The sequence below is a fragment of the Fundulus heteroclitus genome, chromosome 22 (genome assembly GCF_011125445.2).
Source record: "Fundulus heteroclitus isolate FHET01 chromosome 22, MU-UCD_Fhet_4.1, whole genome shotgun sequence".
NCBI classification, from domain to species: Eukaryota; Metazoa; Chordata; class Actinopteri; order Cyprinodontiformes; family Fundulidae; genus Fundulus; species Fundulus heteroclitus.
This window is the reverse complement of record NC_046382.1, coordinates 35643328-35931685: the sequence shown is the minus strand read 5'-3', so window position 1 is coordinate 35931685 and position 288358 is coordinate 35643328. Positions and strand designations below refer to the sequence as shown.

General features: G+C 41.0%; 1 protein-coding gene and 1 long non-coding RNA gene across 4 annotated transcripts; one reads left to right on the top strand and one right to left on the bottom strand.

Moving 5' to 3' along the window:
* Positions 1 to 124973: 124973 nt before the first annotated feature.
* Positions 124974 to 130719, bottom strand: LOC110369151. 3 transcript variants are annotated; one of them, XR_004927571.1, is made up of 4 exons: positions 130049 to 130719; positions 128947 to 129267; positions 127062 to 127136; positions 124974 to 125512 (listed from the first exon to the last, which is right to left on the bottom strand). It is a non-coding gene; the product is annotated as an uncharacterized LOC110369151 (long non-coding RNA). The 3 variants fall into 3 exon arrangements; XR_004927570.1 differs by having other exon boundaries at positions 127102 to 127136; positions 130049 to 130714; XR_004927572.1 differs by lacking the exon at positions 127062 to 127136 and having other exon boundaries at positions 130049 to 130713.
* Positions 130720 to 131971: 1252 nt separating this feature from the next.
* On the top strand, positions 131972 to 233540 carry meis1b (Meis homeobox 1 b). Its single transcript, XM_012872825.3, has 13 exons — positions 131972 to 132721; positions 134324 to 134544; positions 135647 to 135788; positions 136081 to 136131; positions 136710 to 136760; positions 138212 to 138355; positions 151073 to 151184; positions 181754 to 181899; positions 205799 to 205875; positions 222371 to 222429; positions 225467 to 225556; positions 226398 to 226495; positions 232766 to 233540. The coding sequence occupies exons 1-12, from the start codon at positions 132710 to 132712 to the stop codon at positions 226454 to 226456; spliced, it is 1164 nt and encodes a 387-aa protein (XP_012728279.1). The 5' UTR covers positions 131972 to 132709; the 3' UTR covers positions 226457 to 226495; positions 232766 to 233540.
* The last annotated feature ends 54818 nt before the right edge of the window (positions 233541 to 288358 follow it).

The following is a 288358-nucleotide window of genomic DNA, read 5'->3' as shown; positions in this document are numbered from 1 at the left end:
GGATCTCTCAATGGAGGTGAAACAGACCATCCTAAGGCTGAAAAAAAAGAAGAAAGCCATCAGAGAGATAGCAGAAATGTTAGGAGTGGCCAAATCAACAGTTTGGCACATTCTCAGAAAAACTAGAGCACTGGTGAACTCAGAGAGGCCTGGACGTCCACGGACGACAACAGTGGTGGATGATCACAGAATCCTTTCCATGGTGAAAAAAAAAACATTCACAACATCCACTCAAGTGAAGAACACTCTCCAGGAAGTAGGTGCATCGAACGCAAACAAGGCAAATAGAGCGAGTGATTTACATGTTATACCTAAAGGTGCATTCAGGAGAGAATTAACAGTCTGAGATGCGAACAATGCATTTCAAGCAATGCAAATAGAAACTGTGAATAGGCGTGGTCGACAGGTGACTAGAGCAAAGCAAAATTTCACTGAAGTTCAACAATCTGAACTTGTTGAACTTGCATCCTTTTGCATGGCAGCGAAAATAGCTTCTGAGGACTGCTACAGTTTTTACTGTTGCTGGTGTTGTGCATGAACACCTCCAAATGACCAGATTCCTGAGCTGCATCGGCATTTGTTTAGAACCATTAACCAAAGGTTTTATATTTTAGTTCAGTGTGGTCACATTAAATGGGGTTCTGTAATTGGATTCATTCATTCTTTCAATTTCTCTAGACTGCAGGAGTGATGAGCTGCTTAAAGGACTACGTGTTTGTATTTTTTAACCTTTAGTGTTTTGCTAACATACCTTCCATACCGAAGTTCCCACTGATGTTTCGTCTGCTTGGGTGGGATAGACAATATGTGAAAAGAATAAGAAAATAAGATGAAAAAAAATTATTATCTGACAGTCAAATTTGCAACAAATGCTGTTATTTACCTTGGCCATGGCACCTAAAACCCAGACGCACTGCGCCTAAATAAAGGTGGAAGGAAATTCACTCTAGAGTCTGATTGTTTATACCTGCATCGCAGTGTTTGGACTGGCGATGTGACTTTCACGGTCCTGATGACAGGTATTCTCAGAGAAGGTGTATACATGCAGGTCCTCGCCATCTCCTCATTGCAGAATCCTCTTCCTCTGTTCTTTTGTCTTCATTGGAAACAGCCCGCGTCTTTCTTTTCACTAAAGGAAGCAGTGCATGGATAACGTGGTTACGCCGTTACTGATGCATAAAGCTGCGTGTCTGGTTCTTGTCAAGACCTTGCCACCAAAGTCAATTTGCCCGTGCCCTGGCAGAATGTAATATTTCTTTAATCAGATCAACACGGAAATTGCATCGGTAGGCTGTATTGATACGAGAGGAAATAATTAAACTCGGGGCTCCAGGAATAATTTCAGCCGCTGAGCATTACTGTAAAGCCCTCAGAAACAAATCTGCCCTGACCTCCCTCCTACTGCAGGATGAGATAAAAGAGGAAACCAGGAACGCAGATAGACGGATAAGGTTTCATTGACTCGGCCTCTGTTTTCCTTCCGTCCTTTCAGCAGGTTCCGCTTCGGCATCGGTGCCATTCAAAGAAAGCTGTTTTTAACTTTGATACAAGCAGTGCAACATGTGCATTTCTAACCTGTTGTTTACCGTCCTTCCCTGTGGAAGGCTGTTAACTGTGATGGGCAAATGAATCAAACCTGACCCCTTTAATGGCCTTTATTGCATCTCGCTTGGAGAAAACCTTGGCCTCACAAGCTCACAGTTACAGTATCCCTTTGCCATTTTGACCCCAGTTTTATATTTGACCTTACCCAAGGTGTTTCACACCGTTTTATTTAGCCACTTTTTCAATTCTAACAGTATTTTTAAAAATACTTGTTTGTGTTGTAAACTAGTGACCGTCAAAGCTGCATTTAATAGATCTTGTCAGCTAATGAAGATTGTTAGTGGGAATAAAACACAATACACCTTGATCAGCCACTCAAAAAAGATGATTAATTTGCCGTTCTCATGAATGAGCAATCCTCTTGGTCTGTGATTATTTAAGTTCCATTTTGGGTTAATTATGGCTATTAGTATCATGCATTTAAACTGAGGGGTTAATTTTGACAGAAGTGGCGAGAGATTAAGAGAAGAAAAAAAAAAAAGGTAGGAAATAAAAAGCTCGTATGAGTCCTTCAAATGAACACATCGTTTGGGTTTGAGGGGAGGAAATTGATAGATAACAGCAGGGAAACAGCTGAGGAGGGAACAATTATTCTAATGATGTGAGAAATACAGATGTAGCAAATTAGATTTAGTTTAGCGTAGGTTCTTCTATGCTGGTGGTGACGCTGTGAGCATGTACCTGAGTAAAATAAAAATTGTAGTGCACCCTCACAGAACATGAAGTAATTTATTGGCACTGCTTTTTAAAGAGTTGTAAAAAGCCCTAAACTATATTCATGTTTTAATAAAGAAGCAAAATATCACATGTATTTAAAAAAGAAAAAATCCAATTTTTTATTTGGCCATATTTAATTTCCAATGAAAAAAATAATCTATAATGAAGAAATTTTATTTATTTATTTATTTATTTTTAAACCATTTCAGAACCATTTTGGTGTTGATTTGGCTTGTTTGTACTATTGAGCTCAAAGGCCCAAAGATTACTGACGTTCAGTTTTTTGGAGTCCATAAAATTTGCTTTTTAAAATGTTCTTGTCTGACAAAAAGTCCCAAGGTTTTGAAAGAAAAGAAGGCCCACAGCATCACAACAACCCCCATACATACGTAAAATGTAATGTATATAATTACATGATACATTATATCATGTAATTATACAACATTATATACTTATGTGTCATTACATCACGTACACTGTGATGTGACTATAGTCAGAGCACACTAAGGCTCATATGAACATCAGGTTTTTGTGAAAAATAACGTTTGCTGTTGCCCAGCTATGGAAAAGGCCTAATGCAAACAAATAAAATACAGCATGCTGTGCAGAGACATAGAAAGGTTGTAAAGGACGTGAAGATGAAGACTTGTTTGGTTCTCCCCATTTCTCCTTGCTGGAGCAGCCCAGCGTGAGGAAAAGCTTGTTAAAACCCTAATAGTAGCTATCAAAGGCTATTGATTATCTTTCCCGCCCTGTTTGGGTGACAAAGTGAGCATTAGTTGGAGCCATAGAGAGCTTCTTAAGACACGTTTCCTCAGGGACTGCCCTGTCCCTGGGGCTGTCTGCTACTGAGATCACACACACACACACACACACACACACACACACACACACACACACACACACACACACACACACACACACACACACACACTGATGCTTTTCTCTTATTTTAGCACACACACACACACACTGGTATCCTTTCACCCTCCTGCCACCAGATAATCCATTTTACAGGCAGGGATCAAACACTGAGCCCTCTGGCTCTGTGCTGCACTCCCTACTGTAACACACACACACACACACCTCACACACACCTCACACTCCAGTAAGATGTCATAAACCTTTGTTTTTCAGTGGAGTACATTAGAGAAAATTCAGTATGTTATCTTTTTTTGGATATATGAATTAATCAAATATTATTCTAAATTATGGATGGGACAGTCTGAACTCTGGTCTTGTACAAAGCATTTATATTAGGTTGCATTTCTTTTCCCAGGATTTCTGATTCAAAAAAATTCTGTTAAAAATATTGTGGCACATTTAGGCATGAAGCATTATACCAACCAAATGAATGGATGAATGGATGTCTGTTAGAATATTCCTCTAAGTGTTCGTCAGAATAGTAATAGCTAGTAAAAAACTTAAAATAAAATAATGTTTCACATTGGTACAATGACAGACGGTGAAGCGAGTCTGTGTGCATGTGAACAAATTTGGCCTGCCAGAAATCACAATAGTAGAATCATATAAGTGGGGGAAAAGATGTCTGCCTTGGACAGATTAATGCAGCATGAAGCATGAAAAATGAAGCAAAAAATATCTTTAAGTAATACAATCAAAACAAAAAATACCATAGCTGAACTTAAATATTGTGGCATTTATAAACAGCCACCTAAAAACAATCATCATGGAGGCACATTGAGGGTGATGCCTGAAGTGTGCATCCACAACTCTGGGTACAAAGTACAGTTATGTTGTCTGAAACAAGATTATTATACGGCTACCTTGGTTTACAATATTTTGGGTGAAGTCGCTGTTGTGAGAAGTTTGTGGAGGTAAATCTAGCTGTTAAAAGATTAATCTTGCTGTAAGTCTGACCGTGCGGCTCGTTCCTGGACTAAACTTTGTCAGAAGGGGGGGCAGGGTAGGAGCTGACAAAGTTAACTTTTCCAGGTTTTGTGATTTATATTTAATCTTTGAAATTTAGCTCGTAATTTTTATCTTTTTTTTACTTTTGTTTATAGCACTTTGAGGTACATAAAACACACTATAGAAAATATTCATTATTATTAATTAATGTGATTATTTTTTATCAGGGAAAACGTGTGTCATCAGATGGTTACCAACAGTTATCGAGTGTTTTGACCTGTAACCATGACACTCTCCTGATGGCTGTCCGGAGTTGTGGCCAGCCACTACTCACTTACTCCTGGTTGCCAGCTCAACTCCTTCTGCCTGTTCTATAGCCAACATGAGGCTCTCTGCACTGCCTTGCTCAATCTTCTCACTGCTTGTTTTCTCTTACTTCCTGTCAACTCAGCTGTTGTCAACACCATCCAAGCTGACTGAGATGGGAAACCTCTACATCCGATCTCTTCTGTGTACAACCATGTCTGCCAACCCATATCCCACCAGTTCTGCACCAGCTCTTTGTAACAATCTGACTTTCTTATAAATGCCTTCTCACAGCCCTCTCCCCATGGCACTGTTGACTCGATCAGAATGATCTTCCTTACCTCAGCAGAGAACAATGCAGCATTTAGTCTTAAAATGGTCTGAACGATATCTGGGAATTGAAGCCTTCTCTTTAAATCATCTCCAAGCTCCCATGGTTGGGCTGTCATGTTTTTTGGAGGTACTGGTAGCTTTGCCTCCTCCTTAATGAATGTTTTTGTGGAGGCTTGACGTTGAAAGGGCATTTCTGCTTTCCTGCTCCAAGATGTCAGCAATCAGTGCCAGTACTTTGTCATGGTGCCACCTATACCTACCCTGAGACAGGGCAGTCTGACATCCTGTCAAGATATGTGCCATGGTTCCATTTTTCCCACAGTGCTTACATGTTGGATCGTCTCTCATTCCATGCAGATTGACAGGCATTGGAAGGGTATCATAGACGGCCCTCGGCAGAAAGGAGATCTGGAAAGGCTCAAGTCTCCATAATTCAGCCCTTGTAAGCCTCCTCTTGGGAAGTTCCCGTCTTTTCCATGACCACTGAGATCCTAACTCTACAACTATTGCCTTTCTCTTTTTCCTCTAGGTTCTATACTGCCTGTTCTTTTTTCCTTTGGGTTGGCTTTCCCTCACCTATGGAGGAGGGTCATCTCAAGTCCCTGTTTTCCTGTGCATGGAACACCAATGATATCCTTAAGTTTGATTTTTTTCTGCCTTCGCCATTAAGTCTGAGGCCTTCCACCTTTATTCTGATCTTCTTTTTATCCCTGCATCCCTCATATTGTAATTTCTTGAATTTCTAAATGTCATAACAACCCTGCATTCTGCTACTTGGAAGTCTTCCACCATGGATGAGAAGGGTAGTTGTAATGCTCCTGATCTGGTGTACAGTCCAACAGATGTGAATCATGGAGGAATCTCCAACCACCTCATGAGATGGGAGTTGATCTTGTGCTCCACACGTTCAACCACAGTGAGTGGGAGTTCATACACTGTCATCATCTACAGCAAAATGGGAAGCAAGCCATGTTGGTATAGCCATGCTTTGAATTTTGCTGGGAGTCCATATTTTTAAATGTTCTTCAACCAGATCTCTGCTTGTCTCTCAGTGCTGCGGACGTTACTGCAGTCACCCAATGACTCATCATACCACTTTCCAAGGTACTTGATGGTATTATTCTTCATCAATGGAATTGTCTCCCCTTGGATGAGTAGGTTGTACCCGTTGGTTACCTTGCCTTCCTGAATATTCAAACTCCTTGATTTCTTTGGTTTGTATTTCATTCTTGCTCAAGTTGCAACTCTTTCTAGCTTCATTAGCACCCATGTTGGCTGTTAATGGGTTGACATTGTTATTGTCAAATTGTCCCTGTAACCTCTAATTGTTCAGCTCAAACGATGGCTTGAGTGTCGAGGGCTTAAAAAGACTGGAAAACTGGCCGAGTTGATGAACGGTAAGCTTTGTTTTTTTTTTCCTGCGCGGCGATCATGGCAGCGTCGGCCGTTTTTTTTTTGTTGTTGTTTGCAATCACCGTCCAGGAATGGGTATATGTTTAATGCTTGTCTCATTTGAAATGTTTTTGAGTAAGCTATCCTGGTAGCAGGCTATTATGTTAGCGCCTGCTACCATGATAGCCTATATGCTGTCATGGTAGCAGGCGCTACTTTATTAACATGTCGGCCACCAAAATACTCTTACCTTGACTTGATGTCGCTGGAATTGGGTCAGGATGTTCTTCGGTTGGGCCCTTTCCTCCGACAAAATGCTTGCTACATATGTACTTGAATTTGGTAACTTTTTCCGGGTTGAACTGTTGTGTAGGCCGACCGCACCGGTCCCAGCGCACACATTTCTCCTTGGCAGTCTTGAAGAAAACATCCTTCATTGCTGGTTGGGGGACCCCAGAGTCTATTTTTGGCCCTCTGGTTTCCCTTTCCCCCAAGTTACTGATAAAGTTCATGTCCATAAAATCCAAGGCATTAAACCCAATCTTGAGCCCCTCTGGGTAGCCACTGATGACTCCTTTAATGTGATCTGGTATATGATAGTGCTTCAGTGCTATCCTGATTAAATTGTGTGAAACCATACGCATTACCCAGGTCCAGCAATACAACCGTCAAGTCACTCTTCTTCGACCGGGCTTCATGCGTCTGGATTAAGATTTGTGTGTGCTCAAGACATCCTGCAATCCCTGGAATTCCGGCCTGTTGGATTGAGGTGTCAATGCATCTGTTGACAATTAAATACATGGGTAACCTCTTTGCAAGCACCGAAAATAACATTTTGCACTCCACACTTAAGTAGATAAATTGTTTTAAATTGACTTATATTTGCAGAAGACAAAGCAACCTTGCCTTCTGCTAGCTTAGTCGTACAGTCCCTTTTCCCAGATCCTCGGAGTTTTCACAGCTGTCGGAGTAGCTTTGTGCATTTCTTATAGACCCTGTAGGGTATGCCGTTGGGGCCTAGGGTTGACTTGTGCCTTTTTAACTACTTCCTGGTTCATTGGTGTTAAACATGACGATGGGAGATTCTACTTCCCCAACTTCTGAATTTATGTCTAGTGGTAAGTGATTATATGGGTTGCAATGTGCAACCCAGTAATGTGCAACCCACATTTTGATCATTCTTGAGTCGTACAATTTTACTTTTATTTATTTTTACCATGCAATTTAGCATTCCTTATTTGGAATCTTTGAAGATGAGGTGCTGAGTGTATTACAAATCACACTTAAAATCAAAGTATAAAATGTCTAATTCTAAAATGCCAGTAGGCCTGATGTTATTAGCTAGTTTTGCTCACATGCCAATTCAAACTTTTTCTCATATGTTTGTGTTTACTTCAAGATTTACAGAAAATATTTTCATCCACTGAGTCTTTCTTAGTGAACTCATATATGACCACAGTGTTTATTTTCCTTCTGTATAAATGTGTTGGAAGGATGCAATGATCTGTAGTATAGAACAGGAATCACCCAATCCACTCTAGCGTGACACTGCAGATGTATTAAGTAGTTTGGTGAGAGGATATTCAATTTATTTATGATGAAAACCACAGGATTGATGTGTGTGTGTACGTGTGTGTTTGTGTGTGTGAATGTGTGCAGGCACATAGAGAATGTGGAGTGAACCATGAAATGAAAACACCCTACAACCATTTCACTGCATATCTTAATTAGGACATCATCTATGCAGAGGCAGCACTCATGAGTGGCTTGGTCTTTATTTACAACCTCAGCATGCAGCGCAGGCAAAATATGGTGCTGAGAGGCCTGCATTGCAGAGGATTCAGGGAATAACCAAACAGGCATACACTACATACATTGTTTTTGTTTAATCTGTACCTTCTGTGCCTTATCTGGCATGGTTAATAGTTAATAACTGGACACCTATGGACAAAGTCTATATGTTATGCAAAGCCCTCCAAGGGTGGATCCACTGAAACCAAAGAAGTCCCCATCATCTCATGGTGGAGTTCATGTTTTATTCAGCACCTTTATCCACACCTGCCATCCTTTCCAGAAAGGTTGGAACCATGATGAACTGACAATTTTGTTCAATATTGTTCTTAAAGCACACACACACACACACACTATATATATATATATATATATATATATATATATATATATATATAGATAGATAGATAGATAGATAGATAGAATCATTATTATAGTCATTATATAAAAAATTAATGGGTCCTGATGAATGCTTATATTTCACTCATTTAGAGTCCTCAATGCTTGTATTTAAATTTTACACCCTTATATCATGTTGAGGTATTCAAATTGAACTAAAGAAAGCTTTATTTCCTTTGGTTTCCCAGTCCTGTGCATTCTCAGGATATATATATATATATATATATATATATATATATATATATATATATATATATATATATATATATATATATATATATATATATATATATATATATATATATATATATATATATATATATATAGTTTTATATTGTATGTACAGAACATTAAGATTCATTTTTAGATGGAGCCAAACTTGTGGTGTCAGGTGCACGTAAAGATCGGCTCCAGGAGCAGATTATAGGAGCAACAACAGCAATAATAATAATTAGTCAGTAAAACAACTTTTTACCCAAGAAAGTGACAGATAGCATTCAAGTAACTATGACATGAAACAAACAAGGTAGATTCTGGATATATTAAAACAGGGGTCCCAAATAGTGGCCTGTAGGGCATTTGTGGCCGTTGACCACAGTAAAAAAAAAAATGGTACAAATTTGGCCATCTTGCACAGACTGTTGATGCAGATGGAAACTAGGTAAAATCTTTAGGGGCAGATTTCTACTCTTCTGAGGCCTTCAAAAAAAGTGCAGGTGAATCAAATGCCTTAAAACATAAAACATTGGGGAGAATTTTTCTTTTATTGCAATTTTTTTAAATATATTTTCATATGATCACAAATATCCAGTGACTTATAAATATAAGCTGTCTGAAGGAAAACAATTCATTAAACGCTGCCTAACATGGAATAAAAATCATTTATTGGTCAGGTTTGTATGCACAAACAAGGAGTCTGACTTTGTTTTCACAGTCTCAACATGTACAAAGACAAAATATAAGTATATCCTTTTAAGAAATAAAAAAAAAACAAATATGAGGCTTGATTGTCAGATTGAAAGTTGCTATTGAAAATACCAACCTTTAAGCAAGTATTGAATATATTTTTGATTAAGCCCATATTTTTGTATTAGAAATTATTTTTATTTGTTTTATTCTAGTTCAAATGTTTTGTTTCCTGTTAGTGGAAAATAATCATAATTACCAGAAACACAGGCTTCAAAACACCAGTCTGTGTGCAATTAATCAATATACTGTGTTTCACTTACTGAATTTAATTACAGAAACAAAGCAACTTTTCAATATTATTCAAATTTCTTGAATTTGACTGTGTGTACATTTATGTGTATGTATATGCTATATATTTTTAAGACAAGTTAAAATAGTGCAAATATGTTTGTTTTGTTTCAAGGAAGAGTAGCTGACTCCTCAGACTGTGTGGCGTTCATTATGTTCATCAGAAAAACAGTCTGGGGTAGGAATCTGTCTCTGCGGTGACTTATTTTTGCAAATAACATTCTGTAGCACAGAGCCGAAGGTAAACGTCCAAACAAATTATACCCAGGTGGTGTTGGGTCTACAGAAATATTAGTGCCCCCTCTTCTGACCCTAGACCTGTATAAAATGGAAGGAAGGTCAGACGCAATGATCCTCTCTGCAGACCTGATTACTTGTTGTAGTCTGACCCTGTCATATTTTGTAGATGACCCAAACAAAACAGAAGGGGACAAAGGACAAACTGAATGATGGCTGTGTAAAATATGATCAGCAGCTCCTGCAGCAGGTTGTGCTTCTTAAATAGCAGCATGAAGTGGTCCCTGCTGGGTCATGGGTTCCCAGAAAACCAAAAGTGATCTGCAGCAGACATGTTCACAAGTCATTTTTCAAGTCAACTCTGTTACGACTAGAATAAACATTTCTTATGAGATCCACAACATCTAGGTCATCTGTAACCCTCTTTTGCTGTAGGCTAGGACTCCAAACCTGTTCTGTTTGGCCTAAACTATTACATGAAAATGTAATAATTATCTTTTAATAGTAATAAACTGTCGTAGTGTTGAGTGTTGCTAATGGGCTGAATCACAGACAAGAGGTAGGGAGCTGCACGATGAGATGAAGATGGGTTTAATAATGAAGAAATGGCAAACTTACTTACAGGCAGGTGAGACAACGGATCAGGGCTCAGGACAGGACCTGACAAAGAGTGTAATTAACCTGGCTGACCATATAGGGGATGAGACGGAAGGAACAGCAGGAGGAGCAAATGAACCCAGGGGAGAGGAGTAAAGGGCTCCATCCAAATACCCTTATTGAGGAAGGACTCTTTAGCCTGAGCAGGAGTGCTTCAGTGGTTGTAATGATAAATGCTGTTCAAATAGTGCTATCAGTAAGGAAGGAGGTAGGAAAAGGACCCAGTATGCATCCTATTGTGGCTAGTTTTGCCTAGGAACCTCACAAAGCCCCTCACCGGTGCTAAGAACCCTTAAGGTATCCCACAGTCCTTTGTGTGACATGAGCCCCTCACGGAAATCAACGAAAATGTCCGCATAGAAGAGAGCACGCACTTTGTAGTTCATTTTCGGAAGACTGAGCCAAAGGCTGTCTGAAATCGGCACAGCAGTCAGAAGCTCCTTTCCACCCTTCTTACTGTTGACCTCATTAAAGGTTACAGAACAGAAGCTAGGAGCTATTAAGGGTATTTGGATGGAGCCAAGGTAATTAGGCTGAAGGGGAGAGAGAGGGCAATATTTTAAAATATGATCAACAGTAATGTTAAAAAGGCATTAATGTGCTAAGAATTTTTTTAAAGAAATTAACAGCTGTTAATGTTTATTTTAAGAATGAAACAAACAAAGTTTTCTTTTGTCTTTGCAATGGCTGAGTTAATGCCTGTTTCTCTGTCTTCTTACTGTCCACTCCACCTGTATGCTCTAAATAGGGTGCGGAGGGTTTTCTTCTCCTCCCTATGATATGGAGAATTTATTTATACATTTTTGTGAAACCATTTTCTAAATACGCGTTTAAAACATTTGTTCTCAATTCTAAATTCAAATTTAAGGTCAAATTACAACACAATCAACAACACAAAGCGTAATAAATAAAGGAGTGCTAAACTTCTGAATGAAAGGAACAGGAATTTTGTATTTTCGGCCAGAAGTGTGCTTGTAATGTTAAAGTCAGTTTAGCAGTAACAGAATATCTGAGGTAAGTTACATTTATTTTGATTTCTAAATCTTCCAGTCATTTAATCCGGCATTTGTTTAGAGAGCCATTATTGTGTTTATTCTTATGATGCTACAGCTAACATGAACAGCTTTGTTGATGTATAACAACTGCTACCAAGACCATCTCCAAAAACCGCCCATCATGTCTTTCATTTAATCAGGAGGTAAATCCATTTTATGTTTAGGACTTACAATGATTTACAGAGCTCTTTCCACAAAAAAACACAACAACAACTGCATTTACTAATAATATATACCAAAAACTCCAACGGTATCTACAAAGCATTCCACATTGGATCATAGTTAGCCATAAAGGAACGTTTGCACTGACTGAACTCAGTAGTCCATTCAACTACCCCAGTTAGAGTCCAAGTGTCGTCATAAACATAACAAGTTTCAGGCGTTGACGTGTTCCATAAAGTCCAGCTACGACCATTCAAGCCTTTTTACAGATGCAGGGCCACTCCATTCCTCTGATATTTTATACATGAAGCGAACCATTTACAGTCTGATGAGCAAGTCTGGCTTATTAATGATATGGCCGTGCTCTTAGGGTGTTGGGCGCCAAGCAAATACTCATGTAAAATTAAACACTATTTGTTTACACAGACGTGCAAATCAGACCACTCCAGGGCTTTGTTGCAGAGGGCTCTAAGCAGTGATTTCAATTAGTTCTGAGACACTTTCTGGAGCTCACTGTTGTCTCAGGAAATGTTTTTAACTGCTATTGACAAAAATCGATACCCGTAAGAGTATTTTTTTTTTCTGTTTTGAATCACACAGCTGCGGAAGGAAATTTAGCTTGAATGATGTCATGAGTTGAGAAAAGTCAAGACAGGACTAGAAGGCTGAATTATTTAATGACGGCTCCACTTTTGTGGAATTATTTCAAGTAATATAATTGCGGCTGGGCTTGCCTTGGCCTGATGGGGGTGGACTGAGGGGCCCTGTGGGGATTAATTGGCATCAGTCGCTGGTATCAGCTTACAAAGAGCACACCAAAATACTTCTTTAATTATTCCCAAACTGAGGGAAAAGCAATGACCTGAGTGGAGACCAAACATTTAACCAGACACCTTTGTTAATGATACTGTGGCACACAGTTTATGTTGATTGACTTTACTAAAACATGGTAAACCAAATCATATAATTGTAGATATGCATGGCTTTTCTTTGCTCTGCATGGCAGCTGTGATTAGTAGCTGAACAAAATCTTTCAAGTTTTCTGAGAGTGTTTTTCTGCTTCGACATATTGAAAGCTTTAGTTTTCATTGACAGAATTATAGATCTGATGTGGCTCCAACAAAGTGTCAGAGCATCCAGACCCTCTGCATTGTGTTTACATCAAACATGGATTTCTTATGAGGTGCAAAGAGGCCAACATTTTCAGAGGTGTTCCAGCTCCTGCTTTGACATGTTATTAAAAGTAAACCAGCAAACAGACAATGAAACCAAAAAAAAATACCTAACCTGTTACACACATTTGAACTTGATTATCAAATTTGGCTGTGAAACTAAACGAAAACCAAACGTTGTCTGAACATATCTCGATTGACCTATAGTATGGGGATAGTTAGTATGTCATGTCAGTTATCAGTTTATATTTTACTGTCAGACTTAATGAGAAAAAATTAGGGGTTAATGTTTTCAACCTGTGTTTAACACTAAGGCTGTCCACTTGCACCTTGAACTCCTCTGTCACACCTACAGCACACCTCACCACTGTCTTACAGCTCTCATACATTTCCTGTACCACTCCAACATATTCCTCTGCTACTCTAGATTTCCTCATACAACACCACAGCTCCTCTCTCAGCATTGTCATGTTTAACTTGTTTGTAGATGGACCGAAGCACAGATAAGAGCTTGAAGGTGATAAGCTCATGGAGTGCCATGAAATGGCAGAAGACAAGGAGGGACACATAATAAAACGAGAATGCAAAACCCCATGAATAAAAAGACTAAGGCAAAAATAAAATCTGTAACTGAACTGAAGACAGGCAGGCAGGAAAGTAAAGATCTAAAAGAACAAGAGTAAACTAACTAAATTCAGAATGTGCTCCTAAAAGGAGCAATAAGTGAAATGTCATAATTTTAGATAGAGAGAACTAAAAAAAAAAAAATAGATTGTGATGAACTATATGTGTCCTTTTAGATGGACTATGGCTAAACGTCATATACCATCTCTCTGTGTTGTTCTCAAATCTCTTGTTTACATAGCCGGGCCGGCCGCACATGCACGTATGTGCACGCGAACAGCTGCCGCTCAGGGCTTAGCCCTCCCTGCCAATAAAATGTCACTGCCAGGCACAAAATTTTGGAGAGCGTGCCCATCGGATCAAACCGTTCTCTTACTAACAGCATTATAGGTTATGAGTCACTTACTTCTTCACCAGACATGTTCCTCTGAAAGGTAATGCTGTTCTGATGTGTATTTATCCTTTGCAAACAGGCTCATACTAGCCGATAGGTGAGAAGGGGAAATTGGGGCCGAGTGCTGGAGCGAGGAAGGAACAGCGTGGTTTGAGACACATCTTGTTTTGGTGTACAGACAGTGCTCAAGCTCCACTTTGTGGTGAAATATTGCTTATTGCTCTTTTTAGTGTCTCAAAGTGCTACAACCACATGTAAACCACATTACAAAATAAAATAAAAGTTTAATTTAAAAGATTAGATATCAATCATAAAACCTGGGAAAGCTGACTTTGTCAGCATTTGCTCCTCCCTAATCACTTTCTGACAGAGTTTAGTCCTGGAAAGAGCCATACAGTAAGACTTAAAATAATATAATACAGAATAACTGTGCTTCGATCGCCGGAGACAAGCAGCAGCACCCCTGCAAACCTGCTTGAATAAGCAGGATGAATGGATGGATATGTTACAGAGCCAATACTGGAACAATGGAGGCAGGGAGGAAGAATCCCTTGTGCCACAAGTTATGGTCAACTTGTAGGCCTACTGTTCTAGAATGACCACAAATACACGATTAATGGCGACAGTCCCCATTTTGGTCTGTCCCCATTTAAAATATATCCAGATATGCCCCAGATTTCACTGTTTTCTGAATGAAAACTAGGCCTAAATGTTGCAAAACAACAGCTATAACAGCTGTGTACCCTTTTGCAAAACCTGAGTAGGTAATGAGCAAGGCTGACTGACAGACCGGGATCGGCAGTACGTTTATATGAATTGAGTTTATACAGACGTGATTTTCTTCATATTAGGCAAATGGTATGTGTTCAATCATGTAGGCTGCAATACCACAGGAGAAGAATAAAGTGTAATTTTCTGTTGTAACCCACTAACTGAATTTAAACATCTCTATTTCCACGATTATGTCCTTCATACTGATCAGCGTAATTTAAGATTATTATTTGTAGCCTAATTGTACTTTATTAAATTTAAAAGACGAATGCCATTTGTGTTCTTCTTTCATCAGTATAACTCTTCACTCAGTGAAGTTCAGGATACAGCATTACCTGTGTATTTTAAAAGAAGCTCTTAAGGTTTCAGCAGGATAACTCCAATATGCCTCTTCGGAACATTTTGATCACATCTTCTAAAGGTTGTTAAGCTATTAACCTGGCCAGCCAGATTGATAAAGTGTAGCACTCTACGTTCTGCACATTATCAATCTGGTACTGTTCCATTTGAATCCGTTTACGGAAAGGAGGGAATTTCAGCAGATTTCTCAGAGCTGATTGGGTGAAGTGACACCTAGTGCCTGCCTACCAAAAGGTTGATTTTAGCCAATCACAGTATCAAATTAAAACGTAAGCAACAGACGTCATGATAAATCACAAGAAGGTAAGCTAGTCAAGGCACTTCTTGCTGTTCTACTATCAAAGAAGGAATTGTGGATTGTTACTAAACAGATGTGATAGCAGCAGCTACACGTGTCCTCCTGCGCTGCCATGTTTATGTTGGTTAGGCTGTGGCTCACCTGGTTTTTCTTTCGTTGCAGCGGTGTGTCAACATGATTGGCCCAAACTGTTTTTGGTTTGGACAGAAACCGCTGAAGCCGGAGAGGTACAAAATGATTTTTTGTATGTTTGTGAATGCACAAATACCACGAAAATTCACCTTGCTATATCTGACTCGATAAAATATTTCTTCAGCTTTTAAGAAACTTGTGTTCTGCTTCTGTTGTTGAAGTCTTTATGATGAGCAGTGTGCTGAAATCCTAGTTTAATGTTAACATGCTTTCTCAGTTTTGAAATGACTTGTTGATTATTGGGGTCTTAAGAAATCTCAGAAGACAGGACGTGGTTAAACGTTGGCTTTGCAAATTGTGGCCACACAACATGGTGGTATTATAAAGTTGAATCTTGTCAGAGCCTCCTGATATTGATCAGTTAAAAATGCCAAGATTGGCACCCTTAGACAGTACCTAGGATTAGATTATGACATTGTCAATGTTTTCAATAAAAAGCAAGTGGAAAGTGCCTAACAGGCTTTCTGTAACAAAAAGTGCCTGCTCCCTGAAATCGATCTAGATGCACAGGTATCACTGCAACAGCTGGCTCAGATCCTGTTCCTCTTGGCATGCTATAAAATCTGACTGTGTGGATGTGACTCTCCCTACTCATGCAGCTGCTTCTCTCCCACCGGCTTCAAATGTGATCAAGACACCTGGTTGCAAAACAATTAAAAATAGATCCTTCTCAATTCAGGAGCTGAATCTGTTTGAGTGAAGTTCTTATTTCTCAAACTTTTGTGATGAGTTTATCTCACTGAAAGATAATTATGCAGTCTGGGGAAATTATGCCTACATTGTGCTCTTGAGGAGATAATTGCAGTGCTGAAGCCTATGCATCACAGGAGGATCGGGACTCATTCCACAAATGAAATGCATGAATGTTGCTCTCTGACTATGTATATCTTGTATACAACATGTATTACACTGTGTAAGTTCTTACGTTACAGTATATTTCCCAAGATGATAACAAATGAAAAACAAAATTATTGTGGTAATTGAGTTGTTGTCAGGAGATGAATAATCATGGGTGTCAAATTCCTTGTGGGAAAAATTGGAAAATTAACCTAAAGAGAAAATCCTATTTCCATAATTTTCCTACTTTCTTTTTCTTGCCTCATTGTTCTGCACATTTCATTAAATTACAGACCTCAGAATTACCAGGGTAGACTTGTAAAGAAGATAAACCACTCAACATTTATGAATTTCTCAAGTATGAAATCACACTCCCCTCGCAGGTGTGAAAGCAGGTTGTGATTCAGTTTGATGGACGACTAATCAGGAAATCAATTAGGCCCTGACCCAGAAACTGAGACAAAGGAGGGGAATTATTGTCTTGATTTCTTTCCTCTGGCTCTTGGACGATATGATATCTGTGATTGGACAAAGGAAGTCCTTTGGGTTTAGATATAAGTCTTTTTTTTTCTAATAGAGGACATAGAAGTGTTTCTTTTTTGAAAATAAAACTCAATTTAGTATCTCTCAAATAGGACCCGCAGAAAGGTTCAGATGATAAAGTATAATCCTAAGAGAATTGTTTATATATATAAGAAAATAGATATGAGATGTGAATTTCAACAGTTAAAATAGTCATAAATAAACACTTTTTGGAACTATATTGAGATGCCTTATATTGTCCTTACAAAAATACAAAATAAATCTCATTAATGAATTTTCAGATCGACTATGTAAAAATAATTGTTACAAATTATCTTTTGTTGAGTGGAATAATTTGTAGCTTGGTTTCTTTGTACAAGCAAAACCCAAAATAGTGATGCACCAATCAATTGGTAAGACACTGAAAATATCTAGTTTTCCTTTGCTTTTGGTTATGACTGATGATCTGCAGGTCAAATCCTGAAAAATCCTCTTTTCCTGAATATTATTAAATGCATACTTTTACAATCAATCCTTGAGATTGTTTTAGTGTTGCTAACCTAAATGAAAATAAAAACTGCACTAAATTAGAATTGACCTGTCAAACTTAAAAGAAAAACGATTAATAAAAGGTGCCAATGCTGGTTGTTGCATTTCTATTTCGAATTATGTATGGTTATCTTTGCTTATTAAGTTTGAGAAACTTCTCCTAGTGCCATTCATGAAATTATATAATTTTCTCTGTGATGACACCAGCATTTCAAGGCAAGAAAGGCTTGTAAAAATGGCAAGAAACTCCAAGAGTTTATAATGTGCAGTAAAAAGACATTAGCCACCTTACAGGTTTCTTGTGTTTCCCCAGAAGAGCTGGAGGAGGTGTCTGGGGAGAGGGAAGTCTGGGCATCTCTGCTAAGTCTGCTGCCCCTAAGACCTGATCCCAAATAAGGCTAAGACAATGAAACATAATGACATTTATAAACTAAAAAACAAGACAATGACAGAGTCACAATATCATCTACACTGCAGCCCTGTGGGGTGTTTTCTGGTCGGTAGTGGTCAGTATCAAGAAAAGTGGTCAGGTAAAAGTACCTGCCCAAGCATTATGAGCAGCCAAGGTTGATGGGTACAAGCAGAGAGGGAAGGCTAGCATGAGAGGTCTGATTCATCAGACAGACTACTAGGGCCCAAACTGCTGAATAAGTTCATGCTGTGACTGATAGATATCAACATACACAGTGAACTGCAGTGTGTCGGGTATGAAGCTGCACTGTCATAGTCAGTGTCCATGCTGACCTCTGTCCACCATAGACAAAATGGGCACATGAACCTTTGAACTTGACCCAGGAAAAAATGGAAGAAGGTGGCTTAGTTTTATCAACCACAGCCTGATGTATGATTATTACTTAACTGGTGACCATGATGCATTATGTTAAGAAGGCAGTTCCCATGGAGACAGTGTGATATGTAGGCAATGTTCTTCTGGGAAGTCCGCCATCCATGTGGTGGCTACTTTGACTAGTACCACCAACCAAAGCATTGCCACTCACCATAAGGAAACAGAATTTTATTATGGTTGTGACATCTTACAACAGGATTATGCACCCTTTCACAAAGCAAAAATGGTCGAGGTAATGTTTGACATTACCTGTTTAGCAACGAGTGAAGGATCTCCTCTAATAGCTTGGTGCCAGATATCATAGCACATTTGAGCTTCTTTTCCTTTTATTAAAAGAAGCTATATCTGGCCCCAAACCCCAACTCAAAGTTTGCACTCGCACTTAATACACATCTTAATACACATGAAAATGACTGCCAGCAGATTGACAGCTGTACATCTCTGACCCTGACCCTGACTCAGACCCAGAAGCAGAAGTGGAGCCTCCTGCAAAACCAGCAAGGAGCAGCCAAAATATTTTAACTCACATATACCATAACGCCACGGGACAGTTCCCCATCGGTGGTAAGAAGCTTGTGCTCTGCTCTTTTATTTCTTGATTTTAAAAGGTTGGTCCATCTTCAAGAAGAGCACAACCAGTTACCATAACAACTGTTATTATACTCAATGCACTAACTCACACTAAAGATCAAAGAAATGTACAGGGTCAACTTTTGCCATGGACTGGTTGGCTAAACTGTGCCTTTGCCCTGAAATTGGGAAGGTCGTGTCACGCTAGGCTAGCATTAGCTTGTGCTATACTGAACAGCAATCTGCAAGACACAAGACAAATTATTAAGTACTCACATCTTCTGTCATCTGCAGATTTCCAAAGAACAGGGAGGTTTTTGAAACAGCTAATTTTTCAGACACCAACAAAACATTAACTTATTGCCAAAAATGGACTGGATGTTTTTTTCTTTCTTTATTTAGCGCTTGGACTGTTTCTAGAAACATTACAGACCCAAATGGAGGTACAAGAAGAATAATTTTTCATAATACGTTACCTTTAATAGGAAGGAAAACAAATGATAAAGAATCAATTTCATTAAACTGTAAAAGTTAAGGAATTAAGAGAGTATAGCTATAAAGATCAGGACTTAAAAGTTCTGAGATTATTTAGCATACATTTTTTTCCTGATTTAATTTGCTCAAAATAGTTACACCAACAGTTTATTGAAGAGAAAAAGAGAGACCCGTCTCTGGATGGTACCTCAGACTGTAAAAACTGCTGGGTGGGGTGCACACACACACACACACACACACACACACACACACACACACACACACCAAACTGCATCAGTTTGACCTCTCGGGGTCAGACATGAAGGCTTCACTTTTCACCAAGATCCACTTAGTGCAGAAAGGGAAGACAGACATATTATCCTTGTACCTTTGTCCATCATATGCATGTTGGATTGACTGAGTCAAACAGAACAACTCTGCCTCTATGTTGCCATGTTAAAAATCTTGTTGAGATTTCTGTGGGGACTGATTAAAGAGAGAAGAGGGAAGATGGATTAAAGAAGACATGCAAAATTCCTTTTTTAGACCTTAAATACGTTTTGTTGTGTACAAGGAGTCTACCGGAGTGCAGAAAATTTGAATGCAGTTTTTTCATAACCTGACTTCCGCCAGATGTATGTCGCTCTGCCTAGCTCCACTCACATACATCTGGGACATCTCCAAAGGAATTGCCTTTATTGAAGGCTGGGCCTTATCAAAAATCCTTGCATATGATTGGATAAGCCACTTGTCTGTCATCTTTATCGACGTGCTATTTCAACCACTCACACCGAAGCTAACCCGTGACGCTGATGATAGCGGCGAAGAAAAAAAAATTTAATGTGTTTACGGCTCTAGAGGCACGCGTTTTATTGACAGTGAGCTGACAGGAAGAGGGGGAAGACAGGCGGCAAAGCGCCGCGGGTCGGAATCGATCCCGGTCCGACCGCGTTGAGGACTAAAGGCCTCCTAATATGGTTCGCGCTAACCGCTAACCGCTCCGGGGCGCGTCCCGGAAAACAAAACTTGCCAAATCCGGTCGGGAGAAGGGCGAAAACATGATTTCCACCAACAAAAGCCTTCAGAACCGTTCTCTGATGTTCTTTTAATGAAACAATATTAGGTAGATTGGACAACACGGAAGAAATAGCAGCATCAATGTTAACGCTTGCTTCCTTGACGAGGAAGCAAGCGTCATGGTCGCGTCTCCACTACATCACATCTATGAAACCCCAGCCCTGCGTGCTGATTGGCTGGACAATAAAAGTGGTTGGAGAAATCACTTTCTATGGGAGATGTCCCAGATGTATGTGAGTGAAGCTAGGCGGAGCGACATACATCAGGCTGAAGTCAGGTTAGTTTTTTTCAGGTGCTGTGTAGAAAAAGAAAGGAAGGACCGGAGACTGTACCGGACTGGAGCTGGTTGATGGTGGCGACAGGAGCCGGCGGACGTGAAGGAGCAGGGGCAGGCAGCAAGATGAAGGAGCAGGGAAGAAGACGATCCGGCTGGACGAGAGGTGGAAAAGTTATAGAAACTGTTCAAGGGCAAAAGTGCATCATGACACATAGGAGGCCTGTAAACATTCAAGAACATGGTTTGTTCTGGGCTCTATACCTTGAGAGCCAAATATTCGAAAGAATCAAAATTTCCACAAAAAACCTTTTTACACTTTGATGAATAACTTAACAAAGCTGCAACTCCTCCACCTTTCCTTTGCAGTCTGCTCTTACAAAGGAAATTGTAGTTTGGAGGCGTCAACTCTATCACAATAGGTGCCTCATTAAATTCATGTAACCACGTTTCTGTTGAAAACATAACATCAAGATTATAGTCAGTAATGAAGTTATTGATTAAAAATGATTTTCCTGACAGAGATCTACTGGTTAATAAAGCCAGTTTCAATTACTTAGTGGTGGGCATTCTCTCCGCGGCTGTATCTGACAATTTATGACTTCTAAGTAGCACTGTTTATTTCTGCTTTTATTCTTTTAGCTTTGTTAGCTTTCTTTCTACCACATATCTTCACAGATATTTTACAGCTATCTCCCATCAGGGACCCAAATTTGTGCTTGATGTCATCATGTCTGATAAAGTTACCACTAAGGCCCACTGCAGATCAAAGCAAAGTGATCTGAAGGTCTTGAGCACAGGCATGCTAATCATCCTTGATATGTGTAGAAGATGGGTTAGGAGGTCGCTTATCAGGGTGGCTGTGCAGAGAAGATGTCAGCTGCATAGAACAGACAGAGGGATCAGAAGCATATGCCCGCTTCATCAGCAGCAGCTAACATTTCGATAGTTACAGTATCCACACAACGTTCAAAGCTATAGTTAGTAATCCTGTTCAGAAACACTTTTTATTTTACTGGGTAAAATCATTTGTCCATCTTGAAAGTAGTTAATACATTATCTATTCAGAAAAAAAATCAAGCTCTGCAGGCTTGTAAAAACTAACAAATCACTGCTCTTCTCACCAAAGGATAGGGATTTGCTCCTACTCTCCTCTGTCCCTCAAGTTCTGGGGGTATCACCATACCTATTGGTTGTCCCATATGCCGATCATCTGACATGCTCACATAACACCAGTGTGTGTGCATGTTCCTTGTTACAGTAGTTTCTGCTTGCTGGCTGCACATGTGCACTTTTAGTGTTTATGTATCCGGTTAGCTTAGCTTCGGTGTTAGCCGTTCATTGTAGCTCCGCTGCTCTCACCGTAGACTTTGAACATGGCTGATGGTCGCAAGAAGCGAACTACGTTCAAGTTTATGAGTAGAATAGGAAGGCCTCAGAAGAAAGAAATATGACAAGAGTGGATTTTGGATTTCTGTTTCCCCTGAAGAGCGGACGAGCAAGGTGAGACATTCTCTGAAACATTTTCCCTTTTCTGCTAAGGGCCTAAAAAGTAGCCACACCAAAAATGTAAAGTTCTGGAGGTGTCGTCAGTACTTTTATTGTGAGCAAGCATGATGAGCAGACTTAGTTTATCAAGCTATCAACACAACAGGGGATCGCATGAGCTACTTCTTTTTAAACCATCAAATACAAAAATATAGGTGTCAAACTTAAAGCACATACATCTAGGCTGGAAATCATCCGTACTCCCAGCAAATTTACAGTTAAAATAATTTTTCTTCAACCAATAAGTTAATCTATGATTGGCTACATACAACATTGAGTATTGTAGGATGTTTTTCCATTACTGAACTGGATCTATTTGTTTTGTAAAGTGCTTTTAAGATGACATTGGTTGTGAATCAACACTATATAAATAAATGGAACTTAAATTAATTTGCACACTTCCTAATAAATAATGCAAAACCGTTTGTTAGTTTTACAGCAATTGAACCCTTTGTATAACCACTGACCAGCTATTTGTATGTTACAGTGGTGTTTTTGACCATCTCCTTTAAGCAAAGAGCTCAAAGTCTTTGGAGATTGGACGGCCTCCTCTGGCATTACCCTAATCTTTATCTCCCTCCACAGATTCTCCAGTTGCTAAATTGCTAAAATCCTGGAAAGAAATGTCTTAAATATATATTTTATATATAAAAATCTGACTTGATAAAACAGTGAATTTGTCTTAGGTCTTAGGTAAAACAGATTCATCACAGTTCAGCTCACACTGGTCAAAGACACTTCAAATATATTATCGCTTTGAAAGGAGAATTCCCTCGGTCCTTCTAAGTAAACCTTCCAAATCCCCAGCTCTCATCCCTATTTTCCTACTAAAAATGAGCATTAGAAGGATTAACCTGCTATTGTTGCTCCCCTCGGGAGCAAATCTATTTCTGCAGAGATAGAAATTGTCGGTCCCTACCAAGCTGCTGACACACTCTCAATGGAGGTGTCAATTCTCAAGGCCTCGCCATTGTGGACTGGATAATTTAATTGGAGAGGCACGACGGTGTGTCCCCGGTCGGGGCATTCAAATGTTGTATCACCGACTGTCTCAGTGCTGGCTGCTCTCCACCCTCCTCCTCCTCTTCCTCCTTCATAGCGCTCCTTCTTCTCTCTTTGCTGTTGGGGGGGGGGGGTGTGAAATGCAGACTCCTGAGAGGACTCTTTGTTAGGGAGACATTCAGCCTTGTGGTCTCGGAGTCTGAGCGGCTGTTCTGGAGAGGTGCGTTGGAGGAGGGTGAACCTGCACCACGATTACCTGGAAGTCTTCTTGGGGGTAGGCACAAAATTAGTCAGCAGATAATGAAGCTGTCTTTGATTGCAGGAGAGGAAAATGGAGGGGGTTGGACCTTTCTGTACAGGGGGCCTCTGCAGGGCATGAGAAGCATGTCTTTGGAGGACTGCCTGCTGTCAACGAATGCTCTGTTTCTCTGAAATCCTGGCATAGTTTAGAGTTGAAAGATGCCCAAAGGCTGGGGAGCAGTGCAGGCAAACACATTCCTTTGTAGTGGAACTCCAGGTGATTATTTTTCATATCCATGCCATTAGAATACACAGAAAGCCTTACATTAATACTGATCATTGGTCTTGACAATGTCAATACTATCAGAGTTTGAACAAACACTTCAGGGTACTTATCATGGCTCAAACATCCCTAAAAAACTGAAGGCTTTCAAACTAAAATGCTGAGACATTGCAGAGTCACAACATGACACATGCTAAATGCCACATCCAGATTTAAAAGAAAAAATCTTTTTGGGGAAACCAACAGTCTCTTTTTCGTCACCCCGCACAGTTGTCACGCCAACATCATGGCTGGCCTCCAAGCAAAGACAAAGCTGTTGTAGAGTGAACCAGGCGTGTGTCCACCAGACCTGAGGGGTGCCGCCGCAGCTGACAAAACACACAAAGAGCCTCGTACTGGCACTGGCCCTCACCCTGTCTACCGGCTATCCAGCCCCTCCCGCGCCACCGCCGCCTGCTTTATGCTTGCACCAAGCAGAGGAAGTTCCTCTCTTCTCCTTTTTAAAGGTACCTCTGCCACCCTTGACCTTCTTTTACAATGTAGAATAGGAAGAAGTATGAAAAGAGATAAAACAGTTTATGTGTATATGTAAGGGTTTTTGCAATAGTGTTTTAGTTTGAGACAATCGATGCTTTTTTTGAATGCAACGCGGTGTAAAAGCATTTGCTTCATCACAGACTCCCTGTGGTTTTGCTCTTTTTCCTCAAACATTAATGTTTCAGACAATTAACAAATTTAAACACCAGTCAAAGATAACCTGAGTAAATACAAGAAGCATTTCTCAAATGGAGAGTCCTTAAATTAAGAGGGGAAAATGTCCAAAGAAACCTGGCCCTATTATATGTGAAAATAGTATTCCCTCCTTTTAACAAGATTTTTTAAAGCTATATATGTTGCCTTGATGCAAGTATATCACATTCTGGGACCTCATGCACCATGCCTGTTTGACTGGCCTGAGAGGTTACAGAGAGAAGGTGGTTTACCCTAAGGACAAAATCCTAAAACCAAACTGAGTGACGTGGTGTAGGTAGTTCAGAGCATCGAGGAATGTCCAGACGTCTGTAGGTGGAGAAACTAACCAACCTTTCCACATACACATGGATCAACACTGGACACCCAGCACCTCACGACAACACTCAGCTGTGCACCTATGGCTCAAGGATAAGGGACACTCTTTCGGGAACAAAATGTTTGCGTTTTGAACAGAGAAGATAGATGGTTTGAAAGAAGGATGCACATAGCAATTTATGTCAAAGAGAAAAAAACAACTTGAGGAGGAGGCCTCAGATTTCAGCTTTCAAAATAATACATTTCAGCATTAAGCCTGATGCCCAGACACTTTTTGTACAATTCAGAGCTTCTTGCATGTGACCTAATGGCTGAAGCACACCAAACCATCACCTCCTGACCCGACATTCAGATCCATAAAGATGTTTTTCCTTACCTATTGGCTCTTTATGGACTACCGGACTCACAAGATTGAGAACTCACCAGCATAAAGAAGCCGGGTAGTAAACGAAAAGCTGCAGTTGCTGCTCAACAAGCTCAAAATGGACTGAACTTATATAGCACTTTTCTAGTGACCACCCAAAGCACTGTACACTATAGCCACATTCACCCAATCTCTCTCACATTCATACACTGAGACGCAGCCTCAGAATCAGAATCAGAAATACTTTAATAAGCCCAGAGGGAAATTGCTGTTTCAGTACAATCGCCATAACATAAACAAACATCACAAACATTTCAGAGGGAAACGATTTACTGAGACCTTGCTGCCAAGGAACTGCCTTAAACGGTGCCCACATGGCCCTGCCATTACTCTGTGAATAGATAGAGACCACAAAAAAACAAAGGTGAGAGGGAAAAACACATAACTCATACTTTATCCTATTACAGGATACAGTTTGAGATATCAAAAACCTCTTGTACAAAAAGACGAGACACATATAGCAGAAGGTAAACATTTGGTAGGCAACTTGGGGTTAAGTGCCTTGCCCAGGGGCACATTGACATGGGGAAGCTGGAAACGAACCCACAACCTTCTGAATGCCAGAAGACTACTCAACCCATCAAGCCACAGTCGCCCACAAAGAAGATCACTGTTATGCTTTTTCATCTGTTTGATGTACTTCTGAGCTCCAACCAAAGGTAAGTACATACACAGTTTATTAAAAAGTTTTATTCATTATTTATTGAGCTTTGTGTTTTCCAGGACTGACCTATATGAAGACAAAACCTAGCCGGAAATTGCGTTCCGTTTACTTTACAGTTTGGAGATTTTACTTTGTATTTTCCCCAAAATGGACTTGTTTTATTTTGTCAAAGTGTCTCGCTTCCTGTCTGACTCATGGATTTCCCATCAAAAAGCTGCATAGCTCCGACCAAGATAGAACTGGTCTGCCCTGCCCCATTCACTTTGACCAGATCCAATCGCTATGACACGATTTTCCATTGCATCGGACAGACCAGAGGGTTTGGTGTGTTTCTGCCTTAACATTGACTCAGGCTAACAACAGCACTAACGGCACCGTATTGTCAGACAAGGACAATCATTTGAATTTAAAGCTACAAAATGTCACCTCCCTGGAGTATTAAAAGCTTGGAGGAAGAGCGAGATGCATTCAACTACAAGAACTGAAGTCCAGTTGTTGTTTATTTTAACCCTTTTTAGATCATATTTTGTTATGTATTGTTCACCTTCATTAAATATACACAAGTGTTTTTTTTAAAGACCTTATTGCTTTTGTCTATGTAGATCCTCTCAAACTTTACATTCTTGTGTATCAAACTTCCTGGTTCAATATTTTTTAAATGGCTAAAAACAATTTGTTTGCTAAAGAAATCAACGATCAAGCACTACTATTACATACAGAAACTTTCCAGCTACTATCAAAAGGTTAGGGTCATGAGTCATAAACAGATCTCAATGTGTAAAAAAATGCAATGTTTCCCTTCAACTGTAAGTGCAGATCAGTTACTCACATCAGTAGGACTTACCAGTGAGGAAGCTGTTCCACATCAAAGGACACATTCAGTCTGTCAATTCAGCTGCATTTAAAATGTAAAGAGTGTGGACAGGTTCTGTCAAGTGGTTAGTGTATGGTCTTTGATATCTCAGTCACTCCGCACTATGAGATGTGACACTGAGCTCACGCATTTGTCACAACAGCGCCATGTCACTTCATAAGCATACCTGTTTTTAACTCAGAATGACAGATCATTCAGGACTATGTGTTAAACCAGCTGCTGTTGTGACCACTCAAGCAAGGCAAAATCAAAGAAATGTGTCCAATCTAAATGGAGGTTTTTCCTTTCCTGTCCTTTTTAATAAGTTTGTTTTTATCTTCCAAGTGTTACTTCTCCTGGTTTCTAATCTGATTGTGTCTTTGAGGTTTGCTTGCTCACTGTGATAATTGTGTGCCTATCAATGTGAGTCTTTTCTAGTTGTTAACATGAAAACAACAAGGAACAAAACAAAACAAAAACCCAAGGTGAATAAATACAATAAGGTCCAGCAATATTAGGTGACTGGCAATGTTGTGTCCACCTGCTGCAATTTTTAGTGGAGCTGAAGGTCTCTGATAAGTTCCAACTCCTTTTCCTGCAATAATTGGCGCTAGATCAGGGAGAAATCGTCCAAAGTTCTCAAATCAAAATATTATTTAAAATTAGGTTATCATTGCATTTGTTGACAAGGATAAAAATGACCCCAAAGACTGTAGCTGAGCACACCCAAGAATTTCAGTTTAGATATTGTGTTTAACACGAAACGATGCTAATGCACAGAGCTTAGAATAAAAACTTTGTGTAAGCTTCCCAATAAAAAGCACAACTACTTTCGTGCTTCAGTGTTTAGCTGTGTTTCCCTACTGGAAGGAGCCATTAACAGAACTATGCTGCCATCAGTATTGTGTGCTTTTTGTTTTTGATTTCCATAAAAATTGTTCTTGGACCAGTGCTTCTGTGTTTGTGTCTTCTTTCTGTGCTCTAAAATCCCAGAGATAGCAGCTGGTGCATCACTCTGGGCCCAGTTTTGTTGAAGGTTTTCAGTTAAAAAGGAGTCTTTCCTCTCCACTGTCGCCGCACGTTTGCTCATCAGCTCCATGCAATTGGCATGGCGCCTCTTGTCAATCAGTCTTGGAGGCTCATCAGTAACTGACTGAAATGTGTCCCAAAGTGAAACGCCTCTTACCTGCAGAAGCATCTCTCCCCTTTCCTCTGACAACATTCTGGGATGTTACATTAGGCCTGGTTCACCCAGCAGGATCATTAGTAAGAATTTTGCCACATTCTTCACTTTCTGACATGCCCCAATCATCGGCATGACTCTTAAAATAATCTTCAGATTATCCTATCGTGTTAGGTGTGTTAAGAGTGATCTGGTCCGTTCCGAAGGAAGCCGGGACCGCTCCGACCTCAAATCAGGGATATTCAACATGTTGGATTGTCCTGCCCTAATATCCTGGCATTTGTGGTGTTCCCTGAGGACAAATGAGCAGACAGCCTGTTGAATGTGACGTATAGCCAATCAGAATCAGAACAAAACAGAAAGCAGCTGTCCTCCATATCATAGTGAGGTAAACGTAGAGCCCCTCATCTCGCTGTTTCCACTCCTTTAACCAACGCCTTTTCTTTTTGCTATGTTTTTTTCTCTGTTAAAGTCAGACCACAAACTTTCACCATTATTCTTCCAGGTCGTCCATGTTTATTTACTCTGTACTCACGTTTGATCTTGAGAGGATTCGCTAAATTTTGCTAAGTATAATTCAGACACGTGTTGTCCTGAATGTTTAGAAGGTATTTATTCCTTTCCCAAAACCTAAATGGAGTCCAGAAACTTGTAAAAGATGGATATGCGGCTGACTGACCTCATGAGGAACTGACCACAACAGTGATTGATGAGCAACTACCGCATGTCTGAAGTGCATGTTTGTCTGTATGAAGGTAAATTGATTTTGGTTCATAAACATTGTGTGCATAATGGTTCAATTAAAAGGTGATGCTTGACGCTAGTTTTGTTGTGTAATATGTGTCTTGGATATCTGTATATTGCAATTTCTGGTTGCACAAGTCAAGACTCTGTTAGCTCTGATCAGTTAACAGGACTCTGATTTTGGATAAAGCTTTTAATAGGTAGTATAAAGTGAAATCTGCACTCCTTGTACAGTGGCTCAAAATGACTTTAATTGTGAATTGGTGCTACATAAATAAACTGTATTCAAAGGAGTTTTGCTAATAACCTAAACCCTAACACTGTAGTGGGACTCATTTCCAACAACGATGAGACCCACTATAGGAAGGAGGTCTGCAAGTGTGGAAACATGTACAGTATTTTGTGTCTGTGTGTTATGTTATCTGTGTATATTCTGAGCTGGTGTCTGTCTCAAGTTTTTTTTACCATAGTAGTACATGGTGACAGTAAAGATTCTTGATTGTTGAAACCATCTTTGCCTCCTGGCGAGGTCTTCAATGGAATCACTACAGTTTGCCTTCCAGCCTGGCATTGTAGTGGATTATGCCATCATCTACCTCCTGCCCACTGGCACTGTGGGAATCATCTCAGTGCACAGCCTGCTGCTCTCATTTGTTTTTTATGGAAAAATATACAAGCAAAGTTGAGAAAGCCATTCAGATGAAGAGCGAACTACAAGAACTGAAGTCCATTTGTTTTGTTTTTCAACCTTTTTTAAATTTGCCATGCTCTTGATGACTAAGAATTGTCAACAATTGTACATTTTACCCAAAAAGTTGCACATTTCTTTGAATCTGAATAGGCTGTTTTTAATAACCGCACAATATTTTTAAGCTATAAATTTGTCCTTACTGTACTTAGTTGCTGTGTTTGTATTTACTGTTACTTTATATGAATTTCCCCTCTGAGGGATACAAGCCTATGATCTTCTTTTTCATGTTTCTAATATTATCTGTGAAACTTTTGAGTCAGAAACAAAAGTTGCATGCTTCAGAATTTTCTTCAACAGCTCAGTTCAGAAAGGTATGTGTTCTTAAAAAAAACCCACAACAACAAAAACTTTGTTGTACTGGAAGGATTGCCCAGTGCATTAAAAATCCATCTTGTGTATGTGTGGATGTGTTATGTGGTGATTGTTAGAAAAAAAATACATAGAAGTCTATTTTGTTTCTTTTCAAAATTTGTTCTATTTTTATTAGCTCTGGTTCCATTTGTTGATAGAAAAAAAAATACTGTTCCTAATTACCAAGAAGGCACTGGTGGTCTTCATTCAATCGGCCATTGTTATATTCTTGCAAGAATTAAGAACAATTTACCAAACAAGAAATGTGTCTCAAAAGTGCTCTTCCTAGATTCCAAAGGAGAAAACACCCTGCTCTCATAACACAACTGTTGACCCTTCAGAGCGACTCACTGACACTCATCTAAGATACAAAGAACAAACTAAGAACTAGGCCCTCCCCTGAACAAGATGGCGTGGATATTCTTTTGTTTGTCAGTTGTAGAGGACATCTGCTGTTTCAAGACAGAGTGAATGCCTTTATAAGGTTACATCACATCATAAACAAGGCTGCAAGTAAATTTAAATCAACACCAATAAAAGCTTAAATGTAAGACGAAGACCTGAATAACTGAGAGGAAATTTAATTAGTGCAAGAGGAAACATTGTACTTTTTTGGGAGAAAATCCTCAGTCTAACACTGTTTTGGTCATTCTCATTTTAAATTTTTTATCTTGCTAATCATTTTTTGACACATGCATGAGTACCATAGGTATTGCTAAATTCTTAATTGGAATCCTACTGATTCCTACTGATTGTGTGGGCACAGATTTTTACAAAATTATAATAATCTGTAATCCAGTGCAGAGTAGTTGAGGCCATAACACTGACTCAGATGGAGTGTTATTTTAACCCATAGAGCCAAATTCAGGCAAGACTTTGCTGTTTTGCTCTCTAAAGTAAGGACATTCTTCAACTGAAATACTTTTTTTAGAGTTAGCCATACCCTTCCCTTGGCATTTAATTTATATTGTGCATAATTTCCACTATATAAACAGCATTTACATGCCACTGAAGCAGAATATGCATATGTGCTACTCAAAGGAACCTCCAATAATATAACTTAATCTTAAAATATGCTATGCAGACCCTCAGTATGCACCGATAAAGGTTTACTCTTTCCACATTACTGAGCTCTGTTGGCTTACTGACGCGCCTTCTGATTAACTCAGCTACTATTGAGTTAGCCCAATGGGGACACATATAGAGCACTTGTTACCTATGCTGCTGACACAGCATAGGTAACATACTCCTAGGTAACATATTCCTATCCTGACACAGAACAGCACTTAATTTTCCATCCTTCATCCTGTACAAATTGGGGCACGTCGAATGTGATCCATACTTTCAAGACCTGAAAGGACTTGACGTTAAACACGATGTGCTTAGTTTCCTCACATTTACACCCACATAACTGCTTTTTTTCGATATGCAAACTTTCATGACAAGAGAGAAAACAGAGCAAAGTATAGTTCCAATGTAACACATCAGAGTACATTAAATTAAAATCCTTTTTACTGTTTTTATTTTTTTTCTCTGTTAAAAGGAATTACCAGTGATACAGAACAAATTTTTTTGTGATGATGTTATTTCAAATTTATAAAGATGTTATTTTATTATTTTAGTGATAATTAACAGTGATACCATGAATAATACCCAAGTGCTACTCTGATTAAACCGCATTAACAGAACTCTGCAGGCAACGGTCATATGGTCAGGGGAAACGATTTTGAGTTTTGTTTTTCATGCTTGCTGTAAAGTTCCTCTGCATCGTCGTTAGAGCATTTAAGCCAGCCGACTGCACTGTTTTTAGGCTTTCTTCATCAAAGGGAGAATAACGTCACACCCGTTACTTGGAGCACTTTTTCATCCTGCACATATACATCTAATATCCTTCCTTGGCCGATGCTAACAATACTGGAACTCTTCAAACATGTCAGTGGATACTGTACCATGTTTACTAAGACCATATTTACATCTATTAATAGATTTGACAGTGCAACGCGTAGTCATTTGTTTCCAATGCATCCCTAAAACTCTCAAAGCTTTGTCATTTCAAAAGATAAATCTTACTCGCACATATAGCTGAAATCATTAATAAACTCCCATATTGGTCCTGCCGACAGTGTTTGTGCCAGTAGCACTTTGCTGAAGGTGAAAGCTAACATTTGCATATTTATTTGTTGGGATCACTCGTTGAGAATTTGGGCCGTAACGTATTTCTGCGGGATCTCAGTCGATCGTTACAGAAATAGTTCTGATTTATTAAGACACCCAGCCGTTTCTTTGGGGTTTTTTTTGGATGTTCTAACTATGCTACGTGTGTTCATGAGTAAAGCTGGCAGGGCAAAGCATATGATACAGACATGGGAGTTCCTGCAACTGCAGAAAAAAAAAGACAGATTTGACTGACAAAAAGATATTCGGGAAGTACAGCAGTTTGGCAAGCTGTGCACAAAAAATATAGACTGCGTAGCTGCATCTCTCCAACAGTCGCAGGTAGCAGACCCATGGCAGGTGTCAGGAGTAATGTTCTGTCAGGCACTCATTAAAAGAAATCATGTGTTTGGGAACCCAAACACATGATTACCTTAGATCCCCTGTTAGAGCTAAGAATGCCAATGGGAAAGCGGTGAAATGGGATTTAGCTTGAGTATATTAAAAAAATCTAATTTATTTCGTCAATCCACCAATTAGGACAAACAAAGGCGACTTTACAGGTGTCATGCCTCACACAGCAAAAATAACTAATCATTTCACAAAGTTTAATTGCTCAGAGAAAAATAGCTTAAAAATCTCCATAAATAATGAAGTGGCCTTCATTTGCACTTTAAAGGTGGTTGAAACGTTCTACAACATCAGCAGCATAAGAACCAGTCTCCACTTTATTCTGCATTTCTGTAATGAAGGTTATCTGAACAGTGATGTCACAGAGGTAGAAATCAGGCTGTGAAATACAGATTGGGCTCAGAACAGGGTCTCTAACCTCTTAATGAATACGACCTCTGAGTTCTTCCCACAATTCCCGGAGCTATCATTTCCCTCCTCCAAAAAAAAAAAAAAAAAAAAATCTACAGTGCTTAATGAGTGTAATGACTCTAGGGTGAGCTCCAACTCTGATCAATGATCTCCACCTATGGGGAGTGAGTATCCCCGGTGACGCAGTTGCCAAGACAGTTATGCTTGGCAGCCCAGGTTTACCACGATGATTCCCCATTAGAATATTGTTTGTTTTCTCTTAATGTCTAACGTCTGGGTTCAGGATGTCTGCCCTCGTGTTTCTACGCAGGTTTCTGATTTTATTGCTTTCATATTGGATTTTAAAGTCATATCTGTAAATAGGACACTAAGAGATCTTGTTGGAACTAACAGAATAAAGATGAAGACAGGGAATGATATGGAAAATTGTCCGCCGTAATTTTAGCCGAGACATAACAAGAGATTAAAAACAGCATTTTCTTAGGCAATGTTCTCAGAGGTGTTCATCTACTAAAGCAGTAAGGTATAGAAAAAGAAAACTTTGGAGAATTTGAGATATGATTTGACTGTGTTTCTTTGACTTGCACTTTCTTTCAAAGTCACCTGGCTGAGTTGCAAAACGCTTTTTTTTTAAATCGGAAACTTTGTTGCAATGATTTGATCATCAATTTTCTCTTGAAAGCCAGATTTTGCGTGCTTCTTGTCTTTCCGTGGATTTCCCTTTTGCTTGAAAGACTTGGAAAGCCCCTAAAAACGTGCGGGAGGTGGTGGGGTGAAGGGGGGGAACGGTTTCCACTGCTCCTCTCATTGATGAAATGTTTCCTCTTCCTCTTCAATTATTCAGGCCGTTTTCATTGGAGAAGTCCCAGTGGCACCCGGTTAGATTTGCATCCTGATTTATTTGTCATATATCCTTTATATCTCTAAATTCTTTATACCTCTCCAGTGGCCCCATGCATCTTTCATAGGCTCCTCAGCAGTGTTTGCAGGTCAGATCCAAACACATTTTACACGTCATGCTGCAGCTGCAGTTCGCATATTTCACCTCGGGTGTGTAGCGCGGATGAAAAATTTATCGTCTACCGTCGTTTTTTTTTTTTTTCCTGCTCCTCCTCACACCACAGAGTTTTTGGCGATGTCAGAGTTGAGTTGCCACCTCACAGGCTGTTCTACCCATCTTTTCTCCCCCCCTTGGTTCTTTTTCTGGTTTGTGTTGAACTTCAAAAACTGCAGCAGAAGCATCTCTTTGACCTGGAAAGACTGCTTTAGCAGAGGACGAGTGACTGACACAATTAGGTGAATATGGAAATGATATTGTCGATGTTGCCCACGGGGCAAGTCAAGTTTATTTATAGAATATCTTTAGCTAAACAACTTTGTCATCAGAGAGGGGACGGGGAAAAAAAAATTGAGACTTCATTCACGATTTCACTGGAAAAGGAGGAAAAGATTATTTTGGCATCTATTTTAGATTTTTACACTGCAAAAACAAAACTAAAAATAAGTAAAAATTTTCTTGAAATTAGTGTATTTGTCCTTGATTTGAGCAGGTAAACAAGATGGTTTGCCAATGGAATGAGTTTTTTTGCACTTAAAATAGGAACAACTCATCTCTACCATCTTATTTCAGGTGCAGTATATCTAATTATCTTAGTTTAGGAGTCAAAATACTCATTCCATTGGCAGATAATCTTATTTAGCTGCTCAAATCAAGGATAAATGCACTAATTTCAAGACAATTTGACTTATTTTTAGCACCCTTTTTGCAGTGAAGAGACCTTCAAATAGGCAACCTTGACTGAGAATACCACGGTATCATGGTATAAATGCAAAGATTAAAAACCGTAACGTTGGGACATAATCCAATTTCTTTTGAAATACAAAGCAATAATTATTATACAGCTACTCCTAACATAATGTTGAATTACCAATATAATAATGTGTGATGTATTTATTGTTGTTATTGAGAAGGCAGCAAGTTTCTGTAGGGTCAGCTATTTTGTGTAGTCAAGTAAATGAATTTGCTCAAGACATTTAGAAAAATCAAGAATCAAACGTTACTCCAGTTGCAAGCAGTCAAACGAAATTTGAGGTGGCGTCAGCTGAAAACAGGAGGCGGTTTTGAAAATGATTTTGAACAGATGTAAACACTGGTGGAAGACTGACCCAGAATAGGAGCAGAAGCATTTAAATAAACCTCCTTATCTCAACACAATGACATCACCTGTCGTTTTGCTTTTCACTGAGAAACATAGAAAGCTAATATTAGCTGACTAATTAGCGGGGCTAAGTTAGCTAGCTTGCATTCTGCTTAATAGCTTAATAGCCTTAGACTTTTTGTATATGAACTTAAAAAAAAAAAAAAGCATTACTTGACTAACAGGACTGCGCTGCAACTTTTAGTTTTGTTTAAAGCAGAGGTTCTTATCCACGGTGCCAGGGACTTTTGGTCTAGAGGTACCGGGCTCTGATACCATAAACAATCAATTAATATATAGTAATTTTGGGGGTGTTGACAAGAAGCGCAGAGATGCCTCTTCTTTTTCTTTTTTTTTGGCAAGACCCATTCATTGGTTATTTATGCCACTTACAGACAATTGCAGAATAAAATCCCGAGGGGGGATAAGTTTGTGACACATATAAATGTGACAATGCTTTGAACTGGCGACACACAGACCCCCACCCACACACAAACATATACACCACACAGCGTGGGGGATAAAGATAAACATGTTTGTAATGGTGTAAATTTAATTCTGTACTTGGCCGGCATCACAGTTCCTCTCACCCACACGGGGGAAGAAGCGTTCCCAACTGATTAATTCCCCAACAATTATTCCCCTATCTCCCTCTGTCTGCCTCTGTTGACATGCTTTCAGCCCAAGCCGTTCCGCCGCTTTTTTATTTTCCTATAACACAAGCCGAAGCCCCGAAAATATGAAGAGCCGGGCTGGAAATGCTCCGGCCTTTATTTTCTGCGCCGGATTGAAGTGCAGCACGCGGAGACAGATTGCTGTGCCTGAATGGGCCACCTCGCCTTACAATCTCCCATCTGCTCGGGCAAGACGTGGATGAGCAGGGGGGAACGATGGAGGGATGGAGAGGCAGAGGGAGAGAGAGGGAGGAAAGGAGGCAGAATGATGGAGTGGCTATTAAATATACAGCAGGCAGTGAAGAGCATGGAGCTGAGGTGCTGTTGGGAAACTCCTGCATCACAGTGCTGCCACAGGAGCTCCGTTTCTTTGTTTTCCTTTTCGTATTGGAGCTCTACATTTTGATCAAAGTGGGTCTCTTTTTGAATCATTTTTTTTTTTATCTTAGATTATCTTAGACACACACATCGTGCTTTTTCAGAGAAAGACAAATTATTTGCATTTGCATGACCTTTTGGCTACACATTGACTGTAACTTTTTGACTGGTGCGTTTTTTTAACGAGTTCCTCCGTCAACATCCACCATTGAAAAGTGCCTTGGAAAAAGTTTTCATACCCCTTGAACATTTGCTCATTTTACGTTCACAAAGATCGGTGTAGTTTGTAAAAAAAAATGTTTGTGACGGTCCAACACAAAGTAGTTCATGATTTTTATGTGAAAAGTTTTTTTTATAGGTTTTTCTTTGTAACTTTTCTTTTGCCACATTTAAAGGTCCAAGTCTTTTGGAGTATATGTCTCTATAAGCCTTGTATTTCAAGAGAAAATAAATAATGTTGATTAAGTAAGGAACATTGAACATTAATTTTCAGCCCTTCCCACAAGTTCTCAATTGGATTTTGGTTTGGAGTTTGATTAGATCATTTTAACACGTGCGTATCTGTTGATACAAACAATTTCATAATGACTCTCACTGTATGGCTAGAGGTGTAATCCTTTTGGAACATAAGCCTCCTCCTCTTTATTTTTCTTAACATGTTGTTCAGGTGGATGTAAGGCCAGTGAAGGACAATTGCATTAATCAGCTATGACTTCTGCTTTTCTGCCTGTTTTAAATGGACACATTTAATTAGAAGAAGTGTTCATTTCAATGTCAGAGAGAAGAAATGCAGTCTGACCTCGATGTTAATTCAGCCTTTTATAAAACCAGTCTCTTGTCGGTGGGCTCGGGCAGCGTCTTGGGGTTTTTTCGGTGACAGCTCGCTAACGCGCCTCAGCTGAGGTGTCTCTGCCACATTTTCTCCTGTTTGCCATCTAATTCACACTTCCCCGAGGCACACTCTTGAAAAAAATTGGATGGTAAAACATTGTGAAAACATCTTCCGATGACAGTCATACCACGGCTGGGATGGGCGGAGGTTGGTTCAGAGGGTGTGTGGGTCTGTGTTCCGGTCCGTTTGCATCTTTTTCATTTCTTCGTCGGGTTGCGGCCTTCTTTCAGGATACACCGTGCGTTCTGTGCGGAGCGGATCGTTGGGGGTGGGGGTGGGGGTGGGGGTGGGGGGTAGAGAGGGGAGTCAGCGATGCAGTCCTAACTGGGAAACCATGTCCGTCTATTTTTAATTCATGCGATACCACCTGGCTAATGGGGTTTCTGGATACACCAGGCAATGCACAAGCCCAGAACAGAGCATGTTTCAACAGATAAGGCCCCAACTCAATGAGCTAAAATTATTCATGGAGCCTGCATTACGAGATGGTGATAATAATATCGGAATTTTATAGCAGTTCAGAAACGCCAGGTAAGGACAACCAAAGTCACAAAAGGTACAGTGAAAATGGTAATATTATTTATCTATTATATTAAAAGTCTTTCACTAATGTGCACATGAATCTCACACTCAGTACGACAAAAAGGTCGGTATAAATTCTTTTTTGAAAGTTTATTAGCCGAAAAAGTTCAGACTTAGAAGAACTTTTCTTTTGTCAAACATTAAGACGCTCCTCAGTCTCATGGGTGCCTTCGAAAACATATTGCTTTATCTAAAATTCTCCCCCAGAGGGTCTTAAAAACATCATGATGTCAACATTACAGGAAATGCTAACACAGTCTTACTGAACTTACAGTAACACACAGGCCACTGATGTTATCCTGCCCATTGATTTCCTCTGCGGCCCTAAGTACTGACGGCCTCAGCTTAAGATAGCAAGAGACCATAAAAGGCAGATTGACCAAACACAACATCATATGATTATATGAAATATTGATAAGAGTGGTCTCCTCTCCCATCAGGCCTTATAGAGAAATAAATGGACAACTGACCGGCCAGGCCGGACAGAGTCAGCCTCTGTAATGAACTTGGTAGGCAAACAAAGAGGAAAAGGCAACAAAGCTTACTTAAAGAGCAAAAGTTTGGTGCAGATTTTCTATATGTATCTTAAGGTTTTGTGTCTTTATTTAAGTTTAGTCCACACTGGATAATATATCAGCATTGAAAGATATGTTATATCTATGTATTTTATTTCCCCTAATCTTCAAACTTCAATATTTCTTGAATGAAATACATTTACAGTATAAACATAAAAAATTAAATGTTTTTTTTTCTTCTTGTGCAGTAACTTTTTTTTCATATTTTTTGTTGAACTTCTATCTGGTTCAATTTGTTGAACCAGATAGAGAAGAGATTATATAATCCAATAATTTCCTTATTTTAACAATCCACAATAAAGTTCTCACTGTTTGAAGAACACACAGAAAGGAAATTGTTACAGTATTTGCAAAAACACTGAAACAAAGAAATGCAAAACACAATCTAGTTTGTTTAAGTTAAAACAGAAAAGCAACAATTTCCCTCTATAGCTGCAAATTAATCTAACATATTGATTCAGTTATAATATTATCAATAGTATGTTAATTCTTATTTTAATTTGACAATATAGAATAAAAAAAATGCAAAATGGAGTAGCTTTAAAGTGTTTATTATATAACATACTGAAAATAGCATTACCTTAACCCCTTATCAGTGGGTTGTGGCACATTTGCAAACACTCACATGACTCCGGGTTATTCATGGCAGTTTTCCAAACGGATGAGTTTGGGAAAAGTAGGGCTTCCTTCTTTCTGCAAGCTGACCAGCAGTGCACAGCAACAAGTGAAGGAGGAAAACAGTTGAGCTGTTTTTTGATTCAAACTCCTGCAGCACTTTCTCTCGCACCTTTTTGATTGTAGGAACGCTGTGTGTGTGTGTGTGTGTGTGTGTGTGTGGGGGGGGGGGGCATTTTTATCCATCTTGAAACTATAACTTTTTAATAACTCAGCATACTTTAATATTTGTAACCACCCAATGTCTGATTTTTTTGTAGCAGACATCAAAACAAACAGAAGCCAGCTGCTCCAAGTCTGAGTACACTTCCTAATGCTTCAGTCTGCTGCATGAGACAGAGAAGGACCACCACTATCAGACCAAAATCGAATAAATCTGAGCCGTGATCAAAGAACGCGCACATGTACGAACACGGCTGAAGTGATGGACCCTGCTGCTATTTCGCCCTCAGCTCCTTTTAATGGTTTCGTTCAATTAAGAGACACGGGTACACTCCTCAAAAGAGATGTCTTATCCTGAGATGTTTATCTTGATTTATGCTGGAAAGAGTGTAACGTCTCCGTGATGAGAGATAGAGTTACCAGTCTGCGCAATGTTATGTTTGTCAAAGTGATTATCACCACTGCTATCTACATCTTATCTAAGGCTGTAGCAAAATCACAGCGCTTTGTTTTAGTGAGCAAAACAGTTTAGCGGTTATTCCGGAGTGCTATATTGTAAAGGATTTTGATAACCTTTCCAAAGAGCCAAACTGTGGGAAACGTAAGACAATTTAAGCAAAAACAACAAAAAAAACAACTATATTTTCCCACTTTGACATCAAACAAAGACAATTTCAACTTCCCAAAGAATGCGACTCATTAGCTCTGTGCACGTTTCAAACAACAGACAGGGGGAAAGCAGTTTTTAACAAGCCTTTAGTTGCTGAGGGGGAATAAGTGTAAGCAGTCTTCCATCAAGTGCACACATTCCTCTGATGACACGATTGCGGCTAAGGCGTTTATGCAAAGTTGCAACCTCACGCTTTCAACTTTCCCAGTCACATGGACGACAACTTTGATTCCATATTAGACAAGAGGCAACAAAGTTGATACGGGTATTTACCAACAAAGCCGTCTTTTCACTTGTGGCTAGTGCAGAATAAGAGGATTATTTTTTTTTCTTTCATTTTGCTGTTTGGATTTAAAGAAACTGCAACTTTGAAAATTAATTGTTGTTCCGTCGTCTTAAACATAAGAATCTGACTTCATGCTATATGGCCTGAAGATCACCAGTAATAGGAGAGCAGAAATTTTGAAATACAGCAAGTAAAGCATCAAGCCATTTATAGTTTTATTAGTTTAAGGTTAAAATTAAATAATTGATCAATTACCCATAAATAGAAGTGACATTTTTTTTCAATGGGTAAAAAGCTGCGCCATATATCTGCACCATAACATTCGCACCATATAGTTTAAAAAAAGGTTTAATCTTGGAGGTGCACTAATCTATGGTTGAAAAAAGTGGAATTTCTGATCAGCTCAACCTGATCAAGCAGAGCATCTGGCTCTGATCAGCAGTCCGTTACTGTAAATTAGTTAAAGGAGCAATGAGCAAAATTTAATTATTTTAAATAGAAAGAACTAAAAAATTGTGGTGTGAAGAACTGAAGGTAATATTTCAGATGGATTACGGTCTGACGTCACACCACATCTCTCCATGTTGTTCTCTAGTCTCTTGTTTACATAACCGGGCCGGCCGCACATGCATGTAGGTGCATGTGAACAAGGGTCGCTCAGAGCATAGCCGCTGCTGGCCTTAAAATGCCACCATCAGAGTAGCGCAACGTTAGAGCAAAAATGGCGGAGAGCACCCCCAGCAGATCAAAATGTTCTGTTGCTAACAGCATTATAACGTTATGAGTTACTTACTTCTTCAGTAGAAATGTTCCTCTGAAAGGTGATGCTGTTTTGCTGTGTTTTTATCCTTTGCAAATATGCGCATATGAGTGTGAAGGGGAAAGGAGGGGTCAAGTTACAGCTGCAGTGAAGGTAGAAAGAGGCGTGGCTTGTCACGCAGCTTGTTTTGGTCTACAGACGGCGCTCAAGCACCACCTAGTGGTGAAATATCGCTTATTGCTCCATTAACATACATAAATAAGGTAACTTTAAACTGCACAGGGAATTTTTTCTTTAGTGTTAAAGGTATAGTGAATTCTTTTTTACGGAAATGCAGGAAAGAAATTCCCTTTTTGAATAACCGTGCATGCACAAGACCACCTTACCTTCGCTTCTGCTCCTCAGGGGGATCGTGCAAAAGAATCTCTCTGATCCACTCTGGTCTTTTTTTCCTTCTTCTGAAGCCTTCCCCTTCTTCTCATAAACTTGTAAGACAGTTTGCTTCTTGCGACTCTCAGCCATTTTCAAAGTATGCACTGAGCTCAGCGGAGCTACAATGAAGGACTGAAAGAGAAGCTCACTGGATATATAAACACTAGAAGTGCGCATGGGAAGAGGAAACTAGGAAGGAACATTCACGCACATTGGCATTAGGTGAGCACATCGCAATGAGCGGCATGTAGGGAAACGAATAGATAAGGTGATCCCCCAGTACTTAAAACCAAAAGTAGATCGTCCACCATACCTTTAAATCTCAAATTACTTGGAATTTTGGCAATTTTCAGCATTTTCTGCATTTCTCGTTAACATTTCAGTAGACAGCATCCATACACAACTTTTATTCACTGAAGATCAGCTGGCAGCCCTCTTATTAACAGAACCTTCTGTACCCCCGTGAACCGACTGATGGCAAAGACAAGGAGCATCCAAAGTGAGGAGGAAGAGACAAGAGGCGGAAGTAAAAGAGGAGGGCGGAGTTGTGGCAGATTTTTTATTTATTTTTTTACCTGGAGGCAAAAACAAAGAGAGGAACCCAAAGGTTCAACAGGGAGCAGTAGAGCCCGCCCCAGTTCCAGGAAGGCCCTTTCCACTATGATCCATTATTCAGCAACAAGCACAATTAGCTTCTGTTGAGTTATTTTTACATGCTCCGATAAGATAGATTCAATGTACAAAAGAATGCGCAACATTCCCCCACTCCCTCCCTTGCTCATCCTCTTACACATCAGCACTTATTTATTTATTTGGCACTTTAATGCGCCAGAATGGTATTGATGTAGCTTTTATCCCTTCACTTATTCATCAGGACTTTTAAAGAGTTTGTTTAGAGCTGTTTAGTGAGGAATCATCAGCGAAGCTAAAGATGAGATACTTTGAGCTGACTCCTCTTTCTCCATGCTATGATATACGGGCGTATTCTCTCTGTTTGAATGCAGATGGTTGGCGTTTAAAAAAGAGTTTGACCTGAGGAGCCCTAACGAGCACTCAGCATCAAATGCAGAACATTAATGCAGCCACACTAAGTGCAGGCGCTCATTTATACAACAGGCCGACTTAAAGTTGCTTTGAGATGAGCTCATGTCAGACGAGATGTGCATTTAGCAGTACCTCAAATCCCATACCAAAGCAAAATTGCAAAATGTGTAACCACAAACTAATAGCGTGTTTAAATGTGCAACCACCTGCCCATAACTGCTCCTGAAGGAGCCATTTGATGTTTGGAAAATACGCTCACCGGGTTGGACAGAGAGTCTGAGGCCACTCTTCTGTTTGCCCTTTAGATGCTAAAGATTGATCCTATGTTAGCTTGTTGTCACAGAAAGGGAGGATATGGTTAAAATTTCAAACATTTGATATGTTTGATCTCTGGCTTTCTGTGCAGATTAGAAAACCTAAAACAGTTCCTTTTTAAACAGACCCTAGAAATACTTCCTGTTGTCCAGTTCCTACATAATTTCTTTATATAGTGCTTTAAAGTGTGTTCACTAATGCATTTATTATGCCCTTGAAAAGGTATCCCTTAAGTTTCTTCTCACACTGTCACCTTACAACCAGAACCCTTAATGGGTTTTATTGTTGCGTGTGATTGAAAAAGCTGTTGCATATTTTTGAAATAGAACAACCGTGATACATGTTGTTGTTTTTTTCATGTTTTTGACAAACACAAATCTTAAAAGTCTGCCGCGCATTTGTTGTCAGCCCCCTTTAAATTGATAGCCTTAAATAAAACACAGAGCAAACATTTCCCTCAAGATGCCGTCTAATTAGAAGATCCAGACCATCTGTAATAATGTCAGCCTAAACATAGTTGTCCTGTGAAAAGAAGCTCAACTGCTTATGCTACCACCCTGTTTGATAGAGTACATTACAAACAGATTGATTCTATTTACTAATTTGGTCTCCTCTTAATGCACATGGGTGCACTGGATTTTATTCAGGAATATCAGATCAAAGAGTGCTGAATAAAAGCACACACCATGTTTCACAGATTTGTATTTGAACAAACATTTATGCATCGCTTTATGTCGGTCTATCACATAAAATCTACAGAAAATATGTTGAAGTTTATTTTTATAATAAGGCAAAATGTGTGAAAAAAACCCCATCATTAATACTTTGGCAACATGCTATAAATTGATTGTTTTTCAAACAAAAATCCCTTCCAAGTCAGTGCAAAAAATGATTTCACAAATAAGCGTAAACTCTGGGTCAAAGTAAATTATGTGACTGCTGTAAGAGAGAAGAAATGCACAATAAAGACAGATTAATAAGCTAAAAGTGCTGGACTTTCCCCACATTTCAGAGCTTAATGTGCATATTCAGCTTTTATATGTACAGCATAACTCAGGGCAAATTGGCTCACCTGCCATTTTTATGTGAGAAAAGGAGAGATTGTCTGGCTGTACACCGCCTCCTTGTTTAAATTTTTACTCTCAATTTTTCCAAATTTACTTCATCACTTATCTGGTCATGGCTTTGGGCCTCAGGCGCCTTTTCTTTTCTTCCTTGAAGTGGGATGAGGATTTTTTTGCTGTTATCTTGCACTCTTTTTTTTAATCAAAGTCATTTTATCTTCAAAATGATTTGATTAGATAGTGATTTAAATACTTTTTGATCTGTGATCAGCTTTGATATCTTGAATGTCTAGAAATACACTTTCTGTATCATTCCAGTTCACAATTAAAAATTAAAATGAGCCCCAAAAGAAGGGGGTAATTCAAAAACAGATCGCTGTTTTAAATTAATTTTGCTCTAAAAGAAAACCAGACTTAGTTAATAGATTTTTTTTGCTAACTTTTTCCTGAGGTCCTTTAAAAAGTAACTTTTACTGCAGAAAATTAATAACTGTATAGGCATGCTTGACAAATACAGCAACGGATCTAGTACAGTAACATAAACAACGCCTCTGACGTCCATTTATTGGGATTCTATCTGACAGACCAACACAACACGGTCCATAGTTGGTAGGAAAATGTGGCAAGGCAAAGTGTGGCAAGGTAAGCTTAAATATATATAAAACCATTCTTACACCAGGCGATTCAAAGTATTTTACATTAAACAAAGAAAAAAACCATAAAAAACAACAACGTTTTAAACATTGCACACCAGATATCATAAATCTCCCCACAGTCATGTCAGTGGTCAGGCAAACAGAGCAGCAGTGAGACTCTTTCATGCCCAAAAATGTTTTTAGTGCGGGATTTAAAGTAGCCAACAGTTTCTTCATATTCGCAGATCTTTGGGGAGTTTGTTCCAGAGTTGAGGAGCACAGGAACTAAATGTTGCCTCATCTTGTTTAGTTCTGGTCCTGGAAACAGGTCTCTGAAGACCGGAGGGATTCACATGGTTCATATTTGACAAGTAACTCAGGAAATGTTTTCTGGCTTTACGCCGCTGGACATGTTGCCATCACAGCGCTCAACTTCAGTCAGACCGGTTGAAGAGGAACTTTCAACAATCACACACAGACTGGCAAAAGTCCTCAGCTACATTTAGTTCTGGACTATTTCAATTAAAACGTCTGATCTGAAGCATTTAGCTCAAGCTTTGTGAAAGGTGAACCTCCTCCAAACTCCTAAGTTGTTTGCAGCCTTTGGACTGTTTATGGTTTCCTTGGTCTTCATGGTGCTGTTTGTTCTCCAATGTTATTTAACAAACCTTTAAGGTCTTCACAGAACAGCTGGATTTAGACTGAGATTAAGTTACACCTAGGTGAACTGATTTTGCTAACGAGGAAATTGGTTGGCCTGCAGATTATTCAGAGGTATTTTATTAAATGGGACTGAATGGAGATGCAAAGCGTCCTTTTCAGGTTTTTATTTACAAATAACAAAAACATATACTTCCACATCAAAAATAGGCAAAGCATTTTGTTGTTCTACCACACAATTCTAGTAAAACACATTGAACCAAATTTAAGCGCTATGAAAACTTTTGCAAGACAGCGTAGCAAGTTAAAGCTGGTCCCTGGGACGGGAAATAGAGCTTCCAGTGCTTTTCTACTTCTTAGATGGAGAGGTATTCCCTAGTGCACGCCTCACTGGGGGATATCTTAAGATCACATGCGGCATGAATGTAAATATGCAGCATAAGGAGCTCTCATTGCCACGAGGTGCTCCCTAACAAGGTTTTTAGCCCATCCAAACCATAAGCTTTGACCCCTCTTTGCAGGTACTCTCATTGCTTCAGATCAGACAGGTAATTAGTCTAATTAAATGTGTTTCGGGGTGTGTCTCTGGACGCGTGTGAATGGACGTGGTGTTAGGCGGGTTCATTAGCCCACACTCCCACTTATCCACCTCTTAACCCAACTGCAGTTGATCTTTACAAGACCTCCCTCTCATTTTATTCTGTGACTCCTCTCTCTTATCTATAGCAGGATTACCCCTGACCCCCTTCAGCCCGCTCCAACTCCCCCACCCCCACCCCCACCCCCACCCCGGGTGTGAGGGGTTAGGGGTGGGTGCATGCATCGGGGCTGGCTGATCAAAGCTCCGAGGATCCCCAGGAGGACATTTTCAGAGGCCGGAGGGAATTCAAACAGAGGTCTTATCCAGGAAATCAGAGCTGAGGTTCGAGGAGGGGAGGGAAGGAGGAGGGGGAGGGGGGGGGGGTATTGTGGCTGTTTGTAACCCAGGAGAGAGCCAGCCCTGTTTTTAATCCCCCTAATGAGGGAGGGGAGCTCACCAAGGCTGCTTTCACCTGTAAAGGGTTCTAATGTGGTTTGCATGGCGATAACCTTTGAAAGCTGTTGGTTTCCTTAAGAGAGGGCATAAGAAGTGTGAGATGAGAGAAACCTCTGGATTTGTAAGAGCAGCGTGAAGTGTATTCAGCATGACAGAAGCATCAGAAACAACAAAGTGGTCTCTAGAGGCTGACAATATCCTCTGTGTGTGTGTGCAGCAGTGTGTGATGATGCATGTGCGCCTGTCCTTTAAGCTAAACTGTTTTGGGAGAGCGATTGTGTCGATTGTAGCCTATATGCATCCTTACAGCAGTGTGTACGTAAATGTATATCTATGATAAGTCATAACGCCTCTCCTATGTGAATTTTGTGTGTGACTTTGTGCATGTTTTTTTCCAAGTTAGAGAAATGACAGGCGCTAACGCTTATTCTTTGTGGCGGCGCTAGCTCCTGAGAGTGCCAGGGAACCTAAGGAGAGCAAATGATATTCATTGGTCTTAAAGACTCGGGCTGGCTGGCCAGCCTTGTTGCAACCACCGGTGTCATGTTACATTATGACCTGAAGATGACGGAGGGCAACTTAGCTCCAAAGACGGGAGAGACAGCGAGGAGGAGGAGGAGGAGGAGGTGAATGCAGGGCAGGGCTGGATGCAGCTGAAGCTGAGGAAGATCAGATGAGATGGTTAAGTTTTTAACTTCTACAGTCCTTTTATTTTATTTTCAACCGGAATTTCTTTTTCACTTATGTTTATTTACCACATCCTAATAAATCCATTCAGTAAGATATATTCATTTGGGATGGATTTAATGTAATAAGGATTTGGATTGCATTTACTGTATTTCAGTAAACTTTAAAATGTGTTTTACTGGTGGAACTAGAGGTGAATTAAACATGTCCTAATGAGTGACATGCCAACAGGGGGTGCTGCACAGCAGTTTGGTGAACTGTTGCCTTCTCCTTATGTGAAAATCAATTATTATTTGACCTAATCTTTACCATATGGAAAGATTTAACCTTTTATGTATAATTTTTGGAACAATTGTGCGTCTTTTTGTCTTTCATTTGTCCCTATTTCTTTTGTTTAATATGAGTGTTCGCTGATGATTCTATTGTACAAATATTGTAAAAAAGAAGAGGAATACTCAGGGAGGATCTGGTGCAATGGTTCCTTTTACAGTTGTAGGAAATACATTATATATACATTATATATATATATATATATATATATATATATATATATATATATAAATATATATATATCGCCATTGGAAAAAATAACATAGCCACAATTCAAATAATCTGAATGATCCTTTTAAGTGGTCTTCTGCAGGTTAAACAACACTTCTTTGACAAGACTATCAACAGCAGGGTTCATTTTATCAGCAATGACCCTAATTACATCTGTGAATTTTTTAATGAGATTATTTTTTTTTTTTCAGAAGTAAAAAAATTGGCTTGAAAATCTTCAGACACTTGTAAGCTGCAGTCGTATTTACTGGATGCCTCATGCAAGCGCAAACAAAGTCCCAAGTAAGCTCCATTGTTCAAAAATAGAGGAAAAGGCAGCTTGTTTGGGAACCGAACATAAAAGCATCTGTGCCAAAGATGAAGACAAAACAATAGTTTGGAGGTAAAACAAAAGCAGCGTTTATTAGTTTGCCACTGAATGGCAGAGGGTTGATTGTGTACCGAGGGGAGGGGGGAGGCAGCTGTGTGTCTCTACAATGACGAGACACTGAGATCCCCCATTGTCAGCCCATACCTTCGGCACGGATTGATTTTGACAAAGCACCTTTGTTCGCCTTCACCTTGCTCGTATGGTCAGATAATAAGGATGTTTTTACAGGCAGACAGAGAAACAGACTGGGGGAGTAGCAACATGAAGCCGAGTCATTGTAGAGCCAGTCCTGGGTTTCTGTCGCAGGAAGGCAGAATGAATGGGTTCGTCTCAGCAGCTTGTGCGCGTGTAACACAGTTTTTCTGTGGTTTGTTTGTGTCCCTGCCAACGTTGACAGGCTCGGTTTTATTCCCGGCCTTGGCTCGACCCTCTGCCAAAGCTTCTCCTGGAAGTCTATTGAAACATGCCTCTGATGGACGCATCATCCGTGATCAGCCACGGCCCCGCAGAGTCAGATGTGAAGATCAGCGGGGATTTCAGAGATGGAGGGGGGGGGAAGTTTTAATACTTTATCTGTGAAAATACTTCCATTAAACTGATAAAAGTTGCAACATGCTGCCAAATTAGGAACTTTGGGACCAGGAAAAACGGGACATACAATAGAAAAAAATCTACACACCCCTTTTTTTTAGATTACATGTTTTTGTGACTTTTTAAAAAGCACAGCTACTGCTTTTAAGTCCTAAATCTTAGACGGGACGTATAGAGAGTACATGAAAAATGCAGATTCTCCACTTCTTTCAGTGTTACTGTCGGGCTCTGGCAACTTTTTCAGACTAGTTTCCATTTTAGTAAGAATAGGGCTGGGCAAGTTAACGCGTTAATTTCGCGTTAATTCATTACACTATTAACTATTTTATCGCGCATTAACGCATGTTGCTCACATGCTTTCAGTCAGTGTCAGTCAGCAGGCGCGCTGACTGCAGCGCGCTGTCACGGAAGCACTCTCCCGCTCCCCCTCCCCTCTCGTACATGGCTCAGCGGCGTCAGCCAATCAGCACGCAGGCTCAGCCTGGCCCGCCCACTCAGCTCTCACACAAACTTAGCAAAGAAACAGCTGAGAGAGACCGCAGCAGCGAAAAAACATGAACAGAGGAAGTAGCACCGTTTGGCTTTATTTTAATACCGTAAATGAAATCAAGCTGTATGTTTTGTAAAAAGCCGGTTCATTTCAGTGGAAACACAACAAATTTATCTAAGCACGTGAAAAAACATGAAAACGTCGAGCCCCAGAAACGGAGAGAGGAGACGAAACTTCTCTCATTGCCCCGACAGACCCACAGACTGACGTCTCTGACTGAGGCGTTTCAGTCCTCCAGGGAACATCCAGGTAGATCAGTGGATGGATGGATGGATGGATGGATGGATGTTACTGGAGCCCACACATAACATGTAATTAAGACCTTGAAAGAACCCAGTACATATATTAAAAAGTGTTATTTAAGATAAGATAACATTAGCTAATCCTTTTTTTATCCCACGACGGGGAAATTTATAGGATTAAAGCAACAGGCAGGTGCACACAACACAGACAAAATTACATAAGGATTGAAATATATAAGAGGTGGATTAGGAAAAAACACTGAACATAACATTATTATTATTATTATTATTATTATTATTATTATTTAATTGTAATAATAAAATAAAAACCACAAAACCCAAAAGGTCAACAGTTTCATGATACATCAAGCTTAGGGACTGGCTAATATACAGCAGGTCAAAAAAGGCCATATTTTGGCTGCAGTGCTTGCTGTTCTCTTATGAAGAAAAGATCAACTAGTGCACTAAATTCAATAGATGGGTTGAAAATATTCAGTATAAAATAAGTGCTACAAATGTTACAACTCTTTTGTTCATATGGCAGCAGAACATTAAAATAAAAGTGCTCTTTACACTACTTTTGAATTCATTCTTGGAGTTTGTATATACAATGCGATTAATCGCGATTAATCGCGATTAATCAGGGCGATTAATCGCGATTAAATATTTTAATCGTTGCCCAGCCCTAAGTAAGAAACATCAGAATGTTTAGATGCAGCCTCCGTAACGCCACCGTTGTCCTGTATTTACTGCAAGTATTGGTAATTACCTTCACTGTGCCATGATGTACATATAATGCAGACGATTTTTTAAAACCTTTTTATCTTCTCTGCCAAGAATGGCTTCAGGTAAAATATGCAAATGAGCAAATGTAAAGAAAATCCTATTAGGACAGCTGAACTTTATTTACAGTAAATCAGATTCTCTATAATTCATGGCAGATGTTTTTTCCCAGGATGACCGAATGCTGGAATTTCATTAAGCAAAAAAAAACATGTTTCAACAAAGTATTAGTTCAAGGTTGTGCGCATGTGCTGCTTTTTTGGTAAGACGGTAGAAATATGTAGGTAAACGTGAAATAAATCATTGGTTGAGCTTCAACCAACTTTCTCTTCAACTATACTTTGAGTTATATGAAAGGTAGTAAATTGTTCCTAAGCTTTTTTGCTTAACTTGATTAAGCTGCATGTTTGGACTTCCAGCTCAATCAAGTGTCTGATCCAGGGCTGCAGCAAGCACCATCGGAGTTGTTCTAACACAGTCTGTGCACGTCTTGCGCCGGCCGTTAACCCGAATATCTCCTCGGCTCTGCAGCTGCACCAACATCTGTGCTCTGCGTCTTCTTCATCCGCCCCATTCCCTCCAATAACCTGCCATCCCTCTGATGGGTATGAATAAAGGAGGGAACAATCTGGATGCTCTGTTGCGCAACATGCTGCTGGGCCTGAACACATTAATAATACATTTAGCCGCAGTTCACCTTCAACTTAGTTTGCATTATTTTAATGTTTGGTGAATGATGCCAAAGAAGCAAATATGAAAAAGACAAACAAACACAACAAAAAAAACATAATTCCATGACTTTAAGCGGCAGTTGGTGTTTGCTGCGATACATTTGCTGGATGCTGATAGTATCTCCAGCCTATAGATGTCAAGTCAATACTTCAAAACAGGTCCAGCCTGCTAAATGTTACCAAATGTGTCGAAATGCGTGTTGTGCTAACTTCTTAAATATTGTGTTTCTGTCTATACTTCAGTTCAGTTGAACTCTAATATTTTCACTTGGTCTGTGATGTTGCTGCCCCCTTACCATGTCCGCAAACGCCAAGCTTTATGTTCATTATTTTCAAACATGTAATTTATTTTGCTTAAAAAAATGACTTCACTAAATAAAGGCAATACATTAAAATAATCAATCACGCCGTCAGCAACATCCTGGCCTGGTGGTTTTTTAACATATTTTTTTCTACAGTTTTTGTAACCCACCTCTGCAGCAGGTCATCTCCCCACTTTTCTTCTCCCACCTAGAAATAATCTCCAACTTTCAGCAGATGGTATTTCTTTTTGTCTAATCCAAAGCAATTTTCTCGGGCTACAATTTACATAAATCCACTTTTGATAAAAATGGGTGGGCAATCTCCGAAATGCACGCATAATGTCTCATTTATGTTGTTAGACTGTGTCACACACAGGCTATTGGCTAGGTAGTGCTGTTTTAGGAGATCTCCATTTGCATGTACAGGGCCTTGCAAAAATATTTACCCCCTTTGGGCCTTTTTCTTTTTTTGCACCATTTCATTTACAGAACCTGGCAACATCCTTGAAGATTTATATTCTTTCTGAACCAAACAACAAATAGGACAGAATAACAGAAAATTCAGCATGCATAACTGTTCTTCCTCTCCTAGGGTCAGTACTTTGTAAAGCCACCTTTTGGGGCAATTCTAGCTGTGAGTAGCTTTGGGTCAGTTTCTATGAGCTCACCACATATTGCCCTTTTTCTTCATTCCTCAGGGCTAAACTGCTCATATTGTTTTTTTTCCCCTTGTGAATATCAGTATTTTAGTCTGGACTTTGACTAGGCCATTCCATACCATTTGAATGTTTTCCTGTAACTTCAGCTGTATGCTTCGGGTCATTGTCCTGTTGGAGGGTGAACCTCAAAACACAAGCGGACTAACACAGGTTTTGCTCCAGAATATCCCTGTATTTATCCATGTCTTTCCCTCAACTAGGACAAGTTTCTCAGTTCCTGCTGCTGGAAAACATACCCCGGGGATAATGCTGCCACCACCATGCTTTACTGTGAGGACTGTGTTCTTCGAGTGATGGGATGTGTTGGATTTGCATCAGACATACTGGTTTGGTGGCCAAAAAGTTACATTTTTGTCTTATCTGACCAGAAAACCTTCCTCCTTTAAAACATGCCTTCTTATCTTTAACACTTAGTGATGGCTATTTTCCGGCCATTCTTCCATAAAGCCCAGCTCTATGGCTTAATGTGGTCCTTTGGATAGATCCTCCAGTCTCTGCTTTAGGATTACCTTTGGTCTCTGCGCTGCCTCTCTAATTAATGCCCCCTGGCCCGATCTGTGAGTTCTGTTGGGCTGCCCTCTTATGGCAGGTCTGTTTTATATCTACATATATATATATATATATATATATACTAGTTTGTTCTGATCGATCACATAAAATCAGATTTAACCACATTTCAGTTACATGTAACAACATAGCTAAAAAAAATTAAAGCGGTGAATGCTTTTGCAAGGCAGTGTACTTTGTAAATAAGAAGGGTGTGCAAACTCTGATTCCAAGCACTTAGGGCTCGCAAATATCTTCGTGAACTTGTCTGTGTTTTGTTTGGTCTTGCAGTTAGAAAAATATTTTTGACTGTATTTGGACATGCCATCGGAAGTGGAAGTCTAAAAAGTTTATAAAGGTGCTTTGTATCTCCAGGTTGATGTTACTAAAAGTGCCAACTGTAAAAGTCAAATTCTCCAGTCATGATTTATTTAAGGAGAACAGCTAGAAGGATTTTTTTTTATCCCCTACTTTAGATCTTCTGCCTATAGCCTCTGCTTTTATTTTGCCATTTAGTATAATAATCCACCTGCTCTGACAGATCAATAACTATGGCTGATCTAAATAAATGTTACTGAGGCAAGCACATATTTTAACCCCATAATATTGTATCCTGTGATTAAATAAATACCTACAACTTTAATACAAGAATAATTTTATTTATTTAATAAAAACTCAATCCGACTTTTGGTTTTTACTACAAAGTTTGGTTTACTGATGTTCAACAAATCTGCATAGTCATTCTTTGTTAAAATGGGGTGTAATTGTTGCTATTGTCATTAGAGACTTGGCTTTTGCTAATTCTTAACTACATTTGACACAACTCACTTACCTCTGAAAAAATTAACAAACTATTTCTTTACGATGCACAGTTTAGCTAAAAAGTTTTTCACAGCAGAGGCAGATTTAAACTATAAATTATTTTCATTAATTTCAAAAGTTTTTCTTTTCTGATATTAAATGAGAAATGCATTTTCCAAAAGAAAAGACAATGTGCAAGGATTAAAATATCACTTCAAATATAAATCTGTAAGGAGTATCCGTGGGTCCACTCCCATTCAATATCTACATGCTCCCTCTAGCTCAGATCATAAAAAACTACAACAGAAGTTACCATAACTACGCAGACGACACACAGCTCTACATCACCATGTCTCCAGGTGACTATGAACCCATTCAAGCACTGGGTAAAAGCTTTGAAGAAATCAATGCATGGATGTGCCATAGTTTTGTACAGTTGAATAAAAACAAAACTGAAGTAATTTGTTTTGGGCCAATACAGGAGCGATCAAAAGTTAGTACACAGCTCCAGCTGCTTCAGCTAGTATCCACAAATCAGACCCGGAATCTAGGAGTAGTGATGGACTCAGAGCTAGACCTTCAAATCTAAAGACAATTACAAAGACGGCCTTCTATCTCATAAAGAACATTTCCAGGATTAAAGGACTAATGTGTCAGCAGGATCTGTTTGATTACACCATGATGTCGTCACAGGTCATTTATTTGAATTGACTGATGTGATACATGGAAGAAGACATCATGTGACGTCATATTTCTTCACTGCTCAGAGACGGACCCGTCGGCAGCGCTGGTAGGGCTGATGCTGCTGTTTACCAGATGTTAAAGAACAATTGTAGCTTTACAGATGAACCACAAAATAAATTTACCATTTCAGTCTGGACAGTGTGCAAAGCTGGCGGATGTATTTCTGCGTATGACAAAAGTGCCATTGATCTTGTTGGTCACATGGACACATAAAAATATGTAAAGGCTGTTAGAGTTACCTGAGTTTGTTGTTACACTGGGAAAAAGGGTTAGAAGGCTCCAGAAGTGGATCAAATATTTTGAGAAGGCCAAAGGCACAGCATGCTTCTCATAATTACTGAAGATTGCCTTTTGTCTTTGCACTTCCTACACAGAATGTAAACGTTGAGAGGTTTTTTTTTCTCACTGATGCAGAGCCAGTGGACCAAGGACAGCAACCAGTTTTCTGTTGAGTCACTTTAGGGGATTCTGCTTGCGCAATATAATTTCAAAGACTTTAATGCTTATTTGTTGATCAACAAAAAATGTGAAAGTAAAATAGAATAGAAATATCCTTTATGGTTTCATAGTGAGGACATTCAAGTGTATCAGCGGTAAAGTGAAACGAAAATGAAGCATGCGGATACACACAAGGGTAAGAAATATAAATACAGAAAATAAGAATAGGAGACTATGCAGTAAGTTCAAATTTGCAACATAAGAAAAATACTGCACAGCTATTAGTTAAAAACAAAACAAAGAAGAGTGCAACTGAGCAGGGTGGCCTCAAGAAATGTGCAAAATGTGTACATATGCCTATTGATAAAAAATACAAAGACAGTACAAAGTAAGATCAGCACTACAGCAAAATGTGGATGGGAGATAAGAAAGATAAATGAAAAAAATAGGATTGCATAAGAAAACTAAAGACTGGAGTATTCACATATGCATTTGTAAAATAAGTGTCTTTGTGAGACTGCTACTTTTTAATTTTTATTTTAGATAGAAAAATCCTTGTATTAGAATAGTATTTAAGATTTTTGTCCAGTATGATTTGAAAAAAGAGCTATTATTGTTTCAGGTTAATGTTCTGATAGAGAAAAGTCATTATTACCCCAGTTTTAATCTTTTGACATTGGCTACCAGTACATTTTAGAGTTCATTTTAAAATTTTAGTCTTTACTTTTGGAGCCCTGAGTGGCCAAGCACCTGCTTTTTACAACCGTATTCCCCTTCTCGTAGCTTGAGATCCTCAAGCCAAAGGCTGTTAATGGTTCTATGAACTAATTTCAGGACCAGAGGGGATCGGTCTTTTAAAGCTGTGGCCCCCAGACTGTGGAATGTGTTGCCTTTTTCTTTGCACTGTCTTGACTCTGTTCATTCTTTTAAGAAGCAGTTGAAGACCCTCTTGTTCCAACTGGCTTATAAACTAGTTTTTAACTAGTTTTATGCTATGATGTTACATTTTGTGCTGTTTTATCTTGTTAGATTTTTATTTTGTGCTGTTTTAGAGTTGTTTTTATTGTGAAGCACTTTGTGGATTTTATCCTGTGAAAGGTGCTATATGAATAAAGTTTACTTACTTACTCTTCAATTAAATAAAAACAAAACTGAAGTAATAATCTTTGGACCAATAGAGGAGTGATCAAAAGTTAGCACACAGCTTCAGTCGCTTCAGCTAAAAACCACTAATCAGGCCCGAAATCTGGGAGTAGTGATGGACTCAGACCTGAACCTCCAAAAGCATCTAAAGACAGTTACAAGGTCGGCTTTCTATCACCTGAGGAACATTTCCAGGATTAAAGGACTAATGATTCAGCAGGATCTGGAAAAACTAATCCATGCGTTTATATTTAGTAGAATTGATTACTGCAACGGTGTCTTCACAGGTCTGCCTAAAAAGTGGATCAGACAGCTGCAGCTGATCCAGAACGCTGCTGCCTGCGTCCTCACCAAGACTAAGAAAGTAGAGCACATAACCCCAGTTCTAAAGTCCTTACACTGGCTCCCTGTATCTCAGAGAATATATTTTAAAATACTTCTGTTAGTCTATAGATCCCTAAATGGCTTAGCACCTAAATATATCACAGACTTGTTATCAGCGTATAAACCCTCCAGATCACTAAGGTCTTCCGCCTCAGGTCTATTCTGCAGAACTGGAACCAGGACCTGAACCAGTCATGGTGAAGCAGCATTTAGTTCCTATATTCCACTTATCTAGAACAAACTTCCAGAAAGCTGTAAAAGCGCTGAAAGCGTGAGCTTTTCTAAATCAAGATTAAAGACACGTGTTTAGGATTGCCTTCGACTGTCCTAGTTAAACTGTTTTACTGAAACATCATTAGTTTACGTTTGTAGTCACACTGTTTTTAGTATTTGCTTTTAGTTTCCATGTCCCCATGTTTTATTTTGTTTAAATCTATTTTATTCCAACTTTTTATTCTGGTTTTATTTTCCTATGTTTTAACCATGTAAAGTACTTTGCGTTGTTCTTGTACTGAAATGTGCTATACAAATAAATTTGCCTCACCTTGCCTTGCCTTGCCTTGCTATTTCTATCCTCATTTTAAAGTCACTTTTGTTCTTGTTGATTTAAAGCCATTCTTTCAAACCACACAAAGACTGGTTAAAATATGTTAAAATGATAAGCCTTCATCTTTGTAAGTAAACAGAGTATCACTAAAGTGTTTCACAACTAGGTCAAGTGTCCTCTTATTTGCAACAGCCTTTGACTGGAAGAGGCTAGGGATTGACCACAATGTGCTCTAACAGTAAAGACTAGAGTTTTAAAATGGATTCTAAAATATACAGGCAGCCAATGTAAAGGGGTTGAAACTGTAAAAGTGTTTTTGTGTTGGTTAAAAGCCTTGCAGCAGTATCTTGACTTGAGATGGTCACATTTTTTCTTATTCAAACACATAAAAGGCTGGTTTATTCATCAAGATGAGATGAGTTAAAGGCCTTAATAATCATCTCTAATTCAGCTTTTAGCACCAGAGTTTGAAGCTTAGAACTATGTATAAGATGAAGAAAAATAAGTTTATGATAATCCGCAATAATATCACTCCAATCAGAATAAAGAAATATTCAAAGACGGTTTCTGACATTTGGTTTGACAGAGGAGAGCAAAACACCTTGGTGTTGCTTTGGGTCACATATTCTGTTGTAAGGGCCAAATTTTCTTACATCAGTCTATTGCGGCTAATAAGTGTGTTTGAAATTGATGCATGGTCGGTTGGATAATGGGTAAATTCTGGACCCAGTTTCCTGTGGGCAAAAACTCCTTTACAAAATGGCGAAGAGGAGAAATGACAAGAACCGACCACACTAAAGACATGATGTTCTTTAATTGTTTGCAGTTCATAAAAATGCACAAGTACCACTCTTGTATAAGTATCTTAAATGTTTTTTATTGCCTTTTAGATTTTGATTATTAGTTTTTTAAGGGTAGCAATTAACTGAATATCCTGTCAAAAAGAAGGATTATAACCTGTAAAATCAATCTCTGTTTAATAACTGTATCATAAACTAAACTCATCTCGATGAATAAAAATTTGGAAAACATACTGTAGAAAAAAAGAGTAGCAGGAAACCATTATTATAAGACCACATATAGGAAGAATAAAAAATATGTATAAATGTCTTAGCCTCTATTGTTAAATGAAAAAAAAAGATTGCTATTAAATCCTGTTTACAAATCTAATGTTTGTTTGGGAGAGGCTACAAAAGCACAGTCTAAGGTAACAAACTGAAAAATCCCCTCCACTCGTTTCTTGGCACGGCACAAATTGGCATGTAGGCGGTACCATGTTAATATGGTGTGAGGCTGCTAATGGCTTTATGATTGGATAATTAGAGGAAGGTGGGTAATTAGGAGCATAGTCTGGGCTTGGCTTCCCGGTCGGAATGAGTGGGAACAGGAAGACTCCCTGCTGGTTGTCGAGGGGTGTTTATGTGTGTGTGAGCGGGAAAGTGTGTTTTTGGATGTCATTGCTACCGGCTAATGGTATAAATCCTCGCTGTGCCAGTTTAAGACTCCAGACACTTAAACAGGGCTGTGTTGAACTGAAGAAAACACAAACATGCGGCTCCTGCTGGCTTTGTAGCTAACGCTGTGTGATTCAAAAGCCTCTGGGAGGGAGGATGCATGACTCTAAATGCTTATGTTCGCATTGTTTGATCATCTAAATTCGAGAACTGCTCTCCAGCTTCGAAATGATCCCATTCACAGGATAAAATGAGTCAGGAAATTTTCCAGAATTTTGGCAGAATTTAAACTCAGCCTCCCCTCTTGTGCTCGGCTCTTTTCGTTTTGCTCGTCCCGCCTGCTGCTTTAAAAGCATGTTTTTAATCCTTGAGAAAATGACTGCGAAGCTAACGACTTCTCCCTCCGCCCGTCCACCACTCCAGACATCATTAAAGCTCGGCTATTGCCCCAGGCTGCACATGAACCCCTTCTTCAAACTGTACACTTTATCCATAATTCAGCCATCTACCCTAAATTATTCAAGCAAATAGTGGGGAAAATAATGGAGTTCACTGAATCTTACTTACACATAAAACTATTTTAATGTTGATTTGAGTTTTTGATGCTTTCTGATGCGGACAGAAATGGGGGGGTTTCTGCAGTAGCACATGTGGCCTCCTTTTTGCCAGAGTCTTGATTAAGGGAGGGCAGGATGGGTTGGATCATAAACACATGAGCACATACTGAGGGGTGGGAAGAAATGAGCACAAAACGCAAATGTATTTTGGAAGATCTAACATAAAATGTGCTTGATTACAAAAAGTGCATTTTTTTATAAGAACACGTAAAATGTATATGATAGACATTTCATAAAACAAGCGCCTTGTCTTTTATTTTACTGTAATTATAATTTCCTTTTTCTGGAAGTTTTCATTTTTTTTTATCTATTTAATTCAAAACATTTGAACAACAGTCTTGCTTGAATAAAACAAATGTTGCGTCTTTATTAGCCCAATATTGGTAACAACAGTTGTGTGTTTTTTTCTAGTTTAAAATTCATCATCAAATTTATGTGTTGTAACACAACATGGCTCCCACTCATTTTGCACTTATCCGGCTTATCCACATGTTTCAAACAGCAACATCTCTTCTACCTGAATCCTATTTAAAAAAAAGGCTGAATTAACATTAGTTGCTTTCTTACCATACTATAAGTCTCTGTGTTAAATCATTTACTCCCTTTGGAGTGGGTAGGCCATGCAACTTTTATCACGGGAAAAGAATCAGAATTTCCCTGGATAGAAGGGTGGCTCATGCATAAATAAAGCATACAGTACATGCAAGCACTATAACCTTGCTCAGAGCTTTGGCTGGAAGCACAGAGCGCATTACTGAAAGGTTTCATACCATATTATCTAGAGGCTGTAAGACAATTCTCTATACCTGGGTGTTTGGGGGGTCATGGTGAGGGTGTGGGGTACTGAGTTGTAGGAGAAAACATCTAAAGCAAACTCTGAAACCTGGGACAAAACACAGGAGAATGTCCTTGGGTCATACACATCAGTACACTTCTTGCATATGCTCTTCTGCATATCTGAACCATCTCTTTTTTTTTCCTTTGACAACAAACTCACACAGAAACTTGCATGCAGAGAGCATCTGGTATCATTTCGTTTCAGCCTATGCCCCCTTCAGCTTTTCTGGTGTCCTTTAAAAACGGCCTGCTTCTATTTAATGTAGTGAACCTGAACCACCAAACTGACATCAAGACACAGCTACTTGTGTTGGGATGTTCTAAGAGATGATCTTACAATAAAAAAAGAAAATTTGTAAGACTCCTAAATAGATTTTTAATGATGATGATGATGCAATGATTTGATGAAATAAAATTACATTAAAAAATCTCATTATTGTCCCACAATTGGGTAAAGACACAGACAGAGTTACACATACTTTTTAGTACTGAAGAAAACAAGATAATTCTCTGTTGCTCAAAAGCAACAGAAAATGATATTTATCAGAAAGGCCAGCCAGCATAGAAAAAATATAGTTAATACCAGAGTAAATATTGCACAATTATTGTTAATATGGCACACTTAGGTAAGACAGATGAAATATTCAAGTTAAACTGCGGAAAAACAGTGTAGAAACACTTGCCTATTTATTGAACAATATGGGATAATCTGCAACAACAATATGCATGACAGTGGAGCATCTCAGAGTAGCTAAGCCGCGAGCATGCGTACCTCAGCATCTAAGAGACAGTGTAAACTATTCATGATCAGATCAGAACCTGTGCAACCATTTGCATGTTGTAAACACTCATTGAGGCTGTTGTGAGCAGCAGAGATTGCAAAGGTGCATTCACACCGAATGCGATTTCGGCGACAAATTTGCCACTTTTCTGTGCTGTTGCTCGCCTGACATATCGGCAGCAAATCGCATGCCAGCTGACAAATTACACAGCGAGGGACAAGCCAGAAATATAATAGTACAATGGTGCAATCTAGTGATGCTTTCACTAACTGGTCCCTCCAGTCTCCTCACTCACTCTTCTCCAGGCTTGGTCCTTTCTGGACATGTCTCGGTAGTAATAATTTGTTGAGTCATACGAATTCAGGCCGTTCACAGACGGCCACTGTCGCTTTGCATCCATCGCAGGTGTCGCGTCACTCTGGCTTCGCTTTAATTGCCAAAATTGCACCTTTTGACAGAGCTGTCCCTCCCAATGAACTTATCCTTATAGCCTGTAGAGGTTTTCAAAGCCAAGCTACAGGCCAACTTGTTCACCTTATGCGGTTTAATTTGATGCCTTAACTCATATTGTTTTATTTTTGTTGTTTACTTTTGTTTTCATGTTTTACCTGTTCTTAAATAGCATTGTTTTATTCTTTGTTTTGCTCTTTTTATCACCTACCTTTCAGCACGTTGTTTGAAAGCGCTTCATTAATAAAGTTATTATTATTAGTTTTTATTGTCCATCCACTTCGTCTCAGCTACAGATAAAGCTGCTGCTTCATCAGATCACACCATAGGAGATGGCTGATGCCACCACAGATTCGAAGATCTTCAGGAGCACTCTTGCACTCCAAAAGACCTCAACCTCCTCAGCAGGGAGAGCCTGCTCTGCCCCCTCAAGTAAAGAGTATCTGTATTGTGACTCCAGTCCATTTTATTGTTAAGGTGAACACCCAGGTACTTATAAGAGTCTGCTATCTCAGCATCAGTTCTCTGGATGTTGTCATGGAGGTGGGCCTGCATCTATGAAAGTCGACCACCAGCTCCTTTTTTTACCCTGCATTTAACATGAGGTGGTTCTGTGGCACTAGTCTACAAAGCTCTCTTTCCACTGTCTGTACTCTGACTACTCCTCATATGTCATGAGTCCTAATATGGCAGAGTCATCAGAGAGCTTCTGAAGGTGGCAACCTGGGGAGCTGATGGAGAAGTTTGCAATGTAGAAAGTGAACAAAAATGGTGCCAGTACAGTTCCCTGCGGTGCTCCCGTGCTGCAGAACAGCCTGTCAGAGACACCCCATGTACTCATATATTGCGGTTGGCCCAGTGAGGTAATCCAGTATCTACTGGGACAGGTGGCGGTCAACTCCTGAGTGCTCCAGCTTGTTCTTCAGGAGTTGTGGTTGGATGGTGTTGAAAGCACAGGAGAAATCAAAGAACACAATCCTCACATTGCTCCTAGGATAGCATGGATGATATCATCATCCATGCCAATGACAGGTTAGTAGGTTAACTGATGGCTTCTTCTCTCCACCTCTGACCATTTCCTCACTGTGCCACAACTAGCTCTTCAGGCATAAGAGGTTTGTATACAGGCTGGCGATAAACAAAGTTGTGATCCGAGCAGCCCAGGGGAGGGTGGAGTGTTGAGTTGTATGCCCATTTGCAATTTACATACAGCAAGTTCAGTATATTATTGTTTATAATTTTGCAGGTAACATAATGGTGGGGAGGATAGAGGACAGGGATACATGGATAAAATCCCATGAGATTAGAAAAAGTGCCTAGGGATGTTTTGTTTGCATTCCGCTTAATGACGTCACAGGCTGCTCCAGGGTTGGCAGACTGCGGCACATTCTCTGCTATGGCTTTGAAGTGTGGGAACTCTATTGGGACCGTGAAAGGCCTGAGCTCGACAACTAGAAGCTCAATATTCTTAGTGCAAAGCGGCTCTTTAATTGTAACATGTCCAGAGCTGCACCATCTGTTATTAACAAACACACCCCTCATCATTTCTTACCACTGTCCCTCATTTTGTCGACTCTGATCAGCTAGAAGCCATCCATATTGACAGACCGTGACAGCCAGGTCTTGGTTAACATCAGCAAGCTAGACTCTCCATACAGTCTCTGGTGTCTTGTTAGAGCATCTAACTTCTCCACTTTATTTGTGATGGATCTTACGTTTCCCATGATGGTGGATGGAAACACGGGTTTATATTTCTTCCTCCAGGTATATCGGCTTCTTCCCGCCTATCTCCCACAAGTCTTCCTGCTTATGTCCCTTGGGATATCTGGCTGAGCCACTACTGCTGTGGCTGTTTTGTTAGTGAGAGCTAACAGTTGATTCATGGTATAAACAATGACCACACGCTGCCCTATAATGTCTCCAAAAATGAATTCTTTATAAAATTGATGAGCAGCAAAATTTACCACAAAATAGTGAGTTCCATCTTGTGAATTGAAAAGGAACATACACCCACTCTAAAAGTAGACAGAAAAAGATAAAAAGTATGGAAAAACTTGGTAGAAATATAGAGCCACTGATACAAGCTGCCTGCTGTCATGGCTTTCAGGTAAAAAAATAAAAATAAAAACACTAAACTTTGGTATCAGTATTAATTTTTACTTCATGAAGAAGTACATATTTATTGAATTTCCACAATGCAAAGCATTAAGTGAGAGTAAATTCATTTGCTAAATAACTTTATTTACAAGCTGGACATCATCTCGGTAAATAGTGCAAACTGGTTGGCTGAAAACCAGGGTTCTATTGTGAAAATTAATATGATTTTGAGATGACCTCAGTTTAAGTAGTTACATGTTATAAATGTACTTATGCAACAGCTTTAACTTTAAACTTAAACAGTAGAAATTGAATATAGAAGAGAAGAGTTGGCTTATACTTGTCTAGACTTAGATTCAATCCACACTAACATATTTACCAAGATTGCAATGTTTTTTAGTGTGTCACCACCCATCCACAGGTAAACAACTTTTTTTAGGAAAAATAAGCAGATATTTATACAAATGGCTTAAAAACTGATTGTTAAGAAACTTTTTGTTGCATACCTGTGGGCTGAATATCTAAAGCTTTTGTTTGCACCTTCCCACTTTTGCTGCCTTGGGAGAAATAAAAATCATTACATCTTCCAACATTTGTGTCATTTTGTCATGACTGATTATGTTAAACTTCAGGTGTATGATGATGACAGTAATGGCTGAAGCACAAGAAAAATCTTTATTGTAGCACTTTAGATATGCTCAGGATTTTCTTCTATTAAATTGTTTTGAAGTTAGTGTCAATCTCACTGCAAACTTGTTGATGCCACTTGGATTTATACAGAGTATTTGAACTTGGGGTCTTTCAGCATAGTTTGCATGTTCTCCTTGTGCTTGCATGGGCTCTGGCTACCTCCCCCAGTCCAATAACATGGCTGTCAAATGGTTGCTCTTATTGCCCATAAGAATCACTGTGTGTTACTCTCTTTTACCCTGTGATGGACCCTATCCAAAGCATGCCCTCCATCTCTCCCAGTGAGCACTGAGAATATGCACAACCTACATTGCAACCCTGCAAGGACGAGTGTGCATAGGCAATGGATGGATGAATAGGGTGGTTTGAAATCAGGGTTCCAGCATGAAAGAGAACAAGAACCTATGATGATCTGACCCCAAGTAGTGTGTAATAAATTTTCTTGGAATAGCATTCAAGATACGAGAAGCACAGAGCACATTACTGAAAGGTTTCATACCATATTATCTAGAGGCTGTAAGACTCAGAATACTACATGGGCACTGCACAGTGGCAGCTCACTGCACCCTAAGGTATGGGTTAAATGCAGAGGGTACGTATCATTGGAATGTACGTTGCAATGACAAACAAAGGTGATTTTTCTTCTCCCCGAACTGCAGCAAAAACATGGTTACGTTGGATATGGTGTCTTACCTGGTCAAACTTTTTACTTCAAAGATAAATAATCGATGTAACACCCATGCAGTCATGACCCTACAGACAAAGACCATCAGTTTGGAGGAATCCCAATTGCAACATGTCTGCAAACTCTACATTGGTAAAGAAAAAGCACCCCATATAGTGATGGAGCCTCCTTCACTTTGCTGTGCAGAAAACATAACCTGTGGGATCTACTCGTGCCAGTAATGCTGTGAGGAAACAAGGCATTTCCCTTTTCAGAGAATAAAAAAGTCTTTCACCTTTGAATGTCCCTTATTTAGTGCTCCCTTGCAAGGTCCCCTTGCAAAATTACTGTGTGGGGGGTGACATCACCTTGGTTTTTAATTCTTGAAGCCCCTCTGTTGCAGATGCCATCTCACAGCAATTGGGCCACATGAGGAAGGGCGATAATTTTGAGTCAAGGATTTGCCTTTGTCTTCTTGAAAAGATCAGTGCAGGTGAAATTCTTTTGGGTCTACCACTTATCCATTTCTGTTCAACAGAACAGGAGAGTTTTATTCTCCCATTGTCTCAGGACCTTTTAAGAAATTTGGAGTGTCTCACTGTGTCCGTGCTTTGCAGCGATCTAAGAAGCCTGGCTGGTCCAGCAGATATACCACATTCAAAGACAAAAAGCCTTATCTCTGATCAACCATCACAGCTCTATTTGATGTTTCACATAAAAAACAAATAGAGCTTTTTAAATATGTCTGATATATAGCAATAGCAAAATTTGTATTGTGATCCAATTTGACAGAATTTTAAAAATGTTCTGGCAATTAATGAGTCAGGTAGCGTTTTCCACCACTTCAGGGATTTTACCAGATTCCCAATTTTTAATCCCATTTCATTTTATCAGCGTAGATAAACTGATAGAGTAAGACAGTGAACAGGGTCACAGGCGGAATTACAGGACGTTTGAGGGAGGAGTGAGGGATAAAGTGACGGGGGTGTAAGGTGCAGCAGAGTGAGGGGAACAAGAGATCATAGTGAGGCGGAGAGGAATGAAGCCTAGATGTGAGAACTAATTTGACACATTTGCCCAGAATTCCTGCGCCGTCTGCCACTATCAACACGTTTATCCTCTTTGTCTTGTTATCGAGGGAGATGAGCCCTCTGAGGTCTGGCACAGGTCTGTCAGATCAAAGAAGGTGCTTCACCAATAGAAGCAGTCTTTTAAATCCACAATCCTTCCCTTTTATTCATACACAGGAAAAGGAGAGATCCCGCTAACAAAATGTGGCACTGACAATCATTTTCCTGTAATAGGTAAGGGGTGGGGGTTAAAATATGGGCACAAGACATTTCTTCTAATAGAAGTATGCATAAATGTATCTGTTTTTCTGGTTAGATTGCTGGTGTCTTTTTCCCTTTTACCAACATTAGGTGAATTGAACCTTTAAGAAAGGAAGACTTTTTAAGTATTAACCATTTTACTTACTTGCTACAAATTTTTTCCTTCTCACTAATGAGCAGTTTTGCTTTAATCAGGGTCAGTAGAATGAACTAACTCTTAACCATAAAGTCAGTAGGAATACATAATCAGAAACATGGCAGAATAGACATTTTTTAGGCTGTAGTTTCATTTATTTTTATGGTTATTCTGTTTGACACAAACTGTTCACTGTAGCTACTGTATCCCAATAAATGGATATACAAATGATCAAAGTATGTTAGATCATCCTTTAGAGTAATACTTATGCTAATATATATATATACTAATATGACAAAAGTTGTTGTAATATGTGATTCCCTTCTTCCTGAGTTCTAAACTTTGTTCCAAATTCCCTGCTGGAGGAGGAAATCTCCACTGGCAGCTCCTCTAGATCATTTTCTGGCTTTTGTTTCTTTCAGGGAGAGAACAAAAATATTTTTGAATAACTACAAATCAAACTTAAAATATTTTAATCCAGGGTTTTGGGAAAAGATAACTATCGTTGCAGGGTGTGACTGGCAGGTGTGTCTATGCAGCTGAAGCTCGTTCGGGCCAATTAGGACGAGTGAATTCCCTAAAACAGATGCCAAATAGTTCTTACTCTCAAAGTGGTAATCAGGCCTCTGCGCTTTATTGTTCTAATTATCATTTGCTTACCTCCTGTGTGTTCCCCTTTCAGGAAGAGGCATTATTCCACTTTGTATTAATCTTTCAGGTTTCCAGTCCTTTGTCTCCTCGCTCTCTGGATATCCTTGGTGGTCTTACCCCCGGGTTTCTTCCAAAAAGGACCCCACCATTAACCAACCATCATTCACCTGTCTCTCCATCTTCTGATGATCCATCAGTCCGCTGCCGTTTCCTCCTGCTATAAGGAAATCAACATCTTCAGATTCTGTTCAACACACACCCAACCTGCCAGACTGGACTCCTGTGGATATCCTCACCTACTCCCCTGGATACCTCCCCTCTCCATTGACAAGTAAGCCTCCATTATTACTCGAAGAGCCCATCACAGATTCCAATATTAGACACTAAAATGATTACTTGCTACTCATCCTCAGTGACATCCTGGAACCCGCTCCCGAGCCTGGAAGAAGCCTTAACTTCACTTCGATTAGTCATTTAAACCTTTATCTTTTGTTCATGGTTGCTGCCTGCACCAGGGTCTCAATGACAAATGCCATGACAGAAAGCTGGATGCGCTTGCTAGCAAGAACCTGACTAATGCTGAAGGAGCTGCAGGTAGTGTTCAACTGTACTGGTTGTGTTCTACATGTGATAACTTGTGTTTATAGGTCAGGACTGGGGGATAGAATTGAGAGATGCCTGTTCTTTTAATGCAGACATTGAGGCTTGGTCAAAACCTTGTGAAAAAATGTATTACATTTTAAAGGAGCCACACTTAATCTCTAGGCCACAATTCCATAAGGCACAAAATGACAGCACATTATCAAAAGAACACCATACCCATCGTGGAATATGGTATTGATGGAAGCATTATGCTCGGGGGCTAATGGTTTTTCAGATGGAAATAACCTTCTGGTTAAGGTGGATGAAAACCTGGACATGAGTGATGAAAACAAAAATCCTGGAATCTGTTTGAAAACTGAAAAGGGATTTTATTTTTCAGCAACAAAGTGAGTTGAAGCTTATGTCCAAATTGGTAAAAAATGTAACATTTGTCAGAGATCAAAACAGAAAATCTGTGGCGTTAAGATGTGGGATGTGGATAGACTCCTAACAGCAAAGACTGAATGCTGAAGGCAGTTCAAAAAATATTTTAGGGTTGAATTGTGCAAAATATAATGTTTAAACCAGATGTTTACATACATTTGACAAAATAATAAAAATTTTCTTACTGCCTGACTTAAATCCAACTAATTGTTTCCTTTTTTTAGGTCAACTTAGATTACCAAAATTATTTATTATTATTATTATTATTTAATAAACAATATAGTCATACAGCAAATGCCAGCTGCTTAGGGACAGTGTCCATTTGTCGATCCATTTGCACCCATGCCTTGACTTCCTGGCTTTTATATTTAGCTGTTGCTTTAATATTTGCACATAATGCTCTTTCCTCCCGATGATTCTGGCACCTCCATACTTCACAGTTGGGATGTTGTTCTCAGGTTTGCAAACTTTTCCCTTTTCCATCCAACCATAACAATGTTCATTATGATTAAACATTAGTTTTAATCTCACCAGATCACAGGACATGTCTCCAACTGTTAAGGTGTTTGTCTTTAGGTGGATTTGTATCTATAATCCAGCATTTTATGATGCATTTTAAATAATGGCCTCTGTTTTATTTATAAAAATGATCTGGATGTGTTCTCTACTCCCCGTGATGACTTGCAAGGTCCTAAAATGGACATTACACCTTTGATCCACCTCAGGAGTTAGCTATAAGCCTGTGACAACATTGACCTTGTAAAATGAATTTTTGAAAGAAGCTTCTTTTTATCACTTTTTATGCCCTGAAAGAATTATTCAGTCTGCTTGTTGCAGCTGCAGAGTTTAATTTATATGTGAGTCCACAATATTTCACTTTGCTGCTCCGTTCCGTTCACATACGTGCACGTCTGTCCAATGGAGCAACTGCGTTGTTATTTCAATTAATGAGAACGGTTCCACATTCTCCATGACTTCTTCGAACGTCCCCGTCAGCGGACCCGCTGACGGAACAAGTGCAATTTTCTGCTTTGTTCCAGTCCATCGGACTCCAGCCAGGTCAAGCTCCACAATTGCAATTGTACCAAACAGGAAAAAGAACGCTAACAACATCCAGTAAAATAGGGTAACGAGAGATCAGTTACTGCAAATTAAAACATCTTTTTCAAATATTCACAATACAGTTGACTGTTTTATTTAAATATTGGATGCTAATTACTGTTTTTTCACAATAAAAAGAAGCAAATTTGTCATTTAGTATTAATATTAAATACAAATGTAAATACAAAAACATATAGGTTTTTGGTGGCCAATGTACTCTGCCATTGTTATTGACCATACTTGAAGTTGATAATCAGCAACAGAGAACTTTTCGGACAATGTTCAAAGGATGAATGAAAAGTTTGATTTGTTTCTGGCTCCCTTATATCCCCTTTTTTGTCGCATGAACTTGTATCTCTTGCGTATGCTCTCCTCGAACCCCAAGGAACTCACGTTGGAGCAAGACGGAGTAACTGTGGATGTAGTAGGCTTTGCTTTTCACGGACTCACAGAGGCGATCTGGAATGGAACGGACAGGTACAGGAGCAGAAAATGTGCAATCTGGGAACTCTGTCGAGCTCTTCTCCAACGTTTCTTGGAGCCCGAGGAGAGCATGTGCGATCATCGTCATTACAAGCTAACTGGAACTTTGATGGTGAATGATGGAGAGCGGGTCCGCTGACGGTGACGTTCGGAGAAGTCAGGGAGAATGTGGAACCGTTCTCATTAATTAAAATAACAACGCAGATGCTCTGTCGGTCAGATGTGCATGAACAGAATGGAGCAGTCACAGAGAATTTGGAGTCTGCATCTTCCTGGATAAATATTGCAATACAAATGATTATTATGTCAAAACACACAGAATTAAACAATTTAATGGTGTTTTTTTCTTTCCACTGTCGCTTCATGCTTGCTCAGTATGAGGGATTGCTGCAAAGCCATGGAAAATGCAGACGACTCTCCCTGTGGCTCAATGCGTCTCCAGAAGTGAATGCTGCTTGTCGGGAAATTTTTGACCAATCTGTAAAAGTGCCTGGAGATGACATGTTTCATGAATTGGCGCTATATAAATAAAATTGAATTGAAATTGAATTGAATTGAATCAAGTATTATTTTAGATTACTTTGAGCAGGGAACTAAAGAATTGCCCAGTATTTTAGTACCTGACCAAACAATAAAAGAGGAAATCTTACAGTCTCATGGACGCATAAACACTGCTGAAATGAAAAACGTGAGAGACCTTAATGAAGAGGAAGAAAGTTGTTGTTTTCCGATGGTTAGTACCTGCTGATTACCAAGGTGCAATGACTGAACTGAAGAGCGAGTGAACTTTGATTGGTTGAGCACAATAGGGTCACATCGAATAGACTATTACGGGATGGTGATGCATTCATGTTTCCAGAAACAGGGAAACCCAAAACCTTCTGAACAGTAAGGTTTCCAATATGTCTCCCCCAATGTTTAACTTTAAATCAGAAAAGCGTGTTAAAAAATATCAATTTCTTTTCAGACATCTACGTGCTGCTGTGTAATCCCATGAATCTCAACCACATTCAAACCAGACTAGTTTTGTTGCTCCAACATCATCTTACTAACTGAGGTGCCTATTAGCAACCTTTGTCTGTCCTAATGAGATAATCACTCTAAAGCGTTAATTACTAAACACAGTGGTGAATGGCTCGCACAACTGACCCCATTCTGTTCAAATTTAATAACAATTATGGCTGTCTGAAAAAATGGGTTAAGGGATAATGAGGAGGTACAGTTAAAAGAAACTAATACTGAAACAAAGGAAAAGTCATTGTCCAAGGGTTTCTTTGAGAAGTTGCTATAGTCAAGTTTTTTTTTTAGCTTTTATACAATTCTTTTGTGCAATTATCTGAGTATGTGTGCACAGATATTAGTGCTGCGTACATAAATACCTTTTAAAGCAATAAATGTTTTTAAACAGTGCATGACACACGTTTTTGTTTGTGTTGCTCTGGCATTACAACTGCACGTATCTGCATGAATTCAGCTTTGTGTGCTTCCTAGTGGTAAAGACTTTCTCTGTTGGCTCAACTGTCAATAACGGCAATTGTTCAACCCACTCACTGTTTATTCCCCTTGTGCCTCTGCCAGCTGGCATCTGGTGCCCAGAGACAATAATATTCACCCCGCTCCCTTGTTAACACACCATCCTTGCTGGACCCCCTGACAACATTACGTTATACGCCAGTGGTCACATGATCCTCCAGCTGAGTACACACAATTCCTCTGTCACAACCACAGACCAGATGACACATGGCTTTGTCTGACTTCAGTGCACTTTCAGAAACATGTTAATATATGCCTACACATCTCCACACACACACACACACACACACACACACACACACACACACACACACACACACACACACAGCAATAATAAAGTGCATGCATACACATGTATATCCATCATATGTCATACTTTTATGACTTCTGCAATATTCCGCATGAAGTGATAACCAGAAAAATACAAATAGCGGGCCTCGCTTTGTACAATTCACTCGTGCAGGCACACACTTTCGCATACAAAGCTCCTCTCCAGCACTCTCAAACCCCAGTCCAACATTTTCCAAATGATCTCATCAGATTAGCTCCAGATTGCTACCTATTACAGCTCGGCTACTTATTTAGCAATTTAGCTTGGAGGAAAATTGCCCCCGCTTGATGGCTAATTTTCAGAGGTGACATTTTGGTGCACTTTGTTGCAGCGCTGAGGGGGCTGTTGTTGGTTAGACAGGGGGTCCAGTTGTAGTTGAGCCATTAGGGCTAAATGATCCCCTCTGCCCTGATTTACTGACAGGAGTCCTCACTTTGTAACCAGTACGGACGGAGCGGACTCGAGAGTAAAGAACCTAAGTGGTGGTGTTGTCATTGCTTTGACCAAATCTACTTGAAGCTCTGCAGCTTCAGGCCAAGGCTTATCCTGGTTCAGTAATATGAATGTTGTGGGGAAATCATTTTGATTTTTTTTCTCTGGAACAATGGTAAAGTATGTTCCACAAGAAAATATTCAACTTTCCTACTTCCAATCATTACATTTTAAGATGTTGTGGTTTGAGAGGGCTCTAATCTTTTGAAACCATTAGATTTGCCAATTAAATTTTGATAAGCAAAGCAACCCTTATATTATTTCACAAAATGTTTAATTTCTTCAAAAATTCATACTGTATATATATATATATATATATATATATATATATATATATATATATATATATATATATATATATATATATATATACACTTGCTTGTATCTGTAACATACAGCAAATCTGATGGTCAGTTATGTTACTGAATTAGTAGCTTGTTGAACTCTTTCAATGTACTTTCAGACGTCAATTTTGAGAGTATGTCTCTACTAACTCCATAAAGGTAGAAACATAAATGTAATAATGTTTTTTTTCATGGTATCAGAGCAAAAGGAGCTGATGCCCATCCTATAATTGATTAAAATATCACAACTTTCAGATTTTTGTTTGAAAAAAAAAAAAAAGGTAAATTCAATATAGTTTTTTCTCTGCATCAGATTTATGCACGCTTTGAGTTGATCTATGAATATTTTGGGGCTAAAAAGCAATAATTTTTATTTGGACTTCATGTTCTACTTTGTGGTGACACTAGCCTGGACCAACATCTCTATTACCTGACAGGGAAGGTTCTAATACTGAAATTTTAGTACAGATCAAACCAAAAAATGTGCTTACTTTATTTAATTCATGATCAGAAATTTGACTGGGCCTCATTGAACAGATTAATAACGATAGCAAAGATAAACTCACCAAGGCTCTCTCTTTATATGGCTGGATATCCCGTGCAGTGACACACAGCCAGAATATATTTATCCCTGTTGCTGTAAGGTACATGGACTAATACCACACTGCACCAAATGGGATATATTATTCTGATGTTAAAGTTCATCAATAATCCTCACAGAGTTATGAGCTGGCCACGTTTATTGCCCTGAGACCACAGGAAATCTGTTTGAGGCTGTAGAATAAAAAAAACATGACATTGTAAATATGCAGGGCTTTAAAAACAGCCATCTGACAATGCCAAAAATAACCCTTACACACTGTCCAGGGCAGAATTATAGATTATTGCCTCATGCACAGCAATTCACTTTATATCTTTCATGATCCGCAATGCTCCCTCTGCTCTCTTTTATGAATAGAAAAGCCTTATGTACAGTGCATTTCATGCTAAGCTGATGATGCCAATAATGCTGCGTGTTGGTGTGTTTATCCATCCTGCCACTGATATTATTTTGCAACTGGGATCATAAATGGAGACTAAACTTAATCTAACTGCTAATGACAATGATCACATAGGACTGATATTCTCTCAAAGTGTTCAGAGTGAATTAAATACAGAACACTCCATAGCCTGTAGGTAAGCCACTGTGATGTTTGAATATGTAAAAAATACTGAAGAATAAAATACAATATTTTTTTTAAAGTGTTTTGAAAAAGCATTCATACTTATTCATATTATGCCATGTTACAACTGCAAGGTTTAATGTGGTTTCTTGTGATTTTATGTAATATTCCAATGTAAAGTGTGCACTAAGAAGTGGAAGGAAAACGATACAGAGGTTTAATTTTATTTTCTTGCAAATAAAATTCTGAAAAGTCTGGCATGCATTTGTATTCAACCCCCTAAGTCAGTATTTTGTAGAACCACCGTTTGTAGCTGGAAGTGTTCTGATGTGTCTCCACTAGCTTTGTGCATCAGACATGAAATGTTTTGCGCAGTCTCACCTGGAAAACAACTCCAGCAACAGCTGTATGTTTACGATGATTCTGCTGATGGAAAGTGAACTGTTGCATGGGCCTAAAGTGTTTAACAGGCTTTAAAGGCCAAAAAACACCAGCGGCGTCATGCCGGCTTCGAAAATTGCACCCCTATTGATTTCTTTGAAACGACGCACAATGGCAACATCTGGTCCATGACCAACATTCCAGTGACCCAGTAATCCTTTTCTAATCTGTTACATCCAGGTTGTTGACACCAGGGGCGCTAATTCATGGTTCTGATGGTGGGTGCTCAATGCTTGCATGACTCGTTGCTATTTTTACATACAGGCTCATACGTCTCACAGCAAAACACACATAAGATCAATAAGCAGCAGCTGGAGTGAGCACATGCGTATGCTCTTTCCTACATGTGCACCTAGACATACACCCTTTCACACTTTTGATGCATGTGAGGAGTTAATGTCAACCTAACCTAACACAAAACCCTTAGATAGAGAAAAAAACTAAATCCACAATCCAACACCACAGCCTGGATTTAATAGCACACACTAACCATATAGGCCTGTTAATGGAACTGTCCGTTGTGCTGAACGTCGGTGTAGGTAAACAATGACATAGTTTACCATCTTGTCAGTGACTAGGCTACTTTGTTCATTAATCAAAATCCAATATTTGTTATACTGTTCATGGTTCCTGCTGGTGCATTTCAGAGAGACGGACGTTGAAATGCACTCTGGAGCAGGAAAATAGCGAAGCAGTGAAGACCCCGTTGCGCTGAAAAAGAAATCGGACCTTGCAGTTAATTATCAAAATTATCTTTTAATTGGACACATTTAGGTGTTAGTTAGATCAAAACTTTTACTAACAACACACACAAGGAAAGAAACAATCATGACTAACAAAGGTATAGTAAAAAGACTCAAATAAAAGCAAATCATGGACCACCCCCACAATTCAAAACCATTCTGACACATCTTTTAAAACACAGGCTGCCGCTTTATCATAACAAATATTTAGTTTGTTGGTTTGTCACTCACCATTCTTGTTAGTTCCTGATAAAGAATGTGTTGCCCCTGGTAGCGGTGCATTTTTTTGGCCGTTTTGGTGAATTTCTGATCAGCATTATCATTTCACGAGTCAGTCATGAAGTTGTGACATGCAGGGATGTTTTGGGGGACGTCATGCACAAGCAAATTCACCAGATGTGTGGTGCAGTGCACATACGCCACTCAGTGCTCCTGTTGTTGTTGATGTCTCATAAAATTCAACAAAATGCTCCTCTGGATCCAGATTTTCAGACACAACACAAAAACAAATCGACACCTGGTCTCTGACTGAAATGTTGGTGGTTTTGTCCATTATCAGAGATAAAAACTCAGCCGACTTGATGTCTTAAATCATCATGGGCCATTATTTCTGTGTCTCATTGTTGATGTCAGGTTAGTCAGTAACTGGGTAAAGTTGGACTCCTCATCTATGCTTCCTTGGATGGCCAAACTCTTACAGGAAAGATAATGGACTGAGAGAATAGCCATTAAAGCTGTTCTTGCATCTGTCATCTGTTTAAGCTTAACAGCAAAAATTGATGCAGCAACATTTACACCTGCATTAGTGGCAGCAACAAAGCTGACTGCAGCTCTGTGCAGACTTGCAATGAGGCACTCCCGATTTGTGTTCCTCTTAACAGTTTTTCTTCCAGAATTGCCATCACAACAGCATAATGCTGCCACCACCATGTTTCACATGCATGATTTGCTTTTCTCCAAACACAAAGTTTCATTTTGTTTTTGTCTTTATCCACCTTTTCCCACATCTTTTCTGTATCACTAACAACATGGCTAGTATTTGCCCACCTGAGCCGTGGATCTTTGCTGTTCCTCCAGGTTTACCGTAGACCTCTTGACTCCATCACTAATGAATATAGCTCAGGCCTGGCCTGTGCTTTAGTTGGAACACAATGTCTTGGCTAGTTTGCAGTTGCTTCATACACTTTTTTTTGATTGATTGATCAAAAAGTGCTATGTAAGAGATTGTGATGTTATTTTATTGAATAAACCCTGCTTTAACATCCCCCACAGCGTTATCTCTGAAAGGTCCTCTGTTTTCCTTAGTCTTTATTATGTTCTTTATTCGCAAATGTTCTCTAACAACCCTCTGAGACATTCACAGAACAGCGGTGAAAGCTGTTCAGTCCTTATTAGATGTAGGAGCACAATTAACTGTACACTTGCAAATATTTTAACAGCATGAAAAAAAGATGCTTTCATTTTTCTACTTTATGTTAGTGTTAATAGAGGTGTTAAGTGTCTTTGGATGCAGTTTTAAGTGCTGAAATGTGTGCCTTAGCACCTTACAGTTATTGCAAAATAATCATTCAAGTAAAGGTTATTTTCAGAACTTCTCCTTTATCAATCTGATTTCTTAAATGTTTTTTTTATGCAAACATGCTCATAAAGCTTTTTTAAGTCTTTAATTGTGTTCATGGTATAAATTCAGAATTTCTTTAAACAGTTATATGTAGGACTATATTCCAAAAGTTGCAAAATATGATCAGACTTTGAAAATATTTTAACAGCGTAAAGGGTAGAAGGTAATTTCTTATCTGTAGGTCTCACACGCTACCAGCAATGATCCAGAAAAGCAGGCTTTTTGCTGATCAGCTGTATTGAGGCATTAGCAGAAGCAAAACAGTGGCGTTATGGCCCTAATGATGACCAATTTGAAGACCCTTGAGGACCCCAGCTGTGTCCAGGACCAGACGTATTGGCCCATGATGAACTAAACCAATCCTATTTACGCATTCACTTTCTCCCTATTCTGTAAGAGCCAGCCATACGCAGACACATATGCATAATGGAGAAATAATGGAATCTTCAAATAATTTGTTTGGGCCGGGGCGGAAAGCAAAAGGATGGCGAGTCGGAGACTGGCTTCCTAAATGACATGCCCCTGTGGCCTAACACGATTAGAATATAAACCATGAGAGTGCCGAGACCTTCTTCAGGGGTCGAGATGAAATATTGAGATTGCCGTCAAGGCTTCTGCTCTCCTGCCGGTTTCCTGCGACATTCCCTCACTCTGACACTTGTCTGCCAATCAAAGTGATGGACAGCTAACATGGGAAAACAAAAACAATGTACACCGAGGCAGTTTGTTTCAGTCGACTTGTTGGTGAAGACAGTTGAGTGAAATCCTGATGCCTGCAGACACACTACTTTACTGAGGTGATGTCACACAGTTTATTTTAATAGTGATATTGTGGTGAAAATCTTGTCATTTTCAGTATTTCTCTGTAATGACTGCTGGCATCTATTCCCCACCAGTAAAGTTCAATATGCTCTAGCCTGATGTTGCATTCTCCCATTATGAATCCAAATATAAAATCTTTGATTTTTAACAACTATAATATAACTTCCTTCCCTACCAGGGTATTTTAGGAGTGTTAATATGCAAGAACATACTTCCTAAATGCTTAACCTGATTAAAATGATGGTTAGACACAAGTTGAGAACTTGGATGCCTTCCATTTACCACTGTGATACATAATTTACTGGTCACCTCATTAAAGTATTTGTTTAATTGTTTGGTAACATTAGTCTTTAGTCTTAGATAGAAACAATAGAAAGGAATCTGTAGCAAAGAAAACCACTTATCTTAACACAGGCATTTTAATATAATCTCTGAATAGATCAGATGTCAGACATTAAGGCAGATGGGCTACAGCAGAATAAGTCATTCTTCTCTGCATAGAATGGGAAACTGAGGGCCAACTTACACATGCACACCAAAACCAGACAATAATACCGTATTTTTCAGATCATAATACACACCGGATTATAAGGCGCACTAAATATTCTTCCCAAATGTGTAATATCACTCCTCCCCTTCACGTACCCAGCTCTCTCCTGAGAGAGAGAGCTATCCATCTCTGTCAGGAGGACAGAGTAGCTGCCCTGTTTCTAACATAAGGCCAAAATAAATTGTAGTTCAGGAAGGTTATAAAGACAGGTACTGGGACCTCAGACAAGACGTCTATTGAACAATCACAAGGCCTGTGAGGGGGGAAAAAAACAGTTTTTTCTTTTTCTTATTAAACCCTTATTTTTAGATGTTAATATTACTCAGGGGTTGATAACAAATCAAGAGGATTATTATACTTGTTGGAACATTGCTTGCTAAGAAAAAAAAGAGGCTTAGCTGACTGTAAATTATGGGATAAAGAGAGGTGACGCCAACCCTTGATTCTTCTCTCCTTCCACTCAATACTAGGGTTGTGGCGTTCCACCCAGGGAAAACCCGAAATGATGGGTGACTGAGGTGAGGAAATGAAAGAAGAAACTCAATGAACTCACAGTGATTTTAAGAGAGGATGAGACAGAGAGATTCAGTATGATGAGTGATCACAGCCAAGCAGTCGACACTAAGAGCTGATACACATAGGAGTCTGTAAAGCATGACCACCCAAATTGTTTTATCCATTTTATCCAAAATTCTTTATCCATCACAGACTACATGGCCCCTAATGGACCAAAGTATGGAGCTTAGCTCAGCCTAGCAAAATGTCCTCCTCTATTATATATATATATATAAAAAGATGTTTTATATATACATGTATATTTGTTTTTTGTTGTCGTTTTGTTAGCTGATAAATAGTAAATGGCTTGTACTTGTACAGCGCTTTAACTAGTCTTGACGACCTCCAAAGCGCTTCACACTACAGTTCAGTCATTCACCCATTCACACCCTGACGGTGGTGAGCTATGTTAGTAGCTACAGCTGCCCTGGGGCAGACTGACAGAGGCTAAGCTGCCATACACTGCCGCCACCAGGCCCTCTGACCACCGCCAGCAGGCAATGTGGGTGAAATGTCTTGCCCAAGGACACAACGATGGAGACTTTCAAAGCAGGGGATCAAACCGGCAACCCGCCAATTGCAGGACGAACTCCCTAACCTTTGCGCCACCATAGCCCCATAATGCTGAACAGACTCCTTTGCAACAGTTATCATTTGCCGTTATTACCAGTACGCGACCACACGCCTCTTTCAGCTGTATTTTCCGAGAGATTTTCCATGCGTTTCATCATTTATTTTGACACTTGAAGTCGTACAGGATGACATTGTCACATTTATGACACAAAGATTCGGTAGTAGTTGCTATGCACTTAATGGCAAGGCACCAGAGCACGCTTCTCGGTCATTTGTAATTCATTTAGCGCACCACTAGATGGAAGTAAATGTTACACACTGGGGCTTTAAGATGAGGGATTGTTAAGCAAAAAATATCTTTGAAGTCCAAGCCTCCATCCTCACCACAAACCTGTCCCTTTTGACTTTTAATGGAGTCAAAAAGATGGGACACTGACAGGTGCAGAAAGATTTGATTATCAGACAAGAAATAAACTGTACAGTCCTAATGGCTTCCATTCAAGATTTAATGTTTAAATGCAGTTTTCAATATTTTGCCAACCATTATTTACAACCTACTTATGCTCCAGTAGCTTGAAATAACTTTTTGATGAGCCTCAAAATATATCATCATTAGTATATGGGTATAAACATTTATGATGGAAAAATAAAGTGTCCAATGTGGAGGTAAATTTGGGAGTGTGTCTGTTGCACTGTAGGGACACTAGAGTACATGGAGCCAGCCAGGCCGCCATAGTAAAAACAAGCAAGCAATGAGGGTGGATTCTATTAGGGGCATAATTACACAGCTATATCTCCACCGTGTTTATTGAAAACTGAACCTTTGATTGCCGCTGCCCGTATCAGTGCTTCTCCACCTTGCCAGTGCCTGGCTCAAAGTGATCCCCTCTGTCCATTAAGGACCAATCAGTCTGCTTCATAAGTCATGAATTTATCTCATCTTTAGGAGAAATCTAACTTGCATTTTTGATCTAGCCTTCATGCTTCAACTCATAAATAGCATTTACAAGTCAAAGTAGTGATAGTATTTGTATTTAAGCCACAGCGCAGAAAATAAGTCCCAACACGTCAATGTTGTTGTCAGTAAATCTGTCTCTAATGGGATGAAATTCACAACAGATTTTAATAGTAATAAAGTTATAGGCATGTGTACAGTAACAGGAGAACATAATCTGGTCAGACCATGCCAGCATGCAATGGTTGGATGTCTCTGTATGGGTATGCTGTGCACAGGGTACTGCACAGTAGCCTAAAAACATGCAACGGTTCAAGCAGGGAACATCATGGTGTAGGGTTGCACTGCTGACCATTGATCATAAGACAGGAATAGTAAGTCATTTAAATCAGAAAAAAACACTTGTGGCTTATTAGGAAAAATAGATAAACCTGATAACAAGAATAAACAATACTAATGACTAATCAATACTGAAAGATTCAAGCAGTATAAACAACAATTAACATTGTACACTGAAAAAAAATGCCTTTTAAAATTCTCTGTAAAATGATTTAAAAATATGCAACTATTTGAATTGCAAAATAAATTAGGGTACACCCTCATTTATTCCCGAAAATAAACAAATATACATATCACAGGGATATCACATCAACAGCATTGGATTAGAACACCCTAACTCGGGATTTTGAAAGAGGGTTGGCCTGACATTCAGTTCTGCGTGACTGGTAAAGTGAGACAGGACACCATGGTAAGGCCTAAAACATATTGTAGCAGCTTATGAGTCTAGTAAGAGGCTTAAAGAGCTGCCTTAAAAGAATGTGAAAAAAGCCATTCCACTGTCCAAATAATCTTCAAAACAACTCTAAACACTTCCCTCTGTGATGCAAGATGCTAAATGAGGCCTCCAAAAAAAAAAAAAAAAATCTACATTGTTATTGGTGTTAATTTGTAAGTGTATAATTTTATAAGGAGAAGAAGATTGCACAAGTTTACATTTCATTGGTGGAGCATGAGGAGAAATCATTTGTTCTCTGAGAAAAACCTAAAGATGAGACTACGATTTACCAGAAATCCAGAAGAAATGTAGGGATGAAACAAAAACAGCATTCCAGGAAACAAACCTCATGGCTGTAACGCATACAGGTGGATATGTCATGATTAGGGGATGCTTTACGGCAGCAGGACTCTGGCCGTCTCATTATTATAGAATCCACCTTGAATTTAAATGTATCAGAGGGTGCTCCAGGAAAACGTACTGATGAGGATTCACTCTGTAATGCTTAGTACACCGGGAATCCGATATTGGAGCCAGACACAGAGGTGAACTTAAAAAGGTTTATTGGTAAAAGAGAGATGATGACAGGCAAAACCAGCAGGTGATGACAGAGCAGACAGATGATGGCAGGACAGGGCTGAGGATGGCTGATGGCGGGTGATGATGACTGAAACAAACTGACCAGGTGATGATGGCGAAGAAAGGTTGATCAGAGTAGAAAGCCGATGGGTTGTCCAGTGGGGGCAGAAATCCAACCCAGAAACACGTGAAGCAGGCGGTGCACACAAGCACTAATGTGACGAACCAGCGAGGGCAGGGCGAGAACAGGAACACAGGATTGGCAGGCTGATCACACAAATGATGACGCTTGTGATTTAATGACTGCTGACCACTTGGGGGGGGGGCTTGATGCAATCTGATGGATTTTCCTTCGATAGGAAACCTTTTGATCAATCTGTCTGTATGATTTCATTGAATTTGACTTTAAAGTGCCTTGAGATGACATGTGTTGGGAATTCATTTTAATAAAATTAAAACGAAATAAATAAATTCAATCTAGTAGACAGTGCATAGAGAATACAACTTTCCACTGAAGATTGTCAGGCGATCAAAGTAGATATAAGAAATGAAATGAAAATAAAGTGTTAATATCGCTGAAAACAAGTTCTAAACCGTTCAACACCAGCGACGCACTATACACAACAGAAGTGCATTGCAAATGATACACAAACTTCATAGACGTCAAAGGACCTGAGGTTTTACACAGCGCTCTGTTTTCCATTACGTTTAAACCAGCACTAAATGCTTTAGGATAAACCAGCCTCTGTGACAACATAAACAGTTACTGCAGCTAAAGAACAAATTAAAATCATTTCAATTATCCAATAAGTGTGCATGCTGTGTAAAACAGAAGTAACACTTTTAAACAAACTTTTAGACAAACCTCCACTTCAACAAAGGTTGTGGTATTTCTTTCTTTAACTTTCTCTCTTTCTCACTCTTATGTTGGACTATAGAGCAGAGAAACTAAGTTTGGCACAGCCAGCAGAAGCTCATGATTATTTGAATGTTGTCTTCCTCATGAATAATACAAAATATGGCTTGCTAGGTGGGAATCTCTCTCTCTCTCTCTCTTTTAGGGTGCAAGTGTGTGTATGAAGCAGCATGTGTATTGGGTGCGCAAGCACCAGCACCTGTGTTTGAAATTTATTTAACAATAAATAAAGGACCAACCAACATGGTGTTTTTGTTTTTTTTCCTGTATTCATATTGATCTCTGAGTCCTTTTGCATATGTTATCAACATTATTCTGTTAGCCTTTGTGTGTGGGAGCGAGAGAGTGAGGAGGTTAAAAGGTTGCAGGTCTCAGTCCGCCCGAGTTCTTGGCTGCCAGTGAGCATATGTTGTCTCTGTGATCTCTCGGCCCACCAGCCATAGAGGCTCACAGAGTGTCCCACCAGACTCTGCCATTGCCAGGAGAGCAAACACATTGGTCCGGAGCATGAGTGAAGTCCAGGAGTTGCATTCAAAGAGGGCTGTAGCAGTAGATTTCTGGATAGATCGATAAGATTTGAACCCTTAGTTATCTGATAATGATTAAGACATTATCCATCCATTAAAAAAGGGCAGACTCTTGGCCTAGGACACATAGGAAGTTGGTGAGGGGCCAACTCTTGAAGGGTTGCTGCTGTGACAGCAAAATAGTAAAAACAATGATTAAACAACATGTAATGAAATAAATGAAAGCAAAAAATGTGCATGCCTGAGGGGCATCCTTCTCTTATTTTCTGTATTGAAAGTCAGTTGGTGTTGTTTTTCATTCTGATGGACTGCAGTCACTCAAAAACACAAACAAGGAAATTTGAGCCTTACCGATAAGCCACCATTAGCTGATTTAACTTGAGTAGGTAAAAAAAACTTTAAAGTTATCTGTTAGTTATTAAATTAATTTGTTGTGTCAGAGAGTGGTTGCCAACCTTCCTGTCATACTCTTTTAGTTACACTCAGCTGAATAAAGTTAGTTCATCTCTTGTGTAGGTTTTGTAGCTTCTAACAAGCTATTTCATTGCTGGTGTTTCCCACCTGAAACAGCTGTGACCTGGTGTTAAAACATCCTAAAACACGTTTACATGCTCAATGGTCGCTGGTGTCTGTGAATAGATCAAGGAGATGTCTATTTGATGCTTTTTTAAAGATTTTAAAGATTTAAAGAAAAACTCTACATGTCTTGATACCCCATGTCAAGCCAGCTGATTTTTGTTTTATAATTTGCATCCTCTTTTTGCCCAAAAAGTTTGGTTATTTTAACTTTTAGTGTATATTCACTTGTTACATGTGAGCAGAATCTGAGTGTCTGCTTAGTTTTCTCAGTGTCAATATCCATCATTTGCTCCTTTTACATAGAAAGAAGTCTGGCTGTGGATAAAATGGAAATACTGTATCCCTGTTTTAAATGATTGGGAAGGGCAAGATGCTCAAGACGCAGCATTTCAGCCTTTTTCTTATGAGTTGGTGCCCTAGGTGTATTTCACAAAATAATCTGATTGTCAAATATGGACTGTTAACCAAACACAATACTTTGAATTAAATGGTGAAGCACAATGTTTTCTTAGAAAACAATTGGAAGAGGTAATTATTGGACAGTATTTTAATTCCTGGTGAGGAACACAGCTGCCATAAATGTTTTTTTTTTTGTTGTTTAGTTTTTAATATCTCCTTTTTTACGTTGTTCGTGCTTTTTTTGTTGATGTACTACCATTTGCAGCTCAGTTCTTATTTTAGGACGAGGGTTTGATTTTCTTAGGCTAGCTTGCTTGAACTAAAGTTGCCTAATGATGCTACCGTAGATACAGTGGCTGATGTGTAACTCTAAAAGTGTATTGATCTCTTTTATGTTATAAATCCATAATCTCAACCAGTTCTTGTTGTGGAACACATCACCTTTGCTGTAGCTGCACAAGCAGCTTGTAATGTTTTGCCAGTCAAATATACGGTGGCCCTGAGGTGCAAAGCGCTACAACTTTAAGGAAAGCACCCCAACATTATACAAGCGCTACAACAATAAGGAAAGCGCTACAACAATAAGGAAAGCACTCCAACATTAACAAAAATATTACAACATTAACAAAAGCACTTCAACATTAACGAAAGCACTCCAACAATAACGAAAGCGCTACAACATTAACAAACCGGAAGAGGTACGTCCCAGTGGGAGACCTAAGAAATCGCTGATTGGACTACAGCTCGTTTTTACTTTTGAACCGAAAGTTATTCTGGCTTTACTGTGTTTTTTAAAACCATGAATGTTCTCGGTGATCCACACCGTAAGATGCAGTCTAAAACGCCACTTAGTCTGTTTATAAGTTTCGCTTTTATTAATTATGCTTTTTTTTTTTTTTTTTACTACGTGCGCTGTGTTTCTGTACCTCAACGCTCTGGTCTGCTCCTCTCCCCTCCCTCCCCTCGGACCCAGGGGCTTTTATCAGCGGCAGCCTTATCACTACGTTTAATGTCTTTCCACTCCTACCAAAATGTCCTAATTAAAATCATTAGGAGAGTCCGTAGCTGTGTTTCATGCTATTTTCTTTTTAACGACACAGAACCAGTGGCGCTTCGGTGGGCGTGCTGCCTCGGCTTGAATTCAGGTGCGCAAAATTATGTTACATATAATTTAGGTGTGCACTTTTAAGGGTCATTTCAAGAAGCTTGTAACATCAGGAGCTTCAGTTCAGACCCAATATTCATTCTCTTCCCTCTAAAGGAGCCCTATACAGTCTTTATTTATGCTTTTCCCCCACTGTTATCCCTCGCGCGCAGCGCGGATCATGCGTAAAGACAACCCCCCCCCCCCCCCCCCCCCCCCCCCCCCCCCCCCCTAGAGCATACAGGGCTGCGTCGTTCACGCTGCGTCTTTACGCATGATCCGCAGCTGCTCTATTTTACCCTGGTGCGCTGCGCGCGAGGGATAACAGTGGGGGAAAAGCATAAATAAAGACTGTATAGGGCTCCTTTAGAGGGAAGAGAATGAATATTGGGTCTGAACTGAAGCTCCTGATGTTACAAGCTTCTTGAAATGACCCTTAAAAGTGCACACCTAAATTATATGTAACATAATTTTGCGCACCTGAATTCAAGCCGAGGCAGCACGCCCACCGAAGCGCCACTGGTTCTCTTTCATAGCATTCGTTTCGTGTCTCACTATGGGGAACGCCTCCTGCGTGACCTCATCAGAAGCTCAAATGACATTACGCCAGCCCTGATTGGCTGGCAAAAGTGACAGTCTATGTCAGGAGGGGATGGGACCCTCCTCCTATATAATTGGCCGACATAGCTTCACTCGTCATTCAAAAACCTCTTCTCGCTTCTCACAGAGGCAACAACTGTCCACCTGGGCGCAGAGCTTAACGGTCCACAGACTTGGGTGCGCAACTCAAGTCACCGGGCGCTCCGCTCCTGGACGTACGGTTGTCGGAGAGAAAGAGTAGCAATACTCTTCTATCTGCTTAGTAGAAATACTAAAAAGAGAAAACTCCGGGGAGTAGCAATACTCCTTTAACACGAAGTATCACTACTTCAGACACGAGGTTTCGCTAGCATCGCGGCTACCTGGTAGCAATACCTGATAGCCAAACCAACTAGCAACCTCGCGGGTAGTAATACCTGAGGTGTACAGAGTAGCAATACTTTGTACATCCCGCTAGCTTCTGTCCCCCAGTAGCTGCACAAGCTCCTAGGGATACACACCACGCTAGCCACCCATAGCCCCAATAGCTAACCATGGCTACGGCTATAAACCCCAACGACAGGGGTAACGGCACGAGACTTTGTCCCTGCGGCAAAAAGATCTCAAGCTGGGACACTCACCCTGTGTGTGCGGCGTGCCTGGGTTTACACCATGCCCAGGTTGCGTTGACGTCCACGGATGAGTGCATCCACTGCGCAGCCTTTCCCCGCAAGCTGCTTCGCTGCCGGCTGGCCCGCCAGGCCAACCTGTCAGGGGGCGACCCGCTGATGAACGAAGCAGCCGCGGCGCAGGAAGGTGCGGACATGCCTGAGGTGTTGGCTGCCACACCTGGCCCGAGCTGGGCGGACGCAAGCCCCCAGCTCCTAGCCCCCGTTTCCCCCGCTGCATGCGGTGGACGAGGATGACATGGGCGCTGCCGCTTCCTACATGCCGGGAGGAGATGCGGACTATGGGGACGACGAGTCGGCAGGCTCGGAGCTCCTGATGTCCGATGATGACGAGGAAGACTCCATCTTCCTCAGCAGTGCGAGCGGGGCTGCAAAGCCCCCCGCTGCCGACGGAGGTGAACAACCTCCGCCGTCATCTCCTCTAGATATGGACATGCAGGACATGTGCAAACGTGCGGCTGTCAGGCTCAACATCGCGTGGCCAGCTGTCCAAGCGGAGGTTGTGAAATCTCGCTTTGACGGAAAGAAGCTGCCAAAAGCGAAAAAGACGGGGAAACAAGTCCTGCCCATCTTCCCGGAGCTACTGGATGAGTTGGCGATCACGTGGAAGAATAGGCCGTACAGCGAGAAGCATCCCATCGCGGGAAGCTCCCTGTTGGACTGTGACGGGATGGAGTCCCATGGCGTGCGCCAGATGCCGCCGATAGAGCCGGTGGTTGCGACCCACCTTCACCCGAAGACGTCCTCCTCGGCTCCGTCACTGCCCGCAAAGGCAGACCGCTTCCAGTCTAGCCTTACTGACAAGTGCTACAAGGCGGCGGCTCTGTCGACGAGAGCCCTCAACGCCTCCTCGATGCTGATGGCCTACCAGGCCGAGCTGGAGGAGGACATGACCAACAGACCAGACTCCGCTCTGTGGGAGGAAATCTGTGTCATAACGGACCACGTCCTCCGTCTCCACAAAGTAGCCATACAGGCTACGGGGAGAGCCATGGGTCTCATGGTTCTCCAGGAGAGGGCGCGCTGGCTCGGGCTCACCAACCTGGCAACCAAGGAGAAAGAGGAGCTCCTTGACACACCCGTCGTCCCTCAGGGTCTCTTCGGTGCTGCTGTCACCAGCATGCAGAAGAGATGTGAGGAGAAGAAACGGGATGATGAGGCGCTGAAGCTCTGCCTGCCGAGGAAACCTCTGCCGGCGGCTCCAGCAGCGCCGCGCCAGTCCTACGCGCAGGCTGCCTCTCGCCCCATCCCTGCTTTCAGGATCCCCAAGGTGCCTAAAGCGCAGGCAGCGACTCAGGCCCCCAGAGGTCCCAAGAGTCCATGGGCTAGGAAACAATCGCCTCAGCCCAGCCCTCTGACAGCACCTCCGCCGCCTCCACCTGCCGCCGCGTTGGGAAGGCGGAAGAAGCGGACGGCCTGACAGCCTCTCCTCAGGGGAAAAGCGAGCCCGTTCTGCCCCGTTCCTGGGCTGCTCGTTCCCCACCCAGCTCCGTTCCGGAGCCGGTTCAACGGGACTCGTTCCACACAGAATGCATGGCCGGGATGGGCATTCATGTTCCGGTGCCCACCCCAGGAAAAAGACAATGTTTGCAGTGTTGTTGCGCAAATGTGTTTCCCTCGCATTCTGTAACAAATATGTCCCGACGAGCGCATCCGGCCTGCGTGCCAAGGGCGCCGTCAAATGTGTTCGTGACAATAAAGAGAAAAGATATGTTGAAAAACAAATCAATCCTTTCTGTCATAACGCAGCCTGCGGGGAACAGCGTCCCCGCAGCTGTGACAACACAGTCCACCCGCGCGCGCTGGTGCCGTCTGCCCGCGCGCACCCGTGCGCGGGGTGCCGTCCGCCCGCGCGCACCCGTGCGCGCTGGTGCCGTCCGCCCGCGCGCACCCGTGCGCGCTGGTGCCGTCCGGGCGCGTATGTTGCGTGCCACAACCCGGTCAAGGCGCCCACAAGGCGGCGGGGACGGAGTTGCCGGTCAGCCCCCTCTCGCTGCACGGCGAGAGCTGGGCTGCCTGCACGCAGTCAAAGTGGGTGCTAAGAACGATAGAGAAGGGCTACAGGCTACAATTCAATGTCGCTCCGCCCCTTTTCAAGGGAATAATATACTCCCATGCTCAAGGCGAGTCCGCCAATATTCTTCTGGAGGAAATTTCCTCTTTGAAGAAGAAAGGAGCTATAAGGGTAGTTCCGCCCGGGGAATCCCACAGCGGCTTCTACTCAAGGTATTTCCTAGTCCCCAAAAAGGGCGGGAGGGGGCGGAGACCCATTCTGGATCTCCGTGCCCTAAACCGCTGTTTAAGGAAATACAAATTCAGGATGTTGACACACACGTCTCTGCTGCGGTTCGTGCGAGCAGACGACTGGTTCACATCAATAGACCTGAGGGACGCGTATTTTCACGTCCCCATATACCCCCCTCACAGGAAATATCTGAGATTTGCCTTCGAGGGGATATCGTACGAGTATGTGGTCCTGCCTTTTGGTCTGTCCCTGAGCCCAAGGGTGTTTGTAAAATGCACCGAGGCGGCAGTGTCTCCACTGAGAGAGCGGGGCATCCGAGTGGCGACATACATAGACGACTGGCTAGTGGCAGCCCCCACATGCCAGGAGGCGGCTCATCATACAGGTGTTCTTACACAACACCTCATGAGTCTGGGGTTTCAGATAAATGTGGAAAAGAGCACACTGATTCCCACTCAGCGAATTACTTATATTGGGCTCACTCTGGACTCTCTCCAGGCCAAGGCATCATTGTCCATGGAAAGAGTGGAGGCAATGCGTGCCAGTCTAGCGCTGTTTGGCAGGGGCAACATAGTTTCCCTCAAACAATGCCAAAGACTTTTAGGCCTGATGGCCTCCTCTATAGTGGCTATTCCTCTCGGACGGCTGTATATGAGAGGCATTCAGCGATGGGTAACCTCTCTGGGTCTGAACCCCCACCGACATGGCCATCGCAGGGTGAGGGTCTCAACAGAATGCTCACTTGCACTGCGGCAGTGGAGGAGCCCAGGTTTCCTGACACAGGGTGTCGCTATGGGAACCATTCAGGCAAGGAAAGTGATCACCACCGACGCCTCCCTGATGTGCTGGGGTGCCACTCACGAGGGGAGAGCGGTGAATGGGAGATGGCATTCTCACATGCGTTCTACCCACATAAACTGCCTGGAGCTGCTGGCTGTTCACCTGGCTCTGAAACATTTCCTCCCTTGGCTAAGGGGTCACCATGTCTTGGTGAGGACGGACAACTCCACGGTAGTGGCTTACATCAACAGACAGGGGGGGCTACGGTCCCCCCAGTTGCACATGCTGGCACACAGACTGATAGTCTGGAGCAGCAAGCACCTACGGTCACTGAGGGCAACTCATGTACCGGGTGTTCTGAATTACGGGGCAGATCTGCTGTCCAGGGAAACCCACTGTATGCAGACTGGATGCTTCACCCCCAAGTGGTGAGTCAGATATGGTCACGGTTCGGTCAGGCGACCGTGGACATATATGCAACAGTGGAGAACGCTCAGTGCCCTCTGTTCTTCTCCCTGCACGACCAGAGGGCTCCACTGGGCGTGGATGCACTGGCACACAGGTGGCCGAAGACCCTCCTCTATGCGTTTCCCCCTGTAGCTCTCATTCCCCCGACTCTGGCCAGAGTGAGGGAAGGGGGTCTGACTATGATCCTGATAGCCCCACGTTGGCAAGGAAAGCACTGGCTGGCAGAGATTTTTCAACTTCTCTCCAGCCCACCTTGGCCGTTACCACTACGCAGAGATTTACTGTCTCAGGCACGGGGGGAAATATTCCACCCCCACCCAGAGAGGCTAGCTCTGTGGGCCTGGCCCGTGAGTGGTTCAACCTGAACACGGTGGAGCTCCCTAATAGCGTTATTAACACTATTCAGTGTGCCAGAGCCCCCTCAACTCGGTCACTGTATGATAACAAGTGGCGCGTGTTTGAGAATTGGTGCGCAGGGTCACAGGCTGTACCTTTTCAGTGCTCTGTGACAGTGGTTCTGTCTTTCCTACAGGACCTTATTGAAAAGCGTAAAGCTTTCTCAACCATCAAGGTGTACCTGGCGGCTATTTCTGCTTGCCATATTGGCTTTGAAGGAAAGACAGTGGGTCAACATCCTTTGGTGTGCCGATTCATGAAAGGAGCACGTCGTATGTTGCCTACATCTAGACCATTGGCGCCATCCTGGGATCTTCCCACGGTACTGGATGCGCTCTCTTGTTCCCCGTTTGAACCTCTGGAACAAGCAGAGTTGAAACCGTTGTCCCTGAAGACTGCCTTATTGCTCGCTTTGGCCTCAGCTAAGCGCATAGGTGAGATTCATGCACTCTCTACACATCGAGCATGCATCAAGTTTTCTAAAGGGAATGCTAGGGTCAGTCTGCGGCCTAACCCGGCCTTTATTCCAAAGGTGGTTGGCTCGTGCTCCCCCATAATACTGGATGCTTTTTACCCTCCGCCTTTCTCCTCTGAGGAGCAAAGGCGTCTACACACTCTCTGTCCAGTTCGCGCATTGCTGATCTATCTGGACAGAACGAGTGGTTTTAGACAGGGTGACCAGCTGTTTGTGTCGTGGGCGAATCCACACATGGGAAAGCCGGTGTCTAAGCAGCGCCTTTCCCACTGGATAGTGGGGGCTATTGCACTTGCATACACAAGCAAGGGCCTCCAGCCTCCTGCTGGTCTCCGGGCACATTCCACTAGAGGTCTAGCAACCTCCTGGGCTCTTTTTAGGGGAGTCTCTATTCAAGAGGTGTGTTCAGCTGCATGCTGGGCGTCACCCCACACATTTGCTAGATTCTATAGTTTGGATGTCACGGCTCCGACTATGGCACATTCGGTCCTCAGTACTGGTTCTTCTCTGAGTGCAGCTTCTCCAGAGTGAAGCATCAGTGGGGACAGTTGTCATCTTGACAGGCATGTCTGGCAATCCGGGAGTCAGTATTTTCCCCATAGTGAGACACGAAACGAATGCTATGAAAGAGAACTTAAGGTTATGGATATAACCCCGGTTCTCTGATTAGCATGAGTGAGTGTCTCACCAGACCACCCTCCTTGCTATGAAGCGAGGAAGAGGTGAGCTTGTTTTGAATGACGAGTGAAGCTATGTCGGCCTATTATATAGGAGGAGGGTCCCATCCCCTCCTGACATAGACTGTCACTTTTGCCAGCCAATCGGGGCTGGCGTAATGTCATTTGAGCTTCTGATGAGGTCACGCAGGAGGCGTTCCCCATAGTGAGACACTCACTCATGCTAATCAGAGAACCGGGGTTATATCCATAACCTTAAGTTCTGTGTCGTTAAAAAGAAAATAGCATGAAACACAGCTACGGACTCTCCTAATGATTTTAATTAGGACATTTTGGTAGGAGTGGAAAGACATTAAACGTAGTGATAAGGCTGCCGCTGATAAAAGCCCCTGGGTCCGAGGGGAGGGAGGGGAGAGGAGCAGACCAGAGCGTTGAGGTACAGAAACACAGCGCACGTAGTTAAAAAAAAAAAAAAAAAAAAGCATAATTGATAAAAGCAAAACTTATAAACAGACTAAGTGGCGTTTTAGACTGCATCTTACGGTTTGGATCACCGAGAACTAGAGGTGGGCGGATCGATCCTAGGATCGATACTATCGATACCAACGCGGGTATTGATATTGAACAATATTCTTTTAACAGGATCGATCCTTTTTATTCTCTCCCGCGCGCGCTGACTGCAGCAGATTCACCAGACCAGTCTCCCCTTCTGTGCCAACACCGGCACTCTGCTGCTCCCCTCCCCTCTCGTACATGGCTCAGCGGCGCCAGCCAATCAGCACGCAGGCTCAGCCTGTCCCGCCCACTGTGCTCTCTCAACTCAACATACACAAACAACCGCCGCGCGCGGCGCGCTGCTCCTGTTCAGACACGGAGAGAGAGAGAGAGAGACCGCCAGAGCGCAAAAACTTGAAGAGAGAAATATGTTTAGTAAAAAGCTGGTTAAATTTAGTGGAAACACTACAAACAGAGGAAAGAGTGAAAGCGACAGAGGAAACTTCTCTGATTGCCCCGACAGACCAGACCCACAGACTGACGTCACTGACTGAGGCGTTTCAGTCCTCCGGAGGACATCCAGGTAGATCAGAGCAGCAGTTCATGTTAATTTTCAAAGTAGATATTATCTATCATATGTTACTGGAGCCCACACAGAAAATGTAATTAAGACCTTGAAAGAACCCAGTACATATATCCTATTAAAAAGTGTTATTTAAGATAAGATAACATTAGCTAATCCTTTATTTATCCCACAACGGGGAAAATTATAGGATTAAAGCAACAAGCAGGTGCACACAATACAGACAAAATTACATGAGGATTGAAAGATATAAGAGGTGGATTAGGAAAAAAAACACTGAACATAACATTATTATTATTATTTAATTGTAATAATAAAATAAAAATCAAATGTTAAAAGTATCGGTATCGGATCGATATCGGCGATACTGCCCCTTGTATTTACTTGGTATCGGATCGATTAAAAATTCCCGGTATCGCCCACCTCTACCGAGAACATTCATGGTTTTAAAAAACACAGTAAAGCCAGAATAACTTTCGGTTCAAAAGTAAAAACGAGTGTAGTCCAATCAGTGATTTCTTAGGTCTCCCACTGGGACGTACCTCTTCCGGTTTGTTAATGTTGTAGCGCTTTCCTAAACGTTGCAGCGCTTTCCTAAATGTTGTAGCGCTTTCGTTATTGTTGGAGTGCTTTCGTTAATGTTGAAGTGCTTTTGTTAATGTTGTAATATTTTTGTTAATGTTGGAGTGCTTTCCTTAAAGTTGGAGTGCTTTCCTTATTGTTGTAGCGCTTTCATTAATGTTGGAGTGCTTTCCTTAAAGTTGTAGCGCTTTGCACCTCAGGGCCACCGTACAAATACTTTCTTTAAAGTACCCCATTTTAGAAAACAAGAACCAAAATGGTCCTCAGCCTCATCCGTCCATAAAGGTTGTTATGCGTTCCAATTGTGGCTCATGTAGTTTAGTAGCTATTTTGCCCAATTATGATGAATGACCATACAATCTAATTCCTGACAGAAACAGTACCATTAGGGGATCTTAAACATCGCTACTGGGCCCTGGCTTACATTCAACTTTGCTAAATAAAATAAAAATGTTACAGAATTTAATTTAAGTTGAGAGATTTCTCTTAATGCTTTGTCTCAAACTGCTAGTTGTCGCAGTTAATGGTTCAGCTGTCATATACAGATCACTCCTTATTTCGGCCATCAGCAAAAACAGCGATCAGTCTGACTGGCGGTAGCTGTACACCAGTATGAGAATTTATTTAACTTTTCTGCAATCTCAAAGGTAAATCTTACTTGTGTCATACAGGTAAGGGAAGTTTTACTTAAACAAAACTTCTTCATAAATAAATCTGAACTGCCTGTCTATGCTGTAGTCTAGCTAATTGCCGTTACTCATTAGATTCCCTTATGTTGGTGTAGTTGAGATAGGGTTCAAACAAAATGCTAACTTCAGTGTCCTGGAAGGGTTTTTAGTGGATGTTAGCCTTTAGGAGTTCAGCTGTAACCATATTTGTTTGGCAATACAGAAAAAAACCCTGCCAGGACAAATTTAAATTAATATTTGCTTTCAAAACGTATATAATGACTATCTTCCCTGTTTGTTTTTTTTTAGGTTTTGCCACAACATGATATAAAAACCAAAATATTTATTGCTTTTTTTATATGAATTTATTTGGACTTAATAAGTGTGAAGAATGTGAGTGTAAGACTCATTTTCATCACAAAATACAGAAATAAATGAACAGAGAGTGACGGATCATGACAAAAAGATTTGCTTGTGACGCCAGTGTGAATGTAAATTTGTAGATTCCTGTCACAGCAGACCTGCATGTTACTGGGAAATCCAAAAAGGAAACTAAGAGGGTGGAAAAATCTATGCGGTGTTTGACTCAATAGAGCTGTCATTTTATTATCTCTGACTATGCTGAAGTTGATGAAACATGGTTGGCACAGCGTACGCTGCTGTTTTTGCATGCTGCCACTCAGTACAAGCCTCAAGTTTAAACTGAAGCTTGAATGCTGCCTAATGATCAGTTGTTACTGCCAGCAGAAGTCTTCATTCATTTCTTAGCTTCCTCATTTTGAACAAGTCGCCCAAAAAACGTCTCAGTCTTCATTTCTCTTTTCTTTCCCTTGCTCTATTTTTTTTTTAAATTGACAATCTTGTTCTGCAATTACTTCTGTACCAGAATCTGGGCAACGTGCCACCCTCATGTCTTCACACACCACATCTGATGATGAAAACATGCCATCAGTTGCCATTTATTGACAAAGACAATGCACGGTCAGTTCATTTGCAGTAGCAGCACAAATAAACGATGTTAGCAACTAACAAGTATGAGACTACTTCATAAATAACAGAACTTGCTATGTTGTTCCCATTCGAGATGAATCGTCAGTTTTTGGCTTCCAGCAGCGTACAGCTAAGTGACTGCGAGGGCCCCTACTAATCCCTCTGTTTGCGATGGGGCCTACTGGGACCAAATGAAAGATGAAATAGGATCCCTCTGTATGTCGGCTTCTCCTGCAGGGTTAGAGATTAACACTAGTGTCATATTTGGCCCTGAGGACCAGACTGTGATCTTTTTTGTCACACTCCTTAGAAATATCTGCACGTTTCACAGACGATGAGTTTGTGATTTGTATTTTCTCTTATAAAGAAACTTTAGTTGCTCGTCAACCCAGCTGAAAAGCACCAGCATGACTCTGGTGGAGCAGGATGGTCCTGCGTTCTGAGGTAATCAAGCTCTCCTTGTGATAGTAGTACAAATTTGTACTACTTGCCTTGTGTATCTTTGTGCCTTAGCTGCACCTAGTTGGAGTTTGCTCAAAGCCTTCACTGGAATAATCGTCCTTGCAGGTCAGATCTCTGCTGCAATACTTGTCTAAAACACTTGGCATTCACAAAACTTCACCAGCTCTTCTCTTCTAACCAAGACAATATAACTCATCTGCCTGTCCACCATCGGCCACATATCATGAAAAACATGAAAGTTAAAGTACAGAAACAAAATAAGTGCACTTACCCCTTCCTGTCACAGCCATAACAGGATCATCCACACATCTCTCAGTGCTGGTGACCTTCAAAAAACACTTATGATGAAATTCATTGACAAAGCTCTTCCCTTCTCAAATACTTCTTCTGAATAATTTTAAATTTCAAAATTCTTCTCGGCGAGAAGCAAAGACCCAACAGAATATTGTTTTGGGGGGGGGCTTTCAACCACTTTGGTATTAACGGTATAGCCTTTAATGGTTCCAGGCTTACCTCACTGAAAATTATTTAATTTGTTAATTTAGACTCTAAATTATTCCTAAATTTATCTTCAAACCAGTGAGATACCTCAAGGTTCCATTTTAGATCCACTCCTCTTTTCATAATAAAATGCTTACTTTCGTTCTTTTTTTTTAACTCAAGAATTTAGCTTTTTGCTGTCGTACAGATGACAATCGCTTCCACCTGCCTTTCCCACCTAACAGCTATGATTCTCTTCAGGCCTTGCAGGAGTTACAACTGAGGATAGAAATATAATTTACAAATTTAAACAGAAGTAAAACTGAGATTATTGTATCTCCACAGTGAGATATCCAAAACTGTTCTAAACAAGCCTAAAAATCATATTATTCACATTCGTTTTTGATAAACTCAGGTGCATTCTTTGACAATTTTTATTTGACCATCAGCTCTGTGCTAAATAAAAGCTTTTTCTAGTTGAGGCTCCATAGTAAAATTAAGTTCTAGATTCTTACTAACATTGCACTTAAAATGTTCCTGGAGTTTCATTTTTGTAGTTTGAAGGATTTACAAAAGCATCCACGTGCACAGAAGCAGGTCTGATGGGGAAAAAAAAAAAGAAATATGCCACTGCCAACACTCAGCGTGGCTCTGGAGCTGTTAAAATAGCCAGTCTTGACCAATTTCATTGGCAGGAGTGACAGAGACAGAAGAAAAAAAACCACAGCTACTAAGTAGAATCCCAGTCTGCTGCAGTTTGGCAAACTTCTGGACCTTTACAGTGGAGCCTGTGTGTGTGTGTGTGTGTGTGTGTGTGTGTGTGTGTGTGTGTGTGTGTGTGTGTGTGTGTGTGTGTGTGTGTGTGTGTGTGTGTGTGTGTGTGTGTAAAATCTGTAACGTTGGAGAAGCTTCAGAGAGAAGTGTGTGTTTGTGCAGACGTCTGGCAACCCAAACTTGCATACATGCATGCACATAGGGGGTTGTTGGTGGGAAAACTCCTCAAACTCATATGCACGTGAACACGCGCACACACACACACACACACACACACACACACACACACACACACACACACACACACACACACACACACACATCCACCCACACACAGTTAGGAGTCAGCTGTCTACCCCTGCTTCTCAGCTCATTAAACCAAATCCCAGTGACTGGACTGAAGAATTTAAATGAGATCCCTTCTCCTACCACCTCCTTTGAAGTTTTGCCCCTCTCAGCTCACCGTAGCCCTAGCTGCACTTGTAGCCTCTTACAGGTATAACACTTCTTCTCTCTCCTGCCTCCCTGTTTCTTCATTTAATCTAGCACATGGTCTTTGCTACAGCTTTGAGCATCACATTGGCTGCGCAAACTGACACTCATGCCCCCTCTCGCTGATGCTCTGACCTTGGAGAGTTTAAAGCTCTGAAACCGTATATGTGTAAATCCGACAAATATATCCCCCTTGCCCCAACCTCTCAAGCCAGCTCATGTTTGTTCATGCCTTGTAGCCACAGGTCCCCACAGAAAGTGGATAACAGCATTGTTTAGAGCAGCTTGGGATTCACTGAGGATAAAACCGCCTGCATAACAATTTTAGTGGCCATCTAACGGTAACCAATTTAATATATATATTTTTTTAATATATAGCATCAATTCACAGTGAACAGTCATCTGCATCGTTAATGGCTTTGCAGCAATACTTCATACCGAGCATGCATGTAGCGACAGTGGAGAGAAAAACTCCCCATTAACAGGATGAAACCTCCAGCGGAACCAGGCTCAATGTGAACGGCCATATGCCATGACCTACTGGGGGTTTGAGAAGACAGAAGAGAGACACAAAAGGAAGCACTGAAACAAGAATACTTTATATTTTAGAGAAGGTAATGGTAGACGATCTGGCCCCCAAGTTGGTTTCATAGCTAACAGAACGCCAGACCAGATGTACCTAATATGAAGAGAAAAAAGACAGGAAGAACATAAAGTTAAAGGTTGAAAAAACAATCTCTACAACGCCTCCCTCAGTGATTCAGACACCCCCCCCCCCCCCTGTAATAGACATTTATTTATTCTTTGCACTGTTCTTAAAGTATCTCTGATTCTGATTCTGACAACAAATAATGCAAATAGTAGAACTCAGCATAGTGAGACAAATAGATATTGAATAGCCTATAACAGCATAAGTACAGAGCCACTCTGAGCTTTGTCAAAAAATAAAGTTTTAAGCCTAGTCTTAAAGGGGCCATGACAACAAATTTAATTTTTCTGAGGTTTTAAGGGTATTATACGAGCGGTTATGCACTGATGAGGCCAATAGAATGTCAAAAGTGAATAGCAAGTGACCCGCTCAGGAGCGGTCAGCTTTGTTACTTTGCACAAAAATGGTCAGATCAGAAAACGGCTTATCTTTCTACATAGGTTGTCTTTCTACGTAATTTATATTCTACAAGCAGAGCACTCCATCAAGCAAACAGCCTTCCACCCTCCTCCCCTTCCCCCTCCAATCCTCCTCCTAGCTAATGAACCAGCCATGTGTTGCGCTAGCATGTCTGAGCTGAGACGAGGAGTGCGAATATCCAATATTCAACTTCAAATCGTCATGGTGCAGCTTTGCCTGCTGCACCATGGACATTTTTTGGCACCTTTCTCCTTCCATAGACTCTAGATTCCATGCTCCACTGATCAACTACACCTGTTATACCCAAGCAAGCCAGATCTCAGCACACCTGTCATTCTCCCTATTTAAGCTCCCTTCAGTCAGCTCTTCCCTGTCGGACCGTACTGTTCATGACCATCTACCACTGCTCACCTCTGCTCTCTTCACTCAGACCTCGTCCGGCCAGTGTTTCCTTTGTGTACCTGCCTGCCCGCCTGCTGGTAACTCTCTCTCTGCAGTGCTGCTGCTTCTACTGCAACCCCTGCACTCCCCGAACTCTCCCCCTGTTGTGCTGCACTCCAAGAACTCTCTCTGCGGTGCTGCTGGTTCTCCTGCTACCCCAGTGCTCCAGGTATTCTCTCTGCCATGCTGCCAGCTCCACCTCAACCCCATCGCTACCTACCTGCTTTGAAGGCTTCCTGGCTCTGCAGTGCAGCACCCGCAGTCCTCCTGTCCTCTGCACATCCACCTGCTTCTGCCATCTCCTTCATCCAGATCCAGTCCAGTCTAGACCTTTGGTATCATCCTCCATAACCATGTCTTCAATACAATCCTTAAAAATACACATCTCTGTTGTGTTTGTGTTCGGGTTCAGTCACAAAGTATGACACAAATTAACTTTACAGCAGTTACTAAAAAGGGGAGCTGATATGTCTGAGGGTGGTATGAAAGAATCACAGAAGAGTGGCTGAAGTTCATATATGGGGACTTTACTGATACTGTTTTGTATGGAGAGGGGGGGGGATTCAAGTCGGGGTTTTCGAACAAACAAAAAAGAAAAAAACTTCTGTACCAACACAGACAATTGCAACCACAATGCTGTCATTACCTGTAAGTTTATTTAATTTCTAAATGCTGTCAAATCTAAGGAAGATGGGTTTGTAACTGAAAATACCGGTTGACTAACTGAAGCTAAACTGCTGCCAGCTACATGATTTTCCTGTCGCTGCCCGGGAGATCTAGCTCTCTGCTGGAGTTACGTTGGTGAAGAGCTGGTTCCAAGCATCATATTTCTGTGTTGCGGCAGTACTACTACAGCGAGCTCCACGCTGCTTCGTGATCTATATGGCTATTTATTTAGTTCCACTGTGTTGAGTCGCAGCGCCAGGTTAAAACCTTTGGTCAGCTTGGCTTCGCCTGTCTGACATCCTGCAACACAAAAACTTCCATCAGCCATAAAATCATAATTAGGGATTTGAGTGTTGTACCAAGAAGAAGAAGGGAGGTGTGACAGTTCTCTGTGAAAGCACTGTGTATGTGTGGTTCCAATTTGCAACACTAGGTGTCAGTATTATTTATTGCTCCTTTAAGGTTTGTTATATGTTTGATAAATATCTACAATAATGAAACATTCTTTAGGGTGTGGAGAACTCAGTTAAAATTAACTCAAAGTTTATTAAAAAAAATATCAGATATAATAGGGTTGTGAGGAAATACAGTTATTTCTTTGCAATAAATGCCACATGTTAACACAAGGTCCAGAGTATGAAGACAAGATTGCGTCGGTTTATACACATTTTGAGCAAAACCAATTGAATCCAAGATCGTATTAAAGGCTACATTAAGGTTATCACATTCAATGTCATGAATGTTAAAATCCCCCACTATAAAGACCTTGTCTGTATTTAACACTAAATCAGATAAGAAGTCTGAGAACTGGTCTAAAACTAAGGGGCTGATGGACGATACAAACAAAACAACGAGAAGATGTTTTATTGCTTTGCAGTTTGGATAAGGGAAAGTATGGATTAAATGTTCAAACTAATTGTAGCTATTAATTGGTCTGGAACTGATTAATAAACCATTGAAAGATAAGACAGAAAAGACTCAGGAAAAGCTTACTTGTGATGTTCAATGAGAAGTTGAGAGTCTGCTCACACCACTACCATTCAGAAAACCAGACCTTTTAGTGTTGTGTGGATTTAACGATATTTTGACTGCAGAAATGTTTGTATCAATTGAACTCTATACATTAACTATCATTGATTGTAGATATTAAAATAATTAAAAATACTTGGCTTATAGTAAGTGAACTAACGTCTACAGCTGGAGGTTAGCGGTAACAAGTATAACAAGAATGCTTGTGACAGGGCTGCATGGCAGCATAGTTGTAAGCACTGGTCCAGGTTAAAATCTGCCCAGGACCATTCTAAATGGAATTTGCATGCACAAGAATAACATGCACAATGTAATTTCAGCTTCCTTGTGCAGTCCAAAATATGTATGTTAGGTTAACTGCCCTTTAAATTGGTGCCCGTCTCCAGTGGTCATTGGCAGTGCAACATAGAGACAAACTGGACAAACAACCATCACATACACAATCTTTCTGAAGAGCAATTTGAAAAGACTAATTTCCCACGTCATGTTTCTGAACTGTGGGAGGAAGCCAGAGTCCACAGAGAGAATCCATGCATACACAGGGTGAAAATGCAAACTCAATGCAGAAAGATGTTAGACAGGATTATAATCTAGGACTTTCTTGCTGCAATGCCACAGGGCTACCAACTATGCTAACAGGAACCAAATCTGCACTATAAACATATATACTGAACAAAAATTAATTAATGGCAGAAACAAGGATCTAAAGAGAAACAATACTAAAAGTGCAAACACAAACTGCAGGATCCCCTGAGAGCTAAAAGACCACCTTTGGATCCTGACATATACGCATAGTGTGCAGAGGTTGCCAACTTTCTTTGGATACCATATCTGAAAATGTTTAAACTTCACGTGGCCTCAAGATCAGGTCAAGAACATTTCATAGAGCTTCATGCAAAGTGTTTCCATAGCAAAGCAGCTGCATCTGAAGCTTACATCACAAAGTGTAATACAAAGTATTTGATGCCGTGATGTAAAGTGTTCGTCTGCAGGATTCTTTTGCAGTGGAGACATGTTGTCTGAAGTGACTAGACCTGCCTCTCTATCTGGCAATCCAAAGAATAAGTTTGATATCAGCAGTTGCCAGGAGATTGGCTCCTACCTGACAGCCTTATGTCAAGTGTAAAGCTTGGTATAGAGGGGGTTATGGTGTGGGGTTGTTTTTAGGAGTTAGACTCTGATTTTAATTTCAGTGAAGATTATTCCTCATGCGGACGGTTACCAACACAGTTTGGACTGTTTCATTTCCCCAACTTTCTGTGCACCATTTGGTGATGGTCACTTTCTTTTCCAATATTACTGTGCACTAGTTCATAAAGTAAGGTCCATGAACACATGAAGTAGTGTGATTGTTGTAAAAGAACTTGACTGACATGTACAGAGACCTGGCAACCCAACAGAACAGCTTTGTGCTGCATCAGACTTAAAGCCAGGCTTTCTCATCCAACATCAGTGACCTGAAGGAAAGACTCTAAACAGTTTGTGCCCAGGATATGTTGGGTCTTTAGAAATGTTAGCAGCCCTTTTCTTGACCCTAGACCTATCCTGGATGGAGAGCAGGTCCCCCCAGATGATCCTCTCTCCAGAACAAACTGTTCGCTGTAGTTTGGACCCGTCCTATTTGATGGATGAACCAGACTACACACTGATGGTCGAACACAGGATAGACTGAATAATAGCAGTGTAGAAGATGACCAGCAGCTCCTGTGGAAAGTTGTACTTCGAGGTACAGGAAGTCCTTCTTCTGAAAAAATGCCTATGTGTGAGTATCATTTCAAGTCCTAGGAAAGGGTGGTTCCTAGGAACCAGAAGCTAGCTACATAAGACACAGTATTGTTTAGGATACTGCTGATCAGTAGACAGGTGGAGGGCATCTGGTTTAATGGTGTTAAAGGCCTAGATGAAATCCAGAAACAGGATCCTGGCTTATGTTCTTGGGTGGTTGATGTGGTGTAGGATAAGATTTTGTTCCAAGTTAACTGTATAATCTGCCAATTTGTTTGGTCACAGAGAGCAGAATAAACACACATAAACATGCAAAGTAGGCTACCATCTACAGCACTAACTCAGAATTTATGTTTTGTGAGAAATAGTTGTAGCAAAATCAAATAGTTTGGTGGAAAAGCTACTTACTCTTGTCGTGGTTAGATGCCTCTGTGCCTTTCCGGTTCTTTTCCCCCAGAGAAGCGATTACACATTTAATAACTTATTTTGTAGGAACAATTCTCAAAAGTATGTAAACAGACACTAAACTTTAATACTTTTAACCTAAACAAGCCAGAGAAATAGTTACGAACCAGTGCTGAGGCTCTTGACAGGTATCCACATGAGAAAAGGAATAAGGAAGAGTGAGCCCCGAATGCTGGTTATATCATCTTTTTTTTAGAAACTAAACACTGCCATGCAATGGGGCGCACTCCTCCCATTGTTGTCAGTAGAAAACATGTTACCACTCTGGTGTTATGTGCTAGATTGTGTAATAGTATGGTGTCAAATGCCGATCCCAAGTTAACTGACTGTTCCCTTCATCAATCTGTTTGCCCATATCCATGCATGTCAGATCTGTGAGTACAGAGTGTCTGTATGATTCATCTGGTATTTTCCCCAATAACTGCTTTAAGCAGCTCTAACAACCTATAGCTTCATGTAATATCTAACATTAGGATTAAGAATGGGATGGTAAACTAGCCTATAAATCAAAGCCAGTGAAAACTTTCACTTTATAGTGTGTTTGGCAAGAGAAAAAGTAACATGACAACACCTTTAGATTACCTTTCAGGGCGGCTGTGGCCAAGTATCAAGTAACAATGTGCCCCAGGGTAAGTTACGTTCAGGTCTGTGTATCACTGTAAAAGTGTGTGCGTGTTTTTCCGTGGCATGCACAAATCAAACATAAACCTACCTTTTGCCAAAATGTTTTTTTGGAGCAGACCATCCATGAGCCCCTCACCCCCCACCCCCACCCCCTCCCCTCCTACACACACACACACACACACACACACACACCAAAACCAGGCACCATCCAACTGTCCTCACTCTGTGTATATGCTTTTTGTCAGGGGTTTGCTTCCTCAATCCCACAAATCAACTGAAGATAGATGCCTATTGTGCGTAATCAAAGCACTTCCTCCTGGGGTAATCCCTCAATTTGAGCAGGAAGAAAAGCCCAGTGAAGGAGGGGGATGTTCTGGATCAATCCCGTGAAGGACCTATATTATACACTCTCATCTCACTGAAAAAGACATGCCATCATTGCTGAACCTCCTCCCCCCCCCCCTCCTCACCTCTGACTGTTCTCCATTCTGTTTGTGTTTATCTTTATTTTACCATTCTTCCTTTCTTCTATTAATCTGTTTTCCCAACTGCGGTCGTTTTCAGCAAGTGTCCTGTCATGTCAGCGTGTTGGCACGTGGCAGCTCTTTCAGTGTTTGTTTGCTGAAGAGAATGATTGACTTATTGCTGGAAAAAGCCTTTTTGTGCAGCGGAAGGTATATGACAGGAGCATCAGTCTAGATGTTTTTGTCAGTCTGTACACAAAGGTCTAGCCTGCTTCCATCTGCAGGGAGAAGATGTAAATACATTTGTCAGATTTAGCCATAGTAGAAATTTATTGATTCATTGAATTCATTGATGCTCACATATGTAGGAGATCTTTTTGGATTGCTTCTAATTTGGTTGCATATTTACTGCTTTTCAGCAGATAAATATTAGATATTTGAATTTTCTTTTCACGTTTTTTAAATAAAAAAAAGATTCAAAGGATAGTTAACAGTTAATTACATTTGTCAGTCAAGCTTAGTGTCTTTGCTATCATCTATTGGATTGCACTTCACTTAAAGAACTGTCATCTATCAGAAGGTTATTTTATTGTATTGTAGCATTAATAACAAGAGCTCAGCTTGCATTCATATTACTTATAAGAATAATTTATAAATGGTTGAGTCTGGAAAAACACTGTTGTGTGGTAAACCATGCCACAATCTGTCTTGTACACCGAAATCACAGTGAATTGAAATCACACAATCATATGCTCCACTTATCTGGAACAAACTTCCAGAAAATTGTAAAGGTGCGGAAAGCCTGAGTTCCTTTAATTCAAGATTAAAAACACATTTGTTTAAGATTGCCTTCAACTGTTCTAGTTAACTGAATCACCACTTTTTTTCCCTTTTTTTCTATCTACATTTTATTCCCACTTGCTTTTATTCTGTTTTATTTTGCTATATTTTAATCATGTAAAGCACTTTGCATTGTCTTTGTACTGAATTGTGCTATACAAATAAATTGGCCTTGCCTTGCCTTGCCTATGACAAACTGGCTGTACTTATATGGAAACAGTTCACCAGTCCTTTGACTCTGATAATCAGTGACACCTGTTCTGACTCAACCAATTCTGATTTAAATGTTAATTCCTCAATTAACTCAGATGTTTGAACCTGTTTCTTTCGGTGATCTATCAGATGTTATATATAAGTTAAAATCCTCTAATTGTCCACTTGATTGTCTTCTACCAAATTTGGTTAAAGATACTTTTGGTGTGATTGGGCCTTATTTATTAGGAATTGTATATTCCTCGTATTCTACAGGCTGTGTCCCAGGCTTTTTTTTTAAACAGACTGCTGTCCAGCCATTGCTTAAAAAGGCAAACCTTGATCCTGAAGTCTTGGCAAATTTTAGGCCAATTGCTACGTTGCCTTTTTTTTTTTTGTCTAAAATACTGGAAAAGTTAGTCTTTGAGCAAATTCAAATTCATCTGGAAACAAATGATATTTTAGAAAAATTTCAATCCAGTTTTAAGTGACGTCACAGCATTAAAACGCCACTTTTAAGAATTTTTAGGAGGCAACCTCAACCCTATCATTACCCCTAGGTTTGTTTAATTTATAAATGCTGTCAAATGTGAGGAAGTTGTGTTTGTGACTGAAAAATCAGGCTAATCCGTGGACTGTCACACTGAAAGCTGCATGCCGTTTGTGTAGCAGCTGTGCAGAGAGCTCTCCACCATGGTCCTGTATTTGGCTTTGTACTAAGGTCTCACTGTGTGGCTGATGAATAGCACCGCCATTTTAAAGCCTTTGGTCAGCTTGGTCTCATCTGTCCAATATTCTGTAACACAAATAAGTATTTGTGGAAATAGATGGAGTGTTGTGCCGAGAAGAGAGGTTTGATGAGTTTCCCAAATATGGTTGTAGCCAATCAGAGTGAAGTCAACTAGGTAGAACCACATATCATTACCATACCCAACCATTTTATTGAGTAGGGGAATCAGGCATGCCAAAACAACCCCCTATAAAAAGGTAACTTTTTTTGCAAAATTCTTTGGAGAATTTACACATGCAGCAGTATCAACTACATTAAATAGTTTATATAATGATGCCACCGCTCCTTTAAGGCTGCCATGAATGATCTTTCAATGGGAAATGAAGAGAAAGGGCACCAGGATTATGTTTTTCAGAACAAGAATGGTGCAATGTAATGAAACTGGAACATCTAAAAAACAAGAACCATCTGGGATCTGGGGTTCATAATCTTCTGACTGATTTCAGTCTGTTCATATGACAAAACGCTGTTCTATTTCATCTAACCAGTGGCAAAATGAATAAGAAAACTGAGCAACCTTAAAGATGAATGACTGTACACAAAGCCAAAGCAAAATAACTGTAGTCATGAAGGCAAATACAAAACAAAGTACCAGACCCTGCATCTACATTGTTTAAAAATGAAAATCTATGTCTGATGGGAGTGTGTTCTCGCAAACACTTTTAGCTTGTGAAACTACATGTTCAGTGACATCAATGAATTGGCCTCGTTTTGTTATGGCTTAATAGGAAATTCAGGAAAGTCACTTTTGAACATCTTCATTTTTAAATCAGTGAAAATACGTGTGGAACACCTGCTGATGGAACATTTGGTCTTGTGATTAGCTTTTAAAACTATGGTCTTGTTGGGGACTACTGGAAACTTCAGTACAATAAAACTAATGAAAACATAGTGTAGCTGCTTTCAGTATTAGGGTGGGTGATTAAAACCTGCTCTGCTTTCAGTCTTGCTTCATGAGATGCTATGTCTGGAAACCAACAGATGTTTCTTTTGTGACTCAATGATCTTTAAGTATTTATTTTGTTTTGTCTTAAATGCAGCTGTTGTTGGTGTCTGTATTGAAGTTGCCACCCAATCTCAAAACATTATTATGAAAAAGCTTCTAATCAGCCTTGATGACTGAAAAAAAAAAACTTAATCCCATATTTCTTAAATCAGGCTCATTCTTTCATGTCTCATTTTTCCCTGTCTGATGGGTTGACTATTTTATTGTCACAATCAGGAATTTTTTTAACTGATGCAATGAAGCTGCACAAACTTTAGTTTAAAAACTAGTTTTTAACAATAGTTTAATATGTTTCATTGAATAAATCCAACAGAACATGACCTTTACCAAAGCTCTGAGGTTACAGAGGAAGCCAAAATAGACGAGTAGAATAAGTGGGAGCCAAAATCCCTGGAGACTCATTAAAGAGAGGCAAGAATAAGAGCAAAGATAAAAAAGGACCGATCCCAGCTGGACAGACTTTCCTTTACCTCTGACATCATCACTTTATGGACATTCATCAGGTCAACTTCCCAAGACCAGGCAGCAGATGAAGCCTGTGCTCTATGAAACCAAAACAGGGTCAACCCATGAGACTAAAAGCAAAACTTTTCCAAGCACTAGATTAACTGTCACAAAGTTGCATCATGTCTGATTTGAAAAACATGTCTAAAACTACCTCAGTGTCCTGTCGAGATAACACTGGGAGGGGCTGATGGGGAAGGTCGTCGCTCAGTCTCAGGTGATAAAACAGCTGAGTAAATATGAAGATTTTGAATAAAATGAATCCAAATGTCTCATAATTGATCTTCTTCTGCTTGTGTGGGTTAACACATTTTTTAACACTGTTGCCTTGTTGTGAGATGATTCTGGGTTCAAATCCCAGCTAGGGGTAGAGTTTGAAGGCTCTCACTGTGACCTTGAAATAAAGTAGACTGTAGTTTCTACTATAAGTTGAATGGATATTGATTGTATGAAATGTGGAGAACAACCTGGCTGCCATTATTCTGTATCACTTCTTTTGTCAAATGAAATAAAAATGGCTCTTTTTGTCATCTAATTTTGTGAAAAATGTTACGTAAACCAGGTTAGCTGGTAAATTATCTTCAATTAACAATATCTAAACACTGGACTACTTTGAGAGAAAATCGTCTTTTATTTTGGAGCCGTACCATGTAGGAGTGTGATGTTTAGTAAAGAACTTAAACTGCTGAATTTTATGTGCCCTCATTACTACCCAGACTGTGGATCTTGGCAAACAGTGATTTTCTTGTAGCCATTTCCTGACCTTTGAAGATCCACCTACAAGTTTTATTTGAATGACATGTTCTCCTGTCTTTCCCATTTTGGTTGCGTTGGTAATAGAAATGGGCCTCTGTCACACCAATTTTAGACTAAAGGGAAACAAAAAGTAATGAATTACCTGTAAAGATCAAGACATTCTAATTACATTTTAAAAAAAGTAAAGATTTAAATAAATGCTTTACATTTGTTTATCTTTGAATTGTTGGAAGTACAGTAAACTGGTGAGTTTAGGTAAAAACGACTCATTCTAAATTTAAAATGTTTTTTTTTCTTAGTGAATAAAAACTCAAACAAAAGGGTGGATTATAACATTTTTATTGTGCAATTATCTGAAATAAATTATAGATTATTTTTATTCATCTTAATCAAATTTGAAAAATGTTGCATGAGTTAACATTAAGCTTTAACAATTGTAATTAATGTAGCATATGAAGCCACATGGAATTATTTAGATTTTTATGATTATAGCATCATCAAAAATGATGTGCAGTTCGTAAGTCCTTTAGCCATTTTCCTAAGACCCCTTCATGTTCCACTATCAAGGCGTCACTCACTTTTACTCTCCATTTTTTTACTGTGAAAAGAAAAAAAGAAAAAAAACAGTTTAACAAGCAAGACATGCATGCATGCCAAATCCCGTGTCTCCTGAATGATGAATAACAGGGTTATGTGTAATTAGATATTTAATAGAAACATATTAATTAATATCCAACATTGTAAGTAAGTTAAGTAAAATCTGCAAGAAAAGTTGGAGAAACGTTGATCTCCCCTTCATGACCTTAAAGTTATGAGTTCAAGTTAAACAGCAAGCATCTATCTCATGCTTACATAGCTTTCTTCCCATTTGAAGTAAAATGACTGAAAGTTCAGAACGCGCAGGTAACTGAGGTGGAACTGTTCCACATTCAGATTATAAAAGTTGTCAAGAGTGAGACGGCAGCAATGTGTGGCCCGTATTGTGATGATATGATGGATGATGTAAGGCAATCCTCATTAACTGGGAAATGGCACATTAACATTTATTACTTCTAAAATCACTGTGTTTGCATTACGTGAACACAGACCTGGGAGGAGAGACTGGGAATAATTCCTGGACCATGCGGCCCTCATATTTGCATGCCTTGTGAAATAGAACAGACGACTGCCTTTTTTTTTCCCCCCTGCTAGCTGGCATTTCCAGTCGCTGCAGTAAATTTTTTGTCCAACTTCTTTTTCTTTCCTATTTTTCCTTTCCATCACCCGACTGGCAACAGGATAGGGTTTAAAATACTATCCACTTTGCAAACACCTTCCGCCCTTGTGGTACACATGGCTTTGCTCTCGGGGGTCTACAAGTGTTCCAATCCCTCTCTTCTGGCCTTGGTTTCCAGATCAAATGTTAGGCTTAAAAAAAAAACCTAAAGTTTGATGTGGATGAGCAACTGCCTATGAAACACTTTAATCCTGAGTGCTATAATGTATTTAATTTCACACAGTCTGATGGTGTTGCCCCTTCTTAGGCTTACCCAGGGGAAGAACGGGTGGAGGGGGTGGGGGGGCTCCAGGCTAAGGGGGAGATCAAGGGGAGGCGGTTGTCACTGCAGCATTTTGTAAAGAAGAACAAGTCTGAAGTAAGACAGAGGAAACAGCTATTGGTAAGGTAGGCAGTCAGTGTTATAATAGATCCTGAAAATCCAACCAAGTGCAAAAAAAAAATAAAAATAAAAAAAATGCAGGCAGAGGAAAGAAGGGGAAGCAGGAATAGAAGGATAAAGAGTGTGGCGAAGACGCATTTCTAAAAAGCAGAGGAGAAATGTTGCTGTGGGGCTGACTTCACAGAGGAGAAGAAGAATGCCATTTACCAATTTGGAATGCTAGTATTCAAATAGGACGTCGGAGCATCAGAGCCCCAAAGAATGCAGCTATATCTGCATTGTCACAACCCCCTTTGCTTGGATAAAGGGAAAAGACACCCTAGCAAATCCCATTGTAGAGCTTGGAGGCTTCATAAAAGTTAAGGAGCGATGGATATAGTCTCGGCCCCCTTCATGAGATGAGGATCTATCTGGTCTGGCTTCAGAAGCCCGAGACGCATACGGAGGGATATTGGAGGCAATAATTCCCCAGGACGGGAGCACACACAGGCTCCTTTATATCGCCCCCTAATATCCAATTTACGGGCCCAGGCCTTTTGCCAGAGCAGCCCTCCGAGAACTTAGAATGCACAAACTCCAGCGTGAGATGGAATTAGGGCCAAGTTCACTTTTCCTCTGCTTGCCAAAAGTTTGAGGCTTACAGAAATATGAAACTGCTTTTTTCCCCTCTCCCCCGCTGCCCCCTTCCTCCCATCCCCTCGCTCCAAATTACCCATTAACGACAAGGAAGTCAAAGTGACAAATAATTTGCAAAAAGGATGAAAAAAAAAAAAAGCTTTGATTATGTGGGGTTTTGGTTAATTTATGGCAGGGTTTTCCAGCACAGCCGGCGTGAAATTTTGTAAACAGGCATTGTTGATTGGAAATTATACACAGTCGTTAAAGTTGTTTGGTTTTCTTTGACATTTGTCTGGTTGAGGGTGTTGTGGAAATGCCAGAGTTTGCAAATAAGATTTGATTATTTCAAGGAAAAAGACGGAGGGGTGAGGGAAGTCTATCATGCTCAGATGAGTGGGGATTTATTTAGGTTTTGGGTAAAAAAAAGTAAAAGTTAGTAAGTGTATACATGCTTAAGAAGCGTGATATTCCCCCCTCTGCTGATCTCCTTATCCTCTCCTTAGCCTCCCTAAGCGGTGTGTGCCTCCCAAACGTACACACTCGTGCAGACACACACAGTGACTTTCCGTCTGTTATTGCTGGATGAATCTCCCGTGAACCTTGCCAGCCTCCATTGCCTGTGGATGTATTTACTCATAACAAGGGCTTAGACCAATAAGAATATATGGTGATTTATACTGTGACCAGCAGGGGATTGTGTTGCCCTGATGCTTTAAGCACTTTACACTTTGCTAAACTCCCTGACACCTCCGTGGATAAAAATCCCCCCCCATTTGTAGAGGCCCCCCCCGTCTCCGCCCTCCTCGCAGTTCTGCACCGAGTGACAACAAAACAAACTGTGATCAAGCCTTGTCACAACGAGGAGGCAAGAAATGGTTCACAAAGTGCTTGCACTTCCCTCGAGTCGGGACGTGCGGGTGATATGTCACATCTGTCGCATTATATCGCAGCACATGCAGCGACAAAACTCCAGCATGAGAGAAAATCACGTCGCGACATTCATTGTTTGTTGCAGCAAGTTACCAAAAGTTATACATGTTCTTAAGCCTCTATACCAGAGGTCTGCAGCCTGTGGCTCCAGACCCACAAGTAGTTCTTTGGACCATTAACATGACTCTTAATAACTTTGACTCACTATGATAAAGAGCCAACTAATGTTTTTAAATATAGATATAACAGTAAAAACCTTTTAATTTATTCATGGAATAATTCCATTGAATTTCCACAACATAATGAGGCTAAACGTGCCGGCAATATTTCTTGTAGATTCACTTTGCTCGTCATTAGGCTGATAACTGTGCTTTTTTTTTTTTTTTATGTCAATTTTCATATATGTCAATTCTAAAGAAAGGAAGTGTACCGATCCGTTTTCTTTTTGTAAAACCAAACCACAGAAATAAAATTGTGATCATTTAAAAATGAGAGGTTTCCTGAAGGAGACATTTATTCAAAATTATCCGTTTTCTTTTTTTCAAAAGGTCATGTGACATTTGTGGCTCTAAACAAATGTTATTTAGCTGGACTAGGGGCAAAAATGGCTCTTTGGATTGTAAAGGTTACAGACCAGTGCTATATACTGCACAAAGAAGCAGCCTGGTATAGCATGCTTTGCTTTCTGTATAATCCCACTCTCTGTCATAAAGAAAGTTTCTGAACTTTCAGAAATAATTCACATACTTATCTGCAGAGTGATTTCTTTTGTAGTAGAAGATCTTGAGCTGTTATAAGACCGTTTCTTAAGATGCTATATGTGTTGGCAAATTTAAAAATGTTTTTGAAGCAGTTCTTGGTGACGACAGGAAGTGGAATTTCAGGGAACATCATGCGCTGACACATCTTTGAAGTAGGTTTGCCACTTTTGATGTACTCCCAGTTTGACAAATGAATGTGTTTTGGTATCAAATAAATAGAACTGAATTGTTTTCAACCAGGGAACGCTACTTTTGCCCTGAAATAATATTCAATGATTAACATACCATCCAGGAATGATGTTCCAATGGTTTAAGACATCCCCAAAGTGGTCAGACAATTATTAGCCAAATTTGTTGAAATCAGAAAGTTAGTCACACTGTTAGCTTCCTTTTCAAGCACCCAGCATGCTGAGGGAAGGAAATCTATGCTGTTACAAAAAGGAGCGACTTCCAGGTCACAGTTCCACAGTAAACATACAACCACCTCGCCACTACAGATCACTTTGTCATTTCACATCGTACAAGTCGACCTGTCAAGATTACGAATTGTGTGCACCTTTAGAGCGTGCAACCAAGAGTGTGGCTGACCAATCACAGCATTCACACGAGCAATGCAATACCATATGTATACACAATACCATATGTACAACTGGTGAGAGACCCCTGAGCAAACCCACGATTCACTAGAGGGACTACATTTTGTTTTTGCTCTGGGACGCTTTGGGATTCTTCAGAATGAGCTGGAGAAAAAGAAAAATTGCTGTTCTCTTGACCTGTTCCCATATAAGAGGAAGACAACATTAAGGGATGGATGGATGGATGGATGGATGGATGGATGGATGGATGGATGGATGGATGGATGGACGGACGGACGGATGGACGGACGGATGGTCCCAATGATCCTAAGACCAACACATTTTCATCATCCCAATTCCATAACTTAGAGGCGGGAACAAAGTTAAATATTTTTCCATTGGAGAGAGGGGGAGAGAGATCACAGCTGTGGCGAAAATCCAAACATCCAATAGTTGGGTAGAAGTATTGCCTCCATTTTTATGATTTTCTTTTAATTTATCAATAAATCCAGATTTTGCATGCCATGGGTAGCAACATTGTTATTTTTCAGTCTCCTGTGGAGAAAACTGGTCCTTATGTTTGCTTGGAAGGAGCAGACAAAGTCTGATATTGGTTTCAAATATTTGTATATCTGAAAACCACTTTTTTTACCCCCCCCCCCCCCCCCCAAGAGCTCAACCACGATCTGTATTCTGACTGAGTCAGTCCTGTTTCTCTGAATTTATGTGGCAAACATTTCCTGAAACCACAGTTACGTAATGTGCATACACTCATCATCCAAAGGAATGCACAGTGACGTTGTGATGTTTGTGAACATTTTGATTAGGTTATGTATATGGTGTAACCTGCCCTGTTTTTTTCCATGCCCTGATACTTTGGTTTGAATGTATAATCAAACAAAGAAGTGAAAAAAGTGAAAAAGAACATACAAATATCAGATTTGAACTTATACCTCTACCACTCAACTTTCCCCTGTTCCAAATGGGCAGTGGCTTGTTGGCAAGTAAAGCTGACTAATCTTTTAAATGTAAGTACTACATTTGCTCAGAAAAGCTACTGATACACAACATAGTATGTCAGCGTGTTTCCTCAGAGATGTAACATATCAAATGAGGAGAAACGCATGATCAAGCATCCCCCAACCCCCCACACACACACACACACACACACACACACACACACACACACACACACACACACACACACACACACACACACACACGTCTTTTTCTCTTTGCATTGAGCACCATGATCTCATGGTAACCAATGTAAAACATAACACCCCATGCACTGATATAATTGAAATCCTTACATTTCGTCATGAGCACTGCAATGGGTAAAGGTTTTTATGTTATAATTCATCCTGCCACACATGGGGTTGGACACGGTCATGCTTATTCATATACCCCATTTTAAAAAAAGAAAGATATTTCGATCAAGGTATCATATTTATTCAATTTCCCTCTTTGCTATGACCAAATAACGTCTCATTGATACTCTTGGGGTGTCCTTGGGGTTGGTGTCTAGTTCTAGCATCTGCGGTGATATTAGGCCTTCCGTCATTCTGAATCGCCATACACAGATTTCTACAGAGATAGGAAAGATGTTACAACTTAAAAGTTTATGGGAACGTTGATTTCAAATTTTAGCTTAAGATACATTTTTTTGTGATCACTTGTTATACTTGATTTATGCATGTTTATATGGTTTACATAGGGAAGTGAGGGAGCATTGGACCTCCCCATGTTCCAGCTGGCCCACCAGCTCTGCTCTGGATACCCACCAGCTCAGAGCCTGTCATGTCTCTGAACACTCCTAACATACAACTCTGCGTGTGCCGCCATGTGTCAGTGACTCACGTTTGGGTCCCTCCCTGGGAACTCATAAGGGCGGACATTGCGAATTAGCTTAGGCTATGACTGTCTAAGCATTTGGTATTTGTTAACGCCTTAGATTTGCTCCCAGTAAAATAAACATATAAGTGAATCAAAGGGACTAATAAGTGGGTCAGACCCTGAAGCTCATTATTAAGCATGGTGGAAGATCTTTGATGCTGAGGGCCTGTTTTAATCAACCTTCTTTTATGGCTGTCTTAATCTACATTTAAAGATATCCCTCACATTGATTTGTGAGGAGAATGGGAGTTGTTGAATTAATTAACAGAAAAATGTGGCAAGCACTACAAAACCTGTCAGATTATAAATTCTAGGACACAACAAGATCATCTTTTCAGGAAACGTTTACTAAATTCTCATCCAAGTCTGACCCTGATGGACACAATCTCTTATGTTTCATCTGCGACTCCGGCAATCTTATTTCAGCTGTAGAAATTCTCTGAATGCCAACACATCTCAGAAACTGAAGCTGATATTCTCCAAATACCTTATATGAAGGGTCAAACAGAGTGTGCCAAAGTCATAAACCCCCCCTCCCTTTCCATCTCATTATTTGAGCATTTCCCCAGCTGGTGGCAGGGGTGCAGTGCAGAGGAAATGGAGTGATATATTGGAGCTGGTCAATAGTCGATCTATAATGACTGTGTTGTTGGGCTTTCACTTTAGAATAATTTATACCTTTGCTGATCAATAACTAATCTTGGGCATAGTCAGAGCTGAAAATAAAGAGGAGAATGATGATGGCATCAGGAGAGGCGCTCCTGGAATGTGTTTGAAACTGATGCCGCGCAGCCATACAGCCACACAGCCACACTGCCACACTCACCCAAACATCAGTAGATATGAAAGACTCTGCTCTACCTCTGAAATGATCTCACAGCTTTAAAAGTTTCAACTTGCAATTCACTTTTTGGAGGTAAATGATAGATTTTGGGATCATTTTGACAAACCGTTCTTATTTACATTTTAAATGATGTGTTGTGTGCAGATGCTATGCCTGTAGATCTGCATTAGCACGTGCATGAATATATACATTTTTAAGCATTTTAAAGAGTCTAGGAGTTCACCTGTGCATGTGTTTCTGCACATGTGCGTGCATGCGTGTGTGTGTGTGTGTGTGTGTGCGTGCGTGCGTGTGTGTGTGTGTGTGTGTGTGTGTGTGTGTGTGTGTGTGTGTGTGTGTGTGTGTGTGTGTGTGTGTGTGTGCCGGCCTGTGGTGCAGAGGGGGCTGAACCCTCTGCCCTCAGATTAGCCCTTGGTTGATAGGATTAGGCTCTAATGACTGGGACTTGGAAGACAAAGGGAGTTTCTGCAAAGAGGCTTAGATATGGAAGAATTAGCAGCAACCTTCCATTGCTCCTTCTTTCTCTCTTTTTGCCTTTCTCCTGCCTCATTCACTTCTTCTTTCCCTTTACTTCTGTCTTTATGACCTCTCCTCTCATTGTTTCCTACACATCCTTTGTCTCTGGTTGTCTCTAATGCTTTCTTCTATTTCCCTTTGGTCATTGCATCCACTTTGCAACTGGAGATGTGTCAGGAATAGGGCTCACCTTATATGTAAATAGGACACCGCTTTGCCCTCATCAGTTTCAGTTTTAAAGGTTGTCAATAGCAGCCCACTTTATCAGGTACACCTGTTCAATTGCTTGGTTACACGGTTAGCATAGCAGCCAAAAACACGGCAGCAGCTCAATGCATTTAGGCCTCTAGCCATGGCAAAGGCGATTTGCTGAACTCCAAACTGAGGATCAGAATAAGGAAGAAAAGGGATTTAAGTGAGTTTAAGTTTGGTCTGAGTACTTCACAACCTGCTGATCTACTTGGATTTTTACACTCAACTGTCGTTCAGGTTTATAGAGAATCTTCATTCGAAAATGAGAAAATATTCAATGAGCGGCAGTTGTTTGAACAACAATGCCTCACTGACGTCACAGGAGAAGGGAACGTCTGGTTCGAGATTACTGAAAAGCAACAGCAGCTCAAATACGTATTTGTTACATCCAGGAAATTTGGGACACCATCCATGAAAACGCAACGCATCAAGCCTCGAAGTAGATGGGAGACAGCACCATCCATCATCCACAACACTTCTGAGTACACCTCAGTTAAGATCAGGAAGCTGAGGCTATGATTCACACATGCTCACCAAAATTGAAACATTCATCCATTGTCTATACCCCCCTCATCCATCCAGGGTTGCCGGTGTATCCGTGCCTATCTACAGTATTCATTTGAGGAGAAGCAGGGTACATCTTCCACAAGTCTCCACTCTATTACAGTGTGACAGAGAGACACAGAATAATTCCTGCACACATTCATGCCTAAAGACAATTTACAGAGGTTTGGATTGTGGGAGGAAGCCAGAGTACCGTGAGAGAACCCAGGCCTTTTTGGGGAGAACATGCAATATCTATGCAGAAAAGCCCCAGTTGACATCCAAACCCCGGACCTTCTCCATACAAGAAAAAAGTTTGTCACTGTGCAGCCCAAAATTCTGACCAGATTATAAAAGGTAACCTGAGTCTGGATAGGGTAGGGTCTGGTAGGGTCAGAATTTTGGGACCTTTTGCTACATTCAATCATCATTTACATCTGAATTCCACAGCCTATTAGTGTTGCTGACCCTGTGCATCCCTTCACAGCTACAGTGCACCCGTCATCTGATGGCTACGTTCAGCAGGATAAAACGCCATGTGCAAAAGCTCAAATCACTTCAAGGTGGTTTCTTGAACATAACAGCAAATGCACTGTGCTCCAATGGCCTCCAGAGTTACCACATCTCAATCCATAAGAGCACCCTGGGGAGGCTGTGTAACAAAACATTTTTATCATGGGTGTGCAGCCATCACATGCAGTAATGCACGAAGTTATCATTTCAAAATGAGCCAAAATCTCTGACGGATGTTTCTGAATCCTTGTTGAATCTATGCCATGAAGAACTGAGGCAATTCTGAAGGCAAAAAGGAAGTTAAACATGGTACTAGTGAGTTGTTGCTAATAAATTGGCCTGTGGGTCTCTGTTGGTGTTTCATGTTAAAATTTGATTCTGTGGAAATATATAGGCTTAAAACCTTCCTTTTTGACAAAGCTTATAGTAGCTTAGGTCACCCTGAGCTATCTCTGCAGTTATGCTGCTATAGGCGGATCATTCGCTATTACTATATAACATTGAAAGGATTCCTGGATCAATACGTGCTTCTGTGCTTTTTTGTCTCTGCTCTGTCTTCTGTAACTCCCAGTCAGTCGAGGCAGATGACCGTTCATACTGAGCCTGGTTCTGCTGGAGGTTTTTCCTCCTTGTTAAAGGGGAGTTTTCCTCTCCACTGTCGCTTCATGCATGCTCAGTATGAGGGATTGCTGCAAAGCCATCAACAATGCAGACAACTGTCCACTGTGGCTCTGCACTCTTTCAGGAGGAGTGAATGCTGCTTGTCAAGACTTGATGCAATCTGTGTCCTTAGATAGGAAACTTTTTGCCCATCCGTCTGGATGATTTGATTGAATTTAACTTTGTAAAGTGCCTTGAGATGACAGGTGTGGTGAATTGGCGCTATATAAATAAAATTGAACTGACATCATCCAAGATGACAGCATCCAAGCATCAAATACACTTTGTTTTAACATCAGTTTTATATCAATTCCTACTGACCCAAAGAGTCAATTCTGCACCAAACATTATTTTTTTTTTGGGAAACATTTAAAGAAGAAGGTGACAGTATTAAATGTTGGGACTCTGGGCACACGTCAAAAGCATATAATGCTGCTGTTCCAAAAGGTCTGGGATGTTTCTTTTTTTTGTCACCAGTCTCATTAGCATTTGTGCTAAATGCTCTGATGCGCCAATGCTTTGCCCTGGTTCTAATTGCCACAGTCTCAGATGTTGTTTTAGAAGGAGTGGCAGCTCAAATGCAACAAAACATCAGCAGAAAAGAGGGATTTAGGAGATTTTCTGCCAGCTTACATAAGTAGAGAGAAGACTGGCTCCTTTTGGCTGGAGTGGAAACATCGCTTGTGTATTTATGTGTGCAAAGATACACCCATTGGCAGATGTAACCATTAGAGAGGCATTGCTCAATAACCCTTGGTATTTTAATTTGGAGCTGAGAGTGTATTGTGTTGTTCAGAGAGTCTTGTGTAACTTGCAGTGCAAAGCAATGTTAGCAATGCCTACGAGAGGGGAAAAGCAGTGACAGAGGAATGATGATAAAGCCCAAAATAAAGGAGGGCAGGGTGGATGTCAAGGTTTGTTTGGGAAGTCATGTATGTTGGTAGGAGTTAGAAGGCTGAGTGTTGGTTTACTGAGCCACAGCTGGGCTCTAATCCCCCTGATTTCTAGAAACCTGACTGAGCAGAGCAGACATAAAATAATAATAAATCCCACTGACATTAGCACACATGTCGAGCTGTTCACAAGCCAATCTTTTGTTAGTCTGGATTCATTCACTGAGCCGTTCTTCTAGTGTTTTGCCGTTCTTGCCGAGGTCATCGTATGCTCAAGATCATCATCATTTTGAAGATAGAGAAGAAATCTCTACAAGTCTCAGTGAGTATTCCTTTATTCAAAAATACATGCTAACCAGGAAAATACATTCCAAAGCGGTTGATACATTTAAAGGAACCTCTGCCCACTTCTCATCCATCTCCCCATCGACTCTGACTAGCTTTTCTGTGCCTGCTGAAGAAAATCATCCCCAAAGCATGATGCCACCACCCCCATGTTTCACAGTAGGGATAGTTTGTGTAGTGTGATGTGCAGTTTTTTTTTGTTTTTGTTTTTTGCTTCACACATAACCCTGTGAGGCAAAGGCTCATGTCCCTTACAATACTCGTGGCAACTGAAATAGGATTTTTTTTAGCTTTCTCTTTGCCATCCTTTCATAAACGATTTATGTAGTGCTTGACTAAGTCTTCTAAGTCTTCTGTGATAAAATATTCTCACCTGAGCTGCAGCTCTTCCAGAGTTCCCACCAGTGTGTTGACTGCTTTTCTGATTAATGCTCTCCATTCCCGTTTTGTGAGTTTACATGGACAGTCACATCGCAGTAAGTTTGCAGTTGTACCATGGGGCTTAAAAGATTGATGTAACAACCACACTGCATTGTGGGATACCTGGGCGTCCGGAAACCAGCTGCTGTTTGTTTACATAGCCTTCATCCACAATGGTCTCTTTGTTTTCTGTTTGCTTTTAAAAAGTTAAAAACATGGTGCAAACATGTTGTGTCATTAACTGACACACTCATTCATGCGATCGCTTCGGAAAAAAGAACAGTGGGTTGAGATTTTTCAGTTTTCCAACAGGAAATCAAACCCAAGGAGCTCGGCTCCGTCAACTGACAAAGAGATGCTGAATGGACTCTGGATAGCCGCTGTGAGATGACCAAACCTCAGTTTGAGCGCCACATCCTGAAACATGTGCGTGTTCAGGGCATTTCCAGACTGGTAAGTTTGAATCAAAGCTTAATGTGCTGTTTTGCACAGAGCTTTTAGCAGGCTGCTAGCACAAGCCTAGCCAGCTGATAGTGATAAACAAAGTTAATAAAAAAGAGACAGTTTGTGAAAATTCCCTCCGTCATAAATTAATTAATCAATAAGCCCCGGAATATTACTAACATAAATGCAGAGTGGATGCCAGGCTTAATATAATTTTAAACAAATTTGTCCGGCTGACAGCAGAGTGTAGGAGGGACACTGTGAGGTGAAAGTGTATTTATGTACCTATGAAATGACGTGTTTTCTGTTAAAGATGAAAAATTTGGAGATCCTGGACCCACCCAAAGTTGCTTTGTCCATTAGCCCTGAAAGACGTAACATTTCTGAATTCATCGGCGGTATGAAAACTAACTCCATTGGAGAGATAGAAAGCAAACTCAGCTTCTGAGAATGTTGGCAGGCAGCGGTGGCAGGTCATGTAAAATCAGAAAGGGAAAAAAAAGCTGTTTCCCTGGAAATTGGTGATCACATCCCACAATGCATTGCAAAATCACATGTCCTTTTGTGCCCCATAGTCAACATTTCTTTTATAATGAAATGAAGAGTGCTCATGGAGGTGTTAAACTTGGATGGAACTTTTATAACCTAACCCTGTTACCTTACCTTTGTCTTACTGAGCTGTCTGCTGTGTTTCTTGGTCTTCATGATGCTGTGTGTTCGCTAATGTATACTAACAAACCTCTGAGACCTTTACAGAACAGCTGGATTCATCTTCAGAGTAATTAACAAGGGTTTACTCAGGTCACATATTATATGACTTCTGAAGGCAATTGGATGTGCTGGATTTAAATTTAGTGGTATTACAGAAAGGGGAACCACACCCACAGAAATTACAATTTGTAAAACACAAGAACTTATTCCACGTCCACCGTTTCTGGTGTTGCTATTTTCAGACAGGTGAGAGGTGCCCGGAAAAATAAATCATCCACCCAACTCCCCCCTTGAGTGAGTTTTTTGTGTGTGTCTTTACTATTGTAGGTTTTTCAAAGACAATTTTCTGTTTTACATTGTGGAACAGACAAAGCTACCTTACAAGATTCACTCCACAGTCATGCCTACGGATCATACCAAATCCCAAAAATATACGTTAAAGCTTGTGGCTATGACATGAAAAAATGGGGTATCAGTTGGGATAAAATACTTTTGAAGGACAGTGACAGTTTGAACTTTAGTTGAAGATCTTTACAAATTAAAGATGAAAAAATAAAGCAGATTCGTTCTTTTGGCTTCTTGGTGTTTTTACCACTTGCTAAAAAACATATTTTCAGCATCTTTCAAGATTAAAATCCAGTTTGCTCACTGGTAGTGTGGTACAGTTTTATCTGGGTGAAAGTGACCTACTATCCTTTAAAAATAACACAAGGGTGGTTAATTTTGCTCTTTTAATTACTCTGCTGTGGCTTGTTCTCACATCACTTTACAGTAAAAGTGTCCCAAATATTCTTGGAAAAGTGATAAAAAAAAGCATAGCCAAACTGAAGAACTGATTTGTCGCTATGTGTTATTAATATGCTATTATTCTAGCTCAGAGCCTGTATTTGTAGGGCGGCCTCAGCCAGGCATCCTCAAAGTCAAATCAGCTGCATTTGCAGTATAATAACGGTGACATCATGCAGTTCCTAGCTACCCCTCAGTTCTGCCGAGTCCAATTTGCACTAAAATGCTTGCATACATATGCCAAAGAGCGCTCCCACAAACAACAGTCCATATATATGAACTCCTGCACACACACACACACACACACACACACACACACACACTTCTCTCCTGCGTCGTCCATCCGCAGCCTGCTGCCTTTTATCTTGAGCGGTGCACAAGATGAAGACCATATGCAGCCTTGGTGCAATTATAGTGTGGTGAATTGGTAGAACAACAAAAAGGCGTTTTAACAGAGCAGTAAATGCAGGTAGGGGCCTTTAGTAAGACAGATCAGGTTGCGCTGATGTTGTCAGGCAGGCAGAGACTGGCTCTCAGACGGTGCATTTGTTTCACCTATTAGCGTGCGCGCAGGAATACTTCGCATGCATTTCGTGCTAGATATAGATTTTAGTATATCAACGGAAACATTCAACTATGTTCACCAGAGAGGCATTCATTAAAAGGTATGGCTATCAGATATGGCGAAATGCGACCTGCACACATGTAATTTACCTGTCTAAATGTCTGAGCCAAATTGCATGTGATCTATAATGGTTTTGTGGATTTTTGACCCGCGATGGGTGAAAGGTCAATCGCTAAAATGTTTATGCGCAGCTCTGTGATGTTGACTCCCTGGAGAGGATCAGATTAACCCGCGCTGCTCTTAAATCAGCGGTAAATTTACGTATATTTCCACAGCCTGGAAAAGAAACTGCTACAGGTTAAAATAATGTTCAGGACAGACGAAACTTGCTCTGAGGTGGTGATGCCAACTATGTTAGAGCCTCGGACATCAAGGAGGCTTATTGAAATTAGGATGATGATGTTGATACTGACAGTCATTGAATGAAATGTTATTCTATATGCAGAGTTAAATCTTGAAAATCAACCACAAAGTAACCTTTTTTTTTCATGTGACATGTTTTATGTTTAAATTTGATCAATCCTGCTGAAACTAAGAGATTAAGGTGCATACACCGAAATGGTCATTTGTAAGTAAGAAAAGCTGTTTTTCAGAACCACAAAGGTCTGATTTGGATGGAAACTCTGGCTTTTATCCTCAACCCACAAGTTAAAGGCATTCAACAGCAAGGCTCTTTGTTTTTAAATACAGAAACTTTGAGTGTATTTTCTGCTCAGTTTACTTAGTTGAGAAACTAATCACAGAAAATCAATTGATTTTGAAATAGTTCTGAGATGAGAAAGCCCAGATGTCTTGATTTTATTACCGATTACTTATGTTGCTGAAGATTTTTACCTTGTTATGCTCTAAAAAGTTAAAAGCAGTGAGAGTTGTTGCAATCTGAAGGTGATCGCTTCAACCAAAAACAACATTCCTTCATGCTGAACACAAAACCTGATACCAAATTAATAATGAATGGTAAAACTCATCTTAAGTGATTAAGTTACCCTTAGCTTAAAGCTATAACAAAACACAAATCTATCATCTTTACAGAAATTAATAGATTACAAATTAATAACAGAATAGAAGTTATCCTGAGCAGATCATTTCCACTTCAGTACTGATGCAATATGCACCTCTTTAAATTAAAATGATTCACATTTCTCGGGTTCTGCCTGCTTTTAAAAACTTGGGACACACAGAACACGAGGGAGGAGAATAATCATCGAAGGCAGGTGTGGTGTAATGTGTCATAAACAATGGCAACAAAACAAGAGAGGCAGAACAAAAGGTATAAAGATAGAAGTGTCAGACATGGGTGAATGCCAACTCGTCTGTTGTTGTCTTTTGATGGTTATGACACTTGCGATAATTAGCAAAAGCCAATTTCAAATGCATTCACATAAATTCCCGCCACCTTGATTCTTTGACAGCAGACGTTGTGGAACTTTTTTCTTTTTTTCCCCCCCCCCACAAAAAACAACTCCGTGCATCATTGTTTGACTAAAACCTTGGTGGATTTGTCTTTTCGCCGCAGCCGAACCGCGGTCAGCTCCCGCCTCTCCCCCGCGTCGCTGACATTTGTTGTTATGACAGAAATTTCTGCTTTGAAAGCTTCTTTTACAAGATTTCCCAAAGAGCGTACAGTATCAGCGAGGGCTCCGATGAGATGATGTGATCGCTGACCTCTTTGTGAACTTCAACAGAGATAACTTTGTTTAGAGGAGAGGGCAGCAACCGCTGCAGTCAATCAGTGTGTTTGGTAATCTGATTCGCTTCTGCAGGGATGGATGAGTGCCCCGCTGATGAACCCCAGAGCACATTTCTGACCTGATATGAGGGAAAGTTGCTCCTGCTTTTCTTATTTTACTGACCTATTCCGACCACAGTTCATAAAAATGATTAAACCTGTATTTTGTGTTTGGCCTTTTGAACAATGAGCTTCGTGATATACCTTAATTCGACCTTTTAGATAAGCTGCAGATTACTTAAAGCGGTGGCCAGGATCTGAAAAGCTCCTCCCTTTTCACTCATGTTGAGAAATGATGATTGGGTTTTAGTCAATCAGTAGGAGTGTTGTGTTTGGACTCCTGTCAGTGTTTTGTTACTGGACTCTGAGTCGCTGCCGACGTTAAGATTAAAATCAGAGAGGAAGCTCTTGCTGGTTCTCGGCTATGCAACCATAAACCCGAAGGAACCGCCATCTGTTCCCCTGTTATGTCCTTCCACCCGTTCATTTAAAAGGAAATTTAATGATTTCTTACCGTCATTCCAGCTATAGAGTATTTTTCAACATAAACAAATCTGGACCCTATGTATACTGTGGAAATACAGTATAAATAAATGTGCCGTTCATTCCAGCGCTACAAGAACAGGGGCCTAAATCTGCCTATCTTCAAGAAACTCTTACAGACCCAGTTCTTACCCTAGAACTTCCTTTCCTAGTCCCTCTCTCTCTTCCTGCACTCCCATCTATGCCTGTACTCTTATTTCCACATCGTCACCCCAGTTGTCCCTGACAGAACCTGACTGGCTGTCTTCCATTTAAGTGGCTTATTGTTAGCGCTGACATTACCTGCAGTTATATCCTCATTTGTAACTTCACTTTGGATAAAAAATGTTCCCCACATACATTCATGTAAATATACTGTATGCACACAAGTTTGCATACACAAAATCTGTATTTTGACCCACTTTCAAAAAAAGGCCTCGGTGTATGGCACTGACATTTAAACTCACTTATTTTTAAATACGATAAAGTTTACAAAGAGCTGACTTATACTGAAATAAGTTACAATATATCAGATGTGAGATTGTGGGGGTTTTTTTGTCTGCATGTTGATGTTTGTACTTGAAGCTACGGAGGACAATTAGTGTTGTCTGTGATGTGCAAATGATGGCAACAACCAACAGGTCGATTAGAAGCGTGCAAGAACGTTATAGCCTAAGAAAAACAACGTGATTGAGGCTCCAAATCCCTTTTGATCCTGCATTCAAAATAGTAATTTCATTAACGAATTTAATCAATACTATTTTTTTTGCTGAATAACTAAAAGGAAGCAAGAGAGAAGGAAGTTGAAAGTTTCTGTTAGTAGCTAGCTATCATGAAATAACCATCCATCCATCCATCCATCCATCCATCCATCCATCCATCCATCCATCCATCCATCCATCCATCCATCCATCCTTCCAGGTGTCAGATCAAAAAGGTTTTCTGAAGTCCAATGCAAACCCGACGTTTTAGATTTGTATTGGTCCTTAAAACTGGACATTGTTATGATTGCTCTGAACAACCAGGCACTACTTTGTGTTGGTCTATTTATCACAGGGGTCTGCACCATGACACTCCAGGCTGCATGTGGCTCCTTGACGAAGTTTTACCTAAAGAGAAAATAGAAATGAGCAGGGTTATAGGAATAAACAAAAGTCTAGTTAGAGCTGTTGGTCTATCTGATTTCATGCAATTTCTGCAGAGTTCCTGCAACACCTTGGTAGCAGCTGTTCAAGAGAAATTTTTCCTCTTGATCGGTTTTGTTATTTGGCTTTAAGCTACGGGTTTTTATCTGTTGAAGTGGGTTACCGGTTCTTACTCAGTTAGCCTTAGAAAGTGTTAGAAAGTCTTCTAGTAAAAGTTTAAGGTTTTTCTTTCTTCCGAGAATAAAAGGATATTAAATAAAATGCAGTCTCTACATTTTGCAATCAAGCGACTTATATTTAAACTGATCATTTTTAAGGGTCACGTAGGGTTCGTGGCTCTAGGCAAAGTGAATAATGGTTAAAAAAATGGCTCTTTAGAGTGAAAAGGTCTTCCTTCTGCCTGGTCCGTAGCTTTAAATCGAAAGTTAAAAAAAAATTAACTATGTGGTTTAACAAGTGAGAACGTGGGACAATTCAGTGGGTATGAATACTTTTGCAGGACCATGTTATTGAAGTATTGATCTGAAACGCTGGCAGAGAAGTCCAACTCCTCCACTCCACCTTACCGACGGTTCCATATCTCTTCCTTATGTCTGACGTCGGCTGTTTCTCTGGGGCTTGTTGCTTTATTACCACTAGGCCATGCTGTGCTCCCAGGCCACTCTCCGCTCCAGCCTAAACTCACACTCATCCAGGAGAAGATAAGTCTTCACACCTCGTCTGCAGCCTTTCCCTCCCAGTGCTCTGTGTTTTTTTTTTTTTTCTCCCCCTCCCGGTTTTATAGCTTAGCTCCCAACACCCAGCCCTCTTCTCATCGTCATCATTCTTCATCGCTCTGCTTTGCTGCACTCATTTTTTCTCACTTTTCTCCTTTTCTAAGGTGCTGATCAATTCACAGTCTCCCTGGGAGGTGTAAGGAGCCCCCCCCCCCTCCCACCACCACCACCACCCCATCCAACCTGCATCACCTCCACCCTGAGCACTGCCACTGCCCAGGAAGAATCACCCTTTACTCTCTCCTCACCCGGCTTTGGATGGAGGGGGGCTTTTAATGCGATGATGATGATGATACCGCCCTCTTCTGCTCCTTTTTTTTTTTTTTTTTTTTTTTTTGCGGAACTCCATCTGTCTCCTCTGCTCCCTGCAAAAGTGTCTGTGACACCATTAGCACACCTGAAATAATAGCGCTGGTGACAAATGCTGCTGGATGGCTTTGCAGAGAGACACAGAGGGAAAAGAGGCAGAGATGGAAGGTGTGTGAGAGCTTCCTCTCTGCCCGCGCGCCTAATTCAGTCACAGCAGCCTCTCCCGGAGTAAAAGTGGAGCTGCTGACCCGGCGGCCGGTGGCACAATGTGAAAATTGACTGGCGGCGTTCAGCTATTATTGCAGCAACCTGCTGTGCCACGACGTATATATGTTTAAAGGTCTCCCAATGCATGTGGTTTCACACCGTTCCCACCGTATAGGGAAGCAGCTGCTTGTCGCATACCTATCGACAGGTGTGATGCAGCTCTCCGAGAATTACCGTCGCATCCAAGGCGCCGGGGTTCAGTCGTTTGCAGATATTCGTCATCAATCCACATGTTCGCATCACAGCGCCGCCTACGTAACTGCTGCTCAGAGGCAGAGCAGCATGTTTTAAGGTTAACGTGGAGCTGAGCGAAGCTTTGATTTATTCTGCATGATGATTCACGTCATTCAAATTATTTTTTTTCCATCGCCTCAGAGTACAGATGCATCTCAAGACATTAGACTATCACTGTAAATATATTTTCGGTAATTCAATTAAAACTTGTTTTCCCATATGGCACAGGCTCGTTATGGACAGAGGGGTTTGTTTGAAGTGTTTGTTACATTACTGGATTATTACACAGAACCAACAAAGGAGGGATTGAAACACAGTCCGCTTGCAGAAAACGGTGTCCATATACACTCAGTAATTGATTGGGCTTCCTTTTGCATGAATCGCTGCGTCAATGCAGCGTGGGATCAAGGCGAAGCGCCCGTGGCCCTGCTGAGGTGTTAATGAAGCCCAGGTTGCTTTGATAGCGGCCTTCAGCTGGTCTGCATTGTTGGCTCTGGTCTCTCTCATGTTCCTCTTTGACAACACTCCGTAGGTTCTCTGTGTGCTTTAGGTCAGGCAAGTCTGCTGACCAACCAACCACAGGGACACCGTGGTTGATAAAGCAGCTGTTGGTACTTTTGGCATTGCGGGCTGTTGCCGAGTCCTCCTGGAGAATGAAGTCTGAAAATCCATAAAGCTTGTCAGCAGATGGATGGATGAAGTGCTCTATAATAGCATAATTGAAGAAACACAGTGAGAAAACCTCTGCAGACGATATCACCCATCATAACATTACTGTCTGTGAAAACTTCAGTGGACCTCTAGTAACTTGTATTCTGTGCCTATGTACTCCTCCTAACACAAGGTGTAGCCCATGACCTGGGTATATATTTGTGTGAGCTCTTTAAGCTCATATCCACGCCTCATTAACCTCCCCAAAACTCCCGAATGGTACTTCAAGACTGGTTAACCCTGTTGCTTTTGCATCATATTAGACCAGACGTTGTCCCTCCACTAAACTTTCTATTATCATGCTTGGAAACAGCACTCTGGACAGCCTTCTTCTTTAGCAATGACCCTTTATGGCGTACCCTCAGTGACAGTTCATTATCAAAACTGAATTTGGGTTTACATTAGCTGTGAGCTCTGATGATCAAACTTGACAGAACCAGAATAAATATATCATGTCATATGTTTCAGTGGTTGACTTTTTGAACTGAATTGATGGTTACAAAAAAATATATATATATTTTTATAATTTATGATTCTAATTTATGAAGATTCAAATGTAGGTCAGACCTGCAAACAACTTAATCACTATTCTGAGGTATGAAAGCTAGTAACAAAAAGTATTTGTCATTGCATTGTTGTAACATTTGGAAAATTAGGATTCATGAATTTTAAGGCTTTTATTGAATTTAAGTGTGCTTATTTTACAAAAAGTAAATCAGATTATTACCAGATTATTTATCCCCTTTAAGGGTTCTGGGGGTGTTTATGTTACCTCAGCCTCCAGCAAGTCTATAACATATTTTTGGGTAAAACTGTGCTGTCGATGAAAGGTTGTGAGTCTAGGATCAGTTTGCCATCAGCTGTAAGAGAGTTTTCTTCATGTTCAATATTTAATGCTCATTTTAAGCAGTATGGTAAACTTTATACATATTTCTTTATTTTTTTTATTTTAGTTTGTGTAACTATTTAGTTTTATATTGGGGGTTTTTCCAGCGTTCCTGGATTTTGATGCTTGTCTTTTTCAGTCTCTTTCACTGTTATACCATCATCCTGCCTGGGATTACAGAAGAAAGTCAGCCTATTGGCTAGGGTCATATTTATAGTAAACCATGTTGATTAGATTAGATTAGATTCAACTTTATTGTGGTTACACAGTACAGGTACAAGGCAACGAAATGCAGTTTAGGTCTAACTAGAAGTGCAATAGCAGCAAGTGCAAGATAAACAATGGTTCCACATGTACAGGACATGGGTTTTTACTGAATAAATATAGACATGTATACTATGATAGACGGATCATTAAATCTATATCTTTATTATAAATAGATACATTGCATTAGATTAAATACAATTTATATATATATATATATTTATATATATATATATATATATATATATATATATATATATATATATATATATATATATATATATATATATATATATATATATACATATACACAAACACACATATATATGTATGTATATGTTGTAATTGCTTCGCTTGTCCATTGAATGTGATCTAAGGTTTTATCTCTTTCACCAATTTTATGTTATGTACTTTGTCAAGTAACTCAGCAAACCTTGTGGGAATCACTGCAATATCAGCAGCAACATTCTGTAAAATGAGACAGGAAAAGCACGTATTAAATACAAAACACATAAAACGCCGCTTGAATGAAGAAATCCTTTATTGCACAAATCACAAACTTCTACAAAGATGATAGCGATTTACAGTAGATTATAAACACCCAGCTCTATCGCTCCCCATCACTGATAAATGTATAAACGTCGACGCATGAAAGTTACATTCCAATTAATATTGTAGCGCCCTGTGTGTTTCCTTTGTATTCAAACGGTCCCTGGCAATGCGTGCAATTTCTAAGATAACCGGTAGAAGGCGCAAATGATTAAGCATTAATGTCTGATGGAAGCAGGAGCAGCTCAGATGAACATTTTTGGCCAAAGTGAAGGATCCAGCAGGAAGGAATACAGCCTGAGAGGATAAAATAGCCCTCGATAATTAAAGGGGGTTGCCGAGTTCAGGGTTAGAACGTCATTACGTGATGCGTTGGAATATTTTTATTGCACTAAAGCTTAGACACAGCTACCCAAGGCATTTGTTTTTACTAAAAACACAGACTTGGATACAATCACGTTAACTTCAATAAAAAATATATTTATAGAATATTTTATTTAGACAATTTTAACAATTTACGAAAGCACTAAATCATGCTATTTTTTTCCGACAAAATATCTGATATTGTATTCTTTATTTTCACATCAACTTGTATCTCAGAAGTAGAAAGCGGAATAAACCACTCGCTTGTACAAAGGAGAGGGCCTTTTTTCTTCTGAACAACAAGATCGATTCTAAATGGAAATAAATCAAAACCCACCCGGATCCCACTGCGCGTATGTGCGCCCTAATGATCCCAAATGCAAAGCTCTAACAGGCGAGAACATAGCGGCGGTGGTTCCACCTAATTAGATAAACTGTGAAAACTTTGCAGCAGGTCTGCATGTGTGCAGCAGCAGCAGCAGCAGCAGCAGTGACACAGACCAGGGAGACCTGCAGTGGCCTTTTTTCTTTTGCAGATCCCAACATGTTTGAGGCGCAGAGCTGCGGGGCTGTGAGAAGTTTGACCCCAGTTTGACTTCTCGGGGCTGCCATTTGTTCCTCAACTAACTCCGGCCATTACCTAAAAGTCTGGTAGAAGTTAGGTGACCTGAATTAAAAAAATTTAAAAAATACTTTTCACATTTTCTCTGCTAAAATCTGTTCACAAACTGAGTAGGGGATAAAAAAAATATTAAGAATAACGCGGAACATATATTTCATTATATGTTTTGCTGCGTAATTCTAAAGCTCTGATTCCTTGTATCCACGCAGCAGGCATGAAGACGCCATGGCCGTCTAAGAACTCTTCCATTTGTCTCCCCAGTCAAACGCGCTGCTGTCAGTTTGCATCCAGTCATTTGAAAGTAATACGCAGTGATTTTATTGAAACGACTTAATGCATTACCGTCATCGCAAAGCGGATTAAGCTGAAGTGACGGTATTTGCCCTCCGCGCTCTCCTTTCAGGATCCCAAAACGCACTGACCCCTCACCGACGAGCAGCTCCAGGAGAGGCTGCGGCGCTCCCGTTTGCTTTTTTTTTATGGACGCTAATTGAAGGAGCTTAATTGCTTTCTAATGCCACGCTGGTTATTTTACAGTCAGCAGGTGTTGATGCAGACCCCATTCATGCTAAAACACGCTGTTTTTTTTTTTTTCTTTTACCAAGAGCCGCATCATCCAGGATAAACATTTCAGCTTCCTTTTATTTATTTATTTTAAATTAACTTCGCTTCTTAGAATGCTATCAATAAATAGTGCCTTGTTAATTATTTACAATTTCATTAGAAATGGAGCGTCATACTCACCAGCAGACAGCTGAAATAATAAAAAGATCAACAAGTCAGCCCAGGTTTTGCGATGATCCGTGTTTTTGTCAGTGCGTAAAAGTCCCGCGCCCCCGTGGATCCTCTGGCCCGTCTGTCTGATCCTCAGAGCCGCGGCGGCCAGACTGTGGCAGTTTTTTTTTTTTTTACCGGTCATTTCATACCAGTAAAATCGTCCCATCGGATCTGACCGCTCAGGGACGTTGTTGCTCAGGAGTCAGCGCCGAACGAGTGAAGCCGCATTATCCATGTTGTGACACCGGCGGTGGCACCGCGGGGCAGATGATCGATGGCTGGACGCTCCTGCGCGAAGGGGGAGAGGGGAAAAAAACTTCAAACCGACAAGCGACACCTTGTGAGCGCGATCTGAAGATATTAGGGCTCTTTTTCTCACTCAGTCACAAGAAGCGGAGAGGAGGGGGGGTTGCAAACCTCTGGAGGGAGATCAAATAAACTTTAAATATTTGTATTTATAATTTTGGTCTTTACTGGAAATTCTAATTCTGTGCTTGCCTCGTAAAACCTAATGATGTGCATGTCATTCCGTTTTATATCACATGAAATATCCCATTAATATTGTATAAAGATATTGGGGTTAGTTTAACGCCGCTCCTAATTGGGGTAAAAATTTGATTATAAAGAATCATATGAAACAAATAAGTTACTATTAAGCCATCTGATCAAACAAGACCAGCTAATTTCTAACCACAAGGTATAAACAATACAATAATTGATACCAGAACATTCCTGCATTTTTTTCGGTATAAATGACAGTTCCCCGCCATGATTAAAAATTAATTAATAATCATTAAGACTTTTACAATGCCTGGAAAGAAAACTGTTTTGGCGGAAGTCAAATAGTCAATTAAACAGGGAATATAACTACAAATACGTACATTTTGCCCATGTGATTCAAGTTTAATTTTCATTTACTTTGAAAAGTTCTTAAAAAGCTTGCTTGGAAATTAAAGTTATGAAATAATATAACTAACGCATACGTGTGTACTTGTGCGTTAGTCTGAAAGAGAACCACGCTGAGGACCTTTTTGATCTGATAATGTCTGTTTCTAATGGAGATACGCACCGTGAAAGCCGACGGATACGCAAACTTGTGTGCTTTCTCTCCGCGGAGCACTTTTTTTTTTAGTTTGTGCCCGCTTGCAAATGTGGCCTAAGGACGCGATCAATCATGTTAGATCGATCACGCTATAGGGAACCAATAGGGGGGAGAGCTCCCATCCCTGTGCCTTTCTACCATTGGACAAACCGGGCAGAGTGGAGCGACCCATTCAGCGCAGCTGCGGGGGAGCGAACACCATCAGACATTAGTCAGACCTAAAAAGGTGCGCTCATGAAGAGTTTGCACGGGTTCTGTTAAACTTTGTGATACAAACTAAAACCAAACAAATAAACCCAATATCATATTACTGTGCCAACACAATTTGAAGCATTAAGTGCAGGCGTCCTTGGTAAATACCTTTGTTATTCGTGCGGCATTTTCAGAGCAGTTTCCTCTCTTTGCAATTATTTTATTTATTTCTCATCTTCATAATTAGGCTCTGCGCTCATTGCTATTATTGCAAATTGTCTAAATAAGTGAAGGGAAGGCCTCCAGTCTGCAAACAAATGGATGTTTGATCACAGCAATGCAATCATACCACACTGATAAAACAAACTGTTAGAATTTCAACAATAAAATGAAAGTAATTTGTTTTATATGGGTAGCCTGCATTTGAATCAGTGTTTCCTGAGTAGATATTAAAGAACATTAATAGCTATAAGAGACCTAATAAATCCCAACCAATGTTTAATAGTTACTTAGTCGACTAAATTAGACTTGAAACAGATTTCTGACTTGTTCTTGTATGGTTAAAAACAATGAAACAAACAAAAGCAAAACATAGAAAGACTGCTTGTGATTAAGATATAAAATGTAACTACAATAGTATTAGACTTTTAAAATTTATTCTAATGAGGTGGGTAGTGAACTTTTTCCCTGACAACAATGGACCTGCCATTCATGAGCTGTGACATGCTTCAGGGTTAAGAACCTACACTAGCTAACAAGTTTGATTTTAGCATTAGCTTTGTCGCTAGTCAAGGTATAAAAAGGTACTGAAATAGTAAACTTCTTCAGTTTGTCCATAAAAGTTAGAATATACAGAATTTCCCACATACCCAAAGCTAAGCTGTATTATTCATTATGAACAAATGGCTCAGGTATAAGACGGTTTGCTGGCTAGCAAATTGATTTTAGCATTAGCGCTGTTGTTAAACTAGTTCAAGCTGAATACAAACTGAAGTTCTTACTCCAACACAGAAACATCCACAACTACAAGTCTGAGAGTTCATTCATTTTTATAAAGTAGATTTGTATTCACAAAAAATACATCCGGTATAAACATATGAGCTCAACCGCTCTCTGTTGGACACCACACATAATGAGTGAGATTAACGGTTGGACTGAACCAACATATAAATTTAATTCTGATCATATTATGACTAACGAGCAAGCTTGATTACATTTCAGATACTTTTACTGACTAATATTTAATTGCGTCAAAAATTCAGTTTTACAGTGTAGCAACAAATTGTTTTTAATGGTATTTCGAAACATCCAAAAACAGATTCACCCTGTCATGGTTTCATTCCTTTATTTACAGTCCAGGCCATCAGGGCTCTTAATTATATACCTGACTATAACTCACAGTTAAAAGCTGGGTTAATTAGTCCTCCATAAACTATCCACAAGCTTCTCGTTAGTAGATTATGGAGCCATTAGCACCAAAATCTTCACGTTTTAAAGTCAAACAGTGAACATAACCGTGAGTGTGAGACTTAAATCTGAAACCATGAGTGGATTTTTAATTTTTTTTGTGTGTTTCTCCCAGAGCGGCATACTCCGCTCTGCTCCTCTCGCAGGGTCCTCCCACCCCTCCTCTCAGCCGCCACTTGCTGCAGCCCGGTGCGTTGTGTAAGACGCGACCTGTTATGGCCACCACTACTTCCGGGTTTCAGCAGTCTGGTCCAGATCCTCCGCGCTCCTCCTCAGCTCGAGACGCACACAACATCCCCATTGTGCGCAAACGGCCGAGGCAGCTCACGCATGCACACGCACCCTCCACACACTCCCCACTGGACGCGTTCGCGCACTCGCGCGCAACATCGATCGTGGCTCCTTTAAGAGAGCCCAAGCCAGAATTATCACCCCACCTCCTCTTGATCTTCCTCTAGACGCTTTTGCATAAGAAAATCAAGCTGGGAGCCGAGAGTGATCAAAGAAAACGAGAGGAGAGCTGCTTCGTTTTTTAACGGCGATTGTGACCATTAAGCGTTGAGGTGGTGCCGATCCCGTGGAGACGCGCGTCGGATCCATCATTCCTCCGCTACTTTTGACAAGCCCCCTCGCGTTGTGACTGACAGTCGGAGTGGCAGAAAAGCAATGAAAGTGGGCAGTTTTGTTTAAAGGGGCTGTTTTATTTTCACCCTGCTTTTTGGGAAAAGGACCCCGGCGCCGCTGCCGAGAGGACAGCCGAGGACGTGGATCCGCCGCGCCCGGGCTGAACTTGCACTGAGAGCGAGCGGGAGCTCCTTGGAAGAAACAAGAGGAGAAAAGGGAACTCGGGATTTTTGGCTGAAAACTCTTCTCGTTTGTTTTGGATTTTCCTTCCTTTATCCCGCGTCCACCCTGGCCTCAGAGGGGATTTACCCAAACTGAAAGGACGACCAGGGAGTGCGGAGGGTTATGGCGCAACGGGTACGTAGGGACAATCCTCCCCTAACAACAACAAAAAAAGTTTCTCTGAAGTCCACCGCGATGCTCGCTCTGTAACGTGGCTTCATTGAAGCACAGACCCAACACGGACCCACGCTCGGCTGCGAAACTTTCTGCCCCGTGCCCTCCTGACAAAAAGAGAAAGGGTGGTAATGTTTGGCGTCCTTTGGCACGGTGTTACGCACGGCCGCGCTCCACGAACCGGCCCCACTGCGGGAGACTGGAAGCGCGATCATATCTCTCATCGGGCTATGTTTTTTAGATTAGTTATGACAGGCCAGTAACTGGAAACGAAGTGAAGGGGGAGGGCGTAGAGGCAAAACAAATCTATGCATTTTCTTTTATTTCAAGCGCCCTGTCAATATTTAGTTATTTGTAATATTTGCCAAAAAAAAAAAAAGAAAAAAAGAAAAAAGAAAAGCCAAACTTCATCTATTCTTCCCAATTGCGCTTAAAATTAGACCAACACATTTTGGTAAGGCTGAGATGATTCATGTAAGTAGCCCGGGACCATCCGAGGGTGTAAAAGCAGTGAGTTTTTAGGAAGCGGACGCATTTAGTGGCTTAGTTTTGGCACTGCACTGCAGCTGCACCACGCTGGGGTTTGCACCTCTTTGCCTTTAGGGTCGAAACGCTCAGCTTTAAGTGATAATGCTTTTTACTCTCTCCCCAACACTTGTTTGTCACGTCTTGAGAGCACCATCAATAATTCAGACTTGTTTTTTTTCCTCCAGTCTGCTAAGGAGGAATATACTCTTGTAACTTTTAACTTCCATGTTTATAAGATTCTTCAGAGTGTCTCCTACAAAATGCGTCTTAAAAAAAAACTACTAGGGCGGGAGATCTTTGTTTAACCTAAAACAGAATTATTTAGGTAAACCTCATGTGGAAAAAAAAATCAGCTTTTACGTGCATGCACTAAACATGTTGCACGTAGTATGCTGCAACGTTATGAGCCTTTAAAATTAGAAAGCAATGCAATTAACAAGTTTAAGAGATTTTGTGCAAAGTGGAAAAAACAGGACATCAGGCTGGCGCTGTTTAAACTCACCGCTTCAAGTCAATACATCTTCAATAAGTCATGTTACTGATGGTTTTTCATTTAATTTATTTTTTTAAAAATCTCTAATTTTATTCTTTTCTTTTTTTGGCTTTGAGAGTCGCTGCGAATGAACGGATAATAAAAAAAGTTGCAATTGTAGCTTTGCCTTTGGAAACACAGTCCAGCTTCAGACTTGAAAACTTTTCCTCTGAGCGAGAATAACTTTTAGCAGTTAAAATGAATTGTGTTACTAATTTGTTTGATATAATTGTCAGTACTTTTAAGAGTTTGAAAGAAGGGGAAAAAAATTCTTACAATTATGCTAAATAAAAATATGTTTGCCTTAAATGTGATAATTTTCCTCCGCCTGATTTTTAAAATATTTTCATTCTTTCTTTTTCTTTTTCTTTTTTTTTTTTTTTTTAGAAATTAAATTTTCAAACGCAACACATTAAACATTTTGTTGTCCATTAAAGTTACTAATCTGACTCCGGTGCGTCCGCATGCTTGTCCCATTTTAACTGCGTGCTTGTTGTGTGCAGTACGAAGACTTGCCCCACTACGGGATGGACGGGGTGGGCATCCCGACCACCATGTACGGAGACCCGCACGGCGCCCGCTCCATGCAGGCGGTGCACCTCAACCACGGCCCCCAGCTGCACTCCCACCAGTACCCGCACACCGCGCACACCAACTCCATGCCTCCCAGCATGGGCTCCTCCGTCAACGATGCTCTCAAGAGAGATAAAGACGCAATTTACGGGTAAGGTGCGATCCTCGGCGGACAGGCGTTCGTGTCCAGCCGGAAAAATCCACCGTGTGTGTGGGGAAACCAGTCAGGCAGCAACAGCGCATCCGGGGACAGCTCGTGGAGTCCAAAAGCACAGCAAAGAGGATCTGTTTGTGCTTTTTTTTTTGCTTGGTCGGTTTTGCGCATCGTTTGAAATGTTGTACTTTGAAGGGGAGCCACGTTCACCCTTTGTTCCTGTAAAATACACCAGCCCCATAAAATATGAAGGGAACGTGTTCAACCGTAGTATTTGGGTGTACTGCTTCTTTTAATTTCCACATAAAGTTGCTTTATTTTGGAGCTAAACTCCGCGAATAATAGACTTCATGTTCTCATTTGTTATACTGCTTCTTAATGATGTATTCCTAATGATGATAATAATTTCCCTTTCCTGTTTTAATTTGCTTTAATTCAAACTACACATTTTGAGCCATGTTAAAACACTTGTTAAAACACACACGCATATATATATATATATATATATATATATATATATATATATATATATATATATATATATATATATATATATATATATATATATATATATGAGATATTTATTAATAATTGCAACAATTTTGTTATATTATTTGCAGATCCAAGGTGTCCTCATATATCAGCGTTTTTCACACTACACATTTTTTAAATAATGGAGCAATAAACACACACACTTATTGCACGTTGCACACACACACACACACACGCACACACACGCCTCAGATCTAAACGGGAGACCTTGTGCTTGAAATTGTTTGACAGACTCTCAAGCTTTTATGCTATTAGAGGCAGAGCAGATTTAATCAAAGGAGTCTGCTCGCTGTTTTTAGCTCTTCTCCGGAGCTTGCGCATAACCAGAAGGAGGAAGAAAAAAAAAAGGCACACCGGGCTGCAGCAGCGGCAGTCCCCACAGGCGAGGAGCTGTGGAGGGGAAGGGGGTAGCCGCACGGCTGGCTACATCCTATAGCCCGGAGAAGTGTTGACCCCGGCGCTGTTCTCTGTGGTGACATTTGCTATTGTGTGTGTGTGTGTGTGTGTGTGTGTGTGTGTGTGTGTGTGTGTGTGTGTGTGTTCCCAGGCACCCCCTGTTCCCCTTGCTTGCACTGATTTTTGAGAAATGTGAATTAGCGACTTGCACCCCCAGAGAGCCCGGGGTGGCGGGAGGAGACGTCTGTTCGTCGGAATCTTTCAATGAAGACATCGCGGTGTTTGCAAAGCAGGTCAGGAAAAAAGAAAGAAAAAAAAAAAGTTAGACTTTCTGTTGCACAGGGGATTCATGTTCGGGCCGGTTGGAGCTCTTATAGCTGCAGGTCCAAAGTACCTTTGCTTTGACTTTTGCATGAAAAAACAAAACAAAAAACACAAAACTTTTAAATCCCATGCATTATTAAGTTTTCAGCTGTGCGCATACTTATATTGGGCTAAGCACGTGTGCTAAATGTATCTTACATTAAATTATTATTCGTGTATTTAATATAAATATTTTCTCTTTTTTTTTTTTTTTGCTTGCAGATTCGGGCAGAAAAGCCTCTATTTTCATCAAATCCAGAGTTGGATAATCTGGTAAGAAATCTCATTGCCTTGTGCCGCACATTTGGACTTTTCAGACAGTGGATTTCTCCTGGCGGGCTGCTCCTGTGCGCCGCGGAGCCACGTGGTGCTGAAAACTTAAAACGGGATTGCACATCATGTCCCCCCCCCCACCCCCCCCCCACCCCTCGTTTGCGCCGTTTGATATGATGATGGCCCCCGGTTGTATGTGCGCATAAAGGGCCGCTGTTAGAGGAATGTCACGCACCTTTAAGCTCTGCAAAGTTATTCTGTTGAACCTTTTTTTCCCCCCACCACTTGATGTTTTAAATGTAATTTTATAGAGAAACATTCTTTTTTTTTTTTAATCATTAGATTAGATGAGGGAGGCTAATAGATCTCTGACTCTGAGGCTTATTGCAGCTCCAGCCTGAGCTTCGCATATCCACATTGCAATAACGTCCAAGTTTAATATCACTTCCACATAAAAATCCATTCATATGAATATTTCGCTCATCTGGAGTTACTTGCGTTTAGAAAAACGTGTGTGTTTAATATCAAGAGATGTGAACTGCTCCTTTTTTTTTTTTACTGTTATTTAAATTTTTCAGATGATTCAAGCCATTCAAGTTTTACGATTTCATCTTCTGGAGCTGGAGAAGGTAATATCACTATTACACCGTTTTTTTTTTTTTTTTTCTTGTCCAGTATGCAACTTCAGACCTATGAGCTGTATCTGCATAAATGTATTTTGCCAGTCAGTTATAATTAGCGTCGAAATCAATCAAGGGGCCATTTTTCTTTCTTTCTTTTTTTTTTTCCCCTTGCCTTGCGCGGTTTAATCACGACGCAAGCTGTTACAACTGGAACGGATATCTCTGTGCCCCAATATCTCTAATTGAGCTTAATGTTGGCAGGGACTTGCAAGCAAGGTGAAACATGTGGGCAAACTTTGCGGGTTTTTTTTTTCCGGAATTGATTCTTTGCGGAGGGCAGAAGGCCCTCGGGCAGCCATCTGTGGGCAGACCAAACGATGGGTGTGATATAGTCTAATTTGTTCCTGCATCAGATGGACCGGTGCAACCCGCAGCCAGCTCAGACACTGACAAATTAAAACTAGTTCATCTGTTAAAATGCACACATAGATTTTGCCTCTAGATTTGGTTGAAAAGAGACAAAAGTCACCCCCACCACCCCCTTCCGCTGGTTGGAACTATCACCCTGGCAGTGATAATAACGCCCTTCTCAGACGAAATTAAACAGTTTACCTTAAATGTCAGTCAAGCAGGTCGTCCTCGGCTTAATGGCCACTACCCGGGGCACCGATGATGAATTTAGCACGGGTGTTGAGTGTGTTGTAGCCTCTGAGCCCTCTTGTCACTGTCAATTTTCGACGATATCTCTATTTTGAGTGGAGAGAAATTAAAGTCACACACCACCACCACCAGTAGTAGCAGCAGCAGACTGACCTGAGGGAAACAGCTCAACACGCGTTTCCCCAAAATCAGTGCAAAAGCAGAAGAGTCCAAATCACTTGAAATCTATATATATATTTTAAAACTAACTGCATGGTTTGCCTGTGAACAAAGAAGACTTTGAATGTTTCCTGTAATTTAGCAGAAGATTTTTTTTTTTAATTCTGACAAATAAAGTAGTCAGACTATTCACTTTTAATGGCTTATCGCTAAAATAACCAAGTCTTGCTTTATGGTTCTGAATAAAAAATGAATGTTAAACAAGTTGCGTTGGGCTCATGCAAACATGAAAGTAAGATCATAAATTGTAAAATACTCCCCTTAAGTCAAAACGAGTAGACGTTTCATTTCCAAATCCATTAGAGTTGTTTTTTTTTTTTCCTGCTCGGTTAATATTAACGTGATTCAGATTACGCTACTTCAGGATTTTGCCCGGCCTGTACTGTAAATCCACCCATTTGCTCCCCCATTGCTTCACCAAGTGACGGACCCTTTGTGCGTCATTTCACTGGTAAATCAGCAAAACATTTTCTTCTCACAGAGCTCACACCGGCATGTTTTTAAGAGAAAATGTTTGCCTCCTGAAACGTTGGACGGCATGTGATCCCCCCCCCCCGTTCTTCTTACTCTCCCTGCAGGTACACGAGCTGTGTGATAACTTCTGTCACCGGTACATCAGCTGCTTGAAAGGCAAGATGCCCATCGACTTGGTCATAGACGACAGAGAGGGCGGGTCCAAATCAGACAGCGAGGAAATCACAAGATCGGTGGCGTTGGATCAGGTAAGCTGCATCTCTCCATCTGTAACTGGGCATGTGTGCATGTGTGCGTGTGTGTGTGTGTGTGTGTGTGTGTGTGTGTGTGTCCCCTCTCCCCGCTGGCTATTCAGCTATTCTGGGTCACTGCTCCACTCCTCCGTTATTTGCATATGATTAAAGCCCGTTTTACATTCCATCCATCGGAATGAAAGAAGAAAAATCTGAATAATGTTGCTATTATTGGTCCATTAAGACTTGAACCCGGAACCGACCTGAGGAGATTACCTCGCCAAAGAATCGCCATAAACCTGACCTGCTTCATGTCGATTTTAATTTAAAGCCCCTCTTCGTTTTTCGCTCTCTTTTTTTGGGACCCCCCCCCCCCACCATTCCCTCTTGAAGAAATGAGGCACAGCTCCTGGGTGAGGTGGAGCTGGGAGAAGAGTGCAGCATTGTGGGGCTGCAGACTGTGGTTTCTCCACTGTAGAGTTCACGGTTCATTACTCGTCTTGTCAGTGTTTTTCCTTAGACATGAGTGCACATTGCTTATCGGGACCCCCGTCCTCTCCTCTGCTTGTCCTTTATTACGCACACGGATTCTACCCCAATAGGAAGCTTCATTTTGTTTTTTCTTTGTTTTTGTTTTTTTTTAAAGCCTACAGAAGCAGTGGGGTATTTAAAGGTAGATTAGGAAGTGTTTTCTTTTGTGCAGATATCAGAGATAACCACAGCCTTCATTATGTGCTCCACTGACTGTTGGTACTCTGGGGACAACGTATGCGCACATGCATGACCCTAATGGTCCATACGCCGCGGTTAAATAATGATAACAGTAACTGATGATTAGACTTATGCAAATCTGGATGTTGGCTATTAATAGCATAAGTCTATTTGAGCTAGACCAGGCTGCGGTAGAAACGCACCAAACAGTTCGCCAGTCATCGGAAACGGACAATTTTCCATTGATTTTCTCTGACTGCTCATGAAAGTGTGTCCGTTTAGTTACATTTCCTAATCATTCCATGCACCAAGAGTAGGAACTGCCTCCATATTTAGTCTCTGAAAGCATCATTCGGCTGCATGTACTGTGGTCCGGCTTTTTAGGGGTTAATGAATAATCCCATTTTAATGCACATATTAGGACAATGTGGTAATTTCTGGGTTTTCTGTTGGCTTTGAAGTTCTTAGACCAAAATATATGAATCATAATTGGCAGGTGTGACATGTTAAAGAAAACGCGTAAGTGGTGCCAGCCAGGACAAGCCTGATCGGGAAAATCTTTGTTCTGTAGGCGTAAACAAGCTAAACTATCCCAGAGTTTTAAAGGGCTTATGATAATAGAGGCTGTAACCTATAGATGGCAGTGAGGGGGTTGGGGGGGGGGGGGGGGGGGGAATCAAGTGTCCAAATTAAAGGGATTAGCTGGATAGTCCTACATAAAAAGTAATGAAGCGATTAGGCTAAATAATTTAAATCCACGGACTTCCATATGGTTGAGTGGTTGGTCTGAGTGGAGGAGAGGGGCAGCCACTGGCTTTTTATGTTCTGGACTGAATGGCAGGACTGGGAGACTACTGGGGGCCCGACTGAGAAGATCCCCCCCCCCCCAACGCCCCGCCGCGCATGCACTACTCCTCCGATCCCCGGCCCTTATGTCTGATTATGGAAATGAGAGGGAGAGAGAGAGAGAGAGATCACGGCGGAAGATAATACTTCATTTAATTCAGGGACATAATTAAATAACACAGAACGCCACTTGTGCATTTAAGTGTCTCTTTGAGCCACATTGTCACCTATTCTCACAGGGATTCGGTGTTGAAAAACTTCTTTTATATTATTATTATGATGATTTCAAATAGATAGGTCAGAAGATTGACTGAAGCGCCGCGGTGCGCGGACGTGCAAAATAGCAAGTGGAAACCCTGGGGTTTTGAGGTATATGAAGGAAATGATGTTGTGCTTGGGGCACTCGTGCAGATCTTTAATTGACTGCATGAAGACGTGGCCTATTTAAACATAATGATGGTCCCCGCGTAGCCGAATCAGGACAAATCCTCGTCGGCTTATGTTTACGCTGCTGACAGAATAATATAAATGACCTGCAAGCATATCAAGATATAAGATAACTTTTTGACAGATGTGTAATGGTGAAGGATGAGCTTATTTTGTGCGTGTGTAAATAGGCATAACTGAACAGGCAGCGGGTGGATGCCTGTTAATGCTGAATGCATGCATTGTAACTCTTAAAGAGCCAAACCCAACAACACAATTTTAGCTGTACTCATATATATATATATATATATATATATATATATATATATATATATATAGTATGTAGTATGTATGTAGTATGTATGTATGTATGTATGTATAGTATGTATGTATGTATATATATATATATATATATATATATATATATATATATATATATATATATATATATATATATATATGTATGTATATATATATATATATGTATATATGTATGTATGTATATATATGTATGTATATATGTATATATATATATATATATATATATATATGAGTGTGTGTGAACAGTTTACATGCATTCCCCATTGTGTTGTGATTGGTCCGACTCTATCGAGGCTACATATAGAGCCGCTGACCGTGCGCGCTCGTGTTCCTGCCTCTTCTGTACTTTTGTGCTACGTTCTTATCTGTGGTCGTTAGGCAGTGACACCCTTAATAAATTTGCATTGTGTGAGAATCATCTCTTTCCATATGTATTTTTAATATATGCCCTCGGGCATAAAGTTGAAGTGGGCTGGAAAGTGAATTTGCACAAAAGAACAATGTTAACAAGAAGGAGAAACCGGGCTCATTTATTCACAAACCAATTTATTCCAGCGAGGCGACTGTAGCAGAAGGACAAGAAAAAAAAAAATGTCAGAGGAGGAAAAAAAAAAAATACTTTGAATTTATTAAACTCGCCAGTCTAACAACGCCGACTTTCTTAGCTGCATTATCTCCACGTCATAAAAGCGATTCTGATTTATCTTGACGTGTCTGCATTGTTTTTCCTTTCTTTTCTTTTTTTTATGTTGTCTAAAGTGGAGATTGAGCGGCACTTTTAAAAAAGAAAGCAGAGCATAGCTGAGAGGTGAAAAAGTCAGAGGCTCTGCGCTGGCTTGTGAATGCAGCTCAGCTAGTTTGGGCTCACCCTCCGATGTTTGTGTGTGTCTTTCTCTGTGCTAGCGACCGTGTACGTGTGTGTGCATGCCGCAGCGTGTGCGTGTGTGTGTGTGTGTGTGTGTGTGTGTTCAGACCAGCCTGATAAATGCAGCACCCCCCTCAGGTGCTATGTGAGTGGAGTGACTGGTTAGCACCAGTTGGACTCTCTTAACCCCTTCCTTGCTGGTTTCCAGAGAGTTTTCTTGCAGGTATAAATTCTTCTTTGAGCTCATCTGTGAAGAAGCTCTCACGCAGAGCCATTTATTGAATATATAGCAGCTCATTGTTGTGTAAATACGACTGCAGTAATCTGCCCAATTTGCCTGGCACGCACGTCCACCCTGGCCTGAGGAGTCGGGGAAATATTGCAGATTGTCATTTGCACAATTGTCTTTAACTGCCCAGAGAGCATGGCGGCGGCGGTGGGTGGGTAGGTGGGGGGTTTGGGGGGAGTTACTGCAATTTGCTAATGAACTCCAAGGCCCGTTGAGCCTGAACACTGCTAATAGTGCTGAGGACTCACTCCAACTCTCAAGAGCTCCTCTGCTTGAAGTGGGGCTGGAAATAATTGAAACTTCCTCAAAAAATGACGCGCCGCCTGACTTTGCGCGGACGCGGGCGTCCTAAGCGACTCTGGATACCCCAGCAGCTGATGTGATACGTGTGCATTCAGTTGACCGGGTGTTTTCGGTTTAAAGAGGCTCCCCGGCACGGCTGCTGGAATCACGTAGGAGGAATGCAACGCGGCAGAAAAAGCTGGAACAGCATCTATAGGAATGGGGTTTTTTGCAACGTCCCGCTCGGCCTTTCCCAAACAAAAACCCTGCTTGTGAGCAAAGTGTTGTGGTCGCGGTGTGAGAATTCACTCCTGATAGCGCTATCGTGGTATCTTCTCCCAACAAATGGCACTGTTTTGCTATACAAGTGCGGGATTCCAGGTCAGTGAGACCCAGTCGTGTTGGTTTTGGTAACTCTGGCTGTCAAACACTGATGACCCCCCCCCTGCTCCCCTACCCCTTGCCCCCCCCCTCTCCTTTTCCCTCCCCTCAAAGCTTCTAAACTCCTAAGCTGATGGAAACTATAACTGCCGGGGTCAGCCACTATTTTTTCTAATCAGTACGCCGCTATCGCTAATCTAGCCGCCTCTGGTGGAGGTACGGATCGAGTTTCAGCCGACCTAGCCGGCTCTCCTACAGTGGCACACTGCTGTTCTTAATACAAACTTTTAAATCATTGTAGTGATTGTTGGTAATAGCCGCTTTTGTAGTTGAATAGAGGACGGGTTCGACCCCCACAGCAACCCCCCACCCCCCCACCCTCCCGCCCCTTTTCCTCCCTCCCCCTTCTCCTCCCTTAAACTCCCCTTTTTTTTCCTCTCGTTTGAGTTGTGAATGCAGGGCGGCTGTTGAGGATTCAACAAGTGATACAAAGAGGGGACCACGTGACTTTTGTGTTTCTTAGCCTCTTCATTATTGTGCTGGAATAACAAGTAGGGGTGATTATGATTATGCAAGCCGATGCTGGAGTGACATCAAAGATGAGGAATCTAGAGAGCCTCTTAAATGCCACCATTTTATTGTTTTCTTTTTTTTTCTTTTTTTTTGCTGTTGATTTATTGTTTGTTTTTAAAATCTTGCAGCATGGCTGGAAAGTAGTGCTTAGTCGAACCACAGGATCCCGACTGCAAATAAGTTCCTGGCTTGTGACTCCTGATACTTCTGATGAGCGGCCATGTCTGTCCCCGAGGCCTGCTGTGGTTTCTTAGGCTAAGTAAACAATAACCTGGCTTAACACATGTGTACTTAGCTAATGGAAAGTTCCTCTCCCCCTTAACCCCCTGCAAGCCTCCAACAATGGCCGCCGTCACAAACAGCTTGTCTCCAAGGAATCGGCCGAGAAAATCCCAGCGAGTTAACCTACAGCTCGACTTGAAGAAGAGCCCGCTGCGAAATGTGTCACTAAGAAATCACGTCCACCCTTTCTTTTCCTTTTTTTTTTTTTTTTTCACATACGGCTACATTAAAAAAAAAAAAAAAAAAAAAAAAAGCAATGCAAGTCGGGGATGTGCTTTGTCTGGTGGTTAGGGAGGGCGCTGGAGTTAATGTTTTTGTTTGGATTTCGGCTCTCACGGGATAAACAGGGCGCGTATAGCGAGAGTCGGCGTGGAGGACGTCTGCGGAGAAATAGAGTCAGTTTGTCAGTTTCCACGAGTGCCATCTAAGCAGACTTTGAAAGCTCCGGTAATTATCTCAAACATGTAATTATCTTTGCTTGTCTCTGCGAGGTTAACCTACCAGTTTTGAAGTGTACCTGACGGCTATTCAGCGTAGCATACTTTACACACTCAAGAGACAAAATCCAGTTTTCTTCCTCTCCCCCCCCCCTTCAGCAATTATAAGGTTATTTCTCCTTTCTTTGTCTATTGTTAGGAGTTAGGGAGTGCAGAACAAAATAGGAGGGAGGGAGGGAGGGGGTCCTTTTGCTCTCCCCCCACTTTTTTTTTTTCTTTTTCACCACGCATACCATTATCAGCCTCTCTTTTCATTTTGGAAGCGCTAATATTGCAGCGAGGGGAGGGAGAGGGGTGGAGAGGGCTGAGAAAGCAGAGGTAGTCGGGCGCGCACTTGCCTGGCCGGTTATCAGAGAGGCAGATCCTGCTTTATCTCTCCACTATGGAAAGCAAAGCAAACAAGAGTTTACAATAGCTGGCCTTTCTGCCCCTTTCACTCACAGCTTTCCCACCAGCGCTCGCCCTGAGTGGGAGAATGTGTCCGGAGTTATTGCAGGCCATATTGCCACGGCTTGCCGCATACACATGGCATTCTCCTGGATTTCAGCTCAAGTGAGCAGCACTGTTGCAAAAGGTCAGAAATTGTGTTAAAGAAAACAAGCACAGAGGAAAGGAGCATCGGGAAGTCTGAGGCACAGAGAGACCTGACTGTCATCTACGGATTCAGGTGTGCCACCACGCTGGAGAGTAAATGTGGACGTTTATGTCTGCGGTGTTAAGTATGAATGTACGGTTATTTACCCATACTCGCTGGCACGGCTTAAACATGTTCCCTCAAAAAAAGACAACCTTTTTTGGCAACTTTGACGGATAATAAATTCATGCCTTATAAATCCTGCAACATTATCTTAGAATGAAAAATGCAGAAAAATCTGAACTTAAATCTGGGTATATTTGAGTGTTTCTTTGTTCAGCAAAACCAACTGTAGTAAAATAATCTGAAATAATCCTTTTAAATCAAATGCTGCTTTACATATACTTTACTGTTTTGCGTTGAAACTGACTACCCGTTTCCCTGGGTTCTAAATGTTACAGGACACAGCTAGCCACTCCTTTCAGCCTCTGGCTGCTTGGCTAGATGGCGACCTATACAGTGAATAAGGGAAAATGGCTCATTATATCGAATGACAGAAAAGAGTGGTTCATAAAGTCTCCAATAGTAAAAAATAAATCCTTAGTATCTACATGCCGACTGAAAGGATGCCAAAAAAAAGACCCTTTCCTTTCCTACCATTACAAATGTAAACATAGCCTTTGCTAAGCGCTTCTGGAATTTTAACAAAAATCGCGTAGAGTATAGTGCTGTCACAGTGTTTCCTATCCTGGCAAGTATACTGCCATAGTAAAAACACATGTTTCTAATAGGTAAATGAAGGGGAATTTGTGGAGCATCATGTTCAGTCACCTCTTTAAAGTACGTACATTAAAGAGGTGTGCGTTTCTTCAGATGCACTCCTGTTCTGAATAGTGCATGCATGTTGGGATCAAGGGTGTGGAATTTACAGTGCTACGCTGTATCAGGGCAAATGATCTCACTTTTGTTATTTCATTTTTTTTTCACATTTGAGGACACATGCGACTATCTCAGAAACACATTTAGAAGCTCCAATAATACTCATAAGTGGTCAGGAAGCTGTTAGCCAAATTGATTTTAACATTATGACAAGGCGCCAGGATAACTTTCAGTTTCAAACTTTCAGTATGTGGAGGGGAGTGAAAGCATTTTGTAGCTACGCTCAAAGAACAGAATATTTCAACATGCCCTCAAATTTTGTGGCAGTGTGGCTTTTCTGGTGATCAAAATGTGCGTCCTACAATCTTAAATGCATAGAAAGACGAGGCCAGAGCATTATTTACCAATGTCATCCTAAGCCATTGAAAGGAACTCTGGATATGCTACATACCAATGTGTCACATTGGTGGAGGATTGCTTTTTTGTTTTTTAGCAACTAACTCCTAGGTTGATTTGGAGAGAACCAAAGGATCTCTGCCCACTTTTGCATATAGGAGGTAATCTATGATGACGACAATGGCTTACCAGACTGAAAAGTGCGTTTTGGGAGTACCATACCAATAACTCTAGGATTTTGTCGAACACAAATCTTAAAAAGGATTTGTTTCACCACAGCATAAATGTACTCATAATAAAGGCTGGATTTCTTTTTTCTAAATCTTTCAAAGTGAGATCATGGTACTACAATAAAATATATATATTTTTTACACATCTTTACCAGCGTTGCCAACAAATTTATCTCCGTCTTTAAATGTCCATGACATTGTAAAAGATATTTTGGGAGCAATGAAAAACAGGGAAGAGCTGGGTGGCAAAGCACGACAGCCCTTACCATTTTCTTTATTATTGCAAATGAATTGGCAAAGGCAGCATTTCTTGCATGAGCGCTTGTATGATATGGGGGCCTGGCACGGCGAGAAAGGGAAGCCCCCTCTTGCATCTTAGACGAGGCACAATAAGAATGCATCGGATTGGAATGCCTCACCGATCATAGAATCAGAATTTCCTGCAAGGAAAATCTTTTCACGGCGAATTAAGGGGATGTAGAGGGGGGAAAAAAAGAGGGAAAGAAAGAAGGGAAAAGGTATGTGTGGCTCAAAAAAAAAAAAAAAACAGGGCTCCCTCGGCTTGGCGCGGAAGATTTAAGAAGTTTAGCTAAATCTAGGCAGAATAGAATGTGGAAAATTGAATTTACTGAACAATTAGGCATTGAATTAATCTTTATCCTGCACAGCAGACATCAAGCAGGAGAGAAATCTTAAGGAGAGGAGGGGGGGGGGTGTTGAGTGAGAGACCACGGTGGCTCATTAAGCGAACAGAATGAATCAAGTGTGAAGCTTTGGGTGCAGAGGGACACTCCTCCTCCTCTCCTGTTTCTGTTTATTCATCTGTTCATCCTCTGAATATACATACGCTGAAGGTGTCCCTCGTTTTGGGATTTTTAAAGTGTTAGCACAGGCCTTGTGTGTGTTTTCTGGTCAAGGTGAGTGCTTTCTTTTCATGTAGCAGGTGTGCGTGCATTTGTGGAAAGCAGATAAAAAAAGTATTTGTACGTTGGGGTGTGTGTTTGTGCAAGCTAAGTGACCAAGAGAGGTGTGTTTGAGAACACACACATGCTGCGCAGCCTTGTGTGCACCGGTTGTGTTATCTCAGCCGTGTGTGTATTAATTGCATGTTAGATCAGAGCTGGGCCCCGTTCCATCCAAAGGGCGGCCTGTGATTATAAATAAACTCACCCCCCCCTTCACCCCTCCCCGTCCCCGCAGAGATGCCACCGGGGCCCCCGTCTCAGCCCCGCCCCGTTTCCCATGGGGCCACGGTGGCCACCTCCCAGCAGGCAAAGCGCTCTTTTGTTCAATTACAGCTAATGCAGTAGTTTTGCCGTCCCCCCCCCGTCCCCCCCATTTCCTACTTTCTAATTATATTTTCAAATGGAATTTGTTAGAGAATTACAACAAAAAGGGCATGAAAAAAAAAAAGAAATCACATCCTTTTTGCAAGCCGAAGCTCTTGGGTTTTTCACTTCTCGCCGCTTGACATCCCCGGGGGGGTTGATGTGCAATTCCTCTTCACGGAGCTCTGAATAAACAAGTTCGGCTCTCTTTTTTTTTTTTTTTTTGAAGACGCAGAAGATTTGGAAGGAGTTGGCAAAAGCTGTCGTTAACTGTTTGTGTTTTGAGCATGTGGTCCGGATTACTTCGCGTCTGATGTTCTCCGGAGTCACTCGGTCATGCATGGGTGTTTCATTTTTTTCCCCCCCCTCGCTCCATGGTCAGCAAATAAGAACTTCTAAAGAGTTGGAAAAAAAACAGTCATCTTGGTCCTTATCCCTGTTAAAATCAGCGTTTATCCACCCCGTCCCTATCCCGGTCATGCCTTCGTGCAGGGACTTTAGTCTTTATTGAAAAGCCTCAGAGTCTAATTTGGAAAACGATTATATCATCCATGTAATCACTGGATTATAATTTCATAGCCTGGGAACATCAAACGAGCTCTAATCCGCCCCAAATGTGTTGAATTTGCTGACTTGTCTTTTCTCTTCGCTATTCCACTCGGTCTATATTCTGTTTTAAACAAATACCGTGTCATGAAATAATGTCTACTTTTATTTTATAAAGCAAAAATCCGCTCCAAACCCTTCACGCAACAGCAACAGCGCCAATCGTAGTGTCCCAATTGAAACCAGTTGTTCCCTTCCCACAGCGTTCCTCTCTTCTCCCCTCTCTCTCTCTCTCTCCCTACTTGTGGGTTTCTATCACTCACTTTGTCGCAGAAAGACCCGAAAGCAAGGCGTACGCACCGCGTTGCCCCCTTGATATCGGCCTCGTTTGATTTCCCAGAGCAAAGATAGGCTCGCCCAGGAGGTGGAGGAGGCGCCATAAGCGTTTGTGTCGCATGTGTGCTGTTTGTCTGTGATATTGAGTTGTATTGGAGACATTTGATTCCATTTCCCTTCTCCTCTGACGTCTCCTTTCTCACCGTCTCTTTAGCACTAGCGTTGCTTCACAGAGCTCTGGGAGACATCTGGTTTAGTTTCGGTCACATGTACCAGCTCTGCGTTCGGAGGGCCTGTGCGTCTTTTCCCTGCTGTATTTTTGAGTAGGCTAATTTGCGGCGTAAATGCAACAGTATTAATCTCTGTTGAATTTGGGTCACGTTTTCTCATCATACAAGCGCAAAGGTTTATGTATTTTAGGGGAATCTCGGGTGATAGACTAATGCAAGTGATCGTGAAGGTGAAGTTAAACGTACATGGTTACAAGATTTTGTTTTTTTACCAAATGACAACTAAAAAGTGTGGCGGGGTTTTTTGGAACCAGCCCCTCTGACGTAACACGCTGTAGAACAATGTTTTAGTAGAATTACAGCTGCAAGGCTTTTGGGGTATGTCCAGTGGCAGTTCTAGACCAAATTTACCAAGGGGGCCAAGGTGGGGCCAGTGTTTTTTTTTTTTTTTACAGGGGCACAGAACAAAAAAATGAAACAATAAAATGGCAATATTTAACTGTGTAATAATATTAAGTGAGCCACTTGTGGTTTTGGAACTGCAGGTTTCGGACCCCTGATCTAGCAGTTGAAAACTTTGCCCCCAACTTAATACGGCTAAAGCTAAACGTGAAACATCTTAATTTTGAAATCCTTCTAAGAGTAAAACTGTATAGGTAAAAAATAAAATTGGTCAAAGTAACCAATCAGTTATGGTTTCTTTGCCATTGCAAGTAATTATTAGAAGTGTATTTAATGTTATGTCTTTAGTACAGGGGCCATAATAGGGTCCAGGACCATTTCTACAGGGGCATGGGCCCCTGTTGGCCCCTGTCTAGAACCGCCCCTGGGTATGTCTCAGCCAGCAACACATGTGAAAACTTGGACCAATGGCAAAATTGCCCAAATTCCGTCTGATTGGATGGAAATCCTTAGTGGGCATTAATTTTCAAGTCTTGACACATATTTTTAATTGGTTTAATACCTGAACTTTGATTAGGCCATTTATAACATACATTTTGATTTAAACTGTTTCATTTTAGCTCAGGTGTTTAAGATGCTGGTCCTGCTGGAAGGTGAACCTCCACTCTAGCCATCAGTGTTTTGGAGCGTTGAACCTGTTTGCTTTTGGGAATGCGCTGTATTCATGTTGTTAACTGACTGATTGACTGAATGTTTTTTTTAAAAACATGTAAATATCAGTCAATAAAAAAGAGAATAAAATAATAAATGAAACACCTACTTGGAAATTGGCTGCACAGTAGTGCAGTTGGTAGCCCTGTTGTCTTGCAGCAAGAAGGTCGACTGCCCAAAGTACCTGTTAGGTTATGTGGTCTCTTCAATATTGCACTTAGGTGTGAGTGTGTGCAGGCCTGGTTGTTTGTCCTGTGATGAACTGGTCCAATGGCCGCTGGAGATGGGCCCAAGCTTTCATGCACTTTACATCTCTGATATATTTGGCCAACTGGTACGAATCTAACGGCCCTTAATGGCCACAACCGATGTATAATTCTAGTGGCTCACACAGTGTTGATACTCGTGTTTGATGGTGAAGAAATGAATGAGACAGAAAAATGTGGGCTAGCCCTAATCTTTATCGTTACCAGAATTTTCACCAATATTATCTTAACTACACATTTTCCTGATATCGTGGATAGGACGAGCAGACATGTTTTTCCGTCAGCTTCCCAGCCATGCATGTCTTTGTATTTGTCTATCACATGAAATCACAGTAAAACACAATGTTTGCGGCAGTAACATGAAACGTGAAAAGGTTCGGGGGGGGGGGGGGGAAAATACCATTGCAAGGCAATGTGTGCAGCAATAAATCTGTATGTATGAGAAGGATGAAGGGTTAGATGTCTCAGTTACTGTGTAATTGTATTTGTTTCCTGGCCCCCTGCCTGTTTACACTATTTCTAGCGTGTAGTCTTGATGTTTTCAGTCTTCTCTGGGCCATTTGCTAACCATTGTCCAGTGTGCAGCTGACACTCATCTGGTCTTACATGTATTCGACTTGCTATATATAAACTCCAGTCTCTTGTCTAGTCAGTAGCTACGCGGATAAAGCTTCAGTGAAGTTTTGTTGTTGTTTTTTTTTTTCTTGAAGTTGTCTATACTTAGACATTTTCATTTGTTTTCACTCAGCCTCAGCTCGACGGGTATTGCATTTCATTTTGTTTGAGGCAGGATTATGGAAAAGCATTTGCTTATTTAATTTTGTTTCGGTGTGCCCACGATGAAATATAACTCCACATTAGTAAGGCTGCTCTTCAATTTTTTTTTTATTATTTTTATTTCAATTTTGGACAACACACAGGCTTTATACTGATGGGGCAATACATACGTTTTTTTACCTCCTGCTCGCTCCCTCTGCTCGGATGACATCACTCCCTGGCGCTCTCCGCAGCCTATCTTAAGTTGTAGCTGTTTTGTATTTTCATCTGCTAGTGGTTTGGGCCAAATGGAGGCGGCCACGGATTGCATGCTTCAGAAATCTGGCAACTGAAGCAACATGTTCTCTCTATGTTCCTCTGGACTGATCTTTTCAGAAACATCTAATAGTCCGCTGTTTATTTTCATTTTTTTTCAAACCTGTTAATTTTCAAGTTTGAATAGTTCCAGAGATGCTCCGATCAGTCAGATATAGATTGGAAATAGCCAATTGTTTTCCTTCGTCGTCTCGGATCTGTGATCAGCAAGTCAAATCGTTTGAAAATCCTAACTTTTTTTTCCCACCATGCGTGTCTCCTCTGAACAGACATCCTGGAACAGAGACCACGACGACACGGCGTCCACTCGTTCCGGGGGTACGCCGGGACCGTCCAGCGGGGGACACACGTCGCACAGCGGGGACAACAGCAGCGAACAGGGTAAGAGTTCATGTGTCGCAGGAGTACAACTAGAGCACAAGGAGATTTATGCTATGACGCTCTGTTAAATAGTGTCCTTTAAGACAAGACAGCGATGAGAGAAATATTCTTTGTGTAATGTCGGGTACGGGGACATCTCATGTTTGCTTACACTTCTCTGAACTGATAAGTGGGCCCTGTTTTGGACTGAGGCCCATTCCACATGTTCTTATGGACCTAAGCCTATTTAGAGCACTAAAAGATGTTTTCCTAATAATCTTTGCACCTCGGCAGATTCTCCCGTAGGCTGATCCAATCAGCTTCTTCTTCATTTAAGGCCGAGAACCCTAAATTGGAGATTGTCTCCCTCTTCGTCTGTCCATTTCAAGACTCAAGTGTGTTTTAAAGAGAGGCAGAAAGAAACAGGCAAGAATATGAGAACAGAGTAGTGGTTGTGTTGCGATTGATGCAACGAACAAACTGCACACAGAAATCCAACTTTATATATTATTGAAGTAGATGTCGGGGTGAGCGGTATGGAGGGTCGGCTGCTCCAGGAGGCAGAGTCTGGGTAGGAGCAGTGAATGTTGCTGTGCCTTCCAGTCGTGAAGGGCAGCCACTTATGAAGTCAGCATACACGCACTCACACACGCACACACACATTGTGTTTCCTCCTGAAATTCTTCTTTTTGCTGGTGCTGGTCAGCGCTGAGGACTTACACATTAGTTTAGACAGAAATGGAAAATAGATCACGTGGAAGAGGAGAACGCTCTAATGAAAGAGCCCGGAAATTACAGAGCACCAGGCCTGAAACAAAGAGACATTGTACAAGTTTGTGTCTACTCCTCTACCTTTGGTGCGTAACAGTCTGAGGCATCCAGCCAAGAGCTGATTGGCTGCTCTAATGAGCATGCTCTGTGCCGACTTTGGGCACCTGCCTCTGCGACCTTTGGCCCTTATTGACTAAACTGACACTTCATTTTTCACATCTTTCCAATTATAGAATGGCTCCTTATACTCGCTCTCACTACAATGACTCAATCTCATCATCTCTCTGTCACCTCAGATCTCTGTTTTCCCAAGTCTGTCTGGGCTCTTATAGGTTTTTGTTTGCCGCTGAAATTCATCACAGGGTAAAATGTGGGGTAGTGAGTGTCTGAGCGTCTATGTTTGTTGGTGAGTTTGAACAATTTTAATTCCGTGACGCATTTAGGTGTGTATACATGTAACCCCTGGGCTTAGAATGACTGAATTTGTCAAAATAACTTTAATAATTTAAGATTTTAGTTGCCTACTGGTCCAGATTTGGCTAGTCCATATTGCTCTATTGCTTGTCTACCCTTTTCTTCTGTATGGCAGTCCTAATGCCAGAAAAAGTATTCAAATGCTTAAATTTTGGTTTTCCCCAACAAGTGAATCCCTGTTTAACACGGTGCACTGACGTACATGTTTAATGCCTTTAAGTACATAAGAATTTAAACTAGTCTTGAACAAATGTAGTTTAGACTTCTAAATAAACTGGGTACACGGTTCTTATGGCAAGCAGTGGGTAATCAGTGGAATAAGAAAAGTTAAAATAACTTTTAATCTCAGTTTGTCAATTTCTAATTTATGCTTTAAACTTTGCTTGATTTATGGGGTGGGGAAATATGTTCAGTTCGTAAAATGAGACAATAAAAGATATTGGCTTTGGTCGATTTAAACGAGATGAGACCTTTCCAAAAGTCCAAATAGTTTAGATTTTGAACAGGAGAATACAATCCAGACTCATTATAAACAGTAAATTACTGCTTTACTTCAGCACCAAGAAGAAGTAGCAACAAAGATGCTAGCTTTAGCGATTTTGGTAGCTAGCCATTGGCATGTCGTGGTCTTCCCACAGTAGGGTGACCAGACATCCACGATTTGCAGTCTCCATTTCGGATGACCATTCCTGGCTAAAGCTAAGAGATAAGATAAGAAATTCCTTTATTGTCCCACAATGGGGAAATTTGGGTGTGACAGTGGCAAAGACACAGACAGCTACACACAATTATTACGAATGAAAAAAAGAACAAGCTAGTCTAATCTATAATTAGTTCTAAAGAAACGGCAAGAATAAAAAGTAAAAACCAGAGGAAATATTGCACAACTATTGATAATGTGGCATACTCAGGTAAAAATAATATGAAATATTCTAGTTGAACAGAGGTAAAAAGCTACAACCTATTTTCAGAACTTGAGATAGTATAATATGTAATGTGCACGATAGTACAACAGCATCTTGAAGTAGCTAAGGTGTGTGCAAGTTTGCCTATGTATCTGTAAACGATTCATGATCATATCAGAACCTGTGCAACCATTAGCATGTTAGAAAACACTTTGAGTCTGTTGTGAGAGGCAGAGATTCTAAAGTCTAACAGCGGCTGGGAGGAACGACCTGCGGAAGCGCTTCTTCGAGCATCTGGGAAGTAGCAGTCTATCACTGAAAGAGCTCGCCTGCTCTGCAACAGCTCCATACATGGGGTGGGAGACATTGTCCATCAATTATTTAATTTTTCTTACAGTCCTTTTGTCTCCCACCACCTGGGCTGGGTCCAGGGGGCGTCCCAGGACAGAGCCGGCCCTCCTAATGAGCTTGTCCAGCTGCTTCGTCTCAGCTACAGATAAGCTGTCTGATGCCACCACAGAGTCAAAGAAGGTCTTCGGGAGCTATCCCAAGAAATATTACCAGCGTTTCAGTATTTTCTTCGTGAGAAAAAAAATGCCACGCAACAGGAGCTATTAAGTGACCTGGTCGCCCTGCTGTCAGTGTTACAGATAGAGCAGTAGAATAATGGCTGTGGGTGTCTCTCCACCCCACATATTAAAAAACAAAAATTATTTAAATTATTCATTTCAGAGATTTGGTCACCTTACCTCTCAGTGCTTACAAGTCAACCATATTTTGTCTGCCTGTTTCTACTACCCAACATGCTGCTGCATAAATGGGTGGAAGGCGTTGACCCATTTTTGTAACTGCTATGTGTTGGTTTTGTTGACCAGCCCCCCCCATCAGAAGCCTTTTTAGTTGACTCCATAAACTCAATAAAGGCACATCCACTGCTCCCTTCCTTACTTCAAATAAGACAGACCTTATTTAATTTTTTATTGCAAGCGTTGGCATTTCGTATCATCACAAGATCTCATTGCGTCCCTTTTCCCTAGCCTCACAAATGTGATCTCAGGACAGTTCTGATGATTTTAAAATGTATTTAAATTTATAATTTGGCATTCAGTTTCTGTTAGAGTTTTATTTGAGTCTGATTTGGTGCAAACTTACTCTGGGGAGTTGAGGGAACAGGATTAGTTTGACATAGTGTTGAACTTCGTCTCTATATGCCACTTTTCTGTGATGCTGAATAGTCAGCAACAGGACTTTCTGTTCAGGTGTGACTAAACTGTACTAGAAGAAAAGGACACACTTGCACATTTAAAACTGCAAACTGTGCGAAGGAATTTCTTGAAAGCATGACCGATCGCTTAGCGCTAGTCAACTGATTTTAACTAGGTGAAGGGGAGCAACGACAGAAATCCATTGTGTAACGTTTGCGCTTACAAGCTGATTAAAACTGTTTATGTGCCCGTACATGTTTAGCCACGCAGCGTATTCTTTCTTGATCTGATTTTTTTTTTTTTTTTTTTAAGGCCCAGGTAGTTTCAGACATGGCTCTGGTTTTAAAGCCTGCAGCTCCTGTGACATGTTTTGTGGGAGCCCACATAAACAACAGCCTCCCATAGCATCAGAGCACGGTGACAACAGTAAACGCCGCGGGGCACGTTGGACGGCGTTCAGGTTTATATGGGTTAGGAGCTATCACTGCCACGTCATATTGGCTCGGGCAAATTCTGTGTCATTCTCTTGGTAATCCCGGTAAGCTGGTTATTTATCTGTTTGGCACTTTGCTCACTCTCTCCACGACAGCTTCGCCCCGTTGTCTCTCTTCCCCTCTCTCTCGCTCTTTCATCTTCATGTCTCGCCCCCCCACCTCAGTTTTCCCTTGTCTCCCACCTACACGCCAGTCTCTCTTTCCTTTGACTGTCAGTTTGTTTCTCTCTCCTCATGCATCCCTGTGCTTTCTCTCTCTTTTTCTCCTCCCCCTTTTTCTTCTTCTGTGCCTCCCACTCACTCTCAAGCATCACCTTTTGTCTGTCCTCCTTCTTTCCTTTTCCTTCACCTCTCTTTGTTGCCCGCCTGTTTCTTCTCCATCCCCACCGTGTTCTCTTCCAGTTTTACCCAACAACTCCCTGTTTATCTTTCACACTTTATCATTTTAGCTTCTTCGCTTTTTTCTTTTCCAAACAGTTCTATTCTTTGAACTTCTCATCCTTCTTTTTTCTCTTTTTTTGTCTTTATTTCTCCCTGCTTATGCGTCTCGAATAACACTTTTGCACAACTCGCCATTGCGTCTTGAGCTGCACTTTATTGCCCAATGTAAAGAGACACTTGCCTTTACGCACACACATGAACTTTAATAACATCCCATTCTTTATACGTAAACTTTGAAATGGAGTTGGCCATTTATATTGAGTTAGCTCATTGCAAAGTCCTCTCTAATTCATCCCAAAGGTGTTCTGTTGGATAGAGGTCAGGGCTACGATCCTCCCGACCAAAGACAAGCTTGTCCATGTCTTCAAGGACCATTTTTTGCTCATTTTGGAACTGGAAGAGACCATCCATAAACTGTTTCCATATAGTTTGGAGTTTTGAATTGCAGCAAAAAAAAAAAAAAAACAACCCTCACTATAATACTTGTTCCAAATTTAACCAGCTACAACCAAATCCAAATTCATCCTTTGGCTTTCCACACAACAAGCCTGATTGGTCACTCCAGAGAGTCCAGTGGTAGCAGGCTTTACACCACTGCATGCAGTGGTGTAAGGTTTTGACCAAGCTGCTTGAGCATCTCATGAAGCCGTCTATGCGTAGTGCTAGGCCACAGGTTTTGGGCTCTAATAAAAGCAGTACGGATAAGTATGCAACAAAGGAGGCATCAGAGAAAGGCCTTGTAGACCTGAATTTAAAGCCAAGTGAGGACATGGTGTTTTGTTTTACTTAGAGGGCTGTAATTTTACTTTGATTTACTGTTTGGTGTCTTTGTTCAGACGCCTAATTATTTAGTTTGGTTCGAGCAATAAAAGTTTTCTTTAGTTGACGGGCTGTCTAAATTCCTAGAAAATGATATCTAAGTGAACTACTAAGATGAACCACCATTGTATTCTACAGCAACACAGAAATTAAAGCGCCTTTTCACATTTTGTCACTTTGTGACCATAAAGATCAATGCAATTTAATGAGACTGTATGGGATCAACCAAGAAAAGCAGTGGCATACTACTATGGGGTAGAAGGACAAGGACCACAGGGTTTAAGATTTTTTTTACAAATAAAAATCTGAAAAGTGCGGCATGCTTGCTGTTTGCCCTAAATGGCAAAATGCAATGGAAACATCTTATGGCTTTCTCTCAACAATGACTTTTTGCTGCTCTTCCATAAAGGCCAGATTTGCGTAGTTTGCTACCAATAGTTGTCTCTCAACAGATTATTCCACCTGAGCTGTGGATCTCTGCAGCTCCTCCAGAATTGGCAATTGTTACTAGGTTTGTATTATTGCCACGCTCTTCCCTTTTTCAGATAATGGATTTAACATGCTTTATGTGATGTTCAAAGCTTAGGATATTATTTCAGAACCCAAGCCTGAGTTTAAACTGCTCCAGGGCCTTATCTCTAACCCTTCTGATGTGTTTCTTGTTCTTCATGATGCCATTGGATCTGTAACAAACCTCTGAAGCCCTCACAGAACAGCTGGTTTCATACTGGGATGACATTACACTGATTTGAACTCTGTTTACTAATTAGGGGACTTTTGAAGGCAAGGCATGTTACTGGATTGCATGTAGGGGTATGAACGCTAACGCTCACCCCATCTATGATTTTACTTCTACTGTATTAATATACGTTTTGTTGGTGTGCCACATATAATCAAGTCTCCACTCCTGAAGGCCCATAATGCTGAGGCGGACAGAGGAGAAACCTTTCTGTACATGCTGGAGGGCGATGAGGGTAGGAAAAGGGACAAAAACAGACACTTAGACACTGCATTTAGAAAGGAATTTGGTTGGAGCTAAAAATGTACCATTCGAGGATGCTTCAGCATTTGGCATTTTTCTTCAAATCTGCCTGAGATAGTAGTTCCTCTTTAAAACCAAGTTATGTATACTGTATTAAAAACTTGCCAAGGTTATCTGAGGTGTTATTGAGAGGAAAACAGTCCAGTCTCTGGTTTTTTTTGACTCTCCATTGTTGGTCACCTTTTCCATCTTTTACCAATTTTTTTTTTTATTTCTACCCTTTCCTCACTTTTCTCCTGCAACCTTTCCCGCCTCCTCCTCCTCCTCTGATTCCCCCGCTCCCCTCTGCTTATCATCTCCTCTCCTCCAGCCTGCCCCCTTCAGCAGAGCGGAGCAGCTCAAATGAAGGATGCTGCATAGACACGGGCCTTTAACGAGTGAATTCGCCTTTTCTTCTTTTTTTTTTTTTTCCCCTTCCCTTTTTTTTCTGGGGCTATTACTGAGGAAAAAAAACACATGCTCTGCTCTGTTCTCATTTGTTAACGGGTCATTGCCCAGTGGTATAAAAATTGCTTTTTTCAACCGGAAGTGTACTCTGATTTTCCTTTTTTTTTTAAACCAAAGAGCTGAAGGAACCGTTAGAACTATGGATTGAAATAACACATTGATTAATGATAAGATAGTTAACGATAACTCGTAAACTTGCAGATGTTTTGCAGCGCTTCCTCTGCCGCAGAAAGGCGGCGCAAGAGAAGCCTGGCTCTTATTTATACATGTGGTGACAATTCTCACATGCTGCATCCTCAGTTATGGTGTTTATTCTTTTGACCACAATGCCCATGGTATTTCTTAGCACTAAATTCCATAGACACTAACAAAAAAAAAATAAAGGGAGGATCACATTTGCTTCACACATGTCATTAAAATCAGTTCTGGGTGTTTTCCTTCTCCCCAAAGAGCACACAAAGAAGAAAGATGCTTATTTGTCTGTTTTATTTCTCCAGGAGATCTTTGCAAACATCCAGCAAGCACTGACAAGAGAACTCCGAGAGCAACCCTGTAGTTAATTAGTCCCACTCTATTAGTCCGGCTGTGTGTTAACTAGTTCCTCCAAACAGCCGTGCTTTGTTTAATACCCACGAGCTGCCTTGGATCACGCTCTCGTGTTAAAAGCAATGCTCGGAGGGTAAAGGAAAAAGCTAACAGATCATATGCGCCTGCGATGGCGGGGAGTCCCTCATGCATACGAGGGACTTTTCTCTTTTTTTCTCGCCGTATAAAGTGACTCCTCTTTGCCTGTGTGAATTTGTAAGGACACCCCCTGGCTTCTCTGAGTGCCTGGCGTGCGAGGGGAACAGAATAACATTCAGGCAGCGAGTTGGTCAGCTGCGCCCGTGCGGTTGTGTGCTGAGCGTTGCGTTTTTTCGCTCTCGTTCCTGAAAGCTACAGGGTTCGCCTCTTTGCTGGTCGGAATCGTCCCGGGAGTGAGGCGGTGACTGGGTTATATTAGATATGTATCGCCAATTACACAGACTGTAGAAAGTACAATGTGCCATGCTAAGACAAATGGCTCCCCCCCCCTGTAAGGCTTCAAGTGTTGACCTGAGACTGCTGGATTTATCATAACCAGCTCGAGGCATTTAATTCAGAAAAAATAAGTTCTGTGCAAATGGGTTTTGTACCACCCATTACTTCTTTTGTACTTCCAAGTCTGGCCGCTTCAAAGCAGCCAGACTTTCTTGTAATCATTTAAAGTCGTCGTGATCAGGAGATCTTCAGGCTTTTGAAAAGTATTTCAATGTTTTTTTTTCTTCAGGCTCTGGCTGCTTTTTCACATTAGAAAGCATCATTTTGGAGAAAAGAGGTCGTCTTTCAAAAAAATGACTGAAGCCTTTTAAAAACAAGGCTTTACAGCAGATGGGCAATATCGGAAAGTTATGTCTTTTGGAAAAAACTAGCTTTAAAAAAAAAGTCCAGCAAAGAGCTGAAAATGATCTTGAGAGGCATCATCCTTTCATTTTATATCTATTAAACTCTTCTACAATTTTTTTATTTTTCATAGATTTAACTCAAAGGAATAGCCTGTTTTTGAGACAAGCTTTTAACAGATTGCCTAGATGCAATTTAAAGTTGGCTTCTTTGCTAAGTTGTCTGTTTTGTGTAGATAAACCCCTGATTTATCTCCTGAGTTTATCAGCCTCTTTAGGTTTTGATTTATGTTTTGATTTAGCTCAGGTAGTGAGCAACACTTGTTCCTGGTTTACTGTCCTTCACTTCAGTTTGTTTAACAAGTTACCTGTTTTCATGAGTTTTTTATTTTTGGGGAAGATTTTGAGGAAGCAGATGTGCTTGAGTAACTCATCTTTTTGGTTGTTGTAGATCATCGTCGTTAATTATTCATATTTTCCTGCAAACAATTGACTCCAGACGTTCTTCTAAGTCCTACAAAGGACAGCCCTAACACCCCCTTTGACCACATCCAGAGCTACGGTTACAGGAAATCAGCTGTGAGTGTTAGATGTGTTTTGTCTTCAAACAGATTCTACGAGAGGATTGGATATTTAGAGTTATTTGTGTGAAATGAGGTTATTTGTCAAATGAGATCAGAAATACGTTTGGCCAAGGCTATTTTTTAATCATATTATACGACCTTTAGCAGTTGTGAGTCTCCATAAAGCCGACAGAAATATTCCTCCATCCATCCATCCTCCAACTTTGATGCCCTCCAACAAGGTCAGGCGCCAGACTAACTGCTGTTTACACACATCTTATTGGGCAGTTTCCAGAGTTAGGGTGGGTTTTCATGGATATGGACAAGGGATCCAAGCAATCAGCAGCCGACTCCTGCCCATCCAATCGTTGGGCTTCACGTGGCCCCCTCAAAGTCACCGATTAATTGGTCCGATTGTCCAGTAGACCGGAAGAGAGGGAGCTGCGATTGTTTGTGTGATCTGTTACCCTCTCTGACTCCATCTACTCATCTAGTATTCATTTCAGTTCTGCTCAGTTTTATTTATATAGCTCCAATTCACAACACATGTCATCTCATATATGCTTTAACATCCTGAGTGGTAACCACGTTCTTTAAAGCCACACTGCTTTACAGCAAGAACTGTAATCCCAAACTGTTCAATTCTCCCATTAGAAAAAATATTATAATGCATTAATTAGAGAAAAAAATAAATAAACAAGCATGGTCAGACGTCCGTTGCTCAGCCTGAGGTGCATGTTGTCTAGACAATGTCTAGACGTGATCGAGCAAGATCTCCCGGTCCGGTAATTGTCTTACTGGTGTCCAGCTTTACCAGTAATCTGTTTAAATGTGAGGCTCTGTGGGTGGATAAAAGGTATGCGGCTCCCTTGATTTTTTCCTTCAGTCGGTATCATTGGAGGTGGAGGCAGAAGTAGCTGGCAGACACAAACATGATTCTCCTTTTGATTTCCTCAGGGTGTGAGTACAGGGGAGGAGAGTGAAAGTAGAATAAAAAGGGCTGAAAGAGAGCACGCAAAATGGAAGAGTAAGACGAGATGAAAGGGGAGAAATCTCTGCGTAAATGCTGTGGAAGCCTTCTGAGGGTGGAGTGGTGTCTCTGTGTGTGTGTGTGTATGTGAGTGTGTGTGCAAATAGGTAGGAAGAGGAGAGTGGCGGAGAAGTTACTACTAATCAGTGTGTTAAGTGCTGCTGAGTGTTGTTTGGGAGTTTACCGTGCTGAATGCACTGCTCAAAAAGTGCATCATCTCTTGTGCAGAGTTCACTCTGTGGGGATATCGGTAACACAGGATGTGTGTATCTAACTTTTTGTTCACATGCAATTTATAAAAATCAATTTATGACAGCCTTAAAGAGTGATTGGCTGTTAAACCTTCTTTTAAAACATCCCTGGACTGTCTATTGCTGGTAGCAGGAGTATATCCCAACTCCCCAGATTTACAGCTTCTCAAACATTATTACCTGTAGTTACCTGGGAAAAGTAAAGGCCTTTCAGTGCCCAGCCCTGACCTTTCTCACTCAGATTCACCGAGGCCTTTAAACTCGTCACTCTCGCTATCGCGGCGGCTGACAAGTCCGCTGTCGAGTAATGACTCGTCTCACCGAAAACGACGTCCCTTGATAAGATTTTATGGCCGGCAAAGCAAACCCCAGTGGCCTGAGTTTGCCCTTCTCAAAAAAAAAAAAAAAAAAGAGGAAATTGTTTCAGGTTCCCACAGAGAGGAGTCCGTTTGCTTTAGGAATTAAGGCTGTTGTCACACAGCTGCCGTGTGGGGAGGATAAAGGATTTAAAATCAAAGCAAACAACCTGATCACTTCTCTTTGGCCTCTCCCCTCTTATACATCATCTAACACGAAATGATCCTCCGCCTTTTCAATCACATCCACGAACTCGATTTTATTGGCCTGAGTCAATATTTTATGTGTGAGAAGCTAATAACCATAAACCCATCGGATGAGATGTAAGCGTACGTTTGACTGTGAGACTTTGGGAATTGTGCGTTATGTGCTTCTGCAAAGCGTTCTGTGTTTGAAGGCTTCTCCAACCTTTGGAAGAAGCACAACCTCAGTGTGTCAGGTCTTCCAGGAACATATCATCATGACACACGTTTAAAAACAGACATGACAATGGTTTTAGGGAATGTTGTGTCTTGCCATTTAAGGATAAATATAAAAAATATAGTTTTATAATAAGCATTTCCATTTGTACACAAAAACCTGAATGTCCGCATCCAAAGTTGGGGAATTAAGCAAAAAGGACATTTAAAGTTGCAAAGGCAACCTCAGTAGTGATAGGACCATGGCTGTATGTGATGTGAGCAGATTGTGTCGTAGACCCCCCCCCCCGCCCCCTCCCCTTCTCCTGTCTCTTTCACTTTCCTCTAACGCATTCCTCGTTTTGGACTCTCTGTGATAACATTGACATTAACATTTCGAAGCTGAATTATTGTTGCCTCTCCTCCCTGTTAGCCTAAATCTCCCATGCATCCATTCAGTCGCCGTATCCGCCTGTCTGTTGGCTACATGTGGGCATGTTTGCATGACCAAAGAAATGCAAAGTCTAGCCCCGACCATTACAATATGCCTTGTGTGCGGAATTTACATGAAATACATATTCATTCACGACAAGCATCTGCACAAAATATCTTCCTTCGTGCTTTCCCTCACCCCTCATATGCCTTCACTTAGTCTCTGTGCTTGCCTCGAGAAAGTCTCTCGAATGAAAAGCATTTTTTTGCGTATTTGAAAACTGTTGCTGTGTGTGTAACAATTTACTTTCTGTATTTAATGGATAAATGCGCATGGATACATTTAAACGGTTTAGTGCTTAAAAGGAAAGGAAGAAAAAAAAAACAGTTTCACTTAATTTGCTTCACCGAGGGAGTGCTAGTGGGAGGGAAATGTATCTTTAGCTCCTATGTTATAATTGTGGCACACTAATGATGTAGACACATTCTCACTGTCTGTTTACAGGAAGCAGTCTTCTTTAATTTGTGACTGGTGCGAATGCCAAATGCCTATATCTAATTGCTGGTGGTTGCTAAAAGATACTGTTTACACACACCCTCTGTGGCCTTCTAGATGTCTCTTGTTGTCAGGGTGGAGAGATTGGTAAAAGACAACTTCAATGCATAAATACAACGAAGAAATGTTCTATTTCATTAGAATTTTACTTAATATTAGACCAAAAGAGGTCCTTTTGCACTTGAGATCTGTCTTCGAACACGAAGACGTTTTCATGCAATGTTTATCTCTGCCCTAAAAAAAAAAAAAAGTGCGGCCTAGAAGCTCGGTTCAGGTTCATTTCTGTGCTCGCCACCGTAATTTACTCAATTGTAGTGCAGTCGTGTCCCAAAGGAAGATGCTGCTCTTGTCAAATTACTAGATATCGCTTCTTTTTAGAGGCAAATCCTGCTGCTTTGATTCGCAAATGTAAACAAGTTGAAATATGGCGCTGCCCTTGTCATGCGAATGAATGGGGGAAACAGACAAACAAACAAAAAAACATACTATTTCACTTGTTCTCTCAAGCGTGTGCGTGTTTGTGTGTAAGGTTGTGGGTTTGTCCAACAAAAAAAGTGACAAGTCGGGAATAGCTTTTAGGTCCAAATTAACTGGAGTCACATGCGGACTCTTGTGCATGGTAGTATACAAACAACCTGAAAAATAAAAAAAGACAAGCTCCCACAGAAAGAGGATGCCAGGTTCCCTAACAGTGGGCAATCTGACTGTAAATTCACAGCGGCTCATTGCTGATGTGTCACAACATATTATGAATGCTCCACAAAATGACCTTAAACCCGCTCTCCTTCTCCTGTCTTTGCATTCGTGTCGTTGCTGACTGCATCTTCCGCCGCCTCCTCCTCCTCGCGTGAAAAGAAGCTAAGCTCAGGGCCCGAGAGGCTTCTGATCAGATTGAAGTTAAGTTTTCACTGATAGCAGACTGGACATTTAGGGCATACTGAGGTCAGGAATCAAAGAAAAGATGAGCATTTTCAGAAAATTCTTCCTCTTGTCGATGCACAAAGCGAGACGTAACATTTTTTTATCTAAAGTGCTGAAAGTCTCAGATGAGAAAGGAACAATTATTTTGCATTTTCTTGCGTGTAAAAAGAGGAGGCTTGATAAAGTATTTGGTTAGAACTGTGTGAGGTGAAGACTTAGCAGTTTGGCCAAGACATGGTCTAATTTGAGAAATAATTTCAACCATGTTAACTTCACTTTACAAAAGAGAAACAGGTGAGACATGGATGATCGCAACAGGAGAATCTGACTGAGACTGAAACACCTGGGTAGCAAATATTCACAGCAACACATGGCAAAGCCCCCCCCCCCCCCCACACACACACACACATCCACAGAGAGACTGTGTTTATTTAGCCATTTCATAAAGCGATTAGCTTCATCTTCCAACTCTTTTAAGCTAGCACGGGGGGTCCATGTTCAGGAAATCCTGGCTTTCCTGATACATGCTCCTGTTAGGGATCCTAGTTTAAGTAAATACTTACAATTAGGCAGTTCATGTCCATAACTCCGAATTTATTTGATCGCTATGTAAAGGCAGGTTTCTGGAAAATCGTATTCTAAAGAGAGAGAAAGAGAGAAAAAAAGTTAAAGCGGGGCACAAAATTGGCAAAAGAAAAAAAAAAGAGGTTGGGGGGGGGGGGCTTGGGGAGGGGGGTTCTTTATTATTAGCTCAGTGGCAGAGGTTGGAGTCCAGCTTAAAGCTACAAACAGCAAAGTGCTAATTTTAGCTTCCAAAGAGGATAAGGATAAATAGCTTGCTGCCAGTTTGCCATATGGTCTCCTGCTGATTATATTGTGTCAGGGATATTTTCAGCTCCGCCGCTACCCTTACACACACAAACATTCAAACGTATACACATAAACCTGTGGCCACGCGGGATTTGTTTTAGTATTTTTGAAGTCAGAATATTAGAGGAAGCACGCAAGGTGAAGACATTTGTTTTTAGTTTATTCCGCGGATCTTTTGATAAGAATATCAAGTTACTGAAACTGAAATGCTCATATGGGAAAATGAGCAGCCCCTTCTTTATCCATTACTGTAGCTTCCAGCTGCAAGGTAACATTTGGCCTCCTCTGTAATCTTACGCAAGTTGGTTTATATTCTCACTTGTAAATATGAACCCTGCAGAAGAATAAATTGAGCCTCTCTCTCTCTCGGCCGGCACACATGCATATGTTCACATGTAAATGCAACACACACAGTCTCGCAGCTACTCTCCATTATTCTCTCACTCTCTCCCTCAAATTGAAATAATTCAATTTATAGACACAGTTCCAGACCTCCCTGGCTAAGAGCATTATGCATGGAACAACCCCCCCCCACCCCACACACACACACACACACACACACACACCACCCCACCTCCTATCGCTCTCCTTTTCTGAACAAAAGACGGAGAGAATTTACCAGCCAGCTCTCAGAAATCACCAACACAAAGACAATTTCATGCCAGGAAAACACCAGCAGAAGTGCCATATTTGGTCACAACCTTCAGCCTAGTGGATTTTATTCCTCACTGATATGAGCCGGTCTTGCTTATGTTACTGTTTTCTAACCCTTAAATAGACCTCCCTTGCTCTTAACTAGGCATGGGCCAGTGTGACTTTCTCACGGAATGATATCGTTGAGTAAAAATACCAGCGTGTCATAGTATGACAGTACAACAACAACAAAGAGCACAACAATATCTAATTTCTTTCATTTAAACAGAGACACCAAACTCATTTTTACTGCGTCTAAAATGGCATGCAATGTTGATAACTGAGGTTATCATAATGTTATCTCTAACATGTTATTTTTTGTTACTTTGCATATAGACTCAATTCTGTGGTAGTTTCCAAGTCCTCACTATGCAGACTATTATTAATATTATTTGACTCCATATATACCAACAGTGAGTCAGGCTATCTGCTCTGGTAGCTAGCCTGCAGTCAACTCCTGACAAACCTGCTGCTCGTAGCTTTCCAACTCTACTTAAAAAACAAAGAAACAACAAACAATAACTTAATAGGAAACGCTGGGTGTGGCTCATTCACTGTCTATGTTTTTCTTGACTGTATTTGAGCAATTGGATTTATGTCAGGCTATCTGAGTTGGGGATACCAAGGTTGCATCTTTCTTTCTAGTTTATTACGTGTGCTTCTTTTGGCATCTTCAGACCATGACTTTCACCTCGGTTTGCAGACAAGTGTTAAGCTGCCATTCCTCTAAGTCTTGAGTTATTGTTCTAAGCCAGAAAAAGGTGGATTTCTCCCTTTTGGTCTCTTCCCAAAGCAGAAGTGTTAAATATCCTGGTGTCTCTTTTGGGAATGATGGCTGAGTGGACAAGCAGAGAGATAGATGGATTGGGTCCTTGTCTGAATGGGCACTTCGCCAGTCTGTTATGGTGAAGAAAGAGCTGAGCCAAAAAGCAAAGCTCTGACCATCCCTTATGACCACAAGATATGGATAATGACTTAAAGAACAACACCAGGGAATGTTATGAAATTCCTCCATAGGGTGGCTAGACTTAGACTTAAATATTGGGTGGGAAGCCCCTCTTTCGTGCTACTACTCCTTCAAATTGAAAGTAGTGTGTTTAGGTGGTTCAGCCACCTGGTCAGGATACCATTGGGCAGACATTTTCTGGGCATGTTCCACTGGTAGAAGACCCTGGGATAGACCCAGAAAACACTGATGGGACTATATATCCCATCTAACCTGGGAAATATTTGGGACCCCCCCAAAGTGAGCTGGAGAATGTCACTTAGCAAAGGGGTGTCTGAGTTGTCCTCCTGGAACCTATTACCGTGACAAGCTAATAACGGATAGACGGAAGCCAATCAACAAGTGAGGTAGCATTAGCTCTGCATTACCTAATGCCCCATACAGCTGGAGAAAACTCCACCACTTTCTCTGGAACCTCATTAAAAGGACATTAAAGAGTAGACGGTTTTTAAACTCTTGCAATACTAAAAAAAAAAAACAGGCTTTTTGCAAGGTGTACATTCAGTCAAGGCTTTGCTCTCTGAGGCAACACGTGCTTGTTCACAGCGGAGGTTGCTCACAGCCCTTTGAATGTGCTCCATTACATTTGTAAGAAACATAAAGATGCAAAACAGCAATGAGTGAAATGTCGTGCTGTGAGCTGGGGCGATGTGGAATGCAGTAAGTTGGAGGCAAAGAGTTGCTTAATGCAAGTCTTCTGGGTTAAAGCTTGACCCGGGGCTGACCCAGACCAAACATGCTGTCCCCAGAGGCCCCCTCCCATTGGTCCCTTTGACATGGATACCTGCAAGAGGGATTCAGCGCAGAGATAAAGACCTCACCAAGTTTTTCTAAGAGTTTAGGGAGGGGAGAAGGAGGAAAGAGAGGGCTAGATAACAAATACCTGTAGATAAACACAGGAGCAGCAGGCTGGGCTGGAGGGCAGCATGGCTGTTTACTCTGCGTGTTTGCGGAGCGACACAAAGCTTGCCACTTGTGGCGCACATACTTGTGAATGCACACACATTCAGATGTAACCTGATCGTCCCTTCTCGCCCTGGGCCAATGAAACCTAAAGAGATGAGCAGGTACTGGTGGCAGAGATCCTCACCTGTGATAACCTTTGGACCAAAGAACTGAATGATGTTGTTAAACACGCATGCAAAGTGCACATATCGATACATATCATGCACACCGGCTCCCATGGGCAGGCCTCGTCTTTGTTCCATTGAGATCCTCTTCAGCAACAGGGAGGTCATACTCTTCCAGGAAGTCACCCCCCAGAGAGGGCTGCCTCTTTCAGGAAGTGACTCTGTGGGAATGTGTGGCAGCAACGCCGGCACCCATGGGGGGGCATATCACTTCAGTCCACATGGGCCCATGCTCCAGAGGAAATGGGCCGCAGTAAACCCACTCACTTCCCCTTCCTCTGCTTCTGTCCAAAAAGGCCTTATCAGAGCCACGAATGGGTCGGCTGATAGGACGGCTAATCCTCCGCATCCATGCAACACCGCATCCTGTACCTATCGAGGACATGACGAGCAGGGGGGAGCAGTGGCGCAGCGGTCCTTTTTGGGTTGCGGGTTGGCGGTTGGTTTAATGTTTAATGAGAAAGAGGTTTGGATATTTTGGACAAGCATATGAAGGTGTTTAAGAACACATCCTGTGATACTAAAGTCTTAAACCCCTAAAATGTAAATCCAACCGCTTGAGTGGGTTGTGGCTCAGAGAAAGTGACTTATCTTGTTTTTCTAACCACCCTTTTCACTAACCTGGAACTTGTGGGCACACACCATATTAGACTAAATGCTGAAATCTTCTAATTCCATAACAGCCATCTGGAAGCTAATGCGCTATTATTAGCAAATGCCAGAGCAGTGTTAGCGTGCCTGTATTATCGGAGAGCATGTCTCAGTTTGGCCGGTGCTGATAAGTTGGAAGTGGGAAAAGCCATGTGCACTGAAATTGTTTGTCAGAGGTTGTGTGAGTCATGCACTTAGAGTACGGAAAGCTGCACAAACCTGTGAAGAAGTAGTTCTGAATTACTAACGAGATTCCATTAAAGGGCAACGTCTTTCCTTCTCTTGCTGTCTTCATTTAGTACAAATCCACATTAGTTGCTCCCGGGGCCCGAAACTAACAGCTAGTCTGAGAGACGCTCGACCAGACTTGTGCCGGTGTTGAAACAACTCCAACCTCAAAAAAACATTATTGTGGTTTATAGTGTTCTTTTTAGCATTGATTATTTACAGAGAAGCCAATGATTAGTTACTGGAAATTAGGGTAGGGGGCCGTCCACCAGCAGTTGTCGTCCTGTCTTCCACAAAAGTGTCATTACTGAGAGCACAGAGTGGTCGCTGGGAGTTACATTAAACATTTACACAGAATTTTTTTACTGCCTTAAATTGTTAGTGTTATCAGGCTGGGTGCAGTTATATACATTAGTGGTTCAAAAATGATGTAAGAACCCTTTTCATTCTGCACAAAAAAATGTATTTGATATGTTGTATTTTATTCAACTTACTGTGTTGACTCTAAACTGCCTGAACCAGCTTTGGAGCACTTGAAGGAACAATGTAGGCCCATTTAGGTTGATGTAAAGGGATGTTATGAGATTTTGAAGCAAGGTTTTGTGAAACTTTTTTTTTTGAAAAGTTCCTTGACCTACATAAGAAATATGTCATATTGCACTGTGTTTTTTTAGAAAACATTCAATGCAATATCCCTATTTATTACCTGTCTGCGCATTCACCGTTTCACTCTTTAAAGTGCTCCACCGCTGCCTTTATCTCTTGAATTTTGGTCCCAGACTAAAGCCAAATAGGATATTTTTCCTCCAGATCAGCTGAAGTTTCCTTCTCTTTGTCCCCACATCTACATTCAAGGACTTTGGGATGCCCTTCAGCCCTTCAGCTGACTTTTGGAAAGAACTGTGATGCCATTGTGCTGTTAAGTGCTTTTACCTTTTGTTATAGTCCTTGTCCTCCACTGCCGTCCCCTCCCCCCCCTTCCTGTCCTCCTTCCACAGTCCATTTTCCTCTCTCCATCTGTTTGCTGTGTGTTAAGCTGGACTGCAGCTTGGTGTGCTGTAGGTGTCAAAAGCCCTGTGAGAGGCAGCAAAACAATTGAGAGCAAGAGTTAAGAGTGAGAAGGCTGCAAAAGAGACACGCTCTTCGCAGATTTTGTGTGTTTTAGTCTTTGTGTCAGAGGCGAAGAAGCTTTGCGCCGCTCTCGCAAGTGCTGCTATTTGAACTAAGCCCGGCCTTCTGTCTTCGGTTTAGGAAAAAAAAAAGAGAAAAGAAAACAGCAACACAAAGACAGGAGGGGAAAAAATCAATAGTTACACAGAAAAAGTGATCCACATGAAAGGCTGAATTCATTGCCCCGCACTTTCATTCTAGGTTGCGGTGTGTGTCTCTTTTATATCTCATTCTTTCTTTCTCAGTTGCTCCAGAGGCGGGAACACAAGGCGGTCAATGTGGATGTGTGTTTGTGTTGGTGAACACGGAGGCATGCTGCAGTTTAATGTCGTGTCGGTGCCCTGCGCTCGAGGCGGTTTCCAGCGTGTCAGGCAGCCTGTGGTGATGACCCTTTTCGGGAAAATGGCACAGAGAGAGCAGTCACATTTACACTGACATTTTTGCCATCACCTATGGCTATGTCAACAGGCTTGATCCCGCCCCCTGCTTCCCTAGCCGGCGGATGGGCCCCAGCCCAAACATACAGCAGCACAAGAACGTATTGCACAGGGAAAATTGCCCTAAATAGAGATCGCGTAATGAATATTCCATAAGATGAGGTTTATAAAAAGCTCAACGGGTCAGTCTTTAGGCTTGCATTACCCTACCGGTGCAAGTGGGAATAGAATAGGATAGAATGGAGTAGAGTAATCCTTTATTGTCCTTCAGTGTAGTTGTTTAGTGTATCATTAGAAAGTGACAGGCAACCAAAAACAAATGGAATTCTACGTTAAAATAATTTTCAAAAATTGGTAATAAAACGAAAATATAAATGCGTACAATAAATAGAAAAATATGTCCTAAATTACACAAGTTCACTAAAGTGTTCTATTTGCATTGTGATTTATTTTTGTGCAAGAGGAAGAGATTATGTACCAGTGTATAGACAGACTGGCTGCAAGTGAAGAACACAGAAATTTCAGCGTGAAAATGTACAAAACGCACAAAAACAACTTAGTCTAGTAAATGTGGTCACAAAATGTAATTTTGCATACCTAACTGTAGTGCAGCGCTGCTAATATAATGGTGAGCATAAGGGAGAGCATACATATACACAACCTTCTCCACATTAATTGGTACCTGTGGTTGCTGTGGAGGCAAATATAAATTAATCTCTTATTGCAGTAGCATAATTTCACACAAGAGAATTTGCTGCACTTACCTGTAAGAGAGCTTTTCAGATCTTCCCATACTTGCCACCACACAGCAGAGCCCCCGTCCAGCCATGTATGTGTCAGTTCCAGTTGTTTTAAATTCTGTTAGATATTAGCAAGTTTAGGAAAGTATTTATGTTCCTGTTGTCAGATCAGCGACGTCTGCCTTACCTGACCGACTTTCTTAATTTAAGGAGTGGCTAAGAGAAATGGGCCTCTGGGTCATGTCTATCGCTTTGACAACAGGGATATTTAGTATCATGATCCTTGTGCGCAAATGCATTATGGTTATCAGTATTTTTTTTTAAAGTTTTGTTAAATTGTGTTGGAAATATGGCTAAAGTAAAAATGTGAGAAAAAAAATTCTCGCTAATACTCTTACTGTCATTTTCTCTAATAGCAGGGAATTTCTAACGTACGACTTACTTATAACTTCTGAACATTATAACATCTGCTTTTCTTGAATAGGATGTTCAAGATTACTTCAGTTTGAGACGTACACTGCAGTAAAAAAAAAGCTTTTTTATTGTTCTATATGGGGGGCGTTATTAAATGTGCAGAGCTCGGTGCGTTCATTATGTACACAAACAACAGTGTTCCAAATCGGTGCCCACAAATGTGAGATTTCAACACTTTTAATTAACGTTTTAAGTGAAGTTTGCACGTGTAATATTTTTTTTAAATGATTTTTATGGTGTCTTTTATCTCAAACGCATGTCTCTTATCCGACTTCCTGATCTGTTTTCCCAAACGTATCACCACACCATAAATAATTACTCCCAACTTGGCTCACATCTTCACAATAACTCTGTTGTGCCTCGATGACGAATAACACCTGAAGATGACTCACCAGTTTCTGTCATTATTGAATCTGTCAGCACCCATCCACAGAGCTGACATAGCTCAAGGAAACTTGCTTTGTTCTTGCAAAGTGCCCCTCATTCGTTGTAATTACTTTAATGAAATCTTCTTTGATTGCAGGAAGCAATACGTTTGCTTTACTCGTTGTTTACCTGGCAAGCTCTTTTTTTTCTTATCCTGGTTGCAATAAAGAGCACTTTCCTTCTTTTCCCTTTATTCCTTTTTAATAGTAGGTGGACGGTTTTGCAAAGATCAGAGTGAACCCTCTTCTTCAGAGTCAATCGATCCAAATAAAGTGGCTGAAGTTTAAGGCAAACATGTAAAAACGAGCCGAGACCTTCTGGCAACGGCATGAAGGGAAGTCTAGACTAGCCATATTGTTTTCCTGACAGCGCATGTCATTATCCGCAGAGTAGCGGCGGGGATTGCTTTCCGTTTCTCCTCCGAGCCGGGGAGAAAAGGGGAAGCGAAGCGGCATTGGTCACAGAGAGTGTTTTGTATTGAAGCGAACTTTGGTGCGTGTTGGTTTTTGAATACTTTTGTTGTCATTGTTGGAAAGTTGCCTTGTGGATGAGCTTGGGAAGCAGGAGCATGTGAGGAGGGGGGGGAAAAAAAAGTATTTTACTGCACAAAATGAGCCTCCCTAGTTGGGAATTACATTGCAAGGAATCCCTGCATGCTCAGAATGTTTGAAGGTGGGAGGGACCCCTCAGAGTCATGAAAGGGGAGATCCCCCCCCCCACCCAACTCCTCCTCAGTAAGTCTCGAGCTTATGAATGGCCTGAATACAATAATCGCCACTTTTTTTCTGCATTCCCTCCCTCTCACAGGCCCTTCTATACCCCTCTGAGGATTTCTGAGAATGTAATGTATGTGTGTTTGCGTGTGAGTGCCAGAAAGAGGAAAATAGAGTGAGAGGGCAAGCACTTTAGTGAATGTACTGCGTCCATCACGCTTCAAGCGTTCATGTGTGTATGTATGAATTTCTCGCCTGCCAATATGAGACGTGTGTATCCCATGTGGAAAAGGATAACTGGCCCCTGAGGCCTGGGTCTTTCCTGAGCAGCCAATCCAGGGTCATGTGGGCTTTCTGGGGTGTGAATCTCAACGAGTGGCCAATGAAAGATCAGTTCCAGGTCACTTGGACTCCATCAAAGACTCCCTCTTTTCTCTTTTGCAGCAAAAAAAAAAACCTTTTAAATAAATGCTCTCCTATAAAGTCAAAAGCCTTCTCCCCTCTTCTTCTCCTCTCAGTCCATCCACAGCCAATAAAACCTTGCAAAAACATCTCACGGAAAACGCTTAGCCATCTGTGAATGACTCCTCAAGCCGTATGCCGCTCCTGACATCTGGAACAAAGCTAATATTCATAAACGATATTCCTCATCACAGCGGGGTTTCTAAGAAGAAAACATTATTAGAAAGCTAAATGTCACATATCTCTTTCATTGCGCTGGAAGCGACAGGATCGCCGTTCGCAGATGAGTGACTTGCAAGTCCGTGGCCGTTAATTTGCCAGGCAGCAGAAAAATGGCTGACACCTCCTCGTGGCGCGTATGCCCCCTGTACAGGGGGCAGGTAGTACCAGCGATGCTCTTATTCTGAGAGATGGTTCATAATCAGATCATAACAGATTAGCCTAGATACAGCATGATAATGTCAGAGTGCGCCTTGAGAAAGAGAGATGCACAGGGGTGATAACGGCCCGACAGGGAGACGATAAAACAGAGGCGAGCAAGCTCAGTTTGCGTTCACCGGATGAAAACATGAAGACAGTGCATACTGGAAAATGTCAGCCTCTGTATTGTTTTCTGACATAAAATCAGGCCCCACTAGCTGCTGGTTCATTTACAGCATGGAAAACTCAACCTTACATATAACATTAAGAAATCCTTCACTCTTACTCCTACACATGGTTTGCCAATTAGATGCATTTAAAGTAATAGTCCTTTTAGAAACTTAATTAATGGGTCCTAGAGCTAGCCCAAAAGGAAACAAGACCAAAGTGTAGCTCCATCAGATTAACACCAGTAACTCCAACATGAAAACATCACAGAGGTGTCTGGAAACTTGATTTTAGGAACCCGTTGTATTCCGTAATGGGACTTTCTCAACGCCGGCACCTTGGACTGAGTAGAGGTACTTCAATCAGTGTAATTCACAGGTGCAAGAGGGTAACCCTGCCTAAATGACAGAAATATCAGTAAATTATCGTGATTGATTTAGTCTTATAGAGGTTTAGAGAAAATGTATGTAAATTGTGCAAGCCAAATCAATTAAACGGTTTCTTTTCTGTCAGAAACTGAAGGAAACTGTGGAAGAAACAATGCAAGTCACCCCCCCCCCCCCACCACCACCACCACCACCACACACAAACTTCATAAAACAACAAAAAACATTGATTTTAGGCATCCTCTGCACAATCAAACACGAATGCCGTAGAGGCTGAAAATCTATTAAAAAGCCTTAAACTGCCCGTAATTATATCCACTTATACTGCATCACAAGTCTGTTGAGGCAAACAGTAATACCCTATCCCACACTATTATTCAGGATGGCTTAACAGTACTAAAAAATAGACACAGCCCTACTTATCTGTTAGGTAGGTACCTCGACCAGAAATGCATGTTCTTCTTGTTTTCCCCTGCTGAGGCACTGCCTCTCGCCTCCGTTTCACGTGTAACTTATCATTGGCTTCAGTGGCGGTAAGCACCCAAAGCATATTGGGGCGACAGTTTAAAGGTCCAATCCATTTTGGATAAAATGCTGTCAGAATAGCATTGGTAGACCATAGCTTTGGTCCTGGTCCGCCTAAGACCAACTAATCTGGATTTATATCAAATTAAGACCACAACAGGGTTTATATACTCAGGTACTACAGAATCTTGCTCCATTTTTTTTTTTTTTTTTTTTTTTTTACAATTTCTTCAAACCCAAAACGTCTAGCAGATGGAGTGGAGGAGGGGACATGACAGTAATGAAGTAGAAAGAAGTGGGGGTGAGAACAACACAGAAAACAGCCAATCGAAGCTGAAACAACCCAAGAAGCACGCACCGGTTTAGCTGATGCTAACAACCCTTGCTGTAATGAACGAAGGAAGCAAAATACATTTTGACGTCATTGTTTCTTTGCTCCCAGTAAACGCGTGTGTGAGATTGTGTCTGAGTGTGTATTTTTGTATACACCCTGTGAGGGGACTGATAAAATATTCCTTCCCTTGGTTGGCCCCGGGGCATTTCAACTGCCCCTGGCTCCTTCCAGTCAGTGGCCTGCTCCTAATTGCCACACACACACACATACACATGCAGACCCTCTGTGGTTGGAAACACACATTCGCAGGGAAAGGCGGAAAGGATACACGCACATACAGGCGAATGCACATCTATGCATGCATACATTTTTCACAGAGAAACATGCACCCCCACTTGCCTGCATTGATTCCCCCCCCCCCATCCCCCTCTCGGTCCCTCCTCTAACTAGTTGCGAAGACGTTGTCATGGCCGATCATGTGGGCCAGGCCCAGAGCTGTGCCTGTGGCTTTTTCTTGTGGGGGGACTGCTGCTGCTTGCTAGGTTAGCTTCCCCATGCTGTGTGCATGCAGCCCAGGGTTACAGCCTGCTGGGGCCCTTAATAAGGCTGGCAGACTGTGCATGGAGAGTAACTGACTGTTTTATTGAATGAGTTGTTCATCAGCTGCCTGGCTAGCCACCTGACTAACTGAATAACTGTTTGCTTGAAAAAAAGGCTGTGAAATGAAGGAATATCTAAAGGACTATTTTGCAGTTAGATTTCTGATATTTTGTTTCCAGAAATGTAAATAACGTTGAAAAAAACAGTCTATCTATTCAAGCATGATACTGATTGGTTAATTGTGCGACAATACAGCCAGCTATAAAGCTAAGGCCAGAGGTGAAATGCATGTTTGGGTTCAAAAGAACCAGACAAGATTTATGGAGGATTGGTTAACAGACTAAAACAAAATCCCACTTTTATTTTTTTCACGAATAAAAACTGTTTGAAAGAATCTTTAATCACTGTGTAAAATTTCCATTCCAGATTTGCAGTGTCCAAAAAGTGCAGTTTTTTTTTCTTATCAAACACACTGAAATTACCCCCTTCAGGTTTTCATCACTAATTAAATGTTAAGTATTTTACTTTTTGAACCAGATATGATTAAATACAGCCAAGACACCTTAGAAACGTGTGGAAAAAGCGCTTTACTTTAGCTCTGCTGGGGAACTTCGAGGGAAATATTAGCTTTAGCATCGTTAGCGGCTGTTAGCCAGTCACAACGCTAGCATATCATTTGTATTGGTCTCTCATTGTCTCACTGTTTGTTTTTGAATGAGGTACACAAAATGCTGCCACAATTTGGATAAACATGTTACATGCCCGTTGACCACTGGAGATAGGCATCAGCGCCCCTGCGACCCTGTACGGAGAAGTGGGTATAGAAAATGGATAGATGGATGTACCAGATGTACTAGACATGTCTTTTGTAAGCAAGTGTTGTCAACAAGCAGTCTTTTTCAGTCCATTATGTTAGCAAAACAGAGAATTACTTTCTTTCTACCTTCAACAAAAATGTCTCAAACATTATATGGTTTCCCACAGTCACTTTGTTATCTTGGGTTTATAGTAATAGCTTAGACTTACTTCACCAGACAACACCATGGTGGCTGCAACTGGATGGCACTTCACGTGCCTGAATTCTCTTTGACGAGAGTGTGTTATTATCCCAAGACTTTGTCCCTCATACGTACCTAATAATGACGTCAAAGAAAAGTTCAGATTAGATGAATAATCTGGTCTACTGAGCCTGCCAGAGAGGCATCTTTGAACTAGTAGTGTGCACAAGCGTATTCTGGTTCATCACAACACTAAAAAGTCTTGTGTATTTAAGTATTCAGTGAAACAGACATTGTCAGATATTCTCTCCACAGATACTGACATTTATTCACATTGTCTTCCTTCTTTAGTTCGTACAATGTGTTTAGGAAAAGCTACAGACATCATTTGATGAGCAGTGAATTAATCAAGCTTTGAAGGCACGTGTTGCATCAAAGCTGTTTTCAAAGGGGTTCAAAGTAATAATCTGCTTATACCGAACTGTTGTTTTCATGTCCAAAATCATGACTCTCTCACTCTTTGTGTGTTAGTAGTTTTTATCAGTTTTATTTAGTTTCAAAGAGGGTTCTGAATCGCTGTTTTTAGTTTGCGTGTTAGATGTCATATCTAGATAAATAATCTCCAAGAAACAACAATGGACTGTTCCACACTAGGATTTCCCCCCCCCTTCGGATTAACTCCCCTGCACCGTTTCCTACTCATTATTTTCTCCCCCTTCATTACCTCCACGAGTGGCTTGAGTTTGCTGCTTCATTCCTTTTTCTCCCCCTCCATCTCTTTTCTTTCTTGCACTGTCTCACCCTTTATCTCTCCTTTGTTTTCTGCTCCGTTGTGTAGCCTCTGTCTGCTTGACAGGCTGTGGTAACACCGTTGACATTTCCCCAGCATGGCTGCTGAAACACGGCTTCAGCACCTTTCCTGCCTCAGCCTTTCCTCCTCTCACTCTCTCTCACTGTCTCTCTCTCTCTCTACCGTGACTTGCCTTGCGCTCTGAGGTAAAGAAAACCAGAAATTAGCCCCAGACCTTGCGGAGGTGATTGGTATCAAATTGCACTGAAAATGGAAATGCCAATAAAACTGACGGCCCTCTGCCTCCGTCCTCCTTCTAGGTAAAGTAAATGTACACTTCTAAGTCTGACCTATAGATGCTGGCTCCCCCTTCTCTGTAAAGTAAGAGTCCATAGGTCAGACTTAGAAGTGTAAAGAAGAATGGTGAATGTGTTAGTGATTCCCTGTCTGACTTGGGTTGTAGGTGATAAAATCGGAGAAAAGGGAATGTTTATAGAGCGAGATTTTTTTTTTAATGTTAATGTTTTTCTCTTTGTATTTTCTAAACGTTTCCTTTATCTCCTCTGATCTCATCTTACCTCACCTTCTTCCCCGAACTTGCGGCTTGTTCACTCTAGCTCCAAACTGGTTCTCCGGCCGTTTGCTTCTGTTTTCCTAACTCGCATAGGACGAGCCCCTAGGTTTGTTATTGTAGGCTTTGCTGAACATGAGCCGGTCTTTACAACGGATTGAAAGCATTTGCTTCCAATGAAAATCTGGTCTTAGATTACAGGGCCCCGATTCAGCTCACCCGTCTTTTTTTCAGCAGGCAGCTGGGAAGGGAGGGTGTGGGGGGGGTATATTTCTTTTGCCCTGAAACAGTAGGAAAAAAAAACTGGACTTACTAGCCGGGCTCAGACGGCGCTTGCGCTAGGCTAATGATGTAACTGAAGCTTGCAATGCGAGCGTGTTTCCAGGACAGACAGAGAGGCACAGAAGCTGTATAATGTGCTCAATGTGTGCTTGCTCGTTAAGCACAGGGCTGAAAAGCCTTGTTAATCAATTAATGGATCAGTTGCTGAACAATTGTAATTGATTGCTGAGTGAAAAAAAATATATGTTTTTGTCCAGGTATGGGCCAATGCAAGGTTCTCGATTTATGTTAACCTTAACTATAAAGCCATAGTTTCATGGTATAATGGTTTTAACACAAAAATGTAAACTAAAACATGACGTGATTGCTTTTATAGTTAACCCACTGAGCAATAGATTGGATTTCATCACTGAGGCTACACAGAGACCTCATTTAGACATGAGTTAATCCTAAGTTTATGCATAGCCCTTATATGGACCAGTATATTTCGTCTCTGTCTGGACCGAGCAGAACTGTCTGGTCTAAAAAGCTGGGAATTTCACAAAACAAAATGTAACAAACATGTTTTTTTTTTTTATGGATTCTGTGAAATTAGTTTAAAATTTTCAAGCTGTGATATTGGACTATTAACACCAGTGTGCAGAAAAGAAACATGACATATTTATGTTTTTGTACTCTACTGGTGGATGTAAACTCTACACAGGCTGTACAGCCTGTGTAGAGTTGTACAGAGTTGTACACGAACTCTGTGATTGACTTGCTCGTAGCTCAAAAAATGCAACACGTTAACAGAATATCTCTAAAGCAGATGAGGAATGCAGTTAAATGCCTGTCTGTAAAAAGAGTCATTAAATTTCTAGCAATGAAAGTCTGTGAGTGTGTAGCTCATTGTGTAAAGATGCTGTGATTGGTGACCAGTCTGATCTCTGCTTGTCAAGCAGATCTAAAACTAGTTTACACGTCTGCTAAAAAATAAATAAATACATAAATAAATAGATAATTTTTAGACCAAATCAGTATATATCAACTTTGGCCTGGACTTCCATGGACCATTTAAACATTGGTTTGATGAACAAAATAAAATCCAAAATAAAATCCCCACTGGGAGAAATCCAAGAATCCAGCATCCAGCATTACCCCCCCCCTCCCCTATTTTATTTTTGAGTTTTAAACATAGACTTAAGCACAATTATTGAAAATATACCAGCTAAATCCTGTACTGGTTTTTGAGTGAACGCGTATATTTATCTGTTATCTGTTTCGTTTTTCATTCAGTAACACGAGTATGAGTTAGAGTTTGCATAACAAAGTGATGTTCGCTGGCTATTCAGTCAGGCTATCTGCCTTGGATAGCCGGCATGCAGTCTTACCTTGTCTCAATAGGAGTCTGGCTTTAGTTCCAGCGCAACGACTGATGAAACCACTGGAAACATTTCTAAACAGCAGAATCGGGCTTTCTACTGACCAAGAGAAATGTAAAACTACTTCAGTGGCCAGTGTTGAAACCATAACTTTTTTTGATATGTTGTACCATGAGACCAGTAAACAGCCCATGCCTAGTCTAACCCCGTAGCACCTACAGCAACTCATAGCATTGCCAATTTTATTGCACACCAGAGCACAGAGACATGGTTTATTTAATATCTTATAGCCAGTGGACCAGCAGAATGCAGCAATATGTGGGGGTGGGTTAGTGCAACATTTCTATTCTTCTACAGAAGTCGGAAAAACCTCTGGTACTACCTCTAGCATCTTATTGAAAGGAAAATGACTGGAGTTGTATGATGGAAAATTCTTTAGCAATTTTAAAACACTACCTTTACCAAACATTTTTAGACTTGGCTTCCAGGAACTTTTCCTTGTATATTTAAGATTCTTTCACATATACATTTGAAAAAAAAATATGTATTTTTTCCCTGCTGTGAATCAGATTTTCAGCTTTGGAAAACTTACCAGAACACATTCTTCTACTAATCCCGACATTGTTTTAAGAGACCAGACATTGAACCGCCCTGGAAAAAAGGCAATGCATTAAATATTAATCCAAACAAAACCTAAAGGCAATATATATTTATTTACATCCTTGTGTGGTGAATTCCAAAAAAAAAAAAAAAAAAACTGGCAATGGGTAATGACCAGATCATCAATTTTCCAATGTGCTGGGCTGCTTTATCCATTGGTTATGTTACATTAGCCCAAGCCAACCACAAGCTTGATCTTCATATGTGCATTATCAATGCGCAGTAGGTGGTGTTCGCATCAGTGCTCCGACATCAGTGCCAAGGCAGCTCTTGTTTTATCCTTCCTCCCCCCCCCCCACCCCCCCATGCCGTCACCTCCACTTCCACATGAGGTTCATTAAAAAGCCTTCAATATGTGTGCATATGTATCTCCTTCTGCCAGCACAGTCGGAGAGAGAGGGAGAGCAGGCCAAGTGTGTTGTTTCGTTTGGTTTGTTGAGAGGCTCTCTCTCCTAATGGCGTGTATAATTCAGGTGCCCTCCAGGCATGCTTTCAGGAATTCTTTTGCCTGAGGTAATGGGGAGCAAAGGCCTGGGTTTTAGGCCCTTGATTATTCCATTGATGTGGCGGGCTGGAAAAAAGTCATCTCCAACCGGATTAGCGCCAACATCGCCATTAATTATCAATGAACCTGGTCTTAGGGTTTAGCCAAGGTGCTGGGTGTCGCCCTCTGGAAGTTAGCGGAGGCGCTCTGCGTCGTTGCGGCTCACAACTCTTGCCACAGTGAATAAACCAAGATGCTTTAGAAGTGCTTAGCGTGTAATCAATAAATAACAGAATCCAATTCTGTGCACTGCTTTGGCGGTTTTTATATATATTTTTTTCCCTCCCCTTCTCACTTCCCCACACTTCAAGGCAAGGGAGGCGTTGTGGGACAAAAGTCGGGTTATTTGGTGCTGGAATATCCAGGCGCGAGGGTGCCACTTGTTTACTTCGCCTCATGTTTCTTTAATGATTATCATCTTCATTCAGGGTGGCTCGCGTTTTTGAATAATGATAATAACAATTAGGCTTTTCATCGCCACAGACGGGAAGAGCCACTTTCTCTCCACTGGAGCTGTATGGAATCCGTACAGTAATTGGGTAGCTTTGAATATGTGTGTGTGTGTGTGTGTGTGTGTGTATGTTTGTGTGTGTGTCTGTGTTCACGAGTTAATGTTGTGCAGCCTGAATGCAGAGAAAAGGCCCGTGGAGCACTTTCCTTTCACGTTCTCTCTCAGTGCTCAAATACTCTGAGCTGTCTCACTGTACCCCCCCTTAGGTGAGGTTAACTGGCCTTAATAGAGTCTTATCGAAGCCCTACAGGTTGCTGTAAGCAGCCATGATGCTATTGTTATGAAAAGCAGCTAGCTTTGTGCCTCTGACTGTCTTTTTTCCATGTATTTTCCCTTTATTTTCTGCCCCCCCCCCCCTCCGCTCCCTTTCTCCCCATCTTCGCAACCTTGCCTTTTGTAGTGTCGTGTTACTCTTTCCACCTCAGGTAAAATGGCAGAATGCGCTGGGGCGACGCTTCAATAACTATTTCCCCTCAGGATAATAAAGACTAAATCTCTCTGTCATTTTCAATTCTGCGCGGGCTTGGATGGGAGAGTGGGGAAATGCGACCTTACTAGTCCTTTGTGCTTCCCTTTTCGCCCGTCTTTCTCGCAGAAGGATGCAAGTGCTTACTGTGTTGTTGTTGTTGTTTTTTTTGGAGGGAGGGGGACAAAAATGAAAGGCAGGGTTATTTATAAATGCATTAAAAATGAATGCATTTATGAGGTGCTGATTCCCCACCATTCTCCTCTCGCTATTGTCGAGGCTCCATACCCCATCCGTCTGTGCCGACAAAGCCCTCCAGAGTTCCTTTTTGAAATCGCATTTATTCCCTTTGAGCGCAAAAAAAAAAAAAGGCCCGGCAATTGGAGGAAGTAAACAAACTCCCGTGTCTGATCGGAGCTGTCTCTTCCTGTTTCGTGTCATGTGACAGGTGACGGCCTGGACAACAGCGTGGCTTCGCCGAGCACGGGCGACGACGACGACCCGGATAAAGAGAAGAAACACAACAAAAAAAGAGGGATTTTTCCGAAGGTGGCCACCAACATCATGAGAGCGTGGCTCTTCCAGCACCTAACAGTGAGTTCGGCAAAACGATACATGCATCACATCACCTCGTGCTCCTTAATCCGCCGCCAAGAGCGATCCTTCCCATGTCTTTCAGGCCCTGAACAGCTAGTGCTTGGTACAAAGACTTTTGCGCACCTGACACACACACACACACACAGACACACACACACACACGCTATCCAACACTCAAATGCATTTTGACACATTTCTTCACAGCTTAGCTCAGTTTGTACAGGGAACACTTCAAAGACAGGGACCCGTGTAATCTTCGAGAGATCTCTGATCATCTGCTGCAAGTGAATGAGGCTGAGGCTGAGGAGAGGCACCGCCGGCAATTTGTGCAGATAGACTGAAGGACCTCGTTAGATTACTTAACAAATGCAAGACGGGCTGCAAGAGGCAGCTGCTTTGGCTTTGCTTTCCCTGCAATTAGCAGAAAATCCAGTCATCATTTGAGAATGATACAAATGATCGTGTGGTGGAAACTAATTTTATTTTGTAGGCAATGTAATTAGATTTTCGTTTAATGGGATATTTATAAGATCAAAATAACTTCTTCAGGGCTGTTTTGTGATTTATTTATTTATTTTTGCTCCCATAGCGTCCTTTCAGGAGTCTCACGTGCCACAGTGAAGCCCTGTGTTAGTTCATCTTCCACTGAAACAGATGATCTGCTCCCTGTTTCATGACAATGCATCTGACTCCTCGTGTGTTTTTGAAATTACTGTGAGAATATAATACTTTTTTCAATCAGTCCCAGTAGGTTTTTGTAAAGTTTTGACCTTATATATAAGAAAATCCAAGAACAGCCTTTCATTATTCTAAGAGAAAGAGAATGATAACAGGGCCCACATTTTAAGCTTTATTCAGCATCTTTTAATAGTGATTAGCTTAGCTAGCGTGACTAAAACTGTAGCCAGCGTATGTATTCCTTAAAGAGAGGAGCATCTCACACTAGCTCTGAGATTTCCTAATGGATGCCAACATTTCCAGATCTAGGATGTTCCACGACTGAAAGAGGTTGAAATCTCAAAAGGACCAAAACAGAGCAACTTTGCTGTACTCCGCTCAGCCTTCCCGTTACCTGCTCAATAACTTGCTCTCTCTCACAACCCCAGTGACTTGCAGACGTGTTTCATAATGTCATCGAAAGCAGAGTGGACTTTTAAAAGGCTCCATGTTCCGTTCTTTTGGGCTTCTCATTTTGTAGGATTGTCACTCTCGCCGTGAGCCGTGCTTGCCAAACAGGAAGCACGTCCCAATACAGCCTATAGGCATATTTGCTTTTACACGCGTAAGTGTGGCCACAGAAGATTTATTTATATCAGTATGTTATGTAAACCTACAGAGCGATGCAATACTGTCACCTATATGATTACACTGTGGAGGTAGGGGGGTGTCTGACTGATGCACTTCCTGTAGGCTCTTCTTCTGCTAACACTTGTTGAAAATTGGTGGACTTTCTCTGCGACAACCTTCGCTGTTTTAACCTACGACTGAAGTAGGTTTTTGTGCATCTGAAGCACTAATTTAAAAGCGACATTGCTCATATGTAGGCCATAATTCGCTTGGCCAAAGCATTTACACTCCAACATAAGATAGTTGATCCCAGGCGTTCTCAAATTGTTTTTGCACGTAACCATTCTGGTTCAAAAACAAAATATTAACAGCATTTTAGATCAAATTTACCCTTTTATAAATAGTTGAAAGCCCTTAATCTGCTCTTGATGCCTCTTCAAAGAAGATCAAAGTGAAATAAAATCCAGTGTTTAACAAAACTATTAATTTACATTGAATCAAATTGCGCTGGGGTTCAAAGTTTAGACTAAAGCAAGTAGAAGAGCTGGAAGCCGTTTGCCTTTCTGCCACTTTACAGGCTTTATTAACATTTCCTCAAAGAGCTGTTCCAAGAAAAGATGTTTTATAAGTACTTTCCGAACGCTGCGTCACTCACATTCTGCCGATGTCAGGAGTTTGTGGAGAACATGATACTAGTTTGGGTGAGTGGCTCTTGGTTTGGCGTTGCACAGGCCAAAGAGGAGGATGCGGAGGACTGTGGATACTGCACAGGCCTTACTTTTGATTTATTTATTTGTGGCCAGTCTTTGATGTTGGTGGGATGCATTGTGCAGCGTGTGCTTTGGCCAGCTAGAGTTAATGGCAAAGGGCGAGGGCTTTCTCACAGTGCACACCGGCGTTTGCAGGGTAGGCAAACAGGGATTTTTGGTGAACACCTTTTACACTATTCCTCCTTCTGCTCTCTCTTTTCACTCCTTTTCTCCATGACCTCTAATCACACACCCCAAACCCTTCATGGTCAAAGAGGAGAGCACACACACACACACACACATCCCAGCATGCACACACCATGTTAAACACACGTAGTATCACACCACCTGTGTCATATTACGCCCTGAATCAGGCTTATGAGGGGTTTCCACACTGTTAGATTTCAAACAGTTGGTAGGATATAAGCGTGAGGGGGTGAAGAGAGGGATAAGGAGGATCCATGAGACTCTCCTTCTCACGGGCAAAAGTGAGAGAGGAACTAAGCGATATACACACATGCTGGCAAACTATCGATACTATGGGTGAGCTGCTTGCCGGCACAAAATGGGAAGAATTTTACTTTGTTTTGGTGCAGACTTTGTCCAAGGTGAAAAGTGAACGTCTGTTTCGATACGTGCATTATCCTCAGCAAACCAAAAATGGAAATTAGATGCGCAACATTCAAAACAAATCCATCGTTTCTTGTGGCGGCATCATTTCACAGAAAGAAATGTGACAGAATAAAACCTTTAATTTGAGTATGTTTATTTATTGGGAAAATAAATCCTAGCTTAAGAATTAATTGTTCTTTGCAACAGCTCACCTAACAATTGCTTTAAATTAGGTGTAACTGAAGTGTTTTTCATTTATACTTTACTTTTTGAAGTTGATCAGAACTTCTAATTAGCAAGTTTACTCTCACAAAGGTAAATAAGTGGAGTTTATTTAGAAGCACTGCTGGGAATATAAATGCAACTGTTAGTCAGATGAGGCAAAGGCTAATCAGGCTAGTGGATCTGATCGGAAAAATAGGATGAAGATGTAGAACAGCGCCTCGATCCAGCTGTTAAGTAAGGTGGAAGATGTGTGATGCTGTGGGCCTGTTTCTCCTCCAAACGGTCCTGGGAATCTCGTTAGAAGGTTCTGACCATAAGGGAGCTTAAGAGGGGCACCCTGGGGAACAGAGAAATGATCAAATATCCCCCTCTCTGTAAGCACCAGTGCTGTGAGATGGTGATGGAGAAGGAGGAGAACGCTCTCCTATTGGATAACGGGATTGTACAAACCGTTAATAGCGGGGGTACCAATAATTGTGCAGTTTTGTTAAAAACAATATTTTTCTCAATAGGTAATGGTTCCCCAATCAATAAAAGTGGGAAAATTAGAGCCTATGCTTTCTAAATGCTTACATTTGAAATTGGCCTTAAACGTTTATTTGAAGGCTTTTTACACACATTTACCAGGGTTAGTCAGCACTGTAGATGCCAGACTGGTCTCCTTCATTCACACTCATGACTCTTCTATACTACCATCGATTTGACCAGTAGTCCTTGTTAATATTAGTTACTTACCCACAAATACTGTGTATAAGCAGATCGTCTTCACAGATGAATTCCTCTAGCAGCCAGTGAGTCAGGCTTTTTCAGTTGACGTCGGTATAGCGATAGATTAGGAGGGGAAAAAAACAACTAGACTTACAGTACAAGTTTGGATCCCAAACTTCTGCGTATTATATGATAGTCGCCCTCACAATTGGACCCTCAGGGGAGTTTCCATTGTATCGAAGCGGAAAGGGAAGGTGGGTGGCAAAACGGGGCTAAGAGTGCACCAGCAGGGTAAGAGGTAGGTGGCATTTCTACAGCTATTCTTTTTACTGCTGTGTTGAAGTCATTTCTTCATTCTCTGCTCACTGTATAAACCGTGGGACCTCCTATTTCACACTGTGCTAGGGCAACGAAAAGATTTTCCAGCAACAACAGAACCAAAAAAAAAAAAAAAAAAAAAAAAATCATTGAATTCCCATGATTGTTGTTTTCATCATCAGAGCATTCACAGCCGCTGTACGTTTTGGGCGGCTGCGGGTCTGACCGGGAGAAAAACAGGCTCGTATTTGAGACGCGGGGCAGCAGTATTGAATTTGTGATGATGACAACGTTTGCAGCTTGAGTTCTCTCCAACACACCCAATGAGCTCATATGTTGTTGACAATGCTTGTGGGACGAGTTCAGCGCAAGAATTTGGCTGTGCTGGCTTGGAGCGACTACAAAACATTAGCGTTAAGCGCCTGTCACCGATGGGCAAAGCAAGCAGCCTGCTGCCAGCTTGACATGCAGCTGTAAACTGGGTAGGAAACCGACATAAAAAGAAATAAAAAGAATGGGGGGGGGGGGGCTTTTGTCACTTATCTGCCCACAGAATTGTGATATTTGCTTTCATTTGACCTCATTATGTGCAGATTCTGTTTTTTTGTGACTGTAAATGCACATCTCATCAGAGAAATCAACTTTTTTTGTGGTTCAGAGAGAGGTGTGCTTTGTCAAGCGTTGGCTGTGATTCCGAGCCTATTTAACTCATATCTTTATATTTACAACTTGGGGAGCAAATCCTGAGATAAAGCAGATGGCGTCTTATCCCCTTTCAACAATCCTTTCCCACTGTGCAGTCTCAGTCTATCCCTCCCCACCAAGCCTGCACCCTCCCTTCCACACAAATGGTATTTTCTTGTTTAATTTAACAAGAAATGAGTAGTAAATGAAAGCTCAGGCCTCAAATCCCCAACGCGCCCCGTGCTCTGCTCTCCACTCCCCAATGAAAAGGCAATTTGTGAAATTATGTGATAGAGTAATTAGATGGAATTCACCCCCGCCTGTGAGCTGCACACACAGACCAAATTCCCATTTAGATTGCTGCCTCACTCAGGCTCATGGAGGTGTGTGTGTGTGTGTGTGTGTGTATGTGTGTGTGTGTGTGTAGCAGTAAGTTTGGCATTTGAAGTGTCAGCATTGGTGTATTCGCACACTTTTATACACATTATCGCTAACACACTCACATCCTGGCTCTCCTCCCCTCTTATTTGTACACATATGCAGTGTAACGAGGGGCAGCCATGATCGCAGCTCATAAAAGAACCCAACCCGCAAACCCTCAATAAGCTGCCTTTGCTCCCCCCCCCCCCTCCCCCCCTCCTCCCCTCTCCTCTTAAAATGTTGAAAATGCAGAGTGGGAGAGAGTATAAAAAATCCAACTGGAAGGCCTAATCTGCTGCTAATACAATTAGAGAATCATTTATACGCAGGTGTAGCTGAGCTGGGGGAGCAGTGTGCCGATTTTTTTATTTTTTTTTATTCTTCAGCGCTGCAGTGTGTGCTGGGAGGGTTTGAGCAGAAACAGGTGTGAAAAGTGATCTAATTCATTTCTGCGCTGGCAGACGAGACCAGGAGACTAGCTGGTTTGGGCTCTGGATGGGTGGATGGATAAATGGATAGCACAGTTTGCCTTCTCGTAGACTTTAAATACTGCTTTTTAAGTCCCGAGAGGACAGAAAGTAGCAAATAACAGCTGTTTCAGTTGATTATAATAAACTTGAAATAATATTAATTAATTGTCAAAACTGTAAAACCAGATGGAGCCGGCCTTTAGAACTATTGTGACAGTTGTTCTTCTCTCCAAACATGTTTTATCTTGAAAGGTATTAGGGAAAACCGAAAACAGTGTCAGATTTGATCAGAATCTTTTGAATTAAATAAACGTTAGAGCAAACTCCAGTCCAGCGACTTTAGAGAACGTTGGTTAGATATCTCCAACCAGCAGGCAGCCACAGATTCAATGCTCGTACTGAGCCCAGTTCTACTGGAGGTACTGAACAGTTCATCTTCACTGTCGCCACATGCTTGCTCAGGAGGACATAGTTCTACAAAAACAATGACTTGAGGCAACCGGCCTTCCTTAGATAGAGAACCTTAGTTTTTTTTCACTTAAGTATTTATATCGAAAATCGTAATAGTCACAAAAATAGTAAATTCTTGCAAATAATTAAAACAAACAATGAATATCTGAAGATGTTGTATTGCACCTTATTTTCATGTATTTTGGATCTGATCCCAATTTGAGTCAATTGACCCTTATAAAATATGACATAATATTTGCAAAAATTGCCAAATGACTTTATAGTAGACTGAGACTAAATTATAGTCACATTCTTGGTACCAAAATCGTTCCCTGGCATGCCAACCGTGTTGACACATGGTCAGTAGGAAACATCTGACCATGTGTCAATTGTGTACCTGGTACAAAATGACCAAAAGTACAAAGGTACGAAATGGTGAAGGAATGAAATAAACAGCAGACCATTGACTTTCATTGGTTGTTACAGGAACTGATGAGATCAACAAACCAGAGCCAAGGGTTCAGAAGTTTAGCATCAATATGGAAACCTGCAGCTTGCTGGTCTACCACACATCAGTGCCCGGGAGTCAAGAGAACAGAAAACCATATACTGGAGACTGTCCTCTATACAACAGGAGTTTCAGGAGAAAAAAAGGTCTGAGGTCGTAGTTCATATTTGCCTCAGACACCATTATTATTGGGCTATTTATTGCTGGAACCTGGATATGTCAGCACCCAGGTCACCCAGTGCAACCCTGACTGGCCATGGCAAGGTATTGCTGAAAAAAAGTGTTATCCCTCTGGTTCTGTTTTTCAAGCAAAGATCAGAGGGTTACTCCTGACCATTTTCATCTTTACTGCACACTTGTAGTGATAAGGAGGAACAGGGAGAGCAGACACATTTGGAAAAAAAAGTTACAACGCCTGAACTGAACCCAGAACACTGAGAGATTACAAACCTTTTTTTTTTTGTTATCATATTCCTGACAAGGTTGTCTTGTGATTGTTTTTCTTCCTCTTATCTATCCACCACAGAAATAAGGTTTCCCATAAAAAAAAAAAAAATATTGCAACTAAACGTCAAAGCCACAGGGACGCCTTGCTAATGGCTTTGAATAGACATCGTCAAGATAACTTGAAAGGAGAACATCAGCTGACTATTTGTGCGTTTTCATTCAGTTATTCATAAACGATAATAAAGGCACGACGTCCGCCCTGATACTGTAAAGTAATTTGTGGGCTGGTGTCTCGGATTAAGTCCTAATTTAATCTAAGTGGCAGTCAGAAGCTTTGGCGCCATCGCATGAGCATTTCAAAGAGGCCCCTAAGAGACGACAGACAGATGGGCAGATCTGCCAAAGGCCTGGCATGACTGTGGTAGAACACAGAAACAAGCGCTTTTATTTGCTTTCAGATACTTTTATCTCTGGCAGGGGAGCTGGCTGGGAGCTGTGTGTTTGTGTACATCTGCCATTGACGGACCACTCCGTTTGGTGTCTCCGCAAATGTGTGTGCGACTGCTTGAGTATGCACGGGTGTGTTTGTACGGGGGCATTTGGAAGAAGTGACTCGTCCGTACCAATCGCAGGAGTGGCCGGTGTCAAAGAGGCGGCAGCTGAGTCAACCTGCCCACCCCCCACTAACACACACACACACACACACACGCACACACGCTCTCACATATTTTGCCCCAGCCCCCACATTACCCCACACCTTGTAATGAAAACATCATCAATTATCCCTCCTGACAGGCCCCAGGGACCTAAGAACAGACAGCTTTCTATGGGGGCTTCTTTTTGTGGACTGACCCTCCCAGACAAATACGCCGTGATGCTCACACGTTTTTGCAGCCCTTTCTCAAAAGACTTTCATGCTTCTGTTGTGGATTATACCCGAATCTTAAGAGCGTTCTTTGCCAACAGGGTCACGGCAGTAGCACCAGTCCATTTGGAGAGGGAGCAGGAGGTGTGAGTTCCTTCTGTGGGGTACTGGGGGTTTGAGGGGGAGGGTATGGGATAGGATGGGGTAATGGTACGGCTGGGGCCGAGGGAGGGCCTCCGTCCTGACAGAGACTCCTGAAAGGTCATCTGTGTCGTGATTGATGGACGGAATGATGGATGGTTGAGTAGACGAGCAGATGGGTAGAGCAATACAGTAGGTGATAGAGCGACTCACATATGGCATGTTTGCAGCTTACAAGATAAATGTTGGTTTCTTGAGATACTGGTTTTTATTTTTTGGTCACTTGTGACAGCAGTTCAAGAAATGTAGTGTATTTTCTCTGTTTATTTGTAGTCAGTGCCGAAACTTCCATTATTTGAATTGATGGATTTGTTCTTTTTTCAACTTAAACGTCTTTTGAGGGCTTAGACTCCCCATCCTGTTTCACTCTAACAAGAATTGCAATAAAAAAACAAAAAAACAAAAAACATAGCAGCTTTTAGATTGTTTGAAGTAGAGATGAGGCTTTTCCTGACAAATTTTCATAAATATTACTATGTCTGACTTGCCGAATTCGATTTTTGTGAGACTTGGATTTTTCAGAAGACATTAGCGTGTAAAAAAAAAAAAAAAAAACAAAAAAAAACGATGTGCGACAAGTTATTTATTGAGGAAGGTATTATGATTCCATAAGAAAATTAAGATATTACAAGATTAGTCCCATTTACTCATCAAAGTGTATGTTCCTAACTTTTATCAGATCTTTATTAAATTCACAAAAACTGCATCAAGGTACATCCTGTTGTTAAATAAGATTATAGACCAAAAAATGGTGGGAGGTTTTAGATTTAGTTATTGGTACATCACTAGTTTTAATCATTGTAAGATATTTCAATCTGAGAGAGCTTCCTAGTACCATCCAGGTCTGAATTTACATGGAAATATTTCTGGCCTTAGATTTAACTGAGAAAATGTCAATAAAAAACATGTGTTTAGAACATTAATCATAGAAGACATAAACATCTGCAACAATCCTTCTAGACACAGTAGGATGAGCAGTAATGTTTTTTAAAACCTTGATTATTTGATTGTTATTCCCATTATTACGGCACTTTGAGTCTTTTTAGAAGCCCCTTTAGGTTTCTATGAATGCTTCACTTCATTTCTTTTCCTGCAGTTTCTCTGCTATGCTTCTTGTATCGTTTTACCCGACTATTTAAAAGCCCTCAAGGGCAGTTAACTTTTAATTCATGTCACCTTTGAACTCCTTCCTAGACGTCTGCCATAGATCTGGACCAAGAACTTGCACATTCGTGTGTGTGTGTGTGCATGTGTATGTGTGTGTGTGTGTGCTTATCTGGCGTTAGTCAAGAAGTAGGTTTGTGTGTTTTCTTGAGAACGTGAGAACTTTACAGACCCTCAAGGTCGGTCAGTAGCGCTGGAAGAGATCAAGAGATCTGATGGCTCTCGAAGCTGAACAGACCAGATGACCAGTTTGGATTTAAATATTCAAACTGGACTTGTTTTTTTTTTCGGTTATACATCCACAAATTACGTACTTGCAAAGAGAGGCATACAGAATTATGCTATTTATTGCCGGGTTTACAAGCCTCATTATTAGGGCAAAAATTTAATTTCACCGTTAGTAATTCATCACAGTTGTGTCCCTTTCTGCCATCTCAATCCTTTTGGTTACCCTCCCCCCTCAGCTACCACATAACCTCATAGTTGGGGAAACTATGAAACAGTTCAGTGTGTGGTGTCATTGTTGTATGTCAGAAAGATTGATGGCCTCATGCTGAAGCTGTGTTTCTCACTAGTTCTATTTTTCATTATCAGCTGTATGTGAGAAGTGTGTGTGTGTGTGTGTGTGTGTGTTTGTGTGTGTGTGTGTGTGTGGTTACAGGCTCAGTAGCTCAGATATGTGAAGCCTTTCTTGGTTTGGAGCCAACTAATCAGTTTACGGCGATCCGCAAATGCGAAGATGGGGGTTGACAGAAGTGCACACTTTGAGGCAAATTTAAACACACAGTAGCCATACGCGGTATTTTCTAAAGGTGTTACAACAATGACTCCGTTTGTTAGGATGTGGAGTTCCCCACCACTGCTGTGGAATTTATTGGAGAGTGTGTGGCAAGTTTGACATGGGGTCGAGTTGGGATGAATATTGTCAAAACGCTGCATTCAATTTGTCTTGGAGGACGGAGCTCAGAGGATCGAAGCGCATAAAATCTGATTTCAGATCATTCCGGCTGCCAGTCAAAAAAAAATGGCAGGATTTGTAAGTTGCCTCGGTGCTAGCTACTGTTAGTCATAGAAAGTCATTAGCCCTGCACTTCTATTCTTTTTCTGCTTCAAAACACAAAAGGAACATGTTTACAAATATATGTTGTAAAATTTGACCATTTTGTACGACAAAAGGTGCGCCACTTCTAGAAAGAGATACGAACTTTCAGATTCACTAATAAATCATTTATATGGGCCACCATAACTACATTCTTTCTGCGGTGCCGCCATACTGAATATGAAACTCAGGGACGCTAACTAACTTCGATTGTTTCCTGACAATCATTTGCAAAGTCCGACTCACAAGAAGAAATAGTTAAGTCTGTTGTTAGCTTGATGCTAGGCTATCATTTAGCTATTGATCTATTTTAGCAAAACATGCAAGCAAGGAGCAGAAATACAAATTAGCGACTAGGTCAAAGTACCCTAACATGTCAAAATTGGTTGAGAATTTTGGTTCCAGGTCCCTTTGACAATCTGCAACCTCATTTGTTACAATCTTGTTGAATAAACCATCTTGCACCAATAGACAATGTATGGCCAATAATTTCTCTTGATGTCTATTTTTTCATATATTTGTGAGATAAATTTTACTGAATAGTATATTATTTTCAGAAGACTCTAATTTCCCCTGTTTTTATTGATTGTAGCCGTGATTCCAAGTTGGGCCGCAGAAAACAGATTGTCACCAACAATAACCGCCAGCAAGGTTCTGCTGGGTGATATCCTTTACTTGAGTCATGTAATCCCATTTCCTTACAGTAAAATATGTGAAGATTATTTAATTAAATAAAAATATCTTAAAATGATCGGTTGTCAAAGCGAGAACAAACTGTTTCTTTGGCAGGTACCGAATCCTGTTCCCAGCTAAAATTGTCATGGCACAAAACAACCAAAATGCCAAAGGGGCAAAATGGCCCTTATCCTTAAAGAAACTATAGGAATACAAATGTTTACCACCCACACACAGAACGTTGCTCGTGAGTGTGTCCCGAGAGTTTGTTCATCCATTCATACTGTACAATAATTGCGCTAGGTGTGAAATCCCATTAGCGGTAGCTGTTAGCCATGATCCATTGGAGTGTGTTTGGCAATCCAGAGGATTGGTGGATATTTTCTGTCTGCAGTCAGCAGCTGAGTACATTTTTACTTACAGCAAACTGTAACAGCTTGCCCCAGATACATCTGGTGGGTGTGTGTGTGATTGCATATGCAGTTGTGCTATTATATTATTTGTAACTGTCAGCCTCATGTCTCTTTTGTTAAGGCAGAGTGAATGTGTGCGTGCCTTTTGTGCCTTGTTCCATGCTGGCGCCTGATAGATGCTCCAGCTCTGCTGTTGTGGTAATCAGTTTGCACGTTGGCTGAACTAATTTATCAATTCAGTTCCTCCCACTTGTATTCTTGCCCATGCGTGAACACTGTCTCTTTCGACTGCTCTCTTTCTCCGCCTGAGACAAAATACTCCTCTGGAAAAAAAAAAAAAAAAAAAAAGAATTACGGGGTTCCTATCTTTTATGCAAGTCTTCTGCTTCTCTGACTTCACTCACCCATTACTCCTTTCTTCCATGACTTTCTGTCGTTTTTATTTTTCTATACTATACAACTGACATTGCCCTACATTTTTGAATGATGATATTGGTGCACTTTTTTTTTTTTTCACAGGCATTGTAAAGACAGCAGATATTTATGGACAACATCTGGGGACTCGCTCATTTCAACACTTTTATAATAAGATTGATATATTTTTTCACATAAACCCACGAATAAGCACATAATGCATTATATGTCAACAGTGAATGAAACATGGCCATAGGTTGGTGGTTTGTTCAGCTTGACCAGCCGGCCCAAAGTGCCCTTGTGGTTGGGGCCAGTCACGAACACAGTCCCAAACACACAAGTGTGCATGTCAGTGTTTGTGCTTTTTTTTTTTTTTTTGTGTGTGTGGGATTTTTTGTGTATGGTTGTGTGTCCAGTGGAGTGAGGGAAATCATAGCTAGTGAACCAGGAGGTGAATGCAGGCAGGCAATAACTCATGGTGGAGGAGCTGGACTGTCACAATGAGGGGAGACAACCAAAACCCGTCTTGTTTCTCACCTTTGCTTGTGTTGCGGACCCGATTTAAGCATTTTAAAACCCAGAATTTACTCGCCTATCTTTCCACGTCGTTCGTTTTAACATTTATTCGCCTCAGCTTTCCGCGTTTTGCGTCTAACAGCTGTTTGCTTTCTTCTCCCGTTACTCCGTTCACTTCTTGGGAGCAGAATGAGGAACGAGGGCGCTGCTCACTTGTTTGTTACGACAGATTAAGTCATTGATTTGTAAAAGGGGTGCACTGATGGAGAAGGCCCGCTGTTGCACAAGATGAGGAGAGACAGTGGCAGAGCAGGAGAAAGGAATGGAGAGAAGTGTTTGGTTTGAAAGAGAAAAGCAGGTACCGACCGCGTCAAAGCTAATTGTAGAAGAGGTGAGTTAAGTGGAGGTGGGACGAAACAGGAGAGGAAAAAGGAGGGAACCCAACAGATAGTTAACAAAATGCTAAATATAGAGCATAGTGATGGAGACGGGGAGGAAGAGGGAGGTAGAAGGGAGGTGGGGGTGGGGGGGGTAAATGTTCTCTGATAGACAGAGATCTGGGGGAAGGGAGCTGGAGTGTGAAAGCTTCATCTTTCAATAAGAGCCCTGCATCGCCCCTTCTGTCTTCCTGTACTTGCTGCTTCAAAGAGCATAAGGGAGCAATTCTGAAATACCTTTACCTAGTTCCAGCATTCCCCATCTCTGGTTCCTTTAACCCCCCGCGGGGGCCAAGGGTGAGTTTCTAATTAAAACGTCGGGGGCAAAAGGGTAATTATGATAATGGCATAATAATATCACCAAGGTTATTAGAATGTTCTCTGGTCCCTAAACTGCTTCCTTTATGAGATCTGATTTCAGTGGCATTACGTAAAGTCGCATTTCCTTGAAAGTCAGGTGAAATGAAACAAATTCCCTTATGGCTGAGCTCCAGTCTGAAACTTAAGGTCTCACTTGTATGTCTAAAAAAATATGTTCATTTTCTCATCATGATGACATGTGAATTACTTTTTACTTACAATTATTTACAGTTACTTTGAGGTATAGCTCAATCTGAAGGGTTTACGCAATCAGGATGATTTTCAAATCAATTGTCTTGGTTTCGTTCCCTTGAACTCCCCGGTAAGAACACACTGTTTCTTTGCAGCCCTGTCTAACGAGCCAGTTGCATCCTCTCTGGGTATAACAAGAGAACGTTTGTTTTTTTAGGCTCAGAAATCGTTGCTAAAATGCTAGCTCCGAGCGTCGTTGCTCGGAGCTTGCTGGTGGTCTTAGGGGTATCCTACTGTTTTCTCTCTGCTTGCCGTGGTACCTGACTGCGATGAGGCTTTGTAGATTCCTCTTACTTCCATTTAGACACCCCCTCATTCCCAGGCAGCCCCGAGGCAGCCCACCTCCAGCTGTGGCTGCTGTTCTCTCCATCGCTTGGTGCAAGTACCGATTGCTTTGGAGTGCCTCCCCCTTGCTCAAATAGGCAGTAATTACGGGCTTAAAGAGGTTTAGTGGTCCAGCAAACTACATAATCACCCCCTGAATTAGCCCCAGCTCATCAGCCTCAGTCCAATGAGCAGCAGTTACCACTAGCGCTAGCTAGCGCGCTGCACTCCCTTTCCTTTATTGCACAGAGGGAAGCGCAGCGGCAGGTGTTGTGCAACATCCGGCCCCCTTAATAAATTTAGCCTCCCTGGAGCTGGAGTAGGGAGGACTAATGAAGCACGCCCTCACTCTCGCTCCGTGCAGCCGCATTCTGCTCCCATGCAGCAAACAATACGAGATGTCAACCATGCTGATTCTTTGCATGCCTTAAATTCTGCAACCTTCCACTTAAACGTGTTCATGCACGCTGAAAGCTTCCATTATATAGGTTGGAAACTCACCTAACTGTGTAGCTTTGGGATCATCGCACCCTGCAAGAGCAGAGGAAGAGCTTCAGTGATGCCTGCTGCCCCACATCTTTCACTGTGCCCTCAGACTACGCTAAGCCATACCAATTATCCATTATCCTCGAGAAGAAGCGGGTAAATTGTCTAATCAGCTTTGTATTAAAGCATAAATGACACACATATCACCCTTATATACCTAACTATATTTATCTTATTCCCATTTGGACAAGAGTGCTTTGTGAATTCCCAAAACTAGCAAAAGGTCATTGATGAATTAAAAGTGCAAGAACCTTCCCCACCGTTCGTTTCAGATCAAAAGGTTGAGATATTTGACGACAAAAGCATTTTTTAAAAGGGGGGTTACTTAGCAAATTTCGGTACATATGTCAAGGTTTTCTCCTTGGAAAAAGGAGGGTGAATTATTTATGCAGTTGTTTTTTTTTTTTTTAATGTTGCTGATTTCAGTTTTAAGTCGCGCTGTCGCGGTTAGCTCACTTTAACTCTCTCAGAAGACCTGTTTTCCACAGTTTGGTTGTGCACCAGAGTAGCTTGAATCAGAGGAAATTAGGTTAGGGGTGCTTTGTTTCTTTTTCCTCTCTCTCTTTGTTGTTGCTTTGTTCACCCTCACTGCCTATTCTTTTTGTCTTTAATCCCCCCTTTCTCCCAGAGCCAGCCTTGTTGCTGGGTCCCTGCTCCCTAATGAAGTCAAAGGGATGTCAGTCGCTGCCACCTACGCAGAAAGGAATTTGAAATGGCGCTACTCTCACAGAGTAGCGTGAACAAACACAAGTACGAAACTTCAACTGAACGAGCAGGAAAATTGGGAAATTGGAGGCTTGCCGTAGCTTAGACGGCACGAGCTTATGGTTCGGAACGCTCGGTTTTTTAAAGTCCGCTCACACTGTGGGGGTTTCAGGACATTTGTTAGCGCTTGCTTCCCCAAATATTTAAAGTAATCTCATACATGTCTGGCAGAGGCAGGCTCCGCAGTATATCTCTATGTGTTTAAGACAGTTTGGCATGATGCAGCCAAAAGGCCTCGGGATTAGCTGTCAGGCATTCCTGACGGACAGCTCGGTTTCCATTGAGATTTTCGGCCATGCTAGCACCAGGTTTACAGTGGCGGGACAGTTACAGCAATTAAAGATCTTTTTTGGAAGCGGAGATGTGCTCTAATTAAAAGTTGTTTACTGTGAATCATTCCATTTTTTTTTATTTTTTTTTTTATTTTTTTTGCATCGCTGTGCCTTGTGGCCAAGACCAACCATCTGGTGGAGAAGTAAGCAGACTTTAAAATATCGTTGACCCATGTCTGCGATCCACAGATTGTGCAGTGTCACGGCCTCTCTTCGACGGACGGTACATTGCGACAACATATGATTTTCCTCTCTGGTATTCCCCCCCCCGCCCCGCCCTCCACCCGTTTCTCAGTGGTTGCTGTTTTATAAAGCTAATGTGGCGTGTCAAGCCTTTTAACATGATGCACACAGGCTTGAGGAGCTCAGCTTTAAATAGAAGGAAATGCAACGATAACACCTAATGGCTAAGAAGGGAATGCAAAAGGGTGTAATTATACACACGCCGAGATGGAGTGTTTGGAAAATGTAGCGCGTACGTTTTTTTAATTATATATTTGAAACTATCTACCAGTTATTCAGGAAGCAAACTATAGAATGCGGATTTGTTTTTGCTTTAAAGATTGAAGGGAAGCCGAACAACGATGAAGGAACCTAGAAGTGTCTTATTTGCGTGTTCTTGCTTTTTCTAAATTAGCTTCCTATTTCAATCAAGAGGCTTAGGTTGAACTACGCAGTTTGATTTAAGACTAGGCGATAATCAGATTTGTGTATTCTAATTTCAACTTTGGCTCCAAACAATTACAAATGTTAACACACCAAATGAGAACTGAATGTTATTAGTTGAATTATTTTACCATTCTACTTTGCAACCATACAGTACTCTTAAAAAGTACAGCATGCAATCTGTTTTCAAAATAAGTAATTAACGAGTAATTGTGGTCAATAGTTAGTAATATTTTTACTGACCAAAATGAATGCGATACTGTCCTTTTCCATGTTCCAGCAGTCTAGGGACAGATGAAAAATTATACAAATTAAATCAAAGGCATAACTATTGATGTTCCGATTAAGACTTTTTTTTTTTTGCCCACCGATACCAATCCAAGTAATTTACGCATAACATTTGTAAATGAAAAGTCCAATCCGTATACTTCATCACAATCGATGCAACAACACACTGAATTTGAACTGTAGAACATTTTCTACATTAGCATTGTGATCGTTAAGCACCAAACTCAATACCAACCTGCAGGGCTCTCTACTATAACCAATCAGTTTTTTTTTTCCTCAAAGCAGCATTTTATCCGAATTGGAATTTCTGCAGATCTGCCCCAAATATGCTGCATTAACATGCTAAAATATGCTACTATAGTGCTTTATCATTTGCTTCTAACTGTATATTTCACTGGACACATACAGTTACAGCCTTCACCTAACTCACATCTTGCAGTTTTCATGTGGAACAGTTCCCTGAAGTGCCAAGCTAGCAGCTGTAAATTTAATCTCTGTTTAATACAACTCATTGATAATGCAGCTCGTAAAAGAAATTCACTCAAGTGCGGAGGAACCTTGCAGAAAAATCTCTCATCGCGTTGCTTCGAATATCATAAACTTTAACGGCCAGTGTTTCGGCTGCTCTCTCCCCTGCTGCCCCGGGATGCGGTGGCTAGCCATGTGACCTGAGACATTCATGCAGAGCAGGTCACATGAACACAGAAAGAGGAAGGCATCGCTCAATATCTCGTATCATTATTGTGGTTTATAAACAGGATTTTAAACAAAGCAGGACTGCAGGCTTGATATTTTATTTTTTCATAAGGCAAGCTGGGGCTGCAGCTGACAGAAGTGGGAATTGTGTTTCCTGAGGGGCCCAGACACAGATCAGTGGAAAAAGCTTTGGTCTGGGCACCGAGCAGATACCTGGGGTCTGCTAAGGACATCCCTGGTCATACCTGTACTTCCAGTGTGATTTAAGTTTTTGAAGGTTCCCATTCCCGTTCTAATTAGCAACTTTGGGGCCATATTAAATATTTTTCTTTTGTTTAATGTCAGAGACTCTTCATAAAAACTGATTTATGTTTTTAAGATAAGATAAGATAGTCTTAATTGATCTCACAATGGAGAAATTCACTCGTCACATCGTCTCATACAAGAAGGTGCAGAGTAGGGAAGGTGCATTCAGTTATATACAGTGAATCTTCATATATACAATGGATCAAAAAGAATACCAAAAAATACAAAAAAGGTAATAGGAATGGGCATATGATGTCTCATTTACATTCTTAGTGGGTATATATATATATATATATATATATATATATATATATATATATATATATATATATATATATATATATATATATATATATATACATCTTACATACATACATACATGTGTGCTGACTAATGTTCTTTAGGACCAACCTAAACTCTTAGTGCCTTTCAATTTAAACTTGCTGATGGATAAAAGAAGAACCTTTTGGTTCCACAACTGTGCTGTTTGTGCAGTCATGTTTCGGTTTTCATGGCCAGTAATGGTTTGGTTACGGGACACGGGACAGGAGGACAAAAAAAGCGATCCCAAAGAATATTTATGCTCTTATCTATTTGTCAAACCCCGGGGCTCCAGACATCCGTTTCCACATCTCCTCCCTCCCGCTCCCTTTCCCCCTTCTCTCCATCCCTCTCTTGTTTTGGTCCGAGAAGCTCTGGGAGGAAAACGTTCAGGCCCGGTAAGCCAACTGGCTCCGGCAAGAGCAGATCATTGCTGGGTCATAATGGACACAAAGCACAGGAGGCATGCACGCTTACACCCACTTACACATCCTCCGTTTGATAAGACAGAGAGGAGGAACAAAAAAGAAGAATCGGTTCTCGGCACCCGCATGCTCTGGGCCCCTTAGAGAGCAGCGAGCGGAGTGGAAACTTTCATGAAAGGAGTTGTATATTTGGAGAACACGTATTACTGAGATAGGCTCGGGGAAGAGGGAAGGGAGGGAAGGATGAGCAGAAACTTTCCATCTGCTCTTTTAAAGAACATGTTATTGCTTTTCGCAGCGAAAAGGCCTTCCCTTTACTCCCCGCCTCGTCCGAGCCGATGAGCCACAGCTAGGATCAGTCACAGAAAAAAAAAAAAACAGTAAAACTTGTTGCAGGGCGAGAAGCTAAATCACACCACTTTGACAGATGATAGCTAATTTGGAGGCTTAGAATTGAGGAGGACGGAAAACAATTTTGGCGTAGGAGCTTCCTGGCCAGCTTGTGCTCATAACTCTGCTCAGTTTATGTTTGTTTTTTTAAGAAAGCTGTCGACGGAAATTAGCAGCAGGAACAGAATAAAGTAAAACCACTGATATTGACGCTGCTTTTTGTTCACTTTTAATGAGACAGAGTCGTTTTTTTGTATCTTTTGAAGTTATCCAAATAAATAATCATCAAGGCTTTTTTAAAGGTCTTTCAAACTCTTTGGATTTCTTTGGCTGTCATTTCCTAAAGAGGAGGAACATCTCTTACACATAAACAGAATCAATAAGTCCCGTCATGATATTTAGAAGAAACCGTCACTCTGATGATCCATCTGCTATATGCTATAAGTTTTCAGCAGTTTAGGAGGTACCTAAAATTAAGTCTGCAGTTCGTATTAGATAAAATTACAGACAAACAAACAAAAAACAACAGTGTTTCCAACAGGCTTCTCACAAGAAAGATCCGACTGTTTTATTCAACTGTGACATTTATTGCAAGTTTTACTTTGAATTCTTCAATATTTTGTTAGTTAACAATTGGGAAGGAACGTGGGCACATGTGTAATCATTTATTCATTTATTTGGGCTTTTATTTGAGCTTTTCGTAGACAAGCTGCACTGCTATGTCTGCACATGGTGGCTGGAAGGCTCACAGGTCAATGGTTGAATGAATGAATGAATGAATGAATGAATGAATGAATGAATGATACAGATTCAAATCAAACCTTTTCCTTACATGTATGTTCTTTATTGACCACAATATGGGTAATTTCATCTATTTTTGAGTCCTTTTATGCGTTAATGATTAATAGATCAGAGTTGAGTAACTTAAGAACAGAAGAAGTGTTACTTTGGAGCTGGCCCGATTCTTGACAGGCAGCGAGTGTAAAAAACAGCCAAAAAGCCCAAGAAAAACAGAAAAAGATCCTCCAAAAACCTGAAGAATAATTAATCAAAGTAACTTTAAAAAAAGGAAAGTCTGATGTTTTGGAAGCTAAATATGAAGGAATGGAGGATTTTGCAATATGACATAAAAGGTGAAAACAGTTGCTAAACACCGTTTGCACCACCGATAAGTGATGTGTCGTGATCTCAGGGCACAATGTCTCTAGAAAGCGATCCAGTTGTGGTCAGTGTAAGACTTTGTCTTGGAAGTAGGTTCTAAGCTGCGAGATGTAAATGATTTATACGAACGACGGTAAAGTTGGCATCTGCTTTTTAACTCGCACCTGGACCTACACCACACCAAGGTTCTCAAAAACACAGTTCTAGATTTAGGATAGCTTTGTTTTGAAAATCCAAAACATGGACATTTTGTCATGTTCTTTCAGCATTAGGCCCATCTTGGCATGAAACAAGTACGGGAAGCTGTAACACACATAAACTTCTCAAACCTGAAGTGTCATTTTTGCACCGACTGCAGATACTTTAAAACACAGTCTGTGGCAGGTAAAAAAAAAAAAAAAAAGACGAAGGGTTAATTTTTACAAAAATATTGCATTGGGAGTCGTTGTATAGCTTCTTCTCCTAGGCTGATGTATTGCTACAGCCCTACCACCAATTTTAAAATATTATCATCACATCTGCTCTCCCTTTTTTTTTGGCACTGTTTGAAATCACGCTTATCCAACCAAGCCCTTTTTCCCACTGCCTAAAATTCTGATTATATCAGTGTGACTAGTGTTGTGTATCGGTTTTTGTGTGGATGCCTCGGAGCTAGAGAGAGCAAAGCATTGAAAAAGGATGTATTTGTGCTGAGCCGTGGCCCTTGGCATGGCTGAAGCCCGGTCGGCATCACGAGGTAGACAGTCCTGCCTTCAGTTTCATGACATGTTAGAATGGACTCATTGATCTTTACATGCTCTGTCAGATTTCCTCGTTGAAGGAGGGAGAATTTTGAAGACATATTTTTTTTCACATGATTAGTTGATATTAATATGTCAACAGAGAATTGATGGGATTTCTGTTGGTAAGCCAGGAGGGCACTTGGAGGCTGCAGCCCTTCACAATGCCCTGTCTTGTATTAGTAAATTTAATGGATCTTTGTTCGCCTATAGTCCCTGTTTCCTCAGAGGATTAGTCAAATTAATTTTATTACTTTTTATGATATTTTGCTGATAGATACGCTGACAAATAGATATACAACCACCTTGGAAATATAATCCATCTTTTATAGACGTATCATTACATCAAATTAAACGGGCACTAAACAATAATGTCACATTTTAATCACATAATGGTCAGTAAGCGGTACTCCACGGTTTTGCATCCATCCGTCCGTCCGTCATCCATCCATCCATCCATCCATCCATCCATCCATCCATCCATCCATCCATCCATCCATCCATCCATCCATCCATCCATCCATCCATCCATCCATCCATCCATCCATCCATCCATCCATCCATCCATCCATCCATCCATCCATCCATCCATCCATCCATCTCCGCAGCAACATCCTCCAGCTCATTGGAGGAGGTGGGAGGCCACGGTCCTTTTTCCTCTTGAGCACCGTGGCCTCACTTAGAGGTCTTCATGAAAAATACCCAGTTTTAATGTAAAAGTAATTTTGTACATTTTGTCTTACTTCTTGGGCGTCAGTTGACGGTTTGGCTGCTGATCGGTTGAATTACCAGATTTAGTTCCACCCAGATGTACATATCCACTAATCAGAATGAATGCCATTTTTTGCAGATTTTGCACTTTTTGCAAATCTGACTTTATCTGATCACTTTTTTAAAAAAAATGTACTGTGGACTCACTTATGTAAAAACTGCACAATAATGGGAAGTCTCGACACACACACACACACTCACAGACTTACACACTTCCAGAGGAGCACAAAAATGGTTGATGAAGTGAAGTGGACACAAATTTGGCCAGAGGCGACAATGCAATTATAACTTAGCGCATGAAATTAGCCTCCTTGTGTTTCCATTCCCCGCAACCAATCACATGGATAAGGGAATGCTGGGGGAAAGAGAAAAATGAGTCTCCTCTCACGCTCTCTCCTCCCTGCTCAGCGTTAAACACAATCCTGTTCATTATGCGCTGAAAAAACTGTAATAAAAAAAATGAAAAGGCTGGCGCCGGACTGATTTTTCTTGTCTGATTGACTATCATGAGTGCGTCGCCTTGTTAGGCATACTGCAAACACTGTCCGCATGTGTGGTGTCACTGTTGGTCACCCTGATTTGAAGTGCAAGCAATGAATGGAAATATATAATGTAACTAGAAATTAAGTTTTTAATTTTTTTGTTTTCTAAGACTTTCTAAGAATTTGTTTGGTTTCATTTTGAAAAAAATAATAATAATAAGTGACATGCCTGTGCAAATTCTCAGTTATCCGGGTCATTGCAACAGCAAACAGGCTTAAATCAGAGGCAATCGGACTTTCCATCAGTTCTTTCTGAAAATGTTTCAGCACCTATCCAGGAGTCTTTGTCAGTTCTGGTGGATCACATTTGAGCCACCTAACCCTAAGCCATTCTGAGCAATAATAAGTGAGTAATTTAAACCGTTTGGGTAGCAAAATGTCATTCATGTTATTTTTTTTAATCAACATATCGTATGAAAATGTATACACAATAATTTTGAGTGTGTGCAGATCTCCATTTAGTTAAACTACTTTCCTTCCTTCACCACTTTCCCTGGCCGTCGCTCCTCTTCTTCTTTTATGGCCTGCTGACGGTCTCCAGTACAGACCGGGATTTGTCTCACTCATGAACCAGACATTGTACTGCATGAAAGAGAGTAGAAGCAACCATGATCTCTAAAATAAATCCCTTCAGCGCACAGCCGCCCGCTTTATTTGTTCTATGTATTTAAACGGGCGGCCCAGCTTTAACTGTTCTCAGCTGGCTCACGGTTCGGGGACTTGTATGGCCAGCCACTCACTTTGAAACGTGCTCCGTTTTGCCTCTCCTACCAGTCGGAACCATATGCATACGCGTTTCCTTTGTGAGTTATGCTGGTGAAGATTCTCAGTCATCCAGGTCATGGTCATTCCAAAAAAAGGTAAAAAACAAAGCAACTGGACTTGTTTTCCATAGTTGAAGACGTTTCGCTTCCTCTCCCGGAAGCTTTCTCAATTCAAAAAGTGAGTTTCCTTTGTGAATCCACAGAGAAGCAAACAACCTAAAGTTTATTAAAGTGGTGAGTCTGGCCTGTCGGAGCACTTACGCAAGACTCGTGAAAAGAGTGTCAGCGTGTGAAATCAAAAGGATGAAGCATTAATACATAAGTTGAATCTCTTTGTGTGGGAATGCGTGATTTTACAAGATTTTAACACAGTTTGACGCTAGCACTGGGGGCAAAAAAAAACCCTGTAGTGCCTGGATAGACAAACGCTGCTTTCACAATAAATATTGAGGTATATTAATATTGCAGGATTTTGTTCCATGAGCTCTGGAAACATTACGGACTCCCACTCCTAAAGCCCTTTTTAAAGGATTAAATGGTTAAATTGGATTTTTTTTAATTGAAATTTTTTTGCAGTAACTAATGGTTACAGTTACCTGTAGTTGGGGATTACATATTGCATAGAACCATTGTTCGGCCGGACGAAAACAGCACCAAACATGGCAATTGTCTCTTGTGAGACTAACATAGCCTTCTATCCCACGGATATTATTACGTACGTTTTGAGATGTTTTAAATTCCTAAGGTTAACTAAAATACAAAGTGTACGTCTAACTAGCTTGTTAGGAGACTTATTTTATTTCCAAAAAATTGACAGTGCCTTTACATCTTTATATTATGCAGAACCTATTTTGGATTAACCGACTCCTGGAGTAGGTATTGTGAATTAAAGCTAGATAACAAAAGCAAGCCAGGATGTGCTTGATATTCCACAGCGAAAAATGCAACAATCTTAGTGAAACAAGAGCAAACGGTTAAATCAATGTTACGAGCTATGAGCAGGCATGAATGAAGACAAGGGATTGTAAGAGTGTTAACTGTCTCCACTTGTCTGTATTCCGTTGGATTAATGCTACATATTCCCCACTCACTGATTACATATGCGGCGGGGTGAAAGGGGGGGCCGTCGACGCGAATATATTTGTGTAAGAGGCTGCCTAATTACCAGAGCTGGTTCTCCACTTCACTTAACTTTCTAATTGGCTTGCCTTTTTGGCTGCCATTAATTACAAGATTTCATATTGCGTTAATGAATTGTGTGTGTGGGGGGGAGCTTATTAATGTGCTCACACTCACATGAACTTACAGTATACATCCAGACATACACACAAGCCACACTGACACCCATGCACCAACGAGATTGAAGGCGCGCATCTCATTTTTACCTCTCATTACTGTACCTTTTTGCTCATGTGACAGTTTGCCCTGCAACGTCGCTTCCACTGCTAAAAAGCACATCAAGCCTTTTCCCCAGAAAACAAGAAGCTTCATTAAGCAATTTATGGTCAGTTTTTTTTTAAAGCATTTTGTCTTTCTCCTCCCGCAGCATCCCTACCCCTCAGAAGAACAGAAGAAACAGCTGGCGCAGGACACAGGCCTCACCATCCTACAAGTGAACAACTGGTGAGTCGTTTCAGAGTTTACATGCTGTCGATTTTTTTTTTTGGGGGGGGTGGAACCGCCCCGGGCTATCCTAGTTCTTAATGATTGGAATTAATGCCTCCCCTCCTCCCCTATTTTCATCTCTCTCTTGCTGAATTCTCCTCACCTAGATCAATCCATCTGAGGAGATATGGCCTGGAGTGATTTTTCCAAACCAGCTGCTTAGCTCAGCCTTAACATGAGCATCCATGTAAATTAACTACCTTAAAAAAAAATCCAATAACATCATTCAGCATGTGCAAGTTAGATGAGGATGATCACTTGAAAAGTGGTAGCTTACAGGGTAATTATAGGGGTTTGGCCTATTCATTTGGGGTTTACAGATTCGCTTTTAGCATTACTGTAATTAACATTCATTTTAATCTTTTGGCTTATTTTGCCTTTCGCCGATTCCAATTTTAGTCAGAGTTCAGACTATTCTACTGATTATTATTATTATTATTATTATTATTCAAGTACGGATGGTCTATTGTTAAATGTTGTAATGTTTACAAATCAGAAAGGGACTGACTTACAATCTTGCACTAATTTTACTCATTGCAGCGGAAAACACTGATGGCTTTAATCTGTGGTCCTATTTTGCGAGTTTAGCAGGGTTTTTTTTAACGGTATATTCACCTCAAGAGATAAGACCAAACCTCATTTTGGGGTTTGCAAGACGAGAACAGATTTTAACACTTTTGAAATCAAGCATCTTATGTTTTGATTTCACAAAATCAGTAAATGTTTCACAATCTGTGTTTTAAAAAATCTGCAATCAGTTTAGATGAATCTTAATTTATCTCTAAAAAATTCTCCAGTAGCTCTAATAATTGGTCGTGTCTACAAGCTACTACATCATCACCACTCCAACTCTCACATGCCATGTATACCACACATGTGCCCCGCTACAATGTATGTAAACCATGGCCCAGTAATTGTATCATTTAATTTCATGCAATGTTACCAAAATGTTACCTCATTCTGTCTTGATGAAGACTTACTCACCTTAGGGTGCCAGATGCTTGAAACTGGAAATAAAACTAATGGCATGGCTTACTTTATGGCTTATCTGGCTAATCCAACCACTTGGAGGCAGCAAAGGAGCAAGGGTATTCTATTCCCTGATTATTTGTGATCCTTATATATATTAAAAAGTGTGTCAGTAGCAAAGAAAGGAAGGATACAGTGATGTCATGGCAGAAGTACCCCCTTGTCACGCCGTGCTATTATCAGCCATCTTAACCAAAATCTTTCGCCAGGAAAGAAAATCTCTGGCTGTGAGCTTGAATCGCCAGCCTGTGGTCGTTATATCGAGATAATTTTAGGTGCTAACACAGCAACAAGGTGACACTTAAAAATTAATGTGTCTTCTTAATAATGCGAGGCCTCATACCTCTAGGAACACCTTCAGCATTCAGAGTTGTCCTTGTTAACAAGGCCCCGCTTGGAAGTCTGCAGCCTGGCTGCTAACCCGCCTGTGCTCCGCGAGCGCCGACCAGGCAGCTAATTGCAAACAAGTGTGTCTGGAAAGGCTCATAAACTAAGGTTGCTAACTATCCATTTTAACCTTAGGTAACACTGTTAAAGGTGGAAAAGGGGCCCTATGTCCTCGTGTGGCCAGCCTTATCAGAGAGATAGCTATCAGCACATGCTTAGCGTTATTAGCCGTGTCTAATTAAAGGGGCTGAAGCCTGGGTAACAGAGGCACGGCCCTGGCAGAATGTGTTTGATCTGTGCAGCCCTTAACATAATCCTTGAGAGTGCCTTGCAAGGTACGGGCATGAAAGAGTGGAGAAGAGGCAACAAGCGGCAGCAGCAGCAGCAGAGAGCGATTGGACAGCCTGGCAAGAGTGAAAGATAGGCGAAAAGTCCAAGGGTAAGATGAGGACAAAAAAAAGGAAGGGAAAAAGATGAGGCTTGATAACTCCCCCATTACCAGCCGTCTAATGATGTTAACATTATTCCCAGCCGTTGTTCAATCCGAGGCCTCAGAGACACACAGGCGTCAGATTAGGGTATAGCGTATCAGTCTGTGGAGAATTATACCCAGCACAAAACACACGCGTACAGATGCTCACACACCACCTCCTGACCAGAGGGAATCCTGTAGAGGTTATCAAATCACGTGACACCCACCTTTCGAACATCCAACGGGGGAATCACTTCCTCACCAATGTGATACTGTTGCATGCATGCGTGCATGTGTGTGTGTGTGTGTGTGTGTGTTTGTGTGACAGAGGTAGACAGACTCAAACAGACAGTCACATGCACTGTAGCTTGTTCACTTAAGCCCAAGTTTGTGTGTGTGTGTGTGTGCGCGCTCCTTCATTCTGTTTGTTTTGTTTATTTGTAGGGGTATGGTGACGAACCCTGGAGGTGTGTGTGTGTGTGTGTGTGTGTGTGTGTGTGTGTGTGTGTGTGTGTGTGTGTGTGTGTGTGTGTGAGAGAGAGAGAGAGAGAAAGAAAGAGAGAGAGAGAGAGATCGCAAGGCCACCACACACACTGTGCAAATCGTAGGTGGCTAATCTTGGTTTGTGGAAGATGTTGTGTGCGTCTTAGTGAGTGTGTGTGCGAGAGAGGAACCGGGGGTGGTTAATCTAAGGGGTATTAGCTGTTAAACCCTGCATGCTGGGATCCCGCTGCCCCCTCACATTTTGTCGTATACAAGTGTGTGTGTGTGTGTTAGTGTTGGGTGGGGGGGGTGTATTTGTCCACAGGCAGATTTCCATGCATGGTTCGGTTGTCTGAGCAAGCAAGCCGCAAGTCGTAGCATGAAAGGGTGATTGAGAATTTTGTGGAATACAAATAAAAAGAGGAGACAGAGGAAGAAAAAGGCAGGAAGAGAGTGATTAGAAGAAGACGAACAGAGGTGGGGAAGAATTGAAAAAAAAAAAAGAAAGACAATGCCAGAGAGATACAGAGAGAGAGAGAGACAGAGGGAGGTTATGTTAGGGGAACTGCCATTTCACTGCCGTGTTGTTGTGCTGGATGGGAAGCCCCGTCATTGGGTGTCTCCATAGCAACCCCTAGTGATGTTACCTCCTGACCCACTGATTTAGTGAAGTCAATTTCCCTAGATGTGATTCTGTTTGTCAGCAGCTATTGGAAAAGCACACTCGTTCACACGTGGACGTGATCAAATTCACAGACACACACACACACACTGATACACACACACACACACTGATACACACAGCGCAAAACGTCTCTCCATGTGTTCAGCCTGGACGAATCCGCTCTGCAAGTGCGTCTGTCTGTAAGCAACTTCAGAAAGCAGTGAACACTTAGCGGGAGCGCGGCTCTGGGGTTGCGCAGAACTCATTTGAGTTTAATTCATGTCAAACGGCTTCAGATGAATGCGGGTCACCCGCGTTTATGTCGTCCCAGCAGAGGAGGCTTTAAAGATGAAAAGCGTGTGCCGCTCACAGACAAAAAAACGCACGTCCCGTCACATGTTACGGCAACACGACGTTGCAAACACACAATCTCTTTATCGTCATGTGCTTGGATGTGCTGCGCGCCGTCTCGCCCCGCTCTTTTCTCTCACGCACCGCGGATGTGTTAACACACATGTCTCCGTGCATTATTGATGAGCGAGCACGTGGTGGGGCTCGGCAAGATTAAATAAAAATGCTAAAGGCCGGCAAGGGGCGCAGATCACTCATGAATTATTGGCAGAAGTACGCCACACCAGGGATTCTCAATTTTAATGGAGAGAGATTCATGCAGAGTAGAAAGAGAATGGAAACATAGGCCTAAATGCGGACTTTAAAGAACTTGCACACAAAGATGAGGAAAGTTACAGACATGCTTGGTTGGTCAGGTGCCCAAGCACAAACTACCTTAGACCTACTTGAACAGATGTACAAAATTAATTCATAAATCAGTTTTATATACATATGTTTAACAAGGTTCATCATTTTGAGATCACGCAACAGTAAATTTTTACAACGAAACATGCCTATAAACTCATGGATGTAGTTAACCCAGATTACAGCAATAACATTGGCTTTAAAGTCATACTCGGTTATTTACAGATACTCAGTTTTATAGCTAGATGAGGTTTAAAGTTTATTTCAGGAACGAGGCTCCAAAAAACCTAAGATCTTTCTAAGTTCAGTTCTCAGTCTTGGAACCACCCTCTTTAAGATGTCCATTGACTATGACCAGATTTTCTTGTTTCTATAGAAAACGGGGTGATGAGTAAGAAGGAATTTTACCCAGAATGACTTTGTATATAAACACATGACAGCAAGTAAGGTTAAAGAAAAAAAAGTAACCTGGACAGGGATGTCGAGGTTAAATTAATACAATGGCAACAATGAGTGAGAAAGCTTCAGTCAGTAATAATTTTCCATTCAACCTTTGAAGTCACTGAGCAAACACATTCATAAACGGTATATCTCCATTGGCAGTAAGAAGCAGACGTGTTGATTTGCCTGATCTAATTTCACATTTAAAAAAAAGGAAACATATCTGTCTTAATAAAAAACATAATGAGGGGCTTAGCATTTCCATAGGAAAAACTATGGCACACTTCTTTCTTTGAAAGAAGTGTGCCAACAGATAAAAATCTTTCATTTAAAATAGTTGAATTGAACAGTAAAATTAAGTTAATTTGAAATTTAAAAGTAGACACCAGCTGGATTTGTAGACCTTTTCTTGTTAAAATTTTGTCAGACAGAGTCGCTTTTATACTTTGACAAAGGAATGTTGGTGATGCTGGTATTTGCAGGGGTCGTATTGTGCAGTATATTAGTGTATATTAGTATCATTGGCACATAAGTGAAAAGCTAATGATAGGACGATCTGTCTTAGGTCATTTATAAGCATTAGGCAACAATGGGCCAAGAATTCCACCTTGTGGAACTCCTTTGTGGAGTTGAATAAGTCTGAAGTAGACTTATATATCTGATGAATATATTAAGCTTGCCTTTTCACTATCTGTAACCATTGCTTTTGAGAATCACATTTCAAATTTAGAGCTAACCTTTTGCGTGTATTTCTTCAACAGATAAAACCAATTACTGTGAGTCTAGTTATTCATTATAGGGTGAAAAAAGGCAGACATATCATATAGCCATTGTGGCACAATAGAGGTATTTCTTATCTTTTAGTAAAGTAGTACAAACATATTTGCAACTATACGTAAAACATTAAAACATTCTGGTTTTTCCATAAGCAAATTCAAGCACTTTATGAGTCTTTAGAATATAGATACACTTTGGGGTGTCAATATAAATCCAGTAAGCCCAACAAAGTAAGCTAGAATTAACTAAATGAAATATACCTTGACAGGAAGAAAAACTCTCAATCACAATTCACCCCAAGGCCCCTAAGCTATCGTTTGAATGCACATATTTGTTTAAAAGATAAAATCAATGCTGACTTAGATAGACTCAGGTATAATTTGCATGCCTATCTATCTGCAGCAACCGTATTAAAGTGTTTTAGAACAATAGAACACAATTATACGGCATTAAACACAGGCAGTAGCTAAAAGCTCAACATGCATCATATAAAACATCTCTCTGTGGGTGCAGGCAGTATCTCTGTGCTAAGTTCTCCTAACACTCCGGTGATGTAAAAATCGATGCCGAGGTCATCAGGTTTCCCTTGTTGGCTGCCCCTCTCCTTCCTGCCTGCAATTTAATAATACCCCTTTAAAGGCAGTGTTTAAGCCCCGCCGAGCAATTGTTTTGTCAATAAGACCTCCTTTTACGAACGTCTTAAAAGCCTGGACAGAGAGGGAGAGAGAGAGAGAGAGAGAGAGAGTTTGGAGGAGAGAAAAGCAGAGAGTATTCAAAAGGGCTGGGTGGACGAGCGCTGATGCTCCTTAGGAGGGCGTGGCGTGGCACGTATGTATCTGCTGCTTATCGGGTTTCTGAAAGCCTAGGTCGACACAAAACAGGCCTGGAGGAGGTGAAGGAACAGAACAGACACAGAAAAAGGAGGAGGAGACAGGACTGTGGAGGACTTTGGTTGGCTTTTTTAAATCAACCTGACATGCCACTAAAAACCTTCCAGATTTTATTTAATAGATCTAAACTAGATCCACCACCAACATTTGACGTTTTGTTTAAGGTGAAATATTGGTTCATTTCTTATGGAAAAGCTGCATTATAGCATCTTTACGTCTATGGATTGGAGTAAATGCTGTAGATTTCTTGTGGTAGGGAGTAAACAACATTCAGCATTCACTAAGCAGGAAATAAATGTTCTTTTCGTTGCTATAAAAGCGGAAACTGTGTTCAATTTAATTTTCTTCTTCTAATCACAACAAGCCACACTCCATGACTGATATTTTCTGTGACTGTAGTTATTGAATGTCCATTATATCAAAATAGGTTTGAAAAACAAATGTTGCTCCATCTTTTTTTAAAAAAAGCCACCAAATTCATAGAGGGCAAGCAATTAATGTATTTCTCTATTTTTAAACTGAGTTTTTAAACATTGTGTTGCCATGCACTTTTAGTTTTGCCTTTATATTAAATTAATAAATAATCAGATATACTGATCAGATCACATAGAAGCTCATTGACTATCTACCATGTCAATGCCGTCACTCTGACTAGCCTACAGTAGTGGGTATTGGCAAAAATCAAACCCAATAAGCTGGGTCCCCGTGTTAAATAATGAAACGGTCAAATATGGGAGAAAAAGAGGAAAACAGGTATAGTGAGCTGAGCTGTGAGGCTCAGTATGCTGACGGGCTGGAGACGGGCAGATGCTGGAACTTGTTCACAGAAACTCTTCTGAGTTTGTGTGTGTTTTAGAATTAGCAGGCCAAGTTTCAACCCATGCCCTGCAGCCTGTTTCGTTCACTGCAGCCCCGTCAGGTTGCTTCACTGTGAAACTCCCTGACACTACAGCAGACACCTCGCGCGCACACACAGCGTGCACACACAGCGTGCACACACAGCGTGCACACACAGGCACCGATTTCAGATATGACCTCACCCTCAGTTTGCTTCCTAGGTTAAGATGCGCCGACAGTTTCAAACACAAACGTTGGAAGCTCTCGGCTGGCAGCCTGTTGCTAACAATAGCCCTTTACGGGAATCTCTCAGCCCGTGCCGACACAACCCGTTCTTTACTGTATTATGTCAACAGAAATCTGCGCGTTTGTGAGCCAGTGCACATCCGCACACGCAAAGACACACACACACACACACACACACACACACACATGCATAAGATGCTCCCACTCTACTGAATGCCTTTTCTCCTCCTCCTCTTTCCTCCCTCTTTCCTCCCCTCTCACCCCGTGTTTCTCTTACATCACAGCACGCTGCCCGAGGACAAACCTGCATTTCTCTTCATTCGCCCCTCGCTCTGTCTTGTTTTTTATTCCCCCCTCCTCTTTTCTTCCCACTCCTCTCCTTTGCTTTTCAACCTCCTTTTTGTAGTGAGAAGGAAAGAGAGAGAGAGAGAGAGGGGGGGGGGGTTCCAAAACATAAAAGGCAACCGAATGTGAATGCCAGGGTCTGTGTGGAAGCACGCATGGTGGCTGTTGTACTCCAGCCGCCGTCATTCAGTCGATGCCTCTGCGCTGATGTTTTTTCCTGCGTCGGCCAAACTGTTGCCGCGAAGAGAAATTAGCGGGACGCCAAGGAAAAAACAGAAATATCTATGACTAAAATTGGATTCTGGAATAGACGAAGCATTACTTTTATGCTTTTAAACGATCGGTGTTCTGATGCAACGGGGTTTCAGACTTATTTGCCGGCGCTGTAAAAGTCACAATATCAACTACCCGGGTTGGTGTTGATTTTTCAATGAAATATTGCTGAGTTTGTACGGCGTATGCCAAGCTGGCGAGCGTGTGGAAAAGTAACGGTACGCATTGCTCTCGCTCTGCTGACGGTGGATGTTTGCCACCCACAAACCCAATTCACTTGTCTCTGAGCAGCCATAGGGATCCCCCATGGTGAAGGCTGCTGTGAGCGGCTGGGGGAAGTGACACGCGCCGTGGCAGGATATGACACGGGCAGTATGGAGTGGGATTTAGGTCAACCAGTCTGTTTGCGGCCGCGCTCACTGCAAGCGCCGTCAGCATTACAGGCTCTGTGTGACGCCGCCCTTCGCAGAGGATTTCTATTTTTTTTTTTTCTATTTGGAAACTGAAGAGGGATGTAACCCAGTCGTTTTGGGACTTAAGTATATTTATATTCAAGGTTAACAACCTCACACACTGTAAGTGAGCCGATCTACATCTAATACTCACCCTTAAAGTAGCTCAAGTGGAACAGAGCGCCGCATGCGTTCTCGCCGTGTGATGTACATTCACGGTGAGAGCCGCACAAACAATTCGATCCGAGCCCGAGGGCTAAAGGACACAGACTGGGCCCACTGCGTTTGGGGAGTGGACAGCACAGGACAGCCGTGCTCGTGTCCGACCAGCACCAGGCTTCAAGCCATCCCTTCCCTCTCCCTCTATTCTCAAATTAATGGACATTAATTTGAGTCCAAACGCGGCCGGTGCACCTTAATCCAAGCAGGGACAAAGTTGAAGGAGAAATGCCATTTGCTTGAATTAGGCCCAGCTTTAGTTTTTGAGTTTGCTCTTAGCTCTTCATTGGAAGTGGTGGCGAATGCACAAGAAACCTGACATTAAGAGCGGTGGTCAGGGTATTTTTCAACCAACAATATGCTTACGGTTGAGTTTGTTGCATAATTAAATTTTCATAGCCCTCTGTTTGAAATGTTCCTACCTTATCCCACCCTACACTCATAGCCTCTCTACAAAAAACTCTGCTGTTCTCCCTCTACTTCCCCTCTCTACCCTACTTTGCCCTCCCTACCTTACCATACCCTACCCTACCCTACCCTACCCTACCCTACCCTACCCTACCCTACCCTCCCTACCCTACCCTACTCTAGCCTCCATTTCTGACCCTACTTTGCACTAACTGCCCTATCCTACTCTATTCTACTCTGATTTGTCATCCCCACCTTGCTCTACTCTACCCTGCCCCACTCTTCACTTCTCATCCCACCTTTTTTACCCTCCCTACTTTTTCGGTGCTACTTTGCCATCCGTTCCCAGTCAGAACCTACTTTGTCATTCCTACCCTACCCTTCCCCCAAACATGACAAACTGGGAAACCTTTATACCCTAGGAGTGAGTGGACAAATGAGGGGTAGGGCTAAGGGAAGAATTTTGATTCACTTAACGAGAGGAGCTGGGGGTCACACTTGACCACTACAGCCCCCCCCCCCTCAAAGGTCTTAATCTTTGTCTTTACATCCTTTGTGTTTGCCATTGCACCAGTCCTAGTTTCATGCCTCTCTCACCCTCTGTGTTTCACATTTCTTCTTTTGGCGAGTCCCATTCAGAAGTCGGTAAGGGCTGAAAAACCAGCTATGTGAGAGTCACTGAGTTCATGTGTGCTTTTCAAGTGGCAAACATTTCCTCCATTCGACTCTGCGAGGCACCTGGTTGCCATGGACGGCCACGTAAACACACCGAGCTCCTCTCCAGTTTGTATGCGCACGTAGTGTGTGATTGGCTTTGCCGGCCTGTTGCTCCACTCTGTAAAACCAGTTTTAGTGGAGGATTCATGGCCCCTTTAATGGACACTGGGCTCTTTAGGTAGCGGGAGCAACAGCGACACTGTCTGTGCCCCGCACATGCATGCAGCACTCGCATTTTATGTGGCCGCCGTAATGGAGATGAAGTGACCCCGTGTCTGTTTGCAGTCTAAAGCTCCATTTAAATTTCACAGTTTTTCCTGCAACCCCCCCCCCCCCATCCTAATAATCCACCTCATGTTATTAGAAGCTGAAAGTGAAGCCCTTCCATGTACAGAATGTGTTTGTGTGTCTGTGTCAGTGGGTGTGTCGCTGCGCGGCTTCCAGTGCATTTGGAGATGGTTCAGGACGCGTTCGCCTGCCAATAAAAGGCTTGTAAGTTGTGCTGACCCAAAACACAGGCCTCTTGTCTCATAACATATTAGGTTCCGTCCTACAGCGCTCAGTCTTTGTTTTGTGACTCCTATATGACCTCAATCTAACCAAAAAGGGTTTCTGCGTCCATATGGTTTTATATCTCCAGGCATGTGTTTTTGCATCCTTCACAACCTAATTCGGAGGTAATGAGCACTTGGCTGCACCTTTCTTCCAGGGAACTGACGCAACTAGATGCTTTCTATAGGAGGAGGCAGGACAGCAGGCTGAGTAATGCATTTCGTGTTTCGTGTAGGAGTCTCACATGTTAGATCTATAGCTCCGTACGGTTCATTACGGACCCTACACACAGTCCACACAGGTTGACTCTATTTACAAATTAGGTGACCTCTGAAGGCGCTGGATTTTATTTTGGGCCATTGCATTAAGGGGACCGAGTACGAGGCACTTTTTTCATTTGTAAAAAGAAAAAAAAAAGAAAAATCATTAAAGTCATTCCATTTAAACAACCTTTCATTTCACAATTATCTACGACTTTGTGTTAATCTCTTTATATAAAATCACAACTAATTACATATATTACATTTGTGAATAACAAGCTGGGGAAGAAGAGACTTTAAGGCGCTTGAATACTTTAGCAGGGCGCTGTGATTGGTTCAAGAAGTTCAGGGGAAAGAAGTGAGAATGAGGAAAACTTCTCGACAAGCAAGAGCATGCAGCCGCGTTGTACATTTGTAACAAGCCAAGTAGGTGTTTGTTCTTGTGAAAGCTGCGCAGACAAATTAGGGACGGTGCATAATCTTTTGACTCAGTGCTAAATATGGTTTCCTAATGAATAGTTGCAGCCTTTTTTCTTCTCCTTCTTCTTCTTCTTTTTTTTCACAAAATCCACATCTAAGCTCAAAGCTTAACATTTTTCAGAACCAGTGGTTCTTATCTTGTGCTCAAGATTCCCATGAATGCCCCCGGGATGCAGTCAAGGTGGGCACAGTTTCACTGATATGCTGGGAAAGAAAGCATATTAATTACCCAATAATAATGTTTTTTTCCCACACATTTCCAAGGGGATTAACTCGAGATAAGGCAATGCAGGTAGGCATCCTTTTAGGAGGTTTTACAGCATAGGACAGCAGTCATAACAATGACTCAATTTACATTTACACTGTGGGGAAAAAAAGATTCATATATAGAAATAAGCAGTGAATGCATACAAGAGTCCCCTGTGAATCAAAGCTTTGTACTACGAATTTTGGCTATATGTCTCTACCAGCTTTCCTCCTCTGGAGCTCTAATTCACTTCCACCTATGAGGTCAAACAAGTAAATCCACGACCCATGTTTGCGTTTATTCCTTACGCTGTTCATGTTCACTTGGACGGGAGCTTGCAGCGTTCTGCAGGAAGTTAGTGTGAGTTGATTTAAACCAACCCGGATCCTCTAATTCCAGCTTCCGCTGGAATGACACTAAGGGGGGGAAAGAGATAAACGAAGAGACTGAGGGAGGGGTGATGTGAAGGGATGAACGAGAAGCAAGTGATTTATGAGTTAATTTGTCAGCTGAGGATAACAAGGGCAGAAACTCATAACTGCTCTTCCAGAACTCAGCCTCCAGCAGGATTCCTCCAAACATATTTACAAATGTTTGCAGCTTCTCCGTAACATCGCGTTGTGCGCCAAGCTGGAGAACCTTCTAGTAGTGCGAGAGCGGTGTGGAGGAAGGAAACGGGGGGGGGTGTTCACTGTGGTTTTGCAGCAGACAATTGATGCAAGGAACGGCGGTGACAACCTGACGAGAAGTACACGGCTACCCGTCAAAGCTGGCTTTTCTTTGTTGTGTTTTAAATCACGTTGATTGGCAGCCAGGAGGAGCGTGCGGTTGCAGAGGTATTCTAGGGCGCCTCTCAGATATGAATATGCATGCAGACCTCTGTCGGCGTGCGCTGGAACGAGCCGACCGGTTCCTGATGCAAGGATGTGCTCCTGGAATATCCAGCTGGGCGTGAACGTGGGGGTCTGTGTCGGCGATGAGGGTGCACAGGTTTCTCAGGTTACTAACCCCGCGGTGAGTGCTGAGCTGGTGTGCTCAGTCTGCGGGTCTCAGTCTGGATTGTCTCACCAACATAACGCCGGTGGTGGGCTCAGTAGATGGGCACGTGTGACGCCGTGTTCTGTAGACACTGGGAACTGCGAACGAATTTAAATCAATGAGCTCGCAGGCTAACCTTTTTGTAGATCCAATCTGCATCTTTCCAATCGCTCGTTATTAAATTATCCCCCAATTGGTCACGCGACAAAGGCAGCTGATGAAAAAGACAATTTCTTGCTTTTAATTGGCCATTTCACGTGCGCTCCGTGTACACCTGTGTGCAGCGGACTCTGCTCAGTTTGTCTGTGCGTCTGTGTGGAGCGTTTGGGTGTGTAATGAGAATGGGACATTAGCGAGGGCTTGGCAGACGCCGTCGCAATCTGTTCCACTCTTGCCAGCGAAGGAGGGAGAAAGGTTGGAGAATTAAACCCTACATTAGGAGAAGTTTACGCCGCCCCGCCAGAGTCCTCATAACCCTTGAACCTCTCTACATTTCGTCACGCTAAAACCACACCATTAAATGTATTTTGTCTTCAAGTAGATGCTCTCCAAGTAGATGCGTAATTGGGAAGTGGAATGAAAATGATTTTTAGAAGGTTTTGAAATGAAACATCTGAAAAGTGTAGTGAGCATTTGTTCTCGACTCCTATGTTCCGATACCCATGAAGCAATTGCCTTCAAAACCCACCTAATTGGTTGCAAGTCATGGAGGGACAAGAAAGTGCTCCTGGTGAAGACACCCATCCAACACTGTCGCAAACACGGTGGTGGCATCATCATGCTACGTGTATAGTATCCTTGGGCAGGTGCAAGGGATGCTGGTCAGGTGTGGGGGAGGGAGGGAGGGGGGGATCACAAGGCAATTATTTACGTGATCCCAGGGCTATCCTGGAGGAAACAGTGGCAGAGGTTAACCTTTGAGACAGGATGCAACCCCAACCCTACAGTCCTGGTTACAGTGGCCAGGTGAAAGTCCCGACCTTACAGATGAATTCTTTGCCAAGTCTTATTTTGCTACGACTTGTCCATATCTAGATGTACAACCTCTAGGTGTACAAGATGTAGAACCACACCCGGAAAGATGGCAAGAAATGTTTGCCACACCTAATTTCTTATCCCTGAAAAATCCTGTGGACTGTGTACGTACACTTTTCTTCTCACTTTACATGTATTCAATCATCTGTTGATCCGTTGCATGAAGTACATGTTCGTACTGAGAGAAAATGTGAAGCGACTCGAGGGGCACGGATGTTTTTTCACACCTGTGTACATTAGAGATAGAAGCAAAAAATGCGACCCAGTCTCCTTCTAAAACCTAATCGGTTTCAGGTCCGGCAACGTCACGTGGCTGGGCATGTGTTTGGATCCACTGCGTCGTGGACTCATTCGGATGTCAAACATGTGTGTATGTGTGCCCTTGATTGGGATCCAGCTCCTCATCTCTGACGATATTTGTGCTATGATTGATTCCCGGGGCTTTACCAGTCATCCTACCATTTCTATGTTTTTAATGCATCTTTACCCAAGTTTATGCGCACCACCAGCGGCGTGTCACACTAAAATAGCCCAGCTATTGTTGCCCCTTAGCCGGCCTGGATAGTGAAACTCATTGTGTTGTGATGGGAGGCAGGGGAATGAACAGGCCATAAACACTGGGCCTATAGCACCCGGAGGTCGCGCAAAGGTGAAGCCTCACTCTGGTTTTCCTTCTCTCTCTCTCTCTCTCTCTCTCTCTCTCTCTCTCTCTCTCTCTCTCTCTCTCTCTCTCTCTTTCTTCTTCCCTTTCCCTCCACATCCCTCTCTTGCAGTCCTTCTCTATGTCATCTTCTGAACGGTCACAGCAAGAGGGTCTGGTTTGCAGAGCAGAGCCCCTTGCTTTTTTTTTTTTTTCCAGACTCTCCTCACTCCTCCTTCCCTGCTATTCTCTTGCTCTCCCTCTCTCCATTCCCTTGGCAGCTATTATAGGAGGCATTTTATCCTTTGTTCCAGGCCCCATGGTGCATCTGGTCGCAGATATGGGGACGACAGGGACAGGAAACCGGCATGAGTTTTTTTGAAAGGAGGAGGAGGGAGTTTGGTGGGGTCAGACTGTAGATTCGTTGCTGAGGGAGTTGGGCTGCTGTTTTCCACCATGAAGGGAATGATAAGAGCCAGCTGGAGGAGGAAACAGATACAGAGAGGCAGAGTCAAACTTGTTTAGGAGTTGTAAGCTTAGCCCAATAAAACGTTTAATTCTTCGCGCTGGCAGCAAGTTTCAAGTCGCTTGCTCGACTTTCTGAAACGTCCGTCCCTCCTCAATGCGATGGGGCAGGCGGACATAGGAAGGACGGAAAGGAAGAGCAAGGCGGAGAGAGAACAGATCCAAGGAAGACATCAGGGAACGTCAAGAAGGAGAGGTCAACTCTTAGCCAGCGCTGGCCTCAACATGACCTCGTCCCTTCTGCGAAGGGTTTGAAGAGCAGAGGAGAGGAGAGAAGAGTTAAAGGAATGTTCGGGCCTCCTCAACCCACTCTGCCCTTGCTCCTCCTCCTCCTCCTTCCACATCTCCCCCAGCAAAAACAGGGTAACGGGGGGGAGGGAGGGAGGGAGGGAGAGGGAGCATCGGTGATAAAACTCCAGACATTCCCTCATTTGATGGTGCTGTGCCATGTCAGTGCATTCTTGCATTCCTCCCTTGCTTTTTAGATTTCTTTCTCCCCTCCTTTGAAACACCAAATCAGCCTAATGTAATATTGCAAATATAAGCAACAAACTGCTGAAACTCAACTTCCATTGATGAGATTCAAAGACATAACTAAAAATAAATAACAGATCAGTTATATATTAAAAAACAGCGAACAATCAGTTTTTTTTTTTTTACTGACCAGCTTTGCTACCCTCCATCTCCCTAATTCCCCGAAGGTCTGTCTTCAAACCATAAAACCCAAGGAGAAACACAAAAGCACTTGTGATGAGGGAATATTAAAGGAAATCTAAAGCAAGGGAGTTCCCCTCGCTCTTCAGGGTCGAAACAGATGCGGCGTGTTTGTGTCCTTTTGTCTCCTTCCTCCCCTTCTCACCATCCCCTGCAGCTCATAAACGTTCCATTTTCCAGCTTTTTTAAAAAGTCTCCCACTACCATTGTTCCCCCTTAAGTTCGGTTAATGCTCCCCCCTTTCAAAGATGAAACAGAAGTGTCCGGTCGGGGCAACAGCAGGAACACATAAATCAAGTCAGAAGCCCCCCGAGAGTCCTCTCTCCTTGGGGTCATTACAGGCCATGGGGTCATTTCAAAAAGGGGGCTAGGCCAACCGAGGCCACATCGGTTCCTATGTGAGCATGCACAATTAATAGGTGTGAATTCATGTAGGAGAAGGATTAACTCTCTCTCTCTCTCTCTCTCTCTCTCTCTCTGTCTCTCTGGAAGGGGAGGGAGTGATTTAAAATGAGTGTTTGTTTGTTGGGAATGTCCAGTTAAGGATAGAAATACACATGTGTATGTTCTCACCAGTACTTCTTATGTCTTCAGGACCTCTTCTGTTGCAATCACTTACGTTCTTAAGAGCGACATTCCCTGTGGACCCCAAAGCCGGGTCCAAATGCGCTGGAACCAGGTTTTTAAGGGTTAAGGGTTAGGGCCAAGGTGTGTAAGGGTTGAAGTAGGTGCTGGCAAGGGTTGAGTTTAGAGTGGTGCTAGTGTTAGGCACAAATGGAGTAACAAATATGTAATAAATCTAAGATCCTTTCCCAAGGATGGAAATGCTAAACGCGTGTGTATGTGTGTGTGTGTGCTCGGAAAAATGTTCTGTGTGCTTTTATAGGTGGTCACAGAGAGGTTAGCGCACAAAAAAAAAACGCTCGCGTTAAAAACAGTAACACATGGTCACCTGTCATAGCACAAAAACAATGCCTCTCACCAGTGGCGACGCGGCATGTTTCTCTGTCAGCAACACCCCCGCCGCGTTTGAAGCCGAGCGCGTTAAACCGTCAGCAATCTCAGCGCGCCGGGAGGCGGGACACCTCCGATAAAGAGAGAGCCGGGGCCGCAAGGTTTTTTCAGACAGGCAGCGAGAAGATCCTGCTTTGGGCCTCGCCTCCACAAAGACCCCCAGTGTTAGGGGCAAGCTCTCTTTTTAGGCAAGCTTGCACAAGTTCTGGAGTTCTGACTTTTCAAAGGCAACAATTTTATAAGCGAGGCAGTCAAGATGTGACTTTTGCTTTAGCGCTGCCGTGACTTAACTGTGGCTCAGCACTGCTTATGGGAGAATAATTACTCCTTATCACTGTTATGGTTTGCTAAGAGAAACAGGCGACTTTTGAAATTTGGTGGTTTTTGTGCTGGCTGCCAAGATGTTGAGGGTATTAGTCAGCATTTTTTTTCCTTAATCTTGTTTTGAGTAAAGCTCTGACTGTGTTTCTATGTTTTTGTCTCCTCTCCTTCCTCTTCTGTCCTCCTCCCCATCGCAATCCTCTCCTCCTCCTCCTCCACCACTCTCTGCAGGTTCATTAATGCGCGGAGGAGAATAGTGCAGCCCATGATCGACCAGTCAAACCGTGCAGGCAAGTCTCCTATAGTTACTGTTTTCAAGTCGCGCAGGCTTAAGCCGTCCCGAGTCCATGCACCCGGAGGCCTCTCAGTGGGTAAATACAGGACTGATGCTCCCCTCTTGGAATGTCCAAATCCTTCAGGGAATTTCCCTCCTCAGTACTGACCAATAAAGTTAAGAGGCAAAATATCTCAACATTAACAGCAACCATTAATCAACCTTGACATGTGGTGTGAAAAAGTCCAGTATTCACCTCTTTGCCAACTTGAAACCCTGTTTTGTACTCGCATGTTACTACTTTGCTACTTTATCATTTTGTACCCCATAAACAACCAAATTCTTAAAAACCATAAAAATGTTCAAAGTATGGTTTATTTCACCCGTCTGCTCTTTTGGTTAGATGTGATATTACGTTTTTATTTCCTGCCGAATCTGGCTCTTAGCCCCCAGTTTGGGCCACTGACGTCGACCGAGGCACGGTGGCCACAATATTTCTCCAAACCACGTACAAAATGATTATCAAAAAAACTACCTTCTGAAGGGGTCTATAAAGTGACGCATGGTCAGTAAAAACACGGGTACAAATTGACGCAGAGTCAGCGCAAAACGCCCCCGGGGCAGACAACTAAAGCTGTAAAAGTATGAGATGGCAAAGGATTATTAATGATGAGCGCCTTTCTTTTTCTAGTTATGCTGCTCACAAAGCCAGCTGTGTTCTCAGTATAGTTTGTCCTTAACCCCTTCTTGCCCTTTTTTTTACCAAATAGGTACATAGTAAAAAAAACAAAACTAAAAAAAACCCCAATCCTTTCTCCCTGGATGAAAGTGCAACCTAGAGGGACCTACACTCGATTTTTTTTTTTTTTTTTGGGTTGACCACTGATTGGCCTTTTTGGCTCTGGACCTGTTTTTACCACCATCCCCCCCCCCCCCCCCCTTCCTTTAAACACCCTCCCTCAACCCTATTTGCGTCTGTTTTAGGGAGCAAGGGGAATGAGTGAGCAGTCCCCCTGGTGCATGGCTTGGTTTTGGACTGCTGTAAACTTTATTACCTGTTATAGGGGTGAGGGGTCATGGTGGCAATAAGGGAGGGGTGGGTGGGGGGTGGGGGGTGGGGTAGTAAAGTTCAAAGGCATTCAGTGGGGGCCGATGTCCTGCTTTTGCTTGACTGGCCGCCAAACGGCCTAAATCGAAGGTAAGTGGCTTTCTATGAAGGCCGAACAATGGAGGGGAACAGAAAATAAGGGACTGTATCAGGTTTCACATATTCCTGCCGCTCAGTTTTAGTCCGTATTTATAAGATAAAGTATTAAGATAGGGGCGGATTCTGGGACCAATCAGGAAGAATGAACTTTTGTTGAAAACCGCATCGGGACCTCAACCTGGATCTCATTTTGCTCCTTTGATCGTATGTGTAATTATACATTGAGGGCAGAAAAAGTTATGTTAAAAGCATTGCTGCGTCATGTGCCAACATGTCTCTTATTAAATATTTATTTGAGCGGCTGGACATGTCAAACTTGTCAGTCAAAATTAAATACCTGAAATGTTTTGGATTTACTAAATAAAATTTGCAACGCTCCCACGGACGTAATTCGAAAGGTACCTGATGGCTGGTTGTGTCGACAAATCTTACTGAAGCACAAAAAAACATTCCATTTGAATTTAGAGTTGGAGTTTTTTTTTTTTTAGGCCCAACACACAACAATCCTGCCATCTTGACATTCACAGGCATTTAGAAAAGAATTCACACCACTTCAACTTTTTCCGCATTTTCTTACGTCGCAACATGCTCGAGATTTTCCGTAACAAACCAACACAAAGTCGTACATAACTGTGAGAGGGAAATAAAAGGATACATGGTTTCAGGTTTCAAATGTGGCATTCGTATGCATTCAGACTGCTTTACTCTTACACCCCTAAATAAAACCAAGTGCAACTAATTGCCTTCAAAAATCATTTGATTTCCAACAATTTAGAACAACCGGGCCATTTAACTGGAATTGTTTTATTGCCATCCTATAACACTTGTTAACGGGCACCCTGCAGCCAATCAGAATCGAGTATTCACCCAGACCACGGTATAAAGAACGATATAATCCCATTTCTATTGATCATCAAAAAATAGAAAGAAAATGACACAAGAGTAAAAATGCCAAGATGTGGCCAGCTACCTAAACTGACAGGCCCAACAAACAGAGGACTAATTACAGAAGCAGTGAATAGGCCCATGATACCTCTGGAGGAGCTGCAAAGAACCTCAGCTCAAGTAGGACTAGCCATTGACAAATTTCCTGTTATACTCTTATTTTCGCCACAAAGGGAAGAAGAAAGCTGTTGCTTTAAGAACATTTTGGCACCAATGCAAAAAGGTATTTGCAGTGGAAAACTTTCATATGAACCTGAACAGATCATCAGCACTGAGTGTGTGCGTGTGCATGTTCTTTTCTTTAGCACAGCCAAGTAAACTGTTCAGAGCTTTTTGGAAGACTGACAGAGCTAAATATATGAGATTTTAATGTTAAACAATTGGAAAACTGTGTATCCTTTTCTTTCACTCCTGATTTACGCACCACTTTGTGTTGGTCAACCAAATGAAACCAGAATCCTTTGAAGTTTGTGGTTGTACTGTGTTAAATGTAAAATCTCCACTCTGTTGTCAGAGCCTCCGGCACCTCAAAACAACCCTGCAACCGTCACATTTTAGACTTATAGGCATCAAAGTAAAGTTCAAACAAGTCGATCTTTACTCTGAAACCAAAGTGGGTCCATGTCTTCAGTGTACAGCAGCATAGATTGAACTCTTAGTCCAATCCCGATTAGAGCGTTTAGCTGCGTTAAAGTCCACCAGGGGCTTAGAGCGGAGAGCTAGCCATACCAGCATGGAGCAGAGGGACGTTGAGAGACAGCGGCGTCCTCCTGTGCGTGCACCAGCCAACAGATGATCCTGCGCTATCCACTGAGCTTTAATTAAAAGGACTAATTGACCACTCTGCTCCCTCCCACCCATCCCTCCATCCCTCCTTCCTCTTCCTATCCTGCATCTACAGTAAGTCAAGGAGCTCCCTACAATCCAGATGGCCAGCCAATGGGTGGCTTCGTCATGGACGGCCAGCAGCACATGGGAATCAGACCACCTGGTATGGCTTTCTCTGCGTGTCTGTCTTTTTCTTTGCTCTGTTGTTCCTCCTATCTTCCTTTCAGTCTGCTCCTGTGGTTTCTGGCTCGTTTCCATCCGTTTTCTTCCAAAACCTCCTCAGAATCTGCTCATCCTCTTCAACCTTTTTGTCCTCCATTTTGGCGTTTCTTTAGACGTAGATGCGTCCGTCGGCCAATATCTGCCGCGTTGGTGTTTTATGTCATCTTAATGTTGACAGAAAAGCTCTTTTCTTTTTGGGCTTTTACAATTGCTGCATGTTGCTTTGGGTGCAAACGGCAGGATGTGCACTCCCAAACACACCGAGAAAGATATGCACACACCATTTCCTCCCCCTCTTCCCTAGATACACCAGAACAGGTGTGCTCAATCACATTACACCACCATCCTCCTCCTCACTCCCACTCCCTCTAAAACTCAGTCCCTCTCTCACGCCATCGGCTTTAATCCCAGAGTTTGTCCTTAAGCTCTTCTTCTCCTCCTCTATCCCCTGTTTTCTGAGATTCTCTCTCAAGTCTCCAACCCAATCTCAGCCTCCACTCCAAGTCAGCAGGTTTAGATAAACTGCGGGGCGACTTAACCACCCTGCACCCCACCTCGAAACACTTCCACACACCTCTCTCTGCCAAATCCACAGGGCTTTGTTGCTACAGTATGCTGTCTGTCAAATGAGCTTCATGGTGAAAGCGCCGCCATGCTAAGCATGGACTACTCTGAGCAATTTTCTGGTTGACGTGATCGATAAAAAAAACTTCTATGCTAGTTAGCCGGAGACCATAAACCCTTTTAATTATTTTTTCACATTTCTTCTTTCTGTTCTCCAGGGCCGATGGGTGGAATGGGCATGAACATGGGCATGGAAGGTCAGTGGCACTACATGTAGCCCTACCCGAGTCTGACCAATCACAACACAGTGGGGGATGTAAGTAGACTGTCAAGACATATTTTTCTATATATAAACGCGCACACACACACACATATAGATATATATATAAATATATATAAGTGTGTATATATATATATATATATATATATATATATATATATATATATATATATATATATATATATATATATATATATATAGGGGTGACTGCTAGATGGCTTCTCTGTAGCTACACTAAAACAGCTTTAGAGGGTTTGTATTGCTCTGACTGTAAATCTGAGCGTAATGAGCTAAGATCTGTAACTCGGACGGCATGTTCTCTTGTCTTTCTCATCTTGAAGAGTGGCTCATGGACTGGAATTGACAAAAGTATAAGTGACAAAACTAACTTTTTTTGAGCAAGTGTTAGATATAACCTTTACTCCAGCTGAACTCTTTTCTCCACTAAATAAATGTGCTCAGATTGAAGGTCAGATGTTTTTTTTTTCACATTTAAGGCTGTGCTGCTGGTAAAAGATACACATATTTGGATTGTATAATTAAAATGTACTTTTAAGTATTGTCACGCATATTTTTACCGATATTCATATACCAATATTCATATAAATCATTATTTCCCTTGGAGTAGAAGTGATGTTGCCCTGTGTGTCTGTGTTTGTGTGTGGGATGATCGCAAAGCCTCTGTAAAGCAGGTCTTTATGAATAGCTTAAAAACAAAGAAAAAAAAAAGAGTATGGAGTTCAGAGTCTCACTCAGCATCATATATTATTAGCTATCACAGCTACAGCCACTGTGAATGTAGCTCCTTACCTTAACTTTGAGATTCCCAAAAGGTTGCCAAAGTGTTTTTGAAAGGCCAGCTCTCTCTCGTCTTCTCACAGCCCGAATAAACCGAGGATGTCACACAAAATAAAGTTTAAAGATTAAGTCAGAGGAAGTGCAGAGATGTAAGAAGCGATAAATACATTCACTGTTAGTGAAAATAATGAAACAATGTGTGTGTGTGCGTGTCTGTGTTTTGAATGTATCCAAATTCAAATTTAAAACTGAATGTAATCCAAGTTGATTGTCTGCGTGGGATTTAGATACAGCAGGTCCTTGTTCTTCACCCAGCTCATTTCCACTGTTGCTTTTTCTCCATCGTTCCCACCCTCTGTGTGGTGATGGGAGCTTTTGATCACGACCGCGTAACTCTTTGATTTTGTAGCTTTTGGACGCGTGAGAGCAACGTACAGCTACCCAACTGAAACTTTTTTTTTTCTTCATATTTGGCCCCAGAAAAGCAAAGTAAGAAAAAAAAGTAGATTAACAAAGGCTTAAAATACCATACAGTATAATTATAATATTAGGAATTTCTGATAAAAAAAAAAACATCTGTGAGAGAAGCGAAGACATGAGACAAAATGAACCTTTGTACTTTGAACGATTCGTAATTTTTTTTATTAATTTGTGGCAAAGAGGGAGAAGGGTGAGGAAAGGGGCGACGAGAAGGAAAGAAGGCAGGGATGGGTTGGGACAGGAGAAGGGTGGGGGGACCCAGTGGGAGGGGAGGGGGCAGGTAGGAGGTTACTATGGCAACAGACTGATTGGCAAAAATGTAAGCAGTCGTTGCCGGTGCAAGGAGAGCGAGAGAAGTGAGCGCCCCTTAAGTGTCATAAATCTGCCAGGTTGCTGTTGATGCATGAGCCACATTAATACACACATGCTAACCAGCTAGAGGAAGCCCCCCCCCCCTGAACCCACCACCACCACCACCATCACCACCTTCTTCCTCTTCCTCGCTCTGTCTCGCTCCGATATTGTGGTTTTTCTCACTGTCAATTTTCCTCCCTCCATCTCTTTCACACAACACCTTTTTTTTTTTTTTTTCCTATTTTTTTTTTTTCTTTCCCTTCCTTCTCACTTCTCCCCCCTCCTCTCCCTTATTCCTTCCCTCACTCTTGCCCCAGGGCAAAAAACAGACTCCCACATAATTCTCGATGTATACAGGCTGGATGGTGTCACCCGCGCGCGCATTGTGTTTTTAAAGCGGACGCCGGGTCCAATCTCACCAAGAACATAATTGTTTTCCTTGCGTTCCGCGCCACCACGGCTTGAACGTATACCACACACAACATTTATGAGTGAGATACATGCTGATGTGTGGGTGTTAGCCTGTGCACCTCCACGCCGGCCCGTATCACTGTATATGTGCGCGTGCATGTGTGTGTGTGTGTGTGCGTGTGTGTGTAGTAATAGGATTACTCCTGGCACAGAGAGGGGACACAAACTACTGCAAAATGGAGGAGGTAGCCAGCAGGGTATGGAGCTTAGCTGGGCCTAATTGACTAGATCCAAATTAAATATGCCGTCACCAGAGGTGTGACCAATGGATTTGACTTATTCAGTTTACAAAAATAGGGACCATTAACCCTCTGCATGCACTGTAGCGAAAACGTTCTGCCCATGTTTTCGCCTCAGATGCCGCCGCCGACGACAAAAGGCCGTCCGCCTCACGCGGAAGGACAACCTTCAGGTTCAGGACTGCAGGAAGTGGAGGCAGAAGAAGAGCTGATCGGGGCGTGCTTTTTTTTTTTTTTTTTTTTTTGCTTTTTTTTTTGCGTCCGAGCTGCTGTGCAAAGTGTGTAAACACGAGGACTGGTTCGCCGCGTCTGGGAAGCCTCTTTCCAGCAGCTGCTAGCCTTCCCAGCAGACCTCGCTTTAAACAGCCTCAATTTGCCTGCTGAATCCCGTAATTGGGCCACCAGAGGAATCCTCGGTGAGACGGGGCGAAGCTCGGAAAGGACGGGAAGAGCGAGGGATGGGGAGGGGATGGGAGAGAAATAAAGGACAGAGACAGAGAGGTAGACTGAAAGAAGAAGGGAGGGGCGGATGAAGAGATGGCGAGCGAGAGAGGGAGAAGAAGGGGGGGAAAATGATCAGAGGGAGGGGTAGAGAGGGAGTAAAAGGAGGGAGGAGGGACGAGGAGAGAAGCCGAGAGACGGATGATGACAGAAAAAACGTCTCTTCTTCGCAAACCAGTCTTTCCCTTTAACAGCTTCATCAGCTCGCCTCGTCTCCGTTCGAATTCTCCTCCCTTTTCTAGGTCATTTAAAACCCAACCGACGGGTTATATTCTTTCACGACCAATTAAATTAATAGGTTATTACGTGAGGGAGGAGTGGGGGGGGACGGTTATCTTACTTGATTAAGAGAGCACAGGTTCATTATATTTTATAAGCAATTTTCATTAGCGGCGTTGAGAATTTTTGTTACTGCAGGGGCTAAATTGAGCGGTTATTGTGCCGAGGCCTCGCTGCGGAAGGTGTGCCTGGCAGTCACACTGCAACATTAGTTAAAACTAAAGCCAATTAGTCCTGCTTAGTGGAGAGCGTTATGCTTTCCACCCAGCGATGATTACGGAGCTTATATCCCCTTGCGAAACAATACACCTGTCAGCGGAGATGAAGCCCGGCAAGTGAAGCAGAAGCGAGCCGAGCCTTTGATTGCGACGGGAATGACTCTCGGATGACCCTTACCCCTGTTCCCACTTCTTCCCTCCTTCTCTCTCTCTCTCTCTCTCTCTCTCTCTCTCTCTCTCTCTCTGCTGTTCCTCTTCCACAAAATTAGCCATGTGTGGCCCCTGCAAACTGTAATTTTGGGTTTCAGGAGAATTATCACCGAGTGGAAGAATTAATTATGACGCAGAGAGTCTGGAATTTGTTTCTTGGTTCTGCCCATTAGGAGCTTTTCCCCCCCAAATCGCGAACGCTTGACTGAACGGATGCTTTCTCCGCCGGTCTCGGCTGGAGATCCTTTGTCCCAGAATTCATCGCTGAAATCATTAAGCGCAAATTTGTTAACCTTCTGCTGAGGGGGTCAAGATCCCGTCCCTCGACCCCAACTTCCACAACCCTCCCGCCATCACCCCCTGCCTTGAAACTTCTTCTTTTTTTTTCCCCTGTGGAGGAACCTTTACTATTTAGGAAGACTGACAGAAAAAGAAAAAGCACAACAAAAAACAAAAAGAAAAACAGGTCCCCATGGGGATTGTGTGGCCCCTTGTATTGTGCATGTTAATGTGTGTCCCTGTTGATTCGGCCCCAGTGGAATACCCGTCTGAGTCGAGGAAATGAGACTTGCAGCTCAATGTATTGATTTGCTTATTAGGTGAAAAACCCCATAAGCAATGTTGAGCTCTTCCAAGCACTCATAGCATTATTGGCCTCTTGACATGAATTTACCGCAGTAATCAGTGCAGTCTTGTTAACCTGAGCTAAACAAAAAAATGCAGGAAAGTCACATGACTCTGCAACAGATGAACAGATTGTTGATGCACATTTGGAGACTGTTTTATTAACAGATTTTACTTTTCAAATTTCCCCACTTGTTCTGTGAGAGGTATTCTCTTTAGATTTCAAGATATTAGACATATTGCTGTTTTTGCTGCAAAAGTAATCCGGTTAGCAGCTTGAACGTTTGGCCTAGACCACGTAAAAATAAAACTGCAAATCAAGCTGAGGGTGAAGCACCCAGGGTGAAACATGGTGGCGGTAGCATCATGCTGTGGGGGAATGCTTTTCACCAAAACAAAGTAGGGAAGGAAAAGGGTTTATGACTTTAAAATATAAAAAGTGCTGCTAGCATTTATATTCAGCCAACTTTACTTTGATACTTCTTAATGAAATCAAGTTGGAATGGCCTTGTCAAAGTTAAAACTAAAGAATCTGTGACAGGACTGGACAATTGATGTTTATCCAGACTCGTCATGCAATCTCACTGAATTTGATCTATTTTGCAAAAAACAAAAAAACAATTTGTTAAAGAACATCAGCCTATTGATGGGAAAAGCTGGTAAAGCCACATCTCAAAAGACTTAGAGCTGTAGTTGCAGCAAAAGTTTATGCAAAGATTGTGGAGTTCTGAAGGCATGGGATGTTATCAAGGGGTATCACTGAGAATGGGACTGAATACAAATGCAGGGTGCAAGTTTCACATTATTCAGAAAATACATTAAAAAGTATGTCTAATTCTAATTGTGTCTCTATAATCCTCTAGTTTGTAAGTGCACATTAAAAAGTCACAGGTTTGGCTCCCTTAACGTGGGAAATAAAATGGAGAAAGACAATAAACATATACCTAACAACCGCTTAACACAATAGTTGACACTTGTCCTAAACAAGCTGCACTTTTGCTCTTTTGTAGCTTTGTTGAAAACTGACGGATGAGGGGAAGCGGGAAGCTATTATTGGTCTCATGCTCCTTATCCTTTTCCTTTCTCGCTTTTGTGTTGTGCGTAATGGCCCTCTTGTGTATACATATGTGTGTGTGTGTGTGTGTGTGTGTGAACAGCGGACGGCACTCTCAGGTGACAGTTGTCTATGGGTCTCACCTCTCGCTCTCTGGCTTTGAAAACACCGTCGGCCACGTGGCCTCGCGGTCACTTGCCACCTGCTGAGAGATAGATGAGTGCTATTGTTGCTGCTGTAGAATAGGAATGCAGGCAGAAGAGATCGTGTAGAAGATATCTTTACTTTTTTTGCATGCACCTGAGCAGGTTTGGTGTCCCGCAGCAGAAACACCAGTTTAAAGTTGTTGCAGATTAGTTTTGAGTTCCTGCAAGACATCCGTCCTGAAAACGTTAGAGAGAAAACCTAGGGCTAGTTTTATATTTCCTTGTAGGCCAGTTCAATAGATTATCCAGGAAATGTTACGCGCTCGACCTTGGATATCGCTTCAAACTGATCGTGTGTGTTTGGTCTCTAAGTCCCTTCCTCCTGTTAAAGTAGCATTACTGTTGGGTGTAGGATTAACTCACTAATGCCTCGGAAGCCCTCTGTGTCTCTCTCGCGCATCTGCACAGTACGTGGATTCCTGCTTTGGGTCTCCGTTCTGACCCAGATTAACAGGGTTCTGTTCGCCGACACATACTGGACTGTTCCAACCGGGTCAGAGAGCAGATCTTACAACGTCCATGTGGCAATGTCCGTACTGGCAAGCACCTGGCAAAGTCATCCCTAACCCTTTTTTCACAGTTTGTCACGTTCCAACTTTTATGGAAGAGCGGACAGCCACTGTTGAAAGAAAGACGCAGTAAACATGTGGAAGGAAGTGCTATAGTCAGATGACAATTAACATTTTTGGCCTATCTGAAAATTGGCAACCACAGTGAAAAGAGAAACTACCATTGCTCATAAACCTGAACATCTCAACTCTAATACGACACACGGTGGTGGCAGTATCAATGAAATTTACAGGACTGTCTGACGAGACCCCGTTTAAATCCAACTATTGTGTATTAACCAGTTTAAATGTCTCTCTTCTCAGAGCTGGAGGGGAATCGCGTGTCACCCAGAGGCCCGTGGAGCTTTGGAACGGGACACCCTGACTTCCCGATGCCAGTAACCGACGAAAACAAGTTTCCAGATTCAGCAACCGTTTTATCTGCCTGATGCCTGCCATGCAGACATCTTCCGTGGCTGCCTGTAATCTCTCCACCAGAATCGAACTGAGCTGAGTCGATCAAAAAGTCGCCCAACGACGGTGAAACCCGACTCCTGGCAGAACACCGCTTCTTCTTCTCCGGCCGGCACAAGACTTTCAGCCTCTTCGCTGGTGCCCAGACGCCCCACGCTGATTCCTCCATCAAAGTGATTGTGATTGACTTTTTTTTTGGGCAATTTGTCCGTACCTCTGGTGAATGTGGCACCTGGTTGATCTATTCTCGACTCCTGCCGGCAAACGTAAAAAGACTTGTCACGAGGAACGCTCTACTCTTTGGGACAGTGGACGGGGACCAAAGAGAAGCCAATGTCTGTAAACGGACAGAACGCTGTAGTGAAACAGAGGAGGTGCCCTTTGAAAAAAAAAAATACTGCGGATTGAGACCCGGATGGAGAGATGGCGAGAGTAATGAAATTAAAAATATAAAACTATATCAAGCCCTAGTTTGGGAAGTGAGTGGAGAAAGAAAATATACTGTATACTGTTGTAAAATTACGCTGGACTCTCACAAGAACTGGGAAACTAAGTATTGTAAATGCTATTGTATTGTTCTGCATATTATGTTGTTTCTAATAGATTTTTTAAAAAAGGATGTGAACTTTTTTCTCTTTTTTTCTGGTTTCTTTCCAGATTCTCTATCTGTGAGTGTGTGTAATCATGCGTGTGTGTGTGTGTGTTTGAGTGTTTGCACGCACCATCCCCAACACATCTGGCCTCCCCAAACCTGAGCTCCACTGAACCACAGCGTTTTATCAAAGAAATGAGAGGGTCGTTTCCGAAGTCTGCTCTAACCTTTTTGCAGCCTTTGTGGAATATCAAGGAGCGTCGGCGATCCAGGTGTTTTGTTTTGTTTGTGTTTGTTTATCATAACTCACAACCTCACCACAGGCATGGCGCAGATATTTTTGTTTCTACCAGTTAGTCGACAGTTTTTTTAGTTGTTTTTTTTTACCTCCAATCTATGTGACTTTGGATATTTTTCAAACAAAAAAATTGCTCGTTCCAACTTTTTGTTGCTGCAGAAAATGATCACAAAGTCATGAAATGGACTCCAAACATAAGGCAAGGCAAGGCAAATGTATTTATATAGCACAATTCAGTACAGGGACAATGCTAATGCTAAGTGCTAATGAACTCAGTTTCAAGAACCAGACGGACAAGGTTTTCCTGCTGTCCCCTTTTCTACTGCTTTGATTTTATACGCATGGGACGGGGAGATCCACAGAATTTAGTCATGGAGATGTAATCTTTACGAAAATCCTCACAGTTGATGGGGAAGCTACAAGCAGAATCCAAAAGACATGTTTCCTGTGTTTTCCATGTGTGTCTGGGATTGAGGGCCTCTGAAAGTCTGTTCCAGTGTCTTATTGATGTGTTTAATGTCACGTGGCGGCATACTTGCTTTTGCCTGCCCAGTGGACCCCCCCACCCCCCAATCAAATCCAGACGCTACAGGAAAACAGCATTTATAACACAGTCTATTCTTATTTTTTTTAACAGGTTGATATTATTCTTTAACATCCAGCAGAGAATATTAGCATAACACTTTCTAAAAGCTGCTGGGTTATAAAGAGCTCATTTCTGGTTGTTTCACTAACTCAGTCCCGGGTCGGTTATTAATCCACTCATGCATGAAGCATCCAGCTTTCAACATTAAAGTCCCAGCAGAGCAAAAAAAAAATTATATATAAAAATGTTTTAAATATGTTTTTACTTTCTCCATACTGTGCATTTGAGACATTTTTGGCTACTTGCTTTTTCCCCCCTTTTTTCCCACTGGTGTCTTTAACTAAAAGTAAGAAGCCTCAGACAGAAGTCGGTTTACCTGAAGCATCACAACATCACCTTTATGAGAGGACTGCACTACAAGGATCCAGGATTGCTTTCAAGATAAAATCAGAAGGACCCACCAATATTACTGAACGTGTAAAATTTTGGTTAAATGAATTTTTAATTTTAGCTATATTTTGTCAAAAACTATAATTTGGTATTAGAAAATGTCTTCCTCTTCTCACTGTATAAAAATGGCTTCTCTGCAGTGACTTTATGACCAGTTCTTTGACTAAAGTTTAAATCTTGCACTAACTAGCACTACCTACTTATCAGGTAAAAGGCTAATGTTGTCATAAGTCAACAAATTGGTTCCTCTAGTGGGATCTAAACTTCAAACAACAGCATAATTTCAACTATCTTATTTATCCTGTCAAAGAGATTCATGGAAGTCTGATCAGGTCGTTGTATAGTTAAAAATGGTGGTCACTGAAGAATGATTAGGGTTCTAGTAGTTTCAAACACAGCAAAACCAGGTCATGGTTTTTGACGAAATATTTAACGACCCAACTTCTATCCCATCAGCAGAAACCCAGCATTCAGGTTCAAGCAGGAGCCCAGCTGTTGTATATGTGTGCAGCATGTGTGGGACAGTACTGATGTGCCTGGGAATGTGAGTGTGGTAGAATGTGTGTGTGTGTGTGTGTGTGTGTGTGTGTGTGTGTGTGTGTATGTGTTCAATGATTACACTATTCATTGCTTCAGACATGTAATACACACGTCTTTTAAAATTCCCTTAAAGGCAGTCATGATTGGTATGCTTTCACTTTGAAGGGTATATATGTACATCTGTGTTGTAAATAAATGAATTTTTTTTCAAATAACACAACTTAACTAGTCTCAGATTAAATTATTATACAGATACAGTGCCCAGCAAATGTAGTCATGCGCCTTAACTGTTCCACATTTTTTGTCATGCTACAACCACAAACCTCAATGTGTTTTATTGGGATTTTATGTTATAGATCGAAACAAAGTTTTGTATAACCAAATTTTAAGGAAAATGAAAAAAAAGGTTTTCACCTTCTTTTTTTCTTTACAAAAAAGAAAACGTTTGTGTGCAGTTGTGTTCAGCCATCCTAATTCGATACTTTGTACAACCAGACTTTACAGTTGCGAGACTTAGGATGCTTCTCTACCAGCTGTAGAACTTGAATGACGTTTTGATTAATTGTTCTTTGCAAAGTAGTTCAAGCTCAGTCAGAATTGATGAAGAGCACCTATGAGGTTACCACAGATTCTTAATTGAATTCAGGTCTAGACTTTGACTGGACCATTGTGACAAATGCTGTATTCTTTGATTGAATGCATTCTATCCTGTAGCTAAGGCTGCTTAGGGCCATTGTCCTGCTGGAAGGCAAACCTTTGCCTGAGTCTTAAGTCTTTTGCGGCACCAAACAGGTTCTGTTCTAGGACTGCCTTGCATTTAGCTCCTCCTTCCATCTATTCACTGACCAGCTTCTCTGTCTCTGCTGAGCAAAAGCATTCCCAGGGCATGATGCTGCCACCATGTTTCACCATGGGGATGGTGTGTTAGGGTGATGCTCAATGAAAGTTTTCTGTCACACACAGGGTTGCATGAAGGCCAGAAAATATAATTCCATCTGACCTGAAAACTTTCTCCCACATTTGCTGTGTACCCTACATGGGCTGTGGTGAAGTGGACACAAGATTTACAGCTTTCTTTTAACGGGGACCCCATTTTTCCATGAAGGTCATATCAGTGGAGGGCACGATGTATAGTTGTCCTACTTCCAGATTCTCCAACCTGAGCCCTGAATCTCTGCAGCTCATCCAGAGTCATCACGGGCCTCATGGCTGCTTCTGAGGTCTCACTAACAGTTCAATTAAACAAAGATAGGCTTATTTACCAATTTGCCAACCTCTAAAGACCGCTGGCTTCTTTTAGGCGTTTTAAGTAGATATGAACGCAAACGCAAGCCACGCTTTTCAGATTCCTGTTTGTGAAGCATTTTGAAGACATGTACTTTTTTTTGTTCCACTTTACGTTAAAACCACTGGCTACATTAAACCCCAACAAAACACATACATTTGTGGCTGGCACAGGACAAACTGCGGTAAAAGTCTAAACGCTCTGAAGACCTTAGCAAGGCACCGTGATGTGACGAACTGTAACATATTATTAGGAGCTTACACTTCTCTGGAGCAAAATCAGCCATACACATGTTTACATTGAAGAAAGCAGAAAAGGGGACATGGACTTTGAGTCGGCCTGTATCCCCCACTGCCGCCGGGAAATGTGCAGCTAATGCATGCGTTCTGCTGTAATTTCCTCACACAGACACACACACACAGAGAGAGAGAGAGAGAGAGAGAGAGAGAGAGAGAGAGAGAGAGAGAGAGAGAGAGAGAGAGAGAGAGAGAAAACAAGCCAACTTTTCTTCCCTTATCCTTTAGCATTAAAATGAATATAGGTAAAAAAAAAAAAAAAGCAACAAACGCGTAAATGGGGGAGATTAATTTTGCCTCAAGCCTTGTTGCTCGCAGCCGAAGCAGCCCGAGCAGAGCTCCGACAGCCGGGGTTGTCTCCGGGATTAAACCGCACTTCAGAGGACGGAGGAGCGTGAAGCTGAGCAGACTGCGGAGCCGAGCAACTTTGGTCTAATTAAAACAGGAGAGCAGCTCTAAAAAGTCAAAGTCACCATCTTTTTTTTTTTTTTTTTTTTTTTTTTTTTTTTTGGCGAACAACGGAGAGCCTGTTTCGTCCACAACAATTTGCGCGTATAAATCAGTTCTCTGTATCTATGTCCTCCGAGCAACTATTGTGTTTTTACTGCTTTAATCGGGCTGAATGCTATTTACACTGAAGGGGGGGGGGGGGGGGGGGGGCACTTTTCAGTCTTAAAAAAAAACGGCGACGTTTTAATTGCTTCGCGTCTCACCAGCATGGCTGGCAGATCCGAGGCTGTGAAATGTGAATTCCTGAGCCCGTGGCCGCTGGGAGCGGTGGAGACATGGAGAAGAAAGCCCATGCATGACTGCCCTCTTTAGGGAGGCCTGGTAACTGTCCGAGGGTAGGGTTGGATTGGAAAGCTTGGAGACGGCGCAACCACGTCTCCTTTTACGCACGGACGCAGAGCTCCCAGAAACATTGCGACCAGAGCGACTGTGGGTCAAAATACTGGAGCTAATATTTAATATTAAACACACATTTTCTGCTGCCTTATCTAAGCCTAACTTCAACGTACAATCTAATTAATAATTTTTTTTTGTTATAATTTGACTCAGGCGTAGAAGCTGAATAATTTTAATTCGATTCGTGCTTTAATTATCGACGTTTTAACATTAATTTAAATGTGAAATCAAGAAATTTTAATTATTAAAACATTTTGTTACTTTGGCAAATTCCTCGAAAAATCTAAGCTTGGTTAAAACAATAACACGTCTAATTTTAGTTGTATGTGTTTTTAAAACGTGGGGAACTTGTTTAGTGTTCCAATAAATGGGAAAACTTTTACATCAGTCGTGTGGTGCGCTTGAGGATATTTTCTCGCCAGTGACCTATATTCCAACTCTTCTGTATAAAAAACCGTTTATTCAGGCTTATATCGAGCGAAAATGTATGAAAAAGTAGTTTGTCGCGGTGATTACAGACTTGGAGTGTCCTTTTTAAACAAGCTGACCGCGGAGTGAACTATCAGGTATAATGAATGGAGCAGAAACGTGTTCCAGAGCAGTGGAGGTGTCCACACAGGCCTGTCTTCCTCCCACAAGGCACATATGTTTGCACGTCCGTGGCCCAGTGCGGGAAACCCGGACAAGGAGCTGTGCGCCTTCTAAGAGACGGCCAATACCGGTGGAATTTGAACGTGGATGTATCTTGAATAAAAATATTGAAATAGAAAACAACAACAACAATAATAATAATAAATATAATAATGATAATAATAACAGTAATACTAATAAATCACCACGATGGAGCTCATGTAGTGATCCAAATTGGTCTTTAAAATGGTTTTCAGATAATGCTGATTTTGTATTAATAATGTACTGGTGACGTGACATCTCCAAAATATCCTGTGATTGTTTTAATTTGGTTAATCAACTTTTCATATTTAGAATTTTAAATCAGTTATGTTTTGATTGAGACACATTAAAGTCTTACATCACCTTTTTTTACAACCACTATTTTTGTGGCCACTGTTTATTTTAAAGGGGGGATGAAATAGGAAAAGGTAAATGCTCAAAACATGAGTCCCCCACAGTAAAATAAATACTAAATGATAATTTTGCATGGTATTAAATGTAGAAATATTTTGTAATTTTAAAGAAGATTGGTTATTTATAAATAAAAATATGTAGCTACTTTAAAAAATTAAATACTAATTTTTTTTAATAAAAATTTGGGTGAAGGTGTTGCTTAAATCTACTAGCTTTATGTATGGGTTGTATTGTGTATAAAATTCAAGTTAGTAAAATTGAGAACTGTCAAAAGACAGCAACTATTTAGCAACAGCACAAATTCACTTTAAAATTTTATTTTTGAGGATATTAGATGTATGCCATTAAACATACATTTAACTAAGTATGTTAGTTTGTTCAATATTAGACAAATAACTACGTTTTTCAAGTAACAACTCCTACCTAAACACTTGTTTGTAGCTCGTTTAGCTGTAGCGTTTTGCTAAGGTCAAGCTAGCTAACAAGCCGCGCTTCTTAACTCTGTTGTGGTTGTTGCGGATAAATGGTATGACCTATTTGTGGCTGTCTGAAGAAAATGCTAGAATGCCACCGTCTTAGAATAGATTTTTCAAATATATTAAAATTTCAGTTACATTATCATATTTAAGTTGTTAGCAATGGAGCTAAAGCTGAAGTCAAACTAGCTAGTCGGCGAGGCCTCTTAACCCCAAGACAGCTGTTGCTAATAAACACCATGGTTTTACTGGGGTGGCCAAGTAAAAGGTTTACATGCTGTCCGCTTGCAAAAGCTTTCAAAAGTTTATTCCTCTTTGAACAACATTATATACTTCAATTGCAACCCAATTCATATTTTTTTTTCTTTTTAACATAGAGGACAAACAATAAAGAAATAATTAAGGTTAGAAAATGTAAATCGACAAAAATCACCTGTTGTGTCTAAGATTTGGGCCGGTTTAAAGCAGACAAGCAAAACCCAAGCTATTTGAGGAAAATTAAATCAAAAGTTGTTTTGAATTTATTAACTTTATTAAGTATCATTTCACTTTCGAATTTGCTTAACTTCTACTCAGGAGTGTAGGTACAAATTTAAACTCAAATAAGAGGTTGCAAGTTGCTGCAACAATTTCAATGTATATATTTTAACAGTTTGCTAAATCAGACAATTAAGAAAACAATCACGTCTAAAAAAAAAAACAACTCCTTGCACAGGAAACATGAGAATACCTAAGGTAGCTTTTCAACATCTACCCACTTTATGAAATCAATATGGACAAGAATACAGATGAAATTTTAGCCTCTGAACACTTTCTAACCTCCTCTTCGGAAAGTCGCGTGGCAGCTGGTTCTGAAACAAAAGGAGGGAGAGATGACAAAAAAAAAAAAAAAAGAAAACAATCTGTTGGTGGAGAAAAAGAGTGCCGGGAAGCAAAAGAACCAAGAAAGACTGTTGAGCGAGGGCCATTTTGGATGTCATCTGTCTCCTTGGCGACGGGGCCCCGGCCCTCAAAAGCCCCTTGGGCGCGCGGATTGTTTGAGAGGAGCCCGCTATTTTCTGCAGCATCATTTATCACTGTCACCACATAATGATTCCCCTCGCAGCTCCTTATTGATGTTTGTAATTGCATTATCTCATAAGGGGGGGGGGGGGGGGGGGATGATCAATGGAGCCGAGAGGAGCACAGAGGGGTCAGGAGATGCCGGATTGCTGTTTGTCCATTTAATGCAAGCAGGCTCTCATTATCTGCAGCTTCTCCAGCCTGTACTTCTCTGAGTTTTTTTTTTTTTCTGAAGGAAAACGAGGTTGGAAAAAGGGAGGCAAACAGTTGGTTTCATTTGTTTAACCCCTGCACGCCACCAATAAACAATAGAAATGCAGAGAAATTAGTGCTAAATGCAGAATTAGTACTTTTAAATGTGGAAAAAAACAATAACTGTTAAAGCCCATAGTATTTTTCGGAGGGCTTTTGGCAGGATTTCTCACATATTTTGTGATTATTATAACCATGCTCCTCAGGTCTGAACGTTTATACGGACCTTTAGCCGGCTAACCGCAGTTGAGGACAGTGGAACCCGACTTTAAAACAAGTCAGACTGAGTGAGTTTTCTGTCCTACATTAGCAGAACAAGTTCATTTGGGTCAGAGAAGTTCTGAGAAAAGTAGCTTCAGGGTCCTGTCTGAGGTCTGGGTCTCACAAGACTCACTCTTTAAACAAATACTAAATATACAGGAAGCGTGGAGACTCCTCACAATCATGTCTCCTGCTAAACTGTCAAATGGACAGACAATTTTTTTAAGGAAAAGAAAACGATGGGTTGAACTTAGAAAAATGTTTTTGCGAATCCTTTCTTGATTTGACCAGGTTTCAGCTTAAAATTATGCAGCTCATATTAAATAAGATGCAAAACTATGTGACACTTTAGGCTTAGAGTCTGACGGGTTTTGCTCTAACAAAAGAAGCATTGTGGATAATTTAAAAGTATGCAGTCTAAACTTGCTATGCAGGATGACATACAGGGATGTTTGTCACATTGTGTGTGCAATAAGTCATCAAAACATTGCTGATTTCACATATTTGGCCTGACAGTCTGATGTCCATTTTGCCTGTTTTGAAGATGCAAGGCAGTATTTTGTCATTTGAAGAAAAGATAGATTTCTTTTATCTTTTTTTTGTCTTAAAAGATGTCACAAAATTAACTATTTTGAAGGCCCACACATAAAAAAAAACTTTAATTTGACGCAGTTTTTCATCATGAAAGCTAAAGCCTAACAGTAGGTCGCTTGAGATGACAACCTCACTCAGGATTTCAGCTTTTCAATCGTCTGAATGACCATAATAAAATTAATTAAAATGTTCATAACAGAATAATCTAAGGGTATTTCCAGTTTCCACAGGTGGATAACATGTGTTTGGCCTTTTGTATATGACTAACAAATAATATTAACAAAATTATAATAACAGTAATATATATTATCTAGTAAATCCCAATCTATGTTTTTCTTTTCTGGGAAACATCCATAGGTCCTTTCACAATCAATTCTCCTTATAAGACTAAAATCAGCTGATGTCGTACGCCTCCTCTTCACGTTATGTGTACCACATCAGCTTTCAAAAATAATAATAAAAGAAGCTAACTGTAATTTACACAGTTTTGGTAGCCAAAAAATATCATTCTAAACTCTGAGTGAATCCAACTACTGCTCCTATTCAGGGGTTGCCACACCAAGTCACACACACTTGCACTGAAAGAAGTGAACCAGGGCAGTTGTCCACTTTATGTTAACATTTCATTTCCAGTTACCACATAAAGAAGGCATTTATTGGGATAAATAGATTTTTTTCTATCAAACATTATGCAATTGATTGATTTTAACTAAACAAACACATCTTTCATACAATAACTGGAAATAAAATGTTAACATAAAGTGGACAACTGCCCTGGTTCTATCATTTGAGCGTGGCAGAGTTTTAACAGATGCCCTTGGAGCCCAAGACCCTTGTCTCAAAGACTCAAACGTAGCCCGCCACACCATAGAGGGGCCTAAAGTCCAACAACAAAAAAAATATGGTTTTCACAACTGAAACATGGACTGCTGCAGAAGCATTTCGACAGCAACAAAGTCACAGTAATAACCAAAATGTCCTGTTTAATATGGACAGTGATGCATGATGTCCACTTGAATTGGACAGACGGTTAACTGCAATATATCCCCAATTAAAATTCCATCAAATATACCTAAACATTAAAAGAAAATAAATTAGTTTGGAAATTATATTAACGTTTTTACCTGTAAAGGTGTCAGCTATTATACTAACAACTTTCATTTGTTTCTAACTAAAACCCTGTTATCAGCTAAAGAAACAAACAACTCCATGCCATGCTGTCACCAATGGTCATTTACTTTTCTTTTCTTTTTGTTGCTACAAATGAGCGTTTTAAAAGTTTTAAAAGTTTGGGTTGATGATCTGTCTTATTGACAGATGTCTTTTAGGCGCTTTTAGGGTCCAGACAGCAGAGCTGGTGTGGATGGAGACACGTGCGCACTCCCTTGTGTCAAGCGCGCACAGTGACAAAGGGTCTGACCCTGGAAAATAAACGTTACAGGTAAACACTTCAGCCACTGCAGAGCTTTGCAGAAGGTATCCAGTCGCCCGGGGTGTCCTGCGGCCGTGCGGTGTGTTTCTGCAATCCGCAACTATAACCAGAGGCTTCCGGTGCTTGGGAGAGCGTGTTTCTGGCTGAGGCGCCCTCCCCTACAGCTTTGGTCTGTGCTCCTGCTGCGGCTGAGGGGAACGCGGCTGGCAGCGCACCTTCCCAGCGGAGAAAGGCAAAACCACGGCTGTTTCATAACCAGAGATGTTTCTGTCAGCACCTTTCCTGAATTTCCACCTCTCCCTCACCTCTCGCCAAGGTGACCTTGGCAGCAGCAGGCAGGACAGAGGAGCCAAAAGATCACAGAGAGGGGCGGAGGCTGGGGGTGTGATGGGCATTTATTCAGCTGCGCGCACACATCACCTGGTGAGGCTGGAGCCAAAAATAGAGAACGGCAACTTCTTAAATCCGCCCACTGGAAGAAATCTAACAAGGAACATGACATACTACCGTTTGCACAAGGTGTTAAATTAAATCTAAATGATTTTATAGGCAGCATTCTTTTCTTTTCTCCATTTCACCGATTTAGCGTTGGCAGACAAAAACCTGTACCTATTGATTGATTTGAATCTTAAAAAAAAAAAGATCATTAAAGAGGAAAAAGGGGAAAGGCGACACAGAGCCAAATAAATAAATATACAATTGAAGAAGCTCGGGGAATTCTTGTGTCTTTCATTTATTTATTGTTTGTGTTTAATTGCCAAAAACACTAACGTGTCCTTAGCAAAGGAAATATTAATAATGATAATAACTATACTATTAGTATAGTTATGACAATAGTAAGTTTTATTTCTTGTCTTTGTAATATTTATTGTTGCTGTTACCTGGGTGATTGTGCGTCGCAGCGACTAGGTCGTCGTCTCTGCGCAGACGCGGCCCCGAGCACAGATCTGGCCTCTTAAAATAAACAGAGAACAGCAAGTCCAGACAGGACCAAGGGCCGGAATTCCAGCCTGAAAACCTTAGATAAAGTGTAGGCTACTGGCTCCGGGCCATTTTTTTTTTTTTTTTAGCATTACTTGACTTTTGAGCTCACTCTAGCTGCTTTCTTCAATCTGTGCAGAATCTGAAAACGCGCCCCAGTGGTTGGAGCTGTTCCCTTCCACCCTCCTTGGAGCGCGTCGGTTCTTGGGGATTTCTCATGTTTTGGACACGTAGCAAATGAAGTTCTTCGTGCTTTTATTTTACATATATATATATGCCCTGTCTGTAATGGCTTATATTTCGGTTTAGCAGAGTCAGTCTTAGGTTTGGAAAGTTGCTCTAAACAAAGATGGAAACTAGCGCGCAGACCCCCCCCCCCCCCCACCCTCCCCTCCCTGGCTCTCTCTGACTGTCTGTCTCTCTCCGGTAATTGGTTGCCGTTGCCGTGAATCTGCCACCCGTCTCACATATTCATCAGCCCCACATCAGTGATGGGGAAAGAAAAATGTCAGCTCCGCTCGCTCTCACCCTGTCAGCCCTCCAAACCGTGAAAATGTGCGTCTTCATCATCGCTCTTGCTGCTGTTGTTTTGCATCTTTCTTTTCTCTTTTTTTTTTTTTTTTTTTTTTGCCTCCTTGTCTCCTCGCCTGCTGCAGTTGCAGAATCCAACGTGTGAGCTTGTGTTTGTGAGGAAGGCAGAACCACGTTTTTCGACTGAGAGCAGCTCTGACCTCGTCATCTAAGCGCAGCCCCCGTTCGGGTTTAATTTGTCAAGGTTGGCAAATTATTGAGTCTAACTGATAAGCTTGGTGAAAACATGCAGAGAAGAGGTTATTTTGGAACCATCCCACGTGATTAAACTCTCTTTACACTTTTCTCTAATTATGTAAAAGTTTGTTTACTGAAGGAGTTTTATGAGGTTCAGAGCCACACTCCCGTTGACAGATTTATTCTGAGATGTTTTTTTCCCCCTAACACTGCCTATTCCAAAAAATGTCTCTATAATTTATTATATTTACTTGCTGATATGTCTGTGATCAGACTTTTAACAAAAAATCACTTCTGTCTGCATGCATTTTTTTTTTTTTTTTTTACTGCAGCACCCTGCCATAAAATTTGTATTATCCAGTGACCAGGAGTGGTCACAGTGCCAACCATTTCTCCAAGATTAGTGTGAGCATATATTATTTCTTTCTTAAAAGGCTAGTTTGCCTGTGATTATGCCTGCTGCACTGCAGGACAATAATAACTCATTCATTTTTCGTTATTGTTATCGTCAAACAAAAACGCAGACTTTTTTGCATAGTTTTGACTTTATTTTTAGCCTACAGTGCCTCTATAAAAGTCAACGCACACTTGTTGCAAGGCTAGATTTTGGTAAAGAGAAAATGATTGATGGATGATGAAAACGTTTGTCCACGTTTATAGTGACACATATTCTGTGGAACTGAACTGAGAAATAATGAAGCACCTTCTGATTCTATTTTCTTTTATATTGGATCTCAATAACCAGAAAAATATCAAACTGAGTTTTCCTTACGTACATCATTTAGGCTAAGCCATGGTTTCCAGACAGGTAACAGATAATGACAAGGATAGTAAAGTTTCATTTCACTTTGTTTGTTACTTTATTTCTGTGTTGGGACAAGTGTCTGACCTCACCTAGACACCAAACATTTAAGCTTTTATTGGATAAACTAATTTGCTATGATTGATCCTTTTTTGGTTTTTGGTTACGTAAACACAAACAAAAAATATGCACAGTTTAAAGGAGAACTAAAAAAACAAAAGGTATGAAAATGGAGAGGAGTACAAAAAAAGCTTCTCAGCACCATTTATAAATTTGATGAGATGAGGAAGTCTCAGGAAATAAAAGTGGGACAACAAAGGTAATGGAAGCTGGTCAGGGAGGCAAGCATGAGACTGACAGCACTTGATTTCCAACAGGTGCTGATTATTTTCTACATGTGACAATTGGCTAATTTAACCTCCTGTAACAACCATATGTCCAAGCTCACAGCCCAAATCATTGTGTTCCACATGAAATATTTAGTCCTGGCAAAAATATTATAAAAAAACAAAAAAATCATGTGTGAGGTTGTATGATATTGTGATAAGACTTTATTGAAATTTCATTGGCTTCATGGTTCCCAGAAGAACACCCTGCCCTCAGTGAAACATGGTAGTGGCAGCATCATGATGGGGTCCCTTTTCTTATGTTACAACAGTTTTTTTTTAAATGTTTTTAACAAGATAGATAGAATTCTGAAGAATTCAGCTGGAAACATTCAAGTGTCTTCACAAAAGTTGAAGATAGAGATATATTTTATTTCTCAGCGCCAAAGTGGCAGACATCATAATTCCCATAACAGTAACTTCTTTAGTGAAAAATGTAAGTTTAGAAATGGCCTGACCACAGTCCAGAGCAGAAGTCAACAGAACATCTGTGGGCTTAATGACAGAGAACTGTTAACAAGAGATGTCCTCACAATCTGATGGAGTCCAACCCTTCCTGGGAAAACGTTGCCAAGTCGAGATGTGTGAGCCGGATAGGCTCCAAACAAAGAATATTAAATAATGAAATTAAATCAAAAGCGTTTTATTTTTTCCTTCTAATAGATTAGGTGGGTTTTCACTTGAATTGTGCGGAGTAAATTTTATGTTACGTGCGGGGAAACATTTTGAAATGATTCACAATTTTGTGGGGTTTTTTTCACATGAAAAAAATAAATTCTTAAGAGTGCTGTGCTCACTTTTGAAAGCCCTCATATATTCCGTTTGATACTTATCAGGCTCATTCATTTAGCACAGATACGACCAGTCTCAGTGTCACAGACTCTGCAGACTTTATCGAGAGTAGGGACGGCTTGCTGTGTTATCAGTGTGCAGCACCACATTTTTAACATGTGCTTAAACCACATCCAAATTTTCAGAGTCATGGAACTGCAATGGGGCTTATGAAAATGGGAGTTGTAAACACTCTACTCTTCAGCTTGGTTAATATAGCATGTAAAGGTGTCGATATGTGGAATTAAAACAACATAAATCATTCAAAACCACAAAGTGTTTGGACTTAAATCAATGAAAGTCTGAACTGAACATGCATATTTTTGATAACTCCTGCCTTTTCAGTACAAACCATATGGAGTGTAAAAGCTACATTAGTGTGTTTAAAATTGTTATGAATTTACACATTCCACAGTATTTTGTCTGACTATCCGTCCACCCGACCGACATACCTTCCTACCTACTTGTAATGTTTCACACCCAGAATCTGGAGACTTGATAAGTCAGCCAACACAAGAGATGAACGTTTAAAAGAGTTTATTATAAAACTGGTGTTGCAGAAACAAGAACTGACTGGAAACCCAAGCACTATCACTGCAAGGAGGAGAGCTAGGTTAGTGGCCAGAAAATACAGTGCAGACAAACGGCACTAACTTTTTAGGATACCAGGAGGTTGCACTGGCCCTGAAGATTGATCCAGATGGCTTTGTCTTGAGGATCCAAATCACTGGGTGACAGGTTTGGTTCTTGGTGATCCTAGACCAGGCAACCGCTAGCAGAGAAATCGTGGTCAGTTCAGGGGTCATACACAGATGGACAGTCCACAGGGCAGAGGTTTCCAAAAGGCAAGAGGACAATCCAGGTTCCAGGCGATAGAATCAGTAACAGGCGGCACACGCACCATGCAGTTATCCAAGTGGAACAGAGACAGGAGACAGGTCCGAGGTCGGGACTTGGTTCGTCACCGATTGACAGAAAAATCTAGACAGGGGCAGAGGCAGACAGGCTTGGTAGACAGGCAAGGCAGGAAGTCAGTGTCCATGAAAATCAAAATCACAGGAGATCAGAACATGGAATGCTGGATGGTCTACTGCCACAATGGCTTTCAAGAATCTGGCGCTTACACACTGGGAGGACGAGGGATATATATATATATATATATATATATATATATATATATATATATATATATATATATATATATATATATATATATATATATATATATATATTGCTCCTCCTAGGTGCATCAGCTCCCTGTAATCAGAGCTGCCACAGGTGTAACTACTCAGACTAATCGCTGGTGAATCACAGGGAGTGACGTCATGGGACTGCAGCAGCGCCTAGTCAGGAGCAGACAGGAATCATCACACCTACCTACCTACCTACCTACCTACCTACCTACCTACCTACCTACCTACCTACCTACCTACCTACCTACCTTGCGGTGAACATCTTTTGCACCCTTACATACTTCTTTATTTCTTGTTCCCCCCAAATGTTTCACATCATCAAATGCATTTTAGTATCAGTTAAAGACAACCTGGGTAAATTTAAAAGGAAAATTTAATTTATAAAGGGAAAAAAAGTAGTTGCCCCCCTTGTTCAATCAAAATGTAACAATGAATATAACAAACTTGGACAATAGAATACAGTTTCACCTGGCATACTCCCGCCTGATTAAAGCCCATAGAATGAAGAAATGACTTTAATGGAAAGACGAAAGGATCATGTCATGGCCAGATTTACAAAAATTCAACAACTGGAGAGAAACAAGATCAGTATCCACTCATCTGGAAAGGGTTACAAAACAATTTCAAAGTGTTTCTGGGCTCCACTACACCACACTGAGATCTAATATCCACAAATGGAGACAACATGGAAGAGTGGGGAACCTTCCTACCAATATTGCTCTTAGAGCTCATCGATATCTCATGCAGGAGGTCACAAAATAATCCAGAACCGCATCTAAAGCTCTGCAGGCCTCACTTGCCTCAGTCAACGGAAGGATTCAACAATAAGAACCTAACTAGCTAGATTCATATTTAGCATTCAGAGAGCCATCTGTCTATCATCTGTCTATTTTTTGCTATTTAGTGAAGTTTTTTTCTTTTACAAATGTGTTGTGTGTAAAACATGTTTTATCACACCAACACCTGGTGCAGCAGCTCTGTTTTCAAGCATTGTCTGGACCAGTTACTGGACAGCTAGATCACTCATACATCATATTGTCAAATAAGTTAAAAAAAGAATTGTATGAAACAAATCATACAGTGAGAAAAAGGTGTTTTTTGTGACAAAAACCTTTTTTAAGTGGGATATTTTAGCAAACTCTCTTTGAGGAACTAGAGATACAAAGACAATTAGGAAGATTCATGCAGGGGCCATCTCATGCATCCTCACCATTGTTTTCTGTGTTTGAAACCGCCAATGTAATGCAGCTGTTCTCATGGGTTGTTCCTCGTGTACCTCACTCTGTTTCCGTTGAATTTAAAAACATGGAAACATGTTAATGACAGAGAACAGGTTCTCTGTTTGATATTCTAAAATGGGAAAAAATATTCAGAGTAATGTGATGCTCCAGGTTGTTAAACTCATTATCAGTTTTTTTGTCTTCTCGCTAAACTCCAGAGCCTGGCACACAATTAAGGCAGCAAATCTGATAAATCTGAGCCTGGGCTGTGAAGTAGAAGAGGCGGGGACTCTGAACACGTAACTCAGTGGTGTGTTATGCTCAACACGTCCCAATTTATGGACCATGAATGGTTTATAAGAAGCAATGCGGTCTGTCCAGAGAGCCAGGCGAACTGAGGACAAGAAGGATGGTTTCCATGTGGTAAGCTGTGTTTTGGAATAATATATGGCTTGACAGAGATGTTTCCCCTGCAACGTAAAACAGCAGGGAGCACCAATGGCCACTTACCCCTCCAACCAAATATGAAGGCAAATTTCGTTTTGCCATCTTTTCTCTGCCGCTCTTCAACCGTGTGTGAAGTGTTCTCTCTGTAGTTCTCTCTGGACTCTCATAAAAAGATATCTGACTAAAACAGCTTGATTAATTTATAATGTTATAATATGTCTGAACATGAGCCCAGAGCCAATTTAATCATGAAAATACCCAACCCCAGCTCATGACAGGTGAATGCTTTTCATATACTCTATCTATCTATCTATCTATCTATCTATCTATCTATCTATCTATCTATCTATCTATCTATCTATCTATCTATCTATCTATCTATCTATCTATCTATCTATCTATCTATCTATCTATCTATCTATCTATCTATCTATCTATACTTTTTGTGTATTCGTGTCTTATGGAAGTACTTATACTACACAGGGAAAGATTAGGAATCAGTTCCAGATTTAAAAAATATGTGCATTCCTTGTATTTACAGTGCCATGCAAAAGCATTCATTCATATCCTTTAATTTTCTTCAAGGGAAATACGCATTTTTTTAATTTAGTTCATTTAAAATGTAAAACATGGGAATACATTTTCACCTCCTCATTCCTCATATAATTTGGCCCCGGAATTTATCTGAGGTTCTTGAATCATTTTCCTTCCTCTTAACAATGATGCTCTAAAAGTTTGATCTTTATTTACATTCAGCCCTCTTCCCTCAGGTACCTCTAAATAAATTCCAGTGCAGCCATTTGGCCGTAGATGTTAGCTAAGATTTTGATTTGTATTTGAAAAAAAAAAACTTCCTTCCATTTAACAATGAAGCTTTTTTGTGGCGATCTCACATGTAACTCACATAAAATATGCCACTTTTCCGAGACTCTTGTCACTCACTGCCTTGTGAAAGAATAATACCTCAATGGCTCGTTAAACGACACAAAAACAAAGTGGTTATCTAAACTAAATTATTGATTTATTTTTTTTGTCCCCTTAACTCGAATGTTCACAATCACCATGCACCCTCTCAGCCAGTGACAACCGCAACAAGCTCTATATGAGCCCCACCTCAGGGGACAATGCTTGTTTGAGGAACGAAAGAACAGCTGGAACAAAAGCAGCGACATGATGGAAAGCCTAGAACTTTGCTCACCAGCCTGACATCTGTTGAGGCGTTGGTGTCATGCAGATAGCTTGTTATGTAAATCAGGGATGCAGCCCCATGAGACACTGACCAGCCACGCTGCTCGCTATCTCCACAAAAAACTGAAGATGTCATTGATCACACACCATTCCATTCAGCTATCATAGGGTCCTGAAACGAGCCATAGCTGGAAAGAGACAAATATCTTGTCAGGCCATTTGTCACTAGACGGTTTCATGTTTTTGTGTAGCTAAAGGGAACGGTTTTACTTCAAAGTAGCTCACGAACGAATGGTGAAACTGAAATCCTAAACATCGAAGTTTCACTAATGCACTTCCATCGGCGAGTGGTTTAGGGGCTATTTAAAAGCCTGTGATGTCAAAACTTATCCAATCTGCTAAAAGTGTTGAGGGTTGATGGCTGCAGGCCCCACAACAACCTCGAACCCACCACCCCCTGCTCCCCCTCCCCAAAAAACAGGCACAGCAGGTCAGCAGGTTTCTCATGAAAAGCTGGAAGCCGTGCAGGAGCAGCTCAAGACACGCCTTTTGTTGGCCTCCGTGATGGATGAAGCAGCGCTACGTTGGCGCTCGCTGCCGACAGATACGAGGGGTCATCACCTTCACGTGGAACGCTAATGAGCCAAAAACTGTTTAAATGTAAATAAAAAGCACTCGTGCGCAGGTAGGGCCCACGTGTGAAGCTAAAAGGAAACAGGTTATCTACCCCTCAGGGATCACAAATGGTGTACGTAGCACAAGCTATACCCTTAATTTAATCTATACCCTTACAAGCCTGTATTTTCTAGATGGTATATTAAACTGGAATATGCAATCTAAGAGTTGACGAATAAAATGGGCAATGTTGAATATCTTCAACAAAAGGAAAAGAGAGAAAAAGGAAAAAATAGAAATAAAATAGATTAAAACCTTCAAAGCACTAAGTCCATTTCTTTTACTCCTTCAACCATGAATTGATTTCCATTGCCTCCGCTACTTCAATGGCCTTATTGGTTGTTTTGTTATTTAAACCAAAATTTTACGTTGCAAAATGTTCAGTCAGAAGTCTTTCAAAGGGCCTGAATGCTTCTGGGCTTTTCGTGTCTCTGCTCTGTCTTCTCTAACCCCCAGTCGGCCGAGGCAGATGATCATTCCCACTGGTTCTGGTTCTGCTGGAGGTTTTCCTCCCCTGTTAAAGGAGAGTTTTCCTCTCCACTGTCGCTTCATGCATGCTCAGTATGAGTGATTGCTGCAAAGCCATCAACAATGCAGACGACTGTCCACTGTGGCTCTACCCTCTTTCAGGAGGAGTGAAAGCTGCCTATCAGGTTACCTGGGATCGTACATGTGACTTAATCTATTCACCAACCTCGGCATCAAGGTCCTTTCATAACCATGGACCTGCTGTGCAAGTGCGCTGTAATGTTTTTGGAAAAAGACATCTGCTTGCCACATTACAGCGCTCCATGTACGCTCCTGTTCTATTCCAAAACGGACATTTTACTCCACTGCTCTGTCTGTTTACTTTAGTTTGAATGCCATTAAACACAGCCAAATGATGCTGGATTTTCCTCATAATAGTCCAAAGGATAACCCACCATAGTACTGAGAGACTTTTAAGTTTCCTAAGAAGTGTTCAGCAGCATAATGGAAGTCAGACAGACCGGCATGCTTGATGAATGAGCAGGGTTAGGACAGCAGCTGGCAAGCTGACATGGGTGAAGATCCCTAGGCAGCTCTTGTCAGACGCGCACTGACTTCCATTAATCTGATGGCAATTGAATGTGTCAATGTCATGTCTGAATGAGCACCACTGAGGTTTTCCATAACAAATGCAACTGAAAATCTGATTAACATGTACTTATTTATTTCACCGCAGCAAATGTCTAAATTTCCATGCAAGTTTTAAAAAGTAAAGAAAATGAAATCCATTAATTTCTAGCAAAACGAGAATAATGTTCCTTCTTTCCACCTACATAAAGTTTTTTTTAAAGTGTACAGCAAATATGTTTTAGAATTATAAACTAACCAATTACCTCAAGTCATTTAAAACTTGTTGGTTATGGTTATAAAGGACTCATTTTAAGGGTTGCCTTAAGCATGCATTTCTTTTTGACAATGGCAAGCATGGATGAAGAAGTCTAAATACAGAGATCATAGAGCTTATGTGATGGATACATCATGGATGTAACCGTGTATCCACAATGGGTGGCCTGGCAAGGTGGGGTTTGGTTTTCAAGTATTTGAAACAGGGCTGACTCTGCTGGGCTCCTAGAAATGCCACCAACTTGTCATGACAGTAACATTTTGTGTAACCTTCAAAATTCATATTTGTGCCTCCCAAAAGTATTCACACTCATTAAACTCGTGAACAGGAAAAAAAATTACATGGTTTTCAAAATTATTTACAAAAACAGGTAAACCAATGGCCTTCAGAGGTCACCTAATTTTTAATGAGAGTCCATATTTGAGTGTCTTTATGAATCCAACTGTTCTGTGAAGGGCTCAGAGGTTTGTTAGAGAACATTAGTGAACAAATATCATCACAGAGGCCCAAGTAACACAGAAGGCATGTCAGGGAGAAAGTAGAGGAAAGATTTAAAGCAAAGTTAAATCACAAAACAATATCCCTAGTTTTGAACATCAAACAGAGCTCTGTTCAGTCTATTAGCTGAAAACTGCAACACTATGATACAACCACAAAACTACCCAAACATCTAAACTTTAATGGAAAAATGTCAAAAATAAAACCATTTTTTTTAAAAAGCAAGGTCATAAGAAGTCTTCCAAACAATGAAAAAGACAAAACAAAAATGGGTTCAAGATGTTTCTCTGTTCAAATAAGATGAAAGTTAAACTTTTTGGCATACATGTAAAATGCTATGTGTCACACTTCACAATGGACATCTCATTACCGGAGAGAAAGATGATGCTGGTTGGATCATGCTGTGTGGTTGCTGTTCTTCAGCAGGGACACGGAAAGCTGGTCATATTTTCATTTGTAAAAAAGAGAAAAAAAAATTGTTCTTATCTTTCCACTTGAATAACACACACCAACTTGCATTGTTCTGTTACATGAAATCCCAATGTGTGGTTAAGCTGAAGAGCCAGTAATACGTCTGCCTATAGAAGAGAGGCACAGGAGAAAATTGTATGTATGTGGAGGCCAGCCAAGGCCAATAATCTACAATTGTCATGTTCTAGAATTGCACCACTCAAGGAGGCCAAGTGTTGAAGTAGTTCTGTTACTTAAATATATCCTTTTACTACTGTATATTATTTTCCAAAACCTTTAATTCCTCCTTTTTATGCATAAGGTTTGTTTTTTTATGATAATTTCCTCTTCTACTGGATGCTGTGCAGCTGGGAAGATTTTTGCTGATACCTTTTACTTTTGAACATTTGTTATGATGCATAGCCATATCATTAGTTATGCAAGGCAAGCCAAGGTAGGCAGGTTTATTAATGTGTACAGCCCTTTTCATTAACAAGATGATTCCAAGTGCAGATGTATTTTTTTTACAACCAGGAACAGCTCAATATCTCAACAGCCCCAAAGCTGGAGGTGTCAAGTAAAAAAGTACAAATATCTTGTTACCTTAGTTAAGTGGAGATTTTGTTATCTACACTTTACTGGAGAGATTATTTTTTAACCTACCTTTTAGTTCCACTCCATACATTCTCCTTCTTATATTTGTTAAACAACCTCATTACGTCTATGTCATTTCAGCTTGTTTACATTTCAGGTTGTCATTGTTAAAAACAAAACCCCACAAAAACAAAAAAACTATCCAAACAAACTTCACTGTCCAGACTGAGTGAATTTGATTGTTGCTGGAAACAATAATGCACCAAGTTGTTGTTTGCTAAACACGCACAAAAAGACTTAAGAAGAAGAACACAGCATACAGCTGCAGCCTAGCATGAAAATGTCTGTACTAGAGACTATACAGAGCTTGAGTGAAATATGCCAACAAAGCACCAGCGAGGAGATTGGTAACCCTAAAGGTGGTACTGCACTATTGGTCCCTGTGGGGCAGCCCAAGCGTTTGTCCTTAATGACATTTTTTTCTTACATTACTGTTACTGTTATACTTTAATTAGTTTTGAAGCTGGTACTTTTATACTTTTACTTGAGTAGAAAGCTTGAGTTGATACAGAAGTGTTTTTGAACCCTAATATCTACACAACCTAAACAATAAATGTGAATACCTTTCGACACCGTTTCACAAATCCAAGATTGATTGAAAAGAAGGAGAGCAGGAGCAAAGAGGAGAGAACGAAGTGTAAAGAAGTTCATCTCTTTCATCAATCATTATGAGTATTGTGAGATTGTTGGAAAACAAGTTGGATGACTAGAACCCAGCCAGGGTATTTGGGTATTCATAATTATGTGTTTCACTAAGGTGAATAGTACTCCAGCCTCTCCCTACTGAGATTCTGACCATATGAGCAGACAGGGAATTTAAGAGGAGTGAGAAAAGCAAAGGAGGTGGATTGGCAGTGCTTGTGATGGTATAATCCAGGACATATTACTGCAAAATGGAGTCTCTGCAGACTACATACTGAGCTGTTAGCTGTGAGTTTTCATCCACATTATTTATCCAGAGAGTTCCCCAGTGTTATTTTGGCAACAATCAATGTTTCAGCCAACTGCTGTTGCGTACACTGCATGTGTTGTCATCAGATCAGTTTTTGCTAAGCAGAAAGACACAGCAACCCAATGTGTTTTTAGTAATATCTGGTGATTTCAATCACTTTTCTAATGGCCTCACTATCTGCTACATTTCCAAAGTTTCAACAGTTTGTCTGCTGCTCTACAAGAGAAAACAAAATATTGGAATTGCTTTAAACAAAGGTCACAAATTCATAAATTTATTTCTGAAGCAAAACCTCCTCCGGGCAAATCAGTTAAAAGTCTTTATTTTCCCTGCCAGGAGTACACATCCATTGTTCAGAGGCAACCTATAAAGACAACACCTGTGAGGAGAGGGTCACAGGATGCTGAAGAAACCCTGCAGGATGATTTTGAAGCTACAGACTGAGCCAGGCACACAGAGAGGACATCAATGCCATAACAGAGTGTGTGACCGACTATATAAACTTCTGTATGGATATCACCATCCCCACCAGAACAGTGAGATACTTCCTCAATACCAAACCCTGGATCACCACTGATCTGAAGGAACTACTAAGCAATTCAAATGAGCATACATGGGCGGGGGTGGGGGGGGAGGGAATTATTGAGGGGTATACAGAAGCAACTTAGAGTCAAAATGAAGGACATTATGGATAATCCTGAGCATTCCTTTTAATAAAGTAACAGGGCAGTGAGCTCAAACACACATCAAAACTGGTTCTGGAATGGAATGGATAAAGGCCCTGACACCAACCCCACTTAAAATACATCAACTTCTTAAGTCCATGTCTTGAAACTAAACAATACAAATCGACTCTATGATTTTACGCTAAGCAACTTTTACTCAAATACGAGTGTAACTGTATCTAAATCATCGTAGGGGTGGGGATTAAGACATTTTAAATGTTGCAGATCATCATACTATAGTTACACATCAACAATACCTAGAAAAAATACAACATGTAGTTTTGAACTTAATGTTCCACATATTTAAATAAAAAGCTGTCTAAACCAACATTGTTCAAGGTGAAAGTAACTTTTCACAGAACTGTAGTTGGAAAAGAAAAACAATCTACGGTCAATTCAAACTTGTGCCACCAAGTCTTATCTGGTAAACTTCATCATTATTCCATAACAGAACAACATTGGTTCAAATGTTTCATTCGAAGCCCAAAATCAATACAACATTGATGCTGATGAGTGTCTATAAACTTCTGACCAGTACTTTATCTCTACATAAATGTCAGTAGGTTGTGAAGATGTCAATTGACCACTGATACACGGTGAGCTATTGATAAGAGACAATTGCCTTAGCTAGAGCAATAAAAGACAGGAAATGTGACCTTTTTACATTTTGTGTGGGTTACGTTTCAGGAAGGCCTATTTGTGAACATTACTACTGAACATGGGTATTTCTTTTACAATTGTAGTTATTCTATTTTCAACTAGATTGTAGTCTCCCTTTTTTTTTACTTTGTAGGTTCTAATCACAAAGTAAACATACATGGGTGTAGATAACTGCGTAATAGTAAATTATGATCTTGAATATATTTTATATAAGTTTATAGCAATACTTTATACGACCAGAGAACCTCCTGTTTCTTCCTATTTTATCCACCAATTGAATTGCCAGTGTACCAGTGACAAATATTCCTCATCTTTCTCTCAGTATTGTTCTCTTTTCTTGTCTCAGGTTGCAGAAGACCTTGGCCTTCATCGCTTATGGCCATGAGTTGTGGCCTGGCTTTGGAGTGCACTGCACACACAGTGTACGTTTATGTCTACCAATCAAATGCAATGTGTGTATGTTATATGGCATTATGGATAGAGAGGCGCACTAAAACACACATCTGGCGGGATCCATGGCCTGTTGACAATCAGAACAAAAAGAAAGAAAAAGAAAGAAGTTTGTTAAAAGAACATGCATCTCATTGTGTAAAAGACAACTGTAAGAAATAAAACTCAAAATGGCTAAAATAGAGATATGAGAATCTTTACTCAAGTTATTTAAGACACACTATTGGTAAACTACAGTTTCCAACCACAGCCTTGGTGATGAGCTTTACGTAGCACCAATTCAGAACACATGTCATCTCAAGGCACGTTACAAAGTCAAATTCAATAATATCATACAGACAGATTGGTCAATAAGTTTCCTCTCTAAGGAAACCCAGCAGATTGCATCAAGTCTTGACAAGTAGCATTAACTCTTCATGAAACACTGTAGAGCCACAGTGGACAGTCGTCTGCATTGTTGATGGCTTTGCAGCAATCCCTCATACTGAGCATGCATGAAGCGACAGTGGAGAGGAAAACTCACCTTTAACAGGGAGGAAAACCTCCAGCAGTACCAGGCTCAGTGTGAACGGTCATCTGCCTCAATGGAGTGGGGATTAAATGAAACAGAGCAGAGACATAAAAAAAGAGAGCGAAGTGCTCTGTTAGGAACGTAACAATCAGATCTCTGATAAATGATGGAACTTGATTATTAAGGGATTTATACGTGAGAAGGAGAATTTTAAATTATATGCTTGATTTAACAGGAAGCCAATGAAGGGAAGCTAAAATTGGAGAAATATGATCCCTCTTGTTGATTTTCATCAGAACTCTTGCTGCAGCATTTTGGATCAGCTGAAGGTTTTGAACTGCATTTTGTGGACTTCCTGATAGTAAAGAATTACAATAGTCCAGCCTTGAAGTAACAAATGCATGGACTAGATTTTCAGCGTCACTCCTGGACATATTTCTAATTTTGGCGATATTCCAGAGGTGAAAAAGGAAACCCTGGAAACCTGTTTAATATGGGATTTAAATGACATGTGCTAGTCAAAAATGCACACTTCTAGTGTTTATGTATCCAGTTAGCCTCTGTGTTAGCCGTTCATTGTAGCTCTGCTGCTCTCACCGTATACTTTGAACATGGCTGAGAGTCGCAAGAAGCAAACCACGTACAAGTTTATGAGAAGAAGAGGAAGGTCTCAGTAGAAAGAAATAAGTGGATTTGGGAGATTTTTTCACGTGATCTTCCTGAGGAGCAGAAGAGCAGGCAAGACAGCATTGCACATGCACAGTTATTCAAAAAAGGACTACTTACATTTCTGGAAAAATCGCAGACTCTATCTTTAAGAGAAGTGACCTATTAAGTTTTGGAGTGGCCTAGCCAAAGTCTGAATTTAAGGCTGATTACAAGACTGTGCCTTATACTTCTAACCCATCTGGTGTGACTGAATTAGAGGACAGGGAAAAAAATACCTCCACAGACTGATGTCAAGTTATAAACACATGGCATTAGCTGTGCCACCACATGTGTATGGGCCAAATATATTTTTGTACTTCAGAATGGTTTGGCTATGTTCTTATCTTAAATACTGTCTCAAATGACCTTTCAGAAGCTTACAATGCCATAATATCACCATCTGTATTTTATCTAAAGTGTTTAGAAACAAAAAAAAATACGTTGACTTAAGGTTTTAGGCTGAACTCGGCTTCTTACCTTTTTATCTATAAAATATGGTTAAGAAGAAGTGGAATGCAGCATTTATCTTCAGCGCAGTAGTAAACCCTATTTTTCCTCTTCTGACAAGGCATTGAAACAGTTCTGAAAACATACCTGTATGTAAGCTTTTGTTTGTATTTTGTGCAATCACAGTGAACTGTTAATTCATTTAAATTTAACACTATCTGTTTAAGGAATTCAACATCAGACGTTTTATATAAAACATCAGACATATAAAACACAACATAAGGCAGTTTAAACTTACTATACAGTCACTTGGCAATGGTGAAAAACAATCGTTCTGAGAGAAGGAGAGAGAGAGAGAAACATGGTTATCTTGTGTTTTTTCCTATAGTCTGAGAAAATAGTGTTACATTTATCTATTACATTTTGTTTTCTCATCTGAGCTAATTTGTGATCGCTGAGCGCATGTTGTATATATACACAGATTAGGCAAAAAGATTAGCCATCTCCTCCCAAGGAGATCCTCATGCTGCTTTGTCCTAAGCTCTACATGTGAAGAGCAAACACACACTTAAGCCCTTCTGGATCCAGAGACTTGACATCAATTTGTCCCTGTAGGGGAAGGGCCCCTGGCCAACTTCCTAAGCCCCTTCACGCCTCTCTGTTCCACTGCCAAAATGCCCGTCTTTCTGTTTATTACTCCACTTCGAACATCTGGAAGGCCTGGCAAGACGCTCTGTCCCCTTCCAGATGGAACAATAAGATGGCATTGTCAAAAGAGCAGATGAGTGATAACAGAAATCCTGCTTACAGTAACTTGCAAGACTACGGATACTCTTCAATTGTACGTGAAAGGCCAACACAAGCTGGATAATTATCATATGTAAGAAAATTCCATTGAGACGAAGCTGTGAATCCGACTACATTTGAAACCTGCTCTCAGAGTGGATAACTCTAAAGTCGCCCATCCACGGCAGTTCCATCTTGACACCCCTATCCACATAAAACTCTTTTCATACTCCACGGAACAGAGTTTTTTCCTTTCTTGTAATCTGGGAGGCAAGAGCATGAAAAAAGTTTGTTTTGACTCTGTCTATTAATACTGCGCGAGACGTTAAGCTGCAGAAGTCACCTTCAGGTCACTAAGTCGAGCAAAGAGCGGGAAGTTGAGGAGCAGACATAATAGCTCACGGTGTGCTAATAATTTATAGAGGAAACACTGCAAGTGAGCGGTATTTGGCATGTTCGATGGCCTAAACCTCCAGAGTGGAGCTGTGGGACGGCGCGACTGCAGCGTGAGACGTTTCCCCTTTTCCAACCTGAACACGTCCCTCTAAATCCTGTCCAATGACATACAGTATTTGGACAACCCGTAAAAAAAAAAAGCTCTGTCCCGACTTTGTGTCGAGAACAAGCAGAGAGACCCTGCAAGACAGGACTGAGAGAACAAAATGATGTAATTTGTTGCGGCGGTGAGAAAAAATGTCTCGTATCTCGAGGAGTATGTAGTAGCCTTATGCGGCTATGCTTTTCACGTGAGAGCCAACATAGACTTCGCCTCTCCGTTAATACGCCGGCAACAACAAGAACGGAGATCTCTGTAGTTGCAGTTGTGGAGCAGCAGCAGCTTTTAGATCATCACCGGAGAACTACCAGAAGGACCGCTTTTGTTTTACCTTGGTCACATTGCTAACTTGTTGCCATGCCACTGGCAGGTGTGGCATATGTATTGCAATGCCTCTTATGGCTCCTCCGGCTTCAGGCAGTTTCATCTTTACATTCAAACATTTCTGTGCAGATACCTTATTCGGCTTCATGTGGATGTAGCCTAAAGTCTTTAGAGATTTGTTAGTGAACATTAGGGAACGAGCAGCATCATGAGGACCAAGAAACACAGCATAGAGGTCAGGGAGAAAGCTATGGAGAAGTTTAAAGTTGAATCCATGGTTAGGTTATCAAATAAAAGCATGAGGTAACTCTCAGAGGACTGGTCAGTCCATCCTCCATTGTCTTTGCAGATTCTTATTTGAAGAAAATGTGACTCCACCTGTCCTCTTTTCAATTTGGATGTTGCCACAGTTGTTAGTGCTGTTGCCATGCAGCAAGAAGGTTCTCTGTTCAGTTCTCAGCCAGGACATTTTAGCATGGACTAGGTATATTTTCCCTTTGCATTTGTAGGTTCTGTCTGAGTTTCCTGGCTCATCTCCACAGTACAAAATCACACAAGTTGGGTTGACCTGTCCTGGTGGATGCTGCTTCTTGTCGAATCACCAAGAGGCTCATAAATCTCTCTTGCTTTGCATACCAACATATTTCTTTTTCAGCTTTTTTCTTCTTTATCAATTTGATAATTAAACACATGTATTTATTTTGAAGAGATTCATCTAACGTACACATTCATGGAAATGACAGATAATGGTGGCAGTACAGAAAAAGACACTGGTAAGCCCACACCATATGTAAAAAGTTAGAATGACTTTGGACACAACAATCCATTATATACTTGAAACCTGTTTTCCTACATGTCTTATATACAGCAAAAGTCCACCACTGCTTTTGCTACTTATACAATGTATTTTTAGCTTTGAAGGTCAAGAAGTTTAGAAGAAACTAAGCACATTTTCCCAAACATACTACAACAATCCTTGTGTTTGTTCTGGTACAAAGAAAAATGTCCTTAGCATAAAACTGCAGTGAATGTTAAAGTAAAAAGCTTAAATGATCACTTAGTTACAAAAACGATGTCAAAAAACAGGATGGTACTCCAAGTCAATTCTTTACATGCAATATGTTGACTACTACTGTCACCTCTAATCCCGTTTAGCCAGGTACAACATGACGAGTATGGTCAGAAATGGCATTAGGAATAAAACTTTTTTAAATGATTTACAATATTGATGCAAAATGGTCGTGTTAAATGTCTGAAGAAATGGACAGATAAGATAAAAATTTTGCTTTTTCTTGTGTCCGCAGATGTAAGTAAATGTTAAGAGTACAACTACATGGCCTGTAAAATTAAAACAAACCACAGCACAGATGAGCTGCAATGAAGAAGAAAGAGCATTGAGCCTATTTTTTTAATACCTCCATTGTATGCTGTTCTGTTTTTCTTTGTAAAATCTTTTGACTCTGTGGTGGCATTAGCCATCTTGGTGCAGTTTGTGTGAGCAGTGGCTTTTCTAACCGCTGAGAGGAAGCAGTTAGATAAGCTCATCAGGAAGGCCAGCTCTTTCCTGGGATACCTCCTCTACCCAGTGAAAGAAGGGCTCTGGCATAAATAGTATCACCTTTGGACAGTGTACCACCCCCCCCCCCCCCCTCCCATCCCCATGCATGACACTGTTGCAGGAACTAGATACACAAAGGACCGTTACCACAGATCATTCCACCCAGCATCTGTTAGACTTTTTAACCATCACTGCTCCCAACAAACCTAATTACATCCCTGCTATTATTTGGTCAGTTGTTCTATGTTCGTATAAATAGTCTGCTTTTTATGAACAATTATTCAAACACAGTTTGTGCTTTCTTGAGAAAAAAAAGTCTAGTTAGTTACACATTTCTTAGAACCTGAGTGTGGTAGCTCTAATACATGTAGAGCAGTTTTTCTTATATTGTTGTTTTTCCTTTGCTGTACAGTATCTTATTTATTGTATGTATAATATTTTACTTTGGTGTGAATGTGCATGCTTCCACTTGTCTTTCACTTTGCTACTGGTTCACCGGTACACCTGAATTGCCCCACTGAGAGACAACAAATAATATTTCTATTCTATTCCTATCCTCACTCTGGTACCAGAGCTCGGGAGGCACATGCTGAGCTGAAGATGAATTTTAATAAATCTACAGGCTAGCAGGGAAATGGGATGCAGGAGCACAGGTGAAGCGAGGAACACAATCAGGCTGATGGAGAGGAGGAGTAATGAACTGGCAGGTGCAGGGAATTAACTGAACCTATAGGGGATAGATAATAGCCTGACATGGGGGAAACAGAACTATATACTGCATACACTAAGAATATAAATAACAGGACAGAAACAAAACTAAAGAAAGGCAGGCATGTAATACGAATCTAAAGGAACTAATCAAATAATAAGAGCATAACAGAAAACTAAACAGGCAACACAAATGAGGATATCTAACTAAACTAATACTAAGAAGGACAGATCTACAGAACATAGCTAACCAGACAGGAACTAATCTAACCAATACCCAAATGTATAATCAACATAAATGCTGAATGGAAAACTAACAGATGATTAAAAAGAGAAAATAACGATGAACAAAATAAAAGAACCAGAGCTAACTGAACTATTGAAATAATATAATATAATAATATAATATAATAATAAGATCCTTGATAAATCAAGGATCTAGGGGTAAACAAAACAACAGTGCTAATTTCATAATACTGAGTAATAACAACCAATTATTTTTAGTATCTGAGAAGTTCAAATCTCTAAGCTCACTTTGCCTCTAAACAATTTTGAGAAAGTACAGATGTTGATGTTATGGCATTGTAAGCTTCTGAAAGCTTACAATGCTTTGAGACAATTATTGCAAGCCTGTACTCATATTTTGACACCTTAAGCACACTGCGTTCTCCTGTGACATTATGGAAATAATCAAAAGAAACAAAAGAAGTTATCCGAAGGAGACACTACAAATGTAATGACAGATACAGAGGACCCAATAATTCAGCCAGACACAGTGTTGCAATGAAAAGGTTTATTAGAAAAAAACGAAGCAGGCAACCGTCAGATTTGATGGCAGGCTGCCCACAGTGGGATATGACAGGCAGATAAGCTGGATGTGGAGAGCAAGTCCCTAAGACGAGCAAGGGTTATTCACGGGTAGGCAGGCTGAAGGCAGATGGGCCCAATGGGCTGATCAAGGTGCGAGGTCATTACAGTAAACAGTCCAAGGTCACACCCAAAAGTCAGAAAAGTGAAAAGGTACTTAAATGCATGGCAACAGGTGGAACTAATGGACGTAATTATGATAACAGCAGGTGTATCTGCTCACACCAATTAACAGAGGGGAGCAGCACAGAGAGTGGGAACCAGCCAGCCCGCCCAAAAAGCAACAGCTGATCCAAACAATGCATGACAATAAACCCATCCTTGGTTACAATTTCTAGATTTCAGCAGGTTTTACATTTATCTGTTCAAAAATATATTTATAAGAACAATCACCATGGATATGTCTAGCTATCACATTATTCAGGAAGGAGGCGGATTCTCTGTCCCAAATATGAATATGTTTGGTGGAAAATGTGTGAATCAACATCAGCACCAATCTGGTTAATGTTGGTAAGAACATGTCCCTATCCACAATGAAGCGAGTCCTTCACCAGCACAAGATTAAGCTCTACTCAGCATGAAAGAAGTGCTGAACCTGTGTGGTAGTACCAAGCCTATACAAAAAAGTGATTTATCTTCTAATGGTTCTTGTTCATATCTCTGTTTTTCAAATTAAAGATCTTCTGTTCTATTCCAAGCAGCTCCTACAAAATTCTAGCTGGATTAGTCAACTGTTTCCACTCCTCAATAGCTCCTGTACTATTTGCCAGCCGGTTTTTCCAGCCGGTTTCCAGGTCCTTTGTTTAGCATTTGCAAACATTTAACTCACCTGCCCAGAAAGAAAGTGGCACCCTCCGCATGGATTCTGAGCCGCTATGCTTCCTTAAATCGGCACCAACCCTCAAAAGCTTGACCAATGTATAACCTCGTTTTGCTTCTTTGTTTGGTCCTCTTGAACATGACAAATGTAATGCTGACAAGACGCCATTTCTCAGTGCTACCACAGAGCTACTAGCTCAATCTACTATTCCTACTGGTGCGGAATCCTTTCGTGTCAAAGTTGGCATCGTAACCAGAAGTAAATAGTTATATATTTCAGACCAGTAAAAAGTTATAAAACAGGTATTTATATACTATATATTTATTCTTCAGCAAACTTAATACTTTTATTCTGCACCACTCTAAACATTCTGTGGATGTATTATTTTTGAAAAAATGTAGTTATGACCTTTAATGTTCCTGAATAATTTACCTGATCGAAGTGTGTCAAACAGTGCATTGCTCGGGTGGGTGGGATCTGTGGCTATACACCTGACCCTTTTGGTTTGGACTTGTGCAACATAAACTGTGTCTAGGTCGTGTAGACAAAATGCTTTTGATTGAAGCTCTAGAAAAGTTTATTGGCAGCTGAGTAGAAAGTCCAGTCCATTTCAATTTACTGAGAAAAAGGAGCTGTTGTTGGGCCTTCTTCACCAGGAGGAAGGTGATCAAAGTCCAAGAGAAGTCAGAGGAGATGTGAATACCTAGGAGCATTAAGCTGTCCACGCTCCACCACTTCCCTAATGTATGCAGAGGGGAATGTCTTCAGTCTTCCTGGACCTCCTGTAGTCCACCGTGACTTTTTTCGTCTCGCCCGGTGTTCAGGGTGAGGTTATTCTTGGAGCACCGCTGTGTCAGATTGTGGACCTCCTCTCCATAGTGGGTCTCATCATTGTTGGAAATGAGACCCACCACAGTGGAGTCATTTGCAAATTTCACAAACCCTGTTTGTATGGTTAACAGCAGAACAGTCGTGGTTGGAGGTTGTTGGGTTTCTCCAATGTAGAGGTCTTGACAATCATCAATGCACTGAACTGCATTTGCCAACCTCTGTTGGAGAATTTGGTTCAGTCTGAAATGCACCGGGATGTTCCTTCTGAGTTTATCAAATGTTCCAGCAACATAGGGGATGGCAAAAGACTTGCATTTGTTATTGTGTTTGTTCTGTTCAATGGTTTGTTTTGTAATTATTCTCGCTACCATGACAAAAGTGCAGTTGGGACATCCACAGCTTTCCTCACAAGCTTTGAATTAAGGAAGCTCTTCGGATGAAGGAGTAAACATTTTCAACTACAATAACTGACATACGGTTCTTTTGTTTTTTAACCTTCTTTGAATTTACCATGTCCTAGATCACTAAGAATCTTCACCAGCATGTTATGTCATTACAAGGCAATTCTGCCAAATACTAAGGGAGCTCTTTTAGGAAATAAGGCTATATCTGTGGAAACTTTAACAGAACATCCACAGACTACTGAAAGTGCCTAAATTTGTTGTGTTTTCAAATACCCCGGAAACCTTTCATAGAGTTTAGTTCATTCTAAACCATTTTTCCACAGTTATTTATAATGGCTCCTGGAAAAATATCGATGAATCGGGAGCATCTGGTTGGAACAGCAGACGTGGAAACAGCATTAACCTTTTGGCTGAATTACTGTTGCTGTGGCTGTTGCTTGTAGCAGAAAATAGGAAAAAGAACAGATAATACATCAGATGAGAGACTTCTTAACGCCTCACTCTCCTTTCTTTCATCTATCCCCACCATCTGCAAAAAGGCGATCAAACAAAAACTTTAGTAGGATTCGCCCCTAAACTCCCTAAACTACAATTTATGAACCATATTTAAAAACACCTGTCTCAGAAAATAAAATAAAAGTTCATCAGTCTCATAAACAAAGTTAACCCATGTGGAATTATTTAGGTAAAAAACACCCATAGTTTCCATTTTTGTGTCTGTCATTTTGTTATATTTCAGAAATTCATCATATCCTGAAAACGTCTCTCCTAGCACCACAATAACATGATGGATCAATTTTCCTCCTGGAGTCTCTCCCCCATCCAGCTCGGTCCTCGCTCAGCGCTGCACACCACAGTGATAAATCCTGGCAGGACTCTCCGAGACAGAGCTTTGTAACTCATGTCACCATTGGAGCTGAATCTGAGCAGGGCGGACACAGAGTGATGCAAGCATGCCGGGTGTAGATCCAGAGGGATTTATGGTCCTCTGCCTCATCTCATGCAGAGCTAAAACTGTTAATATCTGCTTTTGCCATTAGAAGATCAGTGATGCTCTCCACTGAGGGAAAAACAGGGATCACAAAGTAATCTCTATCAATTTATTTCACTTGCAGTATCATTAGTGCATTATTTGCTAACACAGATTTATATTTTGTGGAACTTTATGATCTAAACAAGTGGTATCCAAATGTTTTTCTACGGGAGGCAAAAAGGGAAAGTTGAATGTAGTTTTTTGAGCCGAATACTTTGGATTATTACTCTCATAATGGAAACAGCAAAAGCAAATTTATTTACTTTTTTTTTTTTCAATATTTTAATTAAACAAGTAAAGTCTGATTCCTGTATAAAAATGGCTCTTTTGTCCATCAGTTACATAGATAAGATCTTGCAGGTTTGCCCATTAAAAATAAAAATGCAAACAAACAGTGTCTTAAATGTTTTGGGTTGATTATCCTTGGCTAGATTTGTTTTATGTTTTCAGCAAAAAAAACCAATATGAACTAGTGGACATAATTTGTTTAGCCAAGTTGAATAAATAGGGGTGGCCAAGCCTGCTTTTCAGCAAAAGTCACAAGAATGTTATCAGTTTTTTTTAGTCCTATTTACTAACACATTAAAATAAGAGCAAACATGTTTGATAGAACATGAATACTTTTTTCTATTTTAAGTAGATTTCAATAAGTCTGTGTCTTTTTTGAAAAGCCTTGCATCATTGAAAACTGCACCGTAACTTTTTGAAAAGAATATACTTTATATACATCAACCACCTTAGCTGGCAAAATAATGTTAAATTCTAGTTGAGGACCACACAAAAATGTACCGAGGGGGTCACACGTGATCACCTGGTTGCACTTTTGACCCCTCTGATCGAAATAATTATGTACATTTATCCGTAACATATATTTTAAAAAAGCTCAAAGTCTCAGGGAAATCCCTCCAACTTAATAATCAAGGTTTTCATCAAAGGAAACATTTGTGTCACGATTCACATTTATTACACACAGTATCTTCCAGATGTAATCTGTAAATGTTTAAATCATGGGTGTTCTTTGTTTAGGCCGAGAAATCTGTGGAACATTTCTTGATGACAGACCACTTCATTTTTCATAGTATGGTGCCACTGGAGTTTTGGATCAAATTTTATAAATAAGCATTTTTTTATTTCACATGAATACAGGGAATTTTTTTCTGACGGGGACTTTTGAAGCTAAAGGACTCTGATTTCAGTCTAGTTGGACAAAAAAGTTTGGTTAAAAATAAATTGTCATCAATACACGAGTCAGATCTTAATGAAGAAGGGTAGCAGCACAGATATACGCAGTTAAAATAAAAACAGGAAAGCTCTTATGAGTTATGTCCAGCTTCAGTGTCACAAATTTCATTTTATTTTCTTCTTTTCCAAGATATTACCTTATTTTCATTACTAAATTCAGTAGCAATAAAAGGGTGATACTGATCGATGGAGTGTTTGAATAAAAGGAAAATGGTCTTCTTCTTTGACCCTTACTGAGTTCTCACCATGGATTAGGAGTTTATAGCTTAGAAAACTCTTTGTTATGGTTTTTTCCTCACTATCTGAACCAAATGAGTGCTAGAGCATCAACAAAAAATGCTGGGACTGCTGAAAAACATGTTGTGAGAAACTGTAGCTGGAAATATAAAGTTTGAGTGGTACGATGGCATTCTTGGAATAAAAATATTGACAGCTAAATCACTGCAGTTCAAACAGATTAGACTTTTAGCTGCTTCCCTTCACTGTCACCGTGTTTTACGCAACCATTGTGTTGCTGGCCAATGTAAAGGTATTCTGTAACCACGCAGTTGTTAGGAGAAAAGAGGGATCTGAATAACACCCACATGCATAATGTTTATGAATTCAAGTCAGAAAAGGAGCTAAACAGGGGTCTACCTGAATGCTGCCAGTGTTGTAGCCATTTGCTACACTTCTTCATGTAGACCTTTAACTTATGAAATCTGACTTTAGTTTGAGAGCTTGTGATGGCTACTTTCTTCTTCTGTGTCTTTTTATTATACAATGATGCCCAAGCTTGGAGTTGAGTACATTGTATTGTGTCTCTAAAATTCAGTTGCATCTTCTGGTGCCTTGTGTTTTTTTCTGCTTTCAAAATTTTCCAGACAAGTGTGAACACAATTGAAAATCCCAGAAGATGCCTTTCAAAAGGAAACTATTTCAGCACATATTTTTAAAAGCGTTTAAAAGGTATGTACTTTTAACAAGATTTATTGTCACTCCATTGCTCAGTGGGATTGCAACAAAGTTAACAACCCACGCAACTGACTGGATTGATTTTCATGTTCCTTTTGTAAAGGCCCTTGGGCTGATGTTTGCTGTGGATTGGCATCTATATAAATAAACAGAATTTTTACTGAACTCAATATTTACATCTAGGTGATAGCAAATGATAGTCCGTGTGATCCAACCCGTCTATGCTTTATTTGGGCACCATCATTTCTCACCTAGATATGTCCAGACTTTGACTCTTATCATTTTTATCATTTAATTATATAGTTCTTGATTCTTGCTCTTTAAATGTTTTTGCAGGAGTTGATTAACTGTTTTGACTCATAGCACAATTATTTCTTTTGCACCATGTCCAATGCCTTTTGCTCTGAGGTCACATAGTAGGTATTCATTGATGGGAATGTATTCATTGCATGGGAAAAAAAATTAACAATACACTTGCACAAAAATATTATAAGCATCTTTGCTGTCAGACCTACACAAAACGCAAATATATGCAAATGGGAATCATACTTTTAATGACAGCATTACCTTAAAAGACAAAGTGGATTTCAGTTGACCATGTGGATCTTAGGAGAAATATGCAGAAAAGTCATACTTTGGCTAACCTCCTCCCCGTCTCTTTATGCCTTTTACTTTTCTTCCCTTTTTTTTCTTCAGACGAATAAAGAAGAAAACTCCCATACTGGACCTAAAGGGGTGAGGGAGAGGACACGGCATCTTGTAAAACATATGCACTTAATATTAGGGCCATAAAACTTGCAAAATTAAAAGCTATTTTGAAAAATAGAAAGAGAAATATTTATGTGTCTGGCTCTGTATAGAGGTTGTTTTATCGCGGGGCAGCGGGGGCCCTCCGGGGCACAGGTAACGACTGTCAACAGGCGCAGGGGGTGGGGTAGAGTGGTGGTGGTGGTGGTGGGGGGGGGAGTTGAAATGCTGTTAGGATGAATGCTGTCTAATGTTGAACCAGATGTCCCCGTGTGCAGCAGGGTTTCCCCCGTTTCAGCGAGACACAATGTTGAGTTTAAGAAGGAACAAGAGAACCAGTGGAAGCAAGTAAAAACAAGGAGTTCTCCGGATTATAAACAAAAGACAACACGGAGAATATTCAAGTTTTTAAGTGTTCCAAAAAGACCAATTAAACAACGAAGCAGCAGGACACATAAAAACTGCAACACAGACGGCAAAAACGGGAACATTAAAGGTGGAAAAACCAAATACAAAAACAATGTCAACCGAGTCAGGTTGATTGAAAAGCTGTAAAAAGCTATTATGATTGTGAGAATGTGCAGACCCCTCATTTTAACAGCCAGAAAAACATCGTAAATCGTGTAGTGGTCTCTGTTTGCGTTCTGTTGACCCCTCTTTGCACTCTGGCCCAGGCCATGCTCTCCAGGTTCAGACACAGTCACACGGTGGCAAATTCAAATGTATATCAGGCAGGTATAAGTTAAAAACGGGAAAAAAAATCGGCAAGGCTCCATTTGCGCCACTTTAAGCCCAGGTTGTTTTCGGAGTTGCTAAGCAGAATTTATGGCAGTCTTTTCACCTTTGAGTTCCATTTGTGTTCTTACCGTACATCATTTTTTAAGTAACTACATCATAGGTGAGGGGCACAAGGGCAGAGTGGTTAACACTTGTACCTCACAGAAAGAAGGTCAAATATCAGCTGGGGCCTTTCTGTGTGTCGTTTGCATGTTCTTTCCTTGCATTTATACTTTTACTCCAGAAACAGTTTTCTTTCACAGTCCAGAAACATGTGTGATTGGTAGTTTGGAAAAAGACAAATGATATCTCACCACTGAGCGTGTGATTCAATGACCTTGTGTGATGGACTGACATCCTCTGCAGGGTTTGTCCCATCTCTCCACACATTTTGAATTTGTTGTTGCTAACAACAATCTGAAAATTGCAGCATGCAGCCATTATTCAGCTTCCCGAATCAACATTTTGTATAATCACCTTCTGCAGCAATTACTCACGCCACATTTTTATAATTCTTTAGCCATTTTTTTTTTACTAAATACTGTATATAACAGGGGTCTTCAACAGGGGGTCCGCGACCCCTAGGGGGTCCGCGGAGGTACTGCATGGGGGTCGCGAAAGTTTTGGTTGATTAGACATTTTTTTATATCCCCCCCCCTGCAATTTTTTTCCACTAATTGAAACGTCTTTAAATTGAAATGTCTTTATGCATGATTACATGCAATTGACAGACATTGTTGATCTTGGCAGGTATCAGTTTATTGTGTTATGTTATGTTTATAAATGGCAGTGGCATGGCCACCCTACTCACTGTGCCTCGCACATGTTTAAAATAAAAACATGAATATATGAACCTGTGTATTATTTGAGTATCTTAGTATTGAATGCACAATAACAAGGTACATTTACACATGGCACTATAGGACCAGTTTGATATAACACAATTTTATACAATATATATAATTAGGGGGTCCCCGCTCCATCTCGCCATCAGTTTGGGGGTCCTTGGCCTGGAAAACGTTGAAGACCCATGGTATATAATTTTGATCAAAAGAGAGTTCTTATACCCCAATTTTCCACCGACTATAAATAATTGGTGCGAAAAGATCTGTTGAAATTGTTAGCTGTGAGGGTTGGTGCTTGAGCCTCCAGTTAACATCCTTACGTACAAAGCGAAGCAGAAGGCAGGATAATCACGTTTAATATAAGGAAAGACACGTAGCCCTATATTACCAAGAGCTTAACTCCATCTCTGCTGACAGTCAGCAGTCAACCTGTTTGCCTCCAGAGATTATTTTGCTGCTCTTTCTCCATGAAATATCAAAGGTTTACCCCTGAGAAACAGTGTAGGTATTCTCTTCACCCCTGAATAGGCTGCTGAAAAATGACATCAGGACAAGCTGCATTCATTTTGTGTTCATCACGTAAAAAAAAAAAAAAAAAAAACAGAATTCTTTTCTTCAAACTTCTCAAAAATGTGATCTCCTCTCATGAACACATTCATGCACAAAACTACACATAAACAGACTTGGATCAAAACCATTTGCTCAGGATGTTTCTGGTCCAACTCATAAACATGACCACACCCTCGATTTGACCATCTCATTTGTTTTCAGTCCATTTAATCTTTCAACTCTTAATATCCACATATCTGACCTCAATGCTATGCTGTTTGCCCTTTCAGTAGTCTGAAAATACCCTCAACATTTTACATCCATCAAGTCCCAGACTGCAGAACTTTTTTTATCATCCCTATCAAGAGTTTTCTCTGCTTGATGAACATAACTCACCATACTCTGCAGATGTGTTAGCCTCTAAATTTATGACATGCTGTGAAGCCACGTTGGACATGGTAGCACCTTTTAAACTATTGAAACCCTACTCTGAACCATTCCCCTGGATTAGTAACCAAACTCATGGATTTAGAAGGGATTACAGGTGGGCCAAGTGCAAGTGGAAAGCCTCAAACATGAGCTTTGACCTCTTTATATTGAAATACCTATAATGATTTTAACAGTTTTAAAGGAAGAACGGTCTGAGTACTTTTCACAACTCATTGCTTCAAATGCTTCAAATGGTGTTTAAGGCAATTTACTCTTTAATCAATTGCCCTCCTGTGAGAAATGAATTATCCACCTCCATGGCGGATGCAGCTTCTAGGAGCTTTGGTCTGAAGGTTGTTGGTGTCTGTCGTGGTAGCAACCAAAGAGCTTGGTTGTCTGTGGGGACTCCAGAAGCACCTGACAGGTACTGGGCAGCCAGAAAGACCGCAACCTCTGATTGTGGAAGCTGAAACTTGGGCATGGGAGGACGTTGGAGAGACTGTGGAGAGAGACTTATGGTCGGCTTCAATGAAGCTCTGGAAAACCATTTAGCGACTCAGAAAAGGCAATCAGGGACAACCACTAGCTGTGTATGCTCTGGGAGGGGAACGGAGCAGACGGGCTGAGGACATCGTCGGGTAGTGAAAGCAGCATTTGGAGGATCTCCTCAACTCGGTCACCATGTCCCCCATGGAGGAGGCAGAGCTGGAAGAATTGGGAGAAGGCAATTACATCAACGTGGCAGAGGTCACTGAGGTAGTTAAAAAGCTCTCTGGCAGCAGGAAGATTTCTGAAAACCCAGTTTTTGTGCCTGCATGTGTATGTGGTAAAAAGGGGTATATTGGTCCGACAAATAATGCGGCGCTTACATCAGATTTGCGACCATTGTTATAGACAATGAATGCTACTTAACAGGTGCTGATATTTTACAATGGAGTTTTGATTGACTGTTTACAATATGTTAAAATGAATAGACTGGACCAATTCACTGCTACCAAATCAACCGCATCTCTGATCATTTATTTCCCACTGACGTTACCTCAGCAACCACACGGCATTAACTATATTCACCTTGGTATCGATACTTCAAAGTAAAAGTATACATTGAACATTACAATTTTCGCTTGTTTGTTTTTAACAAGCCCATCTGCTCCAATATGTTGAGGTGCCAAAGTGAAAAAGCGCTTGTATGTCAGCTGTTTGGACCCGTTTGTAGCTATTTGTTCGCTAGCAGGTCATTTATTTGGCTGTCTTGCATGGTGCGATAATCAGGAAAAGGGGTTCTGTTGGGGGGGGGGGGGAAGTCCAAATAAGCGACTTTACGTTAAAAAAACAAGCCCAAAATGCCTCAAACTGCAACTCACCCAAAGTTGCTTATAATAAGCAGACTTGGCAACATTGGTAAAAAGATCTGCAAAACCATGTATCCCAGTATAATACATTGAGTTGAGAAGTTTGCAGAGTATTTTTGGATGGCACTATAGATCCCACTGGTGACATGTCTTTGGGACAAGCAGCCAGCAACAAAGTGGCCAAAGATGTGCAGGCAGAAACTGACCTATCTCTTGATTTTAGTCACCATTTTGGGGCAAAGTTTTGTCAAATGTAAGATAAATCAAAAGATTATCATTAAATACTGTACTGAAAATAAGTTAAAAGCATATAAATCAAAGAAAAACTATAACAACCCTAAGACACCGGTGAAAACTGTTGCTGAAAATGACTTTAAAACACTCCACGAAGGTTGATAGACACAAGTAAGGACTCAAGGCTTTATATGGAATATATGGCAAGTTTGTGCTGAGTAAGGTAAGAAGGACATACATAGGTGTCGTCAAATTGAGATGTAGTTCTGACCAGGGGTCTACCTTGGTTGGAAGTTTGCAGACACAGTTACAAAGAATCGCAAGCGGTCTGCCTGGCCCATTTCTCTTCAACCAGATATGTGACTTCATCCTTTCCTGTTTTAGGTTAATTAAGATGACCAAAATCATAATTTTAGAAGTCATCATAATGTGTGAGAGTGTATGTTAGATAATTATTTGAAACTTGGGTTCACATTCAGAACAGAGTTAAATACACACTGCAAAAACAGAACTAAAAATAAGTACAATTTTCTTGAAATGCGCGTATTTGTGCTTCATTTGAGCAGGTAAATAAGATTATCTGGTAATGGAAAGAGTATTTCTACCCCTAAAATAAGATAATTAGATATAATGCACTTGAAATAAGTTGATGGAGACAAGTTCTTCCTATTTTAAGTGCAAAAAGCTTATTCCATTGGTAGATTATCTTATTTACCTACTCAAATAAAGTACAAATACACTAATTTTAAGTAAACTTGAACTTATTTTTGGTTCTGTTTTTGCAGTGCATTTGTCTAAAATGTAATGGCATCCATTAGAACTTTATGACAAGGGTCAATTGTTTTTGGGTATCCTTCCACAGTAGTTTGCTGTAGTTTTGGCCCTTTTCCTCCAGGCAAAACTGATGCAACTGAGAGTTTGTCGGTTGTTTCACTCTCACTCACCTTTTCATCTCTGTAATCAAACTTTCTGTTTCTGTGAGACCAAGGCATTATGATGATCACTCCAAAACATTAATTGTGTTGTCCTCAAGCCAGTTGGCAACTAATGAGGCGGTGTCTATGGGCCATTCTCCACTTGGAAGACTCAACTATGCCAAACCTTTAAGTTGCTTGCAAATTTCTTGATGTGTTGCTTTGAGATTCTAACATTGGGTTCTTTCTTTATCTTGTTCTGGGGTGGTTGGTACACATGTTATGGACCAAACACATTAGTCCCTGGAACACAGCACCCATATGATTCCTTGATGGTATGATAGCTTCATGCATACTGCATGTAATTTTTTGAAAAGGTGAATAAGACACCTACAGGTTTTTGAAAATAAATTCACTCTTGTTGAGGTCAATTCTCTTCCTAATATGTTGGCTGATTTCTCTTCATTTTTTAATGATGTCACACAAGGAAGCAGTGTTTCTTAGTTTATATCTTAAAATACATACATAGATGTACTTCCATTTAACTTGAATGTTAATCAGTAGCCTACAAATCCATGACATGACACCACATGACAACACATCTTGGCTGTACCAAACTGTTTAAAGACATGTAAAGCTTTTAATCTTATAAGATAATAACATTATTTGGAAGTTAAAAACATTCAAGATCAGAATCAGAATCAGAATCAAGTTTAATCGCCAAGTAGGTTTGCACATACAAGGAATTTGACTTGGTGTTGACGGTGCAGGCAAAATAAGAATACAATAAAATAAAATGAAATTGATTAAAATGGATATATATACAGAAGTTATATACACTCAGTATACTATGCGTTAATGTAACGCAGAAGCTTGTAGACTTGTAGATGGCTGCCAAGCTTCCATTTAGTGGACATTTTTTGCAGTGTGAATGAATGATCCGGGGTCTATTTTAAAGTCACTACATGTGAAAATGAAAGAAACAGTTAAAAAATGCATCTACACCAATGACAATATCAAAACTAAAGTGAAAATGTTGGACCAAATTGCAGAACTCCCTCCTTGGCAACAATAATAAAAAAACATGTCATAGATGAAACTAATCACCAGTTTTCAAGAACAGTCAGCTAGATGATGAAAGATTTTATGAAAGATTATCACGTCATGCTGACGTGTTAGTTATTATTTTGGTGTTTTACGCTTTGCTTTTGCACAATTTGTTAGTGAATGAAGTCTTTCCTGTTTATTTTTAATAACAAAGGAAGTACGACACTGCATGTGCGCAGCAGGGAATAAAACGAGGAAGCGGCTAACCGCTATTAGCATTTCCCAGCAAAACAATGCAGAATGGTCCAAGATCCAGTGAAAATAAAAACACACACACAAAAAAAAATTCGAACAGGGAAAAGACTGGAATGTCGCTGTGCATCAACTTCAGTGTTCACGGAAGCGAACGCTAAACCTGCCGAGGCTCAGATGTGACCGCAGAGTGGATTGATGTGAGTACATTTTCTGATATGTTAAACGTCTGTTTCTATCTGGTCATTGCACCGGTGATGGAGTTACTTTTATCCACACAAAGGACCATCAAAACATTATCAGGATGGAAGCTTGGAGTATACAACTTTATTTTATCATGATAAAGTGTTTTTTGGTCTTTTTTTATAAACATATAAAATGGCTATATTCCTTTAAGATCTCCTCTTCACTGTAATGACCGATAGTTGCCCTTTTTCTCCATAACATGTTCACATCTTTAAGATATCCCCTCTAAATGTTCAATAAAGAATCAATTACTGGTTCTATTGTCCATGTGAAGGAAAGTGTGGTGCATTGTGTTTGAACAGCTTGTGAACTAATGTGTCGTTAAGGACTTTGCATGGTTTAACGCTCCACATTAAGTGTGCAGGCATTTCTTGGTCCTTTTGGAGGCCCGCTCCCTTTCGAATGCATAAAACACACACAGCTTTTTGCTGTGAATTTCCGTCATACACCCCGCATTCTTAACGTATAAGCCTGCACATCTCAGCGCCACCGCAACACACTACAAATTTATGACCTTAACATTCCAGCAGGGTCAAGCAATTTATCAAATCCTGCACATTCTGGTTTCAATTACACAGTCGATTGTAGAGAGCGGTTATTTTAGCAGGTTCATTTGGCCCAGTGGGGAGGTGGACTCTCTTTGCTTGACATCACATCTCTTGAAAGCGACTGGGCATCGGTTTCTGGACAGACGCTCATCTCCCTGGATCGTACAGATGGCAGGAGGGAATTTGTCAGGCTGCTTTAAAACGAGCAGATGAGCTGTGTGTGTGTCTTCATGCGACTGTCTTCTGTGATTCTTATCCCCAGACTTGTCTTCTGCATCAAAGCCTCTCCAGCTGCATGCACCCTTCATTCAGTTTCTTCTTTCGCATTCTTTAGTCTGTCTCTTTGATGATGAGGACTTCTCTATCAGTTGTGTTTCCTCTCTCTTTATCCTTATGCAGGTCTCTCCACCGAAACCTATTCTTTTCTCCCCCACATCACCAATTCCTAACCAATTTCTTTCTTCGTTTTTCTACCTCTTTCTCTCTCCCTACATCTCCTTCTCTCTCTCTCTCTCTCATGGTAGAGTGGTGATAAATCCGTATTTTATTGCTGGAGAATTTTCTTCTCCCCGCAGGGCTGACAGCTCACCACGTTCTAAGACACTGCTCGGACCAAACCCAATCCTCCCTCCCTGCATCACTCCATCTCTGCCTCCATCTGGCCCTGATTACTGAAAGAGTGGAATAAGGGTGGCAGAGCGGAGAGGGGAAGATGTCGGAAGACAGCATCACAACATTTCTCTGCAGGAGAGGATGGCGCTCAGTGTGTTGGTATGGATTAAGAGGACAGGGAGAGGGACCACGATAGAAAATGAGGACATAAAAAAAAAGAGAACAGGACGTTTTTGGTTGTGGCCTAGAGTTAAAGTGGAGAATGGAAAAAGACTTAAAGGAATTCACTAAAAAACATGGTATTTATGTAGATCAAGTTCCTTTTTTTACTTTGATTTAAGAGGCTACAAGCAAAACTACAATACATATAATATATATGAGAATATGTGTTCTGATGAGGCTCATTTATCAGACTACCTTCTGGAAATAACTTTTAAGTAGGTGTTAAATATGTGTTTCATTAAAGCTCATAATTTCATATCAATATGTATTTCCTATTGGTCTGTTGTAATATTTTAATCTTAAATGTTGCGTTCATTAGCTGTTAATGAAAATTCCTTCTAGTTAACAGGACTAAAAGCTTGAGAACATCTGTCTTTGTGTAATTCATTTGTATAATGTGTTTGGCTTAGTGACGTGTCACTGAAATACACAAACTTTTAATAATATTCTAATTTGATAAGTTTAAAAGTATAAAGTGAGATAATATTACTTTTAGAAATTATATTATTCTAAGATCAGTTACCTAAAGTGTAACAGAAAAGAAAGTAGAAGAGACTATGGCTGTTCAACAAGGGGGAAAAAAATAAGTATTTTGGTCAATATTGTAATCACAATGATTTATCATCATTAATCACCGATTTGTGAAGGAACTGCATTTATTGCATTTAAAAAAAGAATATAAAGCCCTATGAAATCTGTTTTACTTTTTCCATTTTAGCTTGGCAAATAGAACTAGCCAAATATTTGTCCAACTCAAAATGACTAATAGTGCATGACAAGGATTCAGTATAGTGCCAATTTCAATGCAATAAATTTTATGTTTTAAAAATAGACCTGTCATTCATTTAAAAATAATAATAGTTTGTTGAATAAAATTGCTCTTATATAAATTTTACATGCAAGTTTAAAAAGTCCTTTGTGAAAAAAGATTAAGAAATTATTTCTAAATTTTGATTGGATCAGTATGGTGTGGACAACATCAGTGTGCGTCCTATAAAGACTCAACAATAATTATGTTAGCTCGTACTTTCTCTGTAGGACAGATACCTCTGCTGCAACATGGGGTTAACTGTGTCTTACAAAGCTACTTTTATCTCCATACTTGAGATGGCTACAGCAAAGTGTTCGATAAACTCACATCTTTGCAATCAAGTAAGTAGGTAACTCTTATTTTTACAGCACATGTAAAAAAATTACAACGTGCTTTTCGATAAAAACAAACATAACCAACACAGAAGAAGAAGACATAAAATAAAGGATAGAAACAGTACTCATGTAACATCATGCGGCATAAAACTAGTTAAAAGCTGGTATGAATAAATGAGGTTTAAACTGCATCTTAAAAGAATCAACAGAATCAGGGAAGCACAAACATGGAGTCTATGAGTCTATGAGAAGAACTCTAGGGCTCTCCGAGGTCTTGACCACACAAAGCTCTAACCATAAAGAAAATGTATTTTAAACAAATTCTAAAATGTACAAGTAGCCAAGGTAAAGAGATTTAAGCTGAGGAAATGAACTTTGAATGTTTGCATCTTGTTAAGTCAGCTAAAGCAATAATCTAGTGCTAGCTAGCTTCCCCTCCGTTTTGATGCGACTCTTCGATGGTGTGGCTCGTAATATGCTTTCCAGTGGTTATAAGTTAAGTGAAACCATAGCAAACAAACAAAAAAAGCAATGTTTTTCTCACTTTGTCAATTTATCCCCTAGCGTTGAATGATAGCACTTCTATACTGCCCTTTGGTCTGAGTGGCTGAGTGCAGTTAAGCAGGTCACAAAGACAGACAGCTGCAGAAACATATTTCTTCTCAGCACTGGGTGCTATTTCATTGGGAACTTCAATGAAAAGGTTAAAAAAAATTATTGGCTATGAAAACCCAGATTTGTTAGAGCTCATATTCACATATTACAAATTCCACAGCGCTGTTAAACTGAGTTTTAAATGTGGATTACTTCCTCTGCTTTTTTATTTGTAGAAATAAAAGGTTAAAAAAAATGTAGGCACGTTTTTATAATCGTTTTTGTTGATTATATTATTCCGATTGTTCAGGAATCAAATTAAAATACAAAATTAAATACATTTACGGCCTTGATTATAATTCTCACCACAACTGTAAAGCAAGCGCTTTTAGAGGGGCCTGTATAGGAGACAAAAGAAAAGCATAAAACGTACATGGACACATGAATGAAAAAAAAAAGCAAAGATGGTCAGCATAAAATAACAGATGATACAATAACGCAACAAGTCTGAACAGGTTTAGATGAATGTCCACTCAATCAATCACAGTGTGTGGACCCACTATGATGATTAGTTTCGCAAAAACCATAAATAAGATCATACGCTATATATTTTTTTTAATTTCTGGGGAGAGATAATCAGTAAATGAAGAGTTATCAGTGACTGGAGAAATATTTCGAAGTTACCCAATTTAGTGGCAGAACAGCAGCCAAACAGCAGCTGAGGCCTGTGAATGTAATGGAGAAGTGATAATGACCATCATTTTGGGGCAGATAGAGGCTTAAATGGAGAGGACGGCAGAGGAGACTGTGAGTGCTCTCACATGTGTGTCCTGGCAGGCCCGGCTGCACAGCAGCAGGTGCCAGAGGAGTGTACAATAAATGCAACTGCCTCGGACAAGCTGGCCTCTCACATCAAATGCTGTGTTTCTGGCGATGTCCACTTCAGCTGTTAGCACGAGCAGCCCTCAGCGGGGCCTGAAGGCAGCAAAAGTGCTGTCATTTATATTACCGGCAGATATTTTGGGCGAGGAAGTTTTCGATGTAGCTTAAGTGTTTAGCATCTAACAAAATGCCTAAAACACGTTCAAAAAATATGAATCGTTGGATTTGGATTTGTTTGATCACATTAAACGAGCATCTTGCAACATCTTATTAAAATAAGATCATATATTCAGATCTCATGTAGGCAGATTTTTAAGTGGAAAACCGAAGGGACCTGCAGAGGATAGCAAGGGGAATATTAAAAGCAGAAGCACCAGACTGCAACAGAATCATCTCTTCACTTGTCAAAATTCAAAACTGCTGTTAGGATGATAGAGTTTAGGTGGCTGCTTCTTTTTTACATCACATCTAATTTGTGTTTTGCATCTATTTGTGTTTTCTGCAAATCATTTTTTGCTATTCAGAAATATCTCGTTTTGTTGTGTGCTTTTTGTCATTGAAACATTGAAATGGCAATAAATTGGAATCAAATGAAATTTCAAAAGAATGATAATTTTATTTTTTTATTTCTAAAAATGCCACCCTTACATATATTTTTCCTCAGTAACAGGACTTACAAAAATCTAAAACACATCAAAGCAAATCCACACGAGACGGTGGACTAAAGCTTCGTGTTGGATGATGATTCACACCCCACTCGCTCTCCCACAAACCTCCAGCAAAAATAATCAGGATAATTTCTATTCATTATTACACCTCCATTTATCTGCGAGACGAGATGTGGGGAGGACGGGGTATAACTCTGAGGAATAACAATACCATTAAAAAGCCTGCGCAGCAAATATCAATCATTGTTGCCGTTAATGTCCCTCCAGCCTATTCAGATGGCCTCTCCTCTTTTCCTAATGTCCACCCATCTGTGTCTGTGTCTGTGTGTGTGTGTGTGTGTGTGTGCGTGTGTGTGTGGTTGGTATATCCGGCGCCCTTTAATCAACAATCGCTGCATCTGGGCCAGATAATGAATGGCATTGTTTATAACCGCACTCCTGAAGTGTCTGCTGACAAATGCGCGTGCACCTAATGCTATCATTTGGAGAGGGGGGAGAAAAAAAAATGAGATTGTGCTTTATTTTAATATCGAGGGGAGGATTGTGTTAATATAATTTTCTCAGTAAAGTTGTTATGACGGTGGTGATCACGATGATGTTCCATTTTGTCAACCAGCCGAAGGATTAAACAGCTGCAATAAAGCTGCGGAGATGCAAAGTGAGATATGAGGCAATTGCTTTTTGATTCATGGCTTGTGACAATAAGCGAGATAAGGATCAGTGGTTAAAAGCAGAGAAGATTTAATATGAGTGAAAGCCAAAAAAAAAAAAAAAGGGGACTTGACAAATTTAAATAAAACAAGAAGAAGTCTTTAAATCCATTGCATCACATTAGCGCTAACCTTTGTACAAAAACTTTTGTCTTGTTTATTTTTCATTTCCACGTGGTCCACAAATGAATAGTCCCTTGTAACACTGGAAACTCTTTGCACTTTATAGATGTGAAGTTGAAGGAAGGCAAGTCTTCCCCAGGCATGACAAATTATACAGGAACTGGTATAAAATGATAACAAGCTTTCTGCCTTAATGAGCAAATGTAGCACACCCTGAACTCATTTAAATGACTGTAAACTGTAAATCATTTCTCAATAAATCTGTAGATGTATCAAACAAATATAAATTGTGAATTAAGACTTAATTTAAACCATATATCAAGTAACAAAACTCCGGAAATCAACATTCACAAGGCATGGAACAGTCAGCAGTATCAAAGTACAGCAGGATTTTAAAAAGTACTATTTCTAAAAACAAAAAGCTCCATCTTTCAAATGAGTCAATAGAGAAAGGTGCCAGAGTAGCTTGACACTTCTCCAGCTGGGTGGAGCATGGGCGTAGCGCAGTGCTGACCACATGTTTCTACATATTGCTGGTCAACTGGCAACTAACCATGGCATTTCTACTTAAAGCTATTTAGTTCCTTAAATCTCATTCCAGTCCAAGTCTAGTCATGTGTATCTTCATATGTGACGTTAAGAAACACTACTGACCCAGACCAGCTTTAGTCTGGCCTTCACTGTAATGGCACATTTGGGTGTTTGGAAATATGATTTTTTTCTGCTTCTAAAAAACCGTGGACTTTAGTGATGTATAAAATAAAGAAGTGCCAACTGCATTACCCATTTTATAATTAACAGTACACAGTTGAGATTTTACTGTATTAATCTGTATTTTAAATGCTGTGATAATGGACTAGACAGGATTGTACAAAGACGTGTTAAATATTGTAATTCAGCTTCAAAGCCCTGTTTAGCAATAGCAGTGTAAAGCAATCTTCTTCCCATAGACTGGAAAGTCTGTTTATGTACTATTATACTCAATGCCTATTGTTGCTAATTTGCATCATACTTGTAATGTATATGGCATAATCATATCTGATGTATTTCCTATAATTATATTTACATGAACATCTGTATTTTAGTTAGCATCTGACTGACTGCAATGACACAATCAATGCATGTTTTAATGCATTTTAACTAAGGTTGTATCAAACTACAAAAAATTTCTAAATATGTTTATTCTTTATTTTTGCTTGAGTATCAAAGTCTTATAGAAAATGTATAGAAACCATGAGAACTGCAATGATGAAAGTGTTTTGTTTATACAGCAGTAGGAATAATTTTTACCTTTCTGTTCTAAATAAAATCATTTTAATAGTTACAAAAGTGATACCATTCTTGTGTAAATATATCACCTTGAAACTGTGGTATTTTCACTCATGTTTATCATACCTTCAACATGTCATACCAGGCCATGTCTAGCTTTCAGAGCTATTTTTAACTGATGAAACAGTAACCCATACCTGAGAGTAAAAAGTTTAACTATGCAGTAACAGCAAGAACGTTTCACTGCAGATTCAAAATTGGCAAAAACTCATGGTGAAATATTCAAACAGTCACAAAAGCTCACAAGTTGAACTCAGAAATACTAAGAAAAGAAAAAAAAAAAAAGCTCAAACTCTGCACATAAGGGGAATAAAAGTACAGGGCAGACAATTTTCCTGCTCTATTTCCTCAGTGACATTAGCCCACTGGGAGAGCAGCAATGTGGTGTTACAACCCTGCACGTTCCCACTGTGGAATACAGATAGAGAACAGGTCTATCTATACCCGTACACCAGAGGGATGTCTGCTGTACATGGCTTTGGCAGGTTCCCAGCAGCTTTCTGCTGCTAAACTAGAAAAAATGACAACCATGGAAACCTCCACGGTCCCCTCAACAAACCCCAGTGCAGCCAGCATTATTGATAAAGACAGCCTCGGATGGTTGACAGCAATAACTCCCAAAAATCACCATTCCAACCTTTCCGGATGCCTTTTTCTATAAAGCAAAGCTGCTCAGGAAGAAAACAAAATTTCTAAAATGGAACGAAAAGAGGGCCAAAGAAAGTGTTAATTAAATCATGAATTAATGCACAAGAAACATTTTACTCTTAACATGAACACAAAGACGAATTTGAAGTTGCTTTTTTTTTTTTGCCTAAATCACCCTGTTTGTGATGACTAAACCTTTTATTGTTATTAAAATAAGCGGACCACTTCAAATGTGTAGGATCTGAGAATCTCTGACAGTTTTGAACCGTTAATGAATGTCAGCCTGGGAAGGAAGTCTCCAGATGGAAGGAAAACCCTTAAATGTTCACTTCAGGAAGGTTTAAATTGTTAATTAAAGTGAATGTTAATTTAGTCCAGTCAGTTAAGGAAGATCAAATAGCGGCTGACCCTGAAGATTTTGTTGAATTTGACACACGCTCTCCGAGATTCTTCATGATGGCTTCAATTTAAATCTTTTAGGAGCCGACGGTGACATGAGATGAAGATGCCACGCTCACTCCATCTTCTGCTCCTGCAGCCTTTCACCCCTCCTTCCGTTCAAATGAGAGCTGCCAGCTGGGGCTGGCCGCCTGATGCTGGGCCTTGCTAGGTGGCATTGACAGCTGAATTATCCCAGAGGCCGTGGTGGCTGATTATCAGCGGAGAAGTCATCAGGGCGTCGCAGCCTTCCCCTCCCACCACAATCTCTGTCTACCCCCGCAGTGTCTTCCTTCCCGTCCCCCCCCCCTGTCACCCCTCGTCAAGGGAGCGACGCCTTCCCCAAGCCCCCCTGTCCTGCCCCTCTTGACAGGTAATCTCAACAATAACAATTACCACCATTACTGGTGTCATAAACAAGTGACCAACCTCAAGCTGGGGCAATAACAAAGGCTTTACAATTCACCATGTGCAGCCATATAATACTTGCCAACAGGTAACAAGTAATCTAGCAGAGCGGATGAAGATCGCTGCTCTCAGGCACTTGTGTGAAATTGTATGTTTGTTATGGGGATGCTGGAGCAGGCTGCAGTCGTTCTGGAATATAATCCCATAAAATGAAAGATTTCAGCATGTGAATGGGTGTTACTGGCTGCAAAATATTTGAGCTTGGTAATAAAATTCAGTTAGTGAGGAACTTTTAAAAAAAAAATGTATTTCATGATTAGATAATGTTGTGTGAAAATATTATTGATCTTGAGCATATTATTGATGTAGCAATTGGGGCAGTGCACTTCCATTACTGAAATACAGAGAACAACTGTAGGTTTTCAACTGATAAAATGTATACTACCTCTATATTATATATATATATATATATATATATATATATATATATATATATATATATATATATATATATATATATATATATATATATATATATATATATATATATTTGTGTCTCTGTCTGTGTGTCTATATGTTTTAACCATTAGTATGGATCTCTTTGTAACCAATCTTTGAAATGGACCTGTTAAGCATGGTTAGCTTAATTCACATTTTTAATACAGTTTTGTTCATCTCGGCTTGCCTCCCATGTTAAAATAAAAGTATTAGTTTTGGTTTAAGTTATAAAATACAAGCAGCAAAATAAAGTGAAATGGTAGGAAACTTTAGGCTACAGCCTTAGCGCTTTTGTGAAACTTGTTAAGACATTACATTTTAATAAAGTATTACATATTTTTAAATCTATTTAAAGGAGGTGAGATATGAACTTATTCCCCGACAACTACTGCTAAGATGTATCGTTCGTTGTCAACTGCAGCCTCAAGGTAAAGAAACGCAGCTTGCTAGCAGGTTTTGCGTTAGCATTAGCGCCGTTACCACAGGCGTGAACCGTTACTGAAACTGTGATACATGTATTATGAACATGTATTAACATGTTCATACATGTTCATAATACATGTATCTAAACATGTATAATGAAACACAAGCGATTAAACTTTTTCCCTGACTAGTACCCTAGTTAACACGTGCTTCTCATATTCAACAACTGTCTCAAGGTTAAGTAGCTCAGCTTGCTAGCAATTCTAATTTTTTAGCATTAGCGCCTTTAACAAAGTAGCATTCATAATTTGCTTGTGTCGCTTAAACACAGAAACTGTAAAATTAGCTCTATGGCAGTTTTTGACGTTCATAAAGTCGATGTACTGATTCATAACACAACCATTACAAACATTTTGGCTCCAAATTTGCACAGGTCAAATCAGAAGAGTTCGTAGAAATGACTAACATACTCAAAATTAGGATTTAGATAATGTTAACATAATGTTTATTATATATATATATATATATATATATATATATATATATATATATATATATATATATATATATATATATAGTTAAATTCCACTGATAAAGTTATCTCAGATGACATGTTAACCAGAGAAGCAAAAATTATAATTATACAGACAATGGAGCCTTTAGAATTATTACTGATGATGTAATTTAAATTTTGGAGATTATTCATTTTGAACGCAATGTGAAGATGTATGTATGTATGTTTTCCTACTGATTGTGACATTTTAATTTTTTTTCCAAATAAATGAAGTCTGTGCTGTGTTTTGTTAATAATTAAACACGTTTATTTCTGTTTCATTTCGCCTGTGCGGTGTGAGCCTCGCCATGCGCGGCCAGGGCCAGCTCGCTGCCGCTCCTCAGCAAAGCAAACAAGGCGCTGTGGCCCGGAGCGCTAAAATAATTTGAGGCTCCCTGATGAGGGGAGCTGAGCAGCAATTAACACGTGTCAGAGTCGACATCATCAGGTGCCACTCTCATTTTCTTCTCGACACCTTGAGGATTTTTTTTCTTTCCTCTCTTCTTTGCCTCTTATTTATTTCGTCCCACAAGAAAGCGAAAGCCAAGGAGGAGAAAAATAACAATAAAAATGGATTCCGATTCTTCTGCAGCGGGACTCTGACGCATCTCCGGATCACCGTCCGCATCCTCGCGTCCGACGCCGCATCCTCGATCGGTTTTCGTTCCCTGCCAACTCTGTGTGTATTTATTGTTTTGTCATCTCGATGGATTTCATTTTTGCAGCGGCCGACGGATCAGACAGGCCAGTTAACGGCGCACAATTCCTGCGGAAGCGGCGCTCCGGGGGAAAAGAGTCGGGAGAGGAGGAGAAAAGGAAAAAAAAAAAAAAAAAACGCGCTGCTGATTTAAAATTTTACTCCGTTGTTAAAGTAATGAATAAATAAAATCGACTACAAATATTGCTTTAGCCTAATAATTGCTGTTAAAAATGATTTAAAATGAAATGTATTTTTTACAACAAGTTTCCAAATAACTGTATTTGTAAACAGAACATATATTTCACTTACATAAAAATAGAAGAATGAATTGTACCTTATTTTAATTCTTTAACATTTTCATTAAGATAGCTTTTGGAATTATGGTCGCCAATTTTCACTCTTTTAAATATTAGGATGCATTTCAAAAATACACAAAACACACTGAAAAAACACATCGTTTCAAGCTTTTCAATAAAATAAAATAAAAAAACATTTTTAACTACATGCCAAATAGCAACTCTTAGTTAATGACCAAAGCTTTTTTTTTCTAGAAAGAAGGTTATCACATGCACATATCGATCAGTTGCATTCACTTCACATGGATGAAATTAGACTTCCAAAGCAAATGAATGTCAATTAGCGTAAAGCTAAACACATTTACAAAGCACTGGTTAGCAGAACTGATCTCAATTTAAAAGTACAGAAAATGTGTATTTTTTTTCTTCCATATTCAGCTAATTTATCCAACAATGAATTAAGGGAAAGGAAGTAACAGAGATTAAACAACAGCACCATTAACATGGCATCTTCTTCTCTCAGATGACATGTTAACCAGTTCGCCTTTGTCTGTGGCCCTCGTGGATGCACGGCGGAGGAGAAGAAAGCAGAAGAAAAGGAGGAGGAGGCGTTTTTTTTTGTTGTTGCCATTCTTCTGACCTGAGCCGCTCATCCTCCTCAGAGCTCAGCAGGAGTTCGGCCAGCCGCCTGCCTCGCCTACACCCGGGGTCCCTTATTGGTGTGTGCATATCATTAGCATATATTTTAACCCCCCCCCCCCCCCCACCCCCCTCATCTCAGCTGATGAGGCCTAGATCTCATTAAAGCCTCGTCTCGCTGCATCCCTCCTAGAATCCTGCTGGTTGTTGCCGCCCTGAATCCGTGCATGTCGGTGGTGGCTGGTGGTGTCCAAAATCAACCAGAACAGGGTGCAAAGAGGAAGATGGAGGTGGTGGGGGGGTCTGGGGGAGGACTTGCAGAAAGAAAGGGCAACAGTGTCCCTGCAGTGAAAACAAAAGGGAAAGCAAAAAAGAGAGTGGAAAAAACAATCCAAGCGGAGTGTGAGAGAGAGGGGAGAGAGAGAGGGGAGAAATGAGTCCTCTGTGAGCGGTAACGCTCTCTCAGCTTGTGGTTCCCTCTCTCCCTCTGACTCTTG

Coding starts and splice junctions, on each gene's coding strand:
- meis1b (XM_012872825.3), top strand. Junction 134,545..135,646: donor GATAAAGACGCAATTTACGG/GTAAGGTGCGAT, acceptor GTGTGTTCCCAG/GCACCCCCTGTTCCCCTTGC. Junction 222,430..225,466: donor CGACCAGTCAAACCGTGCAG/GCAAGTCTCCTA, acceptor CTGCATCTACAG/TAAGTCAAGGAGCTCCCTAC.